The sequence below is a fragment of the Pelecanus crispus genome, chromosome 6 (genome assembly GCF_030463565.1).
Source record: "Pelecanus crispus isolate bPelCri1 chromosome 6, bPelCri1.pri, whole genome shotgun sequence".
Classification (NCBI taxonomy): domain Eukaryota; kingdom Metazoa; phylum Chordata; class Aves; order Pelecaniformes; family Pelecanidae; genus Pelecanus; species Pelecanus crispus.
Window position 1 is genome coordinate 60,604,327 of NC_134648.1, and position 288,358 is coordinate 60,892,684.

The window sequence follows — 288,358 nt, forward strand, 5'->3', positions numbered from 1 at the left end:
CAGGGCGCACAAACTGCACTTCTTTCAAATGAACCTAAATGAGGACATTATAAGACCATATTTAACATATCCCAGCTGGTGAGACTAGACTGGAGATAATTCAGAGTATCCCCTCTCCCCCCCAAAATGCATGTAGGTTAGATGCTGCATTTTCAGAAGTAAGGCAAACTACAAATTTACCCTTGTTGGGCCTTACTACTTGCTAACATCAATGTAACCTCAGGAGTTTCAAAGAGTCTTTGGCACTTTCCCCTTTCTTTGATAAATCTCTCACCTATCTCTTCATGACTCACCACTCTGTGCAGAGTGGTCATACGTCTGATGTTTTCACATTTCAAAGAGTGGAAATGCAGGAAATTAAATTCATAAAGGGAAAAGAAAGCAATTTTAGAAGCACTTGATTTACAGTGGTAGTAAGACAACCTGGCCCCTGCCCAGAGCTTAATGAATTCTGCTACATGTGCAGAAGGACTCCGAGTTGGGACAGGGCAGCCTAGTCTATAATGGGAATGGTGGGTCTCTAGGTGGGAGTAGGGCTCCCTTCGCTGGTTTTAGGTGGAGGTTTTAAAAGAATTAAGCTTATTCACCTCCCTTTCCCAGTCTCTGCATACCCTTCTACACAAGCTTATTTAGAAGCCTACCAGAAAGCACCTAGGTACTGCACAGAAATGATAAAGCTTCATCCAAAGGTAATTCTCATTACATTTTCACCATTTTGGATAAGTGCCTCTTAAAATCAATCTCAAAGCTCTTGCAGGAACTCTGGAGAAGGCTGAAGTTCACCAAGGTTGACAATGCCTGAACTTACCGTCCAGACGGCTTCAACTAGATCCATTTGTCTCCAATTTCCATCAGCAGGGCTACAAAACTCAGGTATCATTCCTAGTTCTGAGTAAGATTTATACTAACAAATTGTTTGAAGTGTGTCCTTAGAAGAGCAATTTATGTAACAACTTCTGTGTAAGTGTACCATCCCTGGTATAGACCTGGTTACCTTGAGAAAGCAATTTTCTTGCGTTCAGATTGTTACCACTCTCTTATAAGCAAGTAGCAATGAATTGCATCAGAGTGTCATTTAGATATATATTCACCCATGAACTATGTTATTTTTCATGTTTTACTGCATAACCACCTCCTTTGTTACCTTCCCACAAAGTGATACAAGTAAATTCGAGAGCCCTTCTCCCTCATGGCGCATAGGAAATGATTTAAATTGAATATTAGGTAAAGAATGTCATACCTTATAAAGCAAATGAGTTATTCTGATTCCTTCCCTTTCCTTACTTTGTTTATCCTTGCTAAGGCAAACTCTTCTTGTTTCCAAAGATAATTTCTTATAAGTAAAGATAAAAGATCCATTAGCCCCAGCTAGTCTGGATGGTTAATTTGTACATATTTCCTATTTGTCTTAATACATACTATTACTTGAAATGCAGAAACCATTTCTAATCATGTACTGCTTTTAGTACAAAAATGAAAATGCTTATTGTGCCATTAATATGAAACATACAATCTGTGAACTGTAGACATGACATGGACTAATTTTTCTTCATTGCACCTTCAAACAAATAATATTTTGACCAGATATGTGTCCTCTGAATCTGGGAAAAAGTATTGAATGGAAATCTTAATCATATCCAAAAACTCATCTACAGATCTTTACTCTTCTCAAACATCAAACATGAGAGATTTAAAAAAAAAAAAAATTCCTAGGAGATTGTAGTACTGGTGAGGGAAAAAGACATTGCATTCAGTTCTGTTCAGTTCACTGGCACTAATCTCAAACTCTGTTCAGTTTGGGTTCTTTCCTAATTTTTAATGCCTCAGAAACTAAATGGCTGTTGGTGAGTACTCAGGTGGATCACACCCTAATGTAAAAAGTTATCTGAGTCATTGCATACTCTCCATAGGTATGCACAGATCTCAATACATACAGAAATACCTCTTTTTTTTTTTATCAGGCGCCATTTGTATATCACAGTCCATAAAACAAAAACTAATACCAAGCCTCCAAAATCCTATAGTCCAAGAGTCAATTCTGCAATACTTTTATGTAGCACTTACATTAAGCATGTGCATGACATTCTTCAGAGACGCACACATGGAGCGGGAGGGAAGGGTGGCAGCAAGCAGTAAGAAGCACAATCTGTGAAAGCTTTGTAGAAAAGTAGGAGATTAGAAGGAAAAGGGGGAATGTGCTTGGAGGATGAGTAGCAATGTTAGGTGAAAAATAGCACAAGAGAAGAGAAAGGCGAGATAAGAGCAGAGAAGAATGGATGCGGCTCATTACAGACCATGAGGAGGAGATATGAAGAGCTTAGCACTATTCACAGAAGTGTCACAGCATGGCTGCATCAGGGAAAGGGAACAGGCCCAGCCGTGAAACTAAGGGCAGATATGAGACATGAATGAAAGAAGCCGGAGGATCTAGTTGTGGGAAGACCTTTAGATTTCACAAGCAGTGTCTGCTAGTGAAGGACCTGTTGTGCCCTTGCGAGAGGGTGGCTGTTCGGGAAGCTTGAGCAGGCTGGGGCTGTGCAAGCCGAAGTTGGTGAAGCTGGGAAAGTCCACGCCAGCTGAGCGCTGCCTCCCGGCAGCAGGCTGGCTGGAGTGCGGAGCGACCTGAGCAGAGCCTCCGTTCTTGTCAAAGTCTCAAGCTACTACAGAAATGGGTAACTCCACAGTCCTTTTCAGATGGACAAACCTTGCCGCACTCCTGCAGTGACCTCGCTAGAGCTGTGGAGCTGCAGCAGACTGGTGACAGCCTCTAGCTCATCGAATGCCAACGTCACGGGTTCAATCCCTGCTCACTGCAGGGGGGCTGGGCTAGATGATCTCTCAAGGTCCCTTCCAACCCAAAGCATTCTATGATCTATGATCTATGATCTATGATCTATGGTCTGCCTCGCAGCGACTGTTGCTTGCTCAGACTGTATTGCCATGCTAGCCAGAGCCGAGAGCTTTTCTTCTTCCCATACTGCACCTAGCCATAAAAGACAACATAAATTTGCCCTAAGTTTGTGGCTGTGCTTGCAGGACAACCGTGCAGCACTTCAGTTTTCAACTAGTAAACCCTGGCACTGCTATAGCAGTCTGGTCATGGCTGCTTCAATGTCAGGTGAATTGCAAAATTCACCTGAGAAGCTGTGTACTTCCTTGGCTAATTGGCATTTTGAGAGCTTTATGGAGAAGGCAGTGGAGATGTTGTACCATTATTAAAATAAAGACAATGCTTTGGGGATTCTAGCTTCTAATATAATTTACATTTGGACCTCTAGTCTCTACTTCAGAAGTGCAATTTTTAATAATCTTTTTATTAATGATGTATAGAATGTTTTCCTTGGTTTTCAACATACTAGCCGAACTACAAAATTAATTATGCACCTTCAGGGATCTTTGCTATTTGGTGCATTTTGAATGCTCTTCAGAGAGGGAGGTTTGCAAGTGAGAAGTCTGACAAGGTTTCTCTGAGGGAATCGGCAATTTCACCTCTTTCTTTTCCAATTCCTTATATTAAGTTGCAAGGTCTCTTTGGTGCAAATGAGCTAAATGCCACTGCAATAACAGAAAATGTGTCATTTTTTACAAAATAAAAATGTAACCAGGACCCGGGCAAAACTCAGTCCTTGGCTTAAATGCTTGCATTTTGGCCGATATTTATGGGTCTTTAATACAAAAATCTTGTGTTTGAATTTGGATGTGCTTATACAAATACTTGACATGCAAAGTGGCCTTTGGAATTGGTGTTCCACCAAATGAAAACTCCTACTTTCCTCCTGCAGTGTGACTGTTTGGTGGGTCTGGGCCTTGGCACTGGAGAGATTGCTTTTCTGTTCACGTTATGTTGCTGCAGGAACAGGTAGCCCTGAGATGACTTCCTTTCCTCCCCCTTTTCTCTATCCTCCCATTTTCCATATATTTTAAAGGATGTTGAAACATTCCCTTGGGGACTGCACTCCTAAAAAAAATGAGGATATTGACCTTTACAGTGTGTTTTAAACTGCATTTTACTTAGGTGTCTGTCAAGGGAGACCTTTGAGGGAAATCATATTCTTCACAGTCTGCACTGAGAGATGATGGTAGCATTTTTATTCAAGTTAGGAAGCCTATCTGTACTTAACTTTCCACCAAACTCTAGTTTAATAAATTCCCATTAGTTTTGCATTAATTATTCCTGAACCTGAGATCTTCTTGGAAGGTGGCAACTGTATGAGGGAATACAAAATAGTTTTGTAAGGGAACTTGTCAGAGGAAAATTTTGGCAGTAATTTGAGTAAATTATGGCAAAAATATCAATGGACTCTTCAGATATTTTCTAGAGGGATGTTATTTTTCTTCATAACATAAGGGCTTATCATTTGCTCCTGAAATTAATAGCTCTGTTTTTATTTTTAGCATTCATAATTAGACATTAATTTGCTCTCTGAATGCTTACATTTCAAATTCTGCAATCATTCCCTTTTGAGCAAGTACTACTTTAAATCTCTGTGAGAAAAACTCATGACGATTAAGTACATTTGAAGTGTTACTACATTATCTGGGTGATTTATTTTTACATTCATGCGGGGCACAGTCCCATCCGTGCTGAAGTCACTGTCAGTCATAGATGACTCAACAGGAATTCCAATAAAGGCTTCCACACAACGTCAATGCACAGGTCTAACCCTCACAAGCTCCTACACAAACCTCTTCTTTCTGCTTTTAGATATAACTTCTGCCACATATCTCAAGAATTGTTTTAAATTGCCCCGTGTTTTGCTGTTATTTTTTTCCTCTACTTCTGTTATTTCTCTGGTTGTCAGACCTTTACAGTTCCTCAGGACAATGCCTGTAATGCACCCTTCCCATCATGGGCACAACCACAAAGAAACCTGATGTTGGAAGACTTTCAGCCATCAGTTTTATCTGGCCCGTAGAGAACATGCTAAATTGTGGTGGCAGTAGCTGTGGCTGGGAAGTTGTTAAGTACAGATCAACACAACAGCAGCATCATTGATCTCTCTATTTCGAATGCCATCTTTCATCAGCCAAATAATATGATGATTTGTGAAAAACGCATACATGAAACAAATTCTTTTCTGTTCATCTAGGTGTGGTGCCTAGTTTTCTAGAAACTAGCCTTCAGAACAGCCTGTCATTCAAGCAGCTGCTTAGGAACAATTTCTAGTGGTATGACATACGCATCAGTGAGATGCTAAAGCTTGTTTTTTCTTTAATACCTCTTTGACCTATTGATGCATCTAGAACATAGATGATAGGCTTGAACCTCTTCTGCTTTCTCCCTGTAACACACTGTAAAGGTGTAAAGTGTACATTCTTTTTATTAGATTGGTTATAGACAGGAGGTCCTGAAGTCCTGCTTGCAGAGGACAACTTCACAGGAGAAGACACCAGGGTACAAAATGCGTAATGCACTTGCCACTTCTCTCTGTAACTTCCTAGGAGAGCCCCAGCTGCAGGATTTAATTTCACGTCCCTCGTGCTGGAAGGCTATGTGCCAGAGCAGTGACCTCTTAACAGCAGAGACCCAGCCCTGTCTGAGCAATGTGTCATCCCTGGAACAGACAGCTCTTGCATGGCTCCTCACTGTTGTGCAAAGCCCTGCGGAGGGAAGGGGGAACCAGAGGAGGCTGGAAGATGCAGTGGACAAGATTTTTGCTCCAGAAAGGTTGACACCTTTGAGTGCTCAGTGGTCCCCTGCATCCTCAGGCAGCTGAAATACCCTTGTGAAATACCCAGGGGAAACAGCCTCCACCGGCCTGGTCAAAGGTGTTTATAAATGAAAGTCTCTCTGCTGTATTTGTATAGGATTTCTCAAGCTGTACTTTGGAAATTGCTCTTACAGGGTTTTGGAGGATTTGGTAGCAGATGTTTTCAAAGGATGTGCAGGCCCTGGACTAAACGTTCGGCACATATTCATGTGCACTTGCAGAGAGAAGTCCTGCTGCCATTGGCAGTCCCCACTAGTCATGTAGTCTACAGGGTGCCAAAGCATAGGCATGCAAGTGAGGTATTTACTTACAACACCTTTAACTGAGAGGTTGATCTTTGGCCCATCTAAGTCTGTGACAAAACTGTCCCTTTGCAGAAATGCTGGGAAACAGAAGAAACCTAGTACTTGGGGAAGGAAAGCAAACTGCTATGCACTTCTGTATTGTAGAACAGTTTTCAGGAAGTGTTTTGAACACTTTAGTGCAATAAATAAAAGAAGTAGAGCTAATAGGTTACCCTGCACCTTTATGATGAAGAGGGATATAATCAGTAGATCCCATACTCCAGGAGGCTGAACACATCAGGTGTCAGCCTGACATAATGAAATCCCTGCTGTAGGCTGCACAAGAGCCACTGCAACTGGCAACCATCTCAGGTAGGAGTGTCTTCTGCAAGGAGAGCGTTTCAGGGGAATGAGTTCCTCATCTTTCAAGGAATTACACTGCTTAACCGACACGCTTGTTTCTCGCTGTAATGTTATTGTACAGTTTTGCATACTACTTATATTCTGTCTTTAAATTAGGCTTTTATTTGTGGCCTGCATTTAATGTCTTTTCTGTGGCTGGGGTAAGAAATGTACATCTGGCTTTCATAATGCAGCCAATTTGCTTCTCAGGTTTCAGATCAAATGCTCTTGCTGTAGGGCTTAAAATCATCTACATTATTAACAGAAAGTTTTTAACAATAAGAAATTGTCATAATTTAAGTATCAGGAATAATACATGCACATTTGCAAGCTCTATGGTAGAAAATATCTTCCTCCTAATCAGGATGTGGGTATTCATGCAAAGATAAATGAGAGGCCCAGCAAAAACCTCTGCTATTTTTCTAGGCAAACAATATAATACAGCAGTCAAAGGGAAATTCATTTGTTACATAGAATTTAGAGCAGGTTGCTGTAGCTGCTGGGGGTGGGGGTTATGCCGACAAGGATCAAGATGGGTAGTTTATCTGCAGTTTATATTCTAATTTGTCTAAATTCCTGAATATTTCTAATGTGATTCAGATGTGTAAGGAAATTAAATGTGACACTCCACAACCCGATAGCACAGTCTGTGTGTCATCAGTAGGTTTAAAATGAGCCCTAAAACCTTTATAAGATTTGGTGTGTGGGATGTCCCTAGGATGGCTAGAGGCATGAATTGAATGTACTGTAAATAAACTATGTCATGAGAACTTTCACTAGTGCCCAGAGAGGAGAGAAAATGCTGATGAATGTCAGAATGTTAACATTTGAATGCAGTGGGTAACTCCTGCCTGACATGAATAGGGCTGGAGCAGAGAAAAATTGATTAATTCAGCCAGCACAGTGAGGGAGAAGCCTGATTCTGACACCACCATTAATTAGGAAAAATTTTGAGAGGTAAGTCAAGTTACGCTATGTATTTTTTCATCTTTGTTCTACATTTGTAAGGAGCTGCTGCCCTGGTGCCTGCTCTGCAGATGTGGGGCTACGGTACAAGGAGACATGATGATTTTCTCAGGTCTGCCCTGTGAGCCTGTGGGAAAACTCAGAACTGATCTTCTCTCCTGATTTCCAGGCTCTATTGCCTGGACAACAGGCAGTAGGCTCAGCAATCATAATGGTAAATCGAACCGTACCCTGGATCCTGAGGGTCTGGGAGGTCCCCAGGTTTGGCTGCTGCTTTCTCCCTCGTTCTCTGATGTGTCTCACTTCATTCTGTTGTTTGTCACTGTACAATTCTAGCCTAGGATTTTATACCGCAAGACATGAAATGTAAACATGCCTCTTTCCCTCTTGTGCTCTTGCCTTACTTTTTACTTTTTTTTTTTAAGGGTTTTTGGGGTTTTTTTTCAGTATTCACAGCTGTGTAGTCCCTTGCATTATGCATGCCACAAATGTCAAAACTTGCCTGGACAGCCCATGGTACGTTTATGATTGATATAATGAGGAAATATTTATGTGTGGAGTACAACTAATGCTACAACATCTGTATAGCAACCGAGAGCCTTAAAGGAGTCATCCTAGATTTGTACTGATGTAAATGTGACCAAAATCTGACTGTCACCAGCCTCTGAAAGAGCTACTGAAAAAAGAGACTTTGCTTGTTGTCATCTGTCAGCAATGTTACATTCATGAGGCTCCTTCTAGACTCTTGCTAGTTAGCCACCTGCTGAAGACGGTAAGCGTGCTCTGCAGTGAAGTGGGTGCCTCTGGAAAGCCTTTCTCAGATGATGGCTGCTTCCTTGTTGCCTCGTTAATAGCTGTACCAGTGCAATGAACTCCCTGCACAGTCCTGCCTCTTTGAAGCTTTCCCTTTTTTTTCCAGGAAGACTTATTTCTTTCAACAGTTGTGTGAAGCATTATCCACTCAGCAGGAGAATATTAAAAGATTCAAAGCAATCCATAACTATTGATGTCTAGCTAGCGTGGATGGCACTAATGGAAGAAGGTACAGATATGTTAAGGTAGTCTGTGGCAAGGGTACAGCCTTTTTTGAACAGATCTTTTGCGTGGATTGATAAATAGCTTTGGTTGCAAGCAAGTATAAATATAACCTGAACAGTGTTAAGAAAGGCAATACATGCAATGTCAGTGCCTGTAGAAACATGAGGTAGAGCCCAGCTGCTCTGTAGTAATTTCTGAATACTGTATGCTGAGACATTTGCTCTGTTTCAGTTGGAGGGCTTTGTAAGGAGAAAGGACTGGAAAGAGAAAGGGATGACTCACAGTAATGGACTTTCTGCAAATACTGGAGGGCAGTCAAAAGTCAATGCGAGATCCCCTTGGCTCTGAGGAGCTCTGGCTTTCATCTTCTTCTGCTAAGCCTGGAGAACTGGAAGAACTACGGTCGGGATCACAGGGGATGGAGCGGTTTCCACAAAGAGCGTCTAGAGGCAGGCGGAGTTTCTTGGGGTGTAGGCAGCCATATGCATGTCAAAAAAAATCATTCTAGCTGAGGTGGGTCTGCAAGAGAGGTGAACACGCATGTAGCTGATTAACTGCCATTTTTCAGACTTAAACAACATACCTGGCCTCAGAAAGCTGAAAGTCCACCATATTCACTCTTGTTCTTAGAGAAATGAAGGGGACTATTTGAACTTCATCCAACGTGTGAGATATGCATAGCTGTGCGGTGAGGTATTGTAGCCCAGGGACTGGGCTATGAACAGGAAATTTTAGATTTCACATCCAAAGGGAAAAAAAATCTAAGGATAAGAAAACATGATATTTGGTAAAGCTGGGCAGGTAATGCAATATGCACGGCCTATGCAATTACAATCAAGAGACTATTATGTCAAGTGCTGTATAATCAAGTAATAAGAGACAATCCATCCTTCATAAGCTTACAGGATAAAAAGATAGAATTATCCTAACTTTTCATAAGGATAAAATACAAATGTTGCACAAATTAACTATTTGGCAGCGCTTGGGAACTGTGTGTGTATTTTCGTGAGTTGCAAGTTAGGCTGTTTGAGTGGGAGCAACATTTTCTCTCTAAACAAAGCAGAAATTTAAAGCTCAAAACAAAATAGTCTTAGAAGTGAGAGACAAGTGGAGTTATGACGAGCTCAAGCAAGAAATCAAGTTTAATTGGTGCCGTCTAGAGTGCCAAAAAGTGCATTTCATCTTCATCATCAGCAGAGAATGAAAGAAAAGTAAAAGGCAGTCTAAAAACATTTTAAATAAAATACTTGTTCGGGCTCTTTGCGAAGTGTGACTTCACTGGATTTGTTGTGTTTCCACACCTTGGCTTTCTGGGCTCTGAGACCTCAGTGATGAGCTGTTTACTGACATTCTTTTCAATTAGACCACTTCTCCTTGAGTAACAAATGTTCTTCTGTTAAACTGATTTAGTCTTGGGATTGTTTTTCCCTACTGACACGAGTCAGGTCATTGTAGGCAGGACTGACAGCTCTAGCAAAAAAATCCCTATCACTGTAGCTTGCGAAACATGATTTTTTTTCCTCTTTAAAAAGAGCAGGGGAGAAAGCCAAAATGAGAATGAAAGAAAATAGTCTGTGTCACTAAAAGCCTTTCCCTGGGACTTTTTCATAATGTATCCCAAAGATCAAGGGAACACAGTAAATGTTGTGACTGGAATGTTTTACTGCATTTTGTGCTGACACAGACATCATCCTTGTGCTGCCTCCATTCCCTTATCTATCCTGCAACTTGGCAGGTTAAGCTGGTCCAAAATAGCAAGCTGCAAGTTCTAAGCTCAGTTACGTATTTTCTCTGGGCAGCTCCATTGTGTGTATTCTCTGGGCAAAATATGAAAAAACCTGTTTTATCATACATGAGCTCTGTCTTAGAAATGATTTGGCATTTTAATAGTTTAGATGTACAGATTCATTTTTCAATTTTCTTTCTCCAGTTTCAGGTCTTACCTTCCTCACCTTCACTCTGAAAGCACAGGTAAGTGGGGATGAATCAGAAAATGATGATTCAGTTGCAGTGCTAAGCCTGGATTTGAGAACTTGAGCTTTCATTCTTTATCTGTTTCTCAAGTTATAACATAAACACAAGGCCAAGATCCTTAAAATCTTCTACAACTAAAGTAGCTAACTCCTCACTATCTTGCTGGGATTAGGCATCTCATCTTAGTGGAACTCTCTGGGCTTTGGGGATAAAAGTATTTCCCCCACTTGTGGAGGATAAAGACTGCGAGGTGCTGAAGGTCCATCAAAAAAATTGTCAAATTACGGTCAAGTGAATCATAAACCCTGATTTATCTGCCTGCCAAAAATAATCCCACCAGAGTCAACACTCACAATTTCTCAGTTAGAAATGTTGCTACTGTTGTTCCCACCTCCTTGGGTCGGTGGCAAAATAACTTCCTTGGAGTGAAAGGTTGCATGCTGTCTGGACATTCAATATAGGGCTTTCACCTCATACCACACTATACAACTAGACTAGTCCAGACTAAGAGGCTTTCTACTGTAGGAGAAAAGCTAAATGAGAGCTTGACCGGGAGCCCAATGAAATTCATAACCCTCATGTGCTGAGAATACTTTTTATTCCTTGTGATCTGTTTTACGATGTCACGTGAAGAAATGGAATGGGAAAGGATGCTGACTGGCATTGACATTACAAATCTAATTAATCTGGGACTTGCTGCTGTTTCTCTTCTAAATCATAGAGCTGTCGTTGCTTAGCTAGGTATAGTAAATATTGCTGTGGCTCTGCAGCTCATATGTGTGTCTGCTCTGATTCATAAATTCAAAAGAAAAAATCTAGATGGGTGGATAAATTTAAATACTAATTCATTAGAGCTGACTTCAAAAATAAGAATTTGTCTGAATAATCATAGTTAGAGTATTAATGTATATATGTCAGTGATGGGCATGCTGCTGAGAAGGCATTTAACTCCCATTAGGGATCTGTTCCAATAGTTGCATCGTGTATCAGTCACAGTTTTGGCCTTTGCAGATAGAGACATTCTTCCTACTCTGGGATGTAATAACTGTTGGCAGGGATGATCTTCGCCTCAGCAAAGGAGGAGTGGGTGCAGGAGGGACCTTGTCACTTCCCACAGGCGTAGGATGTGGGGCAATCAGCAGCCTTGAGGAGCTCCCATGTGGCAGAAAGCAGAGTGCACTTCTCTGCAGCATGGGTGCTGCAGAAGCCTGGAGAAGAGAAAGCTCAGGGGGCTCTGAACAGCAGCCTTCCAAAACCTGCAAGGAGGTTATCAGGAAGACAGAGCCAGGCTCTTCACAGCAGTGCCTTAGACACCAAGCTGGTGTCTAAGCAGATCCTGTGGTGTAGTGTCCTGGTTTCAGCTGACATAGAGTTAATTTTCTTCCTAGTAGCTGGCACAGTGCTGTGTTTTGGATTTAGTACTAGAATAAGGCTGGTAACACCCTGATGTTTTAGTTGTTGCTAAGCAGTGCTTACACTAGTCAAGGACTTTTCAGCTTCCCGTGCTCTGCCAGGTGCACAAGAAACTGGCAGTGGGGACAGCCAGGACAGCTGACCCAAACTGGCCAAAGGGCTATTCCATACCATATGACGTCATGCCCAGTATATCAGCTGGGGGGGTTTGGCCGGGGAGCAGCAATTGCTGCTCAGGAACTGTCTGGGTATCGGTCGGCGGGTGGTGAGCAATTGCATTGTGCATCACTTGCTCTGTGTATTATTATTATTATTATTATTATTATTATTATTATTATTATTACTACTATATTGTTATTATTACTACTACCATTTAACTTTATTTTAATTATTAAACTGTTCTTATCTCAACCCAGGAGTGTTCTCACTGTTACTCTTCTGATTCTCTCCACTGGGGGAGGGGGAATGAGTGAGCAGCTGCATGGTTCTTAGTTGCTGGCTGGGGTTAAACCATGATAGGGAGAAACCTGTCTGGGAACCACTGATGGATGGTCACCAACTGAGCCATCTGTTGCAGATGGACACTTTACTCCTGGATCTCTCTGCGACTCTGACCTGTACAGCTAGCTGCAATCTAAGACACACTTTTCAAGTCTTTGGGAAACTTTGTCCTAATGTAACATGGCAGTAAAGATGACATTAGGATCCTCTTTCCCTTGTGATTCCTAGAAAGTGTGGAATTCTTATCTGCTGTATCCTACTAATCAGAGGTTTCTGGGGATTTGGCTTTGTGGGTATTTGGGGATGTTTTATAAGACAAGTTAGTTTAGAAAGTAAGACTTTATAAGGTAAAATCTTAATAATTCTGTTTGCACTTTGAATCCTAAATTGAAGACTTGTTTGTTAAAATTGCTTTACTGTGGGGAAATGTCATTTTAACTATTTTGAGGCAATTAAGAGGTTACGGGCTTTTGTAGTTAAAGCTCAACATCTGTGTAGCTTGGCATGAAAATTAGTTATTCATTAGAGACAGAGCATATATACACTTAAGGTCTTTTCCAACCTAAACGATTCTATGATTCTATGATTCTGTGATAACTACTGTTGTAAAGGATTAGAGTATATTGCTCAAAGTTAGGCAAATTCTCTTTGCACATAGTGGATCTACACATAATGGTACATCCTCTCCAGCCACATCATATAGGACTTTGTTCAGCAGAGCTCTTAAGTATATGCTCGTGAGGTCAAGTTTCTCCTTAAGCACTTATTACTTCATTTAGAAAACACATATGGAGGAATTAAGATAGACTGAGAAGTGATAATTGCGGCTTTGTAAGGCAGACAGCCCTTGGATCTAAGTGTTATGAAAGATCCTGCACTGAAAGTGGAGAAGAATTGCAATAGAAGATTTCTCAAGTGAGGGGAAAAAAAAAGACATTTTTTTCCACAGAATAAAAGCGTAAAACTAGCAAGTGAAAAGGGCAAGACTGAATGTCAGTGCAAGTGAATTCACTGCACAAGCAGCAAAGCCTTTCATTGCATGAGAATTCAAGTTATTCTTTTTAGCTTCAGCTAAACAAAAACTCTCAGCAGCTAAGAATAACTTTGCTAATACAGTCATAAGAAAATACCAAAGAGAAAACAACATGAGAGAGGAGCTGGAGCGAGTGACAGGCTATTAAAGAATGACTGAATTGCTAGAGTTGTTTTACGACAATGAGGTTTTTAAAAAAGACATGGAGGAAAGATTGGGAAAACAACAAAAATCTTCTGGTAATGTTGATAAAAGCATAGACAGGAACATGCCAAGTTTTAATGCATACAGACCAGCATGTCTGGTTGATGGTCTGCTTACACTGAGGGCTGTTGTTAGACCCAAGGTACTTTTGAAAAGTTGCCTTAGCCCCTTTCTAAAAAGAGACATAGATCTCTAAGGCTGGAAATGGAATGGCTGTATGGGGGTTACAGGCTTAGAAAACCTGGTACTAAGGAGCATCAGATCTATTGATTTTGGGAGAGACATTAGAGCCTAACAAACCTGCAACTGAAACTCTGTGCAGGACTTGAAAACAGTGTAGCTGAAAACAAATACTCAAACTTACCAGTAATGGAAGATGAAGAGTACAAATCAACCTTACAGGGCTGAAGTCCATCATGAACAAACCCAAAGCTTCCTCATGAACATCCAGTATGCTACTATGATACATAAGTGCTGAAGAAATTACGGACAACACGAAAGGGAAGTATATGAAAAATATTTGCTTGTCAAATGCACCGATTTCCAGGAGACAAGCTGCCGTTCAGAAACAGAAACATGGCCTGGCATTCTTTGCACCAAAATTTAAACCTTTCAATTAATTTTGTTTGAGTGAGGCTTTGCTTATGGATGTCTCTAACCAACTACCTACAGTTATTGAGAATTTCAGTGCTGGGAGCATCACACATGCGGTGTCTCTGATCTGTGTAGTCCCCTCCTTTCCTTGTATTGCTTTTTTTGTACAGCAGGTTCAAACAATTCAGTGTTCATATTAATATATTCTAGTGTTCAGCAGTAGAAATTTGAGGAGGGTGTTCCTGGAAAAGAATTAGAAACAGATCCCTGAAGTGAGTGTCTTCCAAGGAACTGAGAGGACTACATCTGCACAATTTAAGCAATATTTAAGGAGAGATATCATAATAGTCTGTAAGGATTACAAGATTATAAATATGAATGGGGGATAAGAATTTTATAGGAAAGTCCAAAGGATGTTGATTAGTATTTTAAAATTAAACAAGCGGAAATTAATCTAAGTAGCTGTGTAATTATGCTCTGTGATAGATGTTGGAGTGGAAATTCTTTTTAATTAAAAGTGCTGGAAGGGAAAAGGATTAGTTTGATAAATTTTCTAGTTTGGGAGAAGAAATTAGAAACTGTTGAATTGAAAACTACCTATTTTGTGGCTTGCCATGATTTAAAATTAGAAATTTTAGCTATTTCTAGACTTCTAAAAAGTTTAAAAGAAAGTGATATGTGTTATTCAAAATTATTGAGATTTTGCTTTTTTTTTTTTTAATCCTTACTTTGGAGTGATGAAACTATTTTCACGTCTCAAAAAATGCATTTGCTCTTCATGATTTCATTATACTTATGCACTGTTGTTCCTAGTGAATTGTATCCTATTACCCTGGTATCTTTTCTGTATTCTTATCTGTTTCAATATGTGATTTGATATGCCTCACTCTGATCTCTTTCAGCCCCCTTTGTTTTTCCCTGATCAGTGTTCCGTGTCATGTACATTTTGCTATCAGTTCTCATTCATTAAAATGAGATTTCTCATCTTCTGCTTCACTGCACTGTTGAGGACTTGCCACTTCTTTTCCTCACCCTCTCTGTTCTTACTCATGGCAAATGAAATAATTAATCAAAGCAAAAATCCTGCTGTAGGTACCTACAAACCCTGCATACAGAGTTTGACTGCTTCAGATGTCACTTGGAAAAGTGAGGTTTTGTAGCAACATGGAGACATCTTGGCATTTTTATAATGCTTAAGAGAAAATTGGGCATTTATGTCCTTGGGAAAAGGTATTTCAAGGCAAATTGTCAGCCACTGGAGTAGAGGGGTCTGAGGCACTTTTCTTTGTCTGAAGATCTGTTGGTTTGCATTTCTGGAGTCACTTGTCATTAAATGAACATAAGAGTAGAGTGAAGGTCATGAAACCACACCTGCTTGAATGAAAAATGTAAGTAAGCAGTTCTGAGGACAGTGTTTTAGATGCTGCTCTCCATCGGAAATGTCCTGCAGAAGGTAAGTGCTCTGAGGAATGCTGCAGAAGACAGGTCTACCACCCCTTTCACCTGGGTCAAAGCATATCTTGTCCTTCTGAACAAGACATTATGATTTACACTTCCACCCTCTAATACTTTGTCTATTTTTAACCAGGTTCAATCTCCTAAAACCTTAGGGACTATTACATCTGTACTTGGGCCAAACGTGTTGTCTGGTGGCACAACAGAGCCCTCCTAAAGTCACAGCACACCACGGTGAGTCTGGAGAGACCAAGTGAAGAAAAGCAGGTAGTCAGTTTTAAATATCTCCAGTGACATACTCCAAAAATCTTCACCATGACAGGATTTTTTGGATGAATTTCACCCAGTGTGAAAACTGAAGGTAAGCAAAAAATTAAAATGCCACCACAAAGAAAATGTAAATCTGTTGTGAAAACACTTAGTATCTTTCTAGTCTTATGCCTCAGGTCTCTCTCTGTGGTTGTCTCAAGAAATGAAACAGAATGTGCCAAAAAAAGAAGGAATATTTTATTATAATCTTTCAAAGGTCTTTTTGTTTTGAAAAATTAAACCAAGCCAGAGTTAAACCTGTAAACCTGAGAAAATTTTGGTGACTTATTTAAACTTTTTTTCTTATGTTCATAGAAAATTTGCAAGCTTACTGTCAGTTTTTCTGATTAAGGAAAATTTAAAACTGAAGTTGAATAACTTTTCTAGCCATCTTGATTGATTCAGTTGAAATTCATTACAGGGTTACATATTGTTCTGTAACAGAATTCAGTACAGAAAAATGTTACAAGGTTATAGGCTATTTTACAAGGAAAACCCAGTACTAATTGGCTGGAAAGGCTGGTTTCAATGTGTATGTTAGTGGACATAAACTGGGAAAAAGAGTCAAGTGAAGCATAGAAGCAGACTTTGAAACTGCAGTAGTATGAAAGAACATAATAGAACAGGATATTAAGTAATCAGATATATACTATCTAGCAGAGACTTAATTTTGTGTAACTGCCAAAATAGCAGTTTAGTGTCAAATAATGAATGATATTATAAAGCGATTAGTCTGATACTGTGTTCCAGTTCATAAATGTCACTATTTATTGTTCCATAGCTTACATATTTTCTTAGGTGAGATAACAGTTAATTTTCACTTCTTGCATACAAAGCCTTGTATTCATTGACCAGAGAAATGAACATCTTGCCTTAGAGATTTTCTAAAGTTTATATACCTGAATGAGTCGACTGTGAGATTTTGTCATATCTGTTATCTATCTTAGTGTTTTGAAGGGGAAGTAACAACTTTTTTGGATCTCCAAGTCTATTTACTGCAGGTCAGATTCTGCCATAAGAAGCAGTTGGCCTTGGGGAACTTTTTTGGACTTTTTTTTGGACTTCATGGAATTATTTGTGGTATGACCTGCCATTCACACTCACTGTGAGCAAGTGCGGGAGCATAAAAGCACGGGGTGTGTTATAGCTTTTGTAATGAAATAAGCCTCACTTTAGAGTTAAGTTGTGCCTTACCTGTGTGATATTATTAGCTACCATTGTTCTCCACAGTGCTGCTACAGATCTTGGAGGAACTGTAGGGACTTGATGCCAGATCTTCAAAACAGCACAGCGAGTACTTGCACACATCAATAATGGTAAAATTTTTCTATTATCCATGAAGAATACGGAGAGCAGTGGGAATTGTTGATGCCAAATGCATTGAATCTGTGGCCTCATGATTTGAAATACTTATGTGGGAAATGAGCAGTTCTATATTCCTGGTTCATAGTTAATTGCCAGGTGACTGCTTTCAGAGAATCAGCAGAACATATGTATTTTTTAATAGATATTGAATGGTAGGTCGTTATTTTAGCTGTATAAGGAACTATTTTAGACTTCCACAGTGATCTCACTGATTACTACCACATATTGCACTAAGTCTTTCCCCATGCATGAGCTGGTAAGAGTCAGTATTTCAAGTATAGGATACGTGTTCAATGAACATGACTTAAAAGAATTATTAAATCTTTATTGATGTATTCTGTCTGTTACCAAGCAGCAATACTGAAGCCAGGAAGGAAATCCACAGGACTTTCCTTTCTCTCTTTTTTGTTTTTCTCCTCTTCTCCTTTTGCTCTTTCCCTTCTGCTGCTGTCCAACTTGTAAACTCCTTAGTGGTGAAATAGTGAGGAACAAAACTCTATGGAGGAAATGCAAAAACTACAGGTAAACCACAGAGCCAGGAGTGAAATTCCCATAGGCTACAGAAGGCCAGACTTTCCTTAAGCTTTAGAAAAATGTCTTTGTTATAAATACCAAGCTACATATGAAAATGGGCAACTGTAGAAGGTAACAGTCCTAAAGACTTAATGATTGTCAAGTCTGTGTGTAATGGTGGGGGAGCTTAAGTCACAAGTTTTCAGGTAGTTTTCAATTTCCTTTTCAGTGTGCAGAGCCCTGCCTAGTGAATTCAAGCCTGTTGATAAACAGTTTGTTTTCCTTGTTTATTTTTCACAGGTTGATGAGAAGCTGTCCTTTCACACCCAGGGGCTGCGGACTAAGAAACAGTGCTCTGGAGCTTACAGAGAAAGAGAAACTCCTTTAGAAAGCAATCTAAACCAGGAGCTTTACTCGTTACCTTTTGCAGAATTGATGCCACCCAGAGCAATCCCATGTTCTGTTGTCTTGGGTATGTTTTAATGAAGGAAAACAAACCCCCAAAATATCTCCACTGGTGTCTTTTATTAAGTAATGCAAAATACAGTATTAATTATGACACTGCATGCATTTTAGACAATATAAATGCAAGCCTACAGAAAATGTGACAAAGAAACCCTCAATTACTTTTGAGGTAGTATACAAGGAAAAATAGGAAAGCAGAAACACAGTGGATTAAAAGAACAAAATATTAGTATCACTTTGTGCATACATTAGTCACTCATAAATACACTTGTATGAAATAACTTAAGATACAATTCCATTCTTGTTAAAAAATATACTTCTTCAAATTCACCATTCTTGTTTGTTTTGTTTTCACATGACATTTTATGGTATTTTATCAGGTGGATTTATTTTTTATCACTGCCGTCATGATTTTACCCTTTTCCTCCAAGAGTTTAGGCACAGATGGCCTCATGCACAAAAATAAATAAGAAACCTGCTTGAAGGGAAAAGAATTCTGCTCAAATAGCTTAGGATAGTCTAATAAATACCATTTTGTTTATAAAAATACTTCAGGTTTATAAAAGAGGGGAGGGGACGGTCTCCCACGTGGAAAGGATGTTAAGTGAAAAGTGCTGTATAACATTTTTGAAGAGATTTTGTTTTAAACATATAGTACCATTATGAATATATATTTTATAATAATCCTGTTTCTTAGAACCTTATTGTTCACTAGAAGTATCAAATGCTGTTTGCTTCCTTTTGTTTGTTGTCTTATTGCCTTTTTGGAAGATGCCTAGTTCAGAAGGGTTCCGTATAATTGTGCTTTTGTAAGGCTGTCCTTCCGACTCAAACCAGTACTCCCAGTCCGTTGAAACTGCTGCTGTTTGCTGTGAATACCCGAATGACTTCCTTGCTCCATGGAAGACTGGTGGATTTCTGAAGCCTCCATTGAACTCTGATTGAGGGACTCTGCTGAGCTGTTGGGGCTCACGTCCACGTATTCTCTTTTCAATACTGGGCTATTTTCGATGGTTTTGCTACTGCATAACTGGACAGTGATCCTTTCATTTTTTTGGTCTCTTGATTCTTTTGTTTTGTAAGTGGGCAATTTGTCCTGTTTACAGCTAGTGCTGATGTCAATATTCAGGCCACTGTCTGTTCTCAGGAAGCAAGAATCCACAAGTCTGCTTTGGCAGATATCGTCTCCCTCTGAGCAGCTATCTGCTTTGTAACTAGCATAGATGGGGCTTGTTCGACTGTCTCCCTTCTTAATAGGGCTGCTGTAGTACTGCTCTGAAAAACTACAGGGTGACAGCCTGCCAGTGTTCCTGTAAGAGTACGCACCAATGTCCTCCACACTCAATTGCCTCCATCGCCCAGGCAAGTCTTCTTCTGAAAGGTGGGTGCTCCTGCACTCATTCCTCATTTTCTGATTTCCTAAAGCCTGCTGTGGTGTTATGGCTGAGAAATGAAAAGGTTCATTTGCATAAGGAGGCAGAGTCCTAGTAAAAGTGGGCGAGTTCTCATTGTCGTCGGCAAGCTCCATGTGCTGCGCAGGTTTGGCCTTGGCAAACCTAGGACTTCCCTGATGTTCGTAACCTGCAGGTGACTTTCTTTCAAACAGTTCGTCTCGGTTGCTCATGTAGATCGCTTGCTGAGAGGCTGTCAGAGTGTTGGCTTGGGCGTTCTCCTTCTCCTCGGATGTGACACTGAAGCTGGAATAGGAGCTGGAGGTTGGCAGAGAGGTAATGTACTCTGGGAAGGCTTCGTGAGAGAAGCTGGAATGGAAACCGTCTTCTTCAATGGTGCTGTCCGTGGAATTCTGGGACCGCAGGAACCCCACGTCTTTCACTTGTGTGTCCACACTCTGCCTCCTCTCCCTCCTCCTCTCCTCGGGGCAGTAAAGGGCGGTGTCGCTGCAATAGATGTCTGACTTGTACTGGGGCCTTTGTCCAAGTTTTCCAGCAGAGTCCTGAAAACTGAGATCCCTTGTAGATGGGCTTGACAAGTGTGAAGACATGCTGTTTGGATCTGGTTTTTCCAGTACTTTGGCAATGACACAAGTGGGTATGGTATCAGCATAAGATGTGTGGCACAAGGGGACAGAAAGGCTGCACCCGTGCTTTTCCAGATGGATGCTGACTCTTTCCTGAAAGTCCGATGGCAACTGTAACACAAAGAGATGGCAAAGGGGACAGGAGAAAAAGGTGTACGTCAAAACTGGTGTCTGCTTGGGCTAATACAACATTGCTAGATTAGCGCTGTTTATGATATTGTATGGTATATGGTTCTTTCACTAATGTGATGTTCACAATCTGTACATTTCTGAAAACAAACGTAATCAAATTACCTTCATTTTTAACATTTGGAAATCTTAATCTGCTTCCCCTCATGGAAAACACTGTGAAACTGAAATGTTTCCTTCCAAGTTAATTCAGGTTGGATAGGAATGATGTAAAGAAAGTAGTAAACAATGATGTTAAAAAGGCAGGTAGGGAATTACAGCCTACAGCAACACTTCCCAGACTGCTTGTATGGGTGCGATTTGCATTTGGAGTGGCAGGGTGCAGAGGTCTCTGCTGGGGTGAGGAAAGAGGAGGAAATCAGATCTATTCTGTTCTTCTTTTGCCTTTCTTTGAGTTCATCTTGCCTCCAACCCAGTGCCAAATTGGCTTCTGCCCTTCAGCGTCGCATTTGATAAACAATGCTGTTTGGAGAGGCAGGAAAGTTGATTTCACTGACACTTAAAACAATGGCACTGGCTGCTATGACAGGAGTGTTCCTGTGCTGGGAAGAAGCAAATCAAACCAGCTACCTTGCCCCAGCACTCGGACACCACTTGTCAGATCAACCGTCCGTATAAGCCTCAACATGCCCCCCTCTTCCAGCAGCCACTACCTAACTGCTTTTCTACTTTCTTACTACAATGGCAGAAATAAGAGCTAAGACCTGAATTTATGTTATGATTCCCATGACAGAATAGTCAGAATTAATCAGTGTCTGTTATGCATCAGAGATCATATAGGTTTTGGAGAAGTCAGGATCGGCTCTGTGGATGGTGGTTCCACCTGCCATTCTACCATGCAGACCAGAAGAGACTGAGAGCCCGCATTCCTCGGTGCGGCTCAAAAGTCAGGTAGGTAATGCCTATTCAGGTATCACCAAGTATGCTTGCCAGTTGGGTTTTATCTGCATCCCTCATTTCAGATCTCTACTAATGATCAGACAGGGATATGAGAGAGTGCTGCATGACAGTTGTCTCAGTATTTTTTACTGGAAATCAAGAGAACTCATGTTTGGACTAAGTTCTGAGTTTGTGACTGTGATAGCTCCTTTGATATTCGTGTTGATTTACACCACTTAAGAATTTATGCTTGGCTGAACCCTGATTTACTCAGCACTTTCTTTTTATGGCTAGAATTCAAGTTCCTCGTTACCACAGAATCAGTGGTTGCCCTTATAGCCCTAATGATCGCACTCCCTCCTTAACTTTGTTTCTCTAGAGGAGTGAACCCTACAAATACTGACGTTGGGGGGTTGTGTGTGTGTCCCTATTTTAGGCAAGAGAATTTTAAGGTGCCTGCTTCTTGTAATGAGCTCACATCGTATAAGATACGGAGGTCCTCTTGTAGCTTCGCTGGGAAGCATTTAAAGTTGGTTTAGTCCCCAAAACTCAATGTATTCAAAATATGGCATGTTGTGAAATGGCATTCTTGTTAATGTGGAGTAGGATGAGTGTTTCTTCAACCAACAGACCTTCCAGGATATTTTGGATTAATCATCATGTTAATTAGCTCATATGTCTTCCATTGGAAATAAAGAGTATGATACTGCCAATCTGCTGGCAGACAGCAATATTAGTCATAGTAAGTACAGATGCAACAAAGATTGAATAAACAGGTTGTAAAATAGGGCTGCTGTAAATTCCTGCAGAAATGAGGAAAAGATATACAGTTCATTTAATGTGAAACTGCTGTATGGGGCAGCTATTATTTTAGTATCCTGTAACAGCACTGTTTGATCTATTTTATATACATTATTTAGATTATGAATTGTGTTAGGGAAAAGAACATTTTCTGGGCATTGTGCTGGAAACTGGAATTACTAAAATGATATTGCTGTCACATTACTATATTGTACAATAGTTTAGGCTGCTGGATAATATACAATACTTTGTCAGGCAATATTTGCATTTGTAAGGAATTTATTGGCTTTGACAGCACATTCACACTTGCTAAATTAATAAATACTTGGACTTATGAGTGGAAACTTTGCCTATTTAATTGAGTATATGACAGCCTGAGAAATTGTGGGGAGATCCCACATTTGTTATAGTTTTCTGCAAGTGAACTACTAGGTACTTTTAAGGTCCTAATTCTTGCTAACATGTAGGGTGCTTTCAAGTGTGAGTAATGTCATGATAACTCCTGGATATGAATTGCTAAGGGAAGTCAATTACTAGGGAAAAACAACAGGACCAGGATAATGGTTAATTTGGAAGTTCTGTCTCAGTTCCAGAAAATCATTGCCCATTTGACAGAAGAGTCTTGTTCTATTCTTATTTACCAGGGTTGTTTAGTGCTCTGAAGCACTCTACTGGCCTAGAAATGGTTTATACATTCCACATTGAATTTTTCATTATTCCATTGCAGAATTGCACGAGACAGATCATTTGGGGGGACATTAACCTGATGGGATTGATGAAGGGAAGACTATTCTCTGTGACCTTCACCGAAGCAATATACATGAGGAAGATGCTATTGCTTTGTGTAGGGCCTGCATCCCTAAAGACAGTCCTGTTCACTAAGATAATATTTGCCTTTCCTTTAAGGAGTCTGTTTCTCAAGCCTCGTTTCCTTGGAAGCGAGAGTTATTAATTAAAGTTTACAACTTGGAAATCAATCATTCAGTGCTCTGGTTGCTTTAGAAGAAGATATTTGTTCTGTCAGTCCATTTTAAAATTCAGGTTTAGAAATTAGCTGGACTGGAAAATCGCTTCAGGAGGAAAATTGATTATATCAGAATCCCTGATGCCTGCAGCTTGTCATTTCCCTGCTCTCCCCCCTGCCATTTCCCCCAGCATTTTGCAGTCTAGAGTTGCTAGCACTTTGATTTTTCTAAAACCTTTATTTTTCATATGATCAGCACAGGCCCATTCTACCGGATAGCAGAGGTTTTGGGGAAGAGAGTACGTCCAAGTTCCATCACTGGCTGTGATTTTTTCAGCCCCTCCCTCAGCTGCACAGAATACCAGCAGGTGCACAAGCCCTCCTGTTGCTTAAAGGGGTGGGGGGAAAACCAAAGCCTTAAGGGCAAACAAGTTCTGGAATTGATACATGTAAAATAATCTGTTTTCCATAAAATATTTATTTCTTTGAATATTCACCAAGTTTGGTCACATTACCTCAGAAAGCTTATGTGCCCTGTCGTAATTCTTGCTGCACTGGAGCAACTGAGCAGCTAAATTGCAGTCCTTCCTATAGAGCTCCTAGAAAAACAAAAAATAGCCTGTTTTTTGAAGTTTGCAAATAGCTTGTGGCTTTCAGCCTTTCTCCCATGCCTGAGCAATCTTCTGTAAAACAGACTTTGGGGAAATTTGGAGCATATTTTAACTTTTAAATACATTAAGGTTCCATGTTTCTTGCACGGTCCTGAGATGCTTGCCCTTTTGCTCCATGAGGGCTGATAAAATTACTAAAAAGAATATTTTGACAACTGTTACTATAGAACAGTAATCTGCATTTCAAAAGATGGATACTTACCGTTAGGAACTGGACTTTATACTGTTAACATGCATGGCACTATGAAGGCTAAAATAAACATGATCTTTTAAGTAAAAAGAAAATTTAAGAACAGATAATTTTTATCGAGTATTATCCAGATCAGCACTAAGATACTACTTTAGAAAATGCTTAAATAATCTGATGAGACTGTGGGAGAAATTCATTGCAGAAATATACGTTTTAGTGTTTTTTAAAAAGAAGGCCTTTGTCTCCTGATGAAATTTTCTTTCTGTGGAGGAGTGCTGCTGGCTCCTGGCTCCTTTCATATCTGCAGAACGCAGCTATACAAATATATTAAATCTCACTGCAAATGTCTGATGCTGCAGAACAGGACATTTTTACTGGGTAAGATATTACCATGAGAATTCCAGACAGGGAAAAAGAGAATTTAAACAAGCTGCTTATACTATTTTTGTATTAAGTGGCTCCCACAACCTATTTAATGGGAAAATTCAGTACATAGATTTGCCCTTCATCTAAATTTAATTTAGCACACATGACTGTAACTGTATCCTTCAACCAGTGTCTTTGGGTCCCTGGAGGTAAGAGTTGTATGTTGCTTCTCCCGATCTAGATGCCATTAAAACCAGTTGGCTTCAGAACTTGACTTTATAGGTGAGCATAGACGAGATAGACAAAGCATAAAGGTACTATGGACAGTAGGCTGTGTTAACCTGTAAAAATTAGAAAATGTTTATAGAGAAAAGGTGTTGAATAGCGAAATTATTTTAATTTTCTCTGGTGCGAATGTTATAATTTTATTGCATGCGGGTTTTTACTGTTCTACTTATTCTTTTAAAAACTGATAAAGAAATTTCCTATGAAAAGGAAAGGTTGAAATTCCCTCTCTTTTGAAATACCATTTTAAAGGCATTCTGTAATAACAGGTGCAACAAGGTGTTCCTGGGAGTCTGGGAGGCATGAGGGTAATAAACGTAGTTTTCCTATGCTTATCAGTTCATTATATCTTCATATTCAAGGGCCTTTAGATACTCTTGGTTTGCAGGGTTTTTTTTGTGTCTCTGTGAGCTTTTATACATGCCACTTCTGCCTTAAATGTACTGGGGAGATACATTAATTTATGTAGTTCTTAAATTTTATATTAGTACACACTATTTTTATTCCTGAAAACAGATGCAAACAGTAGGAATCCAAGAATTCAGTTTAGAAGCAAAATCTGTTGCATGTGCATGTGATTCTGACATGCTACATGCACATTAAATACACAATATATTGCTGCACAGACAAGTACTCCAAGTCCCATATGGCATTACTAGGCACACAGAAATGAAATCACTCCAAAATCAAATCCTTTCTTCAAAAGCTGTTTGCCTCTGTTTCTGTGAAGTGGTTGTCATGGAGAGTACAAAAAACACTTCTGACACTTCATTTTTAGCAGCTTTAAAAATTACTACAGAAAAATTACATGTAAGTTAAATGTACCATGAGTACTTTGTTCTCAACGTGCTGGGACATGCCATGCAACTGGAGTGACTTTCTGTCCTTTACTGTTTATCTGAATGGAAACTAGCCACATCTGTGCCAACTAGAACAATAATTGCCAATTAATGCCAAAAGTGTTTCCTATAGTCTAAAACATGTGTTCGCATCAAAAGCATCACTTTACATATCTGTCAGGAGAGTAAGGGGATAAGGGGAAATATAATCAAAGGAAGAAATATTGGCAAGACAAAAACATGTTCTCCCCATGTAGGATTCTTCAGTTTAACACTGTGCTTTACTTATTTGGTATAGTATTAATGGTTTGTTTCATAGTTCTTTATTTTAAAATTTGGAATTTAACATTTACTGTCATTAATGATGCTACATAACTAAGGGCAGAATTTTGTCTGTGAATCGACCTCAAGTATGAAGAAGTGGTACTGTTATTTGAGGCTTCTGGACCATAATGTTCAGAGTAGTTCAGAATAGTTCTTGGAAGAAGAGTACTTGGTACTCCAGTCCAGTCTAAGCTGCTTTTTAAAAACTATGAATATTAAAGCCACTTCTTCAAATTTGACCTCAAACCTGACTCCATGAAGTAGCGTAAATGCATGCATACTTAATGGGAGAATTTTACAATTTTTTTTTTCCCCTCTATTTTAAATCTGAAATAACTCCACTGATTTCAGCTGAATTAGCCTGGATGTATACGTGTGCTTCTAAACCCTAGATGTAGCCCATTGCATTTACCAGGTTCCGTTAGTTACAACTACTAGTGTTTATGAAGTAACTGTCATTTCAACACAATTTCTATAAAAGTAAAGGGCCAGATTGTGAACTCTTTGTTTCCGTTGGAAAGCTATTAATTGCATAGGCACCATTCACATCAACAGGCATATTAATGGGATCAAATGCTCCCTGCTATGATTAAGAGTTCATGTGAAATATGGGAAGATTGAATGTAAGATGCTGAAAAATAAGTGCTAACAGAAACATGTTTTCTGTAGATGATTTTTTTATTAAGTGTCTAAGGAATGGCAAAATAATGAACTAAATGCCTGCAATCTTCCTTTCTTTGCTGTCTTTTAATGTTTGTCCCTGGAAGGATTTCATGAGCTTGGTTGCCAGCTGCAGTAAGCATGCCAGTTTTCAGCAGAGTTTAATGAGATGCAGGGTGACCATTGCCAGAGGTGTTCCCTGTTTCATTCCATGCAGAGACAGGTAAATTGCTACACATGAACCACAGCTGGGGAAAACCTGTCTCCAGCTCCCTGCAATGGTCTGAGTGACCAGGTTGGGTGAATCCTACCTTCTGCTAGCAGAGCTCACTTGTGCTGGGCGTCCCATTTCAGTGAGTAAAGACTGAAAGATCAGAGAAACTGCAGGAAATGTAGGGCTCTACATTGTGCCTAAAATCCTTATGATGAATCCTCACTCCATACATGCTTCCACCAGTTTTCTGTACTAGACTGAAACTGATGGCAAAATCAATACGGGAATATTGCCATGTCTTAGAATATTTTTTAATCAGTTTTAGGTTAGACATAAGGAAAAAAATATCAATGCAAAGTCTCACCCCAACCCCATAGCTTAAGGAGAGCTGAATTTACAAAATGATGGGAACATCAAACATGAACTTTAACTGTCAAGGTGACAAGTTACATTTTATGTAAACAATAAGAAATTACTCTATAATTCCATGGGAAATGCATGGCATAATTTATTTCTGAATATAATCTCAAAAAGTATCCATAATTAAATACTTACATTGTCTTCTGACAACTTATCTATTGTCACCTTGGCCTCTATTAAGTGATTATTGAGTGCAATTATTTCATGGCTCAGTGCCCGTTTTTCCTCTTCGTAATGTTGACCCTGTGTAGAAAATGGAGTAGTCAGTACTTTTTCTACTGTCAGAATATTTCAGAAAAAGGCACAATGGTTGATGTCATTCTCAAATCCAGGAAAAAGCACAACAGACCAATTTTTTTTTTTCCTATTTTTTTCTCTTGTCACTCAGCAAGTGAGGCAATATAGTTTGAAAATATGGAGGCCAAATTGAGCTCACATTAGAAACTTTCACAAAAGGCTCTAGCTAGCCTGTGCAAAAGCATTTGATTGAGCACGAGCTATTCCCTCTTCATCACAAGGCAGGGTTTCTAACCTGGAAGGGACTTGGGCAGCTGTTGACTTTTGCTACAAGAATGCTTCACATATGCCATTAGCTCCCATTCTCATCAGGGAGGAAGAACAATATTTAAAAAGGAAAGTAGCTGTGTTTGAGCCAATTTCTTTTTTGCTGTTGACTGTGCTGTCTGCTTTAAAAGCCCTGAATGAGGTTGTTCATTTCTCAAGATGAATGTTTGCCTGGTTGTGGGGTTAGCACTCATTAGCAGAATGTGGCCCACTGTGGGATAACAGGAAAATAGTCTGATTCAAACTTCTAGGGGCCCACTAATTTAATCTCTTTACCAGTAGGCTGTAACTCTTTATTATAAATGCAAAGAAATCAGTGGGAAAAGTAAAGTGCCACTGGCCCTCCCATACTGTGTCCCATTTTCATATTGTAGTATTTATTGTGCCACCTCATATATAAAAAATTATTTTGTAGCAATCATTTATAACCCTGCCTCCAGCCTTACATTAGCATTAAAAAGTATGGTAACTTCTGAATGCTCTAGCTGAGATCAAGGCATCTTCCTTGCACTCGGAGCTCTGCAAGACCATGGTAATAAAAAGGTTTGCCAATTATCTGGAGGGATCTTTTACAAAGCAGCATTGCCATAAGAACAGAAAGTAGGGTAAACTTTAAGGTACATCTGTTTTGTTTAGTGAACTCAATCCAGTGACAAATCCACAATCTCACTTTCCATTCTAAAATTGTTAGAGTAACTTGTGAAGGACTTTCTCAAGCAGGATAATTGTATTAGCTACTGAAATTTCCCAAATGCTATATTGCCAGGGTCACACAAAAATCTTCCATCAGCACACACTCGACATTGTCAGCTAATTGACAGCAATGGGAGTTGTGTGTTTTGAAGTCTGAATGAATATCAAGGTTAATTATCCAGCTGCAAAGCACCAGGCTATATTAAAGAAGGATGATTAAATTGTAAGTGGCAGGTCTCATCCTAAGTTGCTATTTAAATAAAAACACCTTATCAAATGGTTTAAGCCAACCCACCTCTTGCTTTAAACAGTGCAGATATGACTGAAGTGTCTTTGTGAAGGTCTGGACTGGCCTGTTTTAATGCCAGCTTTTCTATGGACTGTCTGTTCCCTGCTGTTGAAAGACCTCCATCCCGACAGCTCAGCTGTGCCTGGAGGCTGGTTCAGGCTTGACACCTCTCCCGTCCTTGTTCCCATTGATCAGCTGCTCCTGCTAGCTGCCTGGGGACTATATCATGGAAAGCCAAAGCATAGCTTTGAAAGCTTGCAAGAGCTCCAACCTCACTGATTTTAACAAGACACATGATCTTAGGGGGTTGTGGTTTTTAATTAGGCAGATTGACATGGCTTTATATAAGGCCCTTAACTCTCATTGATTATATTGTGAACTAAACAACTAGGCACTTTGTAAACCTCCTGGACATCTGTGCACCTCCAGAAATTTGTCTCGTTTGAAAGTGTGACTAAAGATTACATTTTCAAAGGCATTTAGCTGTGTAATGAGGTAGACAAGTGACTACCTAAGTACATGGGAAAAATGTGTCCCCTCAATTTTCCAAGTCATTTCATGCTTTTGAAGGATCCAAGTCCACTGAGTATAGACTTAATCTTCCAAATAACCATTTGTATTGAAGATTTTATCAATCCTTGTATGACAAGTTGTCAATGCCAGGGCAGTTGATTTGTAGGACCCCCTTTTGCTCTAAGTCTCTCTGATTTCAGTAAGTGTTGCTCTTGCCTAACAAAACTGAACTTGACTCAATATATTTTACAGTTCAGGAAAGATCATCTGATCAAGGATTTATAGTCTTCAGCAGAGAGAAGCTCATAAAAGGGCAGCAGATTCAGGTTTTGGAAGCAGTACTTTCCATTGCATTGAGTAATGCTGAATCTGACTGAATTATGGTTTCATTTTATTTCAGTTATGATAACTTTTGGGCTGATGTTTTCCAGACTTTGTATCTGACCAAGTGTGTCTTTAAAAAATATTTTCTATTTGTTGAACTGTAAAATCTGCCTCTGTCCAAATGTATACTATACAGGTTAGCAGATAGACACCAAAATAATAAACACCTCAGCAGTGCTGTGGAGGGGGAATGAGAAAGGCCAGTCCCAGTCTTCTCCACCAGTATATGTTTGCATCTTTCTCTTGAAATCAGCATTGTTGACATGAGAAAAGAGTCTGTCTCACTGTGGCAAAATGAGGTGGCTTAAGGGTGCACAGGATGCTGAAAGGCTTTGGGTTATTGACCACATACTGTGTGACTATCTTTGAAAGTTCAGGGCTTCAGCCAGGTGTTATTGTGGTCCAGTGGTGGCAACAAGAGGATAGAGGCTTAATCCTGACACCACCTTGGGGAAAATGGTGCAGCTGGAAGAGATGGTATGGTAGTGCTGGATCACTGCATTAAAAGGATTGCTGGTTCCTGGGGACTGCAACTTTGAGCTTTCTGGTTGCAGTCGGACAATTGTATTTTCAGCATCAGACAGGTATAGATGTCAGAGAGGGATGAAAGGAGGATGGGAATCATAATATCAATGCTGTAATTTTGAGTTACAAATAGAAATGCTTATTTTACTTATAACCACTTCTGGCAGATCCCTCTATTTCTGGTAGCTTTTAAATGGTTGGTCCTCCTGTTCTTCCATAAGGCTGGTGACCTCTCCTCTCTCCTTTTGGCACTGCATTCTGCTCTGCAGGTGCTAACAACCTATCTCTCAAAATTCAGTAGCAGATTAAGTTAATGGTGTTATTGATATGCCAATAGCTTGCAGCTGGGCTGAGGGTTCCTGAAGTCCACTCCAAAATGCCATAGCTATGAGCTACAATGGGCTGAGCTTCTGGTGGATCTTTGTTCAGAAATCTTTGTTGAGTCAGCTCAGTGCATCTTGCCCCTGCCTCCTCCCCCAGAACACAGCCCGCATAAAAGAATACAGCTCCATGGTGTCTGACTAACGTGAGAGAACTGCAATCATGTGCCCACGTCTGAGTCAGATCAAATTCATACTGCTGGGTGACTCCAGCAGTGCACACCACTGATATTAATAGTGGGGGAACCAAGCGCCTGGAGCCCTTGCTCCTAGCCTGGATTTAGCATGAGCCTCACTGCTTCCTTCTCAGATCTGATGAAGGAATTGGGTATCTGCTCTTCACAAAGGGATCAAATGATACAATAAAAGAGATTATCTCTGCCTGGAACCTTGTTTTTCTTATAATTTGTATCTATCACAGTGACAACATCCCTCATATATTTACAGATCCATAAAAACATAAGGTGTCACTTTCAAAAGTGTTTGGTATCATCTAGTCCCTGCATCTGTTATCTGTGGTATAAGCAGGGTGAAAAGAACTTTGGTAGGTTGATACATCATGAAATAACTAATAGATAAGTGTATTTTAGAAAGTAACAAAAGCTGGAAGAAAAAATTTGCTTTTTTTTTGCGTATTAGCGGATCCACAAAGGTCCCTACTCTAGTCCTTCAACAGAAATGGAGCAGCCTAAAAGTTGGCTGTCTCTCTGGTAATGCTTCAGTCTCCCTTCAACGCTTTCCAGCAGTTGGAGAGTGTCCTACCGCAAAGCAATGTCAGCCTATTAGTCAAGGCTAGGCTGCTTACTGTCATGCCTGCTGTCCTGTGGGAGGTTTGAAATGTGTATAGACCTTTTGAAATCAGTCTCAATTTCGCAAATGAGCAGTGCTGGTCTGTGGAAATGTCAGCCTTTTCAAACATGGCAAAATAAATCTGTTCTTGATGTTCCTGTAAGGAACATTTCCATGGATAGCGTTTCAGTGCTACCATGAGAATAATATAATGGTAGTAGTGACCACAAGGTATTAGTGGTCAGCAGCACTCCTTTGGAAATACCTCTTAATAAGTAATGCCTGAATGACAGACAGAAGGAGAGAGAGAGAGATTTGTTCTGTTACAAATATGACCAAAGTGGCACTGGTATCCCATCCTGAATGTCTGGACAGAGGTTTACTGTAATGTTTTTGCATGTGGCATACAGGCAGAACTTTGTTCCCTTTTTTCTTTACTACTCTGCTTGTCCAGGAGGAAGACAGCACTTCCACAGGAGAAACTCCCCACCTTTTTGGACAAGCATAACAATGTTAACTGAGTACTTTTCTCACAGAACACCAGTCATGATCTTTTCATTGCAAATATTGATAGGTGCTAAGCAACTGCAGTGTATTTACTGTTGTTCTGTGGATCGTACTTGATGAACAAGTCCTTGTAGGAGTATATTTTCAAAACAAGGTCTGTATATTTTAAGGCAGTATTTTATAATCCCATTGAAATCATCTTATGAAGGATAAAACAGAGCAGTTGCAGGTGACACAAAACTGGGAGGAGTGGCTGGAACACCAGAGGGTTGTGCTGCAATCCAGAGGGACCTCGACAGGCTGGAGAAATGGGCTGACAGGAACCTCGTGAAGTTCAAGGAGGGGAAGTGCAAAGTCCTGCATCTGGGGAGCAACCCCATGCACCAATGTATGCTGGAGGCCACCCAGCTGGAAAGCAGCTTTGCAGAAAAGGACCTGGAGGTCCTGGTGGACATCAAGTTGAACATGAGCCAGCACTGTGTGCCCTTGCTGCAAAGAAGGTCAAAGGTAACCAGGGCTGCATTAAGAGAAGTGTTGCCAGCAAGTTGAGGGAGGTGATCCTTTCCCTCTACTCAGCACTAGTGTGGCCACACCAGGAGCCCTGTGTCCAGTTCAGGCTCCTCAGTACAAGATGGATATGGACATACTGGAGACAGAGTCCAAGAAATGACCAGGAAGATCATTAAGGGATTAGAGCATCTCTGTTATGAGGAAAGGCTGAGAGAGCTGGGACTGTTTCTTCTGGAGAAGACAAGGCTCAGGTGGTATCTCACCAATGTTATAAATATCTGAAGGGAGGGTGCAAAGAGGACAGAGCCAGGCTCTTTTCAGTGGTGCCCAGTGACAGGACAAGAGGCAATGGGCACAAACTGAAACACAAGTGGTGCTGTCTGAACATGAGGAAACTCTTTTACTGTGAGGGTGGCCGAGCACTGGAAAGGGTTGCCCAGAGATGTTGTGGAGTTTCCATCCTTGGAGATACTCAAAAGCCATCTGGGTAACCTGCTGTAGGTGCTTGAGCAGGGGGGTTGGGCAAGAGGATCTCCAGAGGTCCCTTCAAACCTCAACCATTCTGTGATTCTGTGAGTTCTGTAAAAAATTATGGCTACCATACCTCACTTGGCTGCTGTGATAAACTGGTATGCAGCGTCTGGGTTTTGTTATTTTTTGTTATCGTATATGGTATTTTAAAATCCTGTTATTAGCAAATAATAAGCAAATAAGAGATATGTCAGCATCTGCCATAGAAGTAAATGATTCTGTTGTTATGAAAAGATGATTTAATACATAATTAACACATCTCTAGGTCCTAATAAAATAGGGAACAAATATGCATTAAATATGGTATAAGTTCACTTATGTTTCTCCCTGGTATTCCATCAAGACTTCAAACAAACCTCAGGTTAGGCTTGGTGCATGTGAATGCATGTCTTCTGGAGTCAGTGAAGCAGCATCTAGTTATGACTGATAATTACACTAATCATGGAGGATGAGAGTGTGTTATCTATCACAAAGAAAGGGCACCCAGATGTTCCATGCATTCTCAGCGATTGTTCAATGACAGTACTTCAATGAAGAGTGAGGATGAATTTGTTTTATAGCATCTGTCAGTGCATATGTCATATCCTGGGGAGAAATAAATAAAAATAGTCAACCCCTGTGGAACTGAAGGTTGGGAGAGTATGCAATAGTCTCTCCCACAAGGTGTGGAAAATTTTCACTGTTGTAGAGCATAATAATGTAGCTTAGTTCAAGCTTAATGTGCACTCTTCCTCCCATCCAGGTGTGTCATGGTCTCTGCTGAGCAAGGCACAGTTTTGAAATACAATCTTTGAACCAAGGGACCTCTTAGCTTGCTGGCAGAGTCTTAAATAGAAACTGGGGTGGTGGGGATGACTAGGCCAGGGGCATATCCGACAATGTAAAGAAAACAAGAATGAGAAAACTTGTGGTGGAAATAAAACCTTTTTTCTATTGTAACTCTTAAAGTTAACAGCTGTTCTAGTTACAGTACTTCCCCATAGACCATATGCATAACATATGTTTTATCAATTGGCTCATAAAAACCCAAAATACGGTTTAGATTTGCAGATATTACTGGGTGTTCTCTGCAGTAATTCATAATTTTAAGCATTACTGCATGTTAGTTTCTGCTCTGCAGATCTTCATGTTATTATGACAGATTACACGTTTGTGTGTGTGCATGTTTATGGATGCTTTGGAGCTAAGTGAGTTTATCTGCCAGTTAAAAACCTAGCTATGGATATCTCCTACTCACGCTCACTTGCACCTATGAGCAGAAACTGTAATAAAAACAGTGAACTGACAAGATGAGAACAACAAGTAAGAATAATGAAAGACGTTTCAATAAATAATGAAACTGTCTCAACTGATATGACATGATCCTTGGGGTGCAGGATTTGGTGCTGATCATTGCTTGAGAGCATCATTTAATACGTATTGCATTTTCAATTTTACTTCTTTGTATAATAATCTTATTTTGGTTTAACAGTAAAATGAGTATCCAAAGGAACTATCCACTTACAGACTCACTGAACCCACAAGTCTGTTTAAGAATGTGCATCCTTACAAGCAACTAGAGAAAAAGAGCCAAACATTTAGCTAATTTATTAGGTAGTTATTTGTTAAGTTACATACAAAACTGCAGGAATGTGTAGGGACGTATGCAGGGGCTGTGGCAGCATCCTGATTGCATTTCATGATGTACCAGTGTCTCCTTGCTTCCCACGGCAGTAATTGCCAGGACACCCATCCTTGTCTCAGCACCTCTTCATAATGCTAATAAAGCCTGGCTGTCAGGAATGCCATTAACATTACAGGAAGGAGTAATGACTAATACATTATATTTATTCTATGGTATATTAGATATTTATTTAAAGGGATTTTCTGCTTCCAAGCTGCCAAAGGTGCAGGCAAGGCTGCATTCTTCAGAGACAAAAGTATGGCATTAAGGATTTTAAAATGCTCACTTTTCTGGGAGGGTCAGAGAAGATACGTTGTTGATGTGTCTTGTGCCTGAGGCCTTACCCACTGCAAAAATCTATGTCATGTTGGAATTTTTCCACATAAAGAAGATAGTGGCAAGAACATTATTCCAATGCGACAGGCCTTTCTTATGATGAACACATGGGATAAAAGGAAGTGACAGCTGTATGAGCCTTGGGTTGGCTCAAGAAGAGACTAGATATTCTGCTTTTGCCATAGCTTAAGCTTTTTCGATTTTGTAATTTTACCTAGGAGCTCATCAAAATAATTAAAAATGATATGGTCATAGTGAAATGAAAGGAATAGAGGCTTCAACTGAGCTACTGGTAAGGAGCAAAACATTTTGCAAAAAGAAGAAGAAATTATGTGAAAGGGTAGAAAAGGAGAAGTACCATTACTGCAGGCCACACAAGGTAGGATCGTCAGGCTTGCAGCTTGAAGCTGTCACTCTAATGACTGATTGTTTGATGCTCAAACTTTCTAGCCACATGGGTTCCTCTGTGGAAATGGAGAAATTACAGGAGACAGGATATTGCTTAGACTCTACTTAAATGGACTGGGAAGAGAAAGTTGCATTAATTTCTCTGAGTAAAGAAGTCAAATGGCCTAGGAAGGAAAATGTGGAATTCTGAACGGTGGAATCTTATATTCATTCATATTAATTGCAGATCATTTTAATATGCAAGTGAATTCTAATTAGAGTTGACTACCTAAGCAAGGGCAATTTCCCAACCAAGTAACAAAACAAAGGCTAGACTATCTACAGTACTTTGCTCTTTAGTATTTTGTTCTGCTCTAGGAATTTTGAAATTCACATTTCCTGTCACCTTTTGACATTTTTTCTTAATAATTAATTAGGTAGAAGAAAAATAAAACTCCCCTCCCCTTCCCCCTGTAATTGCTGTCTTAAAATAACTGTTCAGCTAAATGCTCTCTCTTGGGAGTTAAGACACTTCTCTCTCAGAAAAGTTTGCTCTGATTTATCACACTCCTGTGGCGAGGCTGACTTTTTGCCTCTAGGTTTATACTTGCACTCAAGTGCACAAGATCTGTTCTTGCAGTGAAGACTTGTGTTGAGCCAGGTGTGTGTCCAAGCCCTGCTCGGTCGTGCCTGGCCAGCTCAGAGCCATCCCCAGCAGGTCTGCTCTCCTTGCAGCACATATCACTATACTAAACCTGCTATTAGTCTTATTGCCGTATTATTGTTACCCTCTAGGCTTCTGTCTCCTGACTAACCCAGTTAACACCTAGGGCTTTTGCTGGTGTTGAATTTGATCCTTTTAAACATGCCCATGTCCAATGTGTGTATGCCTTTATATTCTGCTCTTCTCATCTCTTAATTTTATTTAACGTACATTGAAATATCAACTGGGCTATTGATTGGAAATATTTGGCTGAAAAATTGCAAGCGTAGTACAGGGCATAAACATAATGCGCTTGTGTCTTTTCTGTGTGAATTAGTCCCTCCTTTTTATTAAAAAATATCTTTGCTATTTACTTAGTAAAATCTCATGTTGGGTAAAGCTATTTAAGGTTTGGTGGGGTTTTTTTCCCCTGTGCAACCCCAGCTCCTTGAGAACATTGTGAGAAAAACACTATAAGCTCTCTTCAAGGCAGAGTAGGGGAAGTTCATTAAAGTAAAATGCTCTGTTCAAATATCCAGCCCCTCAGACCCTACTAAATAGTGTCTTTTTGGCAGCATCCCAATTCAAACTGCCATAACCAAATATAATGACTGTATTAAATAACTAGTGCGAAAAAAGTCTAAAAAAGAGTCATTATGTAAATTGCTTGAACAAAAAGAGAATTTTGCTTCCAGTCCTGCTAATACGTTACTCAAGTCTCCTCTGCCTCCTAATGCAGTTCTCTGCAGAGCTGTTTTGGTGGTTGTTGTTGTAGTGCTTTTTCATACAGGTTTAATTGTGGCTCTTTGGAATTGCTGAGAAACCCTGGGTGGAGGGACAGACAGGAGTGTGCTAGAGAGCTGGAGTGATGTTTGCTGCATGGTTGTGGTCACATGAGGCTTTGCTAGATGTAGTCACATTTGATCTTCATATCAGGGCCACTGTTTCTGCTGACTAGTGTTTGAGGAGTAAACTCTCCTGGTATAAGGAAAGGCTGCAGAATGGATCTCTCAATGTACTGATTAAGCTTTACTATAAAGGAGGTGCAACACTTCCTCCCCATCTGACTGCTGGGATCAAATCCAAAGAAAATAAAACATGGATATACTTTTATGAAAGGATTTGCTCCTCCAAGCAGATAGGAAACTCACTGCTGTGTGTTGCTTATGTTGCTATGCAGGGTGGTCACTTGAGCTGTTGCCTCCAAAGTTTGTGTAGATGAGAAAGACTCTACCTTTTGGTCAAGAGAAATGTCATAACCTTTCTTCCATGTCAAAAGATCAACTGTCTTACTTGAATCAGCTCTACACTCCTCTGTGCCATTTCAGAGCTATGCTGGAATTTCATTTGCTTCCTTAACTATTCTGCATTATACTGTAACTCCACAGTCCTTTTTTTTTAGTCATGAATCTGGTTTAAAAGGCTTTTGCTGCCACACAGCAGTTCATGGTCCCATCAGCTATGCTGGCACAACTTTGTTGCCACCCTGAAAGCCAGGCTGGTGAAAAATAACCCTTTAAAATAAACCTTTAAAACTAGGTAAAAGGAAGCTTACTGTAAGTAACTGGCTCAATGGCATACCAATCACATTTGGCAGAGGCAAGGACTGAATCTATATCTCCCAAGATGTAAGTCTTGTAATTTATGGGAAACTTGCTTTTCTGGGTCTCTAACTGTCCCCAGGGAAGTGCAGCATGAAGTGATTTCGCAACTAATGTGAATCTAGCTGAGATAGGCTTTCAGTAAGTTGAATGGAAATGACCTGTTGCCAGTTTTCATGGGTAAACCTCAAGAAATGGGAAATATGCTACTTCCCCGTGTAACAGGAGCTCTATGACTCTGCATTTGCAAACATTTTTCCCCCTTTGAACAGGTCTGGACCCTGAGTGTAGTCATCATTCTTGTTCTGCCTGATATTTAGAATTTTCTCCCTGTGAAGACATTTATACAAGTCAATCATCTTTATTCGCCACACTAAACAAGTGTGCTCCTTGAGTGTCTTGCTGAGGCAGCTTCTTTACTTCTCAGTCTTATTTGTCAGTTGCCAGGCAGCTAGAGTGATATTCCACACCCTTTAAAAAAATGTAAATATCAGAACTTCAGCCACTGCCTTCAAACTGGATTTTCCCTTGTCTAAAACTGTGGCAAAATCATCATTCTACTCTATTCACTTTTTCCATGGTTATACAAATACTGCTTTTGTTGTCTTTGTCATGGCATGCTGCTGGGAGCTCATGTTGAATCGTCTGACTTTCAGAGTCACTGATCTTTCCTGAGTTTCTGCTTTCCACAGTATGACCACCTCCTTCCACTTCCCCCCTCCCATTTTTTTGATATGGTCGGCAAAGCACCTTCATAGATTTTATGCTTCTAGGTGTCTGTGGGAAAACATATTTTGACTTAATAGGCACAGCTTATGAAAGGCAGTGGTCATTCTGAATGACTTACTTACCAACATTTAACAATGTTGCTAATCCTTTTTTATCTCTTTTTATCAGCATTAGTTTTATGTTTACTTTTAGAATGCTGTCGAAAACATTGATTAATGCTGAGAACTGTACCAATCACTGGGCTGTCCTGAACCAGCCCTCTGAAAAGACTCTTTTACAATGGGAACACCCCAGTGCCTACTACTTTTTGACATGGCTTTTAGTAATTTTGCAACCCGTCTACTAACTGCTTTTGATACTGTGTCACAGTAGTTTTGTAATCACCGTTCTATGAAGTGGTACTTGTCATATCTTACTATCCAAATATATCTACTCACTTGCCTTTGCTAAGGAAATTGTGGTTTATTTAACAATTTTTTATAAAAACATGTTAACTTCCATTATTTATACTCCTGTGATTTAGTTTTCCGGTAGCTGAACATCATAAACAATCACTTTGTGTTTTGTACAACCTCTATTTACCCCATTCTACGCTTGACCTCTTGGATGTTGGTACAGATGGGCATTTTTTTCAACCTCTCAGAACTATCCCAACATTCAGAGACTTATTTAAAATAAACATCAGCTTAACACATTAGTATGTATTTTTAATTTAACTTGGAGTAGGAAGCTGGGAATCTGCTCAGCCAGTTCTTTTAGGACTCTTAGGTGGAAGCTTATGTAGGCTGCTGTTTTTTAAAAAAGTATTTTTGCAACTGTTCCCTAAGACATGTTGCTCAATGTTGTCTGTAGTTTCCATTGAATTTGGAAGTTGATTGCAATTGGTAGTAAAAAAATATTCTGGCTTAAAGCAAAGTGTGGCACAAGAGCTCTGCCTCCTGCTAAGAGCAGCTGAGTGAAGAAGTGCTGATCTGGTTTCTGGCCCATGTGGCAAGGCAAGGGCATGAAATGCCCCAGTTACGTCAGAAGGAGACATTTTACAGCACAGCAGCCTATGATACTGGCTCTGCAAAGCTGGTGTAACATGACAGTTACAGTATAGTCAGGAGGGAGCTGCTTCACATTTGGACAACACAGGGCCACAGAGACAAGATGGTGGCATTTTGCCCAGTATTATTGTCCCTGAGTTTTGAGGTACCCCAGCAGCAGAAGCATGTAGTATATCTCTGGATGCTACACCAAGTGATTCTGAAAAGTTCTTCTGCAAAACATCAGAGGTGAAAACTGTCTGTAATGAGCTTTTCAGTCTAACAACATACTTAATTTCTTTTTTTAACTGTGCTGTTTGTTGAGTGACATTGCTCTGAAAGTTAATTACTGCTTAAAACTAATTCATTTACTTTCAGACACAGCTCTCTGGGAAAAAGAAAAAACAAAACCCAAAAGCCAAAACCAAACCCAAACACAAAACTTCCCGGTAAGCACACAATGTTACACCAAATTATTTTTAATTTGCTCTTTTGGTAATTCATTTTTTTCCCTTCTCTAAGAGGTTGTCCTTCAATCATGGATGCTGAAATCATTTGACAGCTACTTCCTTCCTGCCAAGGGAATATGAAAAGCCCTGGGTGCCTGGTAGGTAAACTATTCTCTGGCACTTAGAAAATGAGATTTAGATGCCATAACCAAATCCTCTGTCACTGTGGAGGGTAAGACTTTATGGGCTTATGGGAAATGTAAGTATTGGGCATGATGTTAGAACCCAGAACCTGTCAGAAAAGGAAGGAAAAAGAATAGACTTGTGCTTGAAAACAATGCTGGTTGATGCCTATAGCTTTGATCTTAGGAAGGAACTTTAGGGGGACTCTTTTTAATCATAAAGTTTGGGAAGGAATGGGAAATATTTGTCAGAGAATACCCCCACAAAATGAAAGGTTGGAGGCCAGACCCAAAGGTACCGCTCTAGAAAAGTCCGTATCCTTCTCTTCCTGTTGCTTGCTTTCTGATTCCTCCCACCCTCAGTCTCGCTGTTGTTCAAAAATATTTCTAGGAACATAGTTTTAAATTCAGGGAAACTTTTCATCTAATTAGTTTGTCTTTGTCCTCAACTTTTGGTTTATGACTTTTGTTTATGACTTGGTTTATTGGCTTTTGTTTTCCTTGTAGTTCCACATTGTTCTGTTTGAATGTATCCTCCACACAACATAGTACATTGCATGTACTAGTTGTCTTCAGAATTGACATCTAATTTACTGGTCCTTTTCTAAGGCTTCCTGTCATAACATTTTATGCTTTAAGAGTAGAGATATAATTTGCTTTTCAGCCTCTGTGTTTATTGAGAGAAACGTGCTGATGCAGAAGGACACTCAAGAGCTGTGTTGACTCTCATTAGTGATAAGATATTTGTGTCAAGGTTTTAGACAAAATCTCTGATTGTTAAAAGGGTTCTTTTATCCTAATTTTTAGCCCTAGCTTTGAATCTTGACAAACATCCTTTCCATTCTGCCACTCCAAAATAAGAGAATGAATACTGTCCCCATGCATGAGTATATTTGAGGCAAGTAAGAGGCTAACCTTCAGGGAACCTGACAGCTAGAAAGTAATGTTGGATGCCTCTGCACTACTCTCAAGTTTCAGCAGAACTCATAGGAGTCATTCTTAGAGGTAAGGAGGTCAAGTACATTCTGAATCAAAACTTTTTAAAATCCCCTCTGTAACCTGCTCTGGCAGGGAAAAGTCTTGGTGTGCTCCAGAATTTAGCTCCAGTAAACGGCTTAAAGTCATCAGCAAAACTACAGCTTCATTCCCTCTCAATTTAGATGTTATAGCTGTAGGAAAAAATAACCTAATATAGATATTTTTAAATATGTAAAATCTAATTTAATACAGGCAAGTAGGAGGAAAAAAAACCCTTTCATTGCAGGCAATGGGAGATCTATACTACTGAAACCTCATCACAGCCTGCACTAACTGCTTGTGGTGACAAAAATAGGCACTATTGGAAGGTACAGAAACACTTCCTACCACTCTGGCGTGATTCCAAAGTCCATATTTTCCAGCAGATTAGATACAGGAGGTTGATTCTAAGCAATGTCCTAACTGCTATTTGATAGCTAACAAAAATGCAATTTAAGAGCTGGCATGAGGCGCCATGTCAGATTTTAAGTTCTCTAGATCTGTCTTGTGTGGAAATCCAGGCATTCATAAATAATTTAGCCAACCCAGTCAAAACAACATGTTTTTTTAATAGGTTTTCTATGCCAGTAAGAAGACCACTGTGATCAACTCATCTGATCCATCTAGCTCATGCCATAAACATTTCAATCAGCAATTCCTGTGATTGAAGAATCCATGTTTTTTTCTATTGGTGAGTAACTGCCTGAAGATCCTACAGAAAGCTGGCTAACATTTCATGAAGGTTGTTGCATAGTTGAGGAAGGCTGAGTCTGTACATGTCCCCTGCGTGTTCCGGTGCAGTAAGAACCACCCTAGAGGTGTCTCACTGGTCCATGTAGCTGAAGGTCATTATCAGAGCAGCCTATCTACTCCTTGGGTGTGGCATTTTGTGAAAGCTTTGAGCTGTGGTGGGCTGCTCTGAATGGCCATATAAGTCTGTCCAGTCTTCCCTGGGAAAGTCTCAGCAGGGATCACCCCTCATCAGCCTCAGTGAGAAGAAAGGCTGCCATTGAATGGGGCCTAGAGTCAGGTCATTGACATGAAGGTGAATGGGAGTGTGAGAACTGTAGGAGAAATGGAAATTACAAATGGAAGTCAAACAGTGAGATCTTTAAACTGTACAACATGTTAATTGTCACTATTTATCACCATCAAGTGACAATGGAATGGATAGAAGTTTAGAATTTAAAACCTGAATGTATTCTTTATAGAAACAAAAGCTCCTGAATTATGCAGAACCCTAAAATGTTCCTACTACAGGTGACTCAGCTTCTCTATGCATTATTTAAAGAGTCCTATGATATCAGTCTGCTGCTATGTAACTGCAATCTATACCACCCTTTTTCACTGGCGTGTTTTTACAAATCCCTAATTCTAATTGCAATCATTGGAAACAGTCCTACTAATGGACTTCTGCAGTATGCATTCATCTTCATCTAGCTTTGTAGCTGCCTCCAGCAGTATTTTAAATATATAGTAGAACTGATGGTGACTCCTTTCTAATTTTGGAGAATGAAAGCTGGAAACGTATTTGCATTTCTAGTCTAAGAAAAGACATTTCAAGAATATCTGAGCTCTGTGCTAGGAGATTGTCTGGAAGATGTGGAGCAGCATCAGAACAGCAGTTTAAGATGCTCAAGTGCTCTGTGAATAGGAAAGAAGAGGTGGAAGCAGCACCTTGCAAGTGTTTAAACTATCTGCCAAGACAGAGCCCTATACCCTGGACTCAGGTTGGTGTTTTAATGTTAATATGATGCAGATGCAGAAAAAAATCTTGAGTTATGGCTTCTCTTCAAGCTTCCATCAGAAAATCACTGACCAGAAACCACACATCTCATACCACTTCAACAACTTCTACATCTCTGGAAGTTGCGTATCTCTTTTGTTGTTGTTGTAGTGTTGCTTAAATAAAGTGGCCTGAAGATTTGAAAATATTAAAGGATACCCTGTAAGGTTCATTTTCCATTATTCATGTGTTGCTAAAAGATTTTTTTCAAATTATCACTACAAAACCTCTCTTCTCTATTTCAAAATGCAATGGTCTAAACAGAGCTTTAAAACTGAATTTGCTTTCCAGGCTTAAAACTGAAAAGCGTTACTCTGTGCTCATAACATGAATGAGATGCACAACATTTCTTTTAAAAGAGGATTAAAATCCAATAATCTCATTGGGAAATACTGTGGTGTCAAAACAGAGCTGATGAGAGAACCATTTTATTATCATAGCACTTGTTGTGAGGATGAACAGGAATTTCCACAGTAAAGAGCCAAGTGTGTGTGTGTGAGTGAAATCCCTCCAGCCTGAACCTTTTCATAACATTGATGTTAATTTCTCTTCTCTTCCAAATCTCATTTTTAAAGGCACTTTTCAATTCTTCTGAAAGTGGGGAAAAAAAATGCTTGGCTGTTTCTATAGCAATTGGAGAGGCTGCCACCTCCTGACTACTGGGAAGAACTGCTGGGTAAGAGTCAGAACTGAAAATCGAGTCAGAATAGAAAATGTGTTCATTTTTCAGCTCCTCAGATACATGCAACAGTACTTCTTGATGATATTTACTATCAGGACCCATTCTAAAAGTTACTCTAAGTTACTCTGTATATTAACCTGTGCAGGACTCTGAAATCCCTGCTATTCTGGCATTTCTAACTATGAAAAAACCAAGGGTTAACAAGTACTGAACATGCTCCTGCTCCCTCAGGTTGAGCATAAAGGAACTTGAGTGATTAAATCTGGAAAATGAATGGCCTGAGAGTGCTGCAGAGCTACTTAATGCTCCTACCTTCTTGAATGCCTGCTGAGATCAGGACAAGTAAAATGTATTTTGCCCTTTAGGAAAAATTAAAAATAATGTCAATTATGACACTAATGCTGGAACTAAAAATGCAGGTGCCATATGGTGTTATGGCATATACGAGAACTGCAAGGATGATCACTCACTGAAATGAATAGAAATTTACTGCTGAGATGTTATTGCATTCCCTAGTATTGCAGTAGTGCCTGGGAGCCTTATTCATGGACCAGGATGCCATCAAGAGCAAAATGCCACGCAGAGAAGAAAAATTAAGAGATCCCAACATCAGTGGGGATCATTGTAGGCCTCAACCACCTAAACATATTTGAGCCAAATCCTGTGTTCTTCTGTAAAGGAGCCTGGTTTCATTTGTTAAGAGAACCCTTTAGGACTCATGCTGTTACATCTGCATCATCCCTTTGGATTCTTCCTTAAAAGAGGACCCTTGCCAAAGACATACAATTCTCAGACCTTTTCAGCTGGTAGAAAATCTAATATGTCACCTAAGATATGCACATTTTCTATAAACAATACTCAAAGGGGGATTGGGGGGGGCTGCTGCCTTACATAGGAGACACTGCTGTGGAGATGCTGATGCTGACCTAAAAATGTGGTTATATGGTGGTATTCAGAAGAGGAGAAACTGCCTTTTATGTTCTACTTTAGGGACTGTTTCTATGTCTTTGTTTGTATATAATAATTCTGTATCAAAACTGAGTATGTTGGTAACTCACAGTATGTCCTCTTAGCCTTTGTCATTGCTTTGCTTTCTCTCCCTCCACTACCTCCTCTTTGCAAACAACCAGCCCCTGTCACTTTTGCCTCAGCCAGATTCATCCTGCAGCCAGCTGGCTTTCAGCTGACTCCCTGATTTCTGTGAAATATCAAGGAAACAAGGACCTCTTTCCTCTGGCTTAGATTATTTTGATTGTAAGTAAGTCCTTGGTAGCCGTTATTTTCATTTCTGACACAGAACATGGCCTCTGAAAGAATATACGATAAGAAAGAAAATCGTATACTGGAGAGTAAACACATTCAGGTAAGTGTAGCCAAGGAGAGTAGCCCTATGACTACAGACCTCTTCTGAAAATTTGGCCTTTCTCTCTGTGAGGCATGAAGGTCTTTGCACACTGCATTGAATACAGAGCAATGCTGAGAAAATGCTTGGGGCCAAAGGTGCATTGGACTAGAAAGGACCCTGTGAGTTAATGAGTCCCACTCCTTGCTATTGCAGGCAGCTGTGCTGTAAATCCTAATTGTAAACTGATCACACTTCAGCATCAATGTAACTAAGCGGTGGAGCTGGCCCTAATAAAAGTTGTTCTAGTCTTCTGAGGATTTGCAACCTTTGTTTAATATTTAGGCTAAATTTATTAATGGCTAGTGTCTACCCATTTGTTATTGTAACAGCAGTGTCTTTTAGTTTAAATAGCTCTTAGCCTCTGCTAAGTTTATAGAAACTTAGACTGATGAGTTTATAGAAAGCAGTCAGAATCCTCACAACCTTTATTCTCTTAGGCTAAACAAGCCAGCATCTCTTAATCTCATTTCAGAAGATAAATTCTTCATTTCCTTGATTATTGTAGTGCTGTTATAGACTGAATTAATCTTCCTTGCATCTGGGTGCCAAGGACTGTGTATTGTATTCCAGATGGCCTCATCATGTCCTTGTTCTCTAAAAATGCCTCACAAGGGACATCTGAAACCAAATTACTTTTACAGCTATGATTGACTAATCAAGCCAGAATTTTCTTCCTTTCTGGCACCTCCAGTGGGTGATTCCTAATTCATAACAGATTTTTTTCATTAGTTTGAGGGCATAGCTTTGTCCTGCCTATGGGTGGGCACATATGTGAGCAAACTGTTGATGCACAGGGCCCTTGCTGCTCGTGTAGTCAGTGGAGCAACACAGCCATTTGCTCCAAGACACTGGCTTGTGTTCTAACTGATGCTGGAAGTGTCCATCTTTCCCTGTTGACTATAGAAGGAACACGGGAATTTCATGTTCCTAAATTAGTTTACTTGGTTAGGTGGGCTGAGTCTAGCCAAAGGTATGCAGCACACACCTTGTAGTGTGTGTTGCAAAATTTCATTTTGTTCCTATGACTCAGGGGTGTCCATTCTCTTGTATGCTTCCCTGTTCCCACCACGGCAGCACAATTGCTGGAACTGATGCAGGACAAGTGATCATGGATTGTAGAAAGGCCTTATATTGGCTTTCACTGACCTTAAAACTGCATCCTTAGTTCCCTAGAATGTCGATGGTTCAGCTGCCTTTTCCCTTAGCATGATCATGTCCTGCTTCCATGTGGTAATTTTCTATTTTGTATCTTCATTTGTACGAGTTTTTCTCTTTGCTTTGTTCCACATGAGTGTCTGCTTCACTTCTTTTTGGACTATCCTGAACACCAATTTCTCCACTCTCCTTTTAGATGACTTCTTTTTTTCTTGTCCTACTATTTACACAGACAACGTTCCTTTTGCTATATGTTCTACTTTCTCTTGTGAAATCTAGCTTACCTTGGGTTTTGGCAATTTTAACTTTATTTCTGTGCTTTATGACATACAGGTTTCTCCTTCCAAGCCTTTCAGATGCTCTGCTTACTCAAAATTTTACCTGGGAGGCAGTTCCTCATTCAGTTAATCCCTAAACTGCTCTATACAATTTTCTCCTCCAATTTGCAGTGCATAATCCTGTATTTTTGATTTCAAGAGCTTTCAGGCCTTTTCCACATTCCAAGTTCTTGAATTCTTTAGTCCAGTTAAACAGTTCTCTTAATTCCTCTGAATTCTGTCAGTCCAGATAAATAATTCCTTTTAATTTCTCTGAATTCTACTGTAAAATCTGAAGTCAGAGCTGCACACGCAAATCCGACGTTACTCTGTCTCTAAGGTATCTCTCAACAGGGTTTTTTCTAAACATTAATTCGATTCCTTAATGACAACCATTTGCGTGTTTCTGTACGTTAGTACTAGCTGAGCTTCTCAAACTACCTTTCCTTGTGTGGATCATACCCCATTTACAACTGCGTGGACCTTTTCCATGCACTGATCTCATGGTGCCGTTGCAGTGAGTAAGCAATCTCCTTTAATTGCACTCCTTGCTCCATGTGGAAAGCATTTTCAATAGATATTCTGGTAAAAATTCGTAACAAGTAAGGAAGAAAAGAAATAAACTTGTGTTCTGTTACACTTCTAACTGTGGCGGTAGCTGTTCACAATCAGTGAACTAGTTTCAACCTAACAGTACCCCACATTTCTATTTACTGGATTTTAGTTACTTTTTCTATTTTATGGGGAGAATTATGGAAGAAAACAGTTATATCATGGGAACCGTTCTTCCAGGCCATTCACATCACTATAAGTTGAACAATTTCTCAGCTCTTCCTCTAAGTTTATAAATAGAGCTCAGACAAAGTTATATCTCTTGGCTTTGTGGGGAGGGAATGAAATAAAAAATAGGTATTTTTTTTACCCAGATCTCAGTCATCTAACTGGGTGACTTTTAACTAGATTAAACTAATTGCATTGAAATTACAAGGTGCGTAACAGCAAAAGAACTTAGAAAATTTAGGGATTCACTTGTTAGGTTTACAGTGGTATCCACAGCAAATGACTATCCCAGCTCTATTTTTTCTTACCATTTGTTACCCAATTAGGCTCATTCCTTAGGCATATGTGTCTGTCCTAATACACCAGAGACTGAGCAGAGGATCTTTAAAACTCAAGACTTGAGCTAAAAATCCTCCTGTACAGGTAATGCCTGGAGCAGACTGGTGACATACAGCACATGCTGACCCCTGCATTGCAAGTACTCATTTAAAATAAACCATGGATTATGGACTTTGGTTGACAGCTTATTTGGTTGACAGTTTAATTGCTCTGGCGTGCTCACTTGCATGCTCATTCTCTCTCTCTCCTTCTCTTCTCCCTCCTTTTCCTCCTTCTCTCCACTGGCATTAAAGCTAGCACCTTGGAGATCCATCTTTGATCATCCAGCCAAACTTCAGTGAGATGTGTTTGATTTCTTTCACAGTTTACATCTTGGGATGTTTGGCTGAAGGTAATTTTAGCTCCTTGAACTGTGTTAAAGCAGGACTGGGATTTCAACTATCCTTGTAGGAACTAATTAATAGGTCATAAACATGTCACTGGAAGAAAATGTTTACCCTTAATTTTGAAAAGAAGGTAAATTTGGAGATTTTTTCATCCTCATAGGAAGGAAAAAATCTGCTACAACACCAATTCTATGTACCTTTTAATTAGGTTATTTAATCAAGATGCTTTTGATCTGAACATTATTGTTCTGTATTGCAGTCCGGAGGGACTGATCAGTCTGAGATTCAACTTCCCATGGATAGCCAGCAGCACTTGGTTGCAAAGCAGGATGGTCTCTTAAACTACCTGGAAAGTTCTCTTAAAAGCTGCCTCAGAACATGGGGATTAATATTGCCTGTGTATTTCAGCTCCATTTCAATTCTTTAACTGTTTGCTCACTGGAAAAGAAAATAAAACTTTACTGCCATTCTGAAGGGCTTTTATGCAGGCATCTGTGCATTTCAAGTACATAGGAACTTATGTAGAATACAAGCTGGTGATTTAAAATGGTTGTGGGAATAGCACTGGGAAAGGCTGAACAAATAAAATGGAACTAGTTCATTCATCATTTTAATAGCATTTAACTTGCCTCATAAAGAAAGTGGCAGCTTTTATTGCTCATACAAGGACTTATGCCACTATTAAAGAACGATGCTTCAGCTAGTTCTGCTCTAAACCGCAGAGTGTGACTAAGCCCAGTGGACTGAATTCTATTTACTACATAGCACCTAAATGCTAACTGATAAAGCAAAGTGGAAGGGCAGTGTTTGGAAACAGCAACTGCAATATTTAAAACCTCATGGTAGGGAGAAGAATAATACCTTAAACAAAAACATTTGGCTCAGCATGTTGAGCTGTTAGATGTTTCCATGTTCAAATCTGTTATGATTCACATGGCATTAAAACAGCAAGGTGTAATAGGATTAAAGCTTCATTGAAACATGACTTCTGCTCTAAAAAGCTTAGGTGGTGTCACTCTCAGCTGCTGTGGAGAAATCTTGCTAGATACACTTCTAACCCTTCCTGTGCCTGCCACTGATTTTCACCCAATCCCTGCATCCAAAGTTTTAAAGAACAGTCTAGCAGCACTGACAAACTATTTAGGCTCCCACAGATTCAGGATGCATGCTGCAAAAATGAAGGATGAGGAAGGGAGGTGAAATCTCTGGTTTTGGCCAAAAATGTCATTTGAGAAGTGTTTCCTCCAGAGAACTGCAGTGTAGATAGCTCCTGCATGCTTCTGCTTTGTGAAATGGGATCCCTGGGCTGCTGATGTATTCTGTAGACTATTTTTGCCCTGAATCACTGCTGTACCTCGTGGGAACCGTTGTTCATTCAGGACAGATGGTGCAGAGAAGTCACTGAGACAAGGACCCAAATGACAAATCCCTGAGACACTTTGATGCCATTTCTGACACTGAGTGTTCAGTTGAGTTTGCAGTTACAAACTGAACACCTTTTGATTACTTTCTAAACGAAAGCTGAAGTTTGCCCTTAAAAATGTGACACCATCTGAGAGAAAAAAAATCCAGCATCATCATTTTGGAGATCAAACATCGGACTGGGTAATTTTCCGCTGAAAAAGAGATAAAACAAAATTTTTCTACCAGTCTTACAGAAGGCCTTATAGGCTTTTATTCTCTGTTTCTACTAAGCTAAAGTTACGCACTCCTGCAGAGAGTGTTGTGGGTGTCTGTCTGTCCTGGACATTTCTAAATCATATCCAAACTCTGATCAATCTTTACTGATACTTTTACTCACGTGTTTCCCCATCATGAATAGGTGGGGATAGCTCCAAAATAACTGCTGAGCCTCTTGGTATAAATGGGGTAGCAATTTGCTAATGGGCTACGTAGAAAAGGATGGAGCAGGAAAAGTTATGAGAAGTGGATATAAAAATATCCTGGTAAGGTATCTAACCAGGAAGGAATGAAATGCAAGCTGTTCCACTCTCAGATTCATTTTGTTTCCATGATTTACCCTTCTGGCCTATATGTTGCATCAGCTTACATTTTCCAAACTAAATATTTTGCTGAGACCAATAAAAGGTCTGAACAACACAAGAACTGTACTAGTCAGGCCAGAGGTGCATCTAGCCTACTACCTGTTTGAGAGCAGAGGTGCCCAGAGTAGTGTACAAGAACTGAGCAAGCACAGAGTCAACATTTCCCAGAATATCCTCCCAGCCTCTGGCAACTTGCAATTTAAGGTCTTCCTTACTTACAGGTGATACTATACTGAAGTAGTATCTTCTTATCACTTTTTTAATAAAGATGTGATTTTAGCACTGATAATACCCTGTGGCAGGAAGATCTTTAACTAGGGGCTGTGTGGAAGTGCCTCCCCTTTTTTGTTTTGAATCTGTCACTTGCTACTGTCATTTGATGCCCTCTGGTTTTTTTATTGGCTGGGGTGAGAAATCATTCCTGTTTACTTTTTCCTTGCTGCTCATGGCTTTTCAGATGTCCTTCCTGGGATCCTCCTCTCTCTTCCATTTCTTCCGCAAGCTGAAGAGTCCTGTTTGTGTATTTGCACTTTGCATGGAATGCACTCCACAGTTTTCTCATCCTGTTGCTTTTCGCTGTATTTTTTCTGTTTCTCCTATATCTTTTTTGAGATGCAGAAACTTAAGCTGCATATGATAGTCAGCTTATGGATGCACCAGTGACTTTTACTATGGCATAAAGATGTTTCTGTTCTGTTCTTTAATCCTTTATAACATACAGAATAGTTTTAAACTGGCGTTTTATTAGAAAAACCTATTATAACTCAAAACCCTGAGTGGTAATAGCGAGTTCTGAATCTCTAGGGGCATGTGTGAGGTTAAAGCTGGGTTTCCAACATGCTGTCAGTCGCTCTGCTCAGAAATCCTTCTGTGGATTGTCACAATCTCCTTTTACTCCCATGGCCCTGAGTAGCTTACTGCCATCAGGGAATACTCTCATCGCACTGGTCATCTGTCTTTTACAGGTCATCTCTAAACACACACAGGCCTGAGATCAGATCTGCCCCTTGTTTTTCTTCATTGACAAAATGGACCACTTATACTTACATTTAATTTCCCACCTTTTAATATCTCTTAACAACATGAAAATACCAATTTATATCCAGCATTATCAGTTATACCATAATTTAAATTTAATCACTCATGTCTTCTGTACCTTTTCTACATGGAACATATGTTTAACACATAACAAGTTTGTAACAATAACAACTTCAGTGCCTTTATTGTGGTTGCCAGTAGGGACATACCTTGACTTCCACATTATGTATTTCTGGTGCAGGCAATTAGAAATAATGAGTGTGAAGATATGAATCTGGAGTTAACCAGTTTGTTTAGACATATAAGCATCATTCTCCCCCCTGCCCCCTGCCTTTTTTTATATTGCAGAATTGTTATCTTTAGCCGTTGAAGACAACTTAGAAAGCAAAGATTATGACATTGCTCCTGCTCCTGGATCCACAAGTCATCTGCTTGGTATCCCATTCTGATTAAGTATGTGCACTGCCAACTTGAAGGCTTTAATTTTCGTGTTTTGCTTAGTGTTTGGTTGGAGAAGAAGTAGGAATAATTGGCCGTAATAATGGACTGTTCATGCCTGAAAAGTAAAATGAACACATTCATGGGCTCACTTCCTTCTGCTGTTGGTGCAGACTGCTTTATTCAAACTGATTTGCAGTGGAAGCTTATCTCTAGGTTCTGGCTGTGAGAGGAAAAGTAAATAAGCCGAAGCAATTAGAGTAATGTTCATGCAGGTGCAAAGAGCCTGCACAAAGCTCTATTTACTCTTGCCTTCAAGCCCCTTTAATCATCATCGCAGAGCTTAAGTTGTACATGAGGCTTTTGTGTGGTGTATTTCCCACATAGAGTATTTGAGTGCTTCTATTTCACTATAGAAATCCTCGGCCCTAGAGACATATCTGGTACCAAAATAACTCTGAACGTCTTCAGTCCTTGATGGAATGAGCCACTTCAGTAATGAGTGGACAAGCTGTAGAGTCTCCAAGGTCATTCAAAGGTTTATAGAACTGTTTAGCAGCACTGTAAAAAATAATAATAGTTCTGATCTGTGTAATTCTACAAACAATAGATAAAGGCGGCAAATGTAAAATGACGGGAATCAAAGACTTCTGAAAAGCATCAGCACTACCTTGGTACTTATCTGCACATCTAATGAAGTGTAAACCCCTATGGAAATCAATATACTACTGGGATTGTCTTTTCTGTAATTTAATATTTTTTTGTATAATTCTTTTTTCTTTGGTAATGAAATCTCCTTTTGTTTGCTTGCCCTACCACTACTTCAAAATTGAGCAGTTAAAACTGTATGGCAAGGATTTCCCAAACAATTCATGTTACTGAAATTCACAATAACTGTTTATTTCTTTCTCTTGTGGTGCATCCTAAAATACCAAAGCACAAAGTGAGTGATTTATCTATTTATATTTACATTAGTGGTGGCCTGAGGGGATAATTTCAGGCAGAAATTCTATAATATTTTCTGCAGCAAAGCTCTTGCTTTAAGGGCAGAAAAATCACAAGGCTGTTGAACTGATGCTTCTATTCTCTGGTAAACTACAACAAAATAGTGATTTTGGCCCACTTATTAAGAAAAGCTTTAAGTATAAGCAAATATTTGAGCAATATGTATTTTATTTTTGGATGAAAGATATGTAAAATTGACTGAATCATAGCTTTTAGGTTTAAAGATAATGTTAAATCAGCTAATATAATCTTATCCATAAATCAGTTTATTGAATTCCAGTCTTGCACTAAGACCAATAATACATGTTGGCTGAGGAACATCTATAATGTATGCAAATTTGATTGTACCTCATAGCAAAATAACTCTTGGGTTCTTGTATTTCTTTTTTTTTTTTATTTGTTTGGGGTTTTGTTTTGGTTTGGTTTTGTTTTTTCTCCCCAATGTATGATTGATCTCAGACACAGAATCTAAAGGTAGCTGAAAATTTTGGGCATTTATCATCACCCCTGGTCAGTTATCAGACTATGCCCCCATCTGCTATCACATCCTCATCAGTTTTATTCTCCTGTGAAAGTCTCTGCATATCTGTCTTTCTGTGGGTGTCTTCTCCTTCCAGGCTGATGGGATAACACAATTTTTTCTTGCAGCCAGGATATTACAGGGAGGAGAGAGGAGAACACTGTTACAAAGGGAGCTGGAGCCACCATCAAGCCAGTCTTTTTATTCACTCTTTCCCTTTGGGAATTGGAGACCAGTCTCATATCTGAGTGGCAAAACTGGCCCAAGCATCTCACTGAGGGAGGTCAAACTGGGATTTTGGAAGAACTGTAGATGATGGGGTAGAAACAGGCAAGGAGGTTTTCAGCCGAGGCAAGAGTCTCGGGCTCTTACCCGCTTTCCCCCATTCTTCTGGAGTACAGGACTTCATCTCTCCTCACCACCATGTAGCTGACAATCCCTACCATTTCCCGCAAGAACTGCCCTGGTCACCTTCCTTTACAAACTCCTGGGAGAGGAAAAGGAAGATGGAGGAGGTGAAGGCCAGGGCCTACTGTGAGGGAAGAGAAATAAAGTCCAGGAAGGGGAGGAGAAAGGAAGCTGTGGAGAGTGTTGGTGAGTAAAACTTTCTGATCCTGGTACTACAAGGAGCAGCGGGGACATTATGGCTACTTGAGAGATGTATTGGTTACTGTCCCATGTCCTACCCAGGCTATTCCATAAATGTATGCCCTCCATGTCCCCTTCTGTTTCCTGTGCTGATGCCAAAAAAACTTCAAACCTTTTCTAGACAGTGGGACTTCAGGTTGCTAATTTTGCAGTCAGTGGTACTAATCTCCAGTCATTTTTATGATTCATTTTTGCTGTGCCCCTTTTCCTTCTTATTTCAGAAGCACATATATGTAACTTCCTTCTGTTCTGTGTGCAGAACATATCTGGCACCTTTTCTTTAAGTCAGTTTTAACTTAACTTCTTGTTTGTATGTCACGCAATGATTTTTTTTTCAATAACTTTTGTGTCTACCATTCCAAGTCTATCCAATTCCAAATCTATCACCCCACAAGCCCATTCTGCCTTCCTTTTTCTTGGGAAAAAGGTACATCATACGCCTGAAAGCCATGTGTATCTCAGACAGATTTCTGTTGTAATTCTAGCTGTTCTTCAATGAATTAACTGTCATTCTGTTCCACAAATTCATTAATTCTGCTTCTATGGGTAGAGATAGTCTGCATTGTCTGGGTTGCTGTATGTACATGATAGCAGAATAAAATATATACTTGTGGGTATAGCTGAACGTAACAGGATCCAGGTACAAGGAACACCAGTAAGAGCACCTCACTGGTAGCTGGTTCTACATTCAGGCCATGAGTAATATCTGAACTATTCAATACTTGCTTGAAGAGATACAGAAGACATCTGCTACAGGGAGTGAAGGATGGTAACTACTGGCCTACTTCATGAGCCTTTTTGGTAGATCCTTAGTTGGTCTGTACTCAGTGGGTTCATGTATTTTCCCAGTTACATGTTCACATTAACCTGATGACTGAAATATAAGATTTAGTTGCTCTTTGTTTTGGCTTTTGTACAAATATATTTAAATTATCCTCTTTTTCATAGTGCAAATGTAAGGGGTTTTTTCAATTCTCATGAAGAAATTAATCTTGTAAACACCTGGCTGCTTACACTTTTGAATTATTTGACTTCTACACTTGTTTGTTAAAAAATCAAAAATTATGTATTAAAACCATCAGCTATTGCTGAAAAACAAATTTGAGAGTTGTGGGATTGGCAAATGCAAGAAAATCCTTTTCCATCTTGGACATTTTTCATTCTTCATTATGGCAAAACAGGTGTCTGAGTTTCAGCCCTAAACCTAGAAGATTGCTGCAAGCATACAGCCAGTCACTTATGCGTAACCACTATTATGCTTAAGAAAAGGGTGAAGGTCTTCCATATAACACATTTAACACAGCTTAAGTACAGCACTGTCTAGTTGAAAAGTACTGAATAAGTTGTAATTTTTCTTCATGAGTATACAGCAGCTGCAGAGGTCTTCTCTGAGAAGGAAATCTGATGGACACAGGGAAAGGTGGAAGATGCCTGGGAGAAATAAGCCTAGAGTCCAAGGAGGTGATAGGACAACCATGCATGGGAACTGATAAGTGAGGCTGTGGTTCTTTAGATCCAGTTAAGCACTTTTTGCCATTCAGCACACACCCTTTAAAATATCAAGAAGTGCTTTGAAAACTAGCGTCTCCATAAGACATCTCCCTTCTCTGGAATGCATTCTGTAGCCCCTATTTGTAGGAAAAATGCTGCTGAAGTCACACACAGGATAGTAGAAGTCTCAGACAGGATTTAAATGAAATAACGTTAAAACCCCCATGAAGTGCAAATTAATTGGAAAGAGTTTAATTGGGATCACCAGTTTATTGGGATATCTCCCAAGGAACTGATTTAGTCTAATGAGAATGGATGGCAGTATATGCTGATTAACTGGAAAAGTATTAGCATATGTTGAGCTTAATAGGGAGGGCTCCATCAAGTTTAAAGTGTGTTCAAGGTTTTTCCTAGCTCAGAAGGGTAAGGTCTGCTTTTGTGTTGCTATTGTCAGAAGAGATTTTGTTTAGGAATGAATCTCATCCAGACTGTTTTGCATACAAACTCTTCCTTCCACCAGCAGATTTCCCAACTGTGATATAACAAGGGAAATACATATTTTTGAAAAGTCAGACCATCTATCTTCCCACAATAAATATAATTAGAGATAGCTATAAGGTACCTTAGCAGAGAGAGGAAAAGCAATTCTGCTGTCGATGGACACAGCAGACAAGACAGTGTTGACAGATGCTTGTGATATTTTAGCAACTATGTTCCTAGACTTTCTACTCTGTCTGCACCAGATGGGTGCTAAAAAATATTCCTACTCTGATCACTTCAAGAACTTATTATTATATTTAGCTAATATGCTTAGTTTTACAGAATTGTTGAAACCCCAGAGAGACCATGTACAAATTTTGTCTTCAAAGTTCCTTTAAGTGCCATGTGCAAGACGTATCTCCAGTCCTTTTTGCTTGTACTGACTTATCATATTCTTACCCTGTGAAACAATCTGTATTCGTCTAAAATTCTTGGTATCCCAATTTAATATAATTCACAGTTTCTTATGCAGTGTATGCTGTAGAAGCTACACCTTAATATCTATTGGCGTTTCTCTTTGTTTGTCCTTAATTGCTTGTACAAAGTTGCTTAGGTTAAGAGCTTTTACTTCGAGTTTAAAAACTCTCTTCTGGTACAACAATGTCCTGCTAAGAAGGTTTTGATTTAAGACCTCCCTCTGTTTAACTTGGCTCATGCTTAAATATTTGTACTGCTGAATTTTAATTCTTTGTACTGTACCCAGGGATTCAGGGCAGAAAAGTTTGAGTGCAACTGTAATACAAATGATTGATACAGCCTCTATCAAAGTTGCCAAATTTGTTAATCTCTATGTTTGCAATGTTAATGTTTTCTATAAAATTGTCAGTTAAGTTGTCTATTATGGTATTAAATAATCCTGGCTGCCAGAGCCAAGCTGTGCAGAAGTCAGCTACACAGTTATTAAAAACATTAAAGTAGAAGATATCAACAAAGAGTATTTTCCCTTCCTCCTGGCACTTTTCATTTGGTGCAGGTGTTTGATTGTATTTCAGGAGTTCTAGTAGAAAATCCATGAAAACAGGTTATTCTCCAGGGTGTCATTTTACTATAAAGACAGCAGCTTATACCACCATTCTGCTCCTTCTTCATTTCTGCTGTCAATTCCTGTTACTTCTTTCCACTTCACAATCTATTGCACTGTTCCTGTGTGAGCGCAGACCTGCCACTGACAAACTGTGGTCATGGAGAAACCATTCCTCTTTTCTCTCTAGCCATCATTTTCCAACCACCAGCCTGCTCCCATTAAGGCTGTCAATCATCTGAAGACTTCTTGGATTCAACCCCCCTGTCTGGACTCAAAGCTTTCTTCCCTGTCAGTGATACCATACTCTCTCAGCCCACTGTAAGTGTGATTTCTTTACTTTTGTACCCACACCGTCCTCTCTAGGACAATAGATGGTCCTGTTCTGTAACTAGGCACCTACTGAGGCCACTTTTCTTGTGCACTTCATGCACTAGCTTCAGCTTTCTTCTACACAGGTGACTCTTTGCATATTACCAGGACAAATATACAGCATACATTTCTAATCTAGGGGGAATGTGAAAATACAGTGTTTCCTACTCCATAAGAAGTGGTGAAACTTTGTAAGGATTTACAGACATTTTGAGCCTATACAAACAAACTGTATTGTAAAAAAAAAAACAAACCCACAAACCAAAAAAAAAAACCAAACAAAACCCAGAAGAGCAAAAAGCAACAATCCCTTGCCAAGAACCTACTATTTTCTGCAGCAGCTGTATGTCAATAAAAGCATTTCATACTCCAAAAGGAGAGGTGTGGGGTGGAGCTTTGTGTTTTGAATAGAAAATCATGGATCTCATCAAAAGGAAGTATTCATCCAATTACTGAGTCATTTTCAACATGAAAAAGTTGCAGCTAAGAGCTGACTTTGGTACCTATATCTGTCCTCCAGAGTTTTGCTATTGAATTCTATGGGTGCGAGGTTACGCTTAAAAATAACTATTGCATTTATACTATGAAAGCTACATTGACACTATTAAATCTGATCTTGTCACTCTTCCTCTTCAGGCGAATACGTGCTTGAAATTCACTTGATAGTGTAATGGCACAAATAGAAAGTCCTGAGAAAGTCAATCATTTAGAAGACAGAGTCAGGAATCTTGGTGTCTCTCAACTGTGTTAGCAAATTTTGACTTCATGAGCAAGAACTTCCCATCCTGCAGTATCAGAAATCTCTGCAGAATTACTCAGGGCATCTGTTGTTGATGCAGGAGGAGGGAAAAAAATCTGAGTAGAATGAGAAAAGGTGTGTGGACACAGTGCAAACTCATCACACAGCACAGGACTACAGCAACTCTCTTCAAAAACCAATACGCTGCTACAAAGCTGATCTGGCTTTAGTGTGTTTGGCAGAAGGAGGATTGCAAGTAAAGATGAGAGCAGGTGGAGAGGCTCAGAAAGTTTGTAAGAGGATCTTTGTAAAAATGACCTTCCTCTGAGGCTTTCTCCAACAGTTGAGACCTTAGAAGAGGATGATCTAAGCCCTTAGAGCTCATCAGATTTTGATTTAAAAACCCACAGGCTTTAAGCTACAGAGACACCCTTCATGTGCAAAGACTTTGTTCACTTCAGGTTAAATCTGATCTCTGCTTTATAATGAAGCAAAACTTTTATAACCCTCAGGCCTTGGTAAAGGAACTCTTTTGTTTTAAAAAGCACTGTTGGAACAACAGGAACAGTTAAGCCAGGAAAGAGCAAAATATGAGATTTTGTACCCTGCTAAACATAGAATGATATTTAGGGACGCTACTTGTACAGTCATCTATACAAAGCCATATCCTCTCACCCCAACAGACTACCAAACAGTTATTGACCCTGAACGTAGAGAATCATGCCGAGAATATGACTTTAATGTTTAGATAATGTATGTAAAAACAAAATCGTCTGAAACTGTCATCATAAATGTCCTAGCACTGGGTAGCTATCTGCTAATTCTGCAGTGCTCCTGGCTTACTAGAGCACAGTAAATATGAAACCTCAAGGCTTCAGAGCCTTGAGGAAAGCTCTGCATACTTAAGTAATGATCTTGACTTGTTTTTAATAGTTGTTTTGCTATACTTCCCAGTTTGATACATTGTTTTCAAGAAAATCAAATTTCATGACACAACTTTTTAATGGATTGGACTATCAAAGTCTTCAGGCTTTTTTCCTTCTTAAGGATCATCTTAAGTGATGACGGACACAAAAGAAGAAGCATAGATGTCCAAGGTGAACATAGGAAGGGATTAGTAGCTTTGAATGACAGAGAATGACCACAGTCACAGGAGCCTGGTATTCATCTCTCATAACTTAGAATCATAGAATCATAGAAAGCTTTGGGTTGGAAGGGACCTTTAGAGGTCATCTAGCCCAACCCCCCTGCAGTGAGCAGGGACAGCTTTAACTAGATCAGGTTGCTCAGAGCCCCATCCTCTTAACCTCACCATCTAGAAGTAAAGCACTGGATAAAGCTGCTTGTCTAGTCTCTACTCCATGGAAGAGATGTATCCAAAGGGTGTTTATGCCCATGTGCTTAGACACCTGTTTTAAGATGACACAGTCACGCTGTAGAGGTGTTTCTCTCTCTTACTCAACTAGAGAGGAGCCCAGGGACTAGCTGAGCCCTTATACTTATTTAATAAGCTAAAAGTAGGTGACATGAAACATGTGTTTTGTCTTATGTTCCGACTAGTGCTTCCTTGTATTAACTTTGTTGAAAATCTAGTAGGTGGCTGAGAGTGAAGCTCTTAGGAAAAAAATAATAAGACCTCTAGTTCACTGCTCATTGCATTTCCATTTTTTATATAATGGCATATTAGTTTTCTTTCAATCTTCCAGAAATTCTCCATAGTTCTCAGATTTCTTAGTAATACATATTAAAACCTCAAATGCGCATTTGGTATGGTCATTTCAAAACCTGAAACTGTGTTTATAAAGAGTTGCTAAGTTAAACCCATCCGTTTTTAGTTATCTGTGTTTACTGTCATCCTCAGTTACTGTCAAAATACAAAATACAAAATACTTTGTCATGTCATGATATAAAAATATCATATTGTCCTGAAGACAAAAAGCTCATTGATTTCTTCGTTACAGTACTAAAGCCAATGCACACTCCACATGCCTAGGAGGTAAAATACCAAAGTCATTGTTTAAATTTCTTCTAGATATATGAACTTCAGCTGCATTATTATACCAAATATCTTACAAATTATTTTCCTGTATCTTTTTACTTGCTTTATCTGTTGTCTGTATTTCAGGGCTTGTAATTGGTATTGACTGCTCTCAGTTCCTTTTTCCACTTGCTACTTGTACAGTTTCCATTTTATGTAGCAATTTTTACTCCTTCTTTTAAAGTTTTTTAATCACAGCTTTCTTTTCTTTTATTCCTAAATGTGAGATCTGTTTTTAGCAAAACAATATGAATGGTGATTGATAAGAGTTTAAAATCTCTCCTCCTAGGTGGTTTGGCTCAAAATAATTATCAGTTTTGCAAGATTCACTCTTTTTTGCATTAAATACATGTATGATTGCTCTGGATTTTATTCTGTGTATAGATATCAAATGTAATAAATTCATGATCTCTTACCCTTAAGCTACAACTCATTTTAGTTCAAAGATGAGTCCCTGCATTTATCGTAATGAAAATGAAGAGAGAATGTTTAACGCAGCATTTTCATATTCAGGAAATTGTCATTATAATTTTTTTTAACCACTTCTAAAGAGCTCTGTACTGGCTGTATGTGACCATCAGCATAGCTCATTAAAGGTAAAGATGACAGTATTTTTTTCCTCTGTGTGCTACAAACAGCTGTTTATAGAGATATTGCACAACTCGTTGCAGAGTGATGGTCTGTAGCGGGCACAGACCAGTATGTGATCTGCCTCTGCCTGCTATTAATAATTCAGGAATACTCACTATTTTAGAGTTGCCAGGCACAATACAGAGTGCCATTCCCAAGCTCTACAATCCACTTGATCTATCCCAAACAAGCGGATTTAACCATTTTAGTTGCACAAAGTCTTTTTCATGAGTTTCAGTTATAGTCTGGCACCAATGCACACGCATTGCTTCCAATTCTAGTTTATTACTAGATACTTAGTGCTGGCAGATAGATATAGGCAGATAGAGAGTGTCTTTTCATACCCCTTGGTGACTGGATTGGTTTTATCCTTGACACCTTGATTTTGTGTCAAATGAGAATACTTTATTTTTTCCTTTCAATCCCTTTTTTGTTACTTAGGTTGATGCCTGGCTGGTATAGCTCACCACTTCCATAGACAGTACTTTCCTATTTGCTTTTGCAGAGTACAGCTAAACCAAACAGCTTCTTTCCTTCATAGCAAATGGATCAGGACTCTACGGAACCCAAATCCACCACCTAAATTCACATGCCTGGTTAACAACTCTCTTCCTGGGCATCCTGCTTTCTATCTTGTTTTACTTGTAAGAGAGGAATGCTCTCTGACCAGGAATTATATGAATGGCTCCTGTTTTTCAGCAGTCTACTGGGAACTTTTCTTTTGGAGACAACAGAGCTAGATGGCATTAGCCCCTCTGGGGAAATTACCAGTAAAATTCCTCATTCTAATCTCTGAGCTTTTAGAATTGTGTTATATCAGTTTAAGGAAGAGTATATATAGTTAAAATGTTGGAAGAAGCAGGCAGATCCATGATCCTTTAGCACTCTCTTCCAAAAGGGCTTCTGGCTTGTATTCCTCCTTCCTCATGGAATATATGATACTCTTTATTTTTCATGTCTGGCTATTTAGCCTGCAGACAAATTCCTCAAAGTTGAGCAATGGAAAGCTGGGCAAGACCATGTAGTGAGGGTTTATCAAAATCTCATTGCAGCAGATAAAGCCAATTACATGTGTCACCACAGAGTAAAATAAGCCTTGTTCAAATGAATTTTCTCCCCTTGAAGTTATATTTACTGAGCTCCTGCGTCACTGTAACTGGGAACCCTGAGATGTAGATACATTAATGTAACAGTGTGAAAATTCAGAGGAGCGAGCAGGTATTGGGGAGGCATCTAACGGGGAGATAATTCTCCAGTCACCCATGGGAAGGGGAGACAGCTGCTTTCCTTGGCTCAGAGCATAGCATGGGGCTGTCGGCATCTCTTCTGCCTACAGACTATTTCTTTCCCCATTGCACTCTAGAAAGAAACATGTAGCTGGAAAAAAACCAAGAGTGATTAAGCAGAGACATTCAGCTTGAGGAGAAGAAGTTCTGCTTTCTGCAACTTGCTGGCAGTATCCAGTGCAGGAGCCCCTCCTGCTTGTGGGGTGGGCTTGTCCCAGGATTCCAGTCAAGGACAGAAGCATTGCCACTCCTGGGGTTGTTCCAGGGGAGGGTTTTGCTCACTCAGCTTCCTCCTCATGTCAACCCCAGAAAGCTAGATGGCTTGAGCTTTACTTGTGGGAAATGTTAGCACAGCAGGTTGACACAGCCATATTTTGCACTCCCTACATTTTCTTACTAGGCTGTGTTTGGAGACCTAACAAAACTGAATTCATCATTGAGATACCTCTCATTAGCATCTTGAGTTGGGTATTGAATGGCTGCACCCTATTAGAAGGAAATAAATCTATCTTATCAAGAATAATAGACAACTTAGACATCTCTGATAGCCTTTAATCTGCTTTCCTGGCATCTTGTACAGAAATTAAAGTTTTACTTTATTTGATGTCCTTTGCCTATGAATGCTCTGCATTCTTTGATATCTCTCTGTATCAGCACTAGAAATTTGAAAGAAAAATTACTAAAATATTTAAACAGGAAAGTATAGAAATTTAAAAGAAACCTTAAAGTATCAGGTAATTTGAGACAAAACCTTCCCAATGTATTGTACTATGCTCTCTTCAATTAACCCCACAACACAGAAAACTATGTTTTGTAACAAAACAGAATCCACTACTACTTTAACATCACCCAACATTGGAACAAACTTCATTGAGCTTACTACAGCTGGTGCATAAAGATCTATTCAGTAAATTATGCTTTAAAAACTGCACTGAGAGACTTGGGCTAATTTTATTAGAGGTTTTAATTCTGATTCTCTGTCTATTAGTTGGGTAACTGTAAAAGAACTATTTATTAATTTAAAGCTCATACAGCTGATTGATGCATGCTAATGCATTTTAGATTTAATAATCACATCTTCCTTAATTGAATTGTATTTGCTCAGACAGAGCATATAATTAAATCAAGTCTTTTCTAATCCTTCTCATGCCAGATTATTCTATGGTACATTGGGGAAGAATAATCAAAAGTATGAATTTAGTTAATTTAAACTCATTGAAAAAATCTGTAGTCACATTGTGACTCTTCGGGATATTCATCATTTTCCAAAATAAGAGGATGTATTTTTCTATATATCTCTTCTGCAATAATTAAGAAGTGTATAGAGGCAGCAAGACTGAAAATACAGCTAGGAAGGAAACAGTTTTAAGAAAATACAGCAGATTTATACAGCAGATAGTGAAATAAACATACTACATGACCAGCAAGCTATTTCAGACAATTGGTCTCAAATGCCTTTATGGAGATGGCGAGGGTACTATTGCCCAGGAACATTCACTTGCTTTTACCTGTTCCTTCTTTTTTTGTCTAATGATGCAGAATTAAATAAGGCTATCAGACAGAAGACACAGAAAACAAAGCCAAGACATAGATAAGAAATCACAGAAGAGACAAATGAGAAAACACTTTACTGAGACACTCTGATGTGCTTGTGTATGCCGGGTCAGTTGTTTCCAAGATGCAAGTCCAGCACAAAGGGGATTCCAAAATGTAAAGGACTGAAAAAATGGCTTGTATGAGAGGGAAAAGTTATTTAGAGTTGGGGATGTATTTCAGGAAGACAAGACAAGGGAAAGACAAAGCAAGAAAGGAATTTGACAGGAAAGAGATTTATCTGTCAGCTTAAATTGCTATAATCCACTTTGCCCCTCTACTAAAAGAGTTGCAAGAAGATGAGGGTAGAATTTAGGCATACAGAGGTTTACTTTTTTAACACTTTTCTCTGATTGCTGTGGACCTTTTGATAGAAGAAAAATATGGGAATATAATTCTTAGTGGGATGTTCAAGCTCGGCATTTTCTTCTTTTTATGATAGATCAGAGGAACTGGATATATGGATGTGCTACCAATGCATCTTCTGTGTCCATAACACTTTAAAAGATTTATTCTGCAAAACAGACCTATGGAAATAAGCAGCATCTTTTTCTCTAATAAGTGATGTATTGTCTCAAGTCTAAATTACTGACCTGATCTAATTTGTTCATCAGAGTTAAATTATAGAATTTATCCTTTTTAATAAACAACACTGGTTGTTGATTAAAAAATGACCTGCATCAGAATCTGATTTCTATTCTTGATTTCCAAACAGTATAATGTTATTAAAGATAGCATTGTGGGGCTATAGCATTTTGTCTGAGGATTTTGATCTCATGCTCTATGGCATTTCACTTGAAGAATGATTTGCTCTTAATATTATATTCAACCTTGTACTAGCAAAGGTCTTATAAAGATTTGTTTCCTTGACTACCCCATGTCACAGGCTTGAAGTGTAATTCCATAGCAATAAAATAAAAAAAAAAAAATCAACACTGGTGTATAATTAATAATGTATCACAGAAAGAAATCTGGTTAGTGATGTGCTGTCAAGGTCCTGCTTATGAAGTAAAGGCATGCTTTTCTTTGCAGATGATTTGTAAAACATAAGCAGGATGGTTATTTGTCTTCCCAATACAAAAAGTACTAGTATTGGTCTTTAATGTTTCTTCAAGGGGGCAAGCATACATTGACTGAGGTCAATAGGAATATTGCCTTTCTGAGCAGAGTATGTCAGTTCATACGACTTATCACTGACAGCTGTAGGGGTTTTCTCCTTAGTTGAAATAATGCCAACCTACATGGCATACACTGTGTAAAAGGACATTATCAAAAAAACTGCTTACATCTGCACCTCCTGCTAAAGGTCTTCTTGTCAGTGTCATCTGGAAATATTCCTGAGGTTTTCAGTTCAGTGAACACCCTTTGTCTTACATGAGCTCAGGGCAAAGGTACCTGTCATCTCTTATCCAGCTCTTTTGGAACAGAATTCTGAGCAGCAAATTGGAGTTATAAACAGGGATAATTTATCTAAATTCATTGAGCGCAAACAAACCTGGCCCTAGGCTGGAGAAGGGTCCTGTCATTCCTGGTCTGGCTTCTGCTTAGATATACTCTTTGATATAAAATATGGATGAACAGGGTATCACTGCACATGCTGATCCCTCCTCTAAGCATGAATTAGCTCGCTGCTCATCTTTTTCAAGTGCTCAGGACTTTACTCCAGGCACTAGATATCATCTGTGGCAAAAAGTTTCTTCTCAGTTTATAACTGTTTTATCCTGCTGACTTAGGATCAGTTCTTTAGGAAACTAGCAGCACTGAGGATTTGCTGTTTGTAATTGAACATCATCAGTTCATTGCCTAACCCCACTGACAGCCTGACCAACTTGTTGGAAGCCAGAGTGATGGGTTTATTTGCCATCACCTTCCTTGGTCTCTCAGCATTGCAATGATGCTTGAAAAAAATATCTTACCTAACAGCTTATTAAAAGCCTTTCTAAGCTGGCTAGTCAGCTTCACAGCCTGTGTTCTTTCTGCTAGCAATTTAGATGAAGTTGACAAAATGTGCTTATAGTCTTTCTGTGTACCTATCGTCTCCCACATTTCACATCAGCGGCGTGCCTTGCCAGGGTAGAGCCCTGCTGGATAATAAAATGCTAAATAAATTATAGCTGGAGGGAAAAGAGATGGTGTTGATTGATGCTTATTCCCTGAAGTCAATGTAATAGTATCTTCTGGAGTTGTGTTAGTGACAGTAGGTTGAAGAAAGAAATGTTTGTTTCTGGAGGAAAAAAGAAAAAAGTACAAGATTACTTATTACATCTCTAGTGAGCAAAGAGGATGCTGCTGGAGGTACAGGCCACTTGTGATAATAAAATTGACCAAAGATCTTCTAGTGTTGGTGATCCTACACACCTGTAGTACTGTTCTGTGAACTTAAGGGATGCAATTAGAACAAGACAATATACAAATCAGTCTTTCTCCATCCCTCTTTTCATTTTCTCTCCACAAAAGTAATTTTCTTATTTCAATTAATTCCACATTCCCTCCTGTTCAGACAAAATGACATGGTTTTGAGTTCTGTAGCTGCTATACTATTTCCAAAAAGTAGTTTTCTTTATTTAAAAATAAAACAGATTATAGAAACAGATGACAGAAACTGCCTATAAGGAACTGAACTAAATGGACCAATACTCCACTTGTATATGCTTTCTTCTTTTTTTTTTTTTTTTTTTTAACTGTGATAAACCCTGTCTTTGCCATTTTCTATTTATTTTGTTAACAGGAGGTAAGTAACTGGCATCGTAAATTAGATACAAGAGAACCTAGGAATTCCTTTGATCTTTTTTGTAGGCAGTGGATTTAGATAGAGGAGACCTAGAAGTTATTTGGAAATTTGCTCCTTGCTTCTTGATGACCTCGGCCAAGACATTTTGCTTTTCTATGCCTTGTTTTCCATGTTCATAGATGACACCAGCTTTTGTGAAGGACTTAGAGATGTGAAGTGCCTGCCACACAACATCTTTTCAGGCTTATTCTTACTTGTTCTTTCTTTCCCTTTCTTTGCAGTGAACTGGCAGATAATCACAAAGGGCCAAGGCATAGGTCAAAAATACCCACACCCCAGAGATACTTCTATTCTTTTCAGCTACTTTGAAAACAACAGCTTTTTCTATTCCTGGCTGGTCAAGATGGTAGCCCGGGGGGATGTCCTGAGAGGCGGAGGCCAAACCATGGAGGTCACAATGAAGAAAATTATCAAAAACCTCAGGTATCAGAAATGCATACCAGTGGCCAAGAGATAAGACACATGCTGAGATAGGACACATACTGAGCTCTGGAGCTCTGTCATCATGCAACAGAGAGGACGCTGGAGTGAGAATTGTCCATTGTCACTTTACAGCTTCCTTGGGCTGCTGGTACTTGTGGAAAATGTCCTACTAAGAGGGAGAGACAGAGCAGAAGCTTTCCCATGGCTTTGGAAAAAAAGGAAAGTAGTTTCCAGAACAGTCTCTCATGATGTCATATTAATCTATGGCAATTAGGAATAGGCTGGACTACCTTACAAGTCTTGGGAAGAAGGATCACCCTGCCAGCCACATAACAATGGGATAACAATGGGAAATGAATCTGTGAGAGTGAAAATTTCAGTGAGAGAAAGGACTGAGGATGTCTGAAAACCTGTGTGCACTTCTGTGCTCATGCGATGAGGAGTCGTGTTCCCAACTTACCCAGGAGATTTCTTTTATTTAACTGCAAAACTAATGGATCTACTCAGTCAGAGCCTGTGTGTTAATGTGTGTGGGTTTAAAAGGCTGGTCTTATTGCCTATTTGACAACCTTTTTTTACCTGGGAAATAAGCGTGAAAAGAGTTAGTGAGAGATGGAAATCTTTAGTACAAAATGCCTGTAAGCATAAAAAGATGAAACCTAAAGGTCTCTTAGAAATGCATTTTTTCAACTGCTATTTTTATAAATGACATGTTTCTGTCACATTTATGGTCATTTCCTTCCTTAGAAATGTTGTTTTGCAGTTGTTTAGTCCGCAAAACATGGACCTTCTCTGGCTTCTGTCTTAACTAACCAACCAGTATAAATTTCTCTCGAAATTCACAGCTGTCTTCATTGAATGTGAGCAAATGAGCCTGTCAGGTTGAGCTGACTCTAAACTTTTCTTGTCTTTGGGATGCAAATCCTTTTAAGTATATTTAGGTCATCTCTATTTGATTTTCATGGGACATACAGTGGGGGGGAAAGCAAGTTGTTTTTCATAAAGGAAAGAAAATGAAAAAGATGTGCTTTAAATCACTCTGTTCAAAGTCACTGTCAAAGTCATCATCCTTCATCCAGGAACCTAAACATGCTAGGCTTCTGCTTTCCTTAGGTTTGTGTCAGAAATAGTCTTTTTCTCCATTGCCTTCATCTTTCACTTATGTTTTAAACCATATTGGGGTGTGACTGGTAGCTGTCATAGGAGACTTAGGTGCAATCTGGTGACTGGTTTAAATTCCAAAGCCAAAGCGCTGGCCTCGCCCTGGTAGTTAGATGCTTTTAATGCCTCACTGAAATTGTTAATCTAATTCCTCACCACTTTCTATATTCTTTTCCTTCCTGGCCTGGACACCCAGCAAACTGCTTCCTTTAAAATAACGTGCCCCTGACACAAAGTCTCAGAGCTCCACTTAAAATTGCTCAGCTCATATTTAATTCATCTTTGAATTTCACCAGCTGGAGATGTTTGGGTATATATTATGGGCATCAGACTGGAAAGCCCCAGATATTCAAGAGCTGGATAAATAACTCTTAATAACATGGAGCATAAAGTATTTGCTGTACCTGTTGGTCCTCCTCCAGCTCATAGGCAGAGGAAGAAACAGGATAAAAAGCAATGCAATGCTCAGGTAGTGCAGCGTTTCAGACTTGATCATCCTTACACAAATCCCTCTTTACTGCTGGTTTATGTAACAATTTCTTCCAACTTTATGGCTGAGTCACACCCCCCAGCCTGCCTTAATGTAAATGAAAAATCAAGCATTAATGTGATGTAACAGTTTTCATCTTGACAGCTGATAAAATCTGTAATGCACTGCATGCAGAGGGGCAATGCTGGCTTTGCAGAGGGGGGAACCAAAGCCCCAGTGGCTGGGGCTGTGCCGGGGAGCCTGGCAGGGCTGGTGGAGCTGGTGTCCAGCATCTCCTACACCACAGACCATAGGAGTCCAGTCACGTCCCTGATGTCTGACAGTGTTCAGTATTGCTTATGCTGCCGAAAGGTCCTGAACTGGAACTGAGAGAGAAGAAAGTAATTTCCCTCCTTAAAAACAGCAACCAAACTCAACAGGACTGGGGAATAACACTTTGAAGAACCAGAGGTTTTGGTTGGGCAGCAGTCTTGAGAGAGATAAGTCAGAAGACTGAGGGGTGTGTGGGAGTAAGGGTTTATGAAGTGGGTGCATTGATTTATCTGCTGGTTCCTCTGGTCATCAGTGGGTTCTGCTCCTTAACGCAGGGCAGTCACCTTCCTTGTTCACCTCCAATGCTGCCTGTGTATTTTTGTATTAGAAGCAGATAGCATGTGTTTTAGACTGAGCAGAGGTTTACATTCTGGCCTCTTGAAGGACTGCATGAGAAATGAGTTATACTGTTGAGCAGTCTGTCTGTAAAACTGTTACTTTCTAGTTACAAGACATATTTTAGGGTATTTCTGGAGAATATGGTCTTGTGAGATCTTTGCAGCTGGATTTCTGAGATCAGGTTTTTCATGAACATTCAACATTCAAAATGCAGATGGGGGAGGAGAAATGGGTGCGATTTTCATTAGCGGTTAGGTTTATTAAGCAGCTATTATTAGGTATCTAACAGTTATTCCCAAATGTAGACACTATTAAAAATCTGGCTTATGGCTTTAAAGGTAAAATTACAGAACAGACTGCAACCAAAACCGTTAAAACTGCAGAAGCTTTTTAAAATATATTGCTTAATTCCGGTGAGGATTGCATGTGGGATATAGTTAGATTGAGATCATATAAAGGATTTCTTAACATGTGGTTGGGATGACTTGCACAATCTACTTATAACTGCTGTTTGTGAGCAGCAAGACCATGGCAGAGCATCCTTGGGAAACTCAGACCAGTGCCAGGGAGAGTGAAGACTACTGGTGACAACTGGAACTAGATATTGTAAAAAGTTCTTTAATTGAACAGCCCTTTGATGGAATTACAGTGCAAAATTTAAGGACTCTGCTTAGTCTTTTCCCACATCTTAATGTAAAAAAAATTGTAAAGCTAAATTATTTAAGAAGGCAGCCTGCATATTATCCTGCTTCACCAGTGTTTGCAAGACCAAACAAATCTTCTCCAGTTAAAGACCCCAACTGTGGCAAGAACGCGAGTTTTATGAGTAGTGACAGTAGCACTTTAGTTCTGTGCTACATATGTCTCTACAATGTCATGTGTTTAGTCTTGCCCAGTTTAATACAGCAAACTCTCCACTGATTTGAAGACTGCATTTTTTAGCTTTTAGCCAGCACAGACACTGTGGTTTGTATTTTATATTTTTATTTTGAGTTCTGATGTGATAGAGGATACCATTTGCTGTGATCAGAAGTGTGCTTTCAAATATTTTTAAATATTTTATAGATTAGCACTCAAAAGGAAGCAGAGCCTAGAAGAAAAATAACTGCTACTTCAGCTTCTTTTCTGTGACTGCTGCTGAATTAATGATTATTTTTTACAATAGCAGGCATGAAAGGCTTTAACGTTCAGGATACCCAAAAACATTTAAAGAGGGAAGCCCAGGTGGAGTCCTAGATTAGTGGTGACAGGCTGGGGCCAGTCACTGGGAGAGGGGGAGTTGCGGGTCACCTGTAAGGACAGGGAGAAAGGGGGCTCCTGGGGGCATCCCAGGTCACCTGCAGGCAGGGGGAGCGAGGGACCACTGCCCTGGGGGCATCTTCTTTTCCCTGCTTGTTGCATTTGGGCACATTAAATGGTCAAAACTTGTGTAAGAATCTCTGTCTGTGTATGTGTGTATACACATATATATGTGTGTCTATAGAGGGATGGGATAGGGCAGAGAGGGAGAAAGTAACCACATGTTTTATGTATTTGGATTTGTATAAAGGTAGAGAAATCAAAGGATTTTGATTTTGGAATGGCAAACTGACTAAATGAGACAAAAAAATAAACACAGCTGTTCCTCCAAAGCAAGAAAGGGAGAGAAAGGTATCCAAGAGCCCAGACCACCATAAGCTGTTGATTAACCAAACCAGCTGTTATTTAATCCAACTTTCTCTGAAGTATTGAGGGTTTTTGGAGTGCCTTGAAAATCAGATGGTTTGGCTTATCTATATCAAATGTGGTACTATTTTCCCCATCTTTCTGTTTTTAATAGTTTCCATTTGATATTTGTTTGTTTTTGTTTTGTGTCTGCAGTTTCAGTGTTTCAGAGGGCAAAGCAGTCTGAAGTTAAGTGGTTTACAGAGCCTGGTTGATCTTCTTCAAGCCTCTAAAGCTACCTTCAATGACTGTCATATTAGTGGGATAAAGAAAGGTACTGTGCTCTGTGGAACCAGTCTTCCTTGTTTCTGTTCTGTGCTCTGAAGTCATTGCTCAGGATTTGATGTGGATGCTGAAACATTAGTTTAAAAATTCTTCGCTTTGATCTGAAATACCTGATAAAAAAGCATGGATTTTCTAGAGTCCTTCTTTCTATGTTTCTAATATTTTTATTTCATTTACCACTCAGAATGCCTCCATTTGTTTTATCTTTTGTAGTGCATATGTAATAAATTTTAGGCCACAGATGAAAACAAAATCCCGAAGAGATTTGGGTAAAAGGAAAAAGAAAGTAACAAAGGAAAAGTGGAGAAAAAAACACAGTAACATGAGATCAAATGTTATTTATGCTTGTACAGTGTTTATACACATATTTCTGAACAAACATCAGCTATATCCCAGCTGTAACTTTGCCTTGTTGTTAGCCAGTTACAAAAGCATCAGTACTCTATTCATTGTCAGCTATTTAAGTAGACTCTTGAGATAAGAACGATGACACTTTCAAAAATTTGTTTCTTAGTAAAGGCTGGTGTCTCTCCAGTATGTTCCCATAGTCCCTGTTTACTCTCAAAGCACAACAATCTGTTCCCTTCCCATGTTTCCCATGCAGATGTTACATATGAGACTTGTGTAAAATGTAGGCTTACCCTGGCATACTTATAGCTGTACATCAGGACTCTGCCCAGACCTATAAACTGTGTGTTTATGTGTGTGCACTGTGCTTGCCAGGGCCACACCAGGTATGGGGCTGGGCAGAAGGGAAGCAGGGAATGACTGGCTGTACTGAACTGGGAGAGGAGGAAGCTGCTCAGGCTGTGCTCATGACCTAAAGATCATAGAATCATAGAATGCTTTGGGTTGGAAGGGACCTTTAGAGGTCATCTAGCCCAACTCCCCTGCAGTGAGCAGGGACAGCTTTAACCAGATCAGGTTGCTCAGAGCCCCGTCCAACCTGACCTTGAATGTTGCCAGGGATGGGGCCTCCACTACCTCTCTGGGCAACCTGTTCCATTGCTTGACCACCCGCATTGTAAAGATCTTTGGAAGTTCAAAACTGTTGTTCTTTCCTCAAGTATTACCCTCACATCTCTCTGTAAATTTTCTGCTAATGGTGAGTATGATGTCCCAGCAGCATTAGCAATAAGCCAAGGCACTAAAGGTTTTGCCATTTCTTTTTAACATCAAACTATTTTGAATGAACAGTGCTGTGTCTTGTAATATCAGTCCTAGATGTGAAGCCCATAAATGGTGCAGTGATTTCCTCACTCAGTTACTAACTGGCCTGTGACAGTGACATTGACATTGCGGTTGCAGACACATGCAGATTGGAAATTAATACACTGAGATTGAAAGTTATGACAGCATATAAAAGTCAGACCATCCAAGCTTTATTAAATCACTTAATAAGAGCTGAGTGAAAGTATCTAACAAGCATGAGAAAACCTTGGATTACCTTATTTGAATTTTTTACTTAATGAAAACATAAATATTTAAAACCCATGAAGTTATTAACTAAATTAACCAGAATTATTTTAAAGGTACAATTTATTCAGCCAGATCATCAGCTGATGCAGTCTCCATTTAAATGGATAGAGCTATGCCGTTGTACACAGCTTGAGCTCTAGATCATGATACTAATAAAGTCATATATGCTTTTTAAGCATACTGCATTAGGAGCATGAGGGGGGTTTTGTGACAGTTACGTATGTTTGTCATATGACTTAAGAACCATAAAAACACATTTAATATTTCAAAAAAAAGTTCACTTATGATAACTTACCATTCTATAAAGTTTATCCTCCAGATCCTGATTAATTCTTTGTAAGGCTAGGTAATTGTTTTGTATCCTAAAACAAAGATGATATCATGTAATTGAATGCATTGGTTTTTGTGTTGTTTTTACCTGTAATTTTCACATCAGTACAAAACCATGGCTTGCACTACTTGAAATCTATTTTCTTATCAATCCTGTTGCCAGTCAGTGGTTGCCTTTGAAATGTAATTACCACCTACTTCCTAAGCAAAGCTTCTTTGTCATGTTTGCTTACTATATTTAGCAACAAATTCCATCAGGAAGTGAAAATATGTTTGCTGTTCTGCACTTGTGTGCAGACATGCATCGCAGCATGGGAACTTGCACAAAGAGATTGTAGCTTTACATCAGGCTCAGGAATGATATGTTAGCCAGGAAGTTTGAGCTATATGCTTAGAAAGTACAGAAAAAGATTTATGGAGCTCTCTTGATAAGGAGAATTGCAGCAGAAACAGAATGACTGTAGCAAAAGCAACACACGGGCATCACCACATGACTTAGAAGAGAATGTTCCTTCTTTTGACAGAAGTTCAAGAAATTGCCTATTCTCAAGAGCTAAACATATCCCCTTTCTTCAGGAAATACATTTAGATAGCTTAGCCTGGAAAAGTTGGGTATTTATTTTTATCAGCACTGAGGGATTGAATGGACTCACAAAATGAGACTTCCCTGCTTATTCCAGAGCAATACACCAAAGAAAAGTTTCAGTCTCTACATCTTTAGGTTGCTTAGATGGTAACCTTGGTATTGTAATGAACAAGCTGGACAGCCTGTGGGAAAAACATCACTATTTGGGTAGGAGCTGTGCCTTTCCACAGAAGGTAAGGAGGGTAGCTCCTTGTTCTTGTTTGCACATATCACCTCAGCAGGATTTATAATGAGTGTAAAGCAAATGTTAGAAGCTCAGCTGTGAAAAGTTTGTCTGAATACATCTATATGTTCGTACTGAGAATCTTAGGTCAGTAGGTCAAAGTATTTTCACTGGTGAGTTGATTTTAGTGGGCAAGTGTGTTCACTGTAAGAGTGAACTCGGATGTAATACACATTCATTCAGCAGAAAGCCACTTCCTCTGAGAAGCCTGGATTTGGGTGTAGTTTCCATGATGATCAGGAAGGGACTGGGATTAAAGAAGTCTCTTTGGCTTATTGGATGGTTAGGAGTGGCTGTTGAAACCAGAACTAAGACCTGCATTCGAACCATGTCTTGGCTGCAAATTGAGGGGTCCAGCCTGCCTGTTCCTGGCAGTGAAGCAACATGATGGTTCAGGTCTCTCCCTGCTTCTGTTGCCATGGAGATTTTCTTTCCAGTTAAGTGATCAAAATTCTCTGTTCAGGGGCAGGCCAGCGGCTCACGGTGCCCCTTGCAAAGCATGCAGAGCTCCCACTGGGGCTCCCAGTAATACCATAACATCTGCTGCACGGACCTGGGAGGGGAGGTCTGTGCTGAGGACAGCTGCTCTGTGGGCATATTATTATTTATGACATCCCCACGGGTGAAACTCCCTGGGGTACCGAGGGTCAGCCCAGACTGAGGACAGCTGTTTCAAATATGCATTGAGAGCCTGGGGGAAGTTTCAGTGTTGTGTACATTTTACAGATCTGCTAAGCAGAGATTTCCTCCCTGTAAGGAGGATCTGTGGTAGAGAGTGTTTGCTAAGGTCGTGACCCAAATGGGCTAAAAATCTGTGAAACTTGTACTAACCTATGGCTTGTCATTACTCACCACTTCTCACAGTGCCCTTGTGTAAATGTCCAGGTGACTTAAAGAATTGACTGAAGTTTATGGATCTCTGCATTGTCCATGCTCCTGTTAGATGCAGCATTTGCTACTAAGCCTCTGTATAGACATTTATTTGTGCAGCTCTAGGTATACTTGGGATTTTCACAGCTATTTAGCCACAGTCAACACAACAAAAAGAAATGCTAGGGTACCCTGTACTCAGCTTTTCAATGCAAAGGAGAAGGCAGAGATGATCTTGGTAAACCAGTGGAAGCAAAGAGGCTTAAACTGGCTTTGTCTGCAAACAGCTACTCAGCCCTAACATCGTCATGTTTTGTTGGTAAGGTTGTGTGCCATGGTGCAGGGAACAAGGATTTAGAAAAATAAGATAGGGCCTGCTGGCTAAGACCAGAGGTGCCCCAGTATCTTGTCTGTCATGGTCTGGCCATTTTTCTCTAGTAAGGCAAAACAGAACAGGTTAAACTTGCTTTGCACCTAGGCAGCTAGTGGCTCAACTAGAGATGGTGTAAAACCGATGTAAACTTTTAGCACCTGCAACCTCCTAAACATTTGCACGGGTTCAAAAGCATCTGCATAAATTCCTGAAAGAAAAGGAAAAGAATTATTGGTTGAGGACTTTTCTAGCTCAGGCCTTCCTGTATCCCAGTCTGTTATGCAGTATGGACCTATGTGGAGAGCTCAAGGGAGACATTGAAGGTACCCTTTCCATATCTGTAAGATCATGAATTACCAGCAGTAATTGCTACTTGGATATCTGGCTTATGATGGTGGCAATGCATCATTGGGTTTGCTCCTCAGCTTCTGTTGACACTGGTTTTCTCTTGATATGGATGACTGGAAGATTAGTTACCATTACTATAATTGTTCTTGGCTGGCAACACTTCCATGCCATAGATGGTAGAGGGGTTTTGCACCAGCTTATTACAATCTGCTTCTCTCCTTGTAACTTCGTTTGTCTTTGCCCATCAAATTTTCCTCTGTTGTATGTTAGGTGAAAGTAGCCCACAAACCCTATTTCTCCAACACATTCATTTTACACTGAAAAAGTTGACCATTTCCCAGTAAAATCAAACCCAATCTAAACAAAAAATCCACAGTAAGTAGGAAGCTGAGCTTCAAAAAGTGTTTCTATTGAGAACATTATGCAAAGGTAGTCAAAATAAGCACAAACACGTGCACCACATACACAAGCACATACACATGCACATATACGCATAAAACCCAAATTGGAAATCCACTGTGCCAAAAGAAGTGTCAGCAAATGTGGGTGGCAAGGAGAGAAATGGACCCAGAAATATATGGAAGAAAGTGTTAAAGGGATAAAAGAGGAACAGGGTAATCAAATCAATCTTTGGGCAACACTGTAAAATAAAGAAGGAGTAGGGAAAATTATTCCAATTTGAAAATGATCAGATGAGCAAATGGTAACTTAACCCTGTTTGCAGAAAAAATACACCCAGATAGCCTGAACCTTGTGAAGTATGAAACATTTTAACGTTGTAAATCTGGCTTCTTGGTAAATAAAGTCATAGGAAATAGGTCAGCTTCGCTACACTGTGAAACTGTGTTAAGAATAAACTCCTGTGAATCAATAACTTATTATAATTTTTTATAGCTTTTTGTGTCGTTCATGGTAGTAGGTGATACCCATGTGCCTCCAGGTACATATATGTACATGCATTAAATGCATGTTTAGGTTCTGGACTAAATTAGGGCCTGCTGAAAAGTATTCAGACCAAATTGAACGTTACATATCTGTGCTCTAACCCAGCAGACAACACACTCCTCTCTAAGACTGCAGATCACCACTAAAGAGGAAGTCTGCAAAAGCCTCTGTTTCTCTGCTTCCACTCAGTCTCAAGCCCTCTTAAGGCCATGAAATATATCTAAAGTAAAACACAGGCTTGGGCTGACTTTCTCTAGAGAAACTAGAGAACAGTTTAGCTTTGAACGGTGACTGTTAAAATGGTAACTTCTTGTTCAAAAAACCTTTTCCCTCTCTGGTATCACAAGTTACACTGACTTCCTTATGAAAAACAAGGGGTTTTCCCTCATTTATTCCAAAGCTAATACAGCTACAGGATTCCTGTTCAGAATACCCCTTCAGTTCATGAAATGTCTTGCTTTTGGTGAAACAATTACGTGTGGGGGCTATGTATGGGTTTATTTCTTGTGTCTTAAAAGTACTCTCTTTAAAAGTAAAAGGCAAAAGTAAAGTAAAGGTAAAAGCTCAGATGGGGACCTTGCCAAGTTGTTACCCAGAGTAGGTTCTAAAGCAGGAAACCCAGCGTCACCTTTAGAGATCAGTTTTGGTTCCAAGATTGGTATTTGAATAGTTTTTAAATTCTAACTTAAAAAACCCATGCCAATCATGTCAGATAGGGGATCACTGTGAGGTATATGAAATCCTCAATCTCTTTTCCATCCCTTTTCAAAGCCAAACCTATGCTTTACAGTTAATATTTTCAAACCCACTCAGCACTGCCCTGATCTTGCTCCCCCTGACCCCAAAGAAAAAACACATCTCTGCAGAGAGGTCGAAAACTCGACCATCAAGCCATGTAAATGACCTCCCTGCTTGGGTAAGAGAGGAGAGGCCTAGCAGCAACACAGGTAATTCTGGATAAATTAAGACAATATAGGCTTTCAGAAAGGAGTAGAAAAGGATGGCCATTCAGCCTCTCAGAAAAATTCTGCACTTAACAGTAATGGAAATTTAATAACAGAAATGTTCTCTAGTATGCAAGTGGGATCTTGTTACACAGGGCTTATTTATTAGGGGGCTTGAATTTCTCTCCTGTACAGTGAATAAAGCAAGAGACATATTATTGAAACTAATTCTAGTTCCTTGTTTTTCTCACACTGATATTCCTCTGTGACATGTTGCTGACACGCTTTTGGATGACAGTTTTGTTTCAGACATCATCCTTCTCCAGGTTGAGAAATCTAGTTGTTCAACTTGAGGTATGCCTTGCTATTCTCAATAGAAACATTTTTAAAGCTCACCTCGTAAAATATTTTGGGCTTCCAATATGATATGTCTTCAGGGGAGTAATCATCTGCCTGAAACATAATTTTTAATATAAGTTTTCTTCATAATATTGTACAATGTTCCATCAGAATATCGGAAAGTCAGTTCTACTAATCTTATGTTTGGTACAAGTACTAGACCTTGCCATGAGCAAAACCCAGACTTTTCAGCCTAAGTTGTCAAGGGTGCTCAACTTATCGGGGCCCAATGAAGTTGATAAGAGGCTTCCTACTGACTAGGAAGCCTCTTTGTTTTAACAGAAGTGGGATGGTCAGCCCCTCTGCTAAATATGACACAGGATTTATGGCAGCCATGCCTGAAATAATGTTTCAGGAAAAAAAAGTACCAACATTCCCTCTTCTTAAAGCTGAAGTATAATGGAACAGAACTACGTCAAGAGCAGAGTTACTTTCAATAGCTCTGCTCTGAGTGAAGTGACAGGAAAAATATTGTTGACATGAAAACAATATGGAGACTCTTCAGACTGCTCTTGATACATGTGTGTAGATTTCAAGATTAAACACCTGCTTATTTGGGTCTTGTTTTAAGAAGCCTCCCCAGTTAGGGAAGCATTTAAGTTATAAGACCATACTAGGATGTTTCCTAATTTGAGGTCTTACACCCTTTTTCTGTTTAAAATTTGCATAAAATGGTTTGGCTGACTCAGTTTGTTGGTGGTTTCTGGCTTTGGTTTGGTTTGGGTTTTGCCTTCTGCAAAGAATGAAAAACATTTCTTTGAGTATAGCCCTGGAATGATTCGTTCTGAATTTCATTGTGACTCATCCAATGAACTAAATCAAACAGTTCAATTATCTACATCAGTTTAGGAAAGTCCTCACAAGGAATGCAAATACATTCCTGCATAAATGGACAACTGTAGGTTCAGAAGTTTTGCAAACAAATGAAAAAATGGATATTAAGAATCACTGATAAATGTAAAGCTAGATTACAGACCATTTTAATCAGTGCCAGGAATGTCAGGAGTGTGTGCTTATTGTAATTTGTCATTAACATTAACTGGGACCCTGATTTGCAATAGCACTGTACCACAGCTTCAATAATTTTAAATAATAAGTTTTCAGTATCATTCCATTCTACTTGGGACTAAAAAGAAAATTATTTGCTGTAGCATAATGTGAAATGTCATACTATTATTTGAATTGAACATAGTCTCAGCTTTGAGTGATGGAGGGCCAAATTCTGTTCTCTTGGTTCAGTGCAATGGAGAGTAATAACAGACAATATGCAGCCAAAGGCATTAAAAAAAAAAATCTATCTGTATATATACAGTATAAGTATGCTTATGTAGTATGTTTATAACCTTCGTATGTGTAACACAACATGGCACTAACCTACATGTATGTTTACACATAAATGATGTCATATGTGTACCTATGTACATGTATTTCTATTTGCATGTTTACTTTCAATACAGACACATCTTACATATCACATGTAAGTAACTTCATGTTGTATGTAATATATATTCAGATAAGTGAAATATATATATTCAATGTGAAAACACAATGTGTAATCAATAAACAGTAACTGATGTATGTTTGAGACTATATGCTTACATTTTTACTTACATATGTCTTTAACACAGCCACTTGTAAATTCCTAATAACTCTGTTTATTTCAAAAAGTTAGTTACTAACCTTCTCAGTTTTTCAGTTACTTTTTCAAGTTCCTCCTGAGCACGTCTCAATTCTATTTCAAGATACTGACGTGTAGAATCAAATTCCGTTTCAAGCATTTCCAGCTTATGGGTAGTGTACGATAGACGCTTTCGTAATTCCCCCTTCTGTTCTTGCAAAGTACTAGAAAAACAAAGACCACAGCTGTAGAATTTAGCTGTTCCCAAAAAGCTTTTCATGATCCACTCTTTGACCAATTCCCTACAGTATAGGTTGGCATTAAGCCAGAGAAGTGTGCTTAATAACTTGTTTACTGCACTTTGAAAATCTTCTGATTTAGACAGTTGACTGTCTTCCCATCTGTCCTTTCTAGCGCATTCATTGCTAATATCTCATTAGTCATAATGGACTATTTTGTGAAAGAATCCTCATTAAAATACAAAATACACTCTAGAGTTTGGTTTCACACAGGACCTTTCATTTAGAGTTGTCTTAAAATACTATGACCAAAGTAGCACATATCAATAGAGCAACAACTCTAAATAAACTGTGCAAAAATATTTCCTTGCCAATAACCCGAGTTATAATATATTTTGTGGAGAAAGAAAATTTTGTCTCATTTGATTCAATTACCACCCCAATCCCTGGCCATATTGCTGCTACAGATGTTATTGTTGAGCATCTCATCTGGTGAATGGTAATTAATTAACCTTGTAGTAATTTTAAAGTTATGGCTCTTGCCCCATTTTTCCACTTATTTGAGAGCAAAGACTTCCCAGATTCAGGTGTGACCCCTAGTTTTTCACAGTTCTTTCACTAAGAAAGAACTTATGCCCTGCTTGTAAGCTAGCTTCAGTTACACTCTGACAAAACAAAGCACTAGGCACAGAATTTGGAGAGAGGAGGTTATTCACTTTGTTGTTTTCTGTTTATTTGTAGATGACATAAGATAGCATAAAGCCAGGAGATCCAAGCAAAATTTTCATCATGACGGTCCAAGTGCCATCTGCACCCAAATAGTCCCTCCAGATTTGCAGCAATGACCTGGGGATCCTTCTCTTGCTTTACTGGAGCTCAACTATGCAACTTCAGGTGAGCCAGTCTGCACTTGCCTCAATTCTTATCTGCACAATGGAGAACTTTTATCCTTGTCTATTTACTTTGTACGCTCCTCACTCTTCTAGCATGTTTGCCAGTTGCACAGCAGGACGGGGTTCCAGTCAGAGCTGGTATCTCTGGAGGTCATTGTAACTTGGGTCAGATACTGCAGCCTCAGTATTAAGCTGATCTCTTGGCTTCAGGTGTGACCTCTGAGGCATTACAGAACTGGACTCTGCCATCATCTAGGGATGAAAGTGCTACCACGTGATGCATTGTGAATTGTCTTGCTTGTTTTTAATCATATGATAAAAATAATTCTTCATAAAAGAATAGCAAATCTTGATTCCCTTTGATGTCAAGTGACTACTGCCATCAGATTCAGTAGAATAATGTTTTGGGTCTTTAATTAGGCAAGAGAGTTGAGAATAACATGCCATTCTTCAAGAAACACTTCTCTGAGCTGTCTTCAGTGTGACTGTTTTCTCCTCCACAAGCTGTGATAGGAGCTTCAGTAAGTTAAGGCAAAAGCTTTACAATTGCTGCTTACTTGATCCATGCAGCTAGGAAACAGTCTAATGTTTTGCCAACACAGTGCTCTATTTCAATTACACATATTGCGTGGTTACAGTTATACTTAGATTACCAATTGTAGTTATATTTTCTTAAAATAATATATTCTAATTCAGACATTTAATGCAGCTCCAGTTAATGCAATCATTTAGTTTTTATATTTCACTTGGTGAATAAACCCCCCAAATTATCTAGGGAAACGAGAATCTGAACCCATGCTGCTCATTTCTGCATGTCCTCATTCATGACATTACCACATCACACCGCCCTTCACTTGCTCTGCTTCTGGCCTGTTGTTCTTGCTACTTATCTGCTCATCTTGGGAAAGAAGAGTGGTCAGTTTTCCTTCCTGTAGCCTGGCAAATTGAGTTTTCTTCTGTGAAGTGGGAGTTACAGTATCAAAACTGTTTAGAGTGAAAAGAGATTTGATCTCAAGTATTCTGCTGCTCTAAAAATCTAACCACTAGGGTTTGTACAAAAAGTAGACCATAGGTCCTCCAGCTATGGGTTTGGATAAAAATGCCCAGGCCATGCTCTATGCTGGGCAAGTGCAGTTAATGCAAGTTAAGCCAGATCAGGGGAGGTTACAGCATCCGGCTGCACAGGGGAGTTTTGGCCACAGGCAGAGTTTGACCTCTGGGACAAAGAGGGGCTGTAGGGATACAAATATAATGGGAATGCCAGGGATGTTTAAGTCAGTAATACCTGAAGACTGCTTAACAAAAGAGGAAAAAGAGGAAAGTTAATGGCCTCCAATAACTTTGTCTTCTGGTTCCTCATGTAGGTACCTTTTTGCTTTGGATCTCAGTTGTGTGAAGATTAGGTAGCAGCAAAGCACTCGAATTAAGTTGCTTCTCCTATGAGGCCAGGCTGAGAGAGTTGGGGTTGTTCAGCCTAGACAAGAGAAAGCTGAGAGAAGACCTTATTGCAACCTTCCAGTACTTAAAGGGGGCCTACAGGAAAGATGGGGAGAATCTTTTTAACAAGTCCTGTTGTGACAGGACAAGGAATAATGGATTTAAACTAAAGAAGAATAGATTTAGACTAGACATAAGAAAGAAATTTTTTACAATGAGGGTGGTCAAGCACTGGAACAGGTTGCCCAGAGAGGTGGTAGAGGCCCCATCCTTGGCAACATTCAAGGTCAGGTTGGACGGGGCTCTGAGCAACCTGATCTGGTTAAAGCTGTCCCTGCTCACTGCAGGGGGGTTGGGCTAGATGACCTCTAAAGGTCCCTTCCAACCCAAAGCATTCTATGATTCTATGATTCTATACCTGTGTGCCTAGACCTGTCTATGTTGGGAAATTTGGGGTTCAAAATGTGAGTTCTGGGTAAACGTTGATCCTCAGGTGGAAGGCAGTGCTGTTCTGAGATGCCAAAATGTGCCTTGGGATTCAGGTCTGGACAGTTTGGCAGGTTTGGCAGCCTGAAGCTTGTGCTAGGGCCCCAGTTTAGCAAAATTTTGAAGGATAAACTTCAAGCTCAAGAACTTTTTTCCCCTTGAAGTTCACTTTGAAATGTTTGTATTCTGGAATTCTTTGCTTTCAGAATGGGATTATTAATTTCATTAAAATCAAGCCTATTCTAATGAGCTTTACTGCAACAGTCTACATACGTGCACTCTTCCACATAATGCTTTGAGTAGTAATTCATAGCTGTAACTTTGTAAAAAAAAGAAAAAAGCCCCTGTGGTTAAGGCATAAGTTATGTAACTTCAAAGATCAAAGTTATTCTCATTCAGCAAACCATAATTCAGAAAAAGCTCTACTCATTTCCACCCAAGCTGGAAAGATGGGGTGGCATCCTGAAACCCTCCCAAACTTAGCAGAACTCCTGCTCAGTATGTACTTCAATTCATCTGATACACACAAAATGAGCTGGCTGTTTTTAAGAGGACTTACTCTTTTTAAAAAAGAACAATAACACCTGGTTTATGATGGGATTATTTAAGATGTAGTAGTAGGTACATAAGAGTGAATCGTTATTAAAATACAAGTTATTAATGAGAGAGGTAAAAATTTTAGAAACAAAGAAATCATGTTGACAAGAATATGCTGAATGGCAGGAAACTTACAGCCACTTTTATGGGGGGAAAAAAAAAGAAAGAAAGAAAAGACCCCAATTGGGAAAGCACTTAACCATATGCTTTAATATCCTTCTTGAGCCAAGCAAGTTCTGAAAAGATAGCTAACGTTAAGCAATGATGCAATGAAACTTATGCTTATGATTGGCACAAATAGGGAAATTTTCCTGAATCTGGGACTGAAACCATTGAAAGGGTACCAATAGCTGTAACACTGTGAGCAGATTTCCGAGGGTTCCTGGCATGGTTTTGATTTCTGCATGAATTGAGTCTTATCTAGGTACATTACAGGTTTCAGGTAAAGCCTGTTTTTTTCTCTTGCCTTCAGTTGTATGTGAACAAACACCTAAGAAACAAAGGCAAGGCAAGTGAGAGACAGTAGAAAGAACATGCAATGTGTCAGATTTAGTATCTCTAATAGCAGGATGAGAGGCTCAGTTTTTGTTATATACAAATCTAAGGTCATGAAACAGATGTTCTTTCTCTGAAAACCTTCCCCTTACTGTTAGCTTCTGGTGGTATCATATGATGTCATGCCTGCATTCTCTTTTGTTGCGTTTTTTGTTCTAGAAGTCTGGGCTTTTCATCGGAGTGCTTAATTTTGTTGTGCACCCCTGCGAATTTGGTAGTGGTAATTTAGACAGGGTTGAAAAGAGGGAAAAAATAAAAAGTCAGAAGTCATGAAGTCAACAAGTCAACCATTCGGCACTTTCCCTTTTCTCCAAAACAACAAACTCCACAAAGTAGCTGTATTTTGTTTCCACTTGTCACATACCAGTTAATTAGAAAAGTTCACTGCACAATTTTTTTAATGCTGCTAAATCAATATATTTTAATTCATAATTTATCTTCTATGGCTAGTCATCCCTCATGGTTCTGTATTATGTATATAATAAAGAATATATATGTATTTGGCAAATATTTTTTTTTATGTATGTATATGTATTAGTTGTTTAGTTTAAAGACTGGGAAAATAAATCAATGGAAAAAGTACAGCCAGGAGAGAGGAGAGGACTTATTTGCAAATAAAAAAAGTCTTGGGAAATCTGGTAGTGCTATGTCTTAGAAAACACCAATCCTATATTCCATGGACTTCCTGAAACTCTGACAGCTGGGAGGAGTGAGGAATTACAGGATGGGATTAAAAATCCTGTGGAGTAGGACCTTTTGCATGAGTGGTTCTCTATTTCTTCTAATGATCTCTGAAGTCCTGCTCCTGTGACAACCAGTGGTTTGCAAGGCATTACCCATTTTGCTTCATTAATGTATTTCTCTAAAAAGAAGGACATTAAGTACAATGTTAAATATTTAGACTGGTGAAAGAAAACCTCTGAAGGGAAGCTACTTTAAAGGTTACTAAAAACAGGCCTTCAGACTTTCCAAAGTATTGTATTCACTAATTAGCTCTGTTTACACTCATTGAAAATATAATATAGATATGAAAACGTATATTGGCACAGAAATTTGTGCCCACAAACATTGTAATGTTGCCGGTAATTGCCAGGTTTGATTTCTGGAGTTGCTCTTTGCCAGGGAATTTGAAGCTCTGTTCCTTCAGGCAGTGCTCCTACAGAGGGACGCCAAGCCTCACTGTTGAATCCTGTTGCTGGAGTTGATCCTCAGCAACAATTCAGAGGCCATTCAGGGGAGATATTGCCAGATGGGAGTTAGCACTTCTCAGGCTCTACATTTAGTGAGAGGAGGTCTATTTTACAGGAGAAAGATGAGAAGGCTGTGCAGGCAAGCTCAAGTACCACCAAATACTCCTGGTACATTCCTGGCATTAAAATTTTGCCATCCCAGTTTGAACAAGAGTTGAAGCAAAGAGATATTTGCATTTCTGGTGTCACCTCTCCCTCTCCAATAAACCTTTTCTCCACAAAGGGGTGTGAGTGGCCAAAATGGATATTTTTTTTTTTTCTGGGTGTTCCTACCAGCCTGTATGTTAAGCTGAGCATCGGTGTACTCTGCACAGCTTCAGCCCCAGAAAAGGGTGCATAGGTCGATGAGCAGAATGGAGACAGACATCATGTGCCTATCTCAGCCTGCAGCCGTCTGTTGGGATTCATCTGTAGCGCTGGCTGGAGAAGCTCCAGGTGAACATATTTCCACCAGAGCATTTCAGGCAAAGCTAAGATACCATGTGGTGACGGCTCTATTCTGAGGAAGGTGTGCTAGAAAACAAGCAGGTTTTCATTGTACCTGTCTGATCTTCTGCCAGCTCATCTGCCTGGCAGATGGCCTGATGACAGAGGAGTGCTGGCATGCAAAGTTGGGGCTGTTCAGCTCCCTGCAGGTCGGAGGATTTCTAGAGCTTGTTACCCTTGGACAGCCCACAAAGAGGGTGCTCCCTGAGGTTTTACTCCCTGAGAGTCAACAGCTATGGGGCTGCCCCATCGGTGGAGTGTCCTGGAAACCCCACATCTCCACCTGGCCCATCAAACTGCTTCAGCAGCACTTTCACGCCTGCCTGCCACCCCAGGGCTTTGCTTTGTAGATGGTTCTGCAATGTTGTTTAAAATAGGAGCAAATGCATTTTTTGAACTACTGAAATTCTCCCTGAATGGACTGATTAAATTCCTTCACACAACTCTAGGAGTGAATAAAACAAAATATGATTAATGGTGTTAGAAGGGAAATTAGTAGTAAAAGGAATGCAAAACAAGGGCAAGATAGATGCCCATGTCAAATATACTGAAAAAACATACCAAAGGTTCTCATTTCTGGGTAGTGAAACAGAAGTTTAATGTAGCTGTGAAATCCTAAGTCAAAATAATTGTATTTTGTGGGTAATCATCCGGCCTTGGGAGAATGAACATGTAAGTAGGAACTAATCTGGTCTGGGGTCTGGGGCTCTGAGTCTTGTACCTGGCTTTGCCAAATGTGCCTGGTGTTATACAGATCGAGTGAGTTAAGGGAAGACTGACCCGACCAGATGCAAATGTCAATACTGCTGGTCAGCTGTGGCTCCCTTTCTTAGTCGGTCATGACAGCAAGCACTATCAGGATGAGATTAATGTCACCTGTTTTAGAAGCCTACTTTTAGATAAGGTGACACAAATCTGGAAGTACCCATTTCCGTTAATTACAAAGGGAATCTAGTCAAGTAGTTCAGATGTAGACAACTGCATCTCCTCAGATAACTCCCCCTCTTGCTGACTCAATACTGTGTGTATGAGATGAGGGAATAGCATTTGCTTTCTTGTTTACTTAGATTGCGTGGAGGCCCACAAAAAAGAACAACTAAATGCTTTTAAAGTGTTTATCAGATCTGTTTCATGTCTGCGATGTGTCACATTCTAAAAAAGGGCTTCATAGGATCAGGAATTTGGGAGCACTGACGGAAATTTAAAAAAATATATTCTGGAACAGAATTTCAAAAAGCATCTTTTCTTCTTCCACCCTGTGGGTTTTTATCTAGGGAAAAGTAAAAAATGGTCATCCCTGCACAGGTGCTTGCTGTGAAGGAGTCTAAAGAGCAGGAGAGGGTCTCTGGGAAGGGCTGAGGGAGTGCCTGCGAGCCCAGCCATGTTGTGCTGACTTAGACCACTGGTGACAGACAGCCAGGAGCAGTGATGCGGTGGGCAGCCACAGAGCCTGGGGCCAAGTTTGTGCACTTGCTTTTCTGGAAACGCTTTCCCAACAGTGTGAAGCTGCTGTGGTCCTCTGCAAAGACATGGCCTGTTTGGCTCAAGGAGACAAAACAGCCACATCCCTGTTTTCGTTTCTGATCTTTGGATGGAGTCTGTCATCACAGAGACGAGGGCAGTCAGCCAGGCAGGAGGCAAGGCCCTGGGGGACCTCTTCCTGACATGCAGCTTACACCCCAGCGAGCAGCAAGCTGGGGACAGGGAGTTCTGGGGACATTTGCAGCTAGCAGAGAAGCCAACAGGTCCTCAGTGCCACCACATTGCTACTCAATGGAGCTGAATGGCATTGCCAACTTAATCTGGGGGCTATGAGGGAATTTTGGCTTCAGCAGTTCCTGCTGATCCATGGCTAGTGGTCTGGATTACCCAGGACCTTTTATTCCAGCACAGCTCTGCTTCTGGTCATGGGTCACGGCTCTGGCATGAGTCATGCTAGATCTGCATGCTGCCCGGGGTGGACATGCTGCAAGAAAGGCACCCAAACCTTGGCCTGGGAGTAATAGCTTTGAGATGATAGTTGTGTCGTTGAATCTGACCCCCCCAACAATGTTTTTTAGATTTCTAGTTGTTGGGAAATGAAGTCCAAGCATTTTACAAATGTTTTCTAGATTAATGAAAGGTCTTTAATGAAGCAGTAATTGGATTTCTATGTTAATCAAGTTTCGATTATGTGTTACATGCTCAGGGTCACCGTTTCAAAAGGGTAATGCCAAAACTATTTTCCTTGTCTGCAGCTTTTGTGGCTAACCTTGTGCTTGCTCCATCCGATTAGGATGGGGATGGGATCAAATGAGAAAGTCTAGATCCAGATTCTGAGAATCCAGCTAACACACCTGAAATCAGTTTTACTGGGGAAATAGATTACATTGCTGCAGCTCAGACCCAGAGCCCAGTTCACAAATCCCAATACTCTTGTGCTCTTTATTCAGCAGCTTCATTTGTACCCAAACAAATGCCTCAGCAAATGCATGTCCAAGTTCTACAATAGGGATTTTCTTAGAAATTGAGGCTCACACACACTTTGTTCGGCTCACCTATTTTTTTTCAAATTTTCACCAAGGTCTGTCAGGGTTTTTTTTCACTCCAGCACATCCACAAAATTTCTCCATTACTTTCAAAGAAGTTTGTTAAATATTTGAAACTTTGGAGTATGAACAGTTTGCCTGTCAAACTGCATGCAGATTTTTCCTTCCTATAGATATATATACACACACATATAGACACACAAATATAGATAGATAGCTTTTGGAGGGTTGATTTTTTTTTTTTTTTTGGCCAGTATTAAACCATTTGAATTTTCTTTCCAGTACTCATTTTCAAAATAAACAACCTGAAGCTGGGTTTGGATTGTGAGAGGGAAGGCCTGTACATATGTTTCAGAACAAATGTGTGGGTGATCCAAATCTGGAGCTCAGATAGTTTCCAGATGACTGATGGACACATAAAACAAGAAAAAGCATCCTTTTCTTAGGTTCTGGAAGAATGTAAACCAGAGAAGAGGGATGCTTTACCAGAAATGTTAAAGAGAATCATTTGGAAGGGATGTGGGGAAAGAAAAAAAAAGATGTTTAGCAGTTGAAGTCCTAAGTGCTGTGGGACAGATCCTTAGCATTAGAGCCTATTTACAGCACCTGGAGAGCTGATACAGCTACCTTAAAACAGAAGTATCGATGGGTTTTGGAAGGTAGCTTTTCTTCACCTAGGATGTGAGTATCTGTTGCATAATCTGCACAATTAAAAATTCAGACCAGGCAAGAGATATTATATGGTAAATGTGTCTAAACTGTGCTGGGTTTATTAAAAAAAGGTAGAAAAGAGAGAGATCTCTTAAAAATAAAACTGAATTATGTTTTCGTTATATTGACCTGACAGTCTTTCATTGCAGAAGGGCTGACTTCTATAACAAGTATCTGAAGCCCACAGGCACATCTATCCAACAAGAGCATTCAATATTAACCATAATATGAGGCGATTAAGATATGAAAATTCAGTTACATGTTGACATGCAAAAAAACCCCTTAGAGGACCAGCTGTCAGCACTGAGTTGTCTTAAGTGAATGTTATTATTGTTGGTGGAACATGGTAAGATTTTTGAAATATGCTCATAATAGACATACAAATGGTCCTTTATTTAAAGGTACTATCTATAAGCTAAGGCTCTGAATGGATTGAATAGAAATACCATTAATAAAATCACAGTTTTCAGAAACAGACACTAAGGGTGTTTTGGTTATTTTAAATGAAGTTTCTTCAGCATGGAATTGTGATTCCCCCAGTGTGCTGAAAACTGCACAGGGCAAATGAAAATGAACAGTGAGAATCCAGACCTGCATCTAGGGAGCACGTTACTGTGCAGAGCACTAAGAAATCAAGGGTGCAGAGCAGCTCATGGAGAGGGAAGGATGTGGACTTACAAACCGGGACATGCACCATCCACCACAAGCAGCTGCACTGGCTAGCCCAGTGCTGTGCTTGGTACAGGGCCGCACAGAGACTGAAGAACTGAGCCAGGTCTCTGAGGACTGATTTAATACTTCTCCTAACTTGACTTGGATCTCAAGTCTTCAAAATATGTTTCTGTTTCCTATTAAAAAAATAACCATTTTTGCTTATGAAACACTTCTGAGGTTAAATACCTGAGTGTTGTCAGGCTGGCTGTATGTGAGAAATGAGTGCAGCACACCATGAAGAAGCAGGAGCCTTGTGCCCAAATTGAAAGGTGACTAAAGCAGAGTGAAACAGTGGAAGCAGCAGAAGCTGTTACAATGCCTGCCTTCTTCCAAACTGCCTCTTCGTACCTCTGTTAGGCTCTCCCTAAAGTCTGCGGGGGCCAACTGATTTCAGCTCTGGCAGATAGACTTTTACAGTCAGTGTCTTAAATGCAAACCATTGGGTTCAGTTAAGTCATCCTATAGAAGTTTGAGTAAAGACTGTCCCTGTTCAATTTGTTTCTCTGTGTGGCTAGAAAATGAAGGGATGAACAGGTGGAAAATAAGTTTGCGAAAGAAGGAAAAAAGCATGCAATTCAAGGCGGAATACATGTTTTCAGACTCAGTCTCTAGAGGTAGAAAGAGTATGTTTATTTCCTCATGATAATGGAGGACTGTGCTCATGTTCATGCCCTACTCCAAGTTGTCTGCATTGTCCAAATGATGCCCAGTCATCTGGACCACATCACAGCTGGTGAAGCTGGGAGAGAAGGGAGTTAAATTCTGGCATGGCAAACTTCAGCCAGCACTTGTCCAACAGAGAAGAGACGTAACGACCTTGACCATTCCTAGGCAGAAAGTGATCTTCACACTGCTTGCTGCCCAGACTCTGCTCCTGACATGACTCTGGAAAAAGGTTCATCTCTGAAAAGCTGCTATTTTCTGGCTTTCCAGAGGCTGATATGTTTGCATCAAACAATTGGCTAGAAGAAATGATGTAAAAGCAGCAGAAAAGGCTGACTGCAACAAATACTTCTTGCTGTAACAAAGGCTATTGGAGGGGCTGCCTCCCACAGAAAGTGATTTGAAGTTGTTGAACAGACGTTGCTTGCTTTTTAACGTCTGGCAGAGTCCTAGCAGTCTGCACTGCATCTCACTAGAGAATCCAAACTACTAAGCAGTGATGAGAAAGGAGAACAAAAAAAAAAAAAATAAACCAAGTGAGGTATTGAGAAATGGAGGTAGCAAAATTAGAGGTAGACTGCAATTTATGATTTGGAAGCCAAAGAGAGCTCTCCAGGCGATTGAGAAAGCTGCCTTTGGTTGCAGCGGCTCTCCTTACAGCTTTGAGTGGCCAGCTTCTAGATTGCTTTGGTTTGTAGTCACGGATAAGCACTCCCTCTGGAAATTACTGAAAACAGCCTGCCACATCAGCTCACAAACTTATAAAGTTATATTTTAATTGTGTTATTAAACCTTTCTCACTTCTGCTTTTGTTTGTTTACCTTCCTGATTCATGTGGATCAAGCTGTGCTGGAACAGGAATGTGGTTCCTCCTGAATTGTGCTGTTTATTTATAATAGGACATGTAGTAATAATGGGTGAAACCCACTGCCCAGAAGCAAGGTGGAATTTATCTTACTCTTTCTATTAAAGGACTGAGGTTGGAGGTGGGGTAGGGAGGTACTATAGAAACGGGCTTTAGTATCAGGGAAAGAATTTTGTTCCTGTTTCATTTGGTATAAAGCATCCAGATATAGGTTGATGGACAGAGGTCATCATCTCTGTTCTCACCTTAGCTATTTCCTGCCTTTCCCAATCCTTTTCTCTTTCCTCTGATTTGAAATTCATCTGTGTCTGGTCCAAGGGACTCATTTTAGTGGGCTGGAGTAGCGCTTCCCCTCAGAAAGGTTATGCTAAGTAGTTGAAAAAATTAAATATACTCTTTTGGCTCCAGGACCGGTTAGACAGAATTTCTGCTGGGACTGGGGGGAGGAGGAGCTGTAGATGACACTGGTTTTTTCCTTTATAAGCAGTGTATATTAGCTGCTTTGAACAAATTACTGAATTTGCTTTTTAATTCTATGTGGTCACAGTTGTGTTCTGATCCTTGTATGACAGAAGTCATACAAGACAGAAGCTCGTGTTGTATGTCTAACTTGAATCCATAGGTGATTGCTTTTAAAAAAATGCTGATGTTTGCCAGATATTAGTAAAGACTATGGGAGAGAACACTGCTATTGCTTAGAGTGAGACACACCATTGACCTCTCAGACACTTTCAGTAGCCATCGGTGCAGTTCTACTACAGTCTCTGTTCTTTATCATTTAGCTCCCCCATCACACACAGCTGTGTGACACTGCTAAAGCAACATGCCATAGAGGTGAGCTCTAGGGACTTTTTGGGAACTTTTCTGGCAGTAGAATAAATCATTGGTTTGTTAACACAAGCAAACAATTGTATTAAATAAGTTAATAAATTGATTTAATACATTGATTAAATAATACCCCTTAGCCTGGATACACCCAAATTCTCAGTTGTGCACATGTAATTCAGATTCTGAGGGAAACTTACTACACACAGACTCATGTATAAAGTGTTGAACAGGAACAATGGGAGCTATCGGCTGTTATCTGAATGAAGTAATTTTGCCTGAATATTTCAAGATATTATTAGTTTTCCTACAATAACAAATGATCCTCAGCTCTTTGATCAACTTGATATTACAGCAAAAGAAGAGAAGGAATAAAAAGAGAAAGGAATTGCCATCTGTCATCTTTGGCTAATTATTTCGAGCCCTACCTTGTTTTATACACTGCGGCACATTATTTTAGGACTTGTTAACTGAGAAGTCATCTACTCTGCAAGAGTATAAATGAGTTCACCTCTAGCGAGTTCCCCACCACGCAGCATGTTGTGCCATCATTTCATACAACCTTCGTCCCAACATAATCTCATGATTTATTAGTTCAGTCCAATCTATTTTATCCTGCTCCCACAGCTGAACTGGCTTTTGTGTAAGACTCTGTTTTGTCACTTTTTTTTGTGGGTGTATGGGGAAGGAGAGGGAACAGGACTGCATTCCTCCAAACTCCTGTTAGTAGTCCAACACCTTGGCATTAGCTCTTCTGCAGTTTTTGGAGTGAGCCAGTAAATGAAGGAGCTCTCTGCAAGTGTGTAGGGACCAAATCAGGCATCAGGTACTCATCTCAAAAGATGTTTGCACTACTCATGTGAAAAGCAATACACAACGTGTTTCTTCAGAGGGGACACAGGGGCCCTCTGCTTCCACCTACCCTGAGGATGTAGCACCCCAAAGAACCATGCAAAGTGAGGAAGCAGCTTCATTACTACAGACTTTCCCAAAAATTCCTCTTGTGCCCTGAGATGTGGATTATCTAAACACAGGCCACATTTTTTTTCCCCCCTTATAACTGAACTACTTTAGCATTCTGGGTGAATTGAGACTTGTTTCTTTTTAACTCTCTTGCTGAAATTTTTGTTGCTTTCTCATTAGTTTTTTAAAGGTTCAGGTTCATCAGGCTGCATAAAATAGGATCTAGCCTCATTTTGTAAGTGCTGACAGTTGTCATACTCACTATCTTTTGTTTTCACAACAAAATGTGGGTTTTTTTTAGTTTAGTAATGTTTTTCAATATAATTGGACAGCAAGTTTCCAGATAAATTTTTAAAGTCTAAATATGTTGAAACAGAGTGATTAAGACTTTAGTCAATCAACAAGAAAGAAACAAGCAAGCTTTCAGAAAATACTAAAATCTCTCTAAAATTTAGATCCCTGTGAGCTTTTTAAAAAGCAGGGAGGGAAATGAAAATTATCTTTCAGTGGCTGTTTAATTTTTTTTTTAATGAAATGGCTACATAGCCTGAGCTAAAATCCTGAATTTGTGCATTTTAAGCTTTGGTATACTTGGAGATAAACTGTGGTATTTTCCTCCATAAAAGTAAGCCTATTTTAAGTAAGAACTACAAGTGGACAGTGATGGTAGGAAAAGAGATTTTTTTTTTTAGAGAGCCCCATGGGAAGGCTACTAAATGTCATCCCAAGACTCTGAACTTCCCCACAGGCATCCATTTAAAAACACCACATAAGATCAAACTCAATGATTACACCGTGGCTGTATGAATTTGTTCCAAATTTAAAAGACTTCCAAATATTCAATCAAACTGGAATCAGGGTCAAATGTTTTGAAAAACAGTTTTATATGCCCTGATTATATTTCACTTCACTAGTTATCTCCTGTTTTTAACAAGGACAAGCAGCAGAGCAAAGCTATTTTTGCATCAAGCTCATCTAAACCCAAGTAAGAGTAGAATGCATGTGCAGATCCCCAGAGGACTGAAAAACAGGAATTCAAACCACTTTTCCAAGATTGTTGGTTTTTTCATTCCAAAGAGTGTAGACCATGCCAAAAAATACCAGAAGAATCTCACTTCTGTCTTTTCTACACTAGCAGCATTCTTAACATGAAAATTCACACACGTTATTCAAAGAAAATCAACAGACTGCAAGAAGGCAATCTAAAGCTTAGCCTGTCTTTATTTTTTTATCTATCTAATTAATTTCTTTCTTTGACATATATTTCAATATTTCTTATGTCATTGAAAACTATAGGATCAGTGAATGACATTTCTTCTACATACCTGCCACTTGAAATAAAGTCAAGCAACAAAGAACAAAGAGTATATTCAGGAGAAAAGTAGAAGAGAATAAGCAAAATACGGAAAAAAGAGTCATTACTTAAACTTATGCTGTGTGCTGCATAGGAATGTAAACTAGAATCAGTCACAACCCCCCCATCGTTTCAACATCTCTGTACCTATAGCATTGAAAAAATCCTTACTTCAGGATACCGAAGATTAATGTAAACCTGATAAAAGAGAGAGAATATATACATACCAGTAATTAAGCAGGGTGGGTGAACTGCCCAGATAACTGTGGCATGAAGAGTGAAATGCAGTGTATCTGTATTATAAGAACTACTCCATCAGAAAAAAAATATTAACTGGTAGTAGGCAGCTGTGGATTTTGCATCTTCTTAAAAATCTTTCAGTTTTTATACTCGTTAATAATAATTATTACTGGCTTGGCTGAGGCAAGCATCTAGAGTACTATAATAAACAGATCTGCTGTTATTCCCCTAGTTCAGAAAACATAGCGCAACTGAACGATGAGAGACTACAGACTGACGTGAAGAAATGAAACATTTTTACGGACATCAGAAAGTTAGAAAGAAAGCATAACTTGACAAAACATCACTTATTAGTTACCTGTCCCAGAGAGTAGGTGAAGATTTTGCGAGCCTGCCCTGGAGAATTCTAGGTTGCCATAGGCAGGTTGGCACCCAGGAATTTCGTACCCTGCAGCATGAATAGAGGATAAACCATGGCTAGGTATGGCTCATAAGACATACGAGTGATAACCTAGCTAGATTTGCTGCATATTAGTAGGCTATGGAATAATTTGGTACTAATCATTATTCAGGATACCTTACTTTAAAGCAGTATTAAAAGTACAGAAGAAGGTGATGTTACAGCACACACATTTAGTGATTTTCTTGTATGACTACTGTAGGTCAGAATAAGCATTTATAATTGAACTTATGATGGCTGTAAATGGGTGCTATTCCATCTATTTTACTGGAGAAGCATTTGGTCTTAAGATTTGTGAATCAAGCCCTTATATTTTTGCATTGTAAAAACATCAGATTAAATAAATTTATGCTTCATTGAAAGAAGGTCAGCAAAATTCCTTCTGAGCACCATAGTGAGAACATGTTTAACAGTTTTAATTAAATCTGGGCTGAGGTTCAAGTTCCACATACCAGGTTCCATGCACATCTACCAGCAGCAGAACAATAGCTGCAAAATATTTGTTGGAAATGAAAAGCACAAAGAGAAGCAATCTGAACTAGCAATATAAGCTATGAATAACACACAGCAAAAGCAGATCCAGGGCCCAGGAGAAGGCCAACAAGGCAGGCAAATTAGCAATGAGAACTGTTGCCCAACATTAGCATCAAGCAATGCTGGTAAGATTCAAAACACTCTGTTCAGTCCTTAGTCAAGCGAATTCTCACTCAAGTCAAAGGTGGTTTTTCCTGAGTAAAATCTGAGTAAGGACTACAGTATTTGGCCACGTAGAATGCCTCATACAGTTTTGCTGTGTTCCTTTGCAATATCAGAAATGCAACATAAGATGCCTTGAAGGATAAACTCAACAAAAGATCAATTTTTCCTCACTCAAGCATAGTCATATTTATGAGCCAGAATTTTTGCATAAGCTTTCCCTGTGGTCAGTGGTCACTACACATGCAGAAAATCCAGCCTTCCAGTATTTATGATCAATTACCAGTGGGTACTGCAAAGTAGGGACATTCTGTACTGTGAACACATCTTTACATACAGGATACATTTCAGGAGCAATAACTGTGCTACAGAGAGCAGCAGAGAATCTCAGTGTTTATGGGAATGTGGAACTCTGCCGAGCCTCTCACCACTGCTGTAAGTCCACCCTGGGATTCACTGCATGTCAAGAACTACCAGCAGCAAGATGATGCTCTTTAAGGCACTCTGAGGAAAAGCACTAAGTGAATTCCAGCATGCTACCCTAGTTGTACCACTGAGCTGTTCATTGAATAAGGAAGGAATATTTAAGTATATTTTAACTTCTTCTGTACCGGACTTGGATTAAGTATGTGAAGACACCCAGGGACGACAGAAAAAATGAGATGGCCTGAAGTTTCGGTGTTGTCATCACATGAATTTACAGCAATATTAGCTTTAAAATCAAAGTGGAGGTGAGAATAAATCTCTGCAATCTGTAATACCTCAGTATTGTCAGTCCTTCAGTAAACTGCCAGTATTACTTTGGATTATGTATCTCTCACAGCTTTTCTGATGTTCTCGAACTGCAAATCTCATAATCAATAGGTGTGTACTTATCTAATACATACCAGTTCTGTGGTACTTCACTGTTTGTTTTCATTCTCAGCTGTGGGTGTCAGGAAAACAGTCCATTGTACGAATAGAGATTTGAAAACAGTCTCTACCTGGCTCTCCATTTTGTATCTGCATATTTTTAAGTACAAAATTGTAAACTGCTCCTAAAAATCAGGTCTTTGAAATCTTAATTTTGGAAAAAATCAGTGAATCCAGCCACAGGTTTTTCTAGAACTGGGGGAGATTTTTCAAATTAGCGCATTTTGCATATTTCTCTGCACTTCATTGAGAAACCTGTCATAGTAGTTTTCTAATGAAATAACAAAACTTGCAAATTCTGATATGGATGAAATGAAAGCATTGGGTTTTTCAAGCCCACAAAATTAATTGAATTTGGGCTCTTGGAGCAAAGAAGCCATTTGAGCAGGGAGAAATCTCTGCTGTCTTCAGATCCATTACCAGCTCTCTTCCATGTAGTCTTAATCTACCCTATCTCATACCTTTTACCGATATATGATATATAGCAAATAGCTTTGCTATAGATAATCTTGACAAAATATTTTAAGGCTATGAGGCTGTGAGATGCTTTGACAGAGAGGGGAGGGTTGTGAATTCCACTTTAGCTGTTGGCTCAGTGTTTTTCCTGATATCTTTTCGGTAGTAAGTTCCCTGTAATTGCTCCATAAATGAGCTAATGCAGAGAAAAGCTCTCTGCTCTAAATGTGGTGGGTCTTTCAAAAGCTCCCCAAAGGGATTTAATAACATCCTGTCTCAGATAATCACTGTCAGTTGTAGTCAGTCTAATCACATTCTCATGTGCAAGGTTGAAAAATAATTAGTAACTGTAAGATTTATTTATTTGCCTGATATACAAACACAAAAATTAATTTGTCAGCTTCTGCAATTTACATGGAATATTGTTTTAGCATTGTCAAATCAGAAATCAGCAAAACATACATATATTTTTGTCTAAAGCAACTGTAAATTTTAAAGGAAACAAAATGGAAAAAGCTCCCAGTTCTGTTACTGTGTTGTTTCCTTTCTGAAACAAGTTGTAAGAAATTTGTAAACATTGAAAATAGTAAACAAGCCTATTTAAAAAGAATATTGTATAGTTACAGTATACAAATAATAGTTCACTACAGGAAAAATATCAGTCCCAAAAACCTGGTGATAAAGTATTTCAGACTACCAAATTTTAAAATTACTTTTTATCATGCCGTAGCATGATAAAGTAACTAATTTTCCTCTTCTTTCTACAGAGCTTCACTTATCCCTCACTGACGTGATTGAGACTGACTCCAGTGTCAAGTGAGTTTCGAATTTAGGCATACTGTTGTAATAGCCTGTGTTTCCTTGTCTAGTCCTAGAACATGCGGTATGTTACTTCAAATATTGTCTCTGGCTCATCTGACAATAATCACAGAGGATACTTACAGACCTACAGACAATTTGAAGGAAAAAAAAAGGTGGATTTCTCAGTGAAACACAATCAACAATTTATTTCACTGTCTAGAGAACAACAACTAAAAATTCTTCAGTTTTGGTGGCAGATGGTGATCGATCCACTGTGCCTGGAGTAGACTCATATATGCTGCTTTTTCTATTTAAGAAATACTGTTATGAGAAAAGTAAACACAATGCCCCTTATGGTCCTCTCTCCATATTTCATTGGTGAGTAAAATTTATAGCATCTGATACATATAAAGATCCCTGGTTCACATACCACTCCTCAAAAACACTGATCTTTTTTTATGGTAGGTATATTGGGTTTGCGTGGCAAGGTTTTGGTAGCAGGAGGGCTACAGAGGTGGCTGCTAGAAGCTTCCCCTATGTCCAACAGAGCCAATGCCAGACAGCTCCAAAATGGACCTGCCGTTGGCCAAGGCCAAGCCAATCAGCAATGGTATTTAACGTATTTAAGAAGGGGAAGAAAACCTGCACAACTGCAGCTGGAAACAGGAGTGAGAATATGTGAGAGAAACAACTCTGCACACACCAAGGTCAGTGGAGAAGGAGGGGCAGGAGGTGCTCCAGGCACTGGAGCAGAGATTCCCCTGCAGCCCGTGGTGAAGACCATGGTGAGGCAGCTGTGCCCCTGCAGCCCATGGAGGTCCATGGTGGAGCAGATATCCATCTGCAGCCCATGGAGGACCCCATGCCAGAGCAGGTGGATGTGCCCAAAGGAGGCTGTGACCCTGTGGGAAGCCCATGCTGGAACAGGCTCCTGGCAGGACCTGTGGCCCCGTGGAGAGAGAAGCCCACGCTGGAGCAGGTTTGGTGGCAGGACTTGTGACCCTGTGGGGACCCATGCTGGAGCAGTCTGCTCCTGAAGGACTGCACCCCATGGAAGGCACCCACGCTGGAGCAGTTCATGAAGAACTGCAGTCCGTGGGAAGGACCCATGTTGGAGAAGTTCATGGAGGACTGTCCCGTGGGAGGGACCCCACACTGGAGCGGGGGAAGAGTGTGAGGAGTCCTCCCCTGAGGAGGAAGGAGCAGCAGAGACAACGTGTGATGAACTGACCACAACCCCCATTCCCCGTCCTCTGGGGCAGAGGAGGTAGAGAAAACTGGGAGTAAAGTTAAGCCTGGGAAGAAGGGAGGGGTGGGGGGAAGGTGTTTTAAGATTTGGTATTATTTCTCATTACCCTACTCTGACTTGATTGGTAATAAATTAAACTGATTTCCCCAAGTTAAGTCTGTTTTGCCCGGATGGTAATTGGTGAGTGATCTCCCTGTCCTTATCACGACTCACGAGCCTTTCATTGTGTTTTCTCTCCCCTGTCCAGTTGAGGAGGGGGAGTGTTAGAGCAACTTTGGTGGCACCTGGAGTCCAGCCAAGGTCAACCCACCACAGTAGGATACACATGGTTATTTTACAAATGCCAATGCAAATCTGACTGATTTTTCTGAAATAATGTGTTTTTCAGAAGTTGGAGAATTTCATGGCTGCTCCACTTGTGAGTGGAGGACTTAGTGAATAGACCTTAGCAGTCTCTAAGCAAAAGCCACCCCAAATCTTGCATCTGTTAAAGGGAGAAGGATTTTCTGTAGAGCAGGAAAGAATGTGTCCTGGTCTGATTTTAGCTTAAACTCAGTGCTCTTTAAGACCTGAAGGGGATTTGAAAGTCACCCTTAAACTGGGTTGTGCTGTTATGATTTCTCTACTTGCCCAATATAGCCCTATTTTACCCCAGTATGAAGTTTAGCTATTTTTGCTTCTATTAACACCATACAGCTATTTTAAGGGCATGCTTTTATAAACACTAATAACCCCGGATGAAACATTGACAGAGCAAGCTGGAAGAACTGCAGGGACACCTTGGAACATACTGTCACGACTCTACCTCCACATCCTGTCCTCAGTGAAGAGGCACGTGGCAGTGATGCTGATTTAGCATCACAGATTTGCAAGATGCTGTCAGCTGTGCTTGCTACCTACTTTCCTACCAGTCATGCCAATGTAGGTAACTGGCTGTCATCTCTGCGGAACAAAGGCTGGAGCTAATAAAAATGTCAAACAATCCATTTTCTGTGAGGGGATGGCAGTTCTATTCCTGGAATTACCCAGAACTATCTATGACCACAGCATTAAATAATTTGAAACCACTGCAGGGACTGCCACAATATATCTTAATGAATATTTTAAATGTAATTCCCTAATTGAACAACATGGTCCTATGGAACTGTGCATCCCCCCAGTTGGGGTAGTCTGTAGGGACTGGACCAGTGGCTCCACAGTGCAGACACAGATGCTAACAGAGTACCTGGAAATATAAGGAGGCTGGGAATGCCCATCAAGTAGAAAAGGGAGGAAGATGAGGACATCTGTTATCAGTGAAGAAAATACCTATTTTCTGACAATTGTTGAACACATTTTAGGAGAGGGTGTTTCACTGGCAAAAGGCCTGCTAGCTTGGGCACCTCTCAGTATCTTTCTGACCAGGAACAAAAGTCCACCCCTTTTCCTCATCCCATTTCTTGTCTTTTTTTGCCCCACTCTTCCTACAAGCTCCTGCAATGGCTTTGCTTCATCTCCAGCTTTGCCCATCTGTGCAATCCCCATCTAATATGTTTCTGGTATGCCCACTGGCTCCTCTTGGTGCATCAGCTGCTGCAACGCTGGAAGTGAAAGACAAGTTCCATGTCCCCTCTTGGGAAGCCAGACACTGCAGCAAGCTTCATCTGCTGGGAAGAGTTAGGGAGGGTCTTGTTCAGTCTTGAAACTCTGGGATCAAGAACACTTAACTGAGATTAAACCTATGTGAGATTTAGTTGCCAAACTAATATGTTTCTGTTAAACAGCTATGACCTTTTTTTTTTTTTCCCAGATGCTTTTGATGTGTGCAACTTTGAATGTTTATAAAAATGTTATAGTACAAATTCTTTACACTCTGGAAGGCTCACTGGAATATTTTATGTCCCAGCTCCAAAGCAGGCAGGTTGAGGACTTCTTTATGAAAAAAAGAACCATTGGCTATTTTTTTCTATGAGTAAACCCACATTTTTTTTCTTAGTTATATTTTCAGAAATGTCTAAGGTGTTTTGACCTAAAAATATGGCATGCTACATTCCAATTGATATAGTCAAAATTTTGCAAAGCAAAATGCAATTTATTTGATTTAATTTTAAAAAACAATCCATCAGTGGAAAATTTTGGGTCACCTCAGTGATCAGTAATGCTACCACGTCCTCATATCTACATTACCTAGCTATTTATTTATCTATATTTCTCAAACCATGTCAGCAGCCTTCTGTGGAGTAAATGTGTGTCTATGCATACGCACATCTATGTGTATGTACATACTTTAAATCCACTATTTTCAGAAAATGTATATGCAAAATAGTATATCAAGCCTTTAGAGTTAAAATTCCATGCTCAGACTATAAATATGTGAATGAATAATTATCAGTGTATTAGGCATGTTGACAGAGCAGTTGTGGTAGGATTGGAGCTACTTGCTATGTTTGATTTTGTTTGCTGATGCCTTCAAATACCTGTGTAGCCAAAACACAAATTATGTTTCCTTCAGGCACAAGACAGTTGATTCAATACAGGTGTATCGACAAAATGTAAGGATTTATGACTAAATGAATTAATGAACTTTCTGTTTTCAAAATGCTAAGACATCATATCCACTGTGAATAATGGCACAGGAAATGACATGAGCTAATCAATTTTACAGAAATTTTTAATAATTAACAACTGGTTTAAGCTCTCAAAATAATACGTGGAAACAGGCCACATTTTTCCACCATTGGCTTGAATCTGGTTAAGTATTACAACAAAATCCAAGACTCTGTGAAACTTTGCAAGCTTGGCAATCACTTCTCTTGGTATCACTGTGGCATTTTATTGTGGCTATATGACTTCATACTTTGTCAGTCTTTAAATGCATGAAATATACTAACTGATCTGAAATTTAACAGCTGGCTGAGTACAATTTTACTGATGATTAGATTTGGGGGAAGAGAAACAGGTGCAGAAACACTCCCTCCTGCAACCACAGAAAAATATGATAGGAATTAGTCATTCAGTATCTGTGTGGAAATAATCATAAATTGTTAATAATATTTCATTTTGAGTCTCCTACTTGGGAAGCTGATCATCTGCATATTGTGAAAAGCATTAACTAGCTTTATGGTCTTGCAGCTTATACACTATTGATACAGAATAAAAACAGTCACAATTTTCAGAGTTATAGATCATCTTTGCAATATAATTCAATGACAGCTGATAGTTTGTATACTGCTTAAATGCATTTTGTTATTTCCTGTGGGAAGCAATAACCATAAATGCATTGTATAGGTGCCAAAATGTACCTGTCTTCTGTAGACATTTCCCATTGGAACTATACTTGCTTATATGTTTCATATGTCTCATGAAGTTTCAGTATCAGTAATGGCTCTCCATTGTTGTCAATGATAACATCGAACAGCTTCTCTGAGGCATTTATTTTGCATAATGGCAGAACTCAGTTTTCACGAAGAATGGTTTTCCACGTGAAGGAAAACAAATATCAGACTGACCCAAGGGCTGTCCTTTCCTCCATTTCCCTTGGGTTCTTTTCTTCAACTAGCTGAGTAAGTGTTGTTTCTAATGTAATTAGGCCATGTTGAATCATTTCCTCCCTACTTTTTCTCCATCATAAATGCTTTGCTCCAGTGTCCCAGCAGCAGATCCATTTTTTGCCCTTTTTTATGGTTTGACTTCAGGCAATCTTTACACAGCTCCAGCTGCCCTCTCTGAGTGCACTTAACAAAGCTTTGTTGCAACATGGAGAACATTATGGGGTAGCTGGCAGTAAGTATCTGGCCAAGAAGGCTTCTGTGTCTAGAAGTGAATTTTTATCAATCTTAGTGAGCCAAATTTCAAAAGATCTTTCGGTTTCCTAATATGGAATATTAGAATGCTTAAGGTATCAGCTGCATAAATTAGTAATACATTAAAAGCTACCTTTGAAGTCCTTTACTGCCAGTGTAATTCTCCCTTTTCCCCATTTTTCCACAGTCTTCCTTGGAGCCTCTAAGTTTGGGAGCTTTGGATAATCACTGACTCATTTTGTCATCTAGGAATGGACTATGTAAGAGGACTTTTCTAAATATATGGATGTATTTACTGCAGACATCAACTGTGCTTGTATTTATATATCATACCTTTTCCAAAATCTGCTATGATGTTTTTAAATAGGCATGTGAATGTGTGAATAAAATCATACTGAATATAGAGCAGGATTAACTCTACTGAGAATAGCAGCTCTTTTGTGCAAAGACTGGTCTGTGCTTGCACGGTTCTAGCAATCCATGTCTGGTGCCTCCAGAGAATCTGAAAGAAGTAATAACTACAAGACATCCCTTGAAAATGGCACATGTTTTACATGGTAAGTAGAATAAAGTAGCACTTAAGACTGAAATATACTCCTTTTGCCCCAAAGAGATAGCCTAAATTATATCTGATAGCTCAGTAACTTTCATTTACTCACTGAATACATAGGCTAAAGATCTGTTTTCTAAGCAGCTCTGGTAAACTACTGTGTGAGGTGTTTCAGCAAAAGGGGGAAGTGCTGGCATGCTGGGGAAAGGGCAGTGATGTCTCTCTGGGAATGCTATGCAGAATCCCAGTGACCTGTTTTGAAGAGAGGGATTCAGTCTTGAAGAGAGGCACGGAAAAGGCTTTTTCTGAGACTTAAGAGGCATCTTAGAAAACAAACTCAAAAGCAAAGCTGGTCTAGATTAGTCCAAGAAAAGAATGACTGAGGGGGGGATATGGCTACCATTTTAAACATAACAGGGAGGGGGGAAAAAGTATTTCCTCTAAAGAAAAGCAATGGCTTAAGAAGAAAGTGAACAGAACTGATCTTGATTACGTTTTCTTCCGGAAATTAGAAGAATTCTAATGATGGAACAACATGATTCTGGAACAGCCTTCCAATAAGAGTAGCAGACAGAAAACCACTTAGAAGATGGGGTATCTGGTTACCTGAACTGCAGATAACTGTTCCAAAGAGACCAGGTTCCTAAATGTCTTTTTTTCCTAAATCGCTTTTTCACAAAAGGACTATTGTCAATAGGTTTATTCTAACAATGGACCTTAGCCCTTCCAAATCTTACTCCCTTCAGTGTTCAGTAACATTCAAGTGAATTGGTACTTGTGGGAGAACAGAACCAGGCACCAGCTCAGTACTTCCAATGATGGGAGTCAGAAATGGGAGAAACCTCTTTGAGAAAGCTGCTTCTACCTTTCAGAGCCTGATGCAGCTAATGAATTTGTCATTTGATCTCTGCTAGCAATGCATTTATCAGTCCAACACTTTCACGTGTCTACAATACAAATGCACTGCAGCAGAGCAGTTGTATTTTCAGTTGAGAATACTATGATTACAGAGATAATATCTAGAGAAACATTCCCAGGAGATTATTCCAGGCAGCTTAAAATCAATAGAAATGATGAGTATTTTACATCTCTTCAGATTTTGCTTCTGGTTTGTCTATATAACCCTTATCTTTTACCTCTGAAGAGCATGGGTGCTTTCACTGTGGATAAATTTCTACATTCTTTCACTGAGAAAATTAAGCACTGAGTGATCCGCTTCAGAAATCTGCTCACTGGAGAATTGGTAAATATGCATGCAAACAACTGCCCTAGAGTACAATCTGAGCTATTTTCGTGTTATAGTTTGATAGGTTAGAAGAAGGAATTAATTAAAAAAAAAGAGAGACTAGATTTCAGTTCAGATATTGTTTTTCTTTGTCTGTCTGTTCAGAAACCTAGTCGAGTCTTCCTCTCCTGCCTGCCACCATAGATTTAGAGTATTTTTACTAAATTCTGCTCTTAGTGAAGAAGCTATTCATCACTGACTGTACCTCTGATGAAATAATTCAGTGGAATAGCCTGGGCTGGTTGGCATGGAGTTTATCCCTTGTATATCCATACAGATTCTCTCAGTCCATCTTGCACTCTGTGGGGCTATTTGAAATTGATTCTTTCTAGTTTTATGTGTCTTCCATTATAAAGGACAGATTTTCTGTTGTCTTAGGGTATACTACATTCATTTTGAAGACACTTATCTGTGCCAGGCACTGTTACATCAGACTCTCAGGTATGTCAAATAAAGAATATGGCTCCTGATGTAGAGAAAACCAGCTCACTTCTCTGTCACTCAGCTTGCTCTCCTACCCTTTTCCCTTCTCATCCATTTAAAGTATGAGTTCCTTGAGGGAGAGGAAATCTCTTAGGATTTTTGGAGAACATCATGCAGTATAATGAATCCTTATCTCAGGAGGGACTTCAAGTGATACAGTAAAGAGAAAATGAGAGGATGATTCTGGTGGGGTCACTTGAGTGGAGGGTCTTTTGAGAAATCAAGAAAAAGGCTAGAAAGAACAATATCTGAGCAATGTCAGTCCTTGAGATTAATTTAAAACATCCCAATACTCTTAGATTTGTTTGGGGTTAAATTTCAGATTAGCTAATGGGAAGATTTGAAAATTATTTCATTATCCTGAATACCATCTTAAACCAGCCAAATATCAATGAGAAGGTTGAATCCAGAATAATGCAGGAAGCAGAGCAGCTTCAGAGGGAAAGAAAACACAGAATTTCACCACTCCATGGATGAGCACTGCCAGTGGAGAGGGCAGCGCTGGAATGAAGAAGCAGCCATGGTGTTCCTGCTTGTGCCAGAGCAAGGGGCCATGACTGGTGCTTCTGCAAGAGGGATGAGCAAGAATTTTTAGCCTACTCACGGCATCCTTTCCTTTGGCAGTAGCAGTGGCAGGTCTCTGGCAGAGGCAAAGCAGGCAGCTGCCCCCGCAACCGCATACTTTGTCTATGTCTAGAGCTGGCTCTGCAAATCCCATTCCATTTATTTCAGGGCTCAAATCATATACTATACCTGGCACAAGGCCCATTCTATGCTTTGAAAGTGCTTTGGGGGAAAAAAAAAGTGCTGCAAAACAAAATTGCCAGGTGTGAGCAATCAGAGCACAATTAAATCTATTATGAATGGAATGAATTATCGCTTTAAAAAAATATTAGCTGTTGTGGAACATGTCTTATTTAGCAATTAAAAAATGTATATGTTCAGGTGAGTCTTATTACTGCTTGGCTAACTCCTGTCACGTGCTTCTTCATACCTTCTTTTGCCAGAACTGGCTGTGTTGCAGAAAACAGACTCAGTCTTCATCCAGATGTACATTAGTGAGTCACGGGCATGAGATTGCTTTATTCAGTATAGACAATGTCTAACTATGATAACAGCAAGCTAATGTATACTTTTAAAACTAGAGAGAGATAAATGCAGATTGTATAATGGTGAGAATTAAATGACATGGAATAGACCTCTCAAAGGGAGGACATTGAGGATTAAAGGTGAGACAGGCTCTGAAGTAGTACTTCGCTGAAGTGCAGGTCCTGCTTTCAACACATGAATACAGAAAGGTTATTCTCTCTGACCAGTCTCACAGACACCTACATTTGGGATTCTGGAGTGCCCTGGGACAGACACTGAGCTGCCTTAGGCTCAGCGGCTGGACTCCCCAGCACTGCTGTGATTCCTCTGTGGGGCAAGAGGTACAGGTTCATGGAAGAGCCTGACCCATTCACAGTGCTTCAAATCCACCTAACCCATACGGACAGGCAGTACAGTTAGCACAGAGCCCAGCAGCTTTGATGTTTTTTCAAGGACCCAGTGGTGACAGTATATAGCACACACTTTTGATGATTTGAGCAGGGAGCACTGATTTGTTTCCATTTGAGAGACCCCAATCCTGTTTCTACTTTTTCTCAGGATATACCCTTGCTATGTGGCTATCGGCACAGATTTCCATGCCTTCCATTGAAACCCAGCACTAGATAACGAGGAATACAAAGACATGAAGCCAGCAAGAAAGAAATAAAAAAAAAGGTTCTGTAGCTCTTGTTTCCTTGACTATATGGTATTTCTCTCTTTCTTCAGCTGTTTAAGGACTCAGAGCTCCTTATTCAGGTGGTCTGAAAGTCCCTTCTGGACCCAGGGATCTCTTCTTGAGGCAATGCAGTGCCTATATTTTGTGCCAAGAATAAGATTTGGCTCAAATAACAGAAGAGCAAGCATGTGTGACTTTAGGTGCAGTACGCTAATGCTAACTAGGCTGTGCAAATAATTGAAATTTTAATACATTCCTTTGGAATTGGCTGCCAAGTGCAACTGATGGCTAATTGGCCTGAGTTTTGTAACAGTGTTAACTTGTTACAGTACAAACGTGGAAACCGGAAGGTCTGATCTGATAGCTGATCCCCTCAAACAAAACAAAAACATGTACGGGAAGCCAGGGAGGCAGAACTTCCAGTATGATAATGGGGCCAAGACACATGGAAATCTGGTTCCTACTTGTGCAAACTCTACTGGCCATAAGCAATTAGGATTAAATTCCCATCTCAGCCAAAGGATAACATTGTAATACCTCCCTAATGTATATTGAGGCTCTGGGCCAGTCCTGAAGGAGTTGGAAGAATATCATGTGGCCCATATAGCCAAATCTTTTAGGGATGCAGAGGTCAAGCAAGCCTGTTAATAGGAGACTGTACTCCTTTCACTCTCATGTAATTCTGGATCCTCTAACTCTCCCACAGTCCCTGCTAAAAGGTGTCATCTCCTCTGCCAGAAATGTGCTACTGCTTAGTAGCTTAGTCTCTTTGCAAAATACCAGCTTCAGGCTCTTGCCAGTTCCAGACCAGAGCTGCAGCCTCTTGGCTCCTACAAGTGTAGAAGGTATTGGATTAAACCAGGGTATATTGAAGTGTTGTCTCTAGGTAAAAGAACTACTTTGCTTGACTTCTGAACTGGGGAAAGCATCATGCCCGACAAACAGACACCACAGCTCAGCTAATGAAAATGACAGGGATTGGGTAGCACTTGATCAGTGGGTAAGCAGTCCTCCCTGACCCTGATCAGCTGGGTGGTATTTGCAGAAGCTGGTGACTACTTAACAATGTTATAGTCTGCAAGGGACCCCTGGGAATGTGAGATGAGAGAGGAAGTGTTTGTGGGAGAAAGAAGCACTAAATAAGTTGAATGACCCTATGGCCATATTTAAGGTAGCTCAGGTATGAAAACATAGGTCAATTATTAGATAGTTCATTCAGAACAGTTTGGGTTTTCTTTTTGCTGTGATGTTGTCTTTGCTTTATAGAAAGAGAATTTTGGGAGCTTGTCTTGGTTTTGGCTGGGATAGAGTTAATTTTCTTCCTAATAGCTGGCACAGTGCTGTGTTTGGGATTTAGTAGGAGAATAATGCTGATAACACACTGATGTTTTAGTTGTTACTAAGTACTGCTTACACTAGTGAAAGACTTCAGCTTCCCATGTGCTGCCAGGTGCACAAGAAACTGGTAGGGGGCACAGGCAAGATAGTTGATCCAAACTGACCAAAGGGGTATTCCATACCATATGATGTCATGCTCAGTATATAAGCTGTGGGGAGTTAGCCAGGGGGCAGTGATTGCTGCTCAGGGACTCCTGGGCATCGGTCAGTGGGTGGCGAGTGGTTGCATCACTTGGTTTTTTTTTCCCCTGGGTTTTGTTTCTTTCTCTCATTGTTCCCCTTTTCATTACAATTTTTATTATTATTTGAATTGAATTATTAAACTGTTCTTATCTCAACACATGAGTTTTCTTACTTTTGGCTTTCTGATTCTGTCCCCCATCCCACCTGGGGGGAGGGCGAGCGAGCGGCTGTGTGGTGCTTGGTTGCCGACAGGGGCTAAACCACAACGGAGCTGAATGGCTACCTCCCCTCACCTTTGTTGGTCTTGCTTGTACATTGTTTATTCCTAAAATCCCTGTGATTTCTTCTGCATAATGAGAACTGGGAGTATAAAATTAAGAGAGGTTTAGCATTCGCGTGCCCTTGTATTGCATATGTACAGCACAAGATCACAGAAAGGACTGAAATTTCTGTTCTGTCTGAGCAGTAGCTTTTCTGCAGGGAGGGGTGACAACCTTGACTATCATCAGGGACTGCTCTGACTCACTGCTAACCACTGTACCATTGCAGCTGGTGAACATCTGAGCTCTTGGTATTAGAATTCAGAATTTTTTTACAACATATTTTTCTCTATTTCTCTGCCTCTGAGCATAGCTAAGGAGTCCATCTTGTTAGTTATTTCAGGAGCTGCTAGTCACTTTCTCTCAATCTATCCATCCTCTTTTGGAAACAAGCTGCACTCTTCCATTGCTACTGGAAGGCTTAGGCTCGATCCTGGCAGCTGTTTTATACCTTTAGATGAGCAATCTTCTTGAATACTCACAGGAGTATCCAGTTAAGGTCTTTATAGTTTGTTCTGACAGAATTTTTTCTTCCTGACTCTCCTCCTCCTTTGAAAAGTGTATTTTAGCATCACCTCTGAACTTCCTACTAGCAACTACCTCTTTGCTGAGAAGTGACATCCTTTCATGGTCTAATGCCCAGTGTCTTGTTCCTGTCTTGTTTTCATGTAATCTACTTCTAACAGCTCCAGACATCTTGGCAGGAGGGCCAAAGCATACTCACTATCTGTATTTTTTGGCCTTTTTCTGATAAGACTTAGAGTTCCTCTGCTCCCTACGGGCCCTCAAATGAACAAAATACAAGGGGAATGCAAAATCCTATTCTCTTTCTCCTTTGCTGTGTTCAAGTGCAACACGAATGGCAGTTCCTGCACTCCTGGGAATAAAGACATGCTAAACTGTTTGGGTAGCAAGAGGGTGGAAGGGTACAGGCCCAGCCCTGCCTTCTGCCTGCATCACTGGCCAACATCTGGGAGAGCTCCATGGGAGTCTAGCAATGAAGGTCCACAATTTCTTTTTCATAGGATGTCTCTTAAAGGCACGTTTTGATTCTTTAGGATGAATTCCTGCCGTGGTGATGTTAATGTTGAAGAGCCAGTGAGAATTTGGTGTTGAGTTTCTTCTCTGCTTTCTTATGAGTTCTCTGGCCAGACCTGTGGCCAAAGTTAACACTTGTATCTCATGATATGACAAGAGCTTTATGCTCCTAGGTGATTGTCTACTAATAGATTATATATTTATATACTGGTAGAGCCATGATCTGCTACTTTCTGACTGCTGAAGACTAATCCAGGTAGATGATCAGCTCTAGCACCTCATATTAATCAGACACGAGTTAGCAAAAACCCTCACATATTAGAATGTTCTGATATTTGGCCCTTTTTCATTGTTTTTCTTTCTCAACATATTTCAGAAGCATTTCAACCAAACCATTTGTCTTGGACAATTAGACCGAGATAAGGCTACCAAATGGGAAACTGAGGGAGAAAAATGAAAACTTTAGCATTAGCTAATGATGTGTTCAGTTAGCTGTGCACATTTCTGGTTTATAGCATGAGTTAAAAATAATTAGTACATTGAGTATCAGTAGTAAGTGTGGGAATAGCTCACTAAAACAAATGTGGATTTTAAACACCTTGTAGAAAGCTGTGTGACCATTTCAGCCTTTGCTAAATACTTCATCAAGCGTTATGGAAAATAAAAATTATTTCCATTTGTAAGGGTTTTACGTCTGGTGTGAAAAGGCCTTTCATTTCAGACAAATCTTGCTCCCTGATTAACTCCTATGGGTAGGGTAAAAGTATTAATAGATTTTTCTATCTTCACCTCACTGATGTTCAATCTCAGGTTCTTTCCAACTCTGTAATTTTTTAGAGGACAGTAATTTGCTAAAGGAATTCTTAGCAAGTGGATGTCAATCTGATTACAATTAACAATATGTTCCATTTCCTTTTCCCTCCTTCAAATGAGGTTGAATGATGGCAGTAGAAGTCGGAAAAAGGATTTAAAATAAGCTGAAGTCTCTCTAGATTCCTATAAATACAAGGTTCTTTTATGGGAGGCAGAAATTTTTCATATGTATCCCAACACATTTCTGTTCATTTGGATGTGACAAGGTAAATGAGTAATAAAAGTGAAACAGGAAAGGTAGATGCAAAGAAAATGCAGTTGTCTGGATTTATTGAGCCCACTTGATGGTGTTGAAATTATTTTTTCTTATTTTTATAGCCATTCATTCTGTTCAGGCCTGCTACTGTATGTCGAACACCACATAAATGAATAAAGAAACAAACCTTTCTGTGTGTTAATGGAAATGATGTACTCTAAAATTAGTGTGTCTACTGCAGCACAGAACAATAGATACTGAACAACTTGTTCTCTTCTCTGCAAATTGAATTTAAATATAAATATGAAATATAACAACTTTTAGTTAAAGGGGACAGTCCCACTAATTCAGAAGGTGGAAACACATGGGTAACCCCACTAAAGGCAAATAAAGAGCAGGCAGGTGAACAACCACAAGTGCTGGGGAGGTAGAACAGAGGCTAAGCGTGTGGGGTAAGCTCCCAGCAACATATATGGCCAAATCATCAGACTTTGGTGGTAGTAATGGGCTGTAGGACTGCTTTGCTGGGAGGCTTTGACTTGCAGGTTGCCTGGTGCAGGTGGGCTGTGGAGACTGACCCCATGGAAAGGAGGCTCACTCCCAGCATCTCCTCCTTCTAGCATTTGCTGAGGACTGTATGGGAAGTTCTTGAGAGATACTACTAGGATTTGGGAAGGCTGCAGAAAGAGGTGCCTGATACACAGCTCCTGAGAAGGCTACCGGCAGCCTACAGGGTGAGCTGCTCCAGATGAACTGCAGTGGGGAAAAGTCTGAGTGATCCCCGTTTGGAGACCCTGGACTAAAGCATAAAGGTTAAAGGATGGGATACGATACGGAAACAGAAAAAGAGCACACACTCCTTTCTCAAATAATTTGCTGGGTGTTTGTGCCTCCTTGTACACCACAGCTGAGGTGTTTGTTGCCTGGGGCAGCTATAGCCTCATCTGTCCTCTGCAACATGGGAAAGGAGCAGTGAGTTAGCTCCATCCATCACTCCATCCCTCCTACAGCAGAGACCTCTACCCTTGTGGAGCCTGATGCAACCAGTAAAACCTAAACCCAAGGTCCCCTGCAGAGAAACCTTAGGCTGAACCCTCAACTCACAGGACTGATGTTATTGAACCTACAGTAACTTGTACCAGGTAAGCTTTTGGCTAATGATAATTCATGCTGTCTTAAAAATAAGGATTATGTTATGGTTTTAGGTTTTGTTCCTCATCCTGTTTATTTAGTGTAACTGGGAGTACTTAGAAAAATCTGAGGTAGAGATATTTTAAGTATCTGTAGTATCAGAACAATAACTCTACAGTAAGGCATCACTGGTGTGAAATACTCCAGTACATTAATTTAGATGAAAATTTGAGTCTTAAAGTTAGGGGCATGTGCAGAACCTTGAGTAAAATCTGTGGTTTTGATACTAAAGTGTTGATGGCACATACAAAATATTTCTGTTGTGGTAAATGTCAGACATGAAGGTTTTAATTAAGTAATCAAGTAATGTCCTTAGCTGGACACCCCCACACACACACACAGACCCCAGCCCCCCCCTTCCCCCCCCAATTTATGTGCTTTTTTCACCCTTCATGGAAGTTATGTTTGTGTCACAGGGTCAGTGAGGAAACCTCTGTATTTAACAAGACAGATGCAGTACTGGTGTTTCTCTGCTGTGGCCCTGAAGCACTTTGGGTGTATGCAAATACTAAATGAGCTAAATGAAACATTTTCAGATATGCACTGTAGTGAACAGGTTGTAAACACAGTCTTTGGGCCAAATTAGCGCTGGTGTGTTGGCCAGTGAATGAGTACGTTGCTGCTATTAAAAAGGAATACAGCATGATGTGTTTACATATTTTTCAAACATAGGAGTAGTTTATTATCACTAAGGGGCAAATTATGGCTGTTTCTATATGATAGTATAGCAGAGTATGCTTCATTCTTTTATTTCACAAACCACATAGTACCACAGGCAGTATTTGTAGAATGCAAGAGGGGTGCTTCATTTTTCTACTCCACCATCTTGACGGAACATAAGGCTTTGAAAATCCAGAACTAATGCAAGGAAGGCAAGTATTAGGACCCCAAATTATCAGCACTTTCTGATCCATTGTTTTACATGAATGAGGCACAGCAATAGATGTATAATGGACACTCAATAGTGAATTACTTGGGTACTGCTGCCAATGCTAAAGGTAAATGGGTTATTGCTCTAATCTCCCTCTCCTTTATTGTTCAGGGTAAAGAAAGATCGTGCTTGAAGGTATATCAGATCTTCCTTTTATCCTGTAGTGTGAATAGACTGTGGGCTACACAGTTTATCTCCCTCTGTGCTAGATTATCTGTCATCCAATGCTGTTTGGCTACTGTACCTTATCCCTTTTTCTCTTCCTTCAGCTTGTCACCTAATCAAATCTCACAGACAATCTAAACAGAAAACAAGGCACAAAGAAACAGTTAAAGAAGGTTTCACAAATTTTATGGTAATACAAGACTGAAATAAGTACTTTCAGCTACAGGAATGTGTTCCCTACTATCATGTTCTATAATCCACTTAATCAACTGATCAGGGTTTTTCTTAAAATTGATTTAGTTTTAGTATTTGGCCCCATTTTTATGGCTACAAATAATCTTTCAGCTGCAAGACTAAATGTATGCCCGTTCAGTCCATGCTCATTTGTTTTTATACCTGTGCTGCCCCATAACTTAAAACATTCATCTCCCTCTCTGCTCGTTCATACCTCTCATCTACTTATAAAGAACAAAACTTCAGGGGGGAGGAGGCAGCCAGAAAAATTACTTGGGAATAAGTGAAGTTTAACAAGGAATCTCTGGGTAGCTGAGGTGTTTGCTGAATTTGGAGATTGACCTTTTTTTCGCCTTTGTCCTCCTGCTAGTGTTGGCTTAAGTCGCTTATATCCACTGATTTGTGAGATTTGGCTTCAAGAAAAAGGAATCGCAGAAATCCAAGTGAGGGAAATGTAAGGACAACGTGCAACAGCACCCTAACACCTCATGGGGTGAGGTTAGAGGGGACTGAGCAGGTCAGGACAGGGTGCTGGGGAGGAGGAGCTGACCAAGAGTTGTGTTAGGTGAACACTTTTGTTCTGTTTCTATCTTGAAGACTGATCTCTTCCATTTGAACTCTGGATGTTTGCTGTTGTCACTAAAGCAATTTCATAATTTCAATACAGATCATATATGTTTTTTTTTTTTTAGTTTTTTAAGGAGGGCTTGCTGGTTGCTGCTGTTGGCACCTTGCTTCCAGTGTTTTCCAAAAGAATGGTATAAATGTTTGTTTACTGCTCCCAACTTCAGAGCGTCTTTATCATCACAGTAACAAGGCAATGAAGTTTTTAAATGCATCATCTCTCCTGGTAAAGATGAGAGCACTGAACCAAAGAGACCCAGGCTCAAAGAGCAGTGTTAGAGCCAGGGTGGGAGCTAAGGTCTTCCTGCCCCTGAATTACCTGTGCAGTGCTGATGTGCTTCTTTCCCCAGGTGTCTGTGGTTTTGCCATGCTTTGCAGGGAGGCCTGGGGAGGTGACAGTGAAATGAAAAGGGTTTCATCAGAGATATTTTTACAATGAGAGTGGTGCAGCACTGAAACTTGTTGCCCAGAGAGGTAGTGGAGGCCCCATCCCTAGAAACATTCAAGGTCAGGTTGGACGGGGCTCTGAGCAACCTGATCTGGTTAAAGCTGTCCCTGCTCACTGCAGAGGGGCTGGGCTAGATGATTTCTAAAGGTCCCTTCCAACCCACAGCATTCTATGATTCTATGAAATCGTTCCTCTGAAACAGTAACATGTTCCCTGCATAACAAGGCTGCATGCCTCTCCACAAGAGAAGAATCCATCCCTTGGCTTAAGCTAAGGCACTTCCAAGGAAGAAGCCTGCTCTATGGCAGAAACACATGTGTTGTAAATGTCAAATCAGTTGAAGATTTGTATTTTGCCATGATGTATGCAGCACAGGCTGCAACTACTTTTCATTCAAGTAACACATCTTGGCTGGGGAGCTAATAAGGAGAGTCTGAGATTTTTATTTTTTTTTTCCCCCTACCTTGCAGATATTTTTTCTGTGACTTAATCCCTTCCAGTCCTAAGGAAAAGCTTTGATCTTCTCATGAGCTGGACAAAATAATCTCAAATAAATTTTTGGTGTTGTGACCTTCTTTGTTAGCATTCTCTGTCTTCACTAGTCAAGTGAAGTCCTCCAGGGCAGGTTCAAAATTCTGGCAGTGGATGGCTGTACTTGCTTGCTCTGAGCAGTCCCATTGCCTGCTGGGCTCAGTGACACAACTCTCTTTCCCATTGGTGCCTGTGATTTTTTTTTTTCAGGCTGCTGTCTGATCTTCATTATAGCTTATTTTTAAGAGCACTCTCAGTCCTCTGGCAGCTATTTTTATAGTGTTACAACCAAGTAACCTTCTTTCCTCTTGTAGGCTAAATCCAGCACTGGGGTGTTCACAGACTGAAAATGTTGTTCAACTTTGCATGTTGGGGAAAAAGCATTTTTGTGAGGTCACAGAGTGAACAGAAAACTTCATTAAACAAAATTCAAACTAAATACTTATTTCAGGCTGCTTTGAAGGAGGCATGCTGGCTGGGGTTATGGGATTGTCGTGGTTTAGCAACTAAGCACCACACAGCCGCTCGCTCACTCCCCCTATCCCGATGGGATGGGGGAGAGAATTGGAGGAGTAAGAGTGAGAAACACTCCTGGGTTGAGATAAGAACAGTTTAATAATTGAAATAAAGTAAAAGAGTAATGATAATAGTAACAGTATAATAATAATAATAATGATATACAAAGCAAGTGATGCACAATGCAATTGCTCACCACCCGCCGACCAATACCCAGACAGCTCCTGAGCAGCAATCGCCGCTCCCCAGCCAACCCTCCCCAGTTATATACTGAGCATGATGTCATATGGTATGGAATAGCCCTTTGGTCAGTTTGGATCAACTATTCTGGCTGTGCCCCCTCCCAGTTTCTTGTGTACCTGGCAGAGCATGGGAAGCTGAAAAGTCCTTGACTAGCATAAGCAGTACTCAGCAACAACTAAAAACATCAGTGTGTTATCAACATTCTTCTCCTACTAAATCCAAACCACAGCACTATGCCTGCTACTAGGAAGAAAATTAACTCTATCCCAGCTGAAACCAGGACAGGGATCTTGAGCACGGATTTTTAAGATTTCGTCACAATACTAAATCAATATGGGTTATTGTTAGATCTTTTTGGGAAGAGATTAAAGTCTTTGGCTTTCCAAATAGGTGCTTCTTATAAACTGAAATTCATATGAAAAACTTATAATGAGAAGAGGGTAAGAAGGCACAGTGATGGACGGGCTGATTACAATATACTGGAAGATCTATTGATTGGGCAGTGCATTCAGTTCAGCATGTTTAATCATTTTCCACTTTGCACAGGCTGCTTTATAGCCCTGAGTTGGCATGGTTCTTGCCTGCACGTGTGGATAATGGAATAAAAGCAAAGGGCTCTGAGGGATTCTTGAACCTGAAGAAACGTCATGTACTACAAGTAACAATCTGTTCTGGGTAGGTGTGTACAGCTTGGTAGCGGGTTTTTTATTGTTATTTTATTTTGCAGCATCAGGTACTTAAAAACTGTGCCTGTAACCAAACCATTCACATCCTTGTTGTAAAACATGACTGTCATCTATCTATTAGTAGTAATGGCGGTGCCTTAGCAGCGCTAGGAGAGGTGATTGAAAAAGGTGTCTGTGTTAATATGAAGAATGCCACTGTTTGGTTCCAAGCAAAAAGCAATTTTATACAACTGCATGCCACAGATCAATTAATTTTCTCCCTAGCTCTGAGCTGTAGCTAATCTCTCTGTTTGCAGCATGCCTATTACTGCAACATTTAGACATTTTCAGAATTGGTGTTTAGAAGTGTTTGATGTTTATTTAAGTAATTGGAGAAAATACAGACTATCCACTTTCATAAATGAAAGAGCAAAAATTAATCGAAGAGTAACCACATTATTCTGAAGTACTAGATCAACAAAGTTAAAATGGAGCTCCACACTAAGATTAATTATGCTCTGTGCTTCCTGTTGAGTAATTATGTTCAATAAAAATCATTCTGTACAACTCAGTAAAAGCTGCCATTTCAGCAAGTATTTAGTGGTGTGTAATGGGCTGAGATACGCACCCTGATGTGTTTTATACAAGAGACTTCCACAAGTCTGTTCCATTTAGTCTCTGAGAAACAATTTCTGTATGTTCAAGGGAAATGTGGGGCCTGGCTTACCTGGCTCTTTGGGAACAGTGATATAACAAATGTGCCCCGCAGTGGTGCTTTTCTGGCAGCTGGAAAAGCACTTCCCCCTGGGCAGTGGCTCTGTAATGGGAGTTTTTTTCCTCTCCCATGTAAGTGCATCCTGAGGAATTGAGTGTGCTAGGGGCTGGAAAGGATGCTGGGAATAGACTGGAAGAGACGGTGGTATCAGGGATGGGACAAGAGGGTTCTTGAGATGCACTGTGGTGAGCAGGAGCAAGGGGAACTTTTGACTTTCAGAAGCTTCTTGGGCATTTACTGTTGTGACCATTTCCCACCCTTGGTTGGCATACTCTGTCAAGAGTAGGGTGCTCTCCAAACTGTCTGGCTGGAGCAGCCTCCTCTCTGAGGCTCCAAGTTTTTTCCTGTCTTCTGTTCTCTACTCTGTTCCTTGCCATTTTCTCTAAAGCCCCTCAGATCTAGTCCCCAGATGAGAAAGTGGCCCTCAAATTGGGTCAGATAATATTTTCCCGTTATCCTGGACAAATGCTGACCACCGTACTTCATCTAGCTATCTTAAGCACCTTCTTTCCCACAACTGCACTTGCAGGGGCACTCTCTTGACATTTTTTCTCAAAGCACAGGTATCGGATCAAGAAAAGATTCATAAAGATTTTTCTAAATATTTCTAAACTTATCACCCTTTAATTAGTTAACATAAGATGGACAAAAGGGTCATCAAGCACTGGAACAGGCTGCCCGGGGAAGTGGTTGAGTCACTGTCCCTGGAGGTATTTAAAAGTCACATAGACATGGCACTTAAGGTGGTGGACTTGGCAGTGTTAGGTTTATGGTTGGACTTGATCTTAAGGGTCTTTTCCAACCTAAATGATTCTATGAAAATAACATGTACATGCATTCGCCCCACTCCCTTTGGTTTACTACAGTCCTGGAAAAGATTTTCTGAGACCATTCCTTTCCTTCATTCAATTCATCCCAATTAGAAACACTCTCTTGCACCCAGACAAGCTCTTTGTTTGCTGAGACCTCCTGTTGTGAGAGGGTGCCGCCCAAAATATTTGTCTGACTTTCCCACTGCTTTTTGCTTTGACTCTGCTCTGAACAACAACTGGGTGGTGGTTTTGGCCAGCAAACCACTGGCCAAAAGGTGGTCTGCTCTCCCTGCAAATCTCTTCAGTTACTGTGATGCTCAGTGAGGAGTGCACTAGAAGTATTAGGAGTCCTACCAGAATACATCCAAACAAACTGCATTCAATTGTGTTATAACTTTGTATAATTGCTTTTGTTAAGCAACCGATATCCTGATGTCTCCAGTGATTAAAACTTTTCTATAGGTGTTTTGGTATTTACTTGCCAGGTCTATATTCTGTCTCTCAGCTATATTCTTACATAGTATTGACTTCAGTAGGGCTCTAGTTACATTGCCGGTGTCAGACTTTTGGCTCTTCATCTTTACAAGAATGAGGAGGAACTTCATCGTGTAAAACAGCACACCATATTTCATGCATGAGCATAAGGATACACAGAAATCTAACATTGGTATGTGCAGATATGGAATCAGTCACCTAACCTACTACAGTTACAAGCACAAATATGATGTGTATACCTACACATGAGAAGTGAGTGTGTGTGTTTATGTCTGTCTACCTCTGCCCACAACTTAAAATTTCTACAGGAAAATAGGGAACTTGCCATAGTCATTTCTGCATAGAAACACTTTGTCTCTTTTTGGTAAATGCTTTTCTTTAAATGAAATAGAGTTGCAAAAACACATAATTATAACTGATTGAGCTTGATGTTTATCAGAAACTACTCTGCTGGATGACATCTTTCACAGGGGGGAAAAAAGTAAATACTTATGTCCTTAAATTGAACCATGTAAAAGAAAAACTACTGAAATGAAATATATCTGTGGTTGACACAGATGTTGCCCTTCAAATTCCAATTCCCTCAAATGGAAATTCCAGAGTATAAAGGACCTGGACTGTGGGTATGTGGAATCATAGAATAAATTAGCACTGGAAGGTGCTTCTGGAGATCATATGGTCCAACTCTTGTTCAAAGCAGATTCAGCCAGATCAGGATGCTTAGGGCCTTGTCCCGTCAATTTTTTAGTATCTTCAAGGATGGAGATTTCAAAACCTCTCTAAGCAGTCTACATCACTCTCCCTCTCCCCTATGGTCTAGTCTCAGGCCATTGCCAAAGGCAAAATTAAACGTGACCAAAATGCACACCAAGAAACAATATTCTATTTAAAGAAAAACAAAACCAAACCAAAACCAGTAGTCCCACAAAATTTTCCAGTATCTGTTAGGAACATCATTAGTGAAAACTGGTGAAGGGAGGAGAGGATTTGATAGCAAAGCACTGAATGTGTTAGAGAATTTTGGACTTTCAGGATGGCTTTACAATTTCTAGTGGAAAATGTTGTCACACTAATTCTTGCTTAGCCTTCAGTGTGGTCATAGAATCATAAAATAGCTTGGGTTGGAAGGAAACCTCCCCTGGAGCAATTGACACCATTTCCTCTTGTCCTATTGCTTGTTACTTGGCAGAAGAGATTGACACCCACCTCACTACAACCTCCTTTCAGGTACTTGTAGAGAGCGATAAGGTCACCCCTCAGCCTCCTTTGCTCCAAACTAAACAGCCCCAGTTCCCTCAACCGCTCCTTATAAGACTTGCTCTCCAGACCCTTCACCAGCTTCGTTGGCCCTCTCAGGACATGCTCCAGCAACTCAATGTCCTTCTTGTAGTGAGGGACCCAAAACTGAACACAGTATTTGAGGTGTGGCCTCACCAGTGCTGAGTACAGGGGGACAATTGCTCCCCTGCTCCTGCTGGCCACACTATTCCTGATACAAGCCAGGATGCTGTTGGCCTTCTTGGCCACCTGGGCACACTGCTGGCTCATGTTCAGCCGGCTGTTGACCAACACCCCCAGGACCTTTTCCACCAGGCAACTTTCCAGCCACTCTTCCCCAAGCCTGTAGTGCATTGTATGGGGTTGTTATGACCGAGTACAGGACCCGGCACTTAGCCTTGTTAAACCTCATACAACTGGCCTCGGCCCATCAATCCAGCCTGACCAGTTCCCTCTGCAGGGCCATCCTACCTTCAAGCAAATCAGCACTCCCACCCAACTTGGTGTCATCTGATCTCACCCAGATCATTGATAAAGATATTTAACAGAACTGGCCAAAATACTGAGCCCTGGGGAACACCGCTTGTGACCGGCCGCCAACTGGATTTAACTCCATTCACTACAACTCTTTGGGCCCGGCCATCCAGCCAGTTTTTTACCCAGTGAAGAGTACACCCATCCAAGCCATGAGCAGCCAATTTCTCCAGGAGAATGCTGTGGGAAATGGTGTCAAGGGCTTTACTATAGTCGTAGATTCATAGAATCAAAGAATAGTTTGCGTTGGAAGGGACCTTTAAAGGTCATCTAGTCCATCCCCCCTGCAGTAAGCAGGGACATCTTTAACTAGATCAGGTTGCTCACAGCCCTGTCCAACCTGACCTTGAATGTTGCCAGGGACGGGGCATCTACCGCCTCTCTGGGCAACCTGTTCCAGTGCTGCACCACCCTCATTGTAAAAAATTTCTTCCTTATATCTAGTCTAAATCTACCCTCTTTTAGTTTAAGTCCATTACCCCTTGTCCTATCACAGCAGCCCCTACTAAAAAGTCTGTCCCCATCTTTCTTATAAGCCCTCTTTAAGTATTGAAAGGCTGCAATAAGGTCTCCCCAGAGCCTTCCCTTCTCCAGGCTGAACAACCCCAACTCTCTTAGCCTTTCTTCATAGGAGAATGCTCTAATCATTTCTGTGGCTCTCCTCTGGATACACTGCAACAGGACATGCTCAGCCTATGACTAATTAGGCAGACCCAACCTTCCAGAACAGCTTATCTGTCTTTAGCTTGCTTCTTGTTTTCTCCTCTGACAGTCTGAATAGTTTCTGCCAGGCTTACAGCTCCTTTTTCCCTACTGAGGGGAGGGCGGCAACTTTCCTATCATGGGACCCCTGTGCAGGTGGTCCTGCCATTGCATGAGAGAGGTGGTTGCTGGGATCTGACTATGCAGGTGTTGATGGGAGCACCACTAGAATGGGAATCAGAAAAAAAAAACCCTCTATGCTTGTCTTTTCAGTCCTTGTAATTGCTGCTGCATAGTGAAAGGCTGGTATCCCTACTTTTTCAGTTAGTGCACAATATCTTCATTGAACTCAAAATAAATACACTGGATTAAGGGGGAGGCATATCTGTAGCAAGCAGTAGATGATCCAGTTTTGTTCTTGTGCTTTAGTATCATCACAGGTGTGACTGCAGGAATGGTCAAGAAGACAGTATGTCTCCCAGCTGCATGCTTTTTAGCTACTCTTCCCAGTACAGCTGCAGCATTTATTCATTCTCATTCCGATCTTCTCTCCTTCGATATTTTAATTGGATGCATGACACCTTCTCTGCTAGAGCAAAATGCCACAAGCAGACAAGGTGTGCACTTGTGAGGAAAAGCAGCCTTGTCTATAAATCACTTTCTTCAACCCCACATAGAAATCTTTTTCTTTTTTGCTTTATTTTTCTTTTTCTTTCCTTCTCTCAGTTGGAAAGATAATGCTTATTTCTAGCATTGCGGAGTGCAAGTAGCTCTGGCTTAGCATTATTTTTAGGAAGAACTTTTCAAAGTGCATTTTAGAAAGACTCCAGTGGCAGTTGGAGATGGATGTGTGTATAAGCACATGTACGTATTTACTATGTACCCAAGCCTGATGCTTGAATAGGTGTAGAGCTGGGACAGTTTCCCTCTTGGAAACCACAAGAAGCTAGGAGTGTCTGTCTGGCAGACACAGATAAGGAAGGAAGGTGAGGGCCTTAGAAAGCAGAGCTGAAAGCTGCAGCCACAGAAAGGGGACCTGGAGTGCAAGGTTTCTGTTGTTGAACCCTGGGGCTGGGTGCTCTCATGGGCTGCCCTGTGGCTATGAGCTTGGAACTGTTACCCGTAGGCTCTTAGATGCTGGGCTAGGGGATCTGCAGTTGCTGAGCTTATTCATGTAAGTGCTGAATGTTTTGTTTTAAATTACATGCTTAAAATGTCCATTTGTTCCATTTGAATATACTGCATTCAAACTTGCCAAGATTTATGTTCTAAAATCGGAACTGATGTCCCATTCTTTACAATCACTGTATTAGCACTCAAATAGTCTTGCTACCCAGCTGGAGAGTCCTTTGAACAATCAGAGCACCTAAATATGGGCGATCCATATCAAGAATGTAGTTTATAATGCAGAACTTAAAGCCCAAACAGTAATTCTGAGAATAGGAGCAAAAGATACAAAGATCAAAAAAAAAGTCAAAGTAAAATGCACTGTTCCTTTCCAAGTCAAAGCAAGTGTATAACTTCAAATCTGAAGAACTACACAGAAAGTACTGCAATACCATATTTATCTAATGAAGATTGAATGAACTCATGAGTTTTTAATGATGTAGCATCAAGTAGCAAATATTAAGTCATTATGCAATGACTGTTTGGCAGAGCTGAATCTTCCTCTGATGTAGTACTAATCAATAAACTCCTATGTCCTACCTGCAACTGCTATATTTGAATTAGATAACCACTTTATGGAGGTGCCTCATAGTTTCCTATATGCTTAATTCATGTTGTCCTTTTAGGCTGGGAAAGAGCTCTCCATCACCCCCATTTTACAGATGAAAACTGAGGCCTGAAAATGTTAAAGGTCAGATCCATACAGTCATTCGAATCTTGAATCCCTTCTGAGATGTTTGCAGTATCTATTTGCATTTTGGTTGCTTTTGAGAGGTAACGTAAATTTCTTAAACTTGTCTGTTTCAAGAATTTTCCTGCAAAGATGTTTCCAGCTTGGGTACAAAGTTCCCTCTTGCTAAACAGCCCTCTTGGTTTCTTTAATCTTTGCCTTTTGGACCTGTAAGGAGTAGTCTAGGTGGTGTACCCTATGGCATCAGCAGCTTTCTGCCAACAGCCACTGCTGTGCTCCTGCCCCTCCTGCCTGGGCACAACATGCGTTACCATCAGTGACCGGGCAGCAAAAATGCCTCAGGTTTTCCCACGTGGCAGAAGACTCTCTTTGCTTTGTTACATCCTTCTAAATGCCTCTTCTAGTGGTCCATGCAAGAAGAAAAGGATCTGAAAGCCTCTTCGACTGATATCTCAATCTGTCTTTTGACTTCTCCTGCTGCCTGTTTCACCTAGCTTCTGTCACTGATAATTTGCTTTTAAATGTAACAGATAACCTTCTGAAACATCCATCTCCTCCTTTAACCACAAATTCTTTCAGCACATTAATGACTGAAAAGTTACATTTTCATTTAATGTGGATTTGCAAAGAAACCTTTAGATAATAGGCAGCTCTAATATTCTGACATCACTGAAGCTATTAGAAGAATAAATCAAAAGAAAATTCACCCGCTGCTGGCTGCACAAAACGGGAAGAAGGATAAGGCAGAGGCCCCAGTACTGTGATGCTACACAACAGCAATTACCATAAGCTGAAAAGGGCATAGGAATGGTAGTTAGAGTTGGGCTTCTCTCTCTGAAGCTGAGATGTCAGAAAGAGGCAGGGGGGGGAAATCCTGCTATTGAAACTGAAGTCATGTTAATTACCTTCATCTCACACTATGTTTTTTATTCCTTATTGGTTGACCTTTTTTTAATGCACAGGAAAATATCAGAACTAATCAAAGACATTATCTGTAGAAACTTTAGTAACTGTTTTGATCTGAATGCGGTTGAGTCTGCTCACACTGGTGGTGTGTGCTCTAATAACTACTGCTGGTAGTACTTTGTTTGCAAGAATGTACACAGCGATGCTTATCCAGTATCCCTAAGTGACGTTAGGAGCCCATATATGTGCAATAAGTAGCACTGAGTTTGTGGGGATTATTTATACTTGGGGACAAGTTAAGGACAAGTCTGACTATCTGGGTCCTTCTTCACAAGGGGTCTATGCTACCATGCTGTGGAGAGGAAATAGTGATGGGCACAAAACAGTCACAAATGAGCTTTGAAATAATTTGTGAAACAGGTAAGAAGCAAGCAGTGCCATAAGAGTTTTGATTTGGCTGAGGGATGTTCTGCTTTGGAACTTGTTCCTGCTTCTTGGCTGAATGAAACTACTAATTTTGGAAATGGTTATTCTACTCTTGAAACAAGAACTTTGTTCTCTTGGTCTATGTTCTCTGCACTCTTTGTCTTAAGGCATATAACTTGCAAGCACTGCCCTGGCTTTGACAGAAGCCCCTCAAAGAACTTGAAGATGACACGTAAGCATTCTCAGTCTCACCTTTAGGAAGGCAATAATGTTTGCAGGAGCCACAGGGGGTTTCTGAGACTTGGTTGACATCTAGAAGTGCAAATGTTCCTTTGTTGGCCAAACAAACCTACACAGTGCAGAGGCAGAAAGTAATGATTTCAGATTTCTCTCTCTCCCCTGTGCTTCTGCTCTTTGTTCAAGGAAGGATAGGCAAAAAAGGCACGCTTTATATCTCCTTTACATTACAACTGCAGTACAACATTTACAATTTTAATGCTTTGCATGCTGATCTAGTGTTTTGTCTTTGTTTTTTTTTGGTTTTTTTTTTTTTTAATTTGACTGTTATACAAGTACTTTAATGATTACTTGCATCACTCATTATGCATGTAAACAATGCATCTACCTTTACAGTGCAGATAATGCTGTACAGCTGACAGGGCTCCAGAATAATTAGTAACTTGACCTTCCTGTCTGATTCATACTTATGAATCTAATAATAAATAATCACATGTGGAAGAGTCAATAGAGAAATAATGTGGCACACTTCTTTTAGTACCCTAATTCAGCAGAATAAACCATGAGAAGCATTTCAGTAATTTACTATAGTAAGTGCTCTCAGCAGCTTCTGTATTTCAGCTGTTTGGTGCTCCAGCATGAAGATAATTATCTTGGTAATTAGTTATATTGTTATTTAATAGTCCCCAGACAATATTCTATTTTTTGAAGGAACAGGCCTTTCCTTTTATATCTTCCTCCCCCATTACAAAAAATGTTTATCTATGAATCTTTCCCCTTGCCAAATATTATTTTTTTCTGTTTACTACTTTCTCCAGAAAGATCCCAGTTATTGAAAGACAGCTTCTGCTCAGCAGCTGCATTGATGGAGCCACAGGAGACTCCCTCTTCTTGCATTTCTCTGAGAAAGCCACAGGAACCACTCCTGAACAAGCAGGGCTGGCAAGGGAGAGCAGGTGACGGGAGAGCAGCACTCAGCAGTGCTGCAGACTGAGAGCACAGAACTGTCCTCTTAAACCTGGGTTTCTCTTCACCTGGGCTTCTAGGGAAATACGTAGAATGAAAAGGTTGATGAAATGGACTGGAATTGAGAAGAATAGTAAACCTCAGTCTCTGAAGTTAAATGAAAATTAGTCTTTGTTAGAGTTGCCTGATCTTAGGCAGGGATTTTTCAACCGTTCCTGGAGTAACAGTGGTGAAAAACAACAGTCCGAGGGTAGAAACCAGGATAAGAAATAATGAACTACTTCCTGGGAGGACTCAAGCTTTGGTAGGTTAAATAAGCAATTAATCTCCCAAAAGTTGCTGGAGTAGGAAATGTCTGGAGCTAACATTCTGCAGACCTAAGTCACCATTTGGGGATGGGAAGGGGTGAAGCTGTTGATGGAGCATGAGGAGAATCCCTCCAGAAGGTGAAGGGGTGGCAAACACCTGAGGAAAAGACACAAGGCTAGAGAGAGGTGGGGAAAAAGGCTGGAGACTTTTGAATTTGAGTGTAGGTGGTTATGACCTCAATAAAAAGACACTTCCCCCAGTGTCACCCTTGCACTCAAAGTGATTTTTATTCCTCGTGTTTAAGAGGAACAGACTGTCATCTCTTTTCTTTTCTGTCTTGCATCACTCCCTCCCTGGTACTATTTCTTACAGCCTTAGCAGGAAACAGCTTGTTTGCATATACCTCTTATAATAAACAACATAGCTTCTAGTTTATTTAATGCCTCCAGATTTTCTGCTTTCTGGGTATTGGCTTTGCTGCGCTTGTCTTTTCAAACAACTCCAGTTCTAAGAAGCCAAGCTTTTCTCTCTAACTTTTTGACTGTACAGAAGATGGTCTCTTTTTTTTTTTTTTTTTTTTTTTTTTTAATTCACTAAGTGACTCAAACCCCACAAAGTATCATTCCTACTTCTCACCAGCTGGTGGTCCATATGCCGCTGCATCTCTACTCTTGTAAATACAAGTTTGAAGTCATGCTCATAGATCAGACTTTTGGTGGTTAATATGGCAATATGTTCAAATGTCAAATGATGCAGAATGAGTGAGTCGGGGTGGGGGGGAAGCAGTATTCTGCACATTTATAAAACTTGCCTTCTAAGGGGCTCCCAGTGGTTTGCAGTCATCAGGGGATTTCTGCAAGTCTGACAGGGTCAGGGCTGGGATTTGGGATCCACAGCATCTTGAGAGAAGCATCTGTGAGAGGCAGCGGCTCCCAGCTTCTCAATGTTGTCTACCAACATGTTCAAGCTCTAAATTGGGAACAAAAAATACAGTCTGGCACATTGCCCATGAAAGATTGCCAGCTTCTAGCTGAAACTCTTCATTACTCTGGAAAGGGTGGTAAGTGTTCCCTTGAGGAGACGGATGTTTGCAATTTATAGAGTGCTCAAAAAAAAAAAAAAAAAAAAAATCCTTTGAACCTTGACAGTGCTTCAGAGAGAATCCAAATAGCTGTGGTGGTAACCCATGTCTGTAGAGCAAGACTGTCACGTCCTTCAAAGCTTTAGACCTCAGTACATGTTTTCAACTCAGTAGTGGTAGCACCTTCACCACCTGAATTTCAAGAAGATGTACAATCTCTGACCTGTTATACTTCCTCTTTCCATTGCATAATTGCCCTTAATTTTGGCAATTAGGGCATGACTCTGCAAGCCAATGCCCTAATTTCTAGTGCTGAAGAAAATAGTCAGGGTAAAAATAGAAAATGCAACTAATAGCTTTCTGCAAAAGAGCTGCCAATAGTAAAGGGATAACTGTATTTGTTGATTTTACTGATTCTGCTGTTAATAAGAATGCCTTCTGCCATTGTGAAAGTTGTAGTCTCCAGTTCAGTGGCTCATAGCAAAGGTATAAGGAAAAGAGTTCTAAGTGGATTTGGAAAACCCTAAATGATAGTTGAGTAGTTTTGTGCCATGAGTCCATGGTGCAGGTGTATGCCAGTTATGCTTCCAATTAATGCAGACTTGTAGCAGGCAACACTCTAGATATGAGTGACAGGAGTATCATGTGAGTGCTTTGTTCTTCACATAAATGTAAAAAAGTATAAATAACATTGCTTTTTAGATAAAAGAATATGTTGCTTTCTCAAGTGTCTTTCTGATTCTATTAATCTCTCTGCAAAACAGTAGTTAACTGTTTTCAGCTTCTGTGTGGTCTGCACAAACCAATACATAATGTAACTAATCTATGCATAATGAGGTAGATAACACTCAAAAAGGAGTTGTAGTTCTGGGAAAAATTGGAGTCCTCTAAGGATGCAGTAATGGATTCATTCAGTTACTTAGAATTCAGCATGCAACCATATCTATGCCTATTTATATCTTAAGATCCTTTCCCAATGTTGTGTATATAGAGGTGATGAATAAGGAGATGGGATGGTCTACAAATCCAGGCTGGCAATTTAATCAGAACTGTCTGCTCTGTGTGCCATGATAATTGGTAGTTCAGTGCTATAGGAAACTTAAGATGAAAATCCTGGTAAACTTTGCTTTTACTGTGCAATAGGATTTGGAGAGCTCTTCAGGGGATGAAGATGAGAATGCAAAGCAACTGCAAAGCCACAGTAGAGAAATCCAGTCCACATTGAATTACCAGCAAAGCATTCATTAGAATTTTATTAGCAAAACTGTAACTGAAACCTTCCACATTCCTTGAATCCAAGTAACATGTAGCTGTTGTCACTTATTTGCTGCATGTTCCTAGGTTATAATAAAAGTTGCTTTCCACAGTGGACGATGGGAGGATTATCACTGCATTTAAAAACAAAATGCTTTTAGACAAGAACAAATGTTCTTCAAAGCAACATATAGCAAAACTAGCTAGATGAGCATTGTTTCTCTCAAATGGCTCCAAGTGCACTGTGTGCTGGAATTAATGGGACATCTCTCTCTGAGGATTTTTCTTTTATGTTTAGATAATATTCAGTCCTGGTTTGTAAAGAAAACCCTCCAGAAGTTCACAGCATGTAAATCCCATCAGTCCTAGTAACTGAATCTACTGAGGCTTTGTCAAATTAGAAAGCATAACACAGTGAAAAGAAAGCAAGTTGAAGCCTACAGTTACTGTAAAAATCTGCATCAGCAGCTTTATCAAGGTGGAGAAAAAAAAAATGTTCCTGTTGTCAGAAGTTACCTGTTATGTAGAACTTTTTGCATCATATGCAGTAGACAAGACAGCTTTACTCCTCTAAACTGACATTTGTTAGCAGACTACCTGTTTAGTGCTATAATTTCCTGTCCTTTTAACTTCTCAAAAAAATTTTTTCATGACTTTTAGGTTGTGATTTCTCTTGTAGATTGAGAAGGAGGGAAGAAGGGGCGGGGGGGGGGAAGTTGCTTTGTTACCAAACAGTATAGGTCAGCTAAATTTGGCCCAAAGAAACTCATGTCAGTCTTCTCTACCTGTGACTCATTTCTTCCCTCTCCTGCCCATATGCTCTATTGCCAGAACTACCCCCTGAGTTATAAAAAAGGCTAATCAACCTTCCTCATGGAAAAGCCAAGAATCTTGAATTTGGTCCTTCCTTCACATGGGACTGGGGGGGGACTGTGTATCTCCTAGAGCCTTCCTGCTCTTGGTTCCTTCAACAGTGAAAGAGTTTAATAAAGAACATTTGATATAAAGACAAGACACAAACTGGTGGCATCTTGTGAAGAAATAAAACAGGACCAAATAAACATGAAAACATGCTTCAGGAGACTCCACAACTGAGAATGTAATTTTAGCAAGGGGTCTTCAGCACCTACCACAGCAGTTCCAGCTGCAGGACAAGGGTAGTGCTTTGCCTTCCACAAGTGGGAAAATGGAAGCAAAGTGAATGACGGGACTTTCTATCAGCCTTCTTCACCCGTGCCCCTTCCCGCCTGAAGGCTTGCCAGATACCTAGGGGCTCCAGAGCAAAGACTGGCATTAATTGGGCTGTTCTAGACTACGTTTCAAAGTGTGGGCTGAAAATCTACTCAGAAGCCTGCCTCTCATGCCCATTGTACTTGGTGGCATTGGTACAGTAGGGGCAGGGATAAGCCAGGAAGATTTTGCCCTTCTTAAAGGCTTGTGAGGGGTCAGAAATGAAATGGAATTGCTGAGGCTCAGATTTGGAGGGGTCGCGCTGCTGATGGGGGTTGAGAAACCAGATGCTTCCCTCTGTGTCTCTGCCTGGCACTGCGTTTGCAAGGCTGCAAGAAGATGGCAGAGTGTGGGTACTAGAGCCTGCTGCTGTGCAGATTTGGACAAAAATGAGCCAGGCCAGTCATGCACCCCTTTTAGAAAGAACATGTCTATGAATTCAGCACTGGAAAGGTGTAGGACTGAAGGCCCATTTGGACTTGCGTAAAAACTTCTTGCTCTGTTGTTTTAACTAGGACAATTAAATTTTCCTGTGTTGAGCTATGCTATTTCTTTCCAAGTGATTTACTTAAATATCATTGCTTCTCTGTCTTTCACCACTCTACTTGCATTGCTTTGGGCTAGTTTGCTGGGCTTCTAATTTTTATCCTGCCTTCAGAGTATTTGACTCACTTGATCTTTCGCTCTTTAATTGTTGGTCTCTCATCAATCTAAATCAGAATACAAATACAAATAAAAGCATCATTGCTATTCACAAGCTGAGAGTCAAAACTAAGCATACAATTTATTTTGGATTCAAATAGAACTGTTTCAGTGCTATATTTGTATGCAGTCTAAAAATCTTTATTTCCCTATAGAAAGCAACACTTTCCCCATCATGAAGGATGTGCCTCTGTGAATGTACTTTGTTACTAGTTCCCCACTGAGTTGTTAAGAATATTGGGTAGAGCTGCAAAACATTTATTTTTCAGCCACTCATGGATCTGCATTAAGTCTTGGAATATATTTGGTACATGTCAGTATGGGCTGTTTCTCATAAACTCCCTTAACTACTTCCTTGATACAGGACAGACATAGGATTCATACCAAGAGGAAATAATATCTCAAAAGGGCAAGTGACCCAGCAGTTACAAACTTGGTTAAATATGTGTGTGCAAAGTCATTTCCATGCATTTATTGCTACTTCAATGTCATTTCAAGCACCTGCATCTGTAGGACTTCTTGGTAGTAAGACCAATTATACAGATATATAGACAATTTCTGTCTGTAGACTACTCTGTACAGATGAAACATTGAAATCTATGTTAATTTGTGCAGTACCTTGGTTAAGCCAGCATCCCTGAGTTAAATGGCAGCACAAAGATTTAATACTTTTTAAAGAGAAATGCACAGTAAAGAGGAGTACTGATTGCTTATCTCTTCAAATTGCCTACTGCAAGAATGAGCTCTTGGGGGATGGCAAGGGAAAAGATTAAGTTGCCATTCATGGCTGAGAATTCCAGTATAGCTCTTGGAAGGCCTTAAAAATAGAGCAGCTCCTTAAGCTGATCCTCTTGTCAAAACAACAGTTAAAGCTAACAGAAACATAAAATGAGCTCATTTGTTCGACCCGATACGTACAGAAACTTCAAAGTTAAGGCCCTTTGCTCTGACGTGGATATGAAATCGTCTTGTTGAACAGAGGGCAGCAATTCGGATCTGTTGAGTCATGAGAGCTTCTTGTGAACATGAGGGTCTTTGTAGCACAGCAGGGACTCCCTGAAGAGCTCAGTGGCTTCCAGAAAAAGTTTGAAGCTCCTCTTTTCTCCTAGGACACCCTGTTCCTCTACCTCCTCCTTCTTTTAAAGATGGGCAAAATTAAGATGAGGTAGTCAAAATTTGCATTTTGCTCTGAGTAGCTGAAATTACATTTTTGTAGTCATGATGTGCTAGTATGTCACACAAGTCAGTCAACTACTGCTTTGTTGCCTCTATGCCACAATATTCTTCTCAAATACCATTTGCCCTCCTAGATGCAAGTCTGCTGCGTGAGGTGTGTGTATGTTCTCTCGCACACAGCTTCTCAGTTATGGTTTTGCTGACATGGTGACAGTTGGGCAAGTTCAGGATGAAAGCTAGATTTCTCAGTGCTTTTCAGAGCTTTCCAAAAGCATGTATGAAGAAAGCCATGCTCTAAGAGACAATATAACTTGAATGTGACATGGAGGCCCCTTTTTATCCCAGTATAAACATTACTAGAAACCAAGCCATAAGCAGTGACTCTGTCCACTGTTCAATGAGGTGGATCTTGTTACTCCTGGAAGAGTTGAATAACAAGAGTTGTGCAGTTCACATGATCTGTAGGATGGTCACACACATGAGAGAAATCTAGCAAGGAGCTACAGGCACTTATGATCCTGCTATCCCGTTCAGGGGCTCTGTAAACTATACAACCCTTGTATTCATGAATTCTGAAAAGCATGATTATAGCTCACTATCTACTGCCTATTTTTTAGCACATTGTACTTCATGCTAAGCTGGCTCTAGGTCATCACTAAAACATTAAGACGATTCAGCCCCTTCGATTTTTTTAATGTGAAAAGCTTCATAGTTTTGATCTATTTCAGTTGCTTTTGATTTTTAAAGAACATTGAATCAAATGTGATGATACAGAGCTTTTATTTGAATGCATTCTAAAGTCACTTGTGTGTAAATCAAGAATTGATTGGTAAATTAAATTGCCTAAGCCATGCCAGCAGCAGCAGAGCTGGCAATTGCAAAAGCCTGTAATAAAGTGTTGCAGACAAGTTATCTCCTTCCTTTCATCAGTCTGTGCACTGCAGCAGCAGCAGCAAACATTCAAATTGTACTTGATTTCACCACAGAGCACACTCAAGTGTGGTTCACAAACTATACTGCCCTTGAACCATCTGGGGTTTGCAGCTTGGAACCTCTTTATACTCTTCAGCTTGCAAGATTGTTTTGTTACCGCTGCAGTCATTGCCACTGTTTGCTTTGTATGTCGCTGCTTTCACTGTTCAGCACACATCCCCTGATAGCGTTGGTCAGAGCACTTACATAAAAACTGGAATCTAGTTGCTGTTAGCGATATAGGGGATGCAGAGAGCATCCAAGTTTCCCACCTTTGAATTTTCTGACCATAAAGCATCATTGCATCTTTGGGGGGAAAAAAATCCAACAAAAACCCAACAAAAAAAACCCTGTTCTGGAAGGTCTAGTCCATGTGCTACGAAGTTTTTTTAACTAATTACAAACACTATAAGAAATGGACCTTTTTTTTTTTTTCCTTTTCTTAAATATTTGTCCAAAATGCCCCCTCCTTTTTTTCCTGAGTGACTTATAGTATTGCTCAGGGATGCACCTTGCCTTGCAAGAAAGGGGTAGGCAGAGCATTATTTGTAAGCTTGGTATCACCTAGGTCCAGCCTCTTCCCCATGACTCACTGCAGCTCCTGGTTGATGGCATGGCTCATCTCCTCCTACCTACTTCCTTGGTCTCTTCAGATGTTTGCTCAGCTCCCACTTGTCCCTGCAGACCACTTTACATAGCTATACCTGGTTTCATTCAACTTAAATCTATTCTGCCCTCTGTTCCTGTCATGTTTCTTGTTTGCTGGACACTTTTACTCCACTCAGTAGTTACCTAGAGCTAAAAGATAATATAACACAACACTTATTACAGCAGGTGACTGGAGATGATTCCTTCCATACCATCATCACTGCCTTTTAGATCATTCTTCTGAGCAGCAGACTGTAAGGGCACAGGGCTGTAAGACAACATAACAGTATCCCCCCTGCCTCAGCTAAGCAGTGCTCATTTGACTGACTAGCACAGGTAACAGTAATAGTGGAAATGAAGTGGGATGGACTTCAGTATAAGCTACACAAACATACTGTGCACCTGGTAGCATTAATAAAATTCTCAAAGGTGCTAGCATAGGCAGATCAGCATGGCTCTGCGCCCCAACCAATCCCAGTTCCAGGGCTATAGTTCCCCAGGGGGCTGTGAATATATCCTTGTGTGAACATTGCTCCCATTGCTACGGTTGACAATGACCATACTTAAAGCTGAATGTAGTCTCTCAGGGGGAGAGATGTGTGGTTTAGCTGTGCTGCAGTCACACCTTGGATGGCAGCGTGAACAAACCAGATGTGCTGAAAACAGCACTGCAGGGCTGTCACTGCTGCTGGGACTGCCTGGGAGATAAAAACATCTTGCAAAGCAGAGAAAAATGAAAACCTGCTTTACCTGTTTGAATAAAAGTAGGCAGCTCTCTTCCTTTCTTCTTCCCTCTTTCAAAAGGGACCCAACATTCACCCAGCTAGGTGACGTTTTGACCATAACATCTAATGACCCCAAACTCACGGGCCTTTCACGCCCGCATTTCCCTGTGCTCTCTTTCTTCCAAGCTTGCCCTGTGCCATCTCTTTGCCTGTGTCCTCAGCTGGGGTTTCAAGTCCCAGCATCAGCTAGAGTCTGCAGACACTGCTGAGCAGATGCTGGAGCTGCTGCTTGCACAGCCCTGCTGCTGTCCTGTGGCATTGTACCTCTGTACAAGGCAGTGGCTCCCAGCACATCAGCTGTGGATGTGAAGGTAAGACCTAGGGTAAAGTAAGCCATGTTTGTTGGTTAACTTTCTGGAAAAAAATCCTCTCCTTCTGTTCAAGTAGCTATGGTAAAATTAATGTAGATACAAGCTGAGAGAAGGAACAAGGACAAGGTGGGGATGGCAGGAAATTGCAGTGTATTCATTAGCATATGAAGAGGGCTAAATTTATACCAAGTGCAAGGAAGGCAGCATGATCTAGTGGGCATTTAGGAAGGTATTCATATTTTCACTAAACTACTGCAGAAGCTTTTCCCTAGGACTGCACATGCCTCTGGTGTTCCTTTTGAAGAGACTGATATTCCTTCCTTACCACAGATGAACTCAAACATGCTTGAGAAAAGTCCAAGTCTGAAAATCCAAGAGACTTGGTTCGAGCTGCTGACTTACTACCAGCTGTGTGTGCAAAACAAATCACTTTGTTTTCATATGCTCTGAAACAAAGACTACAATGAAATGAAGATGTTGCCTCGCAGGTTCCTTGAGACATGGATTGCTTTTGTCAGAGATCCCTGGATGATTAGTAAAGTGCCACTACTGATGCTACCAAACTGAAGTAACCCTCAGTTGGGGAATACCATGGTTACATTGCAAAGTAGAAAGTCAGCCTCGTTACAGGCACTAGTTAGGTGAGCCTGGCAGTTGATGGTGGTGATGATGTGTCCTGTTTTAGGTACTTTTAGATACACAGTTCAGCCTTTTGTGAATCTTGAAAGCTTAGAACTAAGAATATTGATTTATAGAGTTTCTGAATTGTCACTGAAATTTTAGGAGTGTGTTTAAAAAAAAAAAAAAGCTTTTATTGAACAATATCTGACACCTTAACTGGCATTTCCTGTGGCATGAGATACTCTTCAGTGTAAGAAACAGTGGCATTTCCTGTGGCATGAGATACTCTTCAGTGTAAGAAACAGTGAGAATCTGGTCGATATTTGTGTGCAAAAATACATCTGGAGGTCTCTTACGCCAAAACTTACAACATTTTCACTTGCAAGGTTGAATGTTATAGCTTATATTTCAAGCGGGATTAAATGGAAGCAAAGGAAAAAAACTACCAGAAGTTTGTACAGGAGTTGCAGTGGAACTGGTCTTTCATTTGCACATCTAGCCATGCTATGGATTCAATGTGACTTAAAGGATCAGTTTTCAGAGTATTCGCAATTTGGTGTGCCAGCCACCACAGATAGCAAGGCCTCAGACTTGGAAGGCATGTGCTCCTCTTGAATATATGCACCAAAGATAGCACACTGCTAAGAGTCAGAATAAGATAGTATAGGTATATTTGAAATTTACTTTACTTAACTAAGATTTTCAGTCCTTGTTTATAGACATGAAAAAGAACCAGATCAAAAAAAATTTATTTAAAAGGTTGTAGTCAGAAGTAATTAATGTTTGAAGTGACTGTATAACCATACACAGCCAACCTACATAACTGCAGATCCTCGAGACGTTTGTGATTAGTAGTTAGCCTTACTTCCTGCCTAATATATTGGTACCTTGAGATGTTATAAACACTATGCACTGTTAAGAATTGTTCACAGTGTGAAGACTTCATTGCAGTAACTGATTCTTCTAGTGCAAGTTTTAGCACAAAATAGCATGTTTCCACTTTTAGAGGAAGTTGTCCCTGTGCCAGGCTAAATACTGATAAACTCCCACCTCTGCTTCCTACTGCTCCTTCCACCTGTAATGCTGTCATGGCAAGCCCCTGCTGAAAAGGACTGGATGTGACATTGCAGGTCACAGCAGCTCCTTGGTCTGCAAGGGGAATTATTACTGAGTTACGTGAGATGAATCACATCTTTCCAGCTAGATTCTGAGTGAAGGAATGTAACACCGAGAGGTGTATTAGGTCACTGCACCATTGCTTATGCTGCCCTGGCACAGTGAATTCGAGGCTGAATAAAGCATGGGTCATCAGTGGATCAATTTTGCAGGCTCCTTCATTTGCCCCTCTGTCTGAATGGGCATGGCCACCCCAGTCCTTGGGAGTGCCTCATAAGCAGCAGGCTGCGGAATGTGCAAAGCTCACCCAAAGGCTTCCAGAGCTGCCTTTTTAAAAAGTTTGGCTCTGTGGGCTCCCAAGGATTGTCACTGTGGAGCAGCTCCTCTGAAAAGTGTGATTATCTGGGCCTGCTCTTCCTATTTAAAAGACTTTCTTATCTTGAAGGGCACTGTGGAATGCATGCCTGGATTTCTCTAACCCTGAGGGTTCTCAGCCTGGCTGTGTAGGTTGTCCTGTGGGTGTCCACCTTGCTCCTCTTCTCCTGTTTCTCCAACAAGGCTTTGGTCTGTTTCCCTTTTGCTACTTCCAGACCCCCTTCTCCTCCCTCTTTTGCAGGAGCCTTGTACCCCCTGTGCACCCCAGCTCCACAGCTGGTGTGGGCTCACCCTCTAGTCCTCAGGCCAGCTCCCTCCCAGCTGGTATGGGATGGTACATTCTCAGTTGGTTGCAAAAAAGAGAGTGGGAAAGGAGCTGGGCCCAGGGGATAGGGCAGAACATATTCAAGTATCATGTGAGAATGGCTTCTCCTGTGATATTACACTGGTTTCTACACGTAACAAAAAATACCTCTTTCCTCCTGGCCTGCCCTTTTCCCTCTTTCTTTCTTCCTTCTTGGACAGGTTTAGGAAAAATCTAATTCTCTCAGGTCTGTGGGTTCACTGGGTATTTAAAACAATGACACAAGAATTGATTACTGTTTCCTTAAACCGCTGAGGGTTCTGTCAGTTTGCATCCAAGGCAATGACTATAGATAGGGAGCCTGGAAAAGTTTGGGATGGAGCAGTGCAGCTTCTGCGCTGGGTCCTGCCAGAACTCCCCTAGCCTGGCTTGCTGCTCTGTGCCCATGTGCAGGAAGCTCTTGCGCTGGCCTTGCACTGTCTTGGGTGATGGGGCCAAACATCCATCAGAAGCAACTTTTACACACAAGAATTGTGAACAGAAAACTTCATTAACAAACTCCTGACACAGCCTGACCCTTCTTTTGTTGGAGTTAATAGCTAAACTCCGACTTCCTTCAGTGGGGCAGTATGGGCTTTTCCATCTATATAGTGCTCAAGGAGTACTGAGGTAAGGACTGCTGCATGCCTGACAGCTTCAAAACTAGGGTGCTAGGAAAATGGAGCTTTATGGTTATTTACTCTTGTCATAGCAAATTCTTCCTTTTTCAATATATTCCTGAGCTCATTCTCCTGGGCTCTTGTGACAGATGCACTCGACCCCTCGCACACCCATTTGCGATGGCTCTGCAGCCTGTTACTGCAAATGTGGCAAGAGCCTATCTACTAAAAGCAGAGGCCAAGACATTCTCAGGAAAGTATTACAAGTATTGTATTGCATTTGCGCACGCATGCTTATCAAGCAAATGTGTAAATATATATTTGCTTGCATCTTCTAAGAGAGTAATTCATTACATGAATGTGCATATACCATAGCTGATCTTGTTTGGAATTTTTAGTGAACGCAGGACCACATACTGAGGTGCTTTCTCAGTTGTTACTCAGGAAAAACTCACAGCTTTAACATAGTGCTTATATACATTCAAAACCAAAATACCTTGCACAGGGTTTTTCTTTCAGCTCAAGAGTTGTAATACTTTCATCATCATGAGAGAGTACAAAAAATGTATAACTGAAGCTCTTCATAAATTATATTAGAAACTTTTGGACATGCATCTTCAAGTCCACTGTAAGAGCCTTAACCTCCTCCTCCTTCTCAAATAAAAAACAAAGGGTTTTTTCCAGCCCAGAATTCATTAAACACTCAGTCAAATCTCTGTTCTTTCACATTTACCGCTTATTCCCCAGTTATTTCCAAAATTTTAGAACTTTTCTGCCTTTCTAATAACTCAGGATAGGCATTCCAAACTTAAGGAATCTAAAAAGTTGTGCTTGCACAATAGTTGTCACTAACCAAACTGAGTCACCAGGTTCAGAGAAGGAATTTGAGCTTGTCCAATAAAACCACGTAAGAGCAGTGTTTTGTGCTATTATAATAAGATCCATAAAGTGGTTAACGGGTAGTAAAAAGTTCAGCTTTTACATATCACTTTGATAATACCTGGGGATTTTATTAATAGACAGGATTTTTTTATTTTTAAGTTATTTTTTAAAAAGGGCTAGAATGCTTTCTTCTTTCTTTTTCTTTCTTAACAACATACACAAAAGCAATATCCCCCAAAGCAGACTTGCACTCGGACATGAGATGGAAAACTTATGTTTATAAAAGCCATCTCCTTTTGCTTAAAGCAGAGAGATGTGCTGAGAAACTGGTACAGTATGACAACATTTTAAACACAGAGGAGACAATATTTATCTGGCTGGTATACAATATAAAACAAAAATCGAACACCAATGTTACAGCATTATATTGAAACAAACCACAGTAATTAGATGCTTTGAAGTCAAGCCTATATTTTCTTCAGCTTTTTCATGAATTATTGATCCACTTTCCTCATTAAATGGAATGGCAGGCTCTTGCAGTAAATGGACAAGTGACTACAACATTTATATAATCAAATATCCTCTGCATCTGGCAATAAAACATGTTTGTGTGTAGAACCCTTTCTGAATTGACATCCCTGCAAAACAGTTTTACAAGAATAAGAGCATTCCTTTTTCTTTTGTCTCTAAAGCACAGCTTCCCTTGCATCATCATGCAATCCAGTATTTTACACTGATTGTATTAAGCAAAATATTTTCCAAGAGCCTGTGTCGTCCATTGTGCAACAGAACATTTCTTGTCTATAATGAGATGTAAATAAACTGTCTCACTTACCTTATTTTCTCCATCTCTGCCGCAGAGGCCTACAAGAAATCAAATAATAGGAGCAAGTGAATGAAAGAAAACATTCACTCTGCAGATTTATGCATAGTTAAGGCTTTCCAAATGGTTTTCGACAAGTGTCTACAAAGCGACGGTAAGCGAACCCCACATCTGCATTAGCCGAAAATAACATTGACAGATGAACTGGGGAATAATGCAGCACGCTGCAGGAGCACTGTATACCCACGAGCCATGGGCAACAGAATGACTCAGTTGTAGCGCTGAGGCAGAAAATGGGGAGGGGAAAAAAATAAAAGCATCGGCAGCAAGTAACAGGTTACTGTGCCTCCTGGGTTTCGGAGGAAAAGTTGAAATGCAGTGCTACCCTCTGCACGGTGGGCATGGCAGCAGTGCTCTGCTGGCAGGGAAATGACAGTGACTTCATCACATGTGAATTTTGAGTTCAATTCATCATCTTTCACAGAGCCCGACAGATGGAAGGGACACAAGCTTGCCTCCTTAGTGGGAGTTTCGAGTAATCAAATTACTTTCCTCAAGTAATACACTATCTTGACAATTAGCACCTCAATACATGGAGGCTTTTCGTTAACCCTTTCACTGCTACTTACCCAGGCTGTACCTTACAACTCCGGTAACTCCTCAGGTCCCTCTGCCTGCCGCTGCAGCCAGGCTCCCGTTAACCCTTTGGCAGCGACTCGGCACTCCTGTAGCCCTGAATCTTTACATCCCGGCAGAGCCATAGGTGGTCATTCCATTAATGTCTGGTTTCTTTTTACCGTACAGATGCTGTAAATCCCTACTTATCTATAGCACAGAGACTCGTTAATCTCTCTGACACTACGTAATCAAAAGCATAGTCTTGTTAACCCTTTGGTTTCTTTTTCATAATTATCTTGCGTAGATCCTTAACAGCTGCTTCCATTTCATTTTATCACACCACTGGCACAGAATCTCATCAGTCCTCCTGGTCCCACTTTATTGTAACTAAGGAATGAGCACTCGGAGCAATCCTGCAATCTCTAGAGCCAGATAAATCCCAGCATCGCAGAATCTCTTATTTATACTGAAGGCATTACCCATTAATCATGAACACTTTAAACCTTATTGATTAATGGCTAACAATCATATTTGAGTATGAAATAAATTAAAGATTAAAAATAGGGAAATGTAAATTTAATCAGTCAACCAGCAGGAAATTTGTCAAACTGCCTAATAAAACATCCCAAATGACAAATTGTTGGTTCTTCATTGGGTCACTCATCTTCCCTTCTTCTCATTTACTTTTGATTTGCCCATTAGATAAGTTGTCAGTCAGGCTGGTGTTTGCATGATAATTTCTGATGACATACATTAAGGATTTTTAGGCATTCACCATAACTTGGTATGCAAGAAGCCAGCTGCAGGAAAAGCCCTCCTCAGATTCCCAGTAACGGATGTAATACATGTCTTATGTGGTCCCTGCACGTCTGTTCAAAGCACAGGGTTGCCCATGATAAAACCCAGATTTTGCGATTAAAAATCTAACCTAGGGACCCATGATTGCTTTCTCTAATTTATACCTATCCATTGAATCCATGCATATTCTGTAATATGCAGGAAATAGTATAAACGTTGCTGACCAGAAAATGAACCACAGGGGCTTTCTCCCTGGGCATGGGAAGCTACTGGCAGTCCCATGAGTTTGCCAGTTTGGTTTTCCGGAGATGAACTCTCAAAAACTGCCTTAATCATCACGTTCCTGTCATTTTGGGGAGACTGGACATAGTTTTCTCCAGGGCCACTCACTATTGCTTTGCCTTGAACTGTGGGAGTCACCCATGAAGACTTAGAATATCTGATTTCAGTGCTTCTATTATGGCAATATCTACAGACAAGCCTAGTGCTATGAATATTGCTGTAGTCACGGGGTCAGGGTGGGGGTTGTTTTCTGTGATTAAAGTGCAGGATGGAGAAGAGAAGCTGTAGGCTGGCTTTCTGGCTATACTCATCTGTGAATGCAGGTGAGTCATTGGCTGCCAATCCCAACAGGAAATTAGTAGGGAAAAAAAGCACAGCAAATGCCTGACACCGAAACAAACCAGAAAACTAAACCAAACTGCAGTAACTTCCATATGAACTAGTCACCTTTTTTTTTTTTTTTTTTTTTTTTTTTATGGTAGGGTCTTTTTTTTTTTACCTCCTCACAGCAAAAGCTGCTTGTTTCGTGTAACATGGCCAATTTTCCTTTGGGCCATCAGGGCTGTTGTCCTCTGCCTTTCCCTGACAGCCTGTGCAGTGAGGAGAGGGCTCCTCTCTGATGTAGGAGCAATGGGTTCAGCTCAATCCTCCTTGAGGAGGATGCTCTGACCCACGTCAGAGCCCTTTCTGGGCTGCAGCACTGCAACGCTCCATTACTTCTTTTGATGGGGATCCACTTCTAGCAAATAAATAGAAGCACATGAAAGGACTAGGGCCTGCATGTTTTTCAGAGGAATTCCCTAGCTTTCAGGCTAGAGAGCCAAATGAGCATATAGGAACTTGAGATGGTGAAAACAAAGATAGGAGAATCTGTAGAAATGTAGCTTTCATCCCAAGCACTTTATTTTTTCAGATAATTGTGTTCCTTAGGGAAGTCCTTTTTGCATCCTTTTCTTCTTCCTCTTTTCTTCTTCTTCTTCCTTTTCTTCTTTGTCCTGTTTTATTTTTTCTTAATTTCTTTTTTCCTCAAAAAAAGCCTTAGAAACTCAAAATTATTTTCAAAGTCTGTGGTTTCCTGAAACAGCTCTGTTTTCACAAGGTGACATTTTTACTAAGGCAAAATTGCTGTTTCCTAGCCAGATCCCTGCCATTGATATAGCCTGTGGAAGTTTAGAGGTTACATCATCCTCCCACTGCTCTTTATGAAGGCTCCTATCTGAAATATCCTACTGAATTGATTTTAAAATATATTCTAAAGAGCTCTGAATTGGCCACTTTTAGGACCAATCTTGTCCTGAAAGTCTTGTGGGACCTATTTCAAGCAGAAAGACTGAAGTAAAGATTGGTATAAGAATGTCCTTTATGGTACGTCATTCATACGTTGCTGCTCACTAGTGGTTTGATTCATTTCAAGTACTTCTTGATGCGTGAACTGAGCAGTGGGATTGAAGCTATGTGATTTTTTTTAAGTAAAATATTTTTAATTAAGATCAATAATTACCTTTAATTACAGAAATATCAGATGGGATTTAAATAGCTGTTTTTCTTTAAACAATATCAATGCAGTGTGACTAAAGAATTTATTTAATCAGCCTAAAGATAACAATTTTTGCTTTTAACAAAAAGGTCAGCCTCAGTAACTCAATATGCTACATTTCTATACACAATGTCCTGCTTAAAATACTGAGACAGGTTTGAAGATTTTCCTTTTCACAGAAGTACTTGGTGTGGCAACTTTGCCTGGAAGCATATTCAGGCAATGCCTAAGAGTACTGGTAGAAACTTGACTTGTTTCTAAGTATTTGAAGAAAGCAAGTGTAAAACACAGAACAACTGTCCAGAGTCTCCTTTTCTGGAAGTGCTGAGCATTTAGAAGTCCATTTTGGAGCAAGTATTCAAAAGGCAAATCGGTTGTCTTTTTTTTTACATGACCACCCTGATACACACACCTTCACCACCACCCCAGCTTATTCTAGATTGCAAGTTGATATTCTTTGAGAACAAAGCAATTTGCTGGCTTGAATGAAAGCAGGGATGCTGTTAATGGAAACCCCAGGAAATGTTACTGTGGCTTTTTTTCCCTTTAGAATATGGTTACTCTTTTTCAGACAGCATGACAACCTCTAAGTTGTTTTCAGGTCAGCAGAGCAAATGGAAAATACTGTGATCCCCTAATTTTTTGTCTTCCCATGTTTGATTAATGACTCAAACAACCTCAAAGCAATGGCAGAATATTCTTTGTCTTTGACTTACATAAAACTTAATATAGTGATCCAATTCTTTGATTTTTTGTTATCTGATTGGTGTCTATAGTGTTGATTATCAAACCAAAACCTTTTTAAATAAAATAAGAAGTCATGCTGATAGTCTATCTACCAATCTATTCAATTCACATGGTGACTGCATTTGTAAAATACTGTGTTTAGGTTTTGTTTCCTGTATTGCATTCTAACTTTCTGAAGGACAAGCAATCATGAGATTTCAGATATTCCAGATGTCTAATGAAATTTCCTTCCCCTAAGACCTTGAGGTCAATTTTCATCTTCCTGCATCTTCCCAATATATATGTGAAAGAGGAGGAATGCCATGGAGAGGACATCTCTCTGCCCCTCACCCCCCCACCCCCACCCCCACCCCCACCCCTTACTAATTTTTATTTTCTTGGAAAGAGATGTTTCATTTTAGAGGGAGGGACAGGACTCAGATCCTGGCTTAGTGCTCACTGGTCTTCCCATTGATTTCAGTGGACTTTGGATTGGCACGTTGGCTAGTTGCTACCAAATGTATGAGAAAAGAAAGTGTAGCAGGAAGTTACTGCCTCTCATTTAGTCTGCCTGTTACTACCCTGACTTGTTTAGTATTGTGGGAGTTGCTTTTATTTCTGTGGTGAGGAAAGCTGTAAATGAGAGTTCACTCACAAGTAAAGTCATCTGGACTTCTGGTGCATTTATAAGCTGCCACATTTTCAATCACAACCATTTCACTTCAGCATTTCTTTTGTGCTCACTGTTGCACTAAACTTTTATTGATAGGAACCGCTGTGGCTGTTTTCCTTTTTTTTCCTATAGGTACAAGAGTAAAAGATTTGATTTAATTGATTTAATAAAATTTACAGACTACATAATTTGACAGGATCAATCTTTAATTAGACTCTTAATCAATTTTTATTTTAGAGATTTCTTTGTACAGGCTTTAAAGTACCACTCAAGTGATGCCTGAAGAAAGACTAAAATTTAATCTATAGAAACTTTAATAGAGCTGGAGGAAGTGTCCAGCTGCTTTTCATTTGGCTTCATGTATTAAATGTATCTAATAGGTGTTTACAAAAGAAGAAGAATCTTTCTGTAAAACTCTTGCCTGAAATTGTCATGGAGATACAAATAAAATTGAGTCCTGTTCTCCACAGTTGCCACTGTAATAGATTTTTTTTTCCAGAAAACACCTCCTCCAAGCATACCTCCACACCACAGGGTGGGTCTGTCAGTGTCACCTCCACTATTCTCAGGCCATCTGAAGACAGTTAATATATAAAAGGTGAAGAGGCTTAACACTGAGGGAAGAAGGCAGAAGAGGTCAAGATTAACATCCTATATCCCTGCAATACTAAGGAACTTGTTGGGACCATTGGACATTTTCCCCTGGAAAGAGGAACTTCACACATACTAGAAAGAATGGGAGGGTGTCATTCAGCTGTGGCGTTTTTGCATGTCTGACCTGAGGAAAAGCATCTGTCAATCAGTTTAGACCTAAGTAACAATGAGTAAGACAACAAATCTCTCACCACCACCAAGAGTAACATTGCACCTTCCCAGCATTCCCTCCCTATCTGGGACCAACTTCTGATGCTTCTTAGGGTGAAAGAAGAAATCTTCCACAGCAAAATTAGGTGACAAATAGAAGCTCAGATGTTTGGGACTAACTGCATAAAACAAAGATATGGCATAAATGGACCCAACTCAGTAAAGAAATAGATATTTCATCTTTTTAATTCTTAGGGCAGATGACTAAGTTCAAAACCCAAAATTTTCACACCACACCTTAATGTGCATCTCCAGAACACCACTACTCTGTCATGCAAGTCCATAAGGCTGCTGGGTTCCATCTTGAAAGAGTTAGATTTTTTTTTAACCCATGTGTTCCCAAATACTACTAAACTGATTGAAATCAGAGGGTGATTCTAACCATGTTACATTTTATATGACCAGTTTATCTCTGTCTGATCTTGTACCAATTTTATGTTTAAAGCTTATTACTCTCACCCTGTTTTTAAATTTCTATACACATTTGTGAAGAGATGTCTTATTTGAGAGGGAAAACAAGACATGATTCTTTGACTACTCTCAGAAGATTATACTCCTTTCCCTCAGTCATTTCAGTAGCCTTTCTCTGGCTCTATTCCAAATTAACTTAAATCTAATTTGAAAGTGGGTGATCAGAGCTGTATATCATGTACAAAACACCTTGGCAGTACCTTGTATAATAATATGAATGCTTCAGTGACTCTAAAGAAAATATATCTGCAGTGCATCTTAGGCTTGTCTCAGATTTTCTGTGGTTCTGTCACATCGGAGGCACATAGCTGTTCTAGTCTCACAGTACACCTAGATCTCTGTTTACTCTGCTGCCTCCAAATGACGAACTCCACAGCATGAAGTCTTTATGTGGATGGTTTTGTGTTAAATTTCATCCTGTTTCCATTATTTTGCTTATGAATAAAACAGTCCTTATATAAGCTTCCTAATTGTTGTCAATACCTCCAAACACCTTTATCATTTAGGCAAACCTGTTTATTGACTCAAAGTCACTAGCAAGTATGATTCTATTTGTAACAAGATGTGTCCAAAAACTTCTTCCAAAGTTCCAATAACCTCTTCCCACCCTGACAGACTTCCTTTTTAACATGCTACTTCTTTAAAATACAATTTTCATTCAGGTTAATAATCTTTAATTACTCTCCATTATATCAGTTTTAGACAGTAATTCTCAGCACTTTATATAATCATAGAAGAATCATAGAATCGTCTAGGTTGGAAAAGACCTTTAAGATCATCCAGTCCAACCATTAACCTACACCACCAAGCCAACCTAAACCAATCAAGGGTAGACTAGACTAAACCATATCCCGAAGTGCCACATCTACCCGTTTTTTGAACACTTCCAGGGATGGTGACTCCACCACCTCTCGGGGCAGCCTGTTCCAATGCTTGACCACTCTTTCAGTAAAGAAATTTCTCCTAATTTCCAGTCTAAACCTCCCCTGGCGCAGCTTGAGGCCATTTCCTCTCGTCCTATCGCTAGCTACTTGGGAGAAGAGACCAACACCCACCTCACTACAACCTGCTTTCAGGTAGTTGTAGAGAGCGATAAGGTCACCCCTCAGCCTCCTCTTCTCTAAGCTAAACAATCCCAGTTCCCTCAGCCGCTCCTCATAAGACTTGTTCTACAGACCCTTCACCAGCCTTGTTGCCCATCTCTGAACACGCTCCAGCACCTCAATGTCTTTCTTGTATTGAGGGGCCCAAAACTGGACACAGTATTCCAGGTGCGGCCTCACCAGCGCTGAGTACAGGGGAACAATCACCTCCCTGCTCCTGCTGGCCACACCATTCCTGATGCAAGCCAGGATGCTGTTGGCCTTCTTGGCCACCTGGGCACACTGCTGGCTCATATTCAGCCGGCTATCTACCAACACCCCCAGATCCTTTTTGGCCAGGCAGCTTTCCAGCCACTCCTCCCCAAGCCTGTAGCGTTGCATGGGGTTGTTGTGACCCAAGTGCAGGACCCGGCACTTGGCCTTGTTAAACCTCATACAGTTGGCCTCAGCCCATCGATCCAGCCTGTCCAGGTCCCTCTGCAGGGCCTTCCTACCCTCGAGCAGATCAACACTCCCACCCAATTTGGTGTTGTCTGCAAACTTACTGAGGGCACATTCAATCCCCTCATCCAGATCATTGATAAAGATTTTGAACAAGACTGGCCCTAAAACAGAGCCCTGGGGAACACCGCTCGTGACCGGCTGCCAACTGGACTTAACACCATTTACCACAACTCTCTGGGCTCGGCCACCCAACCAGTTCTTTACCCAGCAAAGAGTATGCCTGTCCAAGCCGTGAGCTGCCAGCTTCCCGAGGAGGATATTATGTGAGACGGTGTCAAAAGCTTTGCTAAAGTCCAGGTAGATGACATCCACAGCCTTTCCATCATCTACCAGGCGGGTCACCAGGTCATAGAAGGAGATCAGGTTGGTCAAGCAGGACCTGCCTTTCGTGAACCCATGCTGGCTGGGTCTGATCCCCTGGTTGACCTGTACTTGCCTGTGGAGTTCGCTCAAGATGAACCTCTCCATAATCTTCCCCGGCACCGAGGTCAGGCTGACAGGCCTGTAGTTCCCCGGGTCCTCCTTCCGGCCCTTCTTGTAGATGGGCGTCACATTATGAACTGCTTCATGCAAATCTAGATAGATCAGGACACATTCCTTGAGTATGAAATTGGTTCTCTTAACAAAAAGTTATTTTTGCTAAAACTGTTGTGTTCTATGCCACTTCTCTGCATCCTTGATTGCTCAGTTTGCTTGACCATGAAGCCTTCACTCCACTTCATGTTACATTTTCTCTCTACCAGTCAGAATACAACTTTTGAACCAATATATAGAGTGAAAAGCTTTGGTTTTTTGAGCTTGTTACTTCATGTGTCAATTGATCAGGATTTGGGCTATGGATTGCCACAGGATTCCTGATATCACCAGAGTGAATAGGCTCATTTTGATCCTGCCTTAATTATGATAGTTTCTGTTAAACCTTCCTCATTCTTAATCAGATATCCTACAATTATTCCCATATTCACTATTTTTCTTACTGAAAGGTGAGGCAAAGTATCCCTTTAATAACTGGACCACGTCTAAGTTATCCTGAACTTCTGTCTGACCTTCAGCATAGACTAGGTATTCTTTCTTTTTCTCTTTTTCTGTCTCAATGGTTGAATATCTTTTCAACACTAGTCTTTTAAAAATCCTTAGCAAGGTCCAACCTCACTGAAATTTTGGCTGAAAAAGACTGGGGAATAACCACAACAGAAATAAGATAAAAAGAAATCTTGGGCATTTTTCTTACTATAGGCCTTTAAGTCCCTCGTGGCACATGCTGCATGCATGAACATGTATCAAACAATCACAAATTAAATTGAAACTATAACCTACAGGCTTCTCTTTTGCATGCTTGGGAAAACATAGCATTCTCAAGCTGTTTTATTTCCTAATATTTTAGGATCTTTGTTTTGCTCCTTAGTTTCATTTTCACTCTGTAAAGTCTCAGAGCCAGATTCCCAACAGGGGTAAATTAGCAAGAGCTCCAGTGAAGTCAAGCCTTGCTGATTTATACCACTAGAGGGTCTCCTCTTAAATGGCTGTTTCAGTCAGTCAAGCTGATTTCTGTCATACTCGGTGCTCTCAGCTAGCATGAAATGCCATAGTCCCTCTCAAGAAACAGCCCCAAAAGAACCCGCACCTCTTCTCTATGTCACTTGGCAAACCATTCCGTGAAACCTGAACAAAGACTATCGAAAAGAGGAGGATTCCTGCCTAAAAATGAGAGCTAAGACTCCACTTGAATTGTTCAGTATGCTTTTTGTCAATCAGATGATTTGAACCTGGGCATGTAATTAATGTAATTGAAGTGCTTATTTGTATTAAAATAGTCCTTGTAGCCATCAGCAGAGATAAGGATGCATGGTGCTAGGAGCTGTACAAACTCCTCATACAAAGATGAAAGCCTTTCCTGGACAATGTGACCAGCTAAAATAGAGACAGATACATGCAGTAGTTTTGTTTCTTTTATGATGCAGAGACACAGTAGCGCTTTTGTCTTGTGAGAATGGATTGATGAACTATGTTTTCTTTACAGTTGTTCAGCATCATATGATGCCATAGAATTACAAAATGTTAAAACAGTGAGGTAAAGCCATACTGCTTGTCCAACTGACCCTCTGTACACTTCTGTATTGGGTTTGTGTGGCAAGGTTTTGGTAGCAGGGGGCTACAGGTGTGGCTTCTGTGAGAAGCTGCTAGAAGCTTCCCCTGTGTCCATTACAGCCAATGCCAGCTGGCTCCAAGACGGACCCACCACTGGCCAAGGCCGAGCCAATCAGGCATGGTGGTAGCACCTCTGTGACAACGTATTTAAGAAGCAGGGGCGGGGGGAACCACAGGGACACAAACTGCAGCTGGAGTGAGGAATGAGAATATGTGAGAGGAACGACCATGCAGACACCAAGGTCAGTGAAGAAGGAGGGGGAGGAGGTGCTCCAGGCACCGGAGCAGAGATTCCCCTGCAACCTGTGATGAAGACCATGGTGAGGCAGCTGTGCCCCTGCAGCCCATGGAGGTCCATGGTGGAGCAGATATCCACCTGCAGCCCGGGGAGGACCCCACGCCAGAGCAGGTGGATGTGCCCGAAGGAGGCTGTGACCCTGTGGGAAGCCCATGCTGGAGCAGGCTCCTGGCAGGACCTGTGGAGAGAGGAGCCCATGCTGGAGCAGGTTTGGTGGCAGGACTTGTGACCCTGTGGGGACCCACGCTGGAGCAGTCTGCTCCTGAAGGACTACACCCCATGGAAGGCACCCACGCTGGAGCAGTTCATGAAGAACTGCAGCCTGTGGGAAGGACTCACATTGGAGAAGTTCATGGAGGACTGTCTCCCATGGGAGCGACCCCACACTGGAGCAGGGGAAAAGTGTGAGGAGTCCTCCCCTGAGGAGGAAGGAGCAGCAGAGACAATGCATGATGAACTGACCGCAACCCCCATTCCCCATCCCCCTGCGCTGCTCAGGGGGAGGAGGTAGAGGAAAATTGGGAGTGAAGTTGAGCCCAGGAAGAAGGGAGGGGTGGGGGGAAGGTGTTTTAAAATTCGGGTTTTTTTCTCATTACCCTACACATCTTCTCACTCCTCTGTCCTACTGAGTTTTGATTGGTAATAAATTAAACTGATTTTCCCCAAGTCAAGTCTGGTTTGCCCGTGACGGTAACTGGTGAGTGATCAACCTGTCCTTATCTTGAGCCAAGAGCTTTTTTTGTTATATTTTCTCTCCCTTGTCCAATTGAGAAGGGGAGTGACAGAGCAGCTTCGGTGGGCACTTGGCATCCAGCCAGGGTCAAACCACCACAACTTCACCTCCAGCTAGCCTGACTCCAGTGTGACCCCACCAGCTGCAGTATAACTGTAAATATTGTAAGTGAGGAGAGACTGAGGAGCCAGAGGAAAATGCAATTTAATTGATGGAGTCTGTGTCTCTTTAAACTAATATATGGCATTACTGACTGCACTTTGCCAGTATACTTATGTGGGAGTCTATATTACAGACTTTGGTAACTGTAATTACAGACATTGCATTAAAGTATTTAGCCACAGCAGTTGCCATTTAAAAAGCTCCTGTTTGTCGATTGATAATATAAAGCAGTATCTGAAACAGTCAGGAGTAACTGCAATATCCTGGAGCACTGGCTTCTGACTTGTTAAGGATGGCCATGTACTGACTGGGACTGAAGCCTGGGTCATCATGAGCCAGAGTGGCATATGAATTCTAACATAGCTGATCCTATGCATTTCTGTGTTTGTATCTTTATACCTCTACATATGTCTCTACATACTGGAGATGTTTTGTTCATGAATGTTGACGATGGGAAGTGGGAGAGAGAGATGAGAGGGGGAGCAGAACTGCAAAATTCCTACGTCCTACACTTGTAGAGCTCTGTTTGTTACAAAACACATTTTCTGCTCTAACTACATCTATATCTATCTCGGTGACAGGAGTAATCACCTGTGGTCCTGTTAAACGAAGCTTCACCTTTTATTTTCCTTATTGCAGTCACTAGCCTTGTACCCTGTTTTCAGTACCACCCCTAAAGGAAGGGTTCAAAGGAAGGCAGCAAGAATGCTAAGAAAGATAGAAGACTCTTCCTAGCAAAAACAAGACTGAAATGAGTAAAGATAATTGTCTTCAAGCAGGGAAGAAACAGCTGCAAAGAGAAAGGAAATCAACCATTTTCCACGTTCAGTGTGGATTCAATAGGAAATAATGTGTTCAAAGTGAAGCCAAAAGAATTAAGGAAAATGTTAGGGGGAAAATTTTAATCACAGGGATAGTTATGTACTGAGGGGATTGTCCATAATAGCTGTGGGATGTCTTATAAAGTTTGGAAGGATTTGCACACAACTTTCCTGTCTTGGGGTGGGAGGACAGACGAGACACCTTTCATGGTCCTTTCTGACTATGACTGCTCCCCCACAAAGAAAGGACAACGTAAACGAGCGCAAACATTTCTTCCAACAAATGGAATTTGTTCCCTGCTTCACTGCCTTCAACATAACTCGGTTCCTAAGGCACCATTGCTGGGGAGTTGAGTGAGTCTCCTAAAAATAGAACATTTTTGTTCACGCTTTTGTCACTTAGGAGCTTGTCTGTGGACAGGGAAGAGTAAAATATACAAGGTACAGTGATATACCCAGACGATGTCACAGATATTTCCTCGAAAATGAAGCCAAACTTCAAAGCTTTCACTTCTCCTGTCACACAGCACTGTGGAAAACAATATCTGTTTATTGATTCACCTTATTTTTTTATCCCATTTCGAACCGATGTGCGTGATGCTTCAAAGTCTTACCGGTGGGGCTATATCTATTTCTGGAACAATGGGTATTCCAGTGAATAAAAAGCTGTGGCCTACAATAGATCATCTGGATTTGTGCCTGTAATTGTTTCAGGAGAGAACTTTACTTAAGCAATAAAAAAATGAGGCCAGAGAATAATATTAAGGAGATCTTTCATCTTCTTCCTTCAAACCAGTCTCTCTCTTCACCAAAGGAATATGATCTTCCTAATAATATTATGGATGAGATAAAAAAAAAATCTCCCCAAACCCACAGCAGACTAGAAAGGAATTAGGATGTTACTTGAATCAAAGGAACTGGTTCTAGTCACCACTTTGGCTTATGTGCCAGGAAAATCTGAGTAGAGGGAAGAAAAGAGGAGACCATATTCCTAGAAGTGCTGTTGGTTGATGCTGGTTTTCTTTTTACCACAAGACCAGTGCAAAACCTACTCTGTACATATGAGCCCTCAGTGGTGTTGCAGTACATGCAAAATATGCATCTGTAAAACAGGCGTAAAAAGTTTCATGCCTCACTTCTTCACTGTTAAAGTTATAAAGTGTCTTCTGCTATCTATGTGGAGGTCAGGAGACGACAAGGGACAATTATATATTCATAATATATATCTATATAGCATGTAGATATATTTATATGCATAAATCACTGGGAGCCTCAAGATGGTGAATATTAATTACCATCCAATTAATCTGCAAGATAAGATAGGGTTTAGAGAGGTACCTATTTTACAGAGAGCTTGAGTTCCTTAGGGAAGTCCCAAGGTCAGACGGTGATGTTAAAAAGTAGAAGAGACTTGAACTTTACTGTCCCAAGACTTCAGCTAATTTGCTAACTACTTAATCTACCTCTTTCTTCACCTGTTTTTAGGCAGGGTATGAAAGTAAGAAAAGCTCCTTTTGCCTACTCCTCTCTGCACTCCTGCATATTGTCTAGTAAATAAGGTAAAATATTTCCTAAGGTGCAGTGATTTTGGTTTCTACAAAGCCCCAGTGTTACCAGTCTCTGTCAACATCGCTGAGTCCAGTTGTGTCATTGTAATAATTTTAAGTATAAGGTGACTTCTGCGCTGGACTTGGATGGTGTCTTAATTGCTACAGGGTCATAGGAGGTCTCTTTTTACATTCACCGCATTGTGCATTAGCATTCTTCTCAGGGGTTCTTTTCTGCAAGTTTAAAGAAGTCTGTTCTTACTCCTACACAAAACGTGGAATTGTTAGGCTTTACTGTGGAGACATTAAATCAGACTCTGGAGATTCCTTTGTCAAAAAGGAAGCTGTATTGTTAAAATTACATCTGGCTTTTGCACGTGTCGCATTTCACAGGAGCATTGAGCCTGTATTATCTAGTGGCTTTGCTTGCAGTCTTTCTTCACCCATTGCTATTTTTAGATTTTCATCCTGTTGGAATTCAATAGTCTAGTTGTCAAGGCAAGCAAGAGAAGATAGCTAAGGTTGAATTTGTCAATGATTCAGCCATGTTCGTTGTTACTGTTACTATATAATCTTACCGTAGTGGGGAACAAATAACACATTCAGGACATATAATTGTATGGAACTGTCAGGTTTTAGACTGAAATTATAAAGTGCTTAAATATGACTACAAACTAGTTTTGACTCATTACAGAGTAAGTAGAAGGTTATCAAAAGATGCTGGGGGGGAAGTTGTAGTTTTCCTGAAAGGAATGGCAGTCCCCCACACTTTGATTTCAGCTAGGATTTTACCCTTTTCCCCTCTCCACTGCCCCGTATGTCCCCATGGGCACTTTCTTTCATACAGTTTTATTGTCACATGGAGGAGAAAAGAGTTTGGCTGTGGTGTTAGATAAGGACAGTGAAGGATCAGATCAAAACACTAGCCTATCCTGGTGTATGGTAAGAAATGAGGGCATTTGCAGTTAAACAGAATCAGGCTCAAAATCCATGAAATGGCTGACTCCGGTGGGCTACAGATTGAGGTTTAGTATTGTGATGTTACACTGAGCAACTGAAAAGCCATGAATGAGAAAATGGATATAATTCTTCATAGGTGAATACTTTTGTAATGTATATCTATTTAAACAGTACTAAAGACGATGATCCAGCAAAGCACAAAACCCATATGCGGTTCTGATCACAAGTGTTATTTCACTGCAAATAGTGTGCTCTTGTGCTTAGCACAGCTCCTGGGTCATAAAGAATATAAAATTTTAAAGATCACCAAATTTTAGCCATCAGTGATTTCTGAGATTCTTACTGTGCCCTCTCAGACACTGTAACAAAACCACTCTGATTTAGAAGATATGTGATATTTCCTTTAATGAAGTTAAGATTAGGAAATGTAGTCAATGTGGCACAAACTCCACAATGGCAGCCATGTCACTAGGTGTGTGTATCCTGAGATGTTCATGTGTCAGGGAGACAAATGCACTTGCTGTTGCTGTAGCTCTAAGTTGGGAGGCCCCAAAGATGCAGGGAGCTGCAGGTGGTAAAGGTGCTGGTTTGAGGCTTCTTAGGGTGCAGATCGTGTGCGGGAATGGAGATGGCAGGCCTCGGGATAGAAAAAATCTCTCTCTGAACTGTCTTAAATAAGCTCAGCACTTTCTATGCTGGCTGAAACCTGCCAGCGCACTGAAACTAAGTTTCTAGATACCAGACACTCAAGGTATTATTGATTAAAAAAGGATTTAAGGGTGGCATATTACAGATACAAGATAAAATATCTACTTGCAGAAATCCAACAACTCTTCAATTCTCCTGTTCTGCAAATTTAAGGTTAAATCACAATTTTTAAACAATAAGCCATAAACTTGAGTTGTTTGAGTGCTGTCTGGTAGGAAAACCTGATTATTGCCAGTTTGCTCTTTGCAGTGTGGAAGATTTGCAGGACTGAAGTACCAGTCTCCTAGCAACCACAGATCCTCTAAGAATCTTCTCTTTGATAGTCCCTAAAACATGTTAATGCCACTAGATATTGCAAAATAAAACACTGGGACCCATACCTAATGAAATAAGGAATTTTGATTTATGTCTTCAGTCCAGAATAACAGTGCACTAGTCTGCAACTGTAGCACAGTTCCAACAGTGACTCAACCCAGTTTGAGTTGCTAACCATTTTTGTTTTGTTTAATTAGATTCTCATTACTAAATCCCAATAGTGCAAATGCTTATACACATAACTGTGTATATGAGTAATCCCAGTGAACTTCATGTGACTATTTATGTGTTTAATTTCTTGCTGGACTAAAGATTTACTGTCTGAATTTTAGCAGACAATATTTTAAAGGCACTGCTGCTCTCTCTTCCCCTGGTTATCTACCTGCATCTTATTAGGAGATTATTCTCTGACAATCTGTTATACATATGCTGAGAAATAGAGAATTTAAATCTTGGAAGCAAAGTTCAAAGCTCACATTCTCATGGGAGATTTTGATTCAGCAATTATGTTGTCCTCAGAGCATCCACAGAGTGCCTCACCCCTCCACAGTGCAGTAAATCTTTCAGGGTGCAGCCCTGAGAGCAAGAGGGAAAGAAAAAAGGAGCAAGTGTGTTAATCAATTCAAATGCCTACTATGAGGGACAGCTGCAGCAGTGTGCCAAGAGACATCAAAAGGGCTACACAGATGTAATCCAGCCCAGGATGCAAGACTCTGCATTTAATGTAGAATCCCAAAGGATATATTCATGCTGCTGCATTGCTATTTTTAATGAATGAAGCAGGAAGGACCATAGTGCCAGGCAGAACTTGTTGGAAGGGACTGAAATTCCAGATTTCTGAAAAATAAGGAGGAGAGGTCACAAATGATTTTTAAAAAGTATTTTTTTCCCCCTGAACTGTGGCTTTCTGAAGAGACAAAAGAGTTCAGAGAGAACAAACTGTATGAAGTAGGTCCTCGGGAATCTTGGAATTAGCAAAAATGGATTTTCCCATATGGAACTGTTCTATAAAGAACACATGTATGCTAAGTCTCTGTAGGGTAGTTGTGGTAATTACACAAAGGATACCATTTCTCATCCATTTCTACTGATTATTGTTTAAGCGCCATAGAAACTCATTAGTTTAGTCTTTATTACATTCATTATAGAGGCTTCACCAAGAAGAGAAAAGCTTCCCCTCAGTGCTTTTATAGCAAAGGGCAGCTGACCGTTTGTGGTCAGAATATCTGATTGGTTTCTTTTAGAGTGAAAAAAAGAGATGATAGAACAGAAGTGAAGTGTATGAGAGGCAGTGTCATGTCTGTCTCCTCCAGAGCAGCCCTGCCTGAGCTCTTGAGTGCAAGAAGGAAGGGAACTTTCCTTCTATTTAAAGCACTTCTATTTGTAGCATATTGAAAAGAGCTGCCACTAATTTCTATGCATGTAATCAGTAAGCAAAGCTACAGTAAAGTGGAGGACGATCCTCCAGGTAATGAAGTCCTCTGTAATTGAGGACTATGGCCTTTTTGGAGTAATTATAAACAGGTACTTCTAGATCTTCTAGATTACTGAAACTGCTAAGAAATATTGCAGACATCTGATTGTGTGCTTGTATGGAGCTCTGACATTCAGTATCTTTTTAGAAGTTACTGCAAAGGCAAGGAAATTTCTTTCTATGAGTTCTCTGGTGTGTGCTGTCAGTAGACACAGCTATTCAGATGATTACTGCAATGGTCCAAAAGGAAAGCTTTTTACAAACTGGATTTATAAGTGAAAAACCAAGATTATAAACAGGCCTAAAATGTTTCTCTATTTTTATCGTACTGCTTAACTAGCAAAAAATGATGATGAAATTTCATGACTGTAAAGAAATATCTTTTTTCTTTATTCAACAAGATTATTTCTTTCTTAATACCTGCATCATTATTTAGCACAACAGTAAAAATTGTTCCCACATAAGGGAAGTTGTTTGATTTCTTGTTATACGGCAGACATATTATACAGACTGTCCTACTTTGTGACCCCAAATGATTTCTGAGCCACAGACCATATGTGAAGCGGTGCTATTGACCAAGGTCGGTCAGTCTTCTGTTCACGTCCCAGGTGGCTGCCCTTGAGACAAGAAAAAGGGACTGAAACATGAGAGACTACCAAAAGGCTATAGAGAGGAGAAGAATGGGAAAGTATCAGGTAATGACAGCCTACACCTGCAAAAGTATCATGTTGCACTGATGAAATTTGTAAGAGAAGTATTATTGCCTTAATAATGTGTCTTCCAGTGCTTTGCTAGACTAATGGTTTTCTGATGAATACCTGGCAAAGATAGTTGGGGAACGGAGAGGTTCTGGCCTTTCCTGAGCTGCAGAGACATTACAGAACTGCTCTCTTTCACCAGAGGTCAAAAGAAAGTCACTGGACTCTTGAGTTCTTGTAGAAGAAATGCCTTTAATATGGGCCAGGGAAGGTTTTCCCTTGCCAAATGGCAATGAAAGAGACTGAGCATCATCAAAGGCCACATCAAAGTGACTTGAGCCAAAGTGTGTCTATTAATTACTCAAAAGAGCTTCTGGGGAGATACAAATGGAAAGAGGGTGAGAGTCAAGGGGAATTTCCTCCACTGCCATCAGAACAGCTGTTTTGAGAGTGGTTTTTTTTAGTTGTTTTAATTTCAAAGGGGCTGGACATCTTTAGAACTGTGTTATGTCCATCACTAATAGAAGAATGGCAGGTTTGGGTGTCAGGAAGACATGCATAGAGATGAACAAGGACAGTCACTTGTACAGTGCACACATTCAAGGATATTGCACAGGTTTGGAGAAACAAAGAATGTCTGAGTGGGACCCTAATAAATTAATGAGCAATGCTCTATAAATAGTATCACCACATGCTAGCTTTCCAGTCAAGGTTAAGCAAAGACATAGTGACTTTCTCAAAAGAAATCAGCTAAAAAGGGAGCTAGTGTTTCAAACAGCAAACAGGATGTTAGCCACCTGGGTTCAATTCCTTCAGCTACTTGGCATTTCCTTTGTGACTTTCAGTAAGCCTCTTGAATCCTACTATTGCAAAAATAATTAACTGTATTCACATGTGGAGGTTTGGGGTTTAAATGTCCATCTATCCTGTAGCTTACAGTGCACCTGCATTACAAATGTCACAATTCATGCAATGACAATTGCAATCCTAATCGTATTTCAGTTAGGAGAGCTGCATTATTACTTCACTGATTTGATGAAAAAGGCAAGAAAATACAACTGATAACGATTCATCTCATTAAGCTCTACAAACTGAAATATATTTAGTATCTGACCCATCTACAAGAAGGGCCGGAAGGAGGATCCAGAGAACTACAGGCCTGTCAGTCTGACATCGGTGCTGGGGAAGGTTATGGAGCAGATCATCTTGAATGCCATCATGCGGCACATACAGGACAACAATGTGATTAGGCCCAGTCAGCATGGGTTTATGAAAGGCAGGTCCTGCTTCACTAACTTGATCTCCTTCTATGACAAGGTAACCCACTTGTTGGATGAGGGAAAGGTTGTGGATGGCACAAGGAAAGACATGGACCTCTTGAAGCAAGTCCAGAGGAGAGCCACAAAAATTATTAGAGCAAAGGAACACCTCTCCTATGAAGAAAGGCTAAGAGAGTTGGGGTTGTTCAGCCTGGAGAAGGGAAGGCTCTGGGGAGACCTTATTGCAGCCTTTCAATACTTAAAGAGGGCTTATAAGAAAGATGGGGACAGACTTTTTAGTAGGGCCTGTTGTGATAGGATAAGGAGTAATGGTTTTAAACTAAAAAAGACTAGATTTAGACTAGATATAAGGAAGAAATTTTTTACAATGAGGGTAGTGTAACACTGGAACATGTTGCCCAGAGAGGCGGTAGATGCCCCATCCCTGGCAACATTCAAGGTCAGGTTGGACAGGGCTGTGAGCAACCTGATCTAGTTAAAGATGTCCCTGCTTACTGCAGGGGGGATGGACTAGATGACCTTTAAAGGTCCCTTCCAACCCAAACTATTCTTTGATTCTATGAATCTACGACTATAGTAAAGCCCTTGACACCATTTCCCACAGCATTCTCCTGGAGAAATTGGCTGCTCATGGCTTGGATGGGTGTACTCTTCACTGGGTAAAAAACTGGCTGGATGGCCGGGCCCAAAGAGTTGGAGTTAAATCCAGTTGGCGGCCGGTCACAAGTGGTATTCCCCAGGGCTCAGTATTTTGGCCAGTCTTGTTTAATATCTTTATCAATGATCTGGATGAGGGGATGGAATGCACCCTCAGTAAGTTTGCAGATGACACCAAGTTGTGTAGGAGTGTTGATCTGTTTGAGGGTAGGATGGCTCTACAGAGGGATCTGGACAGTGTTGGGTCTTGCACTTGGGTCATAACAACCACATACAATGCTACAGGCTTGGGGAAGAGTGGCTGGAAAGCTGCCTGGCCAAAAAGGACCTGGGGGTGTTGGTCGACAGCCAGCTGAATATGAGCCAGCAGTGTGCCCAGGTGGCCAAGAAGGCCAACAGCATCCTGGCTTGCATCAGGAATAGTGTGGCCAGCAGGAGCAGGGAGGTGATTGTGCCCCTGTACTCGGCGCTGGTGAGGCCGCACCTTGAATACTGTGTCCAGTTTTGGGCCCCTCGCTACAAGAAGGACATTGAGTTGCTGGAGCGTGTCCAGAGAAGGCCAACAAAGCTGGTGAAGGCTCTAGAGCTGGTGAAGTCTTATGAGGAGTGGCTGAGGGAACTGGGTTTGTTTAGCCTGGAGAAAAGGAGGCTGAGGGGTGACCTTATCGCTCTCTACAAGTACCTGAAAGGAGGTTGTAGTGAGGTGGGTGTTGGTCTCTTCTGCCAAGTAGCTAGCAATAGGACGAGAGGAAATGGGCTCAAGTTGCACCAGGGGAGGTTTAGATTGGATATTAGGAAAAATTTCTTTACTGAAAGAGTGGTCAAGCATTGGAACAGGCTGCCCAGAGAGGTGGTGGAGTCACCATCCCTGGAGTTGTTCAAAAAATTTGTAGACGTGGCACTTTGGGACATGGTTTAGTAGGCATGGTGGTGTTGGGTTGATGGTTGGACTGATGGTCTTAGAGGTCCTTTCCAGCCTTAATGATTCCTAGTTTTACTTTTATTAAAAAATTAATCCAGCCACCAAGCCAGGAAACACGAAATTAATTATTACTCTATCCTTAATTGGTTTAGTGGTGGACTTAGTAGTGTTAGGCTAATGGTTGGACTTGATGATCTTAAAGGTCTTTTCTAACCTAAACAATTCTATGATTCTATAACCTTGGATTTAAAACTAGAGGGATAGGAGTTTTAAAGAGGTATCGTCACTCTGTGCACAGAATAGACAAGGTCAGTGTTAGACTGACAAAAAATTCAAGGATGACATTGAAGAGAGACCTGAGAATTATCCCCTGCACCAAAAGTAATTCATGTGCATGGAAATGGATTCAAAGAGGGTATGCTCCATGGTCATTCCAGCCACAGAGGCAAGGTTGACTGGTGTGTAATTCCCCAAAACTTACTTCTCAAAGGTTTCTTAAGGTTAGTGTTCTCCAAGTCATTCCAGAAGGTCATATAGAAGGCCATAGGGAGCTCTGTAGAGAAGATGAGCTCCTATTAGCTGAATCAAGAAGTTAAAAAGGAGTGAGAGAAGTAAAGTTTTGTTGTCATTCAAAACAAGCTAAGAAAAAGAAATTGTACAACTAAATGATCCAAAAGGTTAATAAAAGTAAAGGTTAATAATAGGTTAACACCGTGACTAGTGAGTCATACTTTAGCTATAATGTAGGAAAAGCAGATGAAGAGTGAAGGAAGAAAACCTTAAACATAGCACAAACTTACTCAGGATAATCAAGAGATGGTAGATTTCAAGGAGAACTAAGAGAGCTGTATGAAGGTATAGCACAGGGGAAGGCAAAACTCAATACTGACATATCCAAGTGTGCTTGGTGGCAAGAAGTCTAAATTTATTGTGGGGTAAAAGACAGGAACAGAACAAAAAACCCTCATGGAAAACCCAGTAGGAAAATTTGCTTAACACTGCTGTAGTAAAAAAAGTAGGTAGAAAAAAATGTAATTTTTGTGACCATATCACTCTGGTCCAGAGTACTGAAAAAAATTCTGATCTTCATCTTGCTAACATCAGGCAGAAACAGAAAGTTTTTCTGAAAGAGGAACTAAAAATAGTTAAAAGACTTCTTTAGGAAGAGACAGCAAAACGAATGGATTAAGTTTAGGAGAAACATATACAAAACCATGGGTAGAAAAATGATTGTCAGGTGCTCTAGTTTCTGCCTTCATAATGCAAGAATGAATAAGGGGAAAAGTAAATAATGGTAAAAGAATATACAAAACAAGTGATGCACAATGCAATTGCTCACCACCTGTTGACCAATGCCCAACCCGTCCCCGAGCAGTGATTGCTGCCCCCTAGCCAACTCCCCTCAGTTTAAATACTGAGCATGACGTCATATGGTATGGAATAGCCCTTTGGCCAGTTTGGGTCAGCTGTCCCGGCTGTGCCCCCTCCCAGCTTCTTGTGCACCTGGCAGAGCATGGGAAGCTGAAAAGTCCTTGACTAGCATAAGCACTACTTAGCAACAACTAAAACATCAGTGTGTTATCAACATTCTTCTCCTACTAAATCCAAAACATAGCACTATGCCAGCTACTAGGAAGAAATTTAACTCTATCCCAGTCAAAACCAGGACAGTCTAAAAGATCACTAGGAATCAGAGTAAAGTTAGACATTTATCTAAAGATATATAAATCCTCAGGCAGCAAGGTATAAACCAAATTCTACCTGACAGGAGTTAGAAAGTTAGTTCCTACTTATGTCACTTCATACATTTTCTTGTGAAACATTTAGACCTTTAGTTTAGATGCTATGATACCAGGAGCTGTAAATTCCAAAATGCACCTCTGGAGATCATTGATGTGGAAGATTAGGAAAGCAGGGAGTGTTTAGGTCATCACCAAGCTGAAGACAACCATATACAGTGGTAGCCAAATATGGAAGGGTACACAACATCCATACTACACATTTTTGGAGAGCTATTCTGGGTTTGAAAAGATAAGGATATAAACAGGCAACGCTTGCAGGGCAAGAGAACTTCTACTGGGCCAAGTGATACAGCTGGGGAAAGAAAACAACAACAAAACCTCTTTACGTGTTTAAACCTTTGTTTCTTCCAAATAAAGTTTCAGGAACATCATGGCTTTTCTGTTTGCTTCTCAGAATGTACCAGCTGGTGTAATAAAATGTATTAATTCTCCCTATAAAACTTGACTAGCTCATTTCATATGTGCCAGTTATTGCTCTAAAGAGAAAAAAGCAGCTTTGCTTTTTGAAAGAATGACCCGACAGCATGAAAGATTTCTTTCTGAGGGTTCATTTGGCTCTGCAGTCATAGCCAGGCTGCTAGACTGACCTCACTGCAGCCTAAAGAGGAGGTGAACCTGACAGCCCTTTCTAGTGATGTCTGAAGTACAAGGCTTACAGGCAAATCCTCGCTATCCCCTTTGGTTTAAGAGAGAGAAGAGTGATGCCATCCTGTCCTGATAAATACTAATATCAAACTGGAAGTTAAAGTGAGTTGTCTACCCCAGAGGAATATGCCTGTTGGATGAAACTCTGGAAACAGTCAAATCAAATAGTAAAAGTCACACAGAGATCACTAGAGCCAGAATTTCCACCTATAAATTTAGATCCTTTCCCAGTTGAAAAAAGACATCAGAGGACGGGCTTTCTTCAACTAGCTCTGGCATTTTCCTACAGTGTATGTGAAAAAAAGGCTCCTGGCATGTTAACTATAATTATGTAGATATATTAATATAATATTATATACTAACATTTCTACTTTTACTGCTGAGCCTTTTATTTTCCATTTACTCCTAGATATGTCACAGAATCACAGAATCATACAGAATACCAGGTTAGCTGAATGCCCTTTTTAACCATTTCCCTATTTTAGCTAGTTATCTCAATCCTTTTTATTTTATGCTTCATATGAATTTTTTTGGTTCAATGGATTCTTTATTCTGCCACACTCGTGACAATGCTTCTTTCCCTGGTTCTCTTCCCTCAGTGCCTCATGTTTACACTGTTCAAAGAAGAAAGGTACAACTGTATGAGATGATAATATTCTACCTTGAGGTTCAGATTCTCACTGTGACTCTCTTTTTGGACATCCAGAAAGCTATTTTAAGAAAATAACCTTACATACTTTGTAGTTGCTTATATGCTTTACTGTTTAGCAGTCTGCCTGTTCCCAGTTTATCAGGCTGATTAATTTCTCAAGCAGATTTTCAGCACTAAAATCCCATTTACTTTGCTACAAAGCATGTGGCAAATGCAGAGCCTCTTTTTTTTTTTTTTATTTCTGCGCAAGAATTTCACTGCTTGATATTCACAACTGTATTGTCACACCAAAGATCACTACCAATATAAATGTTCCTTCAGTTTAATTTATACCTAATTTAATGCCCTGTTTCCTTGCCATAGTCAGGCATAAGTGTTTTACAGATATGAGACTGCTTGTGATTTTGTTACTGAGTCCAGTTCCTTTTGTCTCTGAAGATTTCACAGACCTTGGTTCTTTTCTTCTCTCTGCATATTTGTGATATTGGGAAGCGCTGTTTACAACATTTGTTTTACAGGTATCAATACAGAGACACTAAGACACAAATCCATTTCCTGACTAGTCCCATTATCACACAGAGAATGAGATGCAAAGCAAGATTTGGGAAGCCAGATGAAATGAAGTCTTGAACCACAGCAATATCTTCCCTCTTTGATACAAAAATTCAGTTTAAATGGAAAACAAAACCTTTAACAGGTCATAGAATCATAGAATCATTTAGATTGGAAAAGACCTTTAAGATAGTCAAGTCCAACCATAAATCTAACACTGCCAAGTCCACCACTAAGCACCACATCTACATGTCTAAAAGTATGACCTTTCCTTCTTACACCTAGCTGTATAATATTATCATTGCCTATATTAATGTTCTTTCAAAAAATTAAAAGTGAGATCACTTTGCTCTGATCTCATCATTAATTACCACACTGTGAATGTTTGCATTATCCATAAATTAATCATAATTTTAAAAGTTTTCCTTGCAATCATCAATGAAAAGGCCTGATTTCTGAGATCCTTGTAAGGTGATTTCTTTTGAAACAACCCTTTAGAGAGCTGTTAGTCAGTTCTATATTCACTGAAAAAGTGTTTTATTGCTATTGTATAGCTCCATACATTTTTTAAAGGAAAGCATTGTGTCATATTAAATTGAGTATCTTTAAAAGGCTGTTATAACTGTTCTTTTAAACTCATCAGTCCTTCAGGGAATGTTGGCCAGAGTGTGAAGCTGACATTGTCTATAGGGATAGAAACAGTACAGTACTACTTATCAGAGTGATGATATTTTATAGAACTTTGAAAAAAAATGGTTTAATTCCTTCCAACCTGCTGTGATTATGCAAGACTCAGACTGAGAAATCGGTTATTACAATTATTTAGCAGCATAAATTGAGACTTAGTCTCTGTGAAGACTATGCTACCACTCCTTTTGGGGGTGTCCTTTGGTCCTGGCCCCTCTCTGTTCAGACTGGGGACCTGACTGAAGCACACTGTTGCTTCCTTCTGGAATGGGCAGCTGGGTTTTTCTCCCATAAAAAGCATGACAGGACAGCGGTAGGAGAGAGAGTGCAATGTGAAGTTTCACGTGACATAGAATCAGGATTACTGGGAACTTGTATGTGAGCACAGAAGCATGGAAAGTTGCCTGAAATTAATACCAGGCAAAAGAAGACATAAATTCTTCTACTCAAATATGTGGCTAACTCAAGGAAAAGCAGGTTGGGGAGGAAATACAAAAATAAATAATGGAAATGTGTTATCAGATAAACAGCCTGAAGGCAAAGCACCATTAAGGAAGAACTACCAAAATTCCTATTCAGAAATCTTGAGAAAGTTATGCCAACTTAAAAAAGTTTAAATACCTTTTAAAGGTATTTAAAAAGTATAAACAAGGTAAAGAAAGGCCTGGTCATAAAAGAAAGGGACTTTTTTCCAAAGGAACCAAAAGGAATGGAAGAACGACTTGTTTAAAAAAAGAGAAAAAAAAGAAAAAAATAAAAGATGCAGCAAGGTTTTTTTGGAACATTTTTTAAACCAGCTATACCAAAAGATTACAAGTCACTTCTAACTAATAACTTATGTAGATAGAGGTTTAAACAAGCTGTTGCTTTGAAGATGTTCTTACCTCTATACTAAGCAGTTTAGTTAAATAAATGATCAAATACAAGGCTGTGAAGTTCTGAACATTTATCAAAATGTTTCAAATCAGTGCTGGGTAAACTATTAATAACCAGTCATAGGAGCAAGCTATTTTTAACCAAAGGGAATTCTTAACATTCTTTATCATCAGAAATTAAACCACCTAATTCTTGGTGAAATTATGCAAATCATGTTGTCCACAAAGGTTGTTAGCAGTACCAGGTTTTCTCCCATGGCTCCAGAATGGAAAAGCTACATCATCCTTTTCCATTAAGAAATTAAAGGCTCAGATAAATGTGGCCTCCACAGCATGTGCCCTGCTCCCTGATTCCTATAGAAACTTTCTCCATGTCCACAACAAGAGCTGTAACTGGACAGTTTTCAAGGCATTTCAGGACTGAGCAGCTCAAGTGCAGTGCCCGTGCTGATGAGATGAGCAGGACGGTGTCTGGCAGCAGGGGTTTGCGGCGATCTGAATCTGTCTCCCTGGAAGAGTCAAGCTTGTAGGGGATGCTGCAAGCTTACCAGACTGCCAGGCTGCCCAGCTCATATGTGATGAGATCCCAGGGAAACCATCACTATTTACCTCCTGAGAATCAGTCCCAAAGCTACTCTTCCCTTACCTCCAAGCAGTACCTGTCACATGCATCTCATCCAGTTTTGGTATACAACCCAAAGAATAAGGAAAAGTGGTGACTCCAAGCACATGCAAATACTTGTCTGCCTGTATTTGTTTCATTGCCTAACATGTCAGAAAGCACAATGCCCCATAGTGAGTGTTTGCAAGATTAGGCTCCCAAACCCTACTGCTTTGCCTTTGACTTCATGTCTCAGTAATGAGCAGTTCCACACTGGCCATAATGTATTATACATTGATAAGAACAGCACAACTATCATTAGACCTTCCTACTTACAGTATTTGTCATGATCCTCAAATCATCTTTTTCCACAAATAAATATAACACAGTGATAAATAATTTCAGGCTTTTATGCCAGAAGTGCATGAAACGCTATAACTCTTTTACCACTTGTTTCTTTTTTTAACTGAGTTCTCTTTTTTATTTTCTGCTTTTGATATTTTGAGAGGTAAAGTGTTAATATAAAACACTAACATGGCTATCACTTAAGTTTGAATGCGTTCTGTTAAGTGGAGACAGGTGGAAATGCATCACTGAATAAAGAGAATTTATTTTACTGCAGGCCCAAAGTGAATGCACAACACCCCATTGCACCAGTTGTAAATAAAAATACAGAAAGTATAAAGATATCGGGTAATTTTGGAAATACAGAAGACAACTGGAAAAGATTTTAAGGTGCACCCATCATCTGTGAAAGTAGTAGATGACAATGGAAAGCAAGATAATAAAAAGGTAGATTTAGGTGGTGGAGTCCCCATCCCTTGGAGTGTTTAAAAAACGGGTAGATGTGGCACTTCGGGACATGGTTTAGTCTAGTCTGCCCTTGATTGGCTTAGAGTAGACTTGGTAGTGTGGGTTAATGGTTGGACTGGATGATCTTAAAGGTCTTTTCCAACCTAAACGATTCTATGATTCTATGATTCTATGATTCTATGATTTCTGACAGTAGCAAGTTCTGCTGCACTTTTACTGAAGTTAAGTTTCCAGTTAATCCAGACACAGTATCTTAACCGCAAAACTGCATTACAGGGGTTTGAGTGCTGTACTTGACATAGAAACGTAAGATATTTTTAACTTTGAGCTATAAAAGGAAAGTGTAAATATGTGCAGTCTGTGACTGAACTAAGTCTGAACTGCAACAGCCTCACAGTTCAGAGAGGCTGCAAGTTCTGGGCTGTGGCTGGCAAAAATGGCACCGACTGCTGGAAGACAGGACAAACCTTAGACAAGACAGTTAAATTTGCCACGTCATGCAGTCATTCTGTGTAGATCAAAGTTTTCAGGGGTTGACAGTGCACTGACATTATAGACGGACTTGATTTAATTTTTTTGGTTACATACAGCCCAACTGGAATTACATAAGTACAAAGGAGTAATTTCTTCAGGGAGAGAAATTTAGATGGCACACAAGGGTGTTAATATGTTCATAGGTTTAGATGCCCTTAAAAGACAGCATTGCAGACATATCTGTGCATGTGCAACACTTTTGTTGGAAAATGTTGTTATATTTGATACCCAGGAAATCTCCCTAAAAAATATAACACTCATGCCATTACTAAGGTTACAGTGATGATGCCTTGATCTGGAAGAAAAAGAATGAGTTAATGTGATAATAGGGTATAGGTAACTTTGGAAAGAACCAGACTTACTGGTCTGGACCTAAGGACCATTTACTGCCATACAGAAATTTTCCTTTCAACAAACTGAAGCAATCTAGAAGCCAGTCACTGCCTATTTTTTTCTTCCTGTCATCCTAGAGGGACATACCTATGCTTTGTAAAATTCTGTTACGACTAGAAGGTTCATAAGCTATATTAAGTGTGAAATAACAGAAAGGTATTAGTCTCACGATTCAGTGTCAACCTGTCTGTTCTGGTAAAAAAACAAAAGGTGTACAGAGGTTTGTGGAAACATGTAATTCTTTTGGTGAATGTGTGTCTAGTTTAGTTGCTGAAAGAAGGACCTGGGAGTGACACTCATGCAAAACTGCCCACTGAAAAAAAGGCTGCTCACTTTAAATAATTCTTGGAAACTGAGGAGTGAAATAAGCTGTTGCCCCTGTCTTGAGGTATTATGACAATAAGCACAAGCCTCAGTTGTCCCTCAGTGCCTCAAGAAAATTTCTCCCATGCTCCCTCCAAACTGGAATAATACCTTCACCTTTACGTATCTTGCAGTGTTATACCTTTACCTTGCTGACCAGACTCCACACAACATTCTTAAAGTTATTTCCTCTCTGATATAAAGATTATACGATAATTTAGCACGCATCAGAATTTATTTTTCTATTTTGTAGTTCAGAAAAAGATATCATGTTTTCAGTAACAGGCTGTTTCTTAAAAGTTTTTAACAAGAACCAAAGCAAGGCATAAGCACTTAAGAATAGCAAGAGCAGAAACACTCCTAAGCAGCTGTCATGTCCAAAACACAGCACTATGCCAGCTACTGGGAAGAAAATTAACTCTACCCCATCCAAAACCAGGACAGCAGCATAGGTCAGCTACTTTGGTTTTATATTTGGTAAGCACTACAGGGGCTTACAAAAAATTTCCAGTATACATTAGCATAAGGACTCCTCAAACTATGCAAATAAGGGAATTAATTGATCATTGAATTCCTTCAAAGTTCTAAGGTATATTTTTTCCACACATCCATTTTATGAGAGGATCTTGAAACACTATACAAAACTGATTACATTAAGAGTTATTCTTATTTATAACTGGGGAAACTGAGGCAATGCCAAGATAGACCTTTACGCAAAGATACACAATAAACCAGTGGAAGCAATTGTAAGAAAAGCCGGTATTATGCCATCCCTTGCATTGACCATCTCAGGAAAGCTTTCCTCTGTCTCAGGAGTTTCCATGATTGTCCAGATTTAACAGAAAGGTCTCATACATAGTGGTAAACCCTATAAATTTATGTCCAATTTTGCCTACATTTTGCAGCAATGCTTATCTGGAAATATTTGTCAGTACACAAAACAACAATCAGCACTGAAGCAGCTGTGGTGTTAACAATTGCTGTTCAACAGGAAGTAAGGATTTAAAAGACATGTGTTAGCTAGTTCTTCCTGACATATTACAGCAGTGCACATAAACCTTCATAAAATTCCATTATAGCTTAGAGGACACATGCTAGTATTTATTATAGCTATTAGGCTTCATAGTTTTCAGAAATGCAAGAATGAAACTATCGATCTGTGGTACTAAAATAACTGAGTTACTAGAAGGGCTACCTGTTGTTTTTCTTCTGATGATAGAAGTCCAATAAGAGTGGAAAGTACTTAATCCCTAGTTGTCATGATGTGTAGCTAATTATTGTGTTATTAAATAGTGACTCAGCCAGAAGGGTTCATTTGTTTCTTCCTTCTCAAAGAACTAGAGAGGTTATGCAATGAGAAAGTGAAAGCTGAAACTTTCTTCTCAGCACCCTGCTCTTTGTCACTAACATTTCCCAACACAGGGGAGAGATGTATTTCCTTCAAGGAAGGAAGGAACACTTAAGATGTGAATGAATACAAGAAAAGCAGGAAACCGACCACAGCTGTCAATACACAATTTATAGAGCTGTAACACTGCTGTGGTAATATCAGACAGAGACACAATAACCTATAGAAATGATTCCTGCAGACCTGAGCTCAGAAATGAAGCAGTTAGCTATGTTAGTACCCAGCATTTGTTCTGAAGGCCTGGTGGTTGAAGAATAAAGCCTCTTTCCTTCCCAAGTTGCTTCGTGCAATGTTAGCTCCTACACTCCAAAATGGTTATAAGGAAGGTACAAGAAAGCTGCCAGTAGCTTGTGAGTGGAACAGTCTTACTTCTTTCTGCCCTTGCCTATTTCCAACATAAATAAACAGATAAATATAATTTGCCAACAGCTTCCCTCCTGCTGCTGGGGAATGTTTCATATTTTGTTGGAATAATTAACAGGCTTTTTGTTATTTTCTACTACCATATGCTTCTTTCCTGCTCTGTATTTGCAACTCCTCAGTCCAGCTCCCAGTTTTACAGCACTGGGAGTTGAATGGCAGACTGGTTGCGGAAGGTGGGTACAGCAAGGGGAAGGTGGGAAAGGGGGGCTTATGAACTTACACCCTAACACTGGAAGGAGAACTTAGAGCTGCATAAGGTCTGCTGTTGTAGCTGTCAATGAAGTAAAAAGCCATTTACATTTAACTGGGGACTGAGTGGCTCAACAAAAGAGCCAAACTAATTTCGTTTTAATTATTTATTGTGTTCCAATTCTCATTACTGTTTCTGGTTTAATTGTATTTTTAATTAACTACATTGATTGTACTGGACTGTACCCTTCCCTCATGTAACTTTTCTGGCTGTTTTAGCATCCATTTTGGTTTAGTAGAACTGAAAAATGGAGAAGACAGGCATATCCAAGGCAAATGAAGGGTCTTTTCTGCATTTTACTGCTTAATATGGGCACCTATGAAGACAAATTTAGCATTTTTTTGTTACCAATTTGTTACTCCAGGTAAATTACTTATGATGAGTGAGTTAATCTGGTTTTGTATGGTTTGCAGTATCATAGAATCATAGAATGCTTTGGGTTGGAAGGGACCTTTAGAGGTCGTCTAGCCCAACCCCCCTGCAGTGAGCAGGGACAGCAATATGGTGATTCTGTTTCCTCCTTGCGATAACCTCTCGTGTACTGGGCAATATTTTATCTTCTGCTGCTCCTCAGGGATCGGCTCTGCCAGAGTGGCAGGAGGTGAGTGTCTGGCACAGCGCTGCCTCCATCCACCCTGTGTTTGCGTGCCCCGCTGCAGGGCCCGGGACTCCCTGGGGCCCAGCAGCCATGGGGCCCCCCTGGGGTCCATGAAGGCAGGGCCTTGCAGCCAGGGCCTGTCCCACCACCCCAGGCAGCAGCAGGGCAGCCAGGGGGCACTGGGGGCAGCCCCAGCCCTGGGCATAGGGCACCTTCCTGGCGACAGGGCTGGGCTGGGCTGTGGGCCTGCGGGTGGGCCTGGCTTGATGGGGCCCGTGGCCAGGCAGGGTAGGGCCGTAGGAAGCTGAGACCGGCCCTGATGCGGCATCGCTGGGGCAGGGACTGATGGCACTGGGGGGCTGACATGGGGTCCTGTGCTGTGGACAAGGTGGAGGACGCCTCTGGCAGTCAGCACCATTAAGGTGCCCTCCGGCTCCCGACTGTTCACCAGTGACTGTTGCTGATTTGTTTCATCCAGCTGGCTTACAGGCAGTCCCGGTTTTCTTGTTGCAAGACTATGATTCAGCCTGAGTCTCCAGAAATAGGACGTGTCTGGTACTTTCTGTGAGCTCGCAGCACAGCGCTGCATAGCAAGCAGTGTGAAGATCTGTCTGGCTGCTGTCGAAACAAGTGGTGTGAACTGGTTTTTGAATCCTCAATAGCCGCTCATTTTAACCATGTTCACACAGCAGGTTTTTGTTACTACAGTCATCTAGGGAATAGCTGTTCTTTGGGGGAAATGTCTCTTTATTTTCAAGAGAACAAGTGTTGCTGTATGAACAGGCCTAGTATTTATTCCTGATTCTCTTTCATTTAAATGCTCTTGCTATCCAAGCAGGGAGCAGGAGGCAGAGACTGTCATGTCACTGATCATTCTTGCCCAGCTAACATCAAATATTAATGAAAACAGCTCATAAACTCAACAGATACAGATGTGCATTTGAATAATTTTTATTTATCTTGGGGGGTATTGAATTTACTGTCAGAAATTGAGAGCTGTTGGCCAACAGTGTCATAACAGAAGGCTTTGCAGACTACAGTCTACGAGCTAGCTGTTCAGCGATAGGTACTCCAATGTTGTTGTATCCAGCTCACTCGAGTTTTTTCAACACTAAGCTCCGAACAAGTTCTGGAATATCCTTTTGGTAGTGAAAAAGGAAACAAATTTAGTTGTAGATACAGTGGTGATTTGAGGGATGGGACACACAGTGGGATGCTTAAACGACTTCTCTCTGTTCTAGGTACTGAATAAGTTTTCTATGACACAGAAAAAAGTCTTGAAGGCTTTACCACCATGGCTGATTTTCAGAGATGGGAGAGCTTCCTTTAAACTTGCTAAGTTCCTCCTTATTCTTGGGAAGCCAGCATTTTGGAAATTTCACAAGCATCCTCTCAAGAGTATTACACAGGGGTATAGCACAGGGGTGCTATTGTAGTTTCCAAATAGGACAAAGGAGCAGAAGTGCATGTTTTATGTACTCTTTCTAGATAGATAGCAATGATATCTCAAAGCAAATGCATCAGCTTGCTAATACCAAATCGTATTGGTCCCCCTGAGACCCCAGGCACAACTGAATATTATAAACTACCCTCTCAATAAGATTTTCCAATCAGTTTTGCATCTACCTTTTAATATTTTTCCCCATATTTTCCTGGCTTGCTTATGAGAATATCACGGGAGACTGTTTTAAAGCCAAGTTTTATAGCATCTGCTGCTGCTTTCTTATCCACAAGATGTGTTTTCCTGTCATCTAAAACTCCTGGCACTGAAGAGTTTCATCTGAGAAGGTCAGATTTAAGCCCCTTTGCAAAGAGGAAGTCAATGTCTGACTAGTCGGTGAAAATGCCATTTTTTAGAGTTTTATGAAAAAGTACGTATTTTATAAATACAAAACAGCTTCCCAAATGGGGTCCTGCTTCTCCTTACCAGACCTGAGGTCAAAGCCAGCAGTTCCTGATATTCTGAGACATGAGCGATGGTGCCAGGGCCAGTAGGTTTCATTTCTGAGGCCTACATTTAGTATAAAACCCTTCAATCCATCCTGTAACTCATGAAAGTTTCTGCTCTAGAAATTTGCCAGTCTCAGAGTTTTAATGCTACAGTTTCTGATGTGAGATTCAAACCCACGGAGCACCAAGACCTACAAAGAAAACAGAGTATTTCAAGTGCAGCTTTGGCAGAGTAATGCAATACTGATTCCCTCTTTTCTGTGCCCTAAATGCATGCTGTGCTAGGTTCATATTAAGAAGTGAACTTTTATTTGACTCAGGTTAGACGTTAGAGCATGGTGGGGAGAGGAGCAAGGTTATGCCTATGTTTCTATTAATTGCATGCAGTATGTCAGTGAGCAGAATTTTAATAGATCCGAAAACCTTACAATGAGTGGGGCAAAAATATCAGTCACTCACAAGTGAAAAATAAATCAGAGCAAACTCTGGCTCTGGGCATTACCTTTCACTTGAATCTTCTCATGTTAGAATTCAGAGATTTTCACTATGACCAGGCAAAATGGTTGTGTTAATTATTGCATATGTCTGTTGGAAGGAGTCACTACCTGCTGAGGTCTGCTTCTGTGATATACCAAAGCCATGCTATGGCAGGGCAAAAAACACCATTTTGTAAACATGACAAACGGGCTGCTGGCTGAAGGAAGAAATGAAAAATGGGTTGAAACACCTTTAAAATCTTTTGTCATGAATTACACAGAAAGGCTTTGAGACCAAACCTGGGCCAGAGAAGAAAGATCTATTGGTCTTTTCTACCTCTTGCTCTTTTGCCTTCCCTTGTCTGGCTCAGCAGTTTTCAGGCATGTCTGTTGATGGTAATTGTTATAAGCCTGTTGTACTTCCATTACTCTGAAAGTACCATTTCTTTCTAAAGGCACCCAAAGATAGAGAGTGCAACTGAGAAGTGATTTTCAAACTCAAAGGAAGGGGAAAAGTCCTGTTAACAAAAATCACTGGAAAAGGAATTCTAAAAATTTTTGATTGCCAGTGTTGCTTTCCTGTGGCTGGTGCCAAGAGATAGCAACATCAATCTGAACTGCATGTGCTCAGCATTTTTGTCTGGCTGAGTTGCTGCCCCTCTGAAGGCAAATAGTAGCTTTGGTTGGAAAATGGTTTTGTGTTCTGGGTGGAGCCCTGAATCCTGTGCAGAAGTTCCCCATTATAAGAATGTCTGTTCCTTTATCCAAACATCTCCTTCCTGACTCACTTGCTGCTCCCCTTCTTCTCTAAAAATGGGGAGGAGGGGGTGGCAGGGAGGGAGGACAACCCTCACTTCAAAAATTGCAGGCTTTTTGGTGAGATACTTAATTTCATTGAAAAAATATTCTTTTTATTGTCAAGCAGCTCAGACTATCTTTATTTTATCCTGTCTTGAATAAACAGCTTACACTTTTGAGTGTGCTGGCTTATAGATGTCTATGCTCTGTAAAGAAGATTTTGATCTAATTTGTATTTGATGAGCTGAGAAGCTGTAAATGACCATATGCGTCATCTTGGGAACATTGTAGCTTTATGCACTGTGTTCGACTAGACGAAGGATCCATTAGTGACCCAACGGAGGTGTTTTAGAGCAGGCAAGGAGAACTCTCTAAACACCATCTGCTCATACTGTTGCTTGTAAAAAGATGTCACATCTGCTGCTCTAAAAACATTATGCTGATCTCTCCTACAGTACATGGCTGCTGCACTGCTCTTAGCAGTGGGAAAAGGAGTCAATGCCACATTGTCGGGACAAGAGGTGTTAAGTTAACTATAGATGAAATTGCACATGGCCTTCTTGGCTTCCTATGTCTTGTGACTGTACCATAAATGTCACAAACAAAATGAAAGAGAAGATTCAGAACTCTATATTTAACTGATGAAGTTGGGTAAATACTTGGACTGTTAGTCTTTGCTGAGCTCCATCTTGCCCCAGCTTGGCTGCTGCTGGTATGACTAATACTACTACGTGCTTCAAACCTAGCATGGCTAAGAGCTCTCAGAGATTGAGGAGATATTCAAGATAGCTCGATCAGTGGAAAATGAGGTTTGTCTTTGATTTCAGATGGAGTAAGGGTCAGAAAACACTACCATTTCTTTGACCATCAGATTTTATAGCTTAGAGTATTTGGCTGCCTAACACTTATGAGGTGTTATAAAGCTTATATATCTATCCTGGAAGCGCCAAGTGTACACATCTGCATACATTTGCAATACTACTCATTACTGCTGCACCCAGAGTGACAATTTCGTAATAGTTGTGTATAGAATTGGAAAAACAGTCAGTGTTGGTATCAGAAGGAGAAAGGTTATAATGATGCAATATGAATCCTTGGAAGTACCGAGGAACAGCAGCCCCAATTGGCTGAAGATGTGGTACTCTGCTTTCCACACCCAAATTCAATTGTTTTGACCTGTGATTCTTAAACAGTATTACCAGACACAGATACTGTTTTCAGGGATCTGCAGATGAACTAAAAAAAACACAGTGAGGTTTTTATGGTTTATATTGCTAGCAGCTCAGTGGCTATGCTCACTTCATATAATAATGAGTTTAAAGTTACTAAGTCTGAAAATTGCTGTATTTGTCTGATGTCTCTGGTGAAAAGAAGTGACTGATATCTTCTCTCAATCAAGTCTTTGGTAAAGGAACTAAATGATTCTATGATTATATGATTATATGTATTTTAATACCTATTTTGACAAAACATTTTTAGACTACTGACTGCCTGATGGTCACCTCCAATTTACAAGGCAGAGGGGGAGCAAACTTCTAAGCAGTTTCATACGAGGCAGCATGGCAAGAGGGAGGCCAGGATGCCAGGAAAGGTGGCCATGTGGCATGTTCCATCATGTGCATGTCATGTGCTAAAGAATTGAAGCACCTGATACTGTTCTCTTTCTTACCTTCCTCTGGTAACCTTGAGTTACCAGAGCTGAGGATCAGAGCTTCATTGTTTCTGCTATTAAGTGTAGTTCTACCTTGCCTGAAAGAGCAGCCATGGACCAGAAAATAGGACACTGGAAGGATTTTCAGGCCTGTGTTCTGCTGCTGGCTTGATCATTGACCTGGACAAATCACTTCACCTTTCTGCGCTTCTGGTGCCACCTCTTACTATTTCTCTTTTAGCATATTGCATGCATGAGTCAGTGAAATAATAGATACTTCCCCTTATAATGTATTTGGACCCACATCTTACTTGTAAACACTGTACTGTAAATGAAAATGAAAGATTTGTCATTCGTCCAAGAACAAAGCAATTGTCTTTTTTACAGCATGGTGGCAGGCTGGAAGGGCTGAAAGAGGACTGGAAGCCTTCTTGTATAAAAGAGCTTTGGCCTAGACCAACAAAAATCACCATGTTGTCTTCTCTTTCAGTGAGATTCTGTTAGAACTTGGGTGCTCTAGAAATTGAGTTTCTTTATAAATGGAAGATTAGTTGCATGTTCTACTGTTATGACATTCTACCACAGACTTTGCAGGACAGTCTTACTCTGCCTTAGGTTCCTTCATGCCTGGGAAGTTCAGGTGTGTCAGGCTATAATTTCTAAAGACGCCTCTGCACCTTCAGAGAGCCATCCCCACGCTAAGGCATTGTTGCAAGAGTACCTGTAATGAACAGCAGGAATCCTCATGCATAACAGACAGCAGAAAGAGCAGAAATTAGTATCACTTTCCTTGTTTTTGTTAATGTCTATGACACTTTACTTCAGTAGGCTACCTATAGGGTTCCTTAAGAATTAAACAGCCTACCTGGATTAGATATATACATCATCAGGATTTGAATCTTCTCAATCTTATATAAATGTCTACACTGGTCATATTTCTTCTTTACAATAATTATTGTAATATTAATTTCTTGTGAAAGGAATGAAAAGGGGTGTTATTCTAGCTTGTGCTTCACTTGTCTGCGTTTTATAAGGATGCAAGCCTTTGTAACAGGCACTTGTCCCCTTCTGTGTCAAGGGCTATAGAAATTAAATACTTTAGGGCATATTTTGACTGAAATCAGAGCAAGAATGAATACTTTGTTTTCGGATGAATTTGCTAAGGCTACAGGAGGGAACTGAATTGCTTATATGGACCCAAAGTTTGGCCCTTTAGACTAAAGCACACAGGAGGCAGCATGACTGCATCAGTGACTTTCCAGGTGCCTTGTCCTGACAGGTGACTGTAGCATCAGCCTAAGCTGGGTGATGAGACTTGTGCAATTCATTTGAGAGACAAAATACAGATGGAGATGTGAGACAAGCAGGGATGCAGTTAGCTTGGTAGCTGCAGTATGTCAAATATAGAAGAAACCCTGAAGCTGGTGCCAGACCAAGCTGAGAAGCCCACCTAATGTGTTGCCACACAGACACATCACTCAGGGTTCAGAAAGAGTCTGTGTTAATGCAGTGATGCTGTCTAGGTAATAAGCCATTGTTGTTGGCTCTACCTTTGTTGTTGCAGCTTTGCAGCTAATGCAGCTAAATTATTCTCAGACATGGCTCCGTAAGCATGGTTAGTTCCTATGGAGCAAGGCCATCTTTCTGCCCTCTTACCACCTGCCTGTTTCAGGCACATTTTATAGCATCTGAAGGCTTAACTTCCAAAATGTTTTGTAGAAGTGCCATTATCCCAGCCCAAGCTTGTTTTTTAAGACATCCCCTGCGCCAAACTGCAACATTGTACTGCTAGCAACTCAGAGGGGATATTGCAGCTTAGGAAGTCATTTGTATTGATCAGGCTTGACCTTGCTTATTCTGTGTGATGAGATAATGTCATGGCGTTAGGTCACAAGTGCACAATTCCTGAGGATGTGTATGCACATAGTTGCAATGATGAGGTCAATAATTAATTGCTTCTAAGATCTCTTGCACACAGAATGTGTACTGCTGATAGCTTCTCATAAGATGGAAAGACAGAGCTCTTCTAAGAAAGAAACAGGACTGCTTTCCTGTGATCGAGATAAATCAATGTCTAATATTCTGTTATATGGTCCCTTGTGCAGGCAAAAGTAGACACATAAAGATGAGATCTAGTTGGAAAGCTGATCTTTGTTCATGTATGACTAAAGTTAACTGAAATGTAATACTGAGGTTGATTCAAATCTCAAGATGCTGCAGACTTACTCAGGTCTGAAGTCAGTCTCCTGTATGACTATTCAAGAACTAAATTTTTACCCATAGTTTCCTCCTGGAACAATAGCAGTGGTATCCAAAGCTTTTCTGAAGGCATTGGTTACTTGAAACAAATGTATTTAAGATAAAATGTGTATTAAAAGACACAGACCAGTCTCCTCTCATCCCTAGCTTTCTTTGAAACATACCCTGTATCTGAGGAAAATATGTATTGTTTGGACCCATCCACATTTGTCTCTGTTGATTTGTCCTTTGACAGACTCTGACAAGCATGTGTCCCAGTTCTGAGAAACTTTCCATTGTGTACAACCCTTTTCAGACTTTTCCTGCATTTTTCAGCCTACTGAACTGGTCGTTTTGTTTCAGCCCAGAAGTATGACATAGCCTCAAATTGCTCACCCTCTTCTACATTGGTGTGGATTCAGAAGCTTGCTTTCATCTAGTTAAATCATTTTGCTTTCCTGCTTATTTATCCAGTGACTCCAAATTTAGATCAATATGTAGAAATGGGAAATAATATCATCCTGCTGGCCAGGTTACTAAAATATTTAGACCATAGCAACGTCATGCCCATCATATTTGGTAATTGCTTGCTACCCATCAGAATTCCCTTTAACTTCAGTCACTAAATGGAGCATCCTTTTTGATACTGCTAGCTGTCTGGAAATTCCTCTGCATAGACCTACAGTGAAGGTGGTTTCTTCGTGAGATTTCATTTCAGTGGCAGTTGTTTGCAAACCGATAAATTCTTGCTACAGAAATGTCCCCGAACATTTTGACCAGTTCTCAGAAGTCTGAAAGTTGAAAATCACTTTAGTGGGTCTGGATCCAATATAGACATATCAAAGATAGTGCAGATACAGTTGTGGACACCTCAGGGTTTTTCAGAAAACATAACAGACAGGAGGCAATGTCACAACATTTCCCTTCTAAGTCACTTTTTTTTAATTAGGTGCAGCTTTCCTAACCTCAAACCTTCAAGCATGTTATTTCATGTTCTTCAGGATGTGTGTTGCTATACCTGTGTTATCCTGTTTTTATATCTAAGTCAATGTAACCAGATCAATTTCTTTGTCACAAAGATTATCTTCTGCATATGAATAATAACTTGGCAACTAAAACATGAAACAGTTTTAGGCAATATTCTATATGCGTATTCAAGTGAACATTACATAACCAAATACTTTTTAAATATCTTTACAATAATGGCACCCAAGACTGTCTATACAATTATCCTTTTGCTTCTTACTAGGCATGCTTCAGGTGAGGACTTGCACTGAATAAATTGCATTGAAGTCAAAGTTTTTGCATGTGGCTGAACGTGTTTTGCTTTTGTTTTGTGCCCTGCCTCTCCTTTGTTTTCTCATGTTGAGCTTTGCAGTCTGAAGCATTGTTTGTTGAGGTGAAATGCTTGGTAACCACTGTGTTTAATTTGAATGACTAGATTTAGAGCAGGCTGATGCTTGTTTGATCTCATAAAATCTTCCTTTAAGACACCAAACTAAAAGGAATCCTGTTGTATACTGTCTTGTCTAGTTGTATGCTGTCTTTCCTTCCTCCCATACCTCCTAGAGCTGGTTTCTTCAGCTACTTAAATTGGAGTAGACTGATGCCTACATTAACTCAGTGGAATTACAGAGCACTCAGGAGTGTTTAGTCAGTTAGTACTCGATCGGTTGGACATTCCAATGTGTACAGTATGAGCAAGTCCACTGGAAAAGATGCTCTGACAGATGGCTAATTGAAATGTGAAAAAAGCGTACCCTGCCATGGGCTCAGGCTAGAGCCTTCTGACCCCTTTGCAGGGCAGCTGCCATTGTGGAGCTGTGACATGACACAGTGTGCAAATTCTCTCTGTGTTTCATCATCTTTCACCTCTTCTCCCTCCAGCCATCTTTGATAGGTGATGATTAAAACATCCATGGACATTCTATAAAATCCTAAGCTTGGGTTACTGAAGACTGCATGAAATTCTTAAAACTAGGATGTTCTCCCACTTGCTACAGTCCTCTGTGAAAACAGACAACCTTTTCTTTCTAAATTTGAATAGACTTTTTAAAGAATAATGCAGCTGTAGCAGCTCCCATTTTAGCAACATCTGCATACATGTGTATAGTTTTAAGCAACAGTTCCTGGACCTTTATTGTTTTAGCAGGATTACAACTACTGCTCTGGAGACATAATAGCATAATATATCAGTTCAAGGTTTGGAACTCAGGATTTCTGACAATGCCATGCAAGCAAAACCCAACAATTTCCCCTTGCCCCACTCCACAGGTGTAAATATCTCTTCCTCAACCAAACAAAGAATCTCATAAGAAAAAATTGAAAATATAAATATTTTTGGCCAGACCAGAGAGGAAAACTTAAGCCTTTTTTTCTTTCTTTTTCAGTTCTTCAGGGTTTTTTTTCAGAAAAATCAGGAAAGAAATTATCAATCTAGTTGTATTAACTCCAAATACACAAACCTTATCAGCATTTTCAGGATGTCAGAGTTCTTGCTAGTAGTCAAACACAGTAACTGAGCATGCCTGTTTAGCGTAGAGATACCTGAGCAAGTTCTAAGATAGTGAGCTTGACTACCTGAGTAGTCTGTCACAGTACCCTCTTCACCCTTTTCTGAGGGTGCCTTGACTGCTCATAGTGAGCTGACCTGGTTATATATATGCTTCATTGCAGTGCAGGAATACCTTTCTTGTTTGATCTCATAAAATCTTCCTTTAAGACACCAAACTAAAAAGAATCCTGTTGTATACTGTCTTGTCTAGTTGTATGCTGTCTTTCCTTCCTCCCATACCTCCTAGAGCTGGTTTCTTCAGCTACTAAAAATAAACCCTCCATGTTTGTTCCACCCTGGAGAAAAGTTTGTGTACACAGTAAGAGCCCACCCAGGAAGACAGAAACACTTCTCAAATAATCACGTTAATGCACAAGTACTTATCACATACCACTCAAAAAAGTGATTTGAGAGAGAGCTCACCATGCTTGTACTTCTAGGCAGAGTCGCAGATTTTGTGGCTGGCATTTCTTTGCTTTGAGAAATCATAATCTCTACAGGCAAGCCAGATCTTGTTCTGCATGTGGCACCATTATCAAATGAGCTGAGAGAGGGACTTGTATCCAGGGACAAGGATTTCTCTAATTTGCGCGTTCGTGCTCCAACCACAATGTCGGCACTTCTCAGACTGTCTAAGTCTACTTCTTGATGGGTTTTCCCATCTAGAATGTTCTCTTTCCAGCTTTCTGGAGACTTTCTCTTAATGTGCAAATCATCGAGGCTTCTCACACTGGATGGAAAGGTATTTTTCAGTTTAGCAGCTCGGTATGCCCTCAGGCTCATGGGATCAAGCACTCTGAAAGTAACTTCATTAATAAATTGAGAGAATTTGAGTTTAGCTTCTATTTTTTCTTCCACAACAGACAGTGAACTTGATGATCCTTGACTCACCAAGCTCAAATCAGATGCAGAGGAACTACTTTTCTTGTGAGGAGTCTTCTGCCTCTGTTGATTTTGGCTTGTGTTTCCCACTTCTGCTGGATATAGAGAAGAGTGCTCCAGTCCGTGGGTTTTTTCACCCCCTTTCTGACAGTGCTTTGATCGATGGGGTCGATAGCCTTCATCCTTATTTTTGCTTTTAACAAAGCTTTTAGCTTCTGATCTTGTGCTACCCTGTAACTCAAAGCTGTCCTCACTGGAGCTGCAGCGTTTTGAGTAACTGTTCATTGTCAAATTTCCAGAGAGTTTCCTCTCCATATCAGTTCCTACTTCTGATACACATGCAGTGGTGGATGAACTGCATGCTCTTTCTTCAGTCCCCCTGCCAACCCCCTCTTGCTTGGACAGTTTTCCAGGCACAGCACCCTCTGGCTTAACAGGGGAAATGGAGCCCTTTGACAAGGACTCCATTTATTTTTGTGTCTGTATGTCAGCTGGCATCAGTGAAAGTGGCATACCCATAAATCCTTCTCTATCTTGTAAGACAACGGCATGACTTTGAAAGGCATAACAGTGCAGCCACCACATTTTATCCCCTATGCATCCCAAATTATGCATATGTTTCATAATTAGATCAATAGCACATTCTCCTCATTTTAATTAGCCATACAAATGAACAGAATCTATAGGACATGCAAATTTTCCAGGGTATTGAGTGCTTAGTGGATGAGCATGGGCTTTCATTGATCCAAAGCAGCATATGATATATTCCTGTCTGTTGAACTGGAAACTGAACTACCATGATGTAGATCAATTCTTACTAAGTAAAGTCTGGGGTAGTTCTGTTTCAGGGTTTTTTAAAATCCGATAGCAGAGAAGGTCATGCTCTATTGTCCTAATGCTACTAGTGTTTGCTATTCTATTAGAAAGCTTAGTGACAGATCTGCAAGACCCAGAAAGGCAAAAAGAGAACGTGATTCTCACTTTCTCTGTGCTTGTTCTTGCCATAATTTTAATTCTAAAATAATTTTTAAAGGTTTGAATCCAAAGCGAGGTGTGATATTTCAGCACTGTAAATAAGTCTGGAGTAGTAATGATGGGTTCTTCCAGTACCTTGCATGTGAAGCTCTTCCCATTCTTTACTGTCTTTATAGACAGGCAAGTCTGAACTGCGAAGTGCAGAATTTCTGGTTTTGCTTTGTATGTGCCGGAAACTAAAGGCTAGTTTAAGTAATGTTAAGGGCTGACTTTATAATCAGCGTGAAGGTTTGGAGAGTCCCGATGATGTGCTGCTGCAGGAACTGACCAGAGAATGAACTGACTGATAAACTCAAAAGATTTTTTTTGCATCTCCTTACTTTAGCATAAGAGTGAAAGCAAGTCATTTAACCCTTTTTGTCTTGTGGGAATCAGACTCTGCTTACATGACTGTCATTGTCACCACCATGGCTTTCTGACTGATGAAATGCAGCAGATGGAGAAAGAAAAGAGAAGCAAATCACAAGCAGAAATGTGAGTGACCTCCCTTAAACACTGGAGCAGGGTGACATGAGGAGGATCTCTGGAAGGGATTGAGGAGTAGGAGAACATGGCAAAGAAGGGGGAAAAAGTGAAGAGCACGTTTAAAAGTATCATACATAGCTGACACGTCAGCGGCAGCTTAGGTTGAAAAGTAGTTCTATGAGCTTTTGAAGCAGACATTGTATTTAGGTCCCTCATTACAAGTCACTTTGCCCACTGCACAGAATTTATTGTCTTCACGTTGGTAATTCCAGGACTCATTTAAATCATAGTTCATAAAAGCTGCTGAAGTGTTACAAATCTCTCAAATTAACATAGTAAGTGCATTAATTTTGCAAATAACAGGGGGACAAGAAGAACCTTTTAACACATCAGAAATCAATTGCTTTTACTGGAATTACTTTCTGGAATGCTTCCATGTTTTCTATGGGACTGTGCCATCCCATTGTGTGTTACAAACATTATCCTGCTCAGAGACAATGTGGCTTAAAATGCATAAATCCTCTTCACACTCTCTTGTTTTAGATGAATTTATTCCTCTCTCACTTGAATGTGAATGGTGACAGTTTAAAGGGCTGGTGAATGCTTTCTGTTGTCAACACAAAGATTTTCAAGACCTTTTCAATGCAGTCAGAAAACAATACAGCACTACTCTCTTCTTGTAAATTTAGGGCTTTTTCAGTATGTCCTAATACAGACTTCTGTAAACTTATGGTTACTCATTGAAGCAAACAGGATTCCCCAAAGAGGTAGGGTCTGTGCTAATGCATCTCAGGTCCTTTGCCTTCCAGGATCCATTAGAGTTTGGCAGAGTGTGAGTTCTGCAATTTTAATGGACTTTATTAATATGTCTGTTTCAGAAACAGAGCAAGCCTCATTGTTGAGCCAGAATCTGTAATAGCTTGTACATATTTGGAGAAGATATTTTTTATTCATGAGGGATTGGGCTCATTTGTGCATGAAGAAAGCTATGTTAACTACAAGCACAAATTCAGCTCTCCATTGCATATGTGCAAATTTTAAGGTGTGAATCTGACAGAAGTCTGTGGTACAGCCAACAAAAATGGCTCATATAATTCTCCTCTATTGTCAGGAATGAGCCCATTTGTTCTGAAATATGTCATCTGTGTAGCAGTCAAATATAATAAAAAAAAAAAAGGAAAAATATCAGGTTTTAGGTTATATGTAACCTAGGTAAGGTATATAACATTTGTGGGTTTTTTATACTGCTTATACTGCTGCTTCTCTTTCTTCAGATGATTTCTGCCTAATGGCTTGAGACATATGATAGACATATCAAATTATTAAAAAAAAAAATTAAGCCACAGATGCAAAATTACAAATAAGCCTTCTTACCTGAATGATATAGATCTTTTCACATTAATCCTTCTAAATTTTGATTGGAATAGATGTTATCAAAGTTTATAGTAACAATAACTATTCAGTGGTCTGTTTTAAATAAATTCACCAAAATATTCTCTAGACACTACCTGAATCACAGAAATAATTTCCACTAGTCACATGTACAAATAGAGAAGCTGAATATTAAACCAAAATATGCTTAAGAATCTGGATGTTTGAGACTTTGAACTTTGTTATAATTATTTGATGTTCATGATTTATTTTCCGTATGTTAAGTGACTTACTTTTTAAAGTGCTAAAATTATTTTGCCTTATATATCTAAATCTCTTTGAAGACATTGCTGATAAAGAGTTTCTTGTTCCAGTGCAAGCAGATATGTCTGTGAATAGCAATGCATTGCAGCAGTAGTCTGGGCTGTACTCTTGGAACAGATACCTTCAGAGACCTCAAATTCTTCTGTTATTTCTTGCTACAATGTGCCTCTGCTAGGTGGATATTTGCCTGATTTCCAAGTTCTTCTAAAACTGTCATACTAACATTAAAATAATCTTAAGAGAAAAATGTATGCATTAATTTTGCCCTATTTTAGAAATGGTGGGCACAATTCATGGAATAATACAGTATGCCTGTGCAAATCAATTGAAAACTGTCTGACCTAAGTGACAGACTTCACTGTAAATAAGATGTCCTTTGTTAGCAGCTCTGCCATTACCTTGTTAGTTAACCTTTGGTGAATTCCTGCACTTTCTTCTGCAGCCACCATTAACTGTCCTTAAAAATTAGGAAAGCACTGTCTTTTTCTGTGCATTGGTATACAATCTTGCATAATGAGACCCTGTTCAAGGTGACATCTCTAGGTACTACCAAGACTCACATGGTGATAATTCATAAGTGAACCATTTCTAGGGACTCAAGTGGATCCAGTTTGTAATTTTGTGTAGTGCAATGGCTAAGATGTTCTATTCTATTTTAGTATTAATGTAAGAATATAAACAGAGCAATACTGATCCTTTCCTACTAAATTGACTGCTGAATCTGAAACATTTATAACAGAATGATCGCTAAGGTCACAGCTTAAATGGGACTTTCATAATGATTCACTATTTCATTTGACAAGACTGAAGCATTCAGGGACTTGTCTAGTAAACTTGTTACTTAGGAAAACACATGAAGATTTTTCTAAAGGTTAATTTAGGCTTATTTATATTCTGAGTGTCATGTTACACAGACATTATTAGAAACCTACATATTTTGTATAAAAATGGAGGATAATAGATTTACCTCCAAACATGACTTGATGCAATGTAGCATCTCTGCAGACCACTGTCTGAAGATTTAAAATTGAAAGCTGAGTTTTGTGGGAATTTTAAAAAAATAATATTAATTCCCCCTTCCTTTTTAAATAATATCCCTGTTTTTTAAACTTCAGGAGATATTAATTGTTACTAATAGTATCAAAGGCAAATACAAGCTCTCTATGTAGCAAAAAAGCTGCAGTAGGTTGTTATGACAACTGGAAGTTTCTTTGTGTAGAGCTCTGGAAGATATGATCATTTGTGGGTCAAAGCAGACAGCATTCAACAGTTCTACTACTAAAGAAGTGTGCAAAGTTTTTGTATATCTAAAATTATGCCTTTTGATAAATTAACAATAATATATTCAGCAGATTATCTATATTAAAAAATAAACAAGTCTAAAGGTTTTCCACATTTTGAGATGCATAAGAAAATTTTTAAAATAAGTGTAAACCTGATTTTAAACAATATTGGGATTTATTTTGCTTCCAGTTAAGGTTGGTTCCAGACCCTTTTGTAGTCAGTGAGTAGACTCCACGATTTTGGATCAATAATTAAACTGGTCTTTGTGCTGTTCTTGTTGCAGTAAAAAGGGTGAGTTTTTCCATTATAATGGAGTGTATTTCCTATAAATAATTTTGTTTCTGGTTTTCAGTCAGCCTTTCAGCTGCTCAGAAATACTGCCTAAGCACCAGAACCAAACCCACTGGAGCTGGTAGGGGTTGCAATTCATTTCAAAGTTCTCAGTTTGCACTACAGTTGTGTAAGTCCTTCAGCATACAGTCCACTCTCAAAATAGCTATATCCCAACTCTTCCAGTGCTCAGTCTCATTCAGATATTCTTTTCCCTCCTGACTTCAATGAAAATTTTATCACATCTCATCCACCACTCTCCTCACTTAATGCAGTTCATTTTGGAGTGTTTTATGGGACCTTTCTGTTTTACAATTAAGTTTATCCCTTTAAATAATACAGATGTTGCTATCTCATTTTCTTTTAGCAGATGTTTTCTTTTTTCTTTCTTTTTTTTTTTTCTGTAATGGTTGCCAAATACTAATTTGCTTTTAATAGAATCATACAAGGTTGTCTAGCCCAGATTCTTCAGCAAGACAGTGTTGGCTTAAAGTCTTCTGAGCATTGTTTTATTTAGTTATTCTCCAGAAAGTATATCACATTTCAAAATTGATGTGAGTATTGTCTATTTCTAGGATGCTAGGTGTTACACAGCAAAAATTCCGTTTCACTAAATATTACCTTCATCATCTTTTTGTTTTTTCTTTTTAGAACAAATAATTTCTAATGGACAGGAGATGCAGCCAGCATTGCCTGTAGTCATTTTACCTCACTAGGTTCTGCTTGAAAGACTTGCAGTCCTAAGGGAAATTCCAGCAGAAATTTGCTCTAACTCTCTAAGATCCAGATGTCTTCAGGACCAGTAGAATGGAAGTTCAGTTTCTTTATTTTAATGAGTGATTGTTAATGGGAACAGGTTAAAAATCTTAAAATTAGTTTTTCCTTTCTCTATCAATTGTTGGTAGCTCTATATCATGTAATGACAAACAGAAAATTGGACCAGTGCTGCCACCATTATATCAGTCTAGATTCTTAAGAAATGATACATTTTATTGGCATGAAAAGGACATCAAAAGGTACTGTGGTGTCTTACAGACCAGAGACATTTAAGAAACTCATGCTTCAATGCAGGAATCTGCATGGTGGACAGTGTCTACATCCAACCTGGAATCTAAATCTAAATATCTAAAGGTTCTAGATTCCTCTAAATTCTCATTACTCTTCCTCTCCACCATGATGAGGAAAACATTCTGTCTTAAAATTACAGAGTGACCAAACACAATGCAACAAATTGCTGTGCCATCTTTCTTGCCAACAGTCACAAATCTGATTCATTTAATTTATAGCTGTATCCTAGACAGAGCTGTAAGAAGGGTTGAGCATTACAGAGATGTTTTTTAACATAAATCCTGCACCACCCTGAAAACAGGGTCACTGTTCTCTGACAAATGCTACAGCTGCAGTAAAACTAGAGCAAGCCACCAATTTGACATGCAAGCCATATTTATAGCTTGAAAAATTAATTAAAAAATAAGGAAGAGAAAAATGTAAGCACAAAATGTTTTAATATACCACCAATTTTTTAAATTATTTTTATGGCAGTACACCAGAGAAAAAGAGTCTTTCCATTCAACACAGGTCCTTACTGCTTTCAGTATCATACTGTCTGAGCACCTTCCATTACTGTGCAAGCAGCCAAATTAGTATCAGTTGTAAGCTGTTGGCTTTTGTGCTGTCTGCTCCCTAGCAGTAGAAAATTGCATTGTGGACGCATGTTGCTGTGTATATTTTTAAAGCTGCTCAAAGAAATGTACCAGGTACTTGCAACATTAGATAATGACATTTGGCTACTCTTAATTCCTAAGGGACTTTTCCCCTTTCATTTTCCCATGAAAAGAAATTTTACTCTTGCTGAGAAAAGCCAGAGAAATGAAGCTGCAGACTGTGATCTTTTTTCAAGGGTTTTAAGTGATCTTTTATTTATCCACCGTTCAGACAATGGACTGCTTTGAAGAGAGGAATAGAAAATGATATGGAGGCTGATCTACAATATAGGAAACAGATTTGTGGTCTAGTTAGGCTGAGCTCCAGAGCATATACACTATTGCATTTTCTCCGTGTTGGAACTTCTTAGCACTAAAAGCTTGTGATATCACCTGCCTGAGAGATTGTTGTCCTCATCCAAGAGAAAAGGAATTTCCTAGCTAATGGAAGATAATATCATTTGTGAATAACAGTTTCTTTATCAGATTAGTGTTTAGTGACCAACCGCGGCTGCATACCTTGACTGTGAATGAGTCCTCAAAATGCTTTCTGTCCTCTGCCAACATCACCTTTTTCTTGCTCAGCTTCTGCTTTAGCCAGTTGCTCCATGAGCTCTTCTTCACACGTTGTACCTTCTTTGTAGCCGTGCTGTAGATGGGTAGAGCTGTAGGTCATCTGCATTACACTAGCATTGGGTTCTGGGTCTCCAGTTCACTTGTCGTCACTTGGTGAAAAGGCAGCAAAATAATTGATCCTTCTGAGAATACACAGATGAAGAGTCTTAGTTTCTTCCACTGCTCCTTGAACATGTGTATTTTTAGGAAAGTGTCAAATCCTTTGAGTCTATTCTTAAACCTGTCCTTTTTTGAGGTAGGATGGCAGTGTCATGTGGCTTTCCAAATTAGGTATACCATTTTTCCTCATTTTACTCTCCCTTTTCTTTCTTCCTATTTCCCAGCCCCCATTTATTATTTTAATAATAATAATAATAATAACAACAACAATAATAATAATAAATATATAATACATAATAATATATTATAATAATAATAATTTGGCAAAAGAGAAGGAAAAGGCATAAGAAAATGTAAGATAGTGCAGAGGAAAAGTGAGTGGAAGAATGGAATCAGTGAAAATATTTCCCACCCACTGAATTCTGCTTTGTTTTAAAATTCAACAGATTTTCTATACCAATTTAATTTATTTTACTTAAATCCACTCCCAGTTTGATGCTGGATGCCACAGTCTGCAAGGCCTTGCTGTCTCTGAAGCCCTTTTTGATGTGATACCACTTTACTGGTGAATTAAGGCTACCCAAAGTCCATCCCAGTGATGCTTCGAGGAGTATTGAAGAGATCTTTCAATACAGCAGCATTTTTCTTGTCATCTTTTTTACATCTGCAGGAATATGTAATTCTACTAATTAAATGTTAAACATAGAGGAAAGTTTAAGACTGGGAGTAAAGTCTTTGTCAAATGTATAAACCACAAAGGAATAAGATGTTTCTATGATATTCTCTTTTTTTCCCCCCTGTCCAGTGAGCTTATTCAAATTAGTAAATTCTGTGTTAGACTGAGTTGTTCAAGGGCATATTACAAAAATTCACATTTCTTTGTAGTGGGTCAAATCCCTGGGAGCTTTGACTTTCATAAGAACAATTGACCTGTATTAGGTTTGTGGAATTTCATTAGGATCATTCTTTCGGAGGGTTAGGAAATCACAAAGGATAAGGAAGGTTTGAGACTTTTCATCTAGGCGATGCCATCTCCTTGATCATGAAGTCACCATTTCCCCTTGGAGGCCTCACAAATGCAGCCCTCTTCCTCCTCCTCACCCTCCTAGTCTGTCTGAGAAATAGTTACCAACGATTGCTTCCTCTTGTTGCTGAATAATAATAGCTGTGGAAATGATCAAAGCTTGTTAGCGGTGTTACTACTCACTGATGTCTCCTTCAGTCTTTGGGGATGGTACCATAAGCTTTACTACTTACTGGCCTTGTTATAACTATCCTGTGTTTTCCTGAGATTTTGGGAAGGGCTGTGGGATGTCAGGTTAAAGCTCTCCTTTATTGGTTTCTAATTTATTAGGCTGTTCAGAGCTGGCCCTAGGAAGCTTAGTGTTGCTTGCAAAAGGAAGTATATATTATTGTTCACCGTAACTGTAACAGTATTTGTGTTATCTCTGCTTTCATTCTTTATCTCTCTGTATGCATAATCTGCCAAAGACTTTCGATTTCTATTACACAGTAAATAAGGAAATGGTTGTTCCAGTTCCATGCTTCAGTATGTCCTGGAAAAGTTTGCTTAAAAAAGCTTGCCTGCATATAAATGAGTTGGCTTGGCAGTATGCTTTTGAATTTGTTGTTATGAATAATTTGAAAATAACTGGGAGAAATAAATGGTAATTTCTTGACTTCGGTTGTCATGGGGTGTTGGAGAATGGAGAACTTGAGCAAGAGGAAAGTATTTATGTAGTTTTCTGTGGAAGTTAACTAAACAATTTGATTTTTTTCAGCATATTTTTCCCTACATAAAACATTATGATAAGTAATATTATTTGGAGGTATAGGACATGTTTGTGTTAAAAGTTCCCAGGTTATTAGTACCAGAGCTGTAATGTCTCAGATACAGCTGCAGTATAGTTTTGCTGAGTGCTGCAAACCTGCATGTTTGCAATCAGAGCTGCATGTCATGGGAATTGGTGCTAAGCAGCTAGGACTAAATGAGAAAAAAACTGCTTGTTTGCACATGGATATGTGTGTGTTTGCACACCAAATGTAAAGGTAGCCCTGTGGGTTGCCTGTTCCTAACTTCTTTCTGCTACAACAGTTGCAATTTAAACATGAAGCACAATGTTGCTATTTTTTTCATTCAACTCCCTCAGTCCCACCCTATTTCATTATATTAAAGAGACATGTTCATCAGAGCTGTTTAAAAACTCTTGCAGAAAGCATGCTACAGTATGTGTTGTTGTGGCAAATGGCATGCATTTATATTGTTTCTCTTATAAACAATTATTTCATCTATACTTTGCTGGGTTTAACAATGATCAACTAATACTTTGTCTAATTACACAAAGTCATCCATTACAAATATTTTCCTTCAGCATTTAATACAAACCTGAGGTAGGTTTAATGTGTACATGTTAACTTTATTAATAATATTACTGCCACTATCTGACTTTTTCCTTTCTTGAAGATAGAAATTATTTTGCTAATTTCACACTTAATGGCCAGTAGCATATTCAGAATATATATTCCAGTTCTGATGAGATCAAATAGACATATTCCATGATGTATATTATGCAAATAAAAGATACGTAACTCATTTTAAAAACAACTATATCATGACAATCAATGATAAATCATTCCATTAGCTTTCTAGCACTGCAGCTTTGGGAAGCTTCATCCATATAATTTGCTGGTTTGCATCTTAATGTATTAAATATTTCCTTTTAAAGACAGTAATGTCTGCCAAAAGAAACAACAGAGCATGTTAATTCATGTTTAAAACAGACATTCAGTTGTCATATTGCAGAACCACTAATTCAATGCTGAAGACTTCTTTAGTACCTGTTATATGTTTTAAATGAAAAAATAAACATGCTGTTAGGAGAAAGCAATACTTACTTGAGAAGGATTCTGCAAGCTCTGTTCTGCTAGTCCACAGACTGAAATGATGGAGCCAGATTTAGAAGTAGCTTATTAGGTGCATGCTCCTTCAACAGTTACAGCTTTTCTTTTTTTTTAACTGAAAGACAAGATCATTTTCTTTTAATGAAGCCAGCATAGAACGATGTGCTGTCCATGTTGCTATGAGAGCATAAACTTGCAGAGCAAAGTCAAGCAATTGCAGAACAACTTACCAAGGGTCATTCACTATCAACTTGCCAGTGCTTTTTCTGTGTAGTCACAAACTTTAACAGCATCAGGGAGGGTCATGGTATGTCACAAATGCAGGAAATTACTTGTTAGTCATGTACACTTGAGAATGAAAGTGATTGAGTAAGTATTGTTTGTGAATATAAGTAGAAAACTGGGTAGAGCCAAAATCTTTCAATTGAAACACCCACTGAATTCCCTTAAGAGAGGGGACAAGACTGATTACAATCAAAGTGCAGTGCCTGCTACTCTCCTTGGCTCTGGTAGTTGCATGCTACTTCTAGAGCTCCAGTCCCGAGAAAGGAGCGTAGGAATGGCCCCAAAGGGATCACACAAATGTGAAAAACAAAGTATTTTGTTTTGATTTTGATATTTTGGGAGAAAAATTTTTAAGCATCACATTTTTGAGTGTACACAAACCATTGCAATTATAAAGGCATGTAATTATGGTTATAAAATCATCCACGTGTATCTATGTACTTAATATATAAAACCATACACATATTTGGAGTTTTAGTGATGTCACCATTTAAAGTATTTAAATGTTTTTGTTAGAATTCTGCCTGCATAAAGCCCACCACAAATATGCACATTATGGTCCAGTAGTCATTTATATCTGCAGTATTGCACTGCAGAGAAGAAACCATTCTTTAAATTTAGCCCTGCATTTTGAAACATTCTACTCTAAATTTTCTTTTGCCAAAGGATGCTTTTGGGTAGGGAGATATCTCTGATGTATTTATCAGATGGAAGTTACTCTGAGTAGTCAGGTTTTGGTTTATCCTGATTTGGCTTGTTCAAAAGACTGGATCTTTCGTCTCTGATATGAAGACAGAGGTGAATTGCGTTATCACCCATGCTTTGCAACATCAGCTTGCCAGCCTGAGGTGGGGAGATGGCCAGTGGTTAGTCACACCTCCATGCCTTGAGTTGGGAAAAAAAAAAGGTGTCAGGAGAAAGGGAAGGATAACTGCTTATATTAAGTTATTGCACTGCTGGTGTTGAGTTCTTATATGCATCCCAGACAGTGTGGGCATGCTCAGGAGCTTCCCTTTACAGTTGCTCCTCATCAGCTGTCAGGATATTTGGGTTTATTGCTCCCACTGAGTTTTGAACATTGAACAATGTGTAAGACCTGGGTGTTCAAGGAGGCAGATGTTCCCAGCATCCTAAGGGCAAACACCTAACAGCAGCACCTTCCTTTCACCAGAAAAATCAGAGCTTGCCTCTTAAAAGGCAACAATTAATGCCTCTGGACTAACACTGAATTCAAAACTCAGCAGAAGCTGCTGAAATCCAGCACTCGTTGCTTCTAACAGCTGCAAGATACAGATATAGAGCCGAGGTTTCTAGCTCACAACTCCTGGTGGCTTCAGTAGTAGAATGGCTCTTGTAGCCATAGGACCTTGTAACCGCACCCCTGCTTGTGTTCCTATTGGCTTAACCACTGGTGGCATGGAAAATATTTGGCTGCTCTTTATTCTCTTTTTTTTTCAGACCAGCAAGGCCACTGCATAGCTCTGTAACTAGTTTTCCCGTGATAAGATCTTTTGACTAGCAAATTCTTCCCCTCAGGCCCCATTATATCTTAGGAGCAGACTGGTGAGTTCAAGCCAAATGCAAATGGGCAGTCATTATGTGCCAGGACCTCCAAGGCATCTATGGGGAAGGGAGGAAGAACATTATGTTTCTTATAAGAAGTGACATTTTTTTTCCAGTGAGCTGACATGAGGGGAGAGGAAACATGACTTCATTTGCAGATTTTGCTTTAGCCACTGCCATACTTAGAGTTGGGAGGTTAGAGAGATAAAATATTGCCCAGTCGTGTGTGTATACCCCTTTTTTCTTTGGCTATTCCAGGTGTAAAAATGTTTTTCCAGGTGTTAGTGGTCAATTCCAAATTGGCCCAATGAAATTCCAGTTCCAGTTTCCAAATGAAAGTAAGACAAGGCAGAGAAACTCCTCAACTGAACAAAACTTGTGTTACAAAATACAAATAAACTCTCTCTTTTTTTCTTTTTTTTCTACCTCCTTTTCCATTTCTCCATCTTCTTGGCTTGCTTTTCCTTTTGCACACTGTGCAGTGCTGTACCGAACAAATCTCCTTTTGCTCCTTGCCCCTCCTTGAGCAGAGCTTTCTCCTGAATCCATAATCCTATTGTGAATTCCTGTACAGGAAACATGAAGCGTTTCAGAATGAATGGCTGGCACAGCCACTGAGCTTGGGGAAAGATGCAGAATTTATGATCACTAGCCTGGCTAAGAAAACAGTAATATGATTGATTCTAAGTATATCTTGCAGAACACTGCTATCTAACCACTCATTCTCTCATTTTTTTTTTTTTTCCTCCACCTCCCTCTTCTCTCAGTAAAATAATTGCTAACAGTAACCTTAGCAGCAGTAGGAAAAGACAGTACAGTCAAGGCTCAACTTTGAATTTCAGCAGTAATGTGACTGGAATCTTTGCTCTTGCCCTTTTATGGGATTTGAACTGTGTATTTTAAAACTCCTTCAATGTGAGGGGAGCAGGTCTTAGAAGGGTGAGGGAATGAATGCAATGAAGCCGTTATTTCTAAAACTAGATGCTCCAAAAGATAAAAGCAAAAGTCTAGGGCAAGACTGATACCATTGTTCAGTTGGTCATTGGTTGTATAACTGAATTTGTTGGTAACTTTATGAGGACAGCATGAAATTTTTATTGCACCAAACAGAATAAGGATTAACTCCTCCAGTACATTTCAGCTCAACTTAAATGAATAAGAGTGATTGCCACAGAAATACTGTTGGGTAACTTCAAGTACTATCTAAGTGTCTATGAAGAAAGAGTGCATCTCCAGGTGATTCCGGGTAATACATGTGAAAGCAGTCACAATACTTGAAAGATAATAGAAGCCTTGGAAAGTTTAGTGCCTATTAGAGACACCTTCTTTCAGTGTCACCTCCTTTCAACATCATGTTTTAAATGCCTGTTGTCATAAATACTCTCACCACCTCAAATCTAAATATAAAATAACCAAAGGTTAGAAGCTAGAAAACTATCCAATACAAAAAAAAGCATTACTTTTAAACAAAGACAGTAGTTTTCCCTCAAACACACTGCTATGGAGTGTGATAAACTCTTGAGCATTTGGAATTTTTACTAAGTTTGTAAGGGTATACACACACATATATTAATTTACATACATATGCACATATTTTGATTTGCAAAGTAATTTATGCTTCCATGGCAAAAAATGAAGAACTCCCTTTTTTCATTTACTTTCTTCAGACCAAGTTACTGCTAAGAGCAAGATTGCAGTAAGAGTACTGATAGCATGTCTGAATGGTATCTTATGGTTTTAAAAGGACCCTACTTTGTGGTGTTCAAGCACTTTATTTGCTTCCCATTATCATGTTCAGAGCTTCAAATGTGTCTTTTTAAAATCTTTCTTTGCTATGCCATGGGAAAAATATCATGAAAACAGTAAAATGGAATGGCCACTTGTGTTTGAATATAGGGTTTTTTCATTAAAGTGACCAGCACTTATGGTGAATTTAACTTCTTTAATTGATCTCACTAATCCTCCCTTCATGGACTGATGTAAGCAGGGAGTTTGGAGAAGGGAGCTTACTCAGTGCTTGTGTATGGGGAGTATTTTCTATTGCTAAGCTGCAACATAATGGAAGGGGGTGACAATGACCTTCAAAATCCTTCCCTGACAGTCCAATGGCAGTTGTGCAAAACTTCACAACCCCCAGTATTTAACAGGGATATAGAAAGAAAGGGGGCATTGACATTCCTTTAGTAACTCAAAACCTACAGAGGAACACCATCAGGGTGCAGCCAGGACTGGGGGCTCCCAGGGGCAAGGAACGGCAGGGGTTCCCCCGGGGCTGGTAGGGCAGGGGCCTCACCAGCCAGGGCCTTGTGTTTGCCCTGTAGAGCCTGTGTATGTCTCTTAGATGGTCTTGGGGAAAGTCATACACTCTTGGTGACTGGAGTGGCTTGTTAGGAGCAGAAGTCTTAGGAAGGATTAACCCTGCAAATGGTTTACATTGGTGCAGCAGGACTTTTGGGCAAACATAAAGTCATCCCTTAAAAACTGAAGATTTGGCTAAAGCTGTTTGCTGAATTTGACCTCAGTCTAGAAATAAACTCAGCTGCTCTGAACCTGCATTTCTAAACAAAAAATAAAAATGCCCAGCTTGTATCCTGAAGACCTAAGTTGTACCTTGGATGGGTGATTATTCTGTCTAAGTCCTCTGGGATTGTTCAGCAAAATAAATGTGTCTCATCTGGCTGCAGTACTCATCACTGTCAGGGTAATCAAATATGGGGAGAGGAGAGGGGAGATAACCTTGAGAGAGGGGGTGTGCTGCAAATTCTGCAAATTGCTGCAATATATAGCAAGTTCCCTTTCACGTGTGCACTAATCTTTTCTCCCACCACGTTTATCATTCTCCACACATAGCCTGCTATCTGCACATCAGTCACGCTCAACTTTCAGCAGCCTGGCTATTGCATACCTACACACAGATTCCCACAGTCTTCATTCATTTCGCATTTGTATCAGCATCTAAACACCTCTATGGAAACCATAGTGTACACAGAAAATGAATGTTGTTAATGCGTGTGTTTGGGAGGAGACCTTTCTTTTGCTGGGAGCTGGTCATTCTGGACAATTGTAGGTTAGATTTTGTGTTCCAGTAAACCTTGTCTCTTTTATTTTTAAAACAAAAGCCCATGCAAATGTCATATGCAATGACCTTTGAGGAACATAAACTTTACTTTTGTCAAAAGAAACACATAGGAATTTGATGTTATCAAGCTGAGAACATTATTAAAAGTAGGGGATATAATACCACCTTGTTGCAGCTATTGACTCCAATATAGCTTGGAGCAAAAAGTACTTAGCCTTGGGTCAGCACTGCTAAGAACATGACCTGTTAGCAATCTCTACCTTAAAATTTCAAGTGTATTTGGTTTACTCTGGAAATAAAGCTACTAAGCTGTAATGCTTTTAGAATTTATGAACCATTTTTGTGTTCCATTTTTTGTCTGTTGCTTTGAGTTTTTATGGATTTTCAACAAGATAGTGTTCTTTATACCAGCTGTAACCAGCATTTTTCCAATATGTTGCCAGTGCTGTTTCTCTGGTTATTTCTCCTAAAATTGCTTCAAGAAGATGTAGGGAAGACAAAATAGAAGAATCAGACTCCAGATGCCAAACTGATTTGCAGAAATGCATATGCCTGTTAAGCTCTATTTAGCCAGCTTTTTCCTAAGTATAATTGTTGTGCATTGTTAAATTTGACTCACTTGAAAATGAGTCTCTTTTTCAGACGCTTCAAGGTAGAAAAGGGACATTTACAGCCTTATATCATGCTAGCTAATGTGAGAAAACAGGCCTTCCAAACCACTAGCATCTGTCTTGTTTCTAAAGACAGAGAATGTAAGCTACTTCTTAGAACTGCCTTTTTAATATTTTTCTAACTGGTCTTCCCTAATCTTTAGAAAAAGTAAGAATAGAAATAAAATAGTATAGAGTATTATAATGCGTTACAGGTAGGAAATACTATTTGTGATTTAGACATAATATTCTCACTTTCTGGTATGAAGAAGTTGATCAGCAACTAGTTCCAAAATAACGTTTGCTTGCTCGAATGACTGAGGACATATTGATTGCTTTAGGGTGCATGTTTCAGCCCAAGACATAATATAGCTATTGTTTTAGAGCCTTACTTTGAACAACCTGCTTTTCCCTTAGAAGGGAATATGAAGAACAACAGGTATTTGTAAGGTCTGTAGCTCATAAAGATCCCCATGTAAGCCTAACCTTGTCCAGAACCCAAGCATATCCATCATCTCTGAAAACTGAAAATTCTGTTTCAGGGCAGGTGTCATTAACATTCTATTGATGGGACATGACATCCTATTCTACCAGGTAGCATGACAGTTGCAGGGTGGTAATAATGTGGGCTATTTTCTTTCCTGAAATGTAATGTCTCTCCTTCGGGGACTGATGGATGGTTTCTGTCAACAAAGAACACCATACTTACTCACCGGCTAAATGGCAACAGCACAGGATGAACATTCTTAAGGTAATTCTTACAGGGAAAATAATTTTTCAACTGTTTATACCTATCATGTAAAACAGCCCATTTTCTTCATCTCTTAGTCTTATAAAACGTACTGTAGTTTAAATACCCTACAATTTATTTAAATTTCAGATCATGGAATGAAGTGATTCTTGGACTTCATTTATAAAAAAAGGAAGCTGTGCTTTAGCAGGAATACCTGCTAAATGTTGCATCTGCAAAGATACAGAAGTGAGAAACCTCAAAACAAAGATCCAACATTTATTTTAAACTGTAATTAATTTGTATCACGCCTGACTCATAAAACTACAGTTTTGATTAGCTGGAAATGATGGTTTGTTCACATTTCAATTTCCAGTTTAAAGATGTTTCAGGACAGCATGTAAAGAGCACAATGTGATCCCTCAAAAGACATGATCCAGCTCCAAATAGACCTAACGTGTTGGGAAGTGCTGATCTAGACTAAACCTAAAATCTTTTGAATATACTTGATTCTACTGAGGAAAAATAATAGTATCTGCTGCAGTAATGATTAAACTCCAAAATGCAAGTTTTAGGTGATGCCCTGTAGGTGCACACATACAAGAGATACTTCTAACAAGCTTTTAATACATTTGGGGCAATGAGGAGGCTCAAAGTTTCACCATACAAATGGTAATGTTCTGATTGATTTTGAATTTTTGATCTTCCCAAAAATTCAAGGAGCTTCAGAAATTTGGCCTGAACTTGTGATTGAACTGACAGATATCCCATTTAGGACTGTTACATAAGAACACTGCTGGATAGCCGTGATGCCTTATCAGAAGTCTGCCACATAGTGTGGTGTTTCAGTCTTCCACATGGATTTTAGCAAAGCTGTGCTTTACACAGTAGTCTATATTTCATGTCTTAACTCCTGAAGAATTACTCTGTTACTGCTCTCGTCCTTGATGAATTTCCCTGAAGAAATATATTGTTTAAAGAGGCTTTCTTCGCTAAAATATCTTTTATTTCTGGGAGATAATAAGACCATCTCTTACTTCTGTGCTGTCAAGGGGATTATAATGATGTAGGCTGCATTAAAAGATACAGAATAGAAATTCACAATCAGTCTGGCAAAAGTATTCAGATACTGATGATGGATTGTAGTGATAGATAGTGGACCAACAAAACAGTGACTGTCATTATTGTATTACGTGTATTTTTTGCTGTATCGTATGCTTTCTCTTACCTTCCCTCTTGTGAATAGTAAGGCTTGTATTTGAGTATTGTCATGGTTTAAACCTAGCCAGCAGCTAAGCACCACAGAGCTGCCCTGGTGGGATGAGGGAGAGAATCGGAGGTGTAACAGTGAGAAAACTCCTGGGTTGAGATAAGAACAGTTTAATAATTGGAATAAAGTAAAATAATAATAAAAAGAATATAATAAAAATAGTAATAATACAATAATATACAAAGCAAGTGATGCACAATGCAATTGCTCACCACCTGTTGACCATTGCCCAGCCAGCCCCCAAGCAGCAATTGCTGACTCCCCGGCCAACTCCCCCCAGTTTATATACTGAGCATGACATCATATGGTATGGAACAGCCCATTGGTCAGTTTGGATCAACTATCCTGGCTGTGCCCCCTCCCAGTTTCTTGTGCACGTGGCAGAGCATGGGAAGCTGAAAAGTCCTTGACTAGCATAAGCAGTACTTAGCAACAACTAAAACATCAGTGTGTTATCAGCATTCTTCTCCTACTAAATCCAAAACACAGCACTATGCCAGCTACTAGGAAGAAAATTAACTCTATCTCAGCCAAAACCAGGACAAGTATTAATGTTTATTTTGGTCATTAGAACTGTGAATCAAAGTGTTTCTGAGAGGAGAAAGTTTGTTTATGGGTGAAGTTGGATTTGCACTTTGATACAGTATGGTGCTCCAGGATTTTGAGGGCTAATAACTTCTACCTGCATTCCGACTAGGAAAAGGAAAATGAATCTTTTGTTGTTATTGTTACAAGGTTGGATGAATAATATTTCATGTGCAATTTGTGGGATATGCACCTTTGGGGCCTTTTATTCCTGCAGAATATTTTGTGATTCTTGAGTTTGAAAAAGAGAGATAAGGAGGAAGCTGGGGAATAGAAGCATGTCTACAAAGTTCAGAGCAGCCATTTCAGGGCTCCCAGGAATGGCTAAGCATGTTATCTGAGATATAGCAGTCCTTGCAGCACACAGTAGCTATGTAGACTAGCACTGTATCAAATCCTAGAATGAACAGAAATGGCTGTTTTAAATGAACTATCTTCAAAATTTCAAAACTTGCCTTAAGTAGTGTAGTAGACCACAGGCTAAGAGAGGCAATCTAGCAGGTAGGAGGAATTCCTTAGAGTTATTAACATATGCAGGATATAATTTTTTATTAAAGAAGAAGAAAAGCAGGGAGGGTGGATTCAAGAAGCTAATGAATTAACAGAATGGATAGATTCTCATCCAATCTAGCATACTTACCACATAGAAATCCTAATGTTTTCAGGGCAATTTGGATGAGGTTGCTTTGCTGATCTGAATGCAAATTTAAGTATTTCAGACAGTTATATGACATTAGAGGATGATAATTTTCAGAAGTGCTCAATGCTATTGCCATTGAAAATTCAATCAGATCCCTGATATTTAAATGTGGTGGTACCCAAGCATCCAGCACTGGATTTATTTGAGACCTGCTAATACACAGAACAAGATGACTGTTGTCTCTTGGTTGCGTTTGCTGCCCTGAGGCATCAACAATTTTCTCAGGGGACACTAGATCTCCTTGCTTTAGCAATGTGTTTGGGCTCGGCCTTCTCAGCCTTCAAGGAGGGATTGCTTATCAGAGAACTCCTGGGCCACGATGACCATCCCAGATCCCTTCATCTCACTCTTTCACTTGCATATCCAATTTGGCCAGTAGTTTTCTGGTAAAATCTATTACCATATTTTCCAGATGTGAACAATACTGCTGTTTTGATACGTGTTCAGAGAGGAGAAACAAGAGAAAATTTGCTGAATGCATGAAGTCTGGCAGATCTGAGTTATGCTCTATGAGCCTCTGCATGACAGAAACAGCACTAGAGGGTCTATGAAGAGCTATTCAAAGACACAGCCCCCACAGGAAACTTTTGGGAAAATTATATATCCCACATGAATGGAATTATAGATCTCACATGAAACCTTGTGCCACATCAAATGAGGCTGCTTTGGAGGAAGGCAAAGTACCTTCCTTCCTGTAGCATATTTTCTCCAGTTGAAGATATTCAGATCCTATATCCTAGTAACCGATCGTGCTAATAACCTTACAATAAACTATAAGGGCTACATATGAGGTACATTATCAAGCCAATTGCTGCAAACGAGGAGGTGAAATATTTTCCCAAATGCTGCATAATATTTTGCTATGATTGGATTGTGGTAATAATGTATTTAGAGTTACCTGTCTAATGCAGGATAAGTAAATGCAGAACCAGCAGAATCAGAATTTGTCAAGAGTACAGAATATCTAGTTAATACATTTTTATGTAGGTGAAAAGCCCTCATTACGTTTTGACAGAAATACACTAGTTATAAAAGCTAAAGTACTATTTATCAGAGCAAGGTACTATATTTAATACATGAAATAGATGATGTCAGGAAGACAGGTTCCTGTTTTATTCTGACCAAGAATTGTTTAGACTAGACCTACTGTCAAACTGCAACTGGGGAAATTTCATTTTCCCTTCATAAGGCTTTCCCTTTAATTTCAACTTAAGAAGGAGATTACTTTGTCTGTTGTTTAGCTAGAACTGCTTATGTAGTACTGTGCGATGTAGCAGTTCCCACAGACTTTCCTGAGGTTCCTACAGTCAGTGATGGATGAAATGATCTCTGTGTAAAAGAAGAGGTGTATTTCAGTTTATAAAATGGCATGGATTCTCATTAATTATTTGAATGCCATCACTGTGCTCAGCATGGTGCAAAGACGCACCTTGTTTCAAAGAAAGGAGAGCTATAACTTTAACTGTGAAATGCTTACTAGAGTTAGCAACTGGCCATGCATTATGCCTTTTGCCATTTATGCCTGATCCACTGCTCTGCTCAAGATGGGTTATCCAGTAGCTTCTCAGACAAAATATTTGGCTGACAGTTACAGTGCAATGTAGCCTCCACTTCTGTGCTCATCACAACTCTTTATGAGGCAAAGTGTTCTGTTCCTTGGGGAGCACTTTATAGGCCAAGCTTTTGTCTCCAATGGTAAACATGGTTTAATGACCACATTTTTGCTATTAATACCTCTATTTTGAAATACCTAAATCACTGAACTAATCATAAAGTCTTTTTTTCCAGCACATAGTAAAGGGGCATTATACATTAGTCTTAACATAAGATAACTTACGTCCCTCATACATAACTAAAGGAAATCATTCTTTTGAAATTTTTTTTGGACCACTGCAGCTCAACAATTTTTGGGTCCAAGTCCCACTAAAGTGATGAGCAAAACTGCTCCTGGGATTAGGTCTTGTCATGGTTTAACCCCAGCTGGCAACTAAGCATCACACAGCTGCTCGCTCACCCTCCCACCCACGGTTGGATGGGGGAGAGAATCAGAAAAAAAAAAAAAAAAAAGAAAACCCCATGGGTTAAGATAAAGACAGTTTAATAGGACAGCAGAGGAAGAGAAAATAATAATAATGCTAATGATAAAAGAATATACAAAACAAGTGCTGCACAATGAAATTGCTCACCCCCTGCTGACTGCTGCCCAGCCAGCCCCCAAGCAGCAATTGCTGACTCCCCGGCCAACTCCCCCCAGTTTATATACTGGGCAAGACATCATATGGTATGGAATAGCCCTTTGGCCAGTTTAGATCAACTATCCTGGCTGTGCCCCCTCCCAGTTTCTTGTGCACGTGGCAGAGCATGGGAAGCTGAAAAGTCCTTGACTAGCATAAGCAGTACTTAGCAACAACTAAAACATCAGTGTGTTATCAGCATTCTTCTCCTACTAAATCCAAAACACAGCACTATGCCAGCTACTAGGAAGAAATTTAACTCTGTCCCAGCCAAAACCAGGACAGGTCTTTAGACTCTACTTTTGCAAGTCGGACTGGCTGTGTCTATAGATATATATATATACACACACATATATGTATATATACCATCTCCCATATCATTCTCCTTAGTAAGCTGGTGGCTCATGGCTTGGACAGGTGTACTCTTTGCTGGGTAAAGAACTGGCTGGGTGGCCAAGCCCAGAGAGCAGTGGTGAATGGAGTTAAGTCCAGTTGGCGACCGGTCATGAGCGGTGTTCCCCAGGGCTCTGTTTTGGGGCCAGCCTTGTTTAATATCTTTATCAATGATCTCAATGAGGGGATTGAGTGCACCCTCAGTAAGTTTGCAGATGACACCAAGTTGGATGGGAGTGCTGATCTGCTGGAGGGTAGGAAGGCCCTGCAGAGGGACCTGGACAGGCTGGACCAATGGGCTGAGGCCAACTGTATGAGGTTTAACAAGGCCAAGTGCCAGGTCCTGCACTTGGGTCACAACAACCCCATGCAACGCCACAGGCCTGGGGAAGAGTGGCTGGAAAGCTGCCTGGCCGAAAAGGACCTGGGGGTGTTGGTAGACAGCCAGCTGAACATGAGCCAGCAGTGTGCCCAGGTGGCCAAGAAGGCCAACAGCATCCTAGCTTGCATCAGGAATAGTGTGGCCAGCAGGAGCAGGGAAGTGATTGTCCCCCTGTACTTGGCTCTGGTGAGGCCGCACCTGGAATACTGTGTCCAGTTTTGGGCCCCTCAGTACAAGAAGGGCACTGAGGTGCTGGAGCATGTTCAGAGAAGGGCAACGAAGCTGGTGAAGGGTCTGGAGCACAGGCCTTATGAGGAGCAGCTGAGTGAACTGGGGTTGTTTAGCCTGGAGAAGAGGAGGCTGAGGGGAGACCTTATCGCTCTCTACAAGTACCTGAAAGGAGGTTGTAGTGAGGTGGGTGTTGGTCTCTTCTCCCAAGTAACTGGTAATAGGACAAGAGGAAATGGGCTCAAGCTGTGCCAGGGGAGGTTTAGATTGGATATTAGGAGAAATTTCTTCATGGAAAGGGTAGTCAAGCATTGGAACAGGCTGCCCCGAGAGGTGGTGGAGTCACCATTCCTGGAAGTGTTAAAAAAACGGGTAGGCATGGCACTTGGGGACACGGTTTAGTAGGCATGGTGGTGTTGGGTTGAAGGTTGGACTGATGATCTTAGAGATCCTTTCCAATCTTAATGATTCCTAGTTTTTACTTTCATTAAAAATAATCCAGCCACCAAGCCAGGAAACACGAAATTGCTACTATCCCCTTAATTGGTTTAGTGGTGGACTTGTTAATGTTAGGTTAATGGTTAGACTGGATGATCTTAAAGGTCTTTTCCAACCTAAATGATTCTATGATTCTATATACTAGTAAATTAACATCTCTGGCATTGTGGCTAATTGGCACAGAATAACTTTGTCCATAGTGTTGATCTCTCTCAGCCTCCAAAATAGGAAAGTTATTTGTAAATTTCCTACTCAGAATGTTCCTTTGTCCATATTCATTCTTAGACTGTGCTCAGGAATTATTTAGGAAAATGCTAGTTGTCTTGAGTCAAAGCTGTGTCAGGCTATAATGTCATTATAATGGCATAGACAATTATGTTTCATTGCCTTCTGGTCTACCAGGAAGTAATTTCTTGTAACTGTTTATCAAAAAGCCACAGGAGCTCCATTCTCTCACATTTCTATTTCTTTTTCAATTTGCAGCTCTCTAAACTCAGCTAAGACATCAGCCTTGGTATTACTGCTGTTTTATTTCATAGAACTATGCTGTTGCACTTATTTTCATTGTGTCTGGGTCTTGAATAACTCAGTGAGCTCTTCCTCTACTCAAGAGTCACATTCAAATTGTGGTTTGGGGCTGTTTTTATTTTATTTTTGCCTAGCTAGTTTCACTTAACTTCAATGCAATGTAATGGTTCAGCTCAGTGTTTTCCTGAGTTCCATGCAGAAAGTCCTCCTGGGTAGCTGCTTCTTTTACCTAACCAGCATTTGTCCATTCTATGATGCTGATTTCCCAGAAATAGCACTAACTTCTTTTTTCATTATTTCTATTCCTCTTCTCCCCACCTCCTCACCTGTATTTTTACATTCATCTGTTCTGCTCATTGTTTAGAACAAGTATAGTCTAAAATCAGCATGCTCTTCTTTTATTCCTTAGTGCATGGATTAGGAATTCTAACTTTAGGTACATAAGTTTGGATATTGTGTCACCACATATAAATATAATCCATGTCTAGGAATAGGCTATCGCTAGGATTCATAAGTTTGTCGTTGCTGGTGATAAGTAAATCCCCCAAAACTTAGTCTGAATAATTACTTTTCCAAAGCAAGTTTGCCATAATGTTTATCAAGCTATCTTTTATGAAACTTTCAGGAATGCTTTCTTGGCTTCTTGACTGGGAAAATGTATTATTTTATACACAATGTAGTTTAAGAGTTAAGGAGCTCTGGGATGTATGCTGTGAGCTACACTGTACTCCATGATAGTAACCTTGCAAATCCTTACATAACCAAGTGAATAGCCTGTAAATAATACCTTTTATTGCATAGAGACTTATGAAGATTAGGGACCAAGTTTGGTGCTCTATGTGTGTTTACAGTCATTGCATTGGTCATTCAAGAACTTTGGACATCTCAAAAACATCAACTATGCTAATTAAAACAGGTTTCAGCTGGAAATCTACCTTCGTTACAATCTTTGGCAGCAATGAACATTGTATTTCAAGTTCTCAGTTTCTCGTTTTCACTGCAAAAATATTGTTTTGGTGGTTAAGATGGAAAGAATGTTTGCTGGAGCAGCTTCTGCTTTTGAAAGGTGAAGGTGGAAGTGGTATCATAGAAGCAAACAGCCCAGGTTGGAAGGGACCTCAAAACATCATCATCACCTTTCTTGGGAAAGGGAGCATAGATGAGATTATCTAGCACCCTGTCCAATCATGTCTTGAAAACCTCCACTATCACCATGCCTAGAGTAATTTCACATAAGTAACCTGAAAATAGTTGGATTTTTTTTTATTTTTAAGAATGTAGTGGTCATTGCTGTAAGTTTTCTTTATTCAACCATTTGGATTTATTTTTACAGATTTTTTAAAGTGGAAAATGATTTTTTATTTATTACAAAAAAAGCGAAATTTTGTGGGTCTTGGGATGATATTGTCGGAAAAAACATAATCTGTTTAAAGCTTGCAAACTAAAAAAAAAAAAATATGCACCAATGGGTATAAGCTAAAGTACAGTCAAGCCAGTAGAAAATATTCTAATTTAGCTGGGTGCAGGATGAAGGTGCAGGATGCAGACACAGCAGGATGAAACATTGACATCAATGAAATAGGTATTCAAAGGGGAGACCTCACATTTCTTTTAAAAATCCTGAAACACTTAAAATGGCACAAAGCCTGTGTGGAACTCAGGCCATGTTCTGACATCTTGTCAGGGACAAGTTGTTCTAGCATTTAGCATTAGTGTCTTATTCTCAAACTAAGAAGACTTTTCCTTATGTTTAAAAGGAATTTCCTTTATTTCAGTCTGTGCCCATTGCCTCTCATCTTGTCACTGTACCACTGAGAAGAATATGGCTCCATCTTCTTTAGTCCCTTCCATCAGGTTTTTATACACATGGATAAGGTCCCCACCCTGAGAATGTTTTCCAGGCTAAACAACCCCAGCTGACCCAGACTCTCTTCATATGACAGATGCTCCAAACCTTTCATTATCCTCATTGCCCTTCACTGAACTCACTCCAGCAAGTTCCCCTTGTAGTGGGGAGGCCAGAACTGGAGCCAGCACCCCAGGTGTGTCTCACCAGGGCTGAGCAGAGGGGAAGGATCACTTCGCTCAACCTGTTGGCAATGCTCGTTGTAAAGCAGCTGAGGATGCTGTTGGCCTTCATTGTCACAGAGGCACATTGATGGATCATGTTCAACTTCTTGTCTACCAGGAAACTCAGGTCCTTCTTGGAAAATCTGCTTTCCAGCTTGTTGGCACCCAGCCTGTGCCAGAGCATGGGTTATTCCTCCACAGGTGCAGGAATTCCTTCGCACTTCCTTTTTTTGAACTTCATTCCTCTCTGCCCATTTCTCCAGCTTGTCAAGGTCTCCCTAAATGGCAGCACAACCATTTGGTGTATGAAACACCCCTCCCAGTTTTGTATCATCTGCAGACTTGCTGAGGGTGCACTTGGTACAATCATCCAGGTCATTAATGAAGGTATTGAACAATATTAGCCATGGTATCCATCCCTGAGGTATAGCACTTATGTTTTATTAAAGAAAGAGAGGACCAATGTACATGTGCATGATAAAATGAGTAGAAGGGGTAAAGGAAGGGGAAGGGAACAATGGAATTTTGCTTATTGTGCTTCTAAGGCTGCCCTTGCTTAGCTCAGATACCTTGGTATTTCCTGTTTTGCCTTCCTTCCTTAAAGATCAAAATCCTGCAAAGGGTATATCCATATGGGTTTCAAGAAGTTGGTGGGGAAGGGGAAACTGTAACTATATTGACATGTGGAAGAGCAGTTTCACTTACTGTGGAAACTCCTAATTGTTTCAATCTCTTTTACTGCTGGTGACCAATAGACCAGGGTGCAGAGGAAAGCTGACAACATTCAGATAAAGAATGAAGTATCTCGAAATGAATTTTTTCATATCCAGATCCTGACATCATCAAAGTATGGGGTCTGATTTTGGACCGCTTTTAGAGAACAGTTCTAATCAATTAATATAGTTAGTTTATGCTGTATACTGAAATTGAATGAGAGTAACGGAGAAGTTGGCAACAATTCAAAGTTGAAGGTACTTATTTGTCATTTGATAAAATAAATGAATGGTTTTCCAGCACAGCTTCTGAACTTTTAAGAAAGGTCACCCACTCACTGCAAGGGAAATTGTCTTTCAATCAAGTCTGCTCCCTGCTTTGGCTTGATTTATGTCTTATCATTGCAAGTATCATCTGAAAATGAAAAATAGCATAATGCCATAAGGGTGTTATTGGAAAACAGAAAATAGCATCACTACCATTATTGCTGACATGAAACCAAACTGATCTGTCAATAAAAGCATTACAGCTGATCAAAAGCTCCCATTTTGTTGTTGCCACCAAAGACAATTTGAAGAAAATGCACTGTTTTGAACAGTTGGCCATTTATTCAGCCTTGTACCTGGGCAGTTTGATATCTGACAATAATATATTCTGTAGAAAGAGTGCAAATGCATTCTCAGAACAAACTGCAGCAGACAAAACTTCACTGCATAATTACTAAAACACGCTCAGGCTTCATTCCCCAAAGCACCTCTGTCAATCAGCTGGTGCCTTCCAGTGACTCTCAAACATGTTGACTGAATATAATGAGTAGTTTAATCACTGTTTGGAGATGTACACTCAATCACTAATGCATTATTATACACTCATGCATTTTATTGAATGTTATTATTCACAGTGCAAGATACAGGTTTTGCCTGAAGTCTACTACTTGGATCTCAAAGAGTTTTTCCTTCTAGAATGTGGGATATTTTGATTGTTCATTCATATTAAGCTAAGACAAAAAGGCTTGCGTGTCAGCTTTCTGTCCATGTGATCAGTATTAATTCTGTTTTACAGACAACATGGACTCCCTGGCTCATCTTTATAGAGTGCCTTGTAATCTTTTGCTCCAAAATACTATTCAGCAATAAATATTATTATCACTGTCAGATCTCCAAGCAAGCTGCTGTAAGACAGTTTGAGTATCCTAAGAATTGTATGATCCTGTCATTTTTCTCTGAAACACAATGCAGAATAAAGGTGCAGAATGAAAGGCCTACATATGTCTTCTTGTATGACAATGAAATACTAGCAATACAGTAAAACTCCTTTGGTTTGTGGCTTTGGAAGAAAAAAAAGAGCCTGCCATTATTAAAATCACTGTTAAATACGCAACTTGTTTTTCTCCCAGTATTTATTCAGCAGACATTTTCAGTGTGTTTGAGAATATGATTATTCACTGATGAGCAAGACTGGATATATACTGAAAAACAGATGACTGACACCTAGCTTCAAAGATGGATAATTCTTATACCCACTGAACTGCTTGTACAGATGCCGATAGGGAATCTGACATGGTGCTGATGTCGATGCAGTGACAGCAGGAGGTAAGAGACTACAGTATAGTGAGGTTGACTGCTGAACCAGAATTCATCAAAATTAGGGCAGCATTTAAAAATCTTACCTGCCTGGATTGGAGCCTGACCAATCAAAATTAGAGAAAACAGTTCTGCATACATGCTATATGCATGTATGACAAGACTGCTTGTCTTTTTACTGGATGTCTTCCTTCTTAAGATGACTAGCAGGAGTAAAGTATAGGAAATAACTATGGAGGTAGAATTGTCTGTATCTTTCCCTACGCTTCATGGAGTTTTCTTGTTTACTAGTACAGAAGGCATTTGAGAGTAGGGTCTTGTTTGCTATGGTCTTAATTTTAAACATCAGAGTAACCTAAACGAAAATGTTATGTTTGGATTGTATATATTAAATGATAACAAGGGAAGAACTAATTTAATAGATTATTTAGACAGGGACTGTTTTTGCTAGTTCTTTATAAGATTTTGCCAAAAGCAGCCCAACATGCTCTCCCCTTGCATCTAGAAATTGTCGTGCTTTACTTTTACAAAATAAATGGATGAGTGGGAATCTGAGCTTTGACATAACCCCTAAGATCACAAGATACAAGTAGTACCTTACACAGAATAAGAGTGGATCTGGCTGCTCAGATATCAAATCCAATGTTGAAACTAAGGTATTTGTGGTTCTGTCTTGCGGGTAACACATTGTTGACTCAGAGATAAAAAAGAAGCTGTGTTCTGTACTGAGCATAAAAACCGAGTCTGTACACACGAGAGTGGAACTGTTTCTACTTTGCATGGATTGATACAGAAGAGCATTTGTAGTACCTCTTTGCTATAGTGACTACTAGAAGCTGACAGGTTTAGGGAGTTTTTCCATTAGAATCTATCCTGGGACTGGAAAAACAGCCTTACAGAAATAACAATGATGTGCTGAAGATGCAGACTCTGTGTTGGTCTTTGTGTCACTGCTGTGAATGGTTTATATATACTGTTCTCCTTAAAGACATTTCTTTGACTTAACTGGGCCTTAGTTGTACTGGACAAAGGTAGTGTAGGTTTGTGACATTGGTCTCCAGTTCCTTGTTATGGAATTGTAAAATAAGCTAAAAATGTGTTGTAGGGGTAAGTTCTGATCCCTCATTCCTACTAATAAAATTTCAGAAATACTGTCTTGGGAATGTTTTATGCAGTGATATGTCTGAGGCTACAGACAGCTTCAAGCTCTAACTTTCATAGGAAAGGACTTCCATGGATAAAGCCAGTGGCTATAGCCTACAGCAGAAGCAGACTCTTCCCCTTTCCCCCCGACCCAAACCTCTTCCTTCAAATATTACAGGGGGGAAAGGGGATATAAATGGAAATGATCAATACATAGGCCTGAATTACACTTTTGTTTTTTATTAGATTTGGGAGGCCATCTTGTTTAAAGAGGAAAGAAAGCATTTCAAGTGGGGAAAAAATTGTAATTCTAATAACGTTCATGTCTAGGGTAACTAATTAATGCCTTATTGAGCCTGGGCTGAATGGTCAACTTAAAATTAAACAAAAGATTAGGAGCTGTTGAAATGCAAATATTTCATCCTGCAATAGGGAAGGAGAAGGGTAGGAGACATTTCCACACCACAAGAGACTTGCAAAGAGACATCTATGCAGATCTCTGTGCTGGGTGACTGCATTAGTCTTCCATTTTCCGTGCATGGCTCAGACCTAAAGCAGTGAGAGCCAGCTATTAGCTAAAGTGAGGAGAATCACCTCCTGGGAGCAGGTAGTGCGGAAGGGAGACACACTCGAGAAGGGACTAGGCAGCCAGCAGCATGGAGGCAGCTCACCTCCAGATCAGTGGCAACCTCAGTTAAATTTTGTTCAGACAGGCAAGACCTGACAGCCCTCAACCACGAAGCAGACATAGCCCAAGATTAAAACCAACCAGCTGGCCTTAGCAGAGGTAAAGACTGTAAAATAGCATCAGATACACTGTAGAACTAGGCAGTGCTCCTCTAATTATCTATGTTGGGGCTTTCTTGTCTTCCTTGAAAAAGAAGTTACAAAGGCAATTGATTCATGTTTGAAAATGATGAAAATTAGCTCATTAAACACCAGGTTTAACTTTCTTAGATTGATTGAGAGGCTCAGGACAAAGTTTTATTGCAGCCCTTTAAATTTGAGCCTGGCCCTTGTTGCTGCTAGTCAAGACTTGTCAGAAGAATTACAGCTGCCCATGTTTATCCCAGTCAGACCTCTTAGGTTGGGTCAAAAGACTTATAAAATGAAAAGTAAAATAGTGTTTTATTTAACACAAATGTTTTATCAAAAAGTTTTGTTTACAGGCACATAAGAATGGAAAAGAAGGGATAGATTTATAGGAATGCTAAAAGAGGAAGTGCTCTATCAATCATTTTCCCTATTAACTGCCCTAGCAATTAGGTTTTAAGGCTTGAGGGAGCTGGAGGCAATTCTTTCTTCTTACCCGAGGTGTCCAGGCTTCTCTCAGGGAAGCGCCCTAACAACCATACTAGCAGATATTTAAAATTTGGTTGCCCTTGATCTTTCCTGTTAATTTTGTTGTTCTTGTGTTTTCTAGGTTGAGGATGAAACCCACCTTTGGAGGTATGTAAGTTGATCATTAACATTATCACAGTTCTGAGGTGGATCTATGGCTCTATAGTTGCGAAGTGTAGTGCTGAGGTTTTCTTAAGAAAATAAAAATTAGTCTCTAGCCTAGTGATTTGGACTTTCACCAGGGGAACAAAAGATTTTGTATTCTGTTGCTGATTACAAAAGTAAGCAATCATTTTTAGAAGTGGAAAAAGACCCAAAATAAAAAGGATTGCAGACATACCTCCAACCAACTACTGATTTTCATCGTACTTAGAGAAAGTTGGTAGTTAGGAGATGTGGGCTCATCTCCCTGTATCATCAAAGGGAACTGTTTGTCCCATGCCCCACATGAGCTGCAAAGGAAGGGGACAGTTGTTCTTACTTCCTCCAGGGGTGCTGGCCCTCCTAGTAGAACTGATGTGTCTATTTTAAAATGAATTGGAATATTTCCAAGGTAACTGCATTGTTAGTTGAGTATGCTGTTTTCCATGAACAAATATATTAAATGCCTCAGACTGTGCTAGTCTAGTGCTATCAACTTGCCCTCAAGAGTGTGTGTTTGACATGAAGAGCGTTGTTTGGAAGATGGAGATGCAGCATGTGGGTCAGGCTGCAAGAAGAAGCTGTCTTGCAGGTAATCAGGATGAGCTAACTGTTCCAGCCAGGGATTCTTGGATGTGCAGCCATTTTAGCTGGCGGAGGAGAATAGCTGCCAGCCTTCCTTAAAGACTGGATGGGACATACGCTTTTCGCTGTTTGCAGCTGGACTGTTCCATGCTGGGTAATCCACTGCTGCTTTCCCTTGGCTCAGAACTGGGAGGAGGCAGCTGGTGCTGTAACCTGACTGGATAGAATCATAGAATCATTTAGGTTGGAAAACACCTTTAAGATCATCAAGGCCAACCATAAACCTAACACTGCCAAGTCCCACTAAACTGTGTCCCTAAGCACCAAAACTACATGTCTTTTAAATACCTCCAGGGATGGGGTCTCAACCACTTCCCTAGGCAGCCTGTTCTAGTGCTTGACAACCCTTTTGGTGAAGAAATTTTTCCTATTATCCAATCTAAACCTCCCCTGGTGCAACTTGAGGCCATTTCCTCTTGTCCTATCACTTGTTACTTGGCAGAAGAGACCAGCACCCACCTCACTACAGCCTCCATTCAGGCAGTTGTAGAGGGCAATAAGGTCTCCCCTCAGCCTCCTTTTCTCCAGACTAAACAACCCAGTTCCCTCAGCCGCTCCTCATAAGATGTGTTCTCTAGACCCTTCACCAGCTTTGTTGCTCTTCTTTGGATGTTTCTGTAAATATGAATTTATACACAATCAATTATAAAACCTGTATGTGCAATGTATTATTTGCTGGCTGGCAAAGTAAAAGAGCATTGCTCTGAATTCTTACGTTTTCAACATAGCATTTCTTCAACTACTAAATTAAAACAATATCACTGGTATGAAAGTGTTGTTCTAATGAGCTATTCAAAGGTTTCAGTTATCCATCACTCCCCAGCAGAGGGGGTCATTAAAACCTTGACACTCTGGTGTTTAATTAATTTATGTTTCCTTACTCATTCAGGGCCATGTATTTCAATGCTAGCAGCAAGTGATAGGTTTGCCTTTACACAATATCATTAGAGAATAAATCATACTATATACTTTCCTCAGTCCTAATACTCTGGAATCTTTGAGCTGAATTAACTTGACTGTAATTGCAGTGCTGTGGCAGAGGCATTATGAAAAACAGATGTTTTATATAGGCATTCATTTTGAAGAAACATTCTGGTTATTTCTATGTATTTTTAAGGTAGAAAAATGGTGGTGTCCCAATATAGCTTTTATTCTGATGTACTGTAGCCTAAACAATATCTACTTAAAAACTAGAATTCTTTGGCTGGAAATCTTCATGGACAGAGCTGGTTCACTGGCTCTTCTGAAAGTTAAACAAGCTTTCAGTTGTTTGTAATGAGAAGATGAAAGTTTGGCTAAATGTTAAATGCTAGTTATTAGAGTCAATCTTGCAAAAGAAAACATTCCTAAGAACAATCTTAAATGAAAAAATAATTCTGGTAAACTTGCAAAACATTGATAGTGCCTCTAAGCTCCTGAACTGTGGTTTTAAATTTAGTAGCAGTGCCTTTTGTGTCAGAGTGTGTGTTTTTCAGTGCCTGAAATACTGCAGAAATTTAGCCAAGGTACAAGTCTTAAAGTAACTGAAGTTTGCACAAGCTCAAGACAGACTGCAGTTTTACTGGCTGATATGTCCAAGTACTCCATCATGATTGAACACAGTCTTGTGAACTTGATCTGTAATAGCTGTTCTGGACCAGGATAAACATGGACATTAAAGCACAGAGCAGGGAAGCTGTCTGTCTTTTTCTCATCTTCTGTGACATCTGTGTCCGTGTCTGGTGAAAAGGGAGGAAAAAGAATACCTGATGCAAAAGCCAAGAGAACAAAAGCTGCCCTGCAGAATGGAAAGACGGGGACAAGGAGTCTGATGAAAGTGAGATGATGAAGAAATTAAGTGAAATGGGAGTTAATTGATGTGGGAAAGAAATTAACTGAAAATGGAGAAGCAGATAAGGAGTGATTGCATAGAGACAAAGAATTAAGGATGTAGACGTAGCTAAAGAAGTGTAGTTTACACATGGAGCTGGTGGGTGGGTGGTATAACTGCTTGCAAAAGAAGGCTGATGTAGGGAAGAGGATCTTGAAGAATCAAGTATTTTACAAGTCAAATTAGGTGACAAAGGTATATTAAAGTAAAATGTGCCTGCTTATTTTACCATGTCCCATATGAGATATCAGAACTTGACGAATGCTTAGAATTAGATAGCCCTCTAGGTTTAGCTTTCATTGATTTCAGACACATCTGCAAGCACTCAAATACACCTGTAAATCCAACCCTGTGGTGTCCAGCTGTATACTCAGAAAATGAGGCATGTAGTGTGGCAGAGGTCCTGCAAAACAACTGCATTATGACACAGGCTTTAATCACATGATCACATATATTTATACCAGGGAACATAGTTTTGACAGTACAGGCAATTTCTGATACTTTCTGCTGGACTTTGTGATTTTGGTGTTCATGTAGGCATGTACAAATATGTTTATTTCTTGCATCAGAACCTTTTAACAACCAATGTGTTTAAGTTAATCTTACTTGTAATATAGCTGCACTGTGAATATAAATTATTATAATGGTGATTGCTCCTGAGCTGTGCTTGAATTAACCTCACCTATTTACTTGACCACCTTATCATCTCCACTACAGCATGAGCACCACTGTGCTTCCTCCTAAATGTATAGGAAACGACTATATCTACAATACATAGGCAAAGAGGTAAATTCTGGGTCTTGTGTCACAAGCTGTCTCTTGGGGAAACCTGTTTCTCCTCTACAGTAACATCCACAGAAGGGGCCAGGCTCTTCCTTTAAATACACAGTTGCCTCCTGGCATGAGCAGGATTCACAGGACGAGAGCGCTCATCTCCCCAGCAAGAAGGGACCTGTTTTCCCTCTGTCTGAGCAAAGGTGAGGCATACCTGACAGCCTCTCACAGGCACAGAGGAGGAGATAAGAGACTTTCTCTAATCAAGCCTTCATGTTAGTGCTTCTATTTTTGAAACAGGCTTACTCCAGTCCTTGAGCTTAAATCAAAACAAAGCTGGGGTCCTCTGAAGCTAAATGGATTATATTGTCGCAACCTCCTGTTCTAGCAGCATAACACCTTGAATAGTTTTTCATTATTCGATCTGAGATAAAGACATCAGCTTATTACTCCTGTGCAGCAATTCTCCATGTCTGTAACTTCAATCTTTAACATTTCCAAAGGGCACTTGAACCACTTGGTTTGCAATAACTTTTTTTTATCTAGACTCTTACAGATAAGATTTTTATTTTTCCCTGAGAACAGTACAACATCATAGTTCCAGAAGCTAATAATCACTAAAGGCTTTAAACACATTTATCCTTTGGAACATTAGTTGTTTCTTTCTCAGTATCTCAGATTTCTCATTGACACTTCTGGGTCACATTAAACTGGTTTTTTTAACCTGCAGCTTTTTTCCAAGCTTTCTCTTATCATTTTTAAATTCCTGTAATTAAAGGAAATCCTGATTCTTTGCCCAATATTTTCTCCAGCATTATCATTTGGATTTGTAAAATCCCAGTGAGCAAGTTAAACATTACAATTAGTGCAGTGGAAAAAATGGTTGGTTTTATGTCAGCTCTTCTCCTTCCCTATGTTGTCCTGAGAAACAACCCACATAACTTTCGCAAAACTATATTGTGGTCAAAATTATCTGCATTCTTTTTTTGCTAGCTGTTGGGCAACTTCAATTGATTAAATTCATTTGTTTGTGTCTGAGCTTTGTTTCTCTGTTCTGGGCTCTGCTGATCAATACACCCTATGCTGAATGAGTTCAAAATGTTTCAGACATGCTCAATGTGGTTTTGGCAAAGTGTTAGATTATATTTAAAGAAAAATTAAGACCGGGGGGGGGGGGGGGGGGAGGGGGAGAGAGAGCAGGTTTTATTTCAAACTCTTCCTTTGCATTTTGGGCTGTATAATTAATTCTAGTCCATTCTATGATTTGGATTTTGCTTTATCAGTTTATCAACAAACACCATGGCTCTTTCTTGTGGTATTTGATTCCAGCTGCCAGAAAATCAGCTGTGTTCCTCCTTCTTTCCTCCTTTTCTGTGTAGTCACCAGAGTAGAATGGTTTAGAAATCTTTCCATAACCAGAATAACATTTTTCCCTTACATAATTTTTTTTCAGAAATGATTGTGCACAATATAAGGTAAGAAGGAAAAAAGACTTTAGGTTTTTGGGTTTGGTTTTGTTTTGTTTTGTTTTGTTTTGTTTTGTTTTGTTTTGGGTGGGGTTTTTCTGTCAACTATCTCAATAAACTAATGGTAGTACTTGTGACTTTCATTTTGCTTTTTCTATGCTAACAACAGGAACCGTGATTTCCACCAGCAAGATACATCACTTATTTTTGTATCAAAGCTGGCTGACATGGGAAAAAAACTATATTCTGGTGTTACTAGGGAAGCATCCACAACTTTGTTTCCAACTCTTCCCAGATCAAGTTTGACTTTTTTAGAGGTGTTAAATGTATAAACCATGTCTTAAGCATCAATCTTTTTTTGTCATATAGAATCATAGAATCATAGAATCCTTTAGGTTGGAAAAGACCTTTAAGATCATCCAGTCCAACCATTAACCTAACATTAACAAGTCCACCACTAAACCAATTAGGGGGAGAGTAGCAATTTCGTGTTTCCTGGCTTGGTGGCTGGATTATTTATAATGAAAGTAAAAATGAGGAATCATTGAGATTGGAAAGGACCTCTAAGATCATCATTCCAATCATCAACCCAACACCACCATGCCTACTAAACCGTGTCCCCAAGTGCCACGCCTACCCATTTTTTTAACACTTCCAGGAATGGTGACTCCACCACCTCTCGGGGCAGCCTGTTCCAATGCTTGACCACTCTTTCCGTGAAGAAATTTTTCCTAATATCCAATCTAAACCTCCCCTGGCACAGCTTGAGCCCATTTCCTCTTGTCCTATCACTAGCTACTTGGGAGAAGAGCCCAACACCCACCTCACTACAACCTCCTTTCAGGTAGTTGTAGAGAGCGATAAGGTCTCCCCTCAGCCTCCTTTTCTCCAGACTAAACAACCCAGTTCCCTCAGCCGTTCCTCATAAGGCCTGTGCTCCAGACCCTTCACCAGCTTCGTTGCCCTTCTCTGAACATGCTCTAGCACCTCAGTGCCCTTCTTGTATTGAGGGGCCCAAAGCTGGACACAGTATTTGAGGTGCGGCCTCACCAGTGCCGAGTACAGGGGGACAATCACTTCCCTGCTCCTGCTGGCCATACTATTCCTGATACAAGCCAGGATGCTGTTGGCCTTCTTGGCCACCTGGGAGTGGTGGCCAAGCATCATATATCTTACTGTGATGCTCTTGCGCCTTGACTAGGGACTTTACTACCTCTGTCTGACCATTTCCCTGCAACCCTTCCCTGCAGTTTTCTGAAAAATCTGCTCTGGTGAGTGATAGGAATAATTCCTGATCTCTGAATTACCTTTGCATTCTTTTGTCCTGTTATATAGGTCTCTTCAGCAACTATACTGTTAAAGATGGCTGTAAATATAGAGAAACACCTTCTGTTCATCCTTAAAAAATACTTTGTCTCTCAGTACGTTTGTGAAGCCAGTAAATATATACTTGCTGTTGATGTCAGAAAACTGCAACACAAATTAAATGACATGTTCTCTAGTTGTATAAGACTTTGCTAAGGAGTTGAGAATTGAGCACTGGTTTCCACAGTCCTGTGCATTAGCTACAAGTAAGGGGGATCTGAAAGGCACTGGGGTTTTACGTTAAGCTCCAGCAGTGCCGTAGGTAGCTGAGGGAGAATGCCGTAAGCTGAAAGGTTCTGTCTTTAATCAAACAGTATCCATTGCATATATGTGACTCAGACTCCTACTTACTGTTAAAAAAGACACTTTAAATACAAATTAAGATGCTCCTTCCACCCTTCCTTCTTCCCTCCCTCAAAATAAGTTTCTAAACCTTTAGAGTTCCTCGAAGTATTCCTTGGCAGTATGCTGCTATGAGCTTAAATATCTCCAAAATTGCACACCTTTTTCACATAGGAGGGATGAGTACAAACTGACTCAAACAGCTACCAGTTGGGATTTATTTTTAAAACTGAGTGTGATATCTACCAGATTTATGGTACAAATGTTCACACACAAATCTGTCTCAGATTAGTAGTGTCTTTAGCCTTTCAAAATCTATATATTGTCATTACAAAATCTTTTGAAGGAAAAAAGCTCATTACTCTCCAAAATGGACAAATTGTATTTATCTTGTATTAATATTCATGATGGTTTCCAGAACAAACATGAAAATTGTTTTCTTTATGGTATTTAAAGGAGTATGGTTATCGCAGGAATGATTCACAAACATATGAAGTTTTTTCTTTTGCCAAGCAAAGCTAATACGCCTCTGACAGAATTTTAATCTTCTTGCACTCTCTGTTTTTTATAATAAATGATGTTGCATATTGTACACATTTTGCAAAATGACAGAATCACTGAATAGGAAAATTAGCTCCAGTGCCTAGCACAAAGTGACATTCAAAAGTTTATATCTTTGGGATAGTTAAGGACTTTCAAGGTGCTGCTCCAAGGCAGGATGTGAGAGACTCTGACTTGGGTTTGGTTGTGGAGGAATAAAAGGCATCATCACCATTGCTCTTTTCCCTGAAGCTGGATGTAGACATTTTTTGTTAGACCTGTTGGCTCTCTGCATGGAAATCAAGTCAGCAAAATCATCCTGGTAAGGGGTTGCCAGAGCAGTTGCCTTGCTGGTGGGAAAGGATGGCTTGCGTCTCTCAAAGAGCCGAAGCCAGCCTGTTCCTGCCATCAAGATGGACCTGTTACCCAGTATCACAAAGTGCAGGGAGTAGCACTTCAGAACGAGAACAGCTCTCATGGTGCCTCTGTGTGATTGTGTCTGTGTATGGCTTTTTCCTCAAGTACTGCTTGACAGGGGCAATCTGTCCCCTTGTTGCACCTTTCATCGCTGACTTGTACTACTGTAGTGGTGCCTGCCCAGAAGACCAATTGCTGTAAGATGAGCTCTTGTGGCTGCCAGGCTTCAGCTGTGGCTGTGCTGTATGCCAAGAGCAGCTTCGCCAAGGTAAGCAGTGTGGGGTCCTGGGGGTCACAGGTCACACCTCTGCAAGGCCAGTTCTGCCACCTTCTCTCAGTGCCATCGGAGAGGCACTGGCCTTGGGCGCTAGGGAGCCAGGCACCCTCTGTGACTCATTTTCTGGCCATTGCTGTCATTTTCATCTTGTTAGACAAAGAATGACATTGATTAGGGGCAGGAGAGTCCAACCTCTCATGTCAAATTGAATTTTTTTCTCAGTGACACCTGGAAAGCCTCTGGTTTGGAGTATGCTGGGGGGAAATCTGGGTTATTTTGGACTGAGGAAATGGAGAGCATTGCAAAAAAAAGGCAATGTATTGAGAACAGTTTCGCAGCATCCTTTCCTTCTTATAGCAATCAGGGTAAATTTTCACTTGATTGGAGCTGCAGCAGAATGCCACGAGCAAGGGACTAGCACAAACAGCCTGGATTCAGGTTCCATTATCCTGAGTACTACACATGAGAGAGATGCTAAGGATTTATTGGAGGGGGGCCTTTAAAATCTCAGTGGGAATTTTGTCTGAATGAGAGCTGGGGAAAGCTTCAATAGTAGGCCAGGATACAGAAATGTAAATAAGTCCACAGACTGAGAAGGAAGCCTGTGCCTGTCAGACACTAAAATAACAGTTGCTTAGAGCCAACTGAGCCTCTATTTATGATATAAAGATTAATAATCTGAGTGGCAACCAAAAGGTGAAGTGATTCAGAGATCTAGTTTTCAATTTTTAGAAATATGGAACAGGCTGGTTTTTATAGCAGCAGATGTAAGAGGGGAGGAGGAAGGGGCAGGGCTGTGAAGGAAACTGCAAGATGTTTTTTAGATTGTATGAAAACCATTTGGCTGTGAACCAAAGAAAGACATTCAAATTCTTTTTCCCCCTGAAGATAATCAGGGATCTATAGAATGAAAACCCATGAAAGGACAGTTCGTATGGCATGAGGTCAAAAGCAGTCATGTGAATGTGCTAAATAAGCATCCTTTGTAGCCCATCTGTAAAGAGATGTGGACAATCGCTCTGCAGTTTCTCAGCAGTACTGGCAGGTACAGTGTGATGTGAAAGGAGGGAATGAGGCAGCATGAAGATGAAGAGACAGTGGTCAGCTGAAGGTAGTGTTAATTTAGTTCTAATTTAGGACTGTTATAGCCAGTATGATGGAGTCAAATCACCAACAAAAATGTAGATTATTCAGAGGGACAATGAGTCTCTTGTGGTGCTTGGAGGTCCGCTTAAGTTAGTGATAACCTAAATGTGGTCATGACCAGTCAGGGTGTCTTTTTCCTCATGAGCCCTCCTTTCAAACACTCTCACCTGTAGAAAGGTGATTCCTTATCCCACGGGACAGCTTATTGAGGTGGCATGGATTAACCACAGCCACCACTGTCTCACACAGCTGCTCACTCACTCCCCCCAGTGGGGTGGCAGAGAGAATCAGAAGAGTAAAAGTGAGAAAACTCATGGGTTGAGATAAGGACAGTTTAATAGGTAAAGCAAAAGCCACGCATGCAAGCAAAGCAAAACAAGGAATTCATTCACTACTTCCCATCAGCAAGCAGCTGTTCAGCCATTTCCAGGACAGCAGGGCTTCATCACACGTAATGTTGACTTGGGAAGACAAAATACCATCATTCTAAACGTCCCCCCCTTCCTTCTTCTTCCCCCAGCTTTAGATGCTGAGCATGACGTCATATGGTATGGAATATCCCTTTGGTAGTTCGGGTCAGCTGTCCTGGCTGTGTCCCCTCCCAACTTCTTGTGCACCCCCAGCCTACTCACTGGTGGGGTGGTGTGAGAAGCAGAAAAGGCCTTGACACTGTGTAAGCACTGCTCAGCAGTAACTAAAACATCCCTTTATTTTCAACACTGTTTCCAGCACAAATCCAAAACATAGTCCCACAGTAGCTACTGTGAAGAAAATTAACTCTACTCCAGCCAAAACCAGCACATGAGGGAACTGCTTTGGGCTTGATCCTAACTGGGGGGCAATGGCCATGCTGGATGCCTGAGCAGCGCCAAAACAATTTGATCATGTTGTGTTTGGAAACACATCCTCTAGCATCAGCATGAGACGTGTTCCTTGCTAGATCAAACACAGAGAAACATTTATAAATGTATTTTAAAGAATTTAAAACTTTTCAGTCCATGTTTTCAGTCACAATCTTCAGGTATTTGTACTCATGTTCACACATACACTCCTGTTTTCTGGGGTAAAGAATCCTTTCAACATTCAAAACTTCTGGTTTTGAGTCTTATTCCAAAAGAAATTAATAAAATGGTCAAATAGCAGTGGCTCACTCTGCCTAATGGTAGTTTGGCACTGGCATTGGTAAACAGTATGATTTCCAACACCAGTGGAAGGTGCACATGCAGAAATTCAGCCTTACATGAGATCTGAGTGCAGGCTAACTTCAGAAGATCTAAACTCAGTCTGCAACGTTGAAGCTGCAGCTCACAGTTTCTTCTCCCATAGTCTGTCTTTGTGATGGCTCTTACTAAATTTAAAGAGACTTTATTTTTAACCCATGAATAGTTGTTTTCTAAGTAAATGCTTTGTACAAGAACTGTTCCACAACAGAATTTGAGAAATTCAGAGTTTTGACAACTTCTACCACTTTATGGAAATACAGCACTGCATATCAACTTTGTTTCTCAAAAGCAGAGTGGAGTTTCTTGCTTTTCTCAAAAAGCACCAGGGATCTGATCAAACATTCATCTTTTTCATAGTCCTCAGTGTTGAAAACTACAGGGCGGAGGCATTGTGTGCAGTAAATTGTTTTCAGTACTCAGCACAAATTATGGAATGTATCTGGATTTTTTGAAAGGGTGATAGAAAGCCAAAGAGATAACTGGATATACAGCATGTAAAAGGTTCTTCATCAATAACTTCAGGTTCCCTTAACAGGGTAAAATCTGTATACAGTTGTCAAAGCTGACCAGTCACAAATTCCCTACCTACTCATTCAAACAGTTTTTCCCATCTTTTCTCTTTCTGCCAGATGCTTCAGATGTGGATAAGAGGGGAGGAAAGATGAGCTATGAAGGTCATCCAATGTAGACTATTCCCAGGCAATGTTCTAGGCTCCATTCCAGTAAAGCCAGAGCTCCAAAATGGCACAGGTTCAGATTTCCAGTGCTCGGCACTCAAAGCTGTGGCCAGATGTAACACACTCAGCACCCCCTGGCTTCCAGCTGCAACATTCATGGCTGCATTTCTCAAAAGCTTTTTTATTTATTCATTTCTTTCTTTTCTTAAAATAATAGCTATATCCTTAAACCCCAGGTTTTTTTACAAAGAGATCTAAAAATGTGTTTGCCAGCCAAATGATCTGAAAAGGACTCAAGCAGGCAAATACTGGTTCTCTAAATTGCAGAAAACCATGGCAAGAAGCTTCTGTTATGCAGGGAAAGTGAGTCTTTCTTTTCCAGTTGATTCATTGGTTGGTTGATTTCCATTCTGAACATTGTACAAGAAATCGTGTTATTTCTTGGGGGCTTTTTCCCACTCTGGTCATTTTATTGCTTCCTTAATCAAACAAGCAAATATAATATTTTTTTCTAATATGTCATGTATGAGCATGTTGTTCTTGCCACTCTTGATCGCTGTATTCTGATGCTGCTCTGAAGCAATCAATTAAAATCATTACAAAGAAACCTAAATCAGCTTGGAAGAACTTATGAGCTTTTTTTCTATTAATAAATGAGAAATTTAAGTGAATTAGTGCTATACATAGTCTCTGGTCTCAAGGGGCATTCAAAAGGGAGTGTGAGTGCATAAATTCTACTTAGAAGAAGGTTGCTCAGAATCAGATAACATGCAGATTAAAGATTTTAAATGGAAAGCTCTACCAAGGATACTGCTCTTTAGTTCTGTCAATAAAAGCCTTAATTGGTCCTGGGGAAATTCTAGTTTATTTCTGAGTGGAAATAGCATGGAGAAAGGGTGCATAGAAGAGAGAACACAGGTTTTGCTTATTTCCTCAGCCTTTATTTCCTGTTTGTTTCCTCAATCTCTATTTTGTTTATTTCCTCATTGTAAATGTTTTAGACAAAAAATTGGGGGCAGAGGGTAGATTCCTCCCTTAGTTTTTTCTTTGCCCCAATTTTGCTGAAAGGGTTGGGGCATTTTTTTGGTTGTTTGGGGTTTGGTGGGGTTTTTTTTTTGTAAGTAAGAAATCAGGTTTGTGTTCCATAGCTATTCAGAAAGCTTCCTAGGTTACTTCTGTAGACACTGGAGAGACATGTTCTGTGAGGGACTAATTCAGAGCAGGAGCTTCATCTACGAGTCTGAAGAGGGTGAATCCAGCACACTGTTCTGTCTTGCTTGACCAGAGGACAGAGATCAGCCTCAGTACAGTAAAGTATACTTTTCTGAGTATTTACAGACATGGAGCCAGTGCTGAGTGCTGGTTGAATTGTACCCGTCATCATTCAGAGGTACTGATTTGTAGTTGCACTATTAGAGAAACCACTTTTTAAAATTTCAGATAAATTACATGAATACAAGAGGAAGAACAAGAAAAAAAGACTAGTGGAAATCCATGGCTACCTTTAGAATGCAGAGGCTGACTGTGTGGGAGTGACAGTCAATATCGGCCTGACTGCGCGCACTCACCCTACTTAATTAACATAGGTCTTTCCAGAGTATGTTCCCTCCATGGAGAAGTTAAAGCTTTCAGTTTTTTATGTTGCAAGCTGTAAGATCCCTGCTAGATGTATTGGATAATGAATGGGTGCAGTTGTTACTGACAAGAACAGTCTGAACATCCACTCTTTCCTCACATACCTGAGATGGACACACTGCTGCTGTGAGGAGCATTCAAAGCCAGAAATGCTTCTTGAACACTGCACCTGAAGTAGGGAGAGAGTAACAGGCTTCACAGGAGTCCATCTCTCTCCCCACTCACCATGGCCAGCCCTTTGCAAAGGCTGATTTATGGCTCAGGGCTGCTGTTCTTCTCCCTGTTCTCCTTCTTCTCTCTTGGGCATCCCTCTGTTCTCTAGCACAGAGCAACCTGCTGTGGTTTTGGGGTTTTTTGGGGGAGCAGAGGAATCCCAGCTCTTTGGGCAGAAGGCTTTGTATGTTGCCTCCACAGCTAGCTCAAATTTGTAATGAGGTAGCAATAACAAGGCCTGCTGTGCCACAGAACACATATGGCTCTTTGCTGGGCTGTTGCCCCCCTGCTCTCCTTTGGAAGTGGCTTTCAGCTCTAAGGATCCAGTGGCCAGTGGAAAAAGCAGTCAGCTGTCTGGGTTTTTCTTTCCTTAGATCTTAAAGGTCTTTTCCAACCTAGACGATTCTATGATTCTATGATTCTATGATTCTATGTGGATGTGGGGACACACTGTTGCATCTGTTCAGTTCAAGCCTTGATTCAATTTTTTCTTCTTGCAACCATGAGAACCAAGTGTGTTACTGTATTGGGTCTGCATGGCAAGGTTTTGGTAGTGAAGGGGCTGCAGGGGTGGCTTCTGTGAGAAGCTGCTAGAAGCTTCCCCTATGTCCAATAGAGCCAATGCCAGCCAGCTCCAAGACAGACCTGCCACTGGCCAAAGTCAAGCCCATCAGCGACAGTGGTAGTGCCTCTGTGATAACATATTTAAGAAGGGGAAAAAGTTGCTGCACAGCAGCAATTGCAGCTGGAGAGAGGAGTGAGAATATATGAGAGGAACAACTCTGCAGATATGTGAGAGGAACGACTCTGCAGACACCAAGGTCAGTGAAGAAGGAGGGGGAGGAGGTGCTCCAGGCACCGGAGCAGAGATTCCCCTGCAGCCCCTGGTGCAGACCATGGTGAGGCAGCTGTGCCCCTGCAGCCCGTGGAGGTCCATGGTGGAGCAGATATCCACCTGCAGCCCATGGAGGACCCCATGCCAGAGCAGGTGGATGTGCCTGAAGGAGGCTGTGACCCTGTGGGAAGCCCATGCTGGAGCAGGCTCCTGGCAGGACCTGTGGCCCCGTGGAGAGAGAAGCCCACGCTGGAGCAGGTTTGGTGGCAGGACTTGTGACCCTGTGGGGACCCACGCTGGAGCAGTCTGCTCCTGAAGGACTGCACCCCATGGAAGGCACCCACGCTGGAGCAGTTCGTGAAGAACTGCAGCCTGTGGGAAGGACTCACATTGGAGAAGTTCATGGAGGACTGTCTCCTGTGGGAGGGACCCCACGCTGGAGCAGGGGAAGAGTGTGAGGAGTCCTCCCCTGAGGAGGAAGGAGCAGCAGAGACAATGTCTGATGAACTGACCGCAACCCGCATTCCCCATCCCCCTGCGCTGCTCAGGGTGGAGGAGGTAGAGAAAATCAGGAGTAAAGTTAACCTTGGGAAGAAGGGAGGGGTGGGGGGAAGGTGTTTTAAGATTTGGTATTATTTCTCATTCCCCTACTCTGATTTGATTGGCAATAAATTAAACTAATTTCCCCAAGTCAGGTCAGTTTTGCCTGTGATGGTAATTGGTGAGTGATCTCTCCCTGTCTTTATCTCGACTCACGAGTTTTTCATTATATTTTTGTTGAGGAGGGGGAGTGATAGAGCAGCTTTGGTGGCACCTGGCTTCCAGCCAGGGTCACCCCACAACAGTGATTTTTTTTTTTTTTTTTTTTTTTTTTAATTACGTGGAAGTTAAAGATATCCAAGTTTTCAAAAAGAAAAGACTGAAGCTCTAGCACAACAGGGACACAAATCAATGAAGAAAGCTTGGCAGATCCAATCTTTACTTAATGATATGCTAATCATGAAAAGAAGAAAGGTCAGATCACAGCTAAGGAATAGATTTGGAGGCCTGATCACTAAAAGTGTTGGAGAGAAGAGACAGAAAGGAGGCAGACAGTAATGGCGAATCAAGTTGCTGGCCTACTTTTTGACCATGAAGAGAGCAAGAACACTTGCTTGGGACACAGGGAGATCATATAAGTTTTTAAAAATAATTTTACACAGCAGCTTAAACCACATCCATACCGGTTCCACAAACCAGCAAAATTAGTCAGAGATAACAGTCTTTCCCCCCTTTTCTCTCCCAGTTTAGAGATTATGAAATGATTGTGAAGCTTAAATTGTTTTTATGATCAGAAATGGGTCATTTAAAACCAAAAATATGAATTCTGGATTTTTGCAAAGGCTGTATGTTTGGGGTTTTTTTTTTTTGGTTTTTTTTTTTTTTGTTTGTTTGTTTTTGTCCTGAGGGAGAAGATGTAATCTGTCAGTGTGGCTAGATATGGCCCATCATCCTAATGATGCATCAAGGGACCTACAAGGTGCATTTCACCAAAGATTTGCATTCTCTGTGCCTGCTGTGAATTCTCTGCTGTCTGCCCTTCGGGCATGAGATAAACAACATTGGTTTCAGACAGTTCTTTGTATCAGGATGCTCATGTGTTTCCCATAAAGCAACTGGAAAGTTTCACAACTTTTTGTTCTCTCTCTCTTTTTTTTTAATTGAAAATGGAAATCCATATTCTAAGCCTTTTGCATTCTATAGCCCTTAAAATCTTCATGGAGAAAAGGAGAGGCAAATTAGTTAGCCCAGAGTATGCGCAGAACATTTAATTATCTATTTCTTTGTAGAATTCTCTGAAAACATGTGTTCTGGCACCAAAGTTGAAGGAATGACTTTTCAGCTAAGGCACCTTCTCATTAAATTATGTATTGGGTGGCATTTCAAATATGGTAAAGGTTTAGCCATATGGTTCCTTTAAATTTCTTTAGATTTTGGGTGCCTGAGTCCCATAAGCTCTAACATAAAATCAAAATGCTGACATGCTCTATCTGTAATGGCTATATGACAGTAAAAGAATTGTCTAGAATTATTAGTACTAGAGTCATAGAAATAAGAGATGCATAGGTGCATAACATGTCCAGTTTTTAATACGATTAGCCAGTACTACAACAAATATAATGAAAAGCCAAGCAGAGCAGGGCTACATTAAGAGAGGTCATGCATGCAACACAGACATACTAGACAGGTGACTTGCTGGAAGTGTTGCAAAACATTTAAAACAATGTAAATACTTTAGGAAGTCTAAACCAATGGGAAAAAAATACAAGAAAAAAAAAATTGGCAGGCTATTTTTTTTGTTTGTTTTGTTTGGTATTTTAGTGAGTTCTTGAAACCTTCTGAATTTAACAGGTATGTAAGGGTTTTACTGACATGTGAGTAAAGTGATTAATTAATTCAGTTTTGTATCATTTTTAGGTTAGCAAGTTTAAAGGCATATATGGCCTAGATAGCACTGCAGGCTTTCCTCTGTTACAATACCTGCTTCAGTTTCTCTATTAACACTAAAAGGATGTTTAGGTTCAATGGATTTGCTCAGGCAGTGGATCTGACAGGTAACAACTTTCAACCATCCCTTTCATTGAGATTTTCTGCAATGTTATGCAGTTTCTTCTTCTCTTTTACAAGAGAAAATTGTGGGGAGGAGTCTGATGAGACTCGAGAGCTTGTGCTTTTCATTTGTTTCCAAAGGTCAGTCTGTACCTTGCTGCTAAGGAAGTCCTGAGAGCAGAGCTGGGAGCAATGCCAATGGCAGGAAGCTTTGCTAAGCTGATTTGGGGACCAACTCATTCTGCCCTGTTCACTCTTAGGCCAGAGGCATATAATGTCTACTGACATATGGGGAGATGTTTCTAACTACTCACTGAGGCTAACCGATGAACTCTACTTTGAACTGAAATCTTTTCTAGGGCAAGTTATCCCTCTGTGCCAGTGCAACAGCATCGTCAACATCTACCACTTGATAAATGAACAGATCTGCTGATGTGCGCACGAAGTGCAGGAGCCCACGACAGAGCCAGGACACCCGTGGAGGGACTGCAGCCATGGGTAAGGCCATGTTGGAGCAGGTTTACTAGGTTTACTTCTGAAAGGACTGTGGCCCATGGATAAGGCCACGCTCGAACAGGTGAACCTCAAAGCAACTGTGGCTGTGGATAAGTCTATGCCGCAGCAGGTATACCTCTGAAGAGACTGTGGCTCACAGATAAGGCTCTGCTTGGAGCGAGTACATACCTAAGGGACTGCAGTCTGTGGATAAGTCCAAGCTGGAGCAGGGGCAAGGGGAGGAGTTCACTGCAATATTAAACCCAATGGTCTGGTCCAAAGGGACCAGGGGTGGACACTGTAATGGAAATACCTTTAAATTGTTGTAACCCAGGATTTGAGTTGCATGTTATCAGAATTACTACAGCGGGAACTCCTTGTTGCTAGCCAGGCAAGGAGCAAGGGGAGGAGTTCATTACAATGTTAAACCCTAATACCTGGCTTATAGGGACCAGGGGTGGACACCATCTATTTTTAACTCTTTCCTTATATGATGTTCAGACTGTGATTCTACTCCTGAAGCCACAAGCTGCCCTTTCTAAAAAGTTTCTTGTCCTGTTTTGTCTCTAACTCAAAAAAGTAGTAGATCTTCAGAAATAAAACTAATATATTTGGATGCCTATGGTAAAATTTGGGGAAAAAAACCTCAAAAAAACCCCTTAAACAAAAATTTATGCTCTCTTTCCTAAATTGCCTGAAATGACTAACATCGTGGAAGACCTCTAGCCTTGATGACCAGCTTGAGATTGATGGCTCTAACATAACTGACTTTTTGTGAGCAGATCTTCAGCAGTTCTTTGAAACCATTCTGACCTTCAGTTCCAGAGCCTCAAAACCAAACCACCCACATTCACATGCATAGTATTCTTAGCCTTTATTTGAAGCTGCCTTCTCTTTGGGATTGTTGCAGCTGGTAGCATACAAGCTTATGTATTAGCAAATTGGTTATGTTTGCTGTGGCATTCTCTTTGCAAGGAGAGATTTAGGCTTCTGCATTGGCGGCTTATATTGGTGATAATTTGTCTTAATGAGTCAGGAGTCCTTTAACTCCACAGTAATATGAAGTCTCTCAGGTACCTGATTGATAGACCCAAACTCTGTCCTTCACTTGCATGTGCAATAGTGACAATCTTTCCCTCATGTTTTGCCATGCCAGAGTATGTGTATTAGGCCATAAGTTTTCAACTATTAGGAATCTATAGCCTCTTATGGGCTGGGAAGACAGCTGGAAAAGAAAGTGGGCTATAAGATTACCACCCTTTCAAAAACATGGCCTCAACCTCTGCCAAGACTAGTTTTCAGAAAAATCTAGGGATGACCAAGAGTACAGGCCTCTTGCCAGTTCTAATCTGACTCAGAAAAGACAGATACTCACTTGTGCTTTATTTTCACTCAGAGAGCACAAATCCCTTTTGCTTCTGTTTCTTGTACAACTCACAGTCTGTGAGTGTCCTGATCAGATCCAAAGAAAACCTCTTTGATAATATAAATCAGACAGTGAGCTCACTGCAGATAAATTGCAAATTTAAAAATATTTCACATAACCCACAAAATGTGTGGTCAGCTCCAACATCTTGGTTTGGAGCTAACAGTGGGTTTTAGTCTGTAATCAAGGATAGCAGATCACTAGCTGGTGGGTACTGGTATTGCTCTAAGGAAACTACAGTGAGGAGAACAGTGAATGTTAAAAGGGAGCTAGCATCTGCACTGATGGTATAAAGGCTAAATAACATTAAGGAAGATCACCTTAATAATTTCAGTCTTTCAATGGACTGACAATGGATTTATGATAGCATCTGCAAAATACATTTGCATGTTCATCCTTTGATTTTGGTAGACATGCTGATTTACACTAGCAAGGCATCTGACAAGTTTAAAAACTAAACACTGTATCAATCACATGTAATATTAACTTTTGAGTCTCTCAGAACAACTTTCTCAATTGTGTTTTCTGGATTCATGTGTTTCAGCCTAGATGTATAGGAAAATGCTGATGGTCTTCAAGGAGCAGCACACAGAGGGTGAGGCTGCCTGGTGTTCTCCCCATGTCTGTGCTAACTGTGGTGTGAAAGAAACAGAGCTTATCACACCAGCCTACACATTGTATTTGCTTGAGCCATAGGAATCCCAGGCTAGGATTCTTATGCTATTGAGCTATTATACTCACACACTAACATGAGTTTAAATTAGGTGAGTCTAATTCAGTCTTACTGTAAGGAGAGGCAAACAATTATTTCAACAGTTATGCCTACATCATAGTTACCCTGCAGAGTATGCAAAGTGCAAAGTACCTCTTGCTTAAATTGAATAAATTTCATTAAATGTAGACCTTTCCTGAAAGCCCAAACTCGCTAATTGTATTATTCATAAGTCAACTCCCATAAGTATAAAACAACACATATTACATCAAGTAAAGTGAATCCTGAATAGAGAAGGGAATTTTAAAAAATAAGTTGCACCTAACTGTGAAATGTATTTGTACATTATTTTTTTATTCCCTTTGTAATTTCTGATCTCAAGTGCAGTTGTAACCATCTTCTACCCATCACTCCTGACACACAAGGCAGGCCAGAGATGCAGACAGCAACCTTTCTGAATTTATTTCCTCTCTTTCCTCTCTCCTGCTTCCCATCCATATTAATAAAAACCTTTTACTGGGACAATTGCCTTTCACTGGGAGAAAGCTGGCCAAAGTTTTCATAATCATCCTTCGCTTGGTCATGGCACTTGTGACTGCTTCTGAGCTCCCCTAACCTTCCATTTTTGCACACTGTGGGAAGTAATTGTATCATCACATCTACCTTTGTGCATGTCCTTACAGTACAACTAAAGCCATCTTATAGCTAGCTGCCAGCAAGAAGTGTGATCTTGCCCTTGCCCACCTCTTTCCGATGGGATTTTCAATACTGTCCTTTCTGCTGGCATTAGTGACCGTCTGACCCCAGAAGTACATTAAGGAAGCTAAACCAGAAGAAAGGTAATCACTTTTTCGCTCCCCCTCCCCTTCCCCCACTCCCACCCCCACCGTTTAGGGTTGGTTCTCTGCTGGTTAAACACCATAAACCAACTTAGCATGCGATTAGACAAGTCCCGGGAGGAGTCAGAAGCACATGGCATGGCCTGGAGCTGCAGGAGACTGATGGGCTGTCCTTGTGCACAGCAGCCAGACACTAAGTTCAGTTGGCTAAGTCACAAGCAGCACATTCAAGTGCCTGAATTAGCTTGGTCTGCTCTCAGCACTAAAGCGAAGTTTAAAAAAAAATGCTCTCAACTCCCATTAAACACCTTTAAATATTCAAACGTTTAAATATTTAAGTGACCTTAACTGCTTCTAAGAGGCTGCAATTGAGGGACAATAGTCTGCTAATTCAGGTACCCATTCCTAATGGCCTGAGCACCCTCCCGGAGTAGAGAGAAATATAATGATTTTTGATAATTTCAGAGTCCATAGTAGCATTTTGGTTTGGAGCACTTGTGTGGTTTTAAAAGCCCATTTCCCAGCTGTTCCCACTTCCAATTGTTGGTTCAGTTCAGGACATCTTTGCATCCTATGTAATGATAATTCTTTCCTTTAAATAATTCAGGTTTGCTGTCCAAGCCAAGTCTATTGTAACAGAGTCCATTAATTGCCTGAATGATATATCAGAGATGAGTTTGGTCGAGAGATATAAAATCCATTAGGAAATGTTTAAATGAAGAAATACTGCTCTTATTGGAATAAATTCCACTGAAAAACTATGAGTACACAGAACAACAGGTAGAGGGAAGAATACCTCAAATGAGTCAACATGCAAGTCTTTCTGCATTCTTTGTATTCATCTTCAAATGACATTACTCCACTTTTTCAATTCAGTTATTACTGTGATAATGGAATTCAGAGTGCCAGTGGAGTATGACAATTACAGTAAAGAAATTATCTCTAAATCTTCAGAAGGAAATTCATCACTCAGTCTAACACGTACAATAGCTCCTGCCAGCATAAGGAGAAACCATTGCTTTTATTCAAGTGACCTAGTAAATACTACCTACCACATCAACCAATAAAACCTTGTCTCACCAAATTATCTCCTCATAACACTGTCAGAAACTCACTGTTGTTATCACCAGACCAGCTACTTTGATTTTATATCTTTTTTGGTGGAAAGAACTAACTTAACATCTTAGATGCATGGAAGTTTACCAGATTTACAGTGAGCACATCAGATGAAACCCACTCAGATGCAGATTTACTGGGGAAGAATGGGAAGAATACAAACCTTACCACTAGTTCCTGACTTCTGCTCCTCTGCCAAGGGACTAGGAGCTTGTAAGCTTCCACTGCCTACTACAGATTTTCTTTGAGCTCCCCGTATTTGGTGCACAGAGTGGGGAAGATGCAGAGAACCTGTAGCACTGTGCAGAGTCCTAAGCTTCTCCCTAGCTTCTGCCCCACATTGCTGCCCAGTCCCATCAGGTAATGCCCCAGAGACATGCCCCTGTTTTTTAATAAGGCTTAATGTGAAATCCGCACTATGCCTCCTACACAGTAGATGTAATTTCAGACAATTGATGCTGTGCTTGAGATATACCTCTTAATTATAACAAAAAATAATATGTTCTTGTTCCCACTGATGCTCCTTGTTTTAGCTTGTGATGTAACTCATTGTATCCCTGCCACACCTCCAAAATAACTGAGTAATGAATGGAAATGTTGCATATTGGGTAAAGTTTTTTTACCTCTGACTGGTTACAGAAACTTTACAGGTACATCTGTCTCTATTGTTAAAGCCTTCATTTCATCATCAGGCCTGCCTTGGGCTTTGCTTCTCATCCTTACGATTGTATATCCAAATTAACTTCTTGTCTGACATTGGATAGACTGTGTAGAATGAAGTGAGGGCAGAATGAAGCATCTAGGATACAACTCTGCATATCCTTCATGTCAAAAAGTAATTTTCTCAACAATTTCCTGGATTCTGAGGGCTTTGCCAAAATTGACAACTGTATGTCAAAGACTGAAGTAGTTCTAGTACAAATAAAAAAGTATTTGGAAAAAGGGCCACCTTTAAAATATCTTTTTGTTTAGACTGTTAGTTTTAATTTACCCTGGGACTTGATGTGGTGAGGTTGTTAGTCTGATGAAAATCCAGAATGCCTGTTTAGTGATTCCTAGTGTTTTAGTGCAATTTATCTTAATGAAACATAGAATCAAAAGCCGAGGGATCTCAAGAGGCATTCTTCATTTGCTTCTTCATTCTGCTTCATTTGCTTTCAATGCTTCTGTCATTTCTGATAGACTTGTCCCTCTTACTCTTGATGGCTCATGGTTGTGGAGATTTCAGTTTCCCCTGACAGCATATTACATGCCTGTACTATACCTACTGCTAAAAGTTCTCCTAATAGCAAACCTGAATATTCCTTGGAGCAATACATGCCCATTTCTTCTTGTTCTTCCCACCATGGACATCTGAAATGGCTCTAGACATCTCTGTGTGGGCGTCTGAATAGAAGTTGGTATTCCAGCCAGGGCTTGGATGGGAGGATTGCATCACATGTCTGGTGAGCTATTCCTATTAATAGAGCCTAATGCAGCATTCGCTTTTCATTGAAACAGCGTGGCATTGTTGAGTCATGTTCGGTTGATGGCCCACAGCATCCATGTGATACTTTTTTCCAGGACTCCTTTGCAACCAAATTTTTCCTGGTCTTTATTTGTGTAGTTGGCTGTTCCTGCCTAAATGTCTCTTACACCAAGAAAATGACCCACCCTGATTAAGATTCCCCAAGCACACACTGCAGCAGGATGTCAGATTAGCAATACAAGTGCATTTCTCTCTTGTTCTGCACTCCAGTCCTTGGCTTCACATCCATTGCAGGGGCAGGTGATGTCTGTACCCTGACACTCAGATCTTTGGGAAGGTAGAATGTGTTTTGCCACTTACTGAAGGTAAATTTGCAAACTGCAAATCAAGTCAGTTGTATCCATGGAAACATCACTTAAACATATGGGTATGCAGTTTCTCCTTTAGCCCTCTGATTAGGATCTGGCTGTTCTGCAGACCAAGTCTTTCTAGTTCAAAAAATAAATAAATGGGAACATTCATTGTATCCAAAACCATCTGTGAACATAAAGGGCACTTGTAGACTTTCTTAATTGATTCCATCACAGTTTAAGACACATCTGCATTAAATAACATTTTGTTAATTCACTATTTAAAGCCTAGTTTAGAATTCCCAAGGCTGATTTTTCATATTCTTTGCTGAGCTCTACTGTCACAAGAATTGGGCTAGGAAGCAGAAGTGTTTGCACAATTTCAGAGAGTATTTAGCCAAAGAGTATGGCCTCTTCTTTGTGACAGTGTTAGAAGAGCAGTACTGGAATCCAGTATTCACCATATGAACTGATACAGATGCTGCTCTTAGTTTCTATTCTACTAATTAGCAAGCTGCTATGAAGTCATGAGCAGAGATGTGAGAGAACATCTGACCAGTTGATCTGAATTCTAGTCCCAGTTCAGATACTAATCTGTGACCTTGTTCGAGACATTTTGTCTCTGCTACGCAATTTTGCAGTTAGACAATGGTTACTGGTTTCCTGTTCAGAAACTTATCACTTTGACAGCAACGAGAGGGGAGGATTATTGTAAGTCGTCATCGCTGTGGCTTTCAGTGAACAAAAAATATGATTTTGCCCCTGAAGAGAGGAAAATTACTATCAAAATTCAAATTTTCCAATGCAACATTTCAAATAAGTTTTCTATCAATTAAATATTCTGCAACATTCATTGGTTTGCCAAATATTCTCATCACTGGAAATATGTAGAAAAGTGAATTCAGAAGAAATTTGAATGCCGCCAAAAATAATTCACTTTAAAATGTGAATGAAAGTGTATATATTATGTGTTGCATAGTCAGTTATGAAATGGGCCACAGAACTTCAAACATTTTGTACTTTTAAGTAAAAATTTCTGGTAAGGAATTTATCTGCAAACTGTTTTCATGATGTCCTTATGCCTTTTCCTCTTTAGGAAGTAACAATTTTTCACTTTATATGTTTGCCAAATCCGAATAGAATTCAGGGGACAAAGACAAGACACTCCTGAGCCAGATGTTAATCCTTCCACTAAATACCAGACTATGGCAGATAGTAGCAGTATGAGAAAACGCCAAAGAAAACTTCACAAAAATCCTTAATATGAGGAGATATTTGGGTTCACATCAGATCAAGATATGCTCCACATATTCATGTGCTATGTGCTCCACAAGATCAGCCCCACTTATACCAAAGACTTGATTTTTCTTTCTACTGCCATAAAGCTCTGTGAGGGGGCTAGCAACTTATTTCAGATTTCAGATTTGCATTTTCATTGCTAAAATGTCCTTCTGGCAGGAGCATTTCTAATACTTTTTTCTAAGTACAATGTTTAAACAGTCTTGCTTACTATGAAAAAGAGAATGAATTTAAATTTTAATAAGAAAAACCCACAATGTGCACCAGCATAACATTAAAGGTTTCTTCTGCTGCCTTTTGTCCTCTAGGGTTTTTCAAGACAATGATATCATTCTAATATTAATTACCTTCTGTATTTCCTAAGACTGTTATGATTAGGATTTACAGTTACAATCTTTTTATTAGGCAAACTCGTATAACTCAATAATTTGACTATGTCTAAAGCTTATGGGAGGAAATACACTGTGAAACAAATACAGGCAGAATTTTTTGTATTTTCATTTACAAAACCCAATGCACCATATTATTTTATTACAATGTTTATCTAAATTTGCTCCAATTATGCTTAACTGAGCAAAGATGCTATTGGGTGTTGGCAACACATTGCTATCTTATCCTTTATTATTGGGCAAAATCCGAAAATGACAACTTCATTAAAATATACAACCATAATTAAAGTATGACATTATTTTTACAATCAGGAGAAAATTGAGCAGTTATGATTCTCATTAGCATGAGCTACAACTTTTGAGGCCTAATTCTGAAATGTAATGAACAGGAAAGAAGGCTGGTTGAGTTTCCTGGTTTTGCTGTTGTTGTTGTTATTACTATGATTATTTGTAGCTTTGTGTGCACAACTGTGTTACCTTATGAAACCCAAAGAAGATTGCTTAGAAAAGGAATCACTTGATGTGGCAGAAAAGGTAAGATGAGAAGATATTTCTGCTCTTATATAGCTCTTTATGAAAGTTAAACAAAAATTAAATATGCAGCACTGGTTAAAAGGGAAAATCTAAAGCTTGATTTTTAATTGATGCAGTAATAATTCCAGAGGTAGCTTCCCTAGAGAGTTCAGGCTTTGGTGTATCTTCTTTTTGCTGCCACAGAAAAGGAACTTGCCCTTCTCAGAATACGTAAACCAGACTACCTAAACTCAATGAGTGTTTTACTTCTTAGTGGTTTCTAGCCAAATTTTCAGTCCTATTTCCCATTTAATTCACATGACTTTTGAAAATCCTGCTAAAGACGTACCTGTGTGTTTAGGTGCCCAACTACATTCTGTCTAGCACAGAAAACAAACTTGTACTATTTTGTGGAGATTTTTTTTTTTCTTTCTTTGCTTTTTTGTGTGCTGAGATCCTAAATTAAGCCTAGTTGCCCATGGGGGAATTGCATTCATCTTGGATAATGAATACCAATAGGAATGATGATTGCAAAAAGCAGAAGATGTGGATTTGTGTTATAACTTAACATTGCTACTCCCTTCTGTTGACACAATGAAGGTAGTAAAATGAAGTAAATAAATTTTTACAAGAAGATATCTATCTAAGGGTATCTCCTGTCCTCTTGTTAAGGTTATTAATTAATGAGTTCTAGCCTTTATTCTCTAAATTTTCCTTGTGGAGACTTCTACTCCCTCAGAAAAAGTCACATTCCCCTTTAGACTCCATTAATGCTGCCTAAAGTAAAGGAAGTGTAAAGAAGTGTAAAGAAAAAACTCTTTTCTCATTGACATCTGTGGTCCTTCACACAGTTCTGTTCACCCAGAATGGGTCTGGTTGGAGATCCAAGGAGTTAAATTATCACAAAAACTGTAGTCTGTATAGATCTAAGCACTGAGTTGTGACTACATATTTATCAGGCCAAATGTGGTAGTTGTATATTAGTTAGCCTGATGTGTAAGTGAAAGTACAATCTCTACACTTACTATGTTATTGAAGTTTAGCTGAGATTTGTTTCATCTTTGTTGCTGTGTGTATATTGACAGGAATATACTGTTTAGATGCTCTAAAAGTTGGATTTTGTGCATTAATCTTTGGGTTCAAGACTTACCTTCTCACAATAGTCTTACAGTTTTCTGTAGCAGACAGTGGTTTATATTTATTTTATTTTTTAATTTATCATTGTGTTTGTTCTTGGTGGCTTGTCATTATTCAAACTCTGGAAACATGGCTAAGGAGGAAACCAACGTCAGCTTCAGAATCAGTTGGCAATATTTGTAGAACTTTATTAAAAATTTACACTAGAAATATCTATGTCTCTACATTTTCATTTGCCCTAATTAATTCATAAATCTTATCATAAAAGGAGAGACAGAGAACCCTGAGCTAAAATTAATCTTACTTCTTGACCGACCTGCTAGCAAAATATGTTGCATCAGACTATCTGTGAAACCAGTGGGCATTAATCACCTGTTTAATTCCACCTCTCCTCTTGTTAAAAGGCTCTCCAGCACTCTGACACAACTGAGATCAATTTTCGGCTGCATGAAAGGTTGTCATTGTTCTCTTTCTAAAATTCTTTCATGTCAGCTGCATGGTAAGAAGGCAATAAACTATAAATTCACATTAAAAGACTTTGATTGCCTTTTTTTTAGGACTTTATGATTTTCTGAGACCTAAAGGGGAGTAGGTGTCCAGCTGTCATCAGAAGCTGCAGTGAGTAGGACAGCTGGTTCCCTTTGGAAGCCCTTGCCTTAATATTTTGAAATGACTGATATCCATGTGATCTACAAACCATGTACTCACTTCAAATATCTTCTGCAAGCTTCTAAAGAAGTCATGCCACCTTTAAACATATTCCTAAGGCTTGTTTGAATTTAAGGAATGTAAATCAATATAACCTCAACTTGTCTTTATTTGCACAAGGATATAAGAGATTTCTTGTGATGGAGAGAAAGCAATAACTTGTCTTTCAACAGACAATGGGCACATTTAATAGCACTTGGCATTTGCATACTTTTACCATGTCTGCAGTACGTTGGCAGCTTTTATTGTGCCGGAAAGGTCACTGGACTGGAACGAGTGGGTGATAAGGACAGAAGAGCTGACTGTGAGCATCCCACATGTTTGACAGCAGTGGATTTGGGTGCTCTTGAAAAGGCTGATAATGACTGATGTTTCCAGGATGTGACTTTTACATTAAAGAGCATAGTGGTGCCTGGGAAGCTGTCTCCATCTGTAATGAAAGAATAAGCACAAAAGTTATTTTCTAGAGGGGTGAAAAAGGTTGTGAAGCCGAACGGAAATGACTGATATGTTGAAATATAGAGTGAGAAAGAGAGGGCCTGGTGTAACTACACTTGTTAGACCTATGAAAAAATGAAGTTAATGTGCAGTTCATTTTCCAGTTCATCCAATAACTATAAAGAAAGCCTGCCTGTGCCTTGCTATTGCTTTTCTTGGGTGCCTGACAGATATCTGCCACATTTCAATCACATTTCAGTTTGCTGCAGGAACAATGGTATTTGCCTGTGAAAATTCCAGCACTGTATGTGATCAGGTCTCTGCTATGAAAAAGGCTCCACAGCTGGAGCAGTGCTGTGGATCCATGACTGTTCCTGTTTGGGATCAATAAGCATTTTTTAGACACCTAATATTTAGCCTCAAGAGAGTATAGCTTGGGTTCATATTGATGGAGTTCTTTTGGTCAGTCTGCATTTAGATAAGATGCTTGATCTCATACTCCCTATTTCAGTTCTTATTAATTCCAAAGTATGTGTGTTCTCATGAGCTCTTGATCATTATTTACATGTGCAGTATAGGCACACAGGTTTTGTGTTTCTTCTTCAATGTAGCAGCACATCCTTATTTATCTAAGAAATAATGTTAAAGGGAACAAGGAAGACAGCTTTGCTCTGCAAACGTGGGATCCCTTCAGATGAAATATTCACAGCAAAGCATAGAGATTTGTTTCCATTTGTTTAGACATCAGAAGTCTCACTGGATTTGAGATGCTTGTAAATTATCTGAGCTTAGCTTAGGAGCTTGCCAGTTCTGTCTGATTTGGGACAAATTTTTAAGTAATGTTTATTCCTGGACAAGAACTGCAGATATGTAAATATTCTTGTTTAGAAGGAACAATGCCTTGATTTTTTTATAATCAGTATAAAGGCTTGTGCTTAGGTTGGTTTGTGGTTCAAGTGATAGCATGCATGGACTCTTGTTTTATCCAAACATGTTTGCTGGTCTCTAATAAGATGGCAATTTGTGTGCTCCTGAGAAAGCTTGCAAAGATAGCATAGGAAGGCATTCTGTGGTATGCTCAGGCCTATCAAGCCTCTCTTATTTCAAGCAGATGACTCATATGATAGTTTGATACTGTGCATAATGGGGTGCTTTGACTAGTAATAGGGGTAAACAGTCAAGTAGAGAGGAGTTAGATCTGCACTGTACCTCCATCTAGGAGAGAGAGGTAAGGCCTGAATAAAGGAGGATTCATTAGGCAGATAAGTTTCTGTAACAAAGGCATCAGTGCAAATAATAGCATTGATATTTTGTATTGACATCTTAGTGTCAAAATAGTAGTGCATAATTGAAATCAAGCTTCAGAAATTAATGTGCCTCTCAAATGTTTGCATGTATTACTGGCTCTATGTTCAGTGGCTCTTAGGCAGTTGCCTGTCCTTCATGTTTATTCACAATGGGAGGATTTGTACTTATATACTGCCATTTCTGAAAATCCAGCTGTTAGCACTAGACAATGTACAACATGCATTTCAGATGTGCAGCCTAGTTGTTTCAGACTCTGATGTCAAAAAATGACATTAAAAATGTAGAAGAAAGAAGTAATGCTCACTGCTGTGGTGGCATAGATTGTAGGTTTGTGCAGAGAATGGGATTTCTTGTCTTGGATCCAATAATACTGGAAATTCAAATATATAGTATTTTAGTGAAGGGGCCTTTATTCTGCCTAGCCTCCTTGCCTCCAACCAATCCTTCTATTTGTAACTGCAGCTTTGTCCATTTGAATGGCTATTTTCTAGTTTATAGGGATCCCTGTTGCTTAATGTACAGACAAGAAGGCAAAACAGCTTAATGAACTTGACTCCCTACTACTTGTGATTTTGAAGTCGCATTCACAGTATAAATCACTTTTCACTGAGAACAAGGGACATAATCCTTGGGAAATTCTTCAAGGTTTTGCAAAAAAAGTGCTGAGAAGAGCAATCATGAGAGGAAAGCTTACCTCTTCAGGACGGATCATTCAGTAATTGGGAGGAATAGAAAACAGCAAGCAAACTTATAGTCCTTAAGTTTAGGGACCAAAGATATCACTAGACCATATCACCTCGTTTCCTTTCTAACACAAGCAACTCCCTTTCACTCGTTTATCCCCGTACTAAGCACAACTTCCTGTTTGACTGAAAAAAAAAAAAATTGTCCAGCTTTTCCTCCCCTTCGCTTTTGTTTGGGGTGAGAAGGAAGCTGGAATAGCCTTTTAATACATGATATTTTCTCCTTGGCGGAGAACTTCATACTCTGTAACCAAGTTATCTTTCTACATCTTCTGTATTTTCCTATGATACAGCCTTTTTCTAGTTTAAATCCTTTTTTTGTGGGTCTCTTAAACAAGCATGAACACCATATCAGGGCTAAGCATTAGTCTTTCCAGTTCTCCGTGGAGGCAGAAGCCTCATTCTTTTTCCTGACACTCAATTAAAACACCTCAACCCCCCAGCACTTTTTACCCCAGCATGGCTTGGGAGTTACATGGTCACTGTCACCTCTAGTACTGAAGAACTTTTGCCGTGGTCCCATAAGTTTTGTGATTGTCTGCTGCAATACTGAGGCAGTCACATTTCCCCACTTTTATAAATTGAAATGAAAAACAACTTCCCCCCCCCCCCCCCCCAATTAATTATATGCTCCATCCTTGCAAAGCTATTTTTTTAATGTCTCCAGATGGAGTATTCAGCCGTGTCATCCACTTGCTGTGTGCCCTGTTACCCATTCCAGTCACAGCATTCAGCCATGGGGTCCCCTTCTGCAGACAGGACCTGCCTTTCCCTTCTTTGGCAGAGAACTTTTCATTTGGAGGAAACATATATTTTTGTTTGTTTTAGCCGGCAGAACTTAAATGCAGTTAAGGTCACCCAGAGTGCTTTCTACTTGCCATTATTTATATTTTGCAAACATTTCTTTTATGTAGGTTTGCTAAGCTCAGAAATTAATGGGGGAACCTGTATAAGGATGGACCTCATTAAAGATATTTCCATTTCTTTCTTCTTTTTGAGGTTTGCTACTTCCATGGTCTTTGTTCACTTAGTGGGTACTTTAGCAATACTGTGGAGAGCTTTTTTTTTTTTCCAAAGGAATGCAGTAATGTAGAAAAACAGCTTAACAAGTCAGGTATATTTTGTAGTTGCTTATGTACATCAGACTTTTCTCCTAAACAATGAAATCAGACTTGCTCTACAAATACTATTTTCTATTAAAAGATGTTGATTGGTACTAATTACATTCCTGTCCTTTATCAGCTGTTCCATTCTTTTTGTCATGACTGACATTAGACTTACTAACCTATAGTTGCCTGGGTCATCTTGCGTATCCCTGTGAAGTACCCCCAAGGATTAAGATTCTTGTTGTCTGTTGTATTTCCTACTTATTCCACAATTTATTTCTAAGATGGGAAGTTAGTGTTTAGGGCTCACCATGGAGAATTTGTTGGAATCTTGGGTGCAAGTTCTCCAGAAATACTTGCTTTAAAAAAAAAAAAAAGTTAAGCACTGATGTAGGGTATTTAACATCCTCTTTATCTACTAGTGTACTACAAAGTGTTCTCTCTGGATATGTATATCATCTGCTTTTACCCAAGTATAGATTATAAATATTTTCAAGTAGTGTTTCCTTCTCAGTATCCCTTAAAATTTTATCATGTCTACCAATAATGGGTGTGTTTTATTGCTACCAAATCATATATCTTATGCATATACATAAAAGTATGAAAGCTATGTTTCCATAAATATTCATTACATTATTTTTCTTGCAGATGTTGATTTTCCCCTTGTGTCCTTAGATTTTCTCATCAGTTTTCTGTATTTTATAAATTCTAATTTACACTGACATCTATTTCTCCTTTTTCCCTTTCTGTCGTTTTCTATCAATGGTAATTGCTGCCTTCATTCATCCACTGAGCTATAGCTTTTTAATAGTCTCTGATAAAATTTGTTTATTAAGAAATACCAATTCTTTTAATATTCCTCCCACTAATTTTTATTAACTTTCTTGAGCCTTGGCAAAATTAACCTTCTTGATGAACTGTGCTTGTGAGTGTGCAACAAACTATTTTGAGATCATCCTACTTACTTCAATGAAGATCAATGACTTATTAACATTGCTTCCAATGCATCATTCAACATCAGTCCAGTGATTAATTCATCAGGAGTTATCTTGTGAAGTGAAATTACTCTTGAGTTAAGAAATGATAGACTGCTCTACAGACTTGAATAATATTTTACTCTTTGGCAGCAGAGTGCCTCTGGTGCCTGCTTCTACAGTCAGTCCTTGCTAATACAATTTCATTTCTTTCCAGATATATAAACATGGGCTTAAGGACTAGCTTACCCTGTTCTCTGATTTGATTCAGTAGTGATTTCTGTATACTCAAGTTTCTATAGATCAGGGTTATCAGTAACTCAAAACAATTCATTGGATTTTTAATACAGAATACAGGTATCATCCTCTCCTTTTCCACCCTCCCCACCTTTATCTTGTATTTGTTCTGTTCTTCATATCTTAGCCATAAATGCACAGGAATGAAAAGAACAGTGTTTAGATATGTATGCTAGTTTCCTGCTGCTGTTGCAACTTCATATTGAGATTTTTATCCCTGGTGTGCTGGCACTGAATTTAGTCATACTCCAGTTCTCAAGAAACTAAAGCCAAAAGATATAAACAGGAAGTTGAGATGACCCACAAATTGCTCATGGAGATGAACTCAGAATTTAAATTTTGGCTCTCCCCCTTCAAAACAGAAGAGCCACAGGTTCATCTCTGCAAACAGAGCTAAAGAGGAAGCAATGCAAATGAAAGTGCATTTTCTCAAAATAAATGTTTGATTTGGTATGTCACATGGTGTTGAAGAAGAACACGTAATGAATATCCCACGTCTATGAGGTCTCCTGTATACTTGAACACCCTTTCTAGTTGTCTTTCCATTGCTTTACTGCTGCTGAAAATGCTGGTGAGGGGAGGCTACCAATGTCTTCCAGAAATTTAACCTCTGCTATCTACTCTGAGCAGGTTGATGACACAAACCACATAATACACCTGGGGTTGTGCAGAAAAACGAAGACCTTTTTGCATCCTTTTCATATTTTTGGTAAGTGCTTTCCAATAAGCCTATTTCTCTTTATTTTAACAGCAGTGAAAACAATAGGGCTCTATAAAATTAATATTTGTAAAAATTAATAAATTATACCTTTGCTTATATCCAGAGAATATTAATTCCTTCCACATAATTTCAGTAGTTGAGAGCAGCCTTTCTACCTGGATTATGTGACTCTTCTCTTGGTTTTGAATAAAATAAGGACTTCGAAACATATTTGGAAATTTGTTCAGGTTTTTGCCTTTGGCTGGTATTTCTGTAGCATGTTGTATATCATTGGTTGGATGGATTAGAGGGCCTTTGCTGTGATTTTTATTTTTGTTACACTGGAAAACTTTTATGGCAAAACCAGCTTTCACAGTACCTCTTTAAAATGATGAAGGCTATTTTTCTGCCAGTACTCACTGGAGATTGAATTTTCTTTTGGCAGTTTTTGTGACACTTTCTGTATTCGTTTTTCTATCACATTTTGAGCCCCTGGGTTTGGCTGTTGGTGAGCCACACAAAAATCCCAGCAAGTGCTGACTGGAAATGAATTTTGGAATTAAAAACCTTCTAGTGGTGAATGGACTGACTCCAGATACCGATGCTGAGAACTGAAAGAAGCATCTAGCAGACTGGGCAATGCAATTTGTGATGGACTCAGAGCATAGCAACACTGTAAATCTTCTTAAGGCAACTAAGGAAGGTTAAAGAAAGCGTACCCCCCTGATGAACAAGAATGGTGACCTTGTATCAACGGACGAAGAGAAGGCTGAGGTACTCAACTTCTTTGCCTCGGTCTTCACCAGCAACCTCTCTCCTCACCCCTCCCGAGTTGATGGACCAAAAGATGGGGACCAGGGGGGTAAAGACCCTCCCACTGCAAGGGAAGATCAGGTTTGAGACCACCTGAATAACCTCAGTGTACACAAGTCTATGGGACCTGATGAGATGCACCCCAGAGTCCTGAGGGAATTGGCTGATGCAGTTGCCAAGCCACTCTCCATGATATTTGAAAAGTCATGGCAGTCAGGTGAAGTACCTGCTGACTGGAAAAAGGGAAACGTTGTGCCCATTTTTAAAAAGGGAAGAAAGGAGGACCCTGGGAACTACCGGCCTGTCAGCCTCACCTCTGTGCCTGGGAAGATCATGGAGCAGATCTTCCTAGAAGATATGCTCAAGCACATGGAGGACAGGGAGGTGATTCGAGACAGCCAGCACATATTCACCAAGGGCAAGTCCTGCCTGACCAACCTAGTGGCTTTCTATGAAGGAGTGACTGCATCAGTGGACAAGGGAAAAGCAATGGATGTCATCTACTTGGGTTTCTGTAAAGCATTCGACACAGTCCCCCACAACATCCTTCTCTCTAAATTGGAGAGATATGGGTTTGATGGGTGGACTGTTCGGTGGATAAGGAACTGGCTGGATGGTCGCATCCAGAGGGTCGTGGTCAATGGCTCGATGTCCGCATGGAGACCGGTGACAAGTGGAGTCCCTCAGGGGTCCATACTGGGACCGGTGCTATTTAACATCTTCATCAATGACATAGACAGTGGGATCAAGTGCACCCTCAGCAAGTTTGCAGACGACACCAAGCTGAGTGGTGCAGTTGACACGCCAGGAGGACAAGATGTCATCCAGAGGGACCTGGACAAGCTGGAGAGGTGGGCCTCTCTGAACCTCATGGGGTTCAACAAGGCCAAGTGCAAGGTCCTGCACCTGGGAAGAGGGCAACCCCCGATACCAATACAGGCTGGGGAATGAAGGGATTGAGAACAGCTCTGCAGAGAAGGACTTGGGGGTACTGGTAGATGAAAAGCTGGACATGAGCCGGCAATATGCGCTTGCAGCCCAGAAAGCCAACCGTATCCTGGGCTGCATCAAAAGAAGCGTGGCCAGCAGGTCGAGGGAGGTGATTCTGCCTCTCTACTCTGCTCTGGTGAGACCTCATCTGGAGTACTGCGTCCAGGTCTGGAGCCCTCAGCACAAGAAGGACATGGACCTGCTGGAGCGGGTCCAGAAGAGGGCCACCAAAATTATCTGAGGGCTGGAGCACCTCTCCTATGAGGCCAGGCTGAGAGAGTTGGGATTGTTCAATCTGCAGAAGAGAAGGCTGTGAGGAGACCTTATTGCGACCTTCCAATACTTAAAGGGGGCCTGCAGGAAGGATGGGGAGAATCTTTTTAGCAAGGCCTGTTGTGACAGGACAAGGAATAATGGATTTAAACTAAAGAAGAATAGATTTAGACTAGACATAAGAAAAATTTTTTACAACGAGGGTGGTCAAAGCACTGGAACAGGTTGCCCAGAGAGGTAGTGGAGGCCCCATCCCTGGAAACATTCAAGGTCAGGTTGGACGGGGCTCTGAGCAACCTGATCTGGTTAAAGCTGTCCCTGCTCACTGCAGGGGGGTTGGGCTAGATGACCTCTAAAGGTCCCTTCCAACCCAAAGCATTCTATGATTCTATGATTCTATGACTAATTTTTGCGGCTTGATCAGAATGGCAAGAAAACTGTGCTGGAATTGTAATGCATATGTGTGTACAAAGAGGATGCTGCTAGCTTTCATGTTCTTACTTCAGGTTTATCAGTCCAACACACACCACCTTAGTTCAGTTACAGTGAGAATTCAATTTAGGTGTAACTTGACTAGAACCATGTTTTTTTACCATTTCCTATATTAAGTGCACAAATACTCATGATCCAAAAACTTAAAGTTGGTGTCTTCTGTAAACCTCCATGTCAGACTCTCACAGCTTTTAGAACTGTGAGAGGAAAGGAGGAAGCCAAAACAGCCGTGGAGTCCCCACGCTGCAGCACCTGCCAGCTCTGCAGGGGCCATCTAACAACTGTGTGTTGTCGTGGATAGGGATGTAGTTTAATTAGATGACAGCTTTGTTTAGTAGGACCTCTAGGGACTATCTGAGGTATAACTCATCCAGTACAGGTCAGTCTGCTTAATGTAACCATCTCCACGTGAAGGATGATAGCTTCCATCTTCAAGCTTCATAAACATGTTTCTAGCAGAGTTACTGAGGGAAAAGCCTTCTCTGGCTTCAGGGAGTGAAGGGGGTCCTACCTTTGCAACAGGAGATCAAGTTCTGTTTTGCATTTTCTTTAGTGAGGGCCACGGCACCTTATTGCTTATTTATTTTCACAAACACCTACTGATATATATAAAATATATAAATAAAATATAACTAAAATATAACCTACTGATGAGGTTTTCAGGCTGCTAAGAGGATGGTGAATAGAGCATTGCTGAGAATAGTCTGTCTGTGAAGGCTGGCTAGTCTTCCTAGCCTTGAAATTAGCTTACTACTCATACAGAAGTCCAAAAGCCTACCCCATTTCTTGTAAACCCTGGGGTTTGAGGAAGATGTTAACAATCTTCTGTGGGACTTCATCATTATACCAATCTGCTCAGGGTTCCCCTTCTCAAGGATGCAGGACCCAGTGTATAGGCTCTCCTTAACAGAACTGTGTTTTTTTCTCACCATTCAAATCCGGATCACTTTATTTCTGGGATAACAGAAGGAGAGCAGATGCAGAAAAGTGGTATCTATGGACACTTACACACCTGTGTGCCTGTCTGTGAAAATCAGTATGACTGCCAAAGAGCGACATTGAGATCTGAGCAGGTTTGAATGTGCATTTGAACACTGGAGGAGGCTCAGAACAAGGAAGCAGTGTAAAAACAGAACAAGGATGTTATTTCTCTTTACTGTAAAGAGGCACCAAAAGCCACAAGGCAGGATCATGGCAGTTGATTGTGTTCAAACCGATGCATAGCAACAATGGCATAAAAGCCAACAGTCATCTTAAAATTAAAACCCATTGCTACAGGAATAATAGATTTTAAGAAACCATTGTGTTTTACATGTGCAGGTAGGCAGAGAAAATAGAAGTGGCCACACGACCTTAACCATGGATGTGATATCCAAATAATTTTTGCAAAATGACTTTTGTGGTGTCACAGTTAATTATTGTCTCTGACAAAATGCAGAGTCCTATATCAGGTATTCCTTAGAAATGGCAATGAAGTAGTTCATATGTAAAGCAATGTATTATTTGTATTCAGACCTGCTGTGTAGATGTTGTGAGGGCACCTTCTGCCTTGCCCGTTGCATGCTGAGCCACTCAGACCATGCAAGCAGGGCAGCTGATTGACACTGAAATTACTTTTTTTCTCAACCATTCTTTAGATGCCCATCTGCAGCAAGTGTGGAACAGTTGTACAGAGCAGGCACTCAGCAATATTTTCTCCCAATACCCCCTACCAGGTAATTATTTCTCTTAGCCTGATTCTAATGTGAAGAATATGGCTACAGGTCTGGTCTTGGATACAGCAGAGGCGGTTCATCATGCTGTCTTTCAAGAGTGTAATTTACTCCTTTGGGGGTCTTGTATGCTTTTTCATGGGTTCAGCTAGAACATTGTCCTCCAAATGCAAAGTACCATATTTCATTATTTGTTTCTCTAAGCATGACTAGTGGTTTTGTTTGAAAAAAGGAGAGGGGAGAGAGGGGAAGAGAGGCTGCAATGAGGGAAAATATCTGATAAAGTGGTAGAAATATATATATAGAAAAGGTGCCACCACTTAGCCAGCTGTTCTGGAAAACAGGCTAAGGAGTAGTTCAAGGTCCACAGATTTTTTTAAGAACTTGGGCAAGCAGAGAAAAAAATGAGCTGTTATGTGCCTTCAGAAGACTGTCTCTTGACCTGAGACTACAAACCTGTAATTATGGTGACCTTTTCACTTAACAGCTAATCTAAGATCCTAATGCTCTGTTGTAGGTGTAACACAGAAAGAATACATGAAAGTTCTCCTGGAGAGGTATCAGCAGTGATCTTTAAGCAAGGAAACACCTGAATTTCTGATATTTTTTGAATTTTCCTCCTTCAGAAAGTGAAAAGTTGCAGCTCTCCAGAGCTGACGAGTATTTTACTCCTTTCATCTGTCACTTGCAAGGAGATATGAAACATTTATTTTCCCAATCTTCCCAGAATTGGTAATAAATTGTCAGAGCCAACCATTTATATCTGGTGACTTTTTAAATAAAGGATTAGCCCTTCAATATTTCATTTTTCTCCAACATTTCTCTGTAAGCTTGACGAGAAGGAGGAAATATGTAAAAGACTGCCTGGGAAAAAGCTATTTGTCCAGTGGCAAAGAGACGTGGACAAGCAATTCTAGGAGATACTTTATTTTCTCTCCCTCCTGCTCTGTGTGTATATATAGATGTATACAGGTCTGTGGGAAAACTGAGGGAGACAGACTGGTTGTCAGGACTGCCTGCTTCTGTCAAAGTTGTTACTGAGGACTTTTGCAAGCCAGCAGATTTCCGACAGAATCAAACTGTTGATGGGAAACTATACAGGGGCATATACCTTGCTATTACCAATATGGGTGTGTTCTTAGAAAAAACAACACTAAGTGCTCAATAATGTGCATGGACCTTCCTCGCAAGCTGGTTTGGAGGCAAACAGCAGCCCTGTGGGGGTTTAAAAGAGCAGTGTCTGTTGTTCTGCAGCTTTCCTCTACTTGGCCACTGTGTTTTCAGTCTGGAAGTACTGAAGAGAACAAAAAGTGGATATAAGAACATTTCTGAAAAACAGCATGTTGCTTTTGAAAGTTCACTGAAAAGTCTGTCCTTAGGGAGGATTCGCAGTTTCTACTCTCCAGCCTGGTGTCTGTTCCCAGGCACGAACACACAAAGTGCGTGTCACATCTCCATGACTTTGTGTTGAAACAGCTCTTTGGGAGCCGCTCTCCTGCACTCATCTGAATTTCAACCTTTATGGTCAAAACAGAAAGGAAGGAATTTTACCTGTGTGTTATGTACTCTGTTCTCCCATGCTGCTCTCCAGTGATGAGTGAGATGCCATCGGTATATTAGACATGGCAGAAGAAATGTGAAATATCTGAAAAACATTTATGTCCCTGTTAAAGTGCATATCCCACTTCCTTGGTCTGGATGGATGACAAAACTCTCAGGATGTGGAAAATGCCATTTCCAGAAATCGTCTGCTCTGTGTGCAGGTCTGGTCAAAGAGAGTTACTGCTTTTTAGCATGAAGGCTGGAATGCCTTCTGTCATCATTACATGCATTACTGCAGTGAACCCATAATTTGGAGGTGTAGTGGCTAAGTACAGATATGCAGTTAGAAAGAGCAGGGATTATATAAACAACTGGTGCATGAGTTGCTCAGATCTGACTGAGAGAAAACAGCAGGTGATACTTTCTCCTTGCAGACACTGAGTAGCACTCCCCTGTACACCTGATTAACTCCACAGTAACAAGCATCACACCTGTGTGTACTCAGCAACTAGTCTGATGATGGATGTAATGACTTTTTGTGACCTGACTGTAGAGGCAACTGAAGTGTAAAGTTGCAGTAAAAAAGGCACAGTTAAGCTCTGGTAAAGATTGCTAAATGTCTTCCAGTCCTGTTTGGAAACCACAGCTCCCACCTCTCTTCACCAAGTCTTTGCATTTCTCTGGCCATTTAATTGAATTTTAGGTACCTGAAAACATCTGAAGAAAATCCAATCAGAGAGGGAGAGAGAAGGTTAAAGCTGCAGGAGCTAACAGAAGGTGGGGGTCTGATTTAGTTTCTGGGGGGTAATTAGGCTATGTTGGGCAAAAAGAGATGCATTTCATTACGACCCATGTAGCAATGAGGTTATATTGAAGCTGGCACTGCAAAAACTAGTACCTTGGTCTAGTCAAATGAGGCCTGAAGGTGATCAGGCAGTGAAATATTTACCATGACGTGATGAAACCATCAGCAAATCCAGCCTGTTTCTCTGGAATGAGTAACAAGGTGCTGAAAGCTTCTCAGCTGTGTGGTAGGACTTTGGCTCCAAACAGTGAAATTGCAGAATCTCCCTGAAATGCAGAGTAAGAATATGGAAAAACAGTTTTCTCAACCTGAGGGAAGGGGACTGTGTTGGTTGGAATTACTGAGATTCTGCTCACATCTACTACTCAGAAGACATGATCATAACTAAGGGGCTCGGTCATAACCTGAAGTGTATAATAATGCAAAATAGCAATAGCTACTCTCTCTTCTGAAGTTCTCTCCTTCAGTCTTCACACTCCATACTTGTGTCTTCAACAGGGTCTGTGCATCTCCTTTTCCTTCCTGGAGAAGCAAAGTAAAGCATCAATGGATTTCAGACCTCTAATAGCAGCAAGTTAGCTCTTATATCCCTTTTTCTTTCTTCCTTCCAAGTCAGTACAATGAAGCTAGCACCCAAACTTTCCTGACTTACTGCTAACACTTCAGGTGCAAGGAAGGAAAATAGGAATTGGGAGTAAGCAATGCCTCTGAGTCACAGTGCCTCCTGATGTGCAATTGCAATTGAAATCGTAGCAATTGAAAGTGTAGCAATTGAGACAGCCTCCGCAGGAAAAGATAAGGTTACTCATACCCTCTTCTGTTCTACAGAAGATGATCTTTCAAGGCATCCACTACAATAGCGCTGTTTCTAATGTGTACAAATTATTTCAAAAAGAATTTCAACAGCGCATATTAGAGGCCTTCCAACATCTTAGGGAAAAGACTCTAAAGCCTTTCCATTAAAAACTGTACTGTAGAAAGTGAAGTTGGTTCCTTATTCTTTATCACTAAGGACACTTGCAAGGTAGCAGGAGTTTTAATGCTTAGAAGTGGTTTGTTCACGTTGCTTATTCCTCACCTGAATGGAGTCCTCTTTTTGTCACATTTGGTTGCTGTAAAAGTGATTGTAAGGCTGCATATGGTTTGTTATGTCACCAGGAGAAGAGCAAGTACCAATAGCAGGTCAAATCTTCCCCACATTCCTCCCTGACATGTAGCTTTTCTGGCAGCTGGAGCTCAGGCTCTGCTATCCAGAAAGGATCCTTGGCTATTCTTGTAAACACATCTACCTGTTACAACACAGACTGTACAGTATTGTCTCATATGTAAGGGGAAGATGGGTATTTTAGTCAAAGACATTTTACCTCTAGATCAATGCGAGAAAACAAAGAGTCTTTTTGCAAGATAACAAGGGATGTGTATCTTTCTGTTTGCTGCTATGATCTGCTTGGAAATGAACACAAACGGCTAGGTTCCCTCTGCACTCTTAGAGATGTGGCAGACATTTTAGAAGACAAAAATGAAACCTGTAACAGCTTTCATAACAATTTAGAGCATGTAGAAATGGGAATACAATAGTTAGCTCTGTGGATCCTATTTTTTTTGAAGCTCAAATATAGCAAAAGTTTCACCAGAACTCCCCTCTTCAGTAATAAAATCAGGCAAAAGAGAATGCATTCTTAAAGAAAAATTGTCTCTTAAATGTAGGTATTTTTAGATGCTACCACTCAATAAGATTTGTAATATGCAGCTGCCATGTAATGCAAACTTTGAAAATCAAGTAATAAGTCTGTTGTCTGTTTCCTGTCAAATAAAAGGGAAGTTAAAAAAATGTATCTGATTTATCTGAGCAGTTAAAATGTCGTCACGCAATCCTATTTAAATGAGTTGGAAATGAAATATACTGAGGATAATGTTCGCTTACCCTTGATATAGGTGCATCATGCCTGTGGCTGATAGGTGCCTTTATGAATACAGTGTCAGTAAGAAAGAGCTATTTCATAGAAATGTCCTTATAGTAAGACTTTAAAAAAACAAAACCACACAAACAAGAATCAAATATGCCTGTACTATGAAATATCCTGAGCAGAAGAATACGGACTCATACACAGGAAGAGGAGATGCCTTTTCAGTAATCCCACTGAGAAACAAAGAGCTATGCAAGCAAACTGAATCAAAGCAACTCCTCATAACCTTCTCCCCCCCCCCCCCCCCATTTAAAAGCAGCTCATATGCCATTTGTTTGGTTCAGTTTTCAAAAGGAATTTATGTAGTTCTTAATTTTAGACTGAAAAGCAATGATGTGAAAAGATTATGTTGTTGACTTGCGTTGGGAACCCCCTTTTCCAACTGTTTTGTTGTTTGTTTCATCAACAGGAGTAATCATTATTCTGTGGAAGGTGTATTGAATTTGAAACTTACCCTATTAGGTGAAATAGTTATTTGCAATGATAAATAGTTATTAATTCTATTATAAATTACTATCAGTAACCTCCTCTGCATTGCAGGATGATTTTCTCTCATTCTCATGCATACACTGGGTTTGTATCAGATAATTTCCTGTAATTTGAGGACTGAAGGAAATATTAATAAGACATAGGGGGGAAAATCCTTTGAACATCTGAGTAAATGGGCCTGATATTTTTGTAAAAGCTTAATTTTGGGCCCAGTAGACTTTTTAAAGTATTCCTACAAGGGAAGCATAAGAGTGATGACAAAACCGGTCAGTTCTGTTGTCCTATTTCCCAGCCAATAAAAAATATTTTTAATGCTTTGGGCATTGCAGCTCCTGTGGTACTTGTTTTCTTTCCTGTGCATTCATAGTAGGCATTTTACTAGCAGCCCTGGAAGCAGATGTTTTACTATATCATGCAAGACCACAGTGCCTTTATCGGCCTGATGCCAGTTTCCTGGTACACTTTCCTTTTGCAGGTTTGCTGAAGAAACCCGAAGGAAGAGCTACCATTGACTGTCTGGCCCTCTTCCATGCCCTGTCTCCAACAGCTACCAATAGCTGATGTTTAGAAAAGTGCAAAATGTATAACTTAAATACTGGGTTTCTTTCAAAATTAATGCCAAATTCATTCTGATGAATGTGAGGACAGGTATATTCAATAGCTGTGCATTTTCTTCAGGAGCCCAAGCAATTGCAGGGGTCATAGAGCTGGAGGAGGTCTCAAGGGTCAGCACACAGAGTTTGCAGAAAGCAGCTATTGCATTCACTGAACTCATTCTTCCCATTTCCCAGCGATCTGGAAGGGCTCAGCACTGTCTCCAGAGAAGCTAACCTAGCTAACAGATAGCAGCAGCTGCCTTTGAATTCCCATGGAGGTACCATGACAAGTCATTCTCTTCTCCAGCAGAGGCAAAGGTGAGTTTCTCCTCCCTCATTCAGAGCACTGTGAGGTTTTCTGGCCCAGGTGGGTATGCTCTGCACCATCCTCATCTGCTTTGCTGAATTTGGCCCCCTGATTGCAAAAGGAAAAAAGCAAACCAGTGCCATAGGAAAAAAGACTTGACAACTCCCCCCTCCTGCCTTGAGTTTCTCTGAAATGACACTACTGGGAACTGCATCAAATTTGTGGCTATTGATATGCAGATGTTACAGTCTTTCACTGCATCGGGACAAAGATGACTGCATTTCCATGCCTGTTTTGCACATAAATATGTATATTATCAGAGTGCCCCCGCTTCCACCAAAATGATAGCAATTGATGTTCAAATAGGATAGTCTATGCAAGACAAAAACCACAAATAAATTATGCTCATGAAATATTCTCTTTCCTTTCCTTGTTTCTGATTTTTCTTTTCCTCTGCTATACACAAAGCTCAGGCCAAGCAGGATCCCTCTGGCTATATGTGTGGGCAGCCAATCTGGTTTTCTCCAAGATGACAGCTGCTTGCTTTTCATTAAGGAATATGACTGCCCTCACCTGGTGAGAAAAACGCTTGGAGAATTGCCATCCCAGTGATCTCATTGCATGTGAGCGTCTCTGTCACTTATGACAACTGAGCGATGCCTTCAAAACAAAGGGTCACCCACTACATAGGAGCACAGTTGCTAAAAGAAGTTCTTTAAAATAGCTCCTGCTGTCTGACTTAAAATACAAACGTGGTAGATGTGATATTATTAGATTAAATGAAAGACTCTTCTGGCATTTATTCTATTGTTATAGATTTGAAGGCATTTAATTTTTAATCCTGTCATAAGTTTCTGTGATTATTCACAGAAACAGAGCTGGCTAACAAGTGTTTCTACCCAAATCTGCTTAGTCTATCACACCTGATTAGATATTATTTTGAAAAAAAAAAAAAAATCTCAAGGTGTAATTCAGGTAAGTCAAAAAAGGTATTTGAAGAGTGTAAGAAAAAATTGTTAAAAGGTTTATTTTTCATTTTACTTTGTTCAGTATTGTTGCCTTGTAAGATGTGATTTTACAATGTTAAAATAAAAAAACCCAACTTTATTGAAATATTTCTGATCAACTCAAACCAAAATGCCTTCAGTCATATCATTCGTGGAAAATTTTGGAATGGTGGACTTTCATTTCTGTCTCAAAACAGATTTCAGAAATCTTCAGGCCTTCATTGAAAAGAGGATTTTGCTCTCTTCACAGGGCTGTCATTAATGTGGAACAGTATCAGAGATTGGAAATGCTAACTGGGGTGGCGGTTCAGTTTTTCACATCCAGTAAATTAATTCTGCTGCAGTATAAAAAGAATAAATATTATACTTTAAGACCCAATTTTTGAATTGCTCTCTTGGAAACTGTTTACAGATGAGGAGCTCTTTTCTGCATTGCATTCAAAGAAAGCTGAAATACACAGAGCCCCTGGGATCAAGTTGACTCATAGACACAAAAGAGGAGTCAGGCACCATAGCTGGATTCAGAAAAATACCTAGCATCGTGTTAAGTCTATCCACACATAGTAAAAGGCTTAAGGAACATGTTTAAAGTTGATCTTAAATATTTCATTGAGCTGGGACCATTTGCTGAGTCTGAGTCTTTTCAGATGTACACCCCCGATGCTGGGAGTCAGTGCCTGTCATTGCAGGACATGCACTCTTGTGAATAGTGAGCATATGAAAACAACTTGAGTTTCTCTCTCCACATTCACTTCTTGAGACCTCACCCATTAATCTAATGGGTAATGTCAACTTGTCCACACCAAGGTTATGATGGTTTGGGTTATTTATACATAGGAGCTGTGTAGTGCAACTCAGTATCACATGAATTATGCTTCATGTCACTAGCAACTGGGATTATTTATCCATCATAGAGCAATTAACTTGCTTGCAATTATAGTGAATCCATATGTGGTTTGCCAGTCATTTTCAATTCAATTATGTTTATGTATATCTTTTTCCTAAACAAAGGAGGTTTCAAATAGGAAAGTGTCCGTCACCTGCCCCAACATTATCAAAAGGTTTTTCTAAGGACCGTGTTCCTTGATGTTCCCTTGACAACTTGCTTTTCATCTCTCTTTGTGTGTTTCTTATTTAATTTCTTGCACATACCCCTTAGGAAAACAAAATTCAGTGCAGTCCTTCGTCTTGCTTCTGAATGTGTATTTTCTGTGTTAATGTTGACAGCTTGTGATGTGAATGTTCAGCACAACAATGTTATCATAACAGCATTCAGATTCTATAGATTATTCACTGTTAATTGTTAACTGTTTCATATCTTTGCCAACCTCAGAAGTAGCTGTACCCACACACCAGTTTCAACAGGAATTGACCATTATACCACTGTACAGCTCAATAGCCTGATAGAGATTAAAATAATGACACTCTGAACAACACATACCAAATAAAATAGAATAACAAATACAACTGGTGAAGTTCAACTAAGCAGCTATACAGACAGCATCTGTGTTAAAGGATTTTTACACATTAACATCCCAAAACAACACCACTCTCACTCAAGTAACATCAAACAAGTTTCAGAGAGTTAATCACTGCCCATTTCAAAGTATAACAATATAACAGTTCCTTTTGGCTAGAGAATTTTTATTGGGTTTTTTTTTCTGAAGAACCAAAGCTGTTGCTGCCACAAGCTATCACCACCCTCAGGCTTTCCATTCCCCCAAACCACAAAGCATTAGCCCTAGTTCTTAAAGTGAAAGGGGAGAAATTCAGCAGCAGTGCTTCAGGCTTCTTTTCAGCCCTGAAAGGATTTAGTTATTGTGTACTCCAGAAAGGTTGTGAGGATTTTTTTCCCTCCTTACCTGACTGGTGGCAGTGGTTTGGAAACAGTAGTTATTCCACAAGAGAATCAAGACCTCACCACTGGTTTTGTGTAGCCAGTTCTTCTGGCTCAACTTCATTTGGGGAAAGAGAGATTGCATGGGGGTCATTAGCTGTTCTCCCCATCACAGGGCATGTCCTCAAGGTAAAATTCTCTTTCTTCTGAAAAAAAAACCACATTAGGTGAGGATCACGAACTTATCATGAGGGCTGCTTATAAAAATGAATTCTTGTTGCAAGGCTTCACCATCTATTTGGGTCTCCTCTGGAGACATCCAGCCATCTGACGGGCATGCAAGACCCAGCAGCCTTTGTAGAAACTTGGCAGTGCATTGTATCAACAGCAAAGCAGTTCTTCAGCTTCCAAGAGGCCTTGTCCTGCTGTGGAAGCAGCCTTTTCCTTGTCCTCTGGGTCACTCTGTTCTGCCAGAACTCATCAGGAAGATTCAGCATGGGAAAAGAGACTCTATGCCCCACAGCAGAAAAGGTGCTACTTGTGCACGGAAGTAGAGCTGTGACTCATTTTAGTGGCTCAGTTATGGCTTGTTCTCACAAGTTCTGATGTGGTCAGGATTTCTGTAGTATCTTCTATTTCTGGAGAGCTTGTCGTCCTGCCAATCCTTTGTGCCATTACCAATTCCTTTTCTGACCTTGGTAGTGCTGCTCAGCAATGTCATGCATTTCCCCAAGCCCTCCATCTGCACTTCAGGACTGACATGCAATTGGCAATGTCTTTGACTTCCATCAGTACATCCATATCTACAAGATTAGGTCAGCATAAACCAGTTCATTGGCCACTTTCATCCTGAGGTTCTCAGCAATGTACAAATCTTCAGAGATCCTCTGCCAGTTTATGCAGCCACTTTCCCTCCCACCCACCCCCACCCCCACCTCCACCCCAGCTCTAGGCTAGCCAAAATACAATGATGACAGGCTTCAAACCATGTTATTTTGGTACTTATCAAACATTAGTCAATTCTGTATCACTTCTAATTCAATTTGAGTTAGATTCTGCAGCATTATTGTCTTGGCCACCTAAGACAGCAGTGGCAAACTCTCCTTTGAAATTGTCTTCCCTGCCAATCAGTAAAATTGTGCTATTGAATTGAATCATGTAAACCCAATGAAATATTATTTTCAGAGATAATACATTATCTGAGATAAACCTTTCTCTCTTCCCTGGGCCTCTTCAGGTTAGAAATGGAGTAGAAAACAGAAAAATTTCTTGTCCACCTATCCATGATGATGTTTGCATTGTGATGGTGTACCAAAAGGTAACAGCAGGAGGAACCTACCCCTTCAAAGCCATCTCCCATGTTAGCAGGGGTGGAGAGGGAAGGGCCATGGAGAAAAACTCCTTCAGTCATATATGAGATTGGAGGTGACTTAAGTGTGAGCTAAGAAAAATAGCAGCACCAGATTTGTTGTAAACTACAGAAAATGAGATGAATAAGGTCAAGGTAGTTGTAAATATAGCTGGTTTCCAGAAGGGGATCTTAAAGGCCACATTGTCAGAAGTAAGTGGAACCAAAGAGTAGAGAAGAGAGTTTTGTCTCAGCTAGAAACAATCTTACGGCAATTTAAAGTGATGGATTTCAATTTGCATAATGTGACTGTCATATTTAAAAGGTTAATGGAAAGGGTACTTTCTGCAAGTCACTTTTGGCATGTTGATTATACCTAGGTGATACACTGGTGCACATGAAAGCCCCTGAACAGGAACAGGTATGTTCACAAATGCCCTGTGAGAGCTTTAGTATTGCTGCACAGAGGGGGAAAAAAAAAGAAGCCTTGTTTCAGAAAAAGTAACTTTTTTTGTCAGTGAGAAGTAATTCCACATACAGGATGTTAACTTTGCAGAAAACAGTGACAGAGATCTCCACACCTATGGAAGTCTTAACTGCTTTTTCTGTTGTTGCTACATGGACTGTGGTTGGTGGGGAAAGTAGGACTCCCTCATGCATTTCAATAGCAAGTAGGATGGCTGAGAAAAGTTGTTGCCTGTGCCTGTCTAAAGTGAGAGAGCAGCTGAACTGAGCAGTGAAAGGGGTTTTCTGAGTACTCTGTGATAGCAAGGAACTTTTAGCATGCTGCAAAGGAAAAGCAAATGCTATTTTGAGTCATGTGTGAAGGGAATATTGTGCAGGAGAAACTGCTGCTTCTTGGATTTATTCGAAGAAACAGAGCTTTGCAAATCATTGCCTTAAATAAAGACTACTGTTTTTTTTTTTTAAAAAAAAAAAAAGTACCCCTCAGTTTCTGCTCATGGGAGCCACCAGAGAGCTCTGCTTCACTGCTCTCGTACAGATAGACAAGAAAGAATTGCTTCATGGTGCTGTATGTTTGGGAAGGACAAGCACTTCCCATTTTACTGTGGCTTCTCTCCAGGTGCAGTGTGCTGTGGGAAGGTAATAGCAGCTCTGCCAGACCACTTTGAGATGTCTGACATGCAATTGCTTTAGCATTTCTGCTGCTTGAGGAAAGAGCATTTTCAGCTTTTGCTAAAGGAGAGCTCTTTGCTTTCCCAGAGGACTTTGAAAGACAATCCATTTCAGCACAGAAGGCAAAGGAAATACTCCCCTTGACTTCAATGAGAGTTGGGTCTAAGCCCAAACAAGAGCTGATGAATGAGCTGAATCAGCTGCAAGTGTTCTCTGTTGTTGTGATTGCCGTCTTTTATGTAGAGCTGGAAAGGAAAGGGGACTGGGGTTTTGTCCTCCTTTCACTACCTTCTGTATGCCTGCTTAAGAAAGCTCAAGAACATGACATGTTTCATCCCAAATCTTAGCTCTTTGTTTCTTTGCCAATCACTGTAACAGAGCACCAGTAGCCTCTGCCTCCTTTTCTTCCGCATTGCAGGCCTCTGTTCTGCAGATCATTAATTACCTGCTCATAGTGTACTTGCTGTGCATGTGCCATGTAGCCTGTATGTATATGTTCTGGATGATAAAGAGCATTAAACAGCTTTCCAGTCAAATATCCCATTCCTGTTTTTCAGTAAATCCAATGACATTGTTCATTTATCCAGGTTTTTTTTATACTAGTGAATAGAATTTTTTATATAATACTTTTAATATAATATTATATATATAAAACAAAATAAATTTAATTAATTTTCAAATAAGCTACTAAGCACACACCAATATAGAATATATTTGGACACTGAGAAAAATTTGTCACAAGGATTTTAATTAAAAATCTGAATGCTCTCAGAAATGGCTTTCACTATAGCTTTTTGTCCTTTGTTTTTTATTCAACAAAAGAAAGTTGTAGGTGACTTGAAAAAAAGAGAAGTAAAGAAACTGGCATTTTTTCCACACAGTTCTAAGTCCCCATGTACACTGGGTACTTTCCAGTCTGATCTCTGGTGGGAAGTGATTCCATTTCCAGAGCACGATCTAATTTTGCTTCTGAAACTACATATTGTACCAACATGGTAGGATGGAGATGGAGATGATGGACTAGATTCTCTTTCTCATCCATGGTTGTAAATCCTGATCAAGGTGCCCCTGCAGTTCAAGTGGTCATTTGGACAATGCATTCTACGTGTATTTCCCTGAAATTATTCTGCTTTTGAAAAGCATCTTGGGAGACCAGGTTTGTCTTCAACTGAAAGGTAACCAGTGTTAGTGCAAAACCTGTCACCAGTCTAAAGCTGGCCAGACTGGGGTCATTACTTTGTTTATGTGGACCTTTCTGCATGTACAGGATTATAACTTTTGACAATTGGGTTAGTATTTCGGTAAGGTTTTGCCCTTTGGGAAATGAAATCTGACAACAGATGTTCATTTAACAAATCCTGGGTTGCTAACAGCCAGCAAAGAATGAGATTTTAAAATTGTCACCAGTCTAAGTTAGATTTATACACTTCTAACAGTGTGTGTGTGTGTGCAGATATTTGATTGCCTTTTGACAGTCTGCTGAGTTGCATTTGTTGGTCTTCCAGGGCACCCATTTTATAAATTACTGGCAGTGTTACTTCTGAAAATGTAGTTGATGGTGTCTTATATTTAATTTTCTTGTATGAGATAATTATCCTCTGTTCTTTCTTCTAGATGTGTTTCCAGACACTTGGCAATCTTCTGAGTTTCTAAATTGGAGCTGTCTTATTCTCCATCACTCTGATTGTTCATTGGGAATCAATGGAGTCTTTTCCCTGATATCCCTTTGCATTAGGTAAGGACCTATTTAGAGTGCACTTTTATTCTCTGTATCACTAAGTCTTCAGTCTGTTTTCTAAATCTCACCAGAAATTTCATTACTGTCTTATGCCAGTGTATCTACAAATTGCCATAGTGAATCAGTTGTCACCTGCATAAGCAAACTCATTAGATTCTCCTCCCAGCTGCAAGATGACTCCAAGCCAACACAAGGCAGGTGATAGGAATAACAGGTACTGCCCTTTTTTCATGTCAGGCTACTGTCAAATCACTATTAGCTCACTGTAAAATCAATTTAATAATCTGTGAGATGTGTTGGGAGCAAGCTCTGTGAGCATGAATCAAGTATTTAGAGATATGTTTCAATATTTTTTTCATTTTCAAATACTAAATCATCAAATTTGCAAGTTTGTGGCTTTTCAGCTTTGGGGTGCTTTTCCTTCCACTTTCTTTATTCTTCCTTTGCTCCTGAATTTTCTCAAACATCTGATTTTAAGGGTTGGGGTTTGGGGGACTGTGCTTTTTCTGCTGTACCCTCACTTTCCAAATCATCAGCAACACTTGAAGTATTCAGTAGATTGAGGGGTGCCTTTAATTTATTTGCCTCTGTACTCTGTAAATTTAAAAAAAAATTAAAGTTGGATATACTTCAAAGCTATCAATATGAGGAAAAAGAGAATGGTGTAGGGAAAATATGTTGGATGTCATTTAGCTGATTGTACTCACTAGTGTAAGTGAAAAAGAAAGGGGAACAGAGAAAATCGCAAAGAACACAACCAAAAAAGAATCCCATTTTAGTGACTGATTTCAGGGGGAAAAAAAAATCAGTACACAAAGATGAAAAGAAAATTCACCACTTACACACTGATTCCTCCTCCCTGGCTGTTTTTCACTATTTCTTGATCAGAAACAAAGGGGCGTCTGCACTGTACTGATAGCACAGTGGTGCAATTTCTGTGAGAATAGCCACCATTATAAGAAAGTGTAAAGCAGATTCAGAAGCCTATTAGCTGTAGTAGAATTTGAAAGTCCAAAATGATGAGATGCACTTGTTCTGTGCTGTGTGGGCCAGGATGAATCACTGCCCCAAAAGCCATCCAGTAGATTAAGCTCCTCTTGAAAAATCCCTCCATAATCTGATTCACTGCTTCTTTCCAAAATAGCCAGTGACAGACAAAACATTTATCTTCAAGCAAACAATTATGAAAAATAAAATAAAATAAAATGACTGATGACCAGTTTCTAATGTGAAAAGCATCCTTTTTAATGCCAATTGATTAATTCATCCTGTTGGATTAATTAGCTCTGCTATTTCCTGTTTGAAATAAATTGCTTTTTAAATACGTTCTTGCCATTTTCAAACTCATAAAAATATCGATCCATCAGCGACATTTGAAGAAGAGTATTTATGACCAGGAAAAAACACAGCTGTGAGGATGCTGGCCATAGATCTCTTGGAGCAGGATAGGAAGGGGTGCCACCATGGATGCAGAAGTACCAGAGTCAGCAGAGGCTCAAACAGGATAGGAGAGAGAAAGTGTTCATATCCATCTGCATGACTAAGTGACAATATTTATATGGATAATCTAAGTTATTGTTGTTCAACTCGTGTCCTAAACCTGCCTACGTGTTTCGATCCAGCATGCCAGCTTCTCTCCCAGGAATGTGGGAACATGGCTTGGAAAAGGATGTCAGTATGACTTGAAGATATACCATGTGTAATTTGGAAAGACTAGAACAGTCACGTTGCTATTTGTCACATGTGTGCAGAGCCCTTAGAAAGGCTAAAGCTTACACTTAAATATTTGGATGTTGATGACCCAGATGATTAAACTTAGAAAAATATCGGAATTAATTAGATTCTGTATACATCCCCTCATACTTGCTGCTGCACTGTCTCCTGCTAGGGTGTTGCAGTTTGGAAGTTAATCTATTACTGCAGCAGAGTGTATTCAAAGAGACATTTGCACTGAAGAGACCTCTGAATTAGAACAATTTACACAAACGTGCAATATTACATAATGATAATGGACCAGATTGGAGTCCTAACTGCTCAGTTTTTCATACAAGTCATGCAGTTGGTGACTGATTTCATGGAGCAGCTCACATGAGTAATAGCTCAGCACCGTGAGTAAGGGATCTGCAATCTGTCTTTCTATTATTAGATGTCTAATTATAACCTTTATTACTGAAATGCAAATTTGCAGTAAAACAAAACACACTCACCTGAAATTTGCATAGGTACTGCTCAAAGCAATAAGATACAGTTTCTGTCCAAGAAAGTTTACAACCTAGAAAGCAGTTGTGTGATAACAAGAGAAAATTTAAAAAAAAAAAAAAGAGAGAGAGAGAAAGAGAGAAATGAGATTGATTTTGAATAAACCTAACAGAGATATAGGTAGGGTTAGGAAGGAGGCATGGAGAGCACCTTTCTGGATCTTATAATTGATAGCTATATAACTTATAGAAGTAACTTAGAATATACTTTTATAACTTATTGAGTGTATCGCATCTTATGATTACTAACCTTTGATAAAAATGGCACAAATGCCAGTGGCCTGATCAACATATTTTTTTTTCTGTAAACTGTCAAAAAAAAAAAGAAGTTTATAGGTCTCAGCCCTTCATGGATGAATGGAAATAAATTTGGTCCAAGCAAATTTTACAAAAATTCTTTACTAAGACAGCTCCAGAACTTTCTACATGGGTGAATACATTCACATATGTATTTATTTTTGTCTTGATGCTTTTTTGCATTTGCTGTTAACACAGAAATTGGTGGCAAATTTCAAGAAGCCCTGCTAATTATTCTCTGTAGTAAGAACATTTTTTCACTTGCGTCAAGCTTTGCTGACATTCAGCTGTTTGGACTGATAATTCTAAATGATATTTCAATGATTCTGTATAGTTTAAATGGCTTGGAAATATTTCAACTAAAACTAGTTTTAAAGTTAAGAAAAATACCAAGCTTGACCCCTATGGAGGAAAAAAAGTTACTTCTTGTCTACAAACTACCTGAAATTTGGTATGGTGCTTGTTTTACGCTTGTTCTTCTGAAATTCTATCCAAATTGGGTTTGCTTGTAGGACTTTGAAAAAACACAGTTCAGATGTAATCTGTAGATGATTTGAACTGGGGTTTACAGAGCAAAAATCGAGACTGAGAGGAGAGGACCATGAGATAGCTAAGACACAAGGCTGCGAAAAAGACAGTTTGGAGAGGAGAGGTTGAGAACAGGAAATGGGCATGGAGAATTGAGGCTTTTAAGAGAGTACACTTCAATCAAGTGCATGGAAATGAACTGGGAATCATAATTTCTCTGCTGTCACAACTATCTGTGAAAAAAGCTAGTAAAGTGTCCATTCCTCTCTAGCACTGATTCAGACTGAGAATGACAACTATGATTGCTATCCATTATTCCATTAGCTAAAATGACTGCAATCTTCTTAGCAGAGCCAAAGGCTGAAGCCCTTCTGTTGAATCACGGCAGTGTCAGTAGAATCCTAGAGGATGGCATCTGGAGCTCTGGCTTTTAAAAGCCAGGGAATGACACTGAAAAGATGAACTTGGAATGACTTTGCTGAAGATGGAAAATGCACATATACTCTTGTTAGAAACTCCAGCATGAAAGTTTCTTGAGCATCTTCGTTTCGGCACATTCTCTGCCTACTCGAAACTCCAGAGGCAGTAGTGTAGGCTGGATTCAGTGAGCAGAATGGACAGTGCTCTGTTCAGGAGCAACTGCTCAATATTTTATTTATTTCTCTGCTGTTCAGTGCAGGAACAGGGTTTTTCTGAGAGCCAGGTGATTCTGCCCTCTGGCCCCCTCATCCCTGCCCCAGGACAGGCAGATCAGCTTGATGGAGGGGCCATGCTTGCCCTGTTCAGTGAGCAGCTTGTATTCATTTACTGCATGGTGTTCAAACTCTTTGGCAACACAATTGCTTCCTCATGTATTTTTTTTTTCTTTCTTTTTCAAATCATGCCCATTGTAGTATCTGAGCACATCACAAGCCTTAATTATTTATTTTTACTGACTCTGAAATCAAGAATTGCCATTTATTTGTGAATGACCACAACCTGGATTTCCAGAAAATTAACAGGTTGATATGCTGAAAGCACCGTTCTCATTGATTCCAGAAGCAGTGAGGACTAGACAGCTTTCCTATAAATATAAATGTTAAATATCCATAGAGACACACAGCCAGTACCCGCTTTTGACACCCTCAGAGTACATGACATATTCCACAACATGATGTAGTAGAGGCACATGTTTCTCCAAGGCAGTATTCAAATCCCTTAATCTTGAAATGATCCTTACTCTGGCTGGAATCCCCTGTCTCGTGCATCACATAAGTTCCCATGTCTGCCACATGGGAGGGAGGGACCTAAGAGACAAGATATTTTTACATTAAATCTGTAGAACTACATTATAGTCGTATTGTTATGTCATTGTTCTGAAAAAAAATTAGCATAAGCGTGAAATTTAAGACTGTATCACAATTCCTCAGTGTTGCATAGGTGTTCTTAAATTTTGTGTACTTGATTCTGCAACAGTGGTGGTATTAATGTACTTTGTATTACATAGAGAGAGAGATTCTGTGGACATCTGTGTAACACTGGGGCAATCTTGATAAGTGAATTCAAAACAAACAGGCCATGATGTGTTTCTTAATACTCTGTCAATTATTTCTTTTTTGCAGACAAGTTATAAATTACTATTCTTCTATATTAGTTATAAATTAGTATTTTTTATTTTTATTTAAATACTGACCTTCTTAATATGTCTGAAACTTGGAATCAGTCACTGAAACACTTATCTAAGCAAGTGCAAGAAGGAAGGTCCAAAACATTATTGAAGGTCCTAGGCCTGGAAAAACTCAATCATATATTTAACTGAACAGTTCTATGGATGTAAATACAGAACCTGGGATTAATCAGGTACACACATGCTTGCAAGATCTAAAAATGTTAAAATAGCAAATCACAAGTTTTGAACAGTTTTCAAATATCATGATAAAATCTGACATATCTTTTCTTAGTGAGACGACGGAAGTGCGTTATAGCAGCTGTTGCCACATAATTAGACTAGACATAAGGAAGAAATTTTTTACAGTGAGGGTGGTGAAGCACTGAAACAAGTTGCCCAGAGAGGCAGTGGAGGCCCCATCCCTGGAAACATTCAAGGTCAGGTTGGATGGGGCTCTGAGCAACCTGATCTGGTTAAAGCTGTCCCTGCTCACTGCAGGGGGGTTGGGCTAGATGACCTCTAAAGGTCCCTTCCAACCCAAAGCATTCTATGATTCTATGATTCTATCATAATTAATATCCTTTTGAATATGTCAAAAACAAAACCAAAAAACTCACTTGAGAGGGGAAATCCCAATGAGTTATATTTAGCAATTTTACATTTAATTTCTGTAATATACATGATAAATAAGGTTGTCTAGGGATTGCCTTAAAGTATATTATTGTGCTTTAACACTAATACCGTAATTGCTTCTGGTTCAAATACAGGAGCACTGCAATTGCTCTAAGTTTAGTACTATTTCCTTGGCAATGGCTGAGGGTAAAACAGCACATTACATAAAATTACTGATCCCATGATTTCTATATTAATGTTTGATTCTCCTAAAAATGAAACTAACGGGAAGATGCTGGAAAATGCACCATAAATTAAAATTGCAAAATGCTACAGCTTATTTAATCTTCCATGTTGACAGGCAGACTAAGTATCTAAATAGTTCCACTGAAGCTGTATTTGTTTAGAGAAAGTGCTTAACCTTGATAAATTATTGAAGAAATTTCATTAACCCTTCGACATGAATAGGGCAGCTGTCATGCTTAAAGTTACACTGGAAAGACTTGCAGAAGTTGGAAGTATTTTTACACACTTTCTGCAAGTTATACTTAAATAGGCTTTTCCATATATAGGGAACATCTAGATTTGTTTGACACACTGCCCCAGAACTGTGAAAGATTTACTGCTCAGAATGGTTCACTGGACATAGTTATCTTCAGTTACTGTTTTGTGCAGGCATTTTAGAGAATGCCAGAGTTGGAGTGTAGCTGTTCAAACAGCTGAGAAACATAGATCCTGATTACAGTACACATATTTTCAAACTTAAATAGGTTAGCAGTTATGTTTTGAATAATTTATTGGAAGACAGATTTTCTCTGCACAAACAAGGTGTTGGAAAACACATACCACTGCTTCGCTATTCAGCACATTATTCAGTTCTCCAAAAGAGTTTTAAAAACTATTCCTATGCTAGGCATTATGGCTGTTCTTATCAGCTTTTGCAGTCAGACAGCCCAGACACTGATATGCACAGTCAATTTCTTTGAATTCCCATGTGGGACTTTTTAGTACCACACGATTTGGGCAGAAAATGGTTAATTTTTGTGTCTCTCTCCTGTCTTCCATTGAGGTTTCCACTAAGTGATCCACAATTTGATGTGTTTTTCCAAATGAAAGACTGCATCTAAAGAATTTGTGAAACATATTGACTTCATATCAAAATATGATCGCATTTGTTCTCTCACCCAGCAAAAGTAAATTGCAGAACTGGTGTTCCAGGAAGTCTATTTTTTATGTAAATAAAAGCTTCAGTCCTAAAGTCTTAGGGTCTCACTCAAATTCAGAGCTGGATATTCATCTGGGGTAAAAACTGCACTGCATTCATTTTCAGTACATGGAGATCAGGCACGCAGGGTTTTTTTGGACTTAATTAATCATCTGGCTGTGGAGTTTTAATCTATATTTCAAGATGACACAAACCAAAAAGACCCATGGTAAAAATGTAAATGTAGCAGCAGACCCTTAAGCACTGCACTATCGTGAATCAGACTAGCTTGCACAGAATGTATAATTCATATTTTAGGTGATCATCATTCATTATGTATTTTCTTTTTTTAAAGAGACTTACTGTATACTTCAGGGTTTGTCAGCACTTACATATTATAAACGTCATTTATGAGGGCTTGCTAATTATTTCCAGAGGCATAAAACCAAATAAGATGGTAGCAGAACTCCTTAAAGAGAACTCAAGTGGTTGTTGTTTACCCGGTCCCCAACTGTTAGTGGAAACATCACACATTTAAAGTTGAGTTGCCTCTGTCTATGCATCCTCAGTGTGCTGTTTTTCACAGCTGATAAAATCACCTTCTCATTTGCAATTTTGTAACCTGAGAGTAATTTCACTCAGGGCCCTATAATGGCACTTTTATTAAATTATTCTTTGCACAGTCAAGCAAATTGCTCTTTCTTTATGATATCCTCTCTATTTAAGCAAAATCTTTTCTAGTTTGTACACAAAACCTCATGCACAAACTTAGTGTTAGACAAGCCAAAGAAGATAGAGGAACTATGTTCAGGGTAAAGTCCGGACTTCTATTTTAATAGAAGCCCAACCAAACCATGAAAGTCTGAATTCTCCATCCATTTTGGAGGGTATTCCAAATCTGGGTTGAAATACTCAATCTCTAGCCTGATTCAACTGATTTCAGGAGCATCATGTTATACAAAAGTTAATGTCAGTCATCTGTATTTGAAGCTGTACGTTGGCTTTGCATTCATTTGCGGGTATCTGCAGAAAAAGGGGGTTAGCTCTATACTTTAACTGCATATAATCCTCCTGAAGCAATTGCAGATTTTCATTACTGCAAGCACTTACCACAGCTCCATTGAAATAAATTATAATGTAAGAATTTGTAGTTTGGCCCATTCTGTTTAAAGAATCTACACTGGAACATCTGTGATTGATTTAAGCTTGCATCTGAGGAAAAAGATCTTTAAAAATAGCAAAAAGTTCCCAGGGTGTGGAAATTATAATGCTAATAGACATAACTGGAATAAAGGATATTAGCTCAAGAGCAATTTGAAAGTAGGTGTTCTGCCTGGCCGTGATAATTAAGGTAATAATGACACATCTGTTCAAAATAAGTTCAGAATGTTTTACTCACCAGGAAGAATTGATCACTGCTAGGTTTTCACAAATGTACAAGGTCAAAAATAATTATGGGGGCCTGATCCAAAGCTCATATTTCTCTACGGATCTGACCCATAATTCTTTTCTGTATTTTTGTTTCTTCCCTATTTATTACTTAAATACAGTTATATTTTAGGCTTTGCTAAATACTGGGGCATAAAGACAGCTGACGGTCTTGAGACTGACAGAGGGTCTGTGAGCAGGGAGGAGAAGGAAAGGAAGAAGGTGTTGGGATCCTCAAGAGGGTGGAAAGGGTCAGCTTACACCCAATCCTTCAAAGAGAGATCTCTGAGCACTGAAGGAGGCCAACGCAGGCAGATGGATAGATAAACAGGTAGGTGTAGGGTGGATTCTTTCCATCTGTCCATACTTGTGTATAGTTCTCCTTTTAAGGAAAGTGTCCAAAACTCTTGCACAAATATTACACATATATTTTGTGGGGTGTCAACTAGAGTAATATGTCTGGGGAATTCAGTCTCCCAGGCAGAAGGTCTACCTACTACCTAAGCATAATTTCAGCCAAATTTTAGCACTACTTCAAATCATCATTTTTTTGTGTTCCCCGACTTCTTCCTTGTTCTAGACTTCTCAGTGTGGAGAGAATGAGAAAGTAATGTAAAGCATATATCTATATGTATTTATATGTATATGTTTATATATTTAAGATAGCAAATTGTCGAAGTAAATTTCATTTTAAGTGAAAAAGCTGATGATACTGCCTTAAGGACTGGAGAATCATAATGAAAAAAAATTAGTTGATAGTTTGAAAGAGAAGCTATTTTCTACAGATTACTTCAATTACAATAAAATCACACTTTCTGAGAAAAAATTCTTGACAGGGGGCAGTGGGGGCAGAATTGCCCCAGGAGTCAGGATTCAGTCAATAGCTGTGATGGTGCCCTAGCAATTCACCTTGCAAAACTTATCTTAAACAATCTTTCAGGAACTTCCTCCCTTCCTGGTGTACTCGCTTGCTCACAGGGAGAGGAATAGCTTTGTGTGGTGCCTCTCACAATTACTGGCCACTTCTAATGGTACGATGCATTTTTCAGTTCCCTATGGCTTTGTTAGATGTTACCCATTTAGACTAAAATTTTTGCATGTAAGAGGAATCCAGAGAAATGGAGATGGTAGTTAATGGGAAGAGCTGACTGTGGCAGAGGAACATAGCTGTCTCTTAAGGTACTCCAGAGCTTAAGGTATAAAGGCAGAAAGACGCTAAATCAGCTGCTGTGGTAATGCTAGAGCCGCTGAGGCAGAAAAGTGAGCTGAAGAATGGACTCAGAGAAGAGAGATTAGCAATGGGGTTGGGTTGTCCCCAGACAAAAGAGGTCCAACTTGGCAGAACCTGCAGCTCTGCCTATTTTTAGGCCCTCACCACCAATGCTTGCAAGGGAATTCCAGGCTTACGTGGACTGTCCTGAAGGAAAATGTCTTCTATTAGCAAAGCATGATCCTCATCTCTACCTGGCAGAGCAGGACAACAGCTGTCAGTTGTTATTGTTGGTAAAACATGTGGTGAATTGCAGAAATATTTTAAACTGTTGGCACATGTAAAATACTTTCTTACTGTCAAGCACAATCATATTGGCCTCAGTACAGAGGCTTTCAGTAAGGAGTAAACCCTAAAAACCAGCCTGCACTGACCAGCACTGCAGGGAGTTCTTCACCCCATGGCAGAGAATTTGCTGCTTATTGCTGAATACAAGAAGTAAGGACAGTATCCAGCCCTGGGAGGGGTGGTCTGGCTGCCACTCAGAGAGAGGTGTCCAGCTGCTAAATAAAGATTTTCTGAAGCCCAAAGGAGTTGTTGCCAAAAGCTTGCAGGTATTGACCTGTGAGTCAAGAGCCAGGTGAAGGGCAGCTGGAGTCACAACACTACCTTAGCGATAAGGTCTGCCCTGGCAGGAGGAATCTTATTGCCACCAGGAAGCAATCCTAGCCTTAGCCTTACTTTCAGTGTAATTCTGGCTACTATCAGTCCCTGCCTCAGCTTTATAAGTATACTGGGCATTTCTATGCTTTGGTCACCTTGTTATGTTTTCTCAGCCCGGTAGGTTATGAAGCCTTTTTCCTTTTCTCGTCTTCCAAAAGATGCCATGGTGCATGTCTTGGTTTCGGCTGGGATAGAGTTAATTTTCATCCTAATAGCTGGTATAGCGCTGTGTTTTGGATTTAGTAGGAGAAGAATGTTGATAACACACTGATGTTTTAGTTTTTGCTAAGTACTGCTTATGCTAGTCAAGGACTTTTCAGCTTCCCATGCTCTGCCAGGTACACAAGAAACTGGGAGGGGGCACAGCCAGAATAGTTGACCCAAACTGGCCAAAGGGCTGTTCCATACCATCTGACGTCATGCCCAGTATATAAGCTGTGGGAAGTGGGCTGGGTGGCAGCGATCACGGCTCGGGAACTGTCTGGGTATCAGCTGGCAGGTGGTGAGCAATTGCATTGTGCATCACTTGCTTTGTATATTATTATTACTATTATTATTAAATTGTTATTACTACTACCATTTTACTTTATTTTATTTCAATTATTTAACTATTCTTATCTCAACCCAGGAGTTTTCTCACTGTTACTCTTCCGATTCTCTCCCCCATCCTACCGGGGCAGGGGGAGTGAGCGAATGGCTGCATTTTGCTTAGTCGCTGGCTGGGGTTAAACCACAACAGTGCATGACCACAGGAGTCAGTGGGATCCTTTGCTGGGTTGAGGACTTTCTGGAGTATCAGGAGTACTTTTCAAATAAGAATTGGTATCTTTAGCCTGATTGGGACCTCCTTGAGTTTTTGTTTGGTGATGGCACAATTCACTGGTATGAGCACACCCCAGCTTTAAGCAGTCTTCACAAAGACATGGCAATCCTGGATGACCTTTCTGAAACTGAGTTTTCTTGCACAGCCTGCCCATATGGAGAGGCGCAAGTAACCTTCCACCCCAGTCCAACTTTGCTCAAAGCTGCAGTCTGCCAGCAGATTTGTCTGGGTGCTTTTTATTTTAAGTAAAATACAGTGTACACATAAACGAAAGTGGCTAGGATGTGGGGTCATGGGCAAGCATGTGGCAAGGAGGTGCTGCTTTGCAGAAAATGTTGGTGAACACTGGGCCTTTGAGATGCTGGGGATACCCCCCAGCCCATTTGGATGTGCAGGTTGCCTGTGTTGAAAGGGCTTTGGGGGCTTCCCATGGCATTTGGGGTGGGGAAAACTCACAAGTCAGAGTGTGTTTTAAGGACCACCCACACAACCCATTGTGTGTGGCCAGGAAAGGTGGCTTCAAGGGTGCCAGGAGAGCTGCAGTAGTGTGACTGTGGAAGCCTCCCTAAAATGGGGGAGTTCGTAACAGTGAGCAGTGCTTAAACACCTGCAAGAAGAGAAATTATGGATTATGGAGAGGTTCATATTGAGTGAGCTCAACAGACACGTGCAGGTCAGCCAGGGGATCAGGCCCAGCCAGCGTGGGTTCATGAAAGGCAGGTCCTGCTTGACCAACCTGATCTCCTTTTATGACCTGGTGACCCGCCTGGTAGATGATGGAAAGGCTGTGGATGTCATTTACCTGGACTTTAGCAAAGCTTTTGACACCGTCTCCCATAATATTCTCCTTGGGAAGCTGGCAGCTCATGGCTTGGACGGGTGTAGTTTTCGCTGGGTAAAAACCTGGTTGGGTGGCCGAGCCCAGAGAGTTGTGGTGAACGGAGTTAAGTCCAGTTGGCAGCCGGTCACGAGTGGTGTTCCCCAGGGCTCTGTTTTGGGGCCAGTCTTGTTTAGTAACTTGATCGATGATCTGGATGAGGGGATTGAGTGCACCCTCAGTAAGTTTGCAGATGACACCAAACTGGGTGGGAGTGTCAATCTGCTGGAGGGTAGGATGGCCCTGCAGAGGGACCTGGACAGGCTGGATCGATGGGCCGAGGCCAACTGTATGAGGTTTAACAAGGCCAAGTGCTGGGTCCTGCACTTGGGTCACAACAACCCCATGCAACGCTACAGGCTTGGGGAAGAGTGGCTGGAAAGCTGCCTGGCTGAAAAGGACCTGGGGGTGTTGCTTGACAGCTGGCTGAACATGAGCCAGCAGTGTGCCCAGGTGGCCAAGAAGGCCAACAGCATCCTGGCTTGTATCAGGAATAGTGTGGCCAGCAGGAGCAGGGAGGTGATTGTCCCCCTGTACTCGGCGCTGGTGAGGCTGCGCCTGGAATACTGTGCCCAGTTTTGGGCCCCTCAGTACAAGAAGGGCACTGAGGTGCTGGAGCGTGTCCAGAGAAGGGCAGCAGAGCTGGTGAAGGGTCTGGAGCACAGGCCTTATGAGGAGCAGCTGAGGGAACTGGGATTGTTTAGCTTAGAGAAGAGGAGGCTGAGGGGAGACCTTATCGCTCTCTACAGCTACCCGAAAGGAGGTTGGAATGAGGTGGGTGTTGGTCTCTTCTCCCATGTAGTTAGCGATAGGACGAGAGGAAATGGGCTGTGCCAGGGGAGGTTTAGATTGGATATTAGGAGAAATTTCTTCACGGAAAGGGTAGTCAAGCATTGGAACAGGCTGCCCCGAGAGGTGATGGGGTCACCATCCCTGGAAGTGTTCAAAAAATGGGTAGATGTGGCACTCTGGGACATGGTTTAGTCTAGTCTACCCTTGATTGGTTTAGTGTGGATTTGGTTGTGTAGGTTAATGGTTGGACTGGATGATCTTAAAGGTCTTTTCCAACCTAAATGATTCTATGATTCTATGAAATAATTCTGTCAAGAACAGTCTGAATTGCATGGCCTTGAGGTTTATTTATGGCACATTTTGTGCAATAATGGGAAATCAAAGCTCATTAATTAAGTAACGCCCCTCCTATTCACTGAATGAGACAGGTGACTGCAAAGTAATTTTTCTGTAAGATGCCTGAGTAAGGCTATGTCATAAAACATGTATTTAAACAGCCGAAAATGGATTTTTCAGGTGATCTTCAACAGATCTTAGCCAACTTTTAGGTTTTGAGTGTCTGAGTTAAGCTGCTAAATGTTTACATAGTACTGAATTTAGTGCAATATATTTATGCATTTAGCCTTTCGAATTGAGCTGAGAATTTGGTCATCATCACTGTAAAACACAGCTTTCTTGGGAATAATTGTCCAAAATAGCCATTTTCAATAATCACTTTTAAGAGTTTTATCAGGAATTGCTCAGTGCATCACTGCAGAGTGACTTAGACTCTCAGGATCTGACCAGAATATTAATTTGGTCTTGAATACCAAAGCACAGAAAAGGACAATACATTCAGATTACTTAGTGCTCTTGTTTTATTCCCATAGCTGTAGAAATGTTGGGGATTTTTTGTGTGCCAGTTACAAGAACAGACTCTTGGCTCCTCCATCTGGTTACTAACTACACATAGCGAAGTGGTTTACTAAGGGCTGATCATAAGGCAAAATGTACTGTTGTGCAGTTTGTTGTGGTTTTTTTTTTTTTTTCCACCCTCTGATTGTCTTTATGCTTGAGACAGTGTTGTGCTATTCTAATACATTTTATATAACTTTCATAAGAAATGTACTGTGAAACAATGTAATTACCTGACTATATGTATTCTCTTGCCAGTCTGACCTATCATTCAGGAAATATTCAGTTTTTATTCAAAACCATGTCAACAAGACATGCACTAATTTTTGAGAACTTGGTAATGAAAGCAGTGGGAAAAGCTGACACTGTTTATTATCTTGTGACGATATTCAAAATCATCTTATATAATCATAAAACAGCCCTCTCAAGAGCTCACTTGAGAGATTAATATGATGTTGTGGTGCCTCAGGATAATAATATGCATTTTTAGTAACCATCTTTGGAAGTCTTCCTGTTAACAAGAAACACAAAAATATTTTTTACATCATGTTTAAATAATATGGGAGGTATGAACACAGACTGGCATTAATAAAGACAGCTCATATTTAGGCCATTACTGTGCAACTGAATGCCCACATGGTTCTGGACCCCCCTTAAGAAGACAAGCCTGTAGTGTCACACCCACCCTCTTTTGCAGGCTGTTCTCCAAAACCCTGTCCTCCTTTGTCTTTCTGTGTGATTTTTGTGGGTTTATCAAATCTCTTGGGTCTTATTACTCAACATGCAGGTGCAAACACGCAGTAAACATTCCAGCTGCATATACTTAATCATAACTTACTGTGCTAGACAACTGCTTTGCCAAAAAAAAAAAAAAAAAAAAAAAAGACACCCCCCCCCCCCCCCCCCCAAAAAAAAGGCAATGGTTCATAAAATGTTCCAAAATTTGTGGAAACAACTCAATAAGGCCTTGAAGGACAGGTTATCAATATTCTGTGCTTAGCTATTTTATTTGCATGTGAGGTTTTGATATGTAATTAATTTCAATATGTAATTAAAACTTGCATATTCAGGGATAGTGGTAAAATCTGATGCCTGCAAAACTCGCCATTGCTATAGTAAAAATAATAACTACAGTTAAGTGGTCTGGAATGACAGCTTTCCTGTCCTAGAAATAAAATTAATGAAAAATGTTTCTATGCCAAAGGTCCTACTGTAATGGAGTCATAATGATCTTCCACAGCTACGCAAGTGCTAAAGTAGGACACATCGATCTAGGGTAGAGGCTTTATTAATAAAGACATTGTCATCTGAGATATTATAAAAGCTAGCTGACTCCATGGACCCCCAAGTTTGTTGTCACCGTGCAGTTGGCTCCATCCTCTAAGAACTGCAGAATGACAAGGATGAGAGAAATTGCTCCGCCTGATCCAAATGGAAATGTCCCTGCTACCTAGGTTGAAAAGCCAGTGTCAGTTAGCTTTAATTAGGATGAGAGCTTTGACAGCATGGCACAGTGAAAGCCAGTTGGTAGGGGGGAGTGTTACATACACCCGACACTAACAGAGAACTTTGTTCCTTTTTATGGAGCCTGGGCTGGGTACTGAACTCATTTCTCACAAAACTGGAGATTAATGTGGATTTAAATAGGGGGCATGGTGGAAAGCATTGCAGGAGAACACATACTGTAACTTACTGACCTGACCTGTTAACTTCTGACTTTAAATGTATCTTAATAAAAGCTGTTATTTGGTTTTATCTGTAAGAATTTAAACCTTCATTTTTAAATAATAATTAATTATATGGTAGGTGGTACCTCTCATGTTTTAGGATCACATACTTTATTAATAATTTGTGAACTACTAGCTGACAGGCTGTTGTTTCAAAGAATAAGTCCTAGTGGATTTAATTATACTCTTTGAACGGTTTTGTTCCCACATTCGACTTGCTGGGCACATGTAGCTTTAACCCAGACAGTTCAATTTTCACAGTGTTTATTGGGGATGTGGGATGAGGTACAAACCAAGCCACTAAACCAATGAAGTTCATGATGAATGTAGTGCATGAAAGAGTCATTGGACTGGAAATAAAGACTTTTTCAATGTTTAAGAAAACAAAGCTTTTCCACATATGTTTTCCATTTTTTCTATTTTTTTCTTCCAAGGAGAGAACATGATTGGAAGGGTATGAGCCCAAATGCTGCACCTACTATCTCCAGGGAAAAATTTTCTTAGATATTGCAGCTGGTTTCTCTCTTTTCAGTGGGCCAGGTCAGCATGTGAGGGTGGCATAAGCAGTAATGTTGCACATCCTGAGAACCTGACAGAGACCAGTGTGCCTGTTGGGTTTTTCAGACTCAGAAGCTACATGTTGGACCCACTTTGAGTTATTTTTTAATAAGCATAGCTGCTGTGCTTCTTCAAGCCACTGTGCAAGGAACCCTTTTAACGTATATAAGCAGTACCTTTATTTTTATTCATGCTCAAAGCAAGCTTCTGCTAACAGTAATTCCTTGTAATAGTGACTGCTCAAGTCCCTCAGGGTTGTGGGAGCCTGTGACCTTAGTTTCTAGTCTCTTGTGCATACTTTTTGAATAGAGAGTCATGTACCACTTCAAAGTACTTCTGGATAACTTTCATAAACCACCTGGTTGTCCTCATCTTGTAAGTGTTCTTTCTCCCTCATTGGGAAATTATCTGTACAGTACACTGCACCTTAGTCTGTGCTTCAGCCAAAATCTTGTATTTTGGGACTCTGTTTCCACCTAGAAGAGTTGATTGCAGTCAGTTTTTCAGACTTTTTAAAATGTATATTCATGTTAATTTACAGAAAATGTGTAAAAAATATTCCCTTTGGATGCATGGAGTCTAAACCAGGGGTTTTTTGAGAAAGATAAGAGCAATTTATCTCAAAAGTATTTTGTAGGTGTCTGGTCAGAGACACTGTCCAAGTGCTTGTTTTTGGGATCTGCCTGATATTTCATTTAGCTTGTGCCTTTTTTCTTTTTTCTTCTTCCCCCCTTTAGCGTTTCTGGAATACACCCACACCTCCACCTCCCACTGGCTAGCGCTGGCATTTGAGTTCACTGGCCTCATCTGTGTTGTGTGATATTCCTCTTGTTTCACTTAACCATATACATAAAGAAGAATATAAGGTTTTTTTTCTCATCAAGTGCAACATCAAGCATCCAAATCATAGAAATAATTTTCTCCCTGAGGAAAAAGGCATATGAAGAAACAATGTCAAGACACCATAGAAGGAATTCTAACTCAGTTATGTTTTATACCTAAATAACGCAAGATGTAACACGTGAAAGAAATACAAAATCCCTACCTCTTCTCCAGCTTCAAATCCCCTTCCTCTCCAGCCCTAAAGTTCTTTGAGATTTCTTTACTGCCTAGCCTGGGAATATACCATCTTCCTGAGCACCACTCTCCTTTTTTCTGCTTATCTTGCCTTTTTGGTTCCTTTGAGAGTGGGATTAACAGAAATCCTTGTCTTTTTATAACTTGTCACTCCTATAGGTGATGTTTTTCCAACTCATTTTAAAGCCCAGCTGGGAGACTTGATTCTTAATAATCATCCTACCCAAGTTAGTATTTGTTAGCACTTTACTGGCGGTGCTGTCCAACTGAATGGATGATGAACAAGCAGAACATTTTTATTTAATTGTAATGCATCTTTTCATCTTAATTTTGAGACTACATAAATAAGATATAGGCATAAAAGATTTTATAGTCAACATAGAAAACAAACTAGAGTGATCTGAACATACACAGATGATATGCTGACCCATCATACTTTACACTGACATACTAATTTGATCACTGAAAACAGTGAAATGACACAATGTAACTTTGACTTTGGTTTCTAGTGTTTTCCCGTGGTTTTCTTTTCTATGATTGAAATATAAAACTACCCAATTTATCTTTAACAATTTACAGCTACCATTTAAAGTTCAGAATCTTTACTTATGTCTTCTCTGTAATATTAGTAAGTGAACTGTGTTTGGAGATTTTTGCATTGTAACCTGAAAATGATTTTTTGGGTTCTTTGTGGAGAAATCATTATTTAGAAATTATATATCCCTGGTGTTTCTATGGAAACACTTTCACCTTATGCTAATGAAATACAAATTATGGGGAAATAAAGTATTTTCTTTTAGCATAGAAGAGTATTAAAAGAATATCTTTTTTCAAATTTGAAAAGTTTAATGCAGATACTTGGTCAACTCCAGTCTCTCAGCACAGCTGTCAGTACAGATTCAGAAATAAGTCAGGTTCATCCTGTTCAGTGTTGAATTCCAGAAGCTGGATGGGTTACCATGAGGGTAAAACAAACATGCTGTTTACTGGCAATGATGTGCCAAAGTCCGTTATTTTAATCTGAGTCTAGGTATCTGGACTCAGCAAGCACTCTGTCTATGCATATTTCTTGCTGGATATAATGTTTTTTGGTTTTTTGCCCTAACTGACACAATGCAGTTAGCATTTACCCACTCTGATAATTTTATTCTTCCCAGCACTGGGGAGTAGGAATTAAAAGGTGGTAGCACTACTATTGTAATTAAGAGATGTTGGGTTTATTCCCAGTTCTACCACAATGGTAAAGCTCTGATCCATTTTCTTGCAACAGACAGCAAAATTTTTTTCTGTAGCAATTGTGTCGGCTCTTCCAGGGCTTCTGGGTCCTCCTTGGGCTAGACCCACTGAAGAGTGTGGGGTGGCTCTGAAACAGGGTGCTTGGCTGGCAGTCAGGTGAGGAGCAGAACAAGCAATATCCAAATGTTCTTTATTCACTGCAGTGAACAAAGCCCGTGCTGCCTTCACCCATGCTCCCAAGCAGAAGCTGCTGCTTGGGCACTGTGCCATGGGTCTGATCTGGGGGGATTCTGCACCCAGTGAAGGCGGGTGTGATCCATCACCGCCAGACACAGGCTGACCCAGGCCGTCATGGCTGTAAAGATAGTCCTGTCGAAAATATTTGCAGCACAGGGGTCTGAAGTGTCCAAAAAGACCACCTTGGACAAATTTTCCAAAATGTTCTTGGTCCTGACAGTGGGGGCGGTGGGTGTTGATGGTGCCTTTGGGGATTTGTGATTGATTTTTGTCGGGTTGTGGTTTGGTTGGTTTGTTTTTTTTTTTTTTATTTAGGGAGTTCTGTGCAAAGGACAAGAAGAAAGGCAAAGTTCAGTTTAAACAGTGTTTTTATTTTGGCAAGTTCTTCCTCTTATCACACCAAAAAACCAAAATTGGTCAAAAAATATCAAGGAATGTTATTTTTTTAATCCACTTTTGTAAGGCATATTCTCTCTGACAGGTTCTTTCAGACCTCTTGGTTAGCAGTTTCGCTTGAGTTGCATTACTTCCACAAGAAGAATTATATATAAACTGCCATGCTTTGTCACCTTAATTTTTCATTGTGAAAAGTCTTTCCAAATTCTCTTTACATTGCAGGAGATGCATGTTGTTGGATAAAGGCCATGCACTGATACTGTAAAAAGCGGCAATAGGATCCTATGTGCATTTTCAGCAACATAAAGGGCTAATCAGAATAGAGATTATTTTTTCTAGTCATGGACATAACACACACACACAAGCCTTTATGAATATTGGTTTTAAAAATGAAACATCTAAGTGCTTCTTTGCCTGTGGCATTGCCTTATTCAGTGTGTGCAAACATATAAATGGATATGCAGGGATGCACACTTCTTTTTACCTCTTATGACATTTAATAAGGACTAAATAAACCATTCCAGCAGGAAATTAATTATTTTAAAGTATATAACAGATCAAACATTTTATTCTATATTCCTGCAAGTACAATATTTCACAGTATTTCATAGCAAGAGAAAAGCATACAAGTACGGTAAGATCTAATATGTAACTACCTATACAAGAATGCACACAGTGCTGAGCACTGTGTATATAGTTGTAAATACTACATACACTTGCAAAATACATATATCCTCATGCACTAATTACCTATAAAATTAGTTTGGGAGAGTTGCATTCTCATACTATTTGTCCTTAAATAACTTTGAAATCACTCAACAACACTTACATACCTTTTTTCTTCAAAAGCAAGGCAGGTAACAGAAATGTCTACCTCATTCACATTAAGAATTGGCTGACTCATTAGGGAGTTTGGAGCTTTGATGCACCATGAAATAGCTCCTGGAAGAGCAACCATGAGATGGTCACAACTTAAGAATACGTTGCTGCCAGATGCCCCACACAGGTTTTACTGACAATATACAATAACTATTAATCTTTAAAACATCAACGCAGTAGTTGAAAAAATCCATCAGTAGTGGGGGAAATAAAAGTTAGAGCTACTACATAAAGAATTTCATATGGAGAAAATATTGCTTCTTGAGTGGTTGCTGTTTGGAAACAGCTATAATTAGAGTAAGAATTTACTCAATCTTTATTAGTCTAGGTTTTGTTCACGTGACTGATGTTAACAGACTCAAGCCCTTTGCAGTCACATAGGTAAGAGGGAAATATAATCTGTAGCTCATTTAACTATTGCTGAATTACGCTGTTCTTTTTGGTTAGAAAATGAAGAAGGAAATTTGCCCTGAAAATGTGAAACAAACAGCCATCAATAGCCTCAGAAAGTTGCCTTTGCTGATAATTGTATTCAGCCTGAAATTTCCTGCCAGTTCAGCCTCCTGCTGCCACCCACAGCCAGTTGTGCTTAGGAGTTTTTCAGCTGACAGTAGTTAGAAAGGAGGTGAAGGGGTTTTGTGTGTTAAGAACACAAAGTCTGGAGAAAAATCAAAGTGGTAATGGACTCAGAAGAAACAAACAAATTTAAAAAAAAAAATTGACAAAGCATTGATTTATGGTGTCTGTTTTTTCCAGGTTAAGAGTAGCAGCAGCAGCAGCTGTTGTCTTTCTCTTGATCTCTGTCTATGTACTTTATTTCTATTACAGAGTATTTAGGCTGAGAGTTTCAATGACTGGAAAACAGGACTCAGTGATTGCTTGGGGCCTTGGAGAAAGCAGCTGCTGAAAGCAAAGCTCCTGGTACTGTATGTTTTTGTTGACCTTCCTTGGCCACCAGTGAGGCTCTTCTGTCCCTCCCATTCCAGGCTGGAATGGAGCCGTGCTGAGCTGCTGCTCATCCAAGGACTGGCTGCTGTCCTCTGTGCCTTTTGTGAGGACAGAATATGGCTCCAAATAGATGGGTTAAAAAAAAAAAATCCAATAAATAGCACATTACAGCACATGATTGGTGATACACCAGATCCCCTAGCAACTTGATGGGTCACAGGATTGAAACTAACTTGTGTGCAGAGCAGGATCCTTTTTCCTTTGTGGAAAAGGGGTTGGGAAAAAAACATTCATCTTCACAATTGCAAAGGTTTTCTCTCCTTCTTTTGTAGCATAATATGAACTGTTTATTCTGAATCCTTCAGAATTAAAAACTTGCAGAGGTCAGTCTGATGACCTCATCTCACAGGGAAGGTAGGGCAGAGCCCCCCACAGGCTGCGCTTTGGTCTGTTTGTGATAAAACTCTGACATTTCATGGGCACTTAACAGGTGTCTTCACTGCACAGTAGTCTCTTACGAAGCCCTGTGTGCTGAGGAAGCGCAATGAGAAAACAAAAGTTGAAGAAGAGTGATACAGGAGCTTGTCCAAGACCACAGAGATTATTTGTGTCAAAACCAGGTTCAGCAGCTCTCCCAGCTTTCAGCCCAATGCTCTATTCAGATTTCATCCATGTACCCACTTTGATCGATAAACTGAAGTCTCAGTCTCTCATTTCTGCTGCTGTAAGTATCATCATTCTTGTCTCTACTTGCATGAGTGTGTTCAGCTGGACAGAACAAGGTCCTGATGGGAATTTACTCCAAACACTGGACTAGATTTGTTCATATGTCAAGGGATGGGGGCCAGGGTGGGCAAGGAGTACCTTGGCTGTGCATGTCAGTATAATTTAGTAGGAATGTGCCTCACTTTAATATGGACATATTAAACTGCTGTGGTTCATTGAATATGATATTCTGCTTTGACCTTTGGCTTTGCCCCATTAAAATTTTAATCATTTAGCTGCTTAATTACAGACTTTCCAACCTGTGGCCAAGGGGAAGGGTTATAAACATCCCGCCTGAGAATGGTTAGTGTGCTGTGAATGCATGGGCTGTACAATCAGCACATGAACTGAGCCATGCTAATGTGTTTGTATAAAGCTGGTATGGCAAAATCTTTGACATGGCTGGTTGTTTGACATGTAGCTTCCTTCAAAGGCAGCATGGCACCATCCATACAAACATAGTGGGGTTTGGTTTGTTTTGGGTTTGGGTTGGGGTTTTTTTTGGGGGGGGGGAGGGGGGCAGGGTTGGGTTCTTTTGTTCTTCAGGATTTTTTTTTTATGCCAAGTACCTGACTTGGTCTTTCATCAGCAAAAAAGTCCGGAAGAGTCATAAATCATAATACCTTATGGAATAAGTTCCTACTTTTAGATCTTTATGTATAAGTTGGTAGTTTCAGAGAAGAGATAAGAGATAAAAGGCAGACCTTACTTTAATCAGGTATAGCTTACTTGGTAGCTTTGCTCAATCATTCAGTTTCAACCATTCATGCTGCTGCAAGTTGAGGTGTAGCAAGGCTAGGCTTCCTGATCAAGAAAGTTTCACCCCCAAAGGATGAAAGGAAAATATTTTGGATTAATTTCCCTAGATCTGGACCCAAATAAGGAAAATTTCTTGAAATCACAGAATAATTAAGTTGTGAGGGATCTGTAAAGGTCACCTGATCCAACCTCCTTCCTCAAATCATGAGATCTTCCATACCATATGTAGTCAAAAATGTATCCTGAAAAGGTATGTATCATGCATTTGGAGTATTTGTATATGACTTGGATTTGAATCTGTGATCCTGCCTCTTGATATGAATGTCCTTTTTTATGTTTCGTCTTCTCAGCACAGCTTGTATCAGTATAAGTCCATGTTTTTTGTGTAGAGTATGTACGGATGTGTACTGGCTAGTCAGGTTGTCAAACCTGAGGGATTTGCTGTCTTTATCTGCTAATAGTGAGCAGTACCTTGGATGGAGACTAGAACCCCATCAGCTTATAGGTTGCAACCAATCAGACATTGTGGTGTCATGTCAAATGGCTCTGCTTAGGTTGTCTTCAGAGGTCCAGATTTTTAGGTGAAGATTGTCAAAGGAACAGTAGAAAAGTTCTGTAGTGGAGGAAACTTGGAACGGGTAATCCGCTGGTCTGGCCCCAGAGGAAGTTGAAGAATAAATGAAAACTGAAGGGGCAAAGTAACATCTGTTAACCAAGGGTGTTCAGAGGAGGATGGAAGGGGCATTTGAAAAAGGAGAAGAGCTACAAATTTCATAAGAAAGAAAGCAAGCCATGTGGGCATGGAGAGGAGTGTGCAATCATGATACAAGGGTTAGTTAAGCAGCTGTGCTTTTTGGTGATTAGGTGCACCAGTCCCTAATGTTGATGCTTAAGAGGTCTGTATTTCATCTGATCTGTCCCTGTGCTTAAAAGTTATGGGGAAGAATTACTGGTGGCTTGTCACTAGGACATGGGGCCAGAGGGGAATATTAGAAGGGTGTGATCAGATTTCAGAGACCCACACTGGTATGTCATTCTAACCTCCATATGCTGGAAATACTTTGGGCTATAATTTGGTTTCAGTGGATGTGGGAAGCACATAAACATTCACTCAAACCTTTTCTGCTCATCAGTGTACACCCTAGTGTACATGATATTTGGGGTTATATGTTTGCCTCAGAGCTCCAGCTACTCACCTGTCCAAATGAAGAATTAATGTGACATGAACATAGCAGACAATTGTGCATGAAAATAAATTAATGTCCCTCAAGCACTAATTTATTTATTGGTGCTACACAGTTTCGAGTCCAGTACAGACCCTAAACTAATTTATTCTGCCCGCTTTTTTATATCTAACATTTTATGACAAAGGCCACACTTTATTGCCAGCATTGTAATACAAGAATTACTAAATATGCAAAGTTATCTGTTACTGCTCAGAGTCATGAGTAATGAACATCTTGTATATCACACTGTGATGGCTGCTCCTGTTTATCTGTCTTTGGCTGCTGTACTACTGAGATTATTTTGTTATCCTTGCTTTGTAATTTATATTTCTGTCTTGTTTTAGAAGCTCTCTCCTGTAATAACTGCTGTGCATGTCTCTTGATCTTAAATGCAAGTTACAGTGCATTGAATCTGCTCATTATTTTAAAATGTTTTGCATAGATGCTTGGTAATAAAATATATCTCATGCATTAGTAGAGAGCACATTTCTGTGCATTTGGATATTGAACAACATGTTCAACTATGTGCATAAAAAACCTGAAAAAAATGAACAGACAAGGCTGGTGGTTGACTTGAGAAGCAATGTGATTTACCCAATAAGCAGAAAGATAGCAGTAAATAAGAATGCCTAAAGAACATATTAGCTCAGGAATACGTAATACCTTGCTTACCTTTGAAACTGAATTGGGTCAGCAAAATATCATCTCTGATAGGATTCTCTTATGGCTTCTGGCTGCTGGAGCCTTTGGGGTACTGGGAAATGAATGGCTGTGGACTCCAGCAGGAGATCCAGGATTTGGGAGTGACTGGCTGTAAGGGGAGGAAGACACAAGCAGGTTGCCCTGAGGAGGCATTTTTGTATCATTTTGGATTTTTTTTTTATTTTACATAACAGAATCAGATGCCAGGAACATGAATTTTGCCTAAGGGTCTCAGCAGCTTCTGTACTAACCAGTTGAGGTTTATCCAGTTTGCGTCTGTTTGGATAATGTCATCTTTAATAGTCAGGAATTTGAGCCAAACCTCTGGAGATGTTTTAAGCCAAAATTCCTAGGGCATGAGGAGGAAGGTGGCATGAGGAGGCAGGCATCATGAGGATGTTTAACAGTGAGGAGTGGCCTCAGTAAGAGTGCACCCATCCACAGATGAACTGTGCTGCTAGCAGAAGTGCTGGGCATGCAGAGGTGTCTTGCTTGACCAAAGCTGGAGGAGTCATGGTTTTCCTCTCAAACACACAAGTTATCACCGGCCACACCACCAGTGTGAGGGGCGATGGGTGCCTCCATAGCTGGGGAGGCAGTACAGGCAGGCGCACTCAGGCTTGCCCCCTCCCAGCCGCTCCCTGCCCCTTTGTGCAGGCGTGTCCTCTGCCTCCAGAACAGAAACCTCTGCTGCCTCACTGGAGGCTTTAGGCAAGAAGGGAAATGCTGTTTGGTATTAGGGGGGAAACAAATCCCCATCAGCCAGGTGGCCCAGCTCTGGAAGAGGAGCCCAGAAGCTGTGGAAACTCCATCCTTGGAAAGATTCAACCGCACCTGGATGCAGCCATGAACAACCTGATTTAACGCTGAAGGTGGCTCTGCTTTGAGCAAGGGCTGGATCAGATGGTTGCTGGAGGCCCCTTCCAACTTACATCATTCTGCAGCTCTGTGACTTGGCCATCTCTAGCTGCCACTGGTCTGTCTGTCACTGTTTCCCTGCCACAGGCTTTCCTTCAGAGGAAAAGAGTTTTGAGTTTGCTCCAGTCAGATGCCCAGCTCTTCCTAAGAAAAATGCCAGTATTTGGTCACTCTGCACAGTGCTGGGGGTTTTTTTTGGTTTTGGTTTTTGGTTTGGGGTTTTTTTTTTGTTTTGTTTTGTTTTGTTTTAAATCTTTAATATTCCCTTCTCTGGATGTTCTACATTTTTGTCTTTCATCCATGATGTCTGCAGTTCTGCTCAAGGTGTCTGTTTGCTGACTGCTGGATTGAGCCCACTTTGTTCTGCTGATCACTTTCCTGGGATGATCCTGTTGAAGGGGAGGTAGGGTTGCTGGCATTGCTGAGTACCACATCATCTGCCATGTAGTGAATGGGGCTGCACGGACCTCCCATTCTTCTTTGTGGCAGTATCTGCCTCTGGTTTGAGACCCTCTGTAAGGAGATGATCAAAGTCTGTAGGAATGCAAAAAGTTATGAGATGATCACAGGTTTTTTAATGTCTTTAAATTTGAAAATAAAAGAATGTGTTGGATTTTGTTAAAAAAGGAATTTCCAGAATAAGATGTTAGTGAATCTTCATTAAAAATTATGAAAGTTTAAACAAAACAGGATCACCAAGATCATGTAGTGTTTGCCATGGAGTACCAGCAGAGTTCAGAGGTGAAGCTGCTGAGCTATTTATTGAGTGTGCTGCATAACACAGTGCTTTGGATGGTCTCAATGCAAAGGAATAGTAAGGGACAAAAAGTGACACCACTTAAAAAAAAAAAAAATTATTTAGATGGCATAATATGCTACACACCAGTAAATCTGACCTCCATACCAGGCAAATTAGTGTTTGGGGAAAACAACAAAAACCACAAAACCCCCAGAAAAAAAAAAATAAAAAAAAAAATAACACACCAAAACCTCCACCCTAGAACAAATATTAAAACTTATAGAAGCATTATTAGGCATATAGAGGAACAGCTAATATAGCTATTGTAAAGGAAGTCTTGTGGTGCAAATCTGTTAGTTTGATGGAGTACGTTACTAAAACTCAGTTGACATATATATATATATATATATTCAATTTTTATGTCTATATTTAGGCCTTCCAAAAGCTTTTGACCAATGTTTCTCATTGAATGCTCTTTTAGAAACCAAAGCTTATCATGGGATAAAAGAGAAGGGCCTTTCCTGGCTTAATAACTGGTTAATGGATAGGAAACAAAGGGCTAGAACAAATTTGCAGCAGAGGGAAGGTATCAATGACACCCCACAGGGATCCATGAGGGGATCTGTGCTATCCTGCATGTTTGTTGGTGTCCTGGAAAAAAGAAGAAAAGTGGGGTGGCAAAACTTGCTGATGAGAGAAAAATGTTCATCATAGTCAAATGGGACTCCAGCTGTGAAAGAGGAATCTTGCACTACTAAGTGACTAGGTAACAAAATAACAGAGGAAATTCATTGTTGATAAAAGGCAGTTGAGCTTTCAGGGAAAAATAACCCTAAATATACATACACACCAAATACCTCTAAATTAGCTCTCACCAATACAGGAAGGAATCTGGGAGTGATTTCAGCTAGTGCTCTGGAAACATCACTGTGGTACTCAGTCATGGTCAAAAAAGCAAAATAGGGTGGTAGGAAATACTAGGAAAGGAGTAAGGAAGTAAGCAGGAAACATGGTTATGCCACTATTCAAATTCACAGTGCACCTGCATCTTGAACAATATGTGCAACTTCATAGTTGCTCGCTCTTACGTTACAGAGGAAATGAAAAGCAATAAAGAATGACAGCAAGGGTGATGGGAAGCTTCTGTGTAAGGAGACACTAATTGGATTATTTCCCTTTACCTGAAAAGATACGACAGAAGGCAAATATTCTAGATATGATATAGTGAATGTCATGTAGGAGTTGGGTAGGGAATATTATTTACTGTTTCTCACAACACAGTAACAAGGGAATAGCAAATAAAATGCTCAAATATCAAGCTGAAAATGAAGGCAATGTAGTATTTTTTCCACACAACTCCCACTGCATGTCTGCAGGATGCTGTGGATGCCAGTAGCTTAGCTGGGTTCAAAAAAGCTGTTACACATGCCAATGGAAGGAAAATCCAGGTAGGCTGTCACAAAGAGGAGACACAGATGCTGGTTTCCGTTTTGGAAGGTATGGAAGGGTGTTTCACTGTACACTTACCCTGTTATTGCCCTCTGCCCATGCAAAGGTTGGGGAAGATAACTATTCTTACATTTTCTAGTAAAAACGTGTTCCAGGCTTAGTCAGTCTGTTGAGCATCACACAAGATCACAAGAACAAGTTTTGTAGTATCTTAGGTCTAACCCCAAACACATAGAGTCAATGCAATCTTAGCACTGACTTCAACATGCTCTGCATTGGGGCCCCAGATGAAATCCCAGCTCTGCTACAAACTTTGTCAAAACTGACTGATTTCAACAGGGGCAGGATTTCACATAGGTTCCTAATATTTTTAAAGTGTAAGAGGAATGTCTCTATTAATGTAGCTGAATTTGAACTATGAGGTTTTTATGAGTTGGGGAGTAATAGACTGCACATTTGAAAGGAAATGGAAATGTGTTTGCCAAAAGCTGAGCTCACTGCAGATGCATTCTTCAGGATAGTTTCATGTCTTTCAGTCAGCCCAGTGTCAAGAATATTGTTTCACACATTCTTAGGTAATTAATGCTCCCCTAAACAAATTACAGCCCTGACTGAGCAAATGTAGAACAGCTCTTCTGGACTCAAAAGTGTCTGAAAATGCATGTTTTTCAGCTGATTTCATAGAATCATAGAAGCATAGAATCATAGAATGCTTTGGGTCGCAAGGGACCTTTAGAGGTCATCTAGCCCAACCCCCCTGCAGTGAGCAGGGACAGCTTTAACCAGATCAGGTTGCTCAGAGCCCCGTCCAACCTGACCTTGAAGGTTTCCAGGGATGGGGCCTCCACTACCTCTCTGGGCAACCTGTTCCAGTAATTTCAGATGGAGAACTTTTAAAAGCCGTTGCGGCAAAATATTATGGGCCAAGAGTGGTTAGTCTTCATTTAAGGTTTGCTTAATATTCTATAAGTATACTTTCATTTGACTTATTTTGACTTTGCTGCTCTCCAGGCTTAATTATGGCCTTCATGTATGCATGCAAATAAGTAGGGCTCGTGGGCTACCATCTTTTGTGCGTTAGCTGGCTGAGATACAGGAGGATATAGGAATATAACCATCTTTCCTAAGGCCAGAAGACAGCTTGGAAAGCACAGGTGTGAATGCTGCTCCCCATTGCATGGAGCTGCTATTGCTGCACTCCTGTTGAGCGCTAGAAAGATTTCAAAGACAGCTTTGTTTTGTGCTCAGTACTAAGAAATGTCTTCAAGTCATAATCTTGCCTTACACCTAAAGACAGTGAACCGTGTTCATCTATGTTGTGAAACCAATCTGTTTTGGGAGAATTAATAAATCTTAGTTTGCAATTAAGCCTCCTTAAAGCCACTTTTACTATAAATAGTTTATCTGGGCTAGAAGCCATCTTCTATTGTACAGCTGACAGGAGAAGTGCAGAATAATAACACAAATTAAGGATCATTTACCAGGTTTCATTGGCTTAAATAATATCTTAAAATATTTTCTGTATAGAGATAAGAGTACATTTAGTATAATTAACAGAGTTGCAACAAGCTAAACTGTACAAAAATAGATACTGGAACTTCGTGAAAACATGATACTTTTACATTTTCTACAGTGCCTGTAGCTTCTATAGTTCTAGATAAACTTGTAATAAAAGTTAGGCAGCTGTAATCAAAGTAATCAAAGTTAGAATGCTACACTGAACTGAATCATCAATATCTAACCTCTAGTTATGACTTATGTCAGAAACACAAAGCCTTTACACTCTGAACTGCTGAAAGTATTTGTAAAAATGCCTTTGGATGCTTTAGTATTGTATTCAAGTATTTCCTTTCCCCTTTTTCTATTATATAAGAAAACTCAAATTACAATTATTACAAAGCATACTTCCTAATGTTAGGTAACTGACTAAACAAACAATGTAGATCAAAGCAAATTCAACAATTATGCATCTCAGTCTGCATCTAAGTTTTAAAACCCCCATGTTTTAAAATGATGAATTATTCACAACTCAAGATGAAATGGGGAATATTCCAACTTGTGCTTTTGAAGTGTCATCATATTAATCTAGGCCACTTTATGCACATCTATAGTCTTTTCATCTCTGGAGATCTCTGCAAGATGGTGGGTTCATGTCACTAAATTTCTGTTGGCAGAGAGTCAAGAAACAAGTATTTTAAAATTTACAGTTCATTACTATTGTGATTCAATTAATATTCAGGATTCCTAAAGGAGCTGTGAATGATGTGATCTTTTTTTCTTTTTCCATATTTTGTTGATTCTGTGGTTTTCTTTTCTCCCTTCCAGTTATTTTATTTATGCATATTTGTTAGATGACTTTTTAATTAGTTACCCTCATCCTCAGATAGTCTTTTTAACCTTTTCTTCCCTGCCCTCACTCTCCACCACCCTAATCAGGCAGCTTCAATGTAATTTTGTTATTTATAATATGTATAATTCAACAGCTGGATCCAAACTAAAAACTGAACACTTGAAAAGAAAAACAATTGGGAGAAATCAGCTCCAGATGCAAGTCCCTATTTTTGTAAGATAAAAAAAAAAAAAAGTAAAAAAGAAGAAAGAAAAAAAAGGCTTGATTCCAGTGCTACAAATTAGTGTCTACTTTCAAACCTTGATGGTCCTTTTTTCAAGAATGAGGTATGTTTTAATTCAAAACATTTAGAAGGATACCCTTCATGGCTTTGTTAGACTAGACTCTTACCAAGCAAGTGCAAAAGTAACAATAAGCATTCATTTAAATGGGAGAGTCTCATTGTGCCTTTACCATAACAAAATCTATGAATGACCTGTGGGTTT

General features: G+C 40.0%; 1 protein-coding gene across 1 annotated transcript; it reads right to left on the reverse strand.

Annotated features, from left to right (window-relative positions):
• Window positions 1-19,002: 19,002 nt before the first annotated feature.
• On the reverse strand, window positions 19,003-179,548 carry BEGAIN (brain enriched guanylate kinase associated). The gene is made up of 9 exons (XM_075712823.1): window positions 178,805-179,548; window positions 137,832-137,860; window positions 93,946-94,035; window positions 78,844-79,005; window positions 77,161-77,217; window positions 72,381-72,447; window positions 27,203-27,310; window positions 23,614-23,697; window positions 19,003-20,376 (listed from the first exon to the last, which is right to left on the reverse strand). The coding sequence occupies exons 1-9, from the start codon at window positions 179,546-179,548 to the stop codon at window positions 19,003-19,005; spliced, it is 2,715 nt and encodes a 904-aa protein (XP_075568938.1).
• Window positions 179,549-288,358: the final 108,810 nt, after the last annotated feature.

Bases quoted from the DNA above. Each gene is read 5' to 3' on its own strand.
- BEGAIN (XM_075712823.1), bottom strand. From the start codon at position 179,548: ATGAACAGTTACTCAAAACGCTGCAGCTCCAGTGAGGACAGCTTTGAG. The intron at 79,006-93,945 runs GTAACTAATAAG...TTGTTTTTCTAG, and splicing joins TCACCTACTCTCTGGGACAG to TACTTTGCAAGAACAGAAGG. The intron at 77,218-78,843 runs GTTAGTAACTAA...ATTATGTTTCAG, and splicing joins GTAACTGAAAAACTGAGAAG to GCAGATGATTACTCCCCTGA.